Consider the following 268,421-nt stretch of genomic DNA (forward strand, 5'->3'; position numbering starts at 1 on the left):
ATCTGATTCCAAGGGCGAAATACTCCCCCAACGAGCACAGCTGACAGAAGAGCGGGTAATGGGGATTGCAGTGATTCCCTGAACCCCCCACGTGAAGTAGGGGTGGGTTTGCAGGGTGCTTTATGCATGGGCTCAGAGCACTTCCTAGGGCCCCAAGCTAACACAGACACCCCAGTGAGCCCCTGAGACTCCAGAGCCTCAGTGCCCTCCTATGAAAACTAGGGTAATGACGCCTACAACATAAGGATTGTGAGAAAGAATATACAAAGAAGTGCTCCAGGGGCCCTAAAACGGGATATGAACGGTGGCTGGTATTGGCCCAATTCCACATGCTTTACAAATGGCACTTTCCTAATAAAGCATCTGTGCTTCTATGTGAGAAGTCACAGGGTTACTTTACCTCCTAATGAGAAAATAAGAGCAGAGAGCCTGACCCCAAGGCATTCAAGCAGTTGGCAAACAGGCCCCAGGCTCCCTGGCAGAGCAGGCTGGTACATCCCGGGAGGTGGGGCATCAGCTCAGCGTTATGCCAACCCTCCCCTACACGTGCAGGAGGTCCCTGCGGTATTGGTGGTGGTTGTTCAGCCGCTGGAAGGTAGTTTTATAAATAAAATTCAAATTTCTGTATTGACCTTTGCTTTATTGAAAAGCTGTTTACTTAGCTACTCCCAAAGGAGACAGACGGATCATGCTTTCCGGATTTACCCCTCTAGGAAAGGGCAGAGTGGCTCGCCGCTGCCTAACACGATCCTCAACCACCCCACGTGCAGCTGAAACACACTAAGCCCACCCCCAGGAGGAGACCCAAGGTGCTCAGAAGAGCGCAGGCGCACAGCGAGCACCCCTCTTACCTGTCGGTCCAAGCAGTCCTGCTCTGCGCACCTCCGTGAAAACGTGTGATGTATCGTTTTTCCCTGAGTTGTTGTCTCGGTGCACACGCACACACCTCCACTCACCCAGAGGGCTCGCTCCACCGGACAACGACCACAGCGCCCAGCAAAAGGTCCTTCACCTACTCGGTGTGTTGTCGCAGCTGCGCAGATCTTTGCCGGAAACCCATCAACCCCCGTCCGGGAGCAGGAGTGTCCTTGCTCAGAACCTGCCAACCTCCCCTCCACCTTTAGCAGGAGCAAACACACATCTTGAAGTTAACGAGTCCAGAGATAAGAAGCCAAGCTTCTTGCGTGTGCACGCAAAGGAAAAACCAGACGGAAGCTGCTGGAACCAAGATGGCAAGGAATCTGACCTGAAACTGATCCCATGTCTCATTATACGCTGATCTGCCTATATTTGCCTATATAAACGACATACCTACCTCTGGCCAGGACCGGACATTGAGGACCAAAACTGGATAACAAAGGGGTGGCACCCCGCTTCCTTGAAGAAGCCCTGTCCTTCCCTCCTCCCCCTGCCACCTCCCCAGACTTATGCATGTACCTCCCCATCACTAGCCTCACTCCTCCTCTTGTCTTTACTCTTTAAAATTAAGTAACTCTCGCCAGGTGGGTGGAAAGTTGATCTGAGAACTTAGTTCCCGCTTCTCCGTTCCTTGGCCACTTCAGTTTGTGCTGTGTTGAGCTTGGCTTTGGTTTCGGTTTCAGTTTCGTTTGTTCGTCCCTGCTCAGTCGCTGACTCTGCGACCCCATGGACTGTAGCCCACCAGGCTCCTCTGTCCATGGGATTGTCCAGGCAAGACTAGTGCAGTGGGTTGCTGTTCCCTTCTCCGGGAGATTTTCCTGACCCAGGGATTGAACCCCATCTCCTGCATTGCAGGCAGATTCTTTACCCTCTGAGCCACCAGGGAAGCCCACTCTCTGCTGGAATCTAACAGAAAAAGAAGCCTACCCCACGGGGAAGCAGAGATCCTCGGCTGGGCTAGGGCCCAAGCAGGGGTTATATGACTTAATTCGGTACCAAATGTTCTATAATACATATGTATTTTTAATTTTTTATTAATTTTTTGGCCATGCAGTATGTGGGATCATAGTTCCATAACCAGGAGTTGAACCTGTGCCCGCTGCATTGGAAGCTCAGAGTCTTAACCACCAGACCTTCAGGGAAGTCCCTGTTGTATATTTTTACTTAAATATTCAGTTTCTGTGGTCCATGGTTTTTTTTTTTGCAAGGCACCAGTTTGCTGCTCTGAGACTGCAACTGCACTGAGCTCTGTGCTGACTGTGGACGATTCTACTAAACAAAAGTCACTTCGTGCCACTCCTCTGCCTGGACGCCGCTGCTCACTCAGAGCAGCCCTCGGGCCCCTGCCCTGCTCCTTCCCACGTTCCTGCCTCCCTGGCCTTCTGGTCTGTACCTGAACACATTAAGCGCACTGCCTGAGCTCATGCATTTACCATTTCCTGCACTTGGGACCTGCTCCCCACCCCACTTCCCTCTGCCCCCGCTGCCTCATTTCCTTCGTCTTTTTCCATCACCGTCTGACCCACACCACAGATCTACTTGTGTGTGAATTGTCTCCCCCTCCCCATCATTACATAAAGGCCCAAAGGGATGCAGTTCAGTGGCTTGTACTCCCAAGAGCCTGGACCTGTGCATGTGGCAGGTATTCGATTAATATTTAGAAATGACTGAATAAATGAGAGGGATACAGACCTCCTGTGACCTGTGTTCATGCTTTTTGTGTTGCTGCCTGTTACTGCCCTGTGAGCAGACTTCTCTGTCTGCTGTGGGGACAGCAGCCTCAGGTGTAATCTATTCCCTTAAAGATCAGCACCAGCTGACCTGATACACTAGCTGTGTATCCCTGACACAGCTCCCAGTCCACAATGCCTTCACAGGAAATGGATCTCTAGCTAGAGACTGGATGGGGGGAGGGGGGATTGGAAAGAGGGTTTACACGTGCATCCTTTGGCCATACTTTAAAATAATCTCCCTTTAAACTTATCTTGAGAAATTTGTATGCAGGTCAGGAAGCAACAGTTAGAACTGGACATGGAACAACAGACCGGTTCCAAATAGGAAAAGGAGTATGTCAAGGCTGTGTATTGTCACCCTGCTTATTTAACTTATATGCAGAGTACATCATGAGAAATGCTGGGCTGGAAGAAGCACAAGCTGGAATCAAGATTGCCGGGAGAAATATCAATAACCTCAGATATGCAGATAACACCACCCTTATGGCAGAAAGTGAAGAGGAACAAAAAGCCTCTTGATGAAGGTGAAAGAGGAGAGTGAAAAAGTTGGCTTAAAACTCAACATTCAGAAAACAAAGATCGTGGCATCTGGTCCCATCACTTCATGGGAAATAGATGGGGAAACAGTGGAAACAGTGTCAGACTATTTTTGGGGGCTCCAAAATCACTGCAGATGGTGACTGCAGCCATGAAATTAAAAGACGCTTACTCTTTGGAAGGAAAGTTATGACCAACCTAGATAGCATATTGAAAAGCAGAGACATTATTTTGCCAACAAAGGTCCGTCTAGTCAAGGCTATGGTTTTTCCAATGGTCATGTATGGATGTGAGAGTTGGACTGCGAAGAAAGTTGAGCGCCGAAGAATTGATGCTTCTGAACTGTGGTGTTGGAGAAGACTCTTGAGAGTCCCTTGGACTGCAAGGAGATCCAATCAGTCCATTCTGAAGGAGATCAGCCCTGGGATTTCTTTGGAAGGAATGATGCTAAAGCTGAAACTCCAGTACATTGGCCACCTCATGCGAAGAGTTGACTGAATGGAAAAGACTCTGATGCTGGGAGGGACTGGGGGCAAGAGGAGAAGGGGACGACAGAGGATGAGATGGCTGGATGGCGTCACTGACTCGATGGACGTGAGTCTGAGTGAACTCCGGGAGTTGGTGATGGACAGGGAGGCCTGGTGTGCTGTGATTCATGGGGTTGCAAAGAGTAGGACATGACTGAGCGACTGAACTGAACTGAAACTTATCTTTGTTCTTTCTCCAAAGTTCCTTTCTAGGCAGGCCCCAGGTATAATCAGGTCCCTTCCAAGGAGCCTGTCCCCCCACACAGACTGGGTAGGCACCCCCAGACCCTGGGCTTCCCAACAGAGTGGCATGGACCACACTGCCTGCACGTCTGACTCCCACACTGGCTCCTAAGCCACTGGAAGAAAGGAGAGCATCCCCATGACCCTGTGCCAGGATGGCACATTTAATAAATGCTTGTTGAATGAATGAGTGGCTACGTGAGCGAATGAAGCAGGAGAAATGCTTTGGATTCTGTAAAGCAGAGTGATGGGAATGACTATTAGAAAGATGTTCAGAGTTATAAAATCCACCCCTCCGGGCCCAGGGTTCTGGTCTGACGTTCAGAACTAACAGGTGCCCGTTAAACAAAGCTTTTCAGGGAAACAAATCTCACAACTTCCCTCTCATCCTCCCTCTGGCCACAAAGGCTGTTGATTCAGACACCAAATTAAGAAATAGATGAGTAGACAAATTGCACTGCCAGGGCTTCGTCTGTGTGTTGTTGCCCTGAAGCTAATGTTTCTGTGGATGCATCTGAGGTCATCTCCTCCCTCTGCTCTTGGTCTTCCCTCTTCCCCTAAAAGGTAGAGCCAGGGGGCTCAATCCATTGCCAAAAAAAAAGAAAAAATCTGAGACATAAAATCCTGAAAAAATAACCAAGGAGCTAAGGAAAGTAGTTTGCTTTTACTTGTAGCATTTTGAAATTTGCAAATGATTTTTTAAAAGATTGTACTGGCTCCAAAGAAATGGGAGGGCTGCCCCCTAAAGGGGCAATTCAGCAGAATGAAACTTTGGGAATGACTGGAATTATATTGTCTGCCTGCTCTCTCTGCCACTGACAGCAAGTGCTTGGTGAGCAGGTTCTACATTTCTCTTTCTCTGGGTGTGCAGCTGCATTGCAGGGGTAGCTTCAAGTCATCCAAACCAGGCTGCACCCTGATGGGGAAGTCAGAACCTCTGGGCTACAGTGCCTAAGGCAGGGCCACCCCGTGTCTGCAGCCATTATAGCACAAGTCCCTCTGGGGCAATGCTGAAAAAAAAAAAAAAAAGGCTCCGGAGAACTAGGACATTTAGAAAACCCAGCCCGACTCTATTTGTTGGCATTTTCTCCCAGAAAGATAGCTTCCCTGATGGCTCAATGGGTAAAGAATCTGCCTGCGGTGCAGGAGACACAGGGTACTCCCGGGTTCAATCCCCGGGTCAAGAAGATTCCCCGGGAGGAGGGCATGGCAATCCACTGTAGTATTCTTGCCTGGAGAATCCCCCGTGGACAGAGGAGCCTGGCAGGCTACAGTCCATGGGGTCGCAAAGAGTCGAACACAACTGAGTGATTAACACACTCTCCTGGAAAATGTATCTACGGGACAAATGTCTGAAGTCTCTGAAAAACAAAAAAATCACTACACATGCTCTAAAGACAACAAAAGCACGGGAGCGTGTTGCCCTCAGGTGAGTCTGTGGTAATGAAGCAGCGTGGCTGTGATCTGGGGTGCGCGAGGGAGGACTGGGACAGGAGGAGAACGCCAGTGGCTGTCAGTCTGCTGTACGGCTGCAAGCACATGAAGAGACACAGTCAGGCGAAGCGGACATCTGCCAGGGAACAATTAGCTGTGTCAAGCCCTGAGCCTCTGCTCCGCGCTCTGCAGGCTTTGAGATGCTTCCAGATGTCCCTGAGTTTCAGCGCAGCATCTTAACACACAGCAGGAAGAAGGAAGCCGGGGGCACAAGCTGAAAAAAGTACCCACTTGATTACCAAGTTCAGCTTAGTCCAGGGATAAGAACCACTTCCAAGGAGCTATGGGGCCAACTTTAGTAGGGTCATGGAACGTATCGTAGAATGCCTCGTTTAATCCCATAAAACCCTATGAGGTGGGTCACATTAAGCCACTTTTATAGGGCTTCCCTGGTGGCTCAGCGTTAAAGAATCCACCTGCAATGCAGGAGACCCAGGTTCAATCCCTGGGTCAGGAAGATCCCCTGGAGAAGGAAATGGCAACCCACTCCAGTATTCTTGCCAGCTGGGTGGTAGAGGTCAGCCAGCTCATGTTCATCACAATGAAAATGCCAGGGTTCACCTGCTCTCTTGCCTCTCTTAAAGCTGCATGCAGCATACAGGGCCAACCCCAAGGTGGAGAGGACCCTTAGATGTGCCCGTCCTGGCACCTGGAACTTTTGTGACAGTCCCTTGGTCCTTTTCCCCCTCAAGTCGTCTGCCACATTTAATGCACTGACAGTTCCCTCCTCACACATCCTCTCACAGGGGATTCCCTGGAGGTCTAGTTGCTATGACTCCGTGCACCCAATGCAGGGGGGTGTGGTTCAATCCCTGGTCAGGGAACTAGATCCCACATGCTGCAACTAAGACCTGGTACAGCCAAATAAATAAATATTTTTTAAAAGAAGCTTTACTTAAAAAAAAAAAATCTTTCTTAGTGTCTGGAGAGTTCAGAAATACACACTATATAAAGGGTGGAATGATATGACGTCTGAGATTTTCTTTAAACCACTTCAGCCAACCAAACAAGGGGGAAAAAAAAGAAAAGAGGAAACAGAAGAAGCAAATGTGGAAAAATCTCAACAGTTATTGAGTTCAAGGAGAGGTTCAGCCTGGGTGTAAGGGGATTCCCTGTGCTAGTCTCTGACACTCTTGAGCAGTTGACCTTTTTCATTATAATTTAAAAAATTTTTTCTTTGCTGGAACTCCTGCTCACACATCCGTCCTGGCTCTGTTCCTTCTCTTTCTGTACCTTCTCCCTTAAAAATGTGTTTTTCCCAAAGTCTTTGCTCACTTCTTCTGAGTCACAACTCTATGGGCTGGGCCTCCCTGTCGCTTTACCTGAGTTCTCCGTGAAGATGCCCTGACTCTATAGCTTCAGTCATATTTCAAATGTATGCATATCTATATCTATCTATATACATTCATATATATACGTATCGAGGGAGAGAACTATAACAAAACTCCAACCTATCAGCTAATCAGCACTGATATTTTGTCATGTGTTACGTTAGTCGCTCAGTCACGTCCTATTCTTTGTGACCCCATGGACTGTAGCCCGCCAGGCTCCTATGTCCATGGAATTCTCCAGGCAGTAATACTGGAGTGGGTTGCCATTCCCTTCTCCAGGGAATCTTCCTGACCCAGGAATTGAACCTCGGTCTCCTGAATTGCAGGCAGCAGATTCCTTACCGTCTGAGCCATCAGGGAAGCCGTATTTCCTTTGTATTTTTAGAATCAACGTTTTCCAAATGTCGTTAAAGATCCTAACACCCTAACACACCTCTCAGACTCTCCAGACCCACCTCTCTTCCTTGTCTCCCCAGAGAAAACCTCTGTTCTGAACCCAATGTCTCCAGACTATGTTTACACTTTGACTACATAAGCCTGCATTCTATGGAACTGTTTTGTAAATTTACAGAAAGCAAGTTCACTGTCTGTGTTTGTAACTTTTTTCCTTCCACATTGTGCTTACCAGGTCACCCATATTGATACAGGAAGCTCCGGTTCATGCATGGTGAATGCTGCAGAGTATTTCAGTAGATGACACAGCACAACTTTTCTCCTTATTCCCCTGTGGATGGACATCCTGGCTGTTTGCTGTACACACAGTGCAGCGGTGACTGTTCCGAAGGTCTCCTTGTGTACACAGGTACAAGTGTCCACTTTCCACCGTGCGTCACATACCAACGGCCCTTTAACACGTTACGGTGCTTGTTTGCTTTTCTTATTGCCCCACTCAACCCCAAGCAGAGAGTACATTCTTATCTCTATGCTATTTTTTTAGCACATTATGTGAAAGTGTTAGTCGCTCAGTAGTGTCTGACTCTTTGTGACTGCATGGGCTGTAGCTTGCCAGGCTCCTCTGTCCATGGAATTCTCCAGGCAAGAATACTGGAGTGGGAGCCATGCTCTTCTCCAGGGGATCTTCCTAACCCAGGGATCAGACCTGGGTCTCCTGCACTGCAGGCAAATTCTTTACTGTCTGAGTCACCAGGGAAGCCCATTCATACCTATTAATGGATTAACTAAAGGGGAGGGAGGCAAGAGAAGAGGAGGGAGTGGGGAAGGAAGGAAGGAAAAAGGAAAGGAAGGAGAGAAGGAAAGAAGGAGGCAGGCCATAGAAGTCTCCATCATCGAGGTCAGGATCAAAGGACTAGGTAGCCAGTGGCACTATTTTGTGGAAATACAAGTATGAAGTTGGCAGAGAGGACTCCATGAGGCATTTTAATCATGATTTATATGCCTGGGATCAAAGAACACCCTCTCAGCGTGCATTATACTCAGTGGAAAAATAGAGTTGTCTCTATTTTACACTAGTACTTAAACAGACTTCTCATAAAAGCCAATTAAAGACTAACTTGGATAGTTTTTCAGATGAAGTGAAACTACATTGTCTTAAGCCAGCTAAGCCTAGACAGAAAAAAGACAAGACTTTGTCAATTTAAAAAAATAAAAGAGCCTTTTATCTTACCAGCAGAATGAGTTTAGCCAGAGGAATTTTAATTTGGGAATGCAGTGGACAGCTAGGAGATCAAACCAATCGATCCTAAAGGTAGTCAACCCTCAATATTCATTGGAAGGACTGATGCTGAAGCTGAAGCTCCAATACTTTGGTCACCTGATGCAAAGAACAGACTCTTTGGAAAAGACCCTGATGCTGGGAAAGATTGAGGGCGGGAGGAGAAGGGGGTAATAAAGGATGCTATAGTGGGATGGCATCACCAACTCAATGGACATGAGTTTGAGCAAATTCTGGGAGATGATAGGGGACAGACAGGCCTGGTGTGCTGCAGTCCATGGGGTCACAAAGAGTTGGACACGACTTAGTGACTGAACAACAGTGATGCAGCTTTGGCAGGCCACAGGCAAATCCAGACAAGAGAGCTTGCTTTTATGGAGGAGAGGAGGGAGCTGGGAGGGGCACGAGAGGTCAGGCAGCTGGCAAAGGGGTAGGACTGGCCCTGGGAAAGATTCCAAACATTGTGCAGGAGGGGAAGCCAGCTCAGAGAAAATGGGACTGAAAGAGAAGGACTCCCTCCCTCCAGCAGGATAGACTCAGAACCGCACACTAGGCTGCTGTGTCTGCCAGACCTGGGGCAGGGGAGGCTAGTTTGGAGAAAGAAAGACAGAAGGAGGCTCTGGGGAGTCGCAGTAGTCATGTACAGATGTCAGAGGTCACTGTTGAGTCATCCCACCGTGTGTGTGTGCTCAGCCATATCTGACTCTTTGCAAGCCCACGGACTGTAACCTGCCAGGCTCCTCCATCCGTGGAATTTTCCAGACAAGAACACTGGAATGGGTTGCCATTTCCTACTCTAGGGCATTTTCCCTCCCCAGGGATCAAACACCAGTCTCCTCTGGCTCCATAGCAGGCTCCATTAGCACCACCTGAGAAGCCCTATATTCTGCACAGCTAAGTGCAAATTTGAGGAGGCGCTGAAACTCTGGGCTGCAAGGATATAAACACATCATGTTGTTGTTCAGTGGCTAAGTTGTGTCTGACTACTTATGACCCCATGGACTGCAGCACGCCAGGCTTCTCTGTCCTCCACAATCTCCTGGAGTTTGCTCAAATTCACGTCCATCGAGTGAGTGATGCTATCCAACCATGTTATCCTCTGCCGCCACTGGAGAGCCACCCAGTGCCAGGGCTGAACTCCACCCTCACATTCTGACCCATCGCCTACATTTTCAATAAGATGATGCTTAGTTTGAGTTTCCAGATAGATCCAAAACAAAACAAATGATCAAGAGAATTGGGTCTCTGGCTGCAGACTAAGTTGTTTTGGTCAGAGAGACACCTGGTGGCCCTCGAGAGAAAGGACACTTGCCCCAAGCACGGCACCAAGGAATGGCGGAAGAAACCCAGCTCCTTCTGCTACACAGAGTACCCAGAGTCACCTTTGCAAGGGAGGGGGTGGGCCAGAGGGGCACACGGAACTAGGGCTTTGTGGCTGGAGGGAGTGGGTTCAAACATCCACCTGGATTCTGTGTCCTGGACAGTCAGCTTGACTGTTGAAATGGGCAGGGAGGTAAAGAGCTCCTAAGGCCACTGTGAGGGCCAGCTGAGCTGATAGTGACGGACTCGATGGTGGCACCCACGGTATTTGAATGTTGCTCGTCCCCTGACCTTACTGGGACCCGGTAAGGGATCAGTTTCACAACAGGTCCTTCCCGGGACCCCTACAGCCACTGTGCTCAGATGGTTACAATGTGATCAGGGAGCTGGGACCCCCATGGGCAGGCAGGCTTTGCTCCCTTAGTGTCCCAGCGCTGTCCACCCACAAAGCACACCCCTCAAGACATCACGTCCATGGGGTTTCCTTTTGTTGGGTGGGGGTATTATGACAGCCTCTTCCCTGCTTTGATAAATTTGTACACGCTTACATTATTCCTATAAGCGGTTTCATGTTTATATCAGCAAGAAATAATCACCATTTCCTTTTTGGAGGGAAAAAACGTTAAATTTGCATCAGTTCTTATTTTCATTTAGCCTTTGGATGGCCTTCCATCAGTTTGGGTTTTCCATCTTTTTGAATAGAGTAAAGACTCTGGGATTTCACAGCATTATTTAACGCTCTCATGTTCTATCCTGTAATTTCAGCCTCTGTCATTGTCTTTACACAAAGGAATATGGCAGACACGCAGACATCTCGCTCTGGAAGGAACCCAAACAGTGGTGTTCATGTCTCTGCCCAAGCTAAGGTTGAAAATGAAGAAAGGAGGTGGTTTCATTCCTAAGAACTCCACAATTCTTTCCAACACCCACTCAGCTTTCCCACACATCAAGGTAATCTGAAAGGGAAACTGAGGGTCAGCAAGAGTGGTTCCTGAAAGCATTTCTTTGTATATGCACCCCTCATCTTTTTTCAAAACAAAAGATGCAGTGATAAAAAAGGTTGTCTGTGTATAAAACTTTATTAACTCGGCAAGAATTTTATATGTATTAGGGAACTTATCTGCTGATATATCATTAGGAATTTTTCAAAGCAAAAAAAAAAAAATCCTATAATTCAAATAACCTTTTTCTAATCCACCTATTTGATTGGCTGATTTGGGCTTATGATGGATTTTCTTAAAATAAAGGTCATTTTGGGACTTATCTGGTGGTCCAGTGGTTGAGAATCTGCCTTCCAATGCAGCGTATGCAGGTTCAGTGTCTGGTTGGAAACTAAGACCCCACATGCTGCAGGGCAAGAGCCCACATACCACGAAGATAGAAAGCCTGAAAGATCTGATGCAGCCAAAAATAAATACACAAAATTAAAAAAATTAAAAAGTCATTTTCATTATTCCATCTTAAGCTAGCAGAACAATTTGGGAACAGAACTATATTTTGACATGTAAATTTCCAGGTGCCATTTAAGAAAAAAAGGAAAACTAGAATTATTACATTCATTTAATAGGTGATCCTATCACAGTCTTTCACTTATCTCTCCCTGGTGCTCAGATGGTAAAGAATCTGCCTGCAAGGTAGAAGACCTCAGTTTGATCCCTGGGTCAGGAAGATCCCCTGGAGAAGGAAATGGCAACCCACTCCAGTATTCTTGCCTGGGAAATATCATGGACAGAGGAGCCTGGTGGGCTACAGTTAACGGTGTCGCAAAGAGTTGGACACGACGGAGCAACTAACAAACGTTAATAGAGATCCTTTCACAATTTTTCACTGAGGTCTTAAAGACTGAAAAGTTTTCAGGAATGGACAGATGTTATGATTTATTCTGGTGCATGTGGAATTCTATCAGGCAAATTTGCTCAAGTTTTAGAGGACAATCTGTTTTCTAAAGGAATGGACTCCCTTGTTCAGGTGGTATCAACCTTCCCTTTCCACAATGGGACGTGCATACGACAGGAATTCCCACAGCTGGGGCATCCAGAAGAGGGGCCCGGCACACCTGGCATGAAGTCCTAAGGGCGCAGGAGGGCACTTAGCACAGCCCGCGCGTGACTCTCCGGCTGTGCCTCCCACTGAGCCCCAAGACCATCACCTCGAGGGGGAGCTCTCCCCATCCGATGAAGGATTAAGTCACCAGCACGCCTACGAAACCCACAACCGGTGTGTGTGAAGCTACTGCTGTGTGTGTCAGTGACAACTGCACAACGTCTACTTCCCTCTTAAGGTGACCACACACCCCAGTTAGCCTGGGTAGTCCCAGTTTAGGCCAGTTTCCCTGGTGTAATTTTTAGTAGCACCTCCTTTCACTCTTGAAAGTGTCCTGGTTTGGATGATGAATGACACCGTGGCTTCACCTCTAGGTATGGCTCACTCAGGACACCCCCACCCACCCCAGGATCTCTCCAGAGCCTTCCCAGCAGAGCGCTCTGTTCCAGACTTTTCTACCCCTCCTCCCACCTCACTCCTTCAGGCCCAAGGATCCCAAAACATCACCCTCCTGACGAAGATGTGTGCATCAGAGAACAGCCTTTTGTAGATAATCACCCTCAACCAGCATCTGATGGGGTAACGTAGTCCGTGTCTGAACCTGCGGCACTGACACTCTGAGGGAGTGCTTTCCTGAGCTCTCCCCACAGACCACAGAGGCAGGCACTGAGGGAGGGGCTTACACAGTGCTGGGATGGCCCAACATGGGGCTCTGGCCACCCCCCGCCCATCTCTGCCACCAAAAAACCAGCACCTCAGTTCTCCCCAAAGATGGCGCCACACCAGCCCATACACACTTCCCTCTCACACAGAGCCGGGCACAGGCAGGTTTTTAGATGAATAAAAAAAATGAAATTTTATTCTAAATATAGCATGGAATGTTTTTGAAATAGGAATTCTTCTTTCCTGACCAAAAAAACGAACAACAAAACATTCCTGACACTTTTTGAACATCTAAAAGGTTATCTTCTGTACAATTATATAAATATCTCCATGTCCCTATACACATAACATTCAGGGTCCTAAAAGCTTTTTGAAAAATTGATTACAATTGGATTCTTTAGATGATTAGCTTCTTGGAGGGAAACAGGAAACATTCCCTGAGCAGCAGCTGGGAACAGAGAAAGGACACAACTGAGAACATAAGCAGGACAGGGCTGGGGAAGGAAGACTGGAAGCAAAACCACACCTCTACCCTGCACACGGATTTTAAAGGATAAGACGCTGCACAGACTCAATTATATGCAAATGGGAAGGAGCTATCTGAAGGCAATGTGACATGACCTCGCAGTCACATTTCAAGCCAGTTCAGTGAATACATCACCTGGCAGCTTTGTTCTTCCAGGAACAAGGGACTTTTCCTTGTTGCTTCTTATCAAACAAAATATTGACAGTAGAGCCAAATTAAAGAAAAGACTTCAGGGCCCGTGGATGTGAATTCAGATTCCTGCTCTGGCATGCACACTGGCTGTGTGATCCTTGGTGGGATTTCTAGCCTCTCTGAGCCTGTTTCCCGCCTGCGAAATGTGGACAATATTCTATCTACTTCGCTAGTTCATTGTGAATATTAGAGGTAAGCGATAAAAAGTGCTTATATCCCCCTAAAAAATAACTGACAATAACTAACTAAAGTGTGTGTGATAAGGGCTTCCCCCTTGAAACTGAGAACAGACTCTACTCAGTCTAAGATTTGGCTAGTATTTGCAGACTCCCACAGGCTCTGCCAATCACCACCAAGCTCGGAGTCTGCCATGGGCCCATTGCTGTTGCTCTGATTATCCTGCAACCATAAAGGTCACTGAAGTTAGAAACAGTTCCCTTGGGAGTGGTGGGCACCCCCTTCCTAAGGCACCAGCTCCATGTGCAGGAGTCGAAGCTTGTGGAGGGCTGGGGTGTCCTCTTACTTGGGCTGCACAGCTCTGGGGAGCACAGACCTGAACCCCATACCAGACCCTGTGAGGCGACTGTCACACCACAGGCCATGCAACTGAAACCCTTGAAACCAGGCAAGCAGAATCTTGAGCCACGTGCCTTCCCCAGGACCCCACAGGAAGCCAAATTTCTCAAGCCTCAGGCTCTCAGACCCTCAGCCCAGCTAGGCAGCAACAGTCAGCAACCACACTGGATTGAGCGTGAGAAGCCGGGACTCTAGCGCGAAGCAGCTCGCGGGCAACCAAGACCTCTGGTCTCCGAGGAGAAGCGTGGCTCTCTGGTGGTCGTGTGGGCAGGGGTTCAGGCAGGAGCACAGGAGCCCCTTGGAGAGCAGCAGAGGGGAAGTGACGATATCAGCCCTGCCCTCAGATGACGGGGTGTCACACCCACCATCAAGGGCAGAGGAGGAAGAGAGGGCCCCAGCAGAAAACAAGGGGGCGCTTGAGGTACACGGTGGTCTCGGGTTCGCGATGCACGGGGGTGCTGTCAGAAAGAGCCAGACCCCTAAGTTTTTATGAGCTCTGTGGAGGTGTGCAGCGAAGATGTTGGACCCGATGAGACTGGTCGTGTCACAAGTGCTAAGGCAGGGGATGCGAGGAGGGCTTGTCCCTCCTCTTCTTGAGGCCACAGCAAGGTGTGCGATGAGCCCACGAGCGTGAGCAAGCACGCCTTCTCCCGAGCCCGTGGGACCCGGGGAATCGAGCCCCCTGGGTGCAGGGAAAGGGTGATCCAGAATATTCGCCCAGGCCTGGAGGGGCTCGGCCGCCTGCTGCTGCCGCTGCTGGCTGGGAGCCTCAGCCACGGGGGCGGCTTTCAGATGCCCTGCTCCTCGTCCCGGTCATTCAGGAGCAGAGACCACTTGTCGCCCCTGTCATCGGCCGCGCCACTGTGCCGGGACAGCTTGTCGGACTTGAGGGGGGACAGGGACACCTGGCTGACGTAGCTGACCTGGTCCCAGGCCGAGGCCCGCGGGGAGTCACGCCGGCGGTCGTCCATGCCGACGCGCACGCTGACCTGGGACGCACTCAGAGGCTTCATGCTGCCGTGCGCCTGCGCCTCGTACCGCGCCAGGTCCGGCTTCCTGTAGCTGCAGGGCGGGGATCCAAGAGCGCCTGAGCCTGGACGCACAGCACCCCGCCCCCCCTTTTAATAAGCCTGATGAAGCCCCTTCATCGAGTCTTCTACTGACACGCAGTATCAAAGCCTCGTGGGTTTTAAAGGAAAGGCCACTGAACTCCCAAGGCTCAGCTCTGCCTGATTTAGAAACTTCAATCCAGATGCCTGGTACATAGTATACAGCATGCGTGCCAAGTTGCTTCAGTCATGTCTGACTCTGCGACCCCAAGGACTGTAGCCCACCAGGCTCCCCAGTCCATGGGATTCTCCAGGCAAGAACACTGGAGAGGGTTGCCATGCCCTACTCCTGGGGATCTTCTCAACCCAGGGATCATACCCAGATCTCCTATGTCTCCTGCATTGGCAGGCAGTTCTTGACCATCAGAGCCACCTGGGAAGCCCCCTGGTACATAGTAGGCTGTTATTAACTCTTGTTAAATGAAAACATAAATAAGCATCTCTTGTATAAAAGAGAAAATGATAACAAACAGGATCCTATGACCAAATATTTACATAAACAGCCCTTGAGCAGAATAATTGGAACAAGCCACGCGTGGTGACTGCTAAGCGGCAAACCACTGGCTCAAGGTGGAGGAATTATTTACACAAACACATGCTTGGCCATGCTCAGGGCCTCTGGCTGTGCCCGTGGCAGGTGTCCCCGGTGAGGGAGTGAGCCACACGCCCGTCCCGGCCCAGGCCCGCCATGGGGACTCACCATTTGAGCTGCAGTGACGAGAGGACCACGGACACGGAGGAGGCCGCCATGGCCGCCGAGCCCATCCATGGCTGCAGCACGACGCCAATGGGTATGAAGACACCTGGCCGAGGGGAGGACGACACTCAGAGCGTGGCCTGGGGCAGACAGCGAGGAGGGCCCAGCCTCACTGCCCACCCGATGCTGTCCTCCTCCGGGCAGCTCAGAAGCCTCCTGCTGGGTGCTGGCCACGGGCCCGTGGAGCTGAGACAGGCTGACTCAGAGCTGGGCGGTGGGGGCACCGTCGAGGGGACTGAGTCCCCAACCTATCCAGACCTTCCTGGGACCATCCAGAGGTGGCATCACTGGTCTGGGGGAAGCTCCAGGGGACAGGGCACCCCAGGGACCCTTTGGGACAGCCATCCCGGGGCCCCTCGGAGGTGTGAGCATCGGGATAAGATGCTAATGACCACGGTCCCCATCTACATGGAAGGTCCTTCCTCGAGGATGTCAAAGCACTTGATAAAGGGTGATGAGACCAGGTCCTGAGATAGAGCCACAAGCATGGGAGGGGATGAGCTCCTGAGCCAGCTCTGGGGCAGGAAGTGCATCTACCAGAGCCAGGCTGTGGCGGAGACGCCGATCCACTGTGTGAGGCAGTGCTGACCGCTCAGGCGCGACAGGGGCAGGTGTGGTGGGAAAGTCATGTTTCAGTATAGGTCTCGGGGCTTCCCTGGTGGCTCAGTGGTAAAGAACCTGCCAGCCAATGCAGGAGACATGGGCTTGATCCCTGATCTGGGAAGATCCCAATTAAAAAAAAAAAAGAAAGAAAAGAAAAAAAAAGGTCTTGGCTCACATAGATATTTTCCTTGCAGGAGGGTCTGGAACTTTTCCCTGTCTGGTGACACAAGATTCAGTGGGGGAGGGAGAGGTTAGGAAGCAGAAAACATCCATCACTTTCCATAACTATTCCTGAGTCAGGGTAAAACCTGGGCGGAATTAATTCTTAAGATAAAGTTCTAAAGCATTGGTCCCTGAGCCTAGCATGCAGCAGGTGCCCCATAACTGTTAAGAATGATGACTCTTCAGACTGTGTGTCTTAATAATGTTCTGGAAAACAAGGCCATGGTAAATAAGATCAAGCACCTTGGCCAGCTTTTCAGAGCGGCCTGAAGTGAATGGGGGCCTGGTTCCTCCCTGCAGTTTCTCATTCATCTTTCAAGCTCAGTTGTGTCCGACTCTTTGCGACTCCATGGACCGTAGCCTGCCAGGCCCCTCTGTCCATGGGGATTCTCCCAGCAAGAATACCGGAGTATTGACTGCCATGCCCTCTACCTTTAGATACTTACAAAGCAGAACATAAGCAAATTAACTCTTTCCAGAGGCTTCTGGCCGCAGCTGGGGTCGAGGGAACAGGGTGGTGAGGGCCTACCTGCCGCGACGGGGATCCCGATCAGGTTGTAGATCAGCGCCAGCACCAGGTTGAGCCGTATTCTCCAGACAGTCCTCCTGGAGAGGTGAATGCTGGCCACCACATCGAGCAGGTCATTCTGTGGGAGAGGACCACAGGTGAGTGGGTGGGTGGGGTGGGTGGGAGACCCGTGACCCATGGGATAACAGGGACGGGGAGCCGCAGCCGAGCTCACCCTGATGAGGACGACGTCGGCCGCCTCGATGGCCACATCAGTGCCCGTGCCGATGGCAATGCCCACGTCAGCCTGTGCCAGGGCTGGGGAGTCGTTCACGCCGTCGCCCACCATGGCCACTCTCTTCCCCTGGTTCTGCAGCTCCTGGACCTTGGCCACCTTGTGAGAAGGCAGCACCTCCGCAAAGACTTTGTTGATGCCGACCTGGAAGGAAAGGGAAACAGCACTCGATAAAGAAGTAAGTACGCAATAACATCCGGTGTTGCCAGGGGGCAGCAGCAGGAGCAGAAACCCAGGAGCCACCCCACCCTACCCCACAGCAAGCCCTGCAGATTCCGGGGCACACAGCAAACAAGCACCCCCCACTCCCATCCCAGTGCCACCCCCACACCCCACCTTCCCAGTGCTCCTCTCCACATGCTGACCCGGTGACCTCTCCAAAGCAGCCGTCATTGGCACCTGCGGGTGGTGCCATGCTACCTGCTTGGTCCTGCAAAGGGCTCTTCTCTTTCCCCAGCCTTCCCCATTCTGACTGGGGACCACCCCTTACTCAGGCCTCCTCTCCCCTGGAAGGTGTCCCTGTCTGCCAGGCTGAGGGTTAGGCTGGCAGCCCCCGGTACACGGTTTACACTCGCCTCTGGGTCACCCTCCTGACAGAACTGTGAGCTCCCCGGGGGCCATGCTCTCAGTGCAGCTTAGTGAGTGCTTGCTGAATGCCTGAATGAGCTTTAACCAGGGAAAGTGGGTACTCTTAGAAGGACGGCTAAGACAGGTGCCACTGCTCCCCTCTAAGAACCAAGTCATTTTCAAAAGCAGACAGCTTTACCCACATTTCCCGAAGGGCTGGTATATAACTGCCAGGAGTCTGCACTGGAGCTGTCCCCACACAGCGGGCCAGGCAGGCAGGCAGCCATGCTGCCCTTGTGGTGCAAACTCAGAGCCAAGCACAGAGGGAGACCTGCTGGGACCCAGGAGCCAGCTGGTGTGGTGTGAGAAGAGCTGGGCGGCAAAACACTCCCTTAACATAAAGGCTGCAAGAGTGTTTATCGCAGCCCTAAAGCCGTGGTTTTTCTTCCTCACTGCAGAGTCTGGGAAGTAGAGAACACCATAACTGCTTCTCTGGGGCTGCAGCCGGCCGTGCAGAAATGATAGCACCCAGGCTCCAGCGGATGTGGCCTTTGGGGCAGCAGCAAGGTGGTCCCCTGTGGGCTCGGAGCAGATCAGAGCACGTGGAGAGGAAAGCCCCAGTGGAGAGAAAAGACCAGAGCAAAGCTGAGTGCTCCGTGCACTACTGCTGTTGTTGCTGAGTTGCTCAGTCGTGTGACCGACTCTTTTATGACTCTATGGACTGTATCTCGCCAGGCTCCTCTGTCCATGGGATTCTCCAAGCAAGAATACTGGAGTGGGTTGCCATTTCCTTCTCCAGGGGACCTTCCCAACCCAAGGATCGAAGCTGCATCTTCTGCACTGGCAGGCCGACTCTTTACCACTGAGTCACCTTTCCTCCAACTGTTTCTGCCAGCTTAAAATCGCCTGTAATTTCCGAGCTGGGAGACACGCCAGCCCCTGGGCCGCACCTGGGTGGCGATGGCCCTGGCTGTCTTGCGGTTGTCCCCGGTGATGAGCACCACGTCCACGCCCATGCTCTTCAGCGTGTGCACGGCCAGGGCGGCCTCCTGCTTGACTGAGTCCGCAATGGCGATCATACCGCACAGCACACCTGCCGGAGACACCGTGGGTGAGCACGCGCCAGAGCCTGGGCAGCTGAGGAGCAAGGAAGACTCGGCGGCCAGGAACAGTGTCCCTAACACCATGTCACAGGCCAAAACAAAACGCCAGATCATACAACAGGATGCACAGTTTTGAATTTGCTTTTTAAACTTATATACATGTCCAGATGCACACAAAAGTCTGGAAGGACTATCAGAGAGTTGACAGAGGCTCCCTGAGGGGTGGGATAATGAGGGATATTCCATTTTTTCCCAAGTTCTTAGAATTTTCCACATTGTCTGTAAGGAACATCTATTGCTTTGTGGAGTGCCTGACTCATAATAACTCAATAACTGTTAGCTGTTAAAACATGAGATATACGACAAATGCTCCTTAAAAAGTGACAAATGTCCAAACAGCTAGGAAATCCATCCCTCCTTTCTGTCTCTTCCTACAGAAAACACTTGTGTAGAGTTTTGTTTTTAATGACTCTAGAGACTGACACAGGAAGGTGTGCGAGAGCTGAGGCGTGATGGAGAAACGAGAGTGAATGTGTATAAGAGGCATTTTTAATTGAGTCAATTCCAGCTCTTGAGCTGAGGGGGCAGTGGGTTTAAAGGACTGGGGAGAAGGAGAAAATAGAACTAAAAATAACAGAGAGGAACTTTTTTTTTTTTTTAAAGGAAGCCTCGATTTCTGCCTGACGTCTCCAGCTTCCCTCAGGAGCAGAGGGCAGGGGAGGGGGGCGGTACCATCGATGGCCACCAGGATGGCCGTCTGGCCCTTCGTCTCGTGGTCGGTCATGGCGTCTCGGACGTCGCTGGTAACGGTCAGGCCGTTGCGCCTCATCCATTCCCGGTTTCCGATCAGCACAGAGAAGGTCTGCGTGGCAGCATCTGCTCGAAAGAGGGTGCAGTTATTCCCACAGAGCCCAAGGTCACCGTGCTATGCTATGCTCTGCTAAGTCGCTTCAGTCATGTCTGATTCTGTGCGACCCCATAGACGGCAGCCCACCAGGCTCCCCCGTCCCTGGGATTCTCCAGGCAAGAACACTGGAGTGGGTTGCCATTTCCTTCTCCAATGCATGAAAGAGAAAAGTGAAAGTGAAGTTGCTTAGTCATGTCCGACTCTTAGCGACCCCATGGACTGCAGCCTACCAGGCTCCTCTGTCCATAGATTTTCCAGGCAAGAGTACTGGAGTGGGGTGCCATTGCCACGGGATCCTTCTCGTAGCAAAATGTCCACTTGGTGGTTCTGGAAAAACCACAACCTGGAAAGCGCCTCTCGACACCAGCATTGAAGGACAGGGGGGAAACCAATTAGCATGCAGAACCGTGGTGTGAATTAAGGTGTGTGAAGGTGTTACAAACACATTAAATACCACGCAGTGTACCTACTGGCCTTTAGAGGTATCTGCTGCCGTTTCTACAGGGATTAGAGCAGTTAATTATGTGTTCGGCACCAAAAGCAAGAATTGACTAGACTCCTCTCTGGCTCAGTACAGATGATGCAAGGTGAACCAGCCAACCAGCAGCCCATGTGTGTGAAACACTGTGAGGCTCACCTCCTAAAAGGCCAGGCGAGCCCTGCACCTGTCACCTCAACTCAGACGACACTGACAGGCAGGTCCCTGGAAGGCAGAGGAAAGGTCATCAGGGGCTCTAAATGGCTAGAAGGTGGTTAACAATAAAATCTAAATCAAGATTTAACTACTAATATACTTAAAAGCAAAAACTCAACCTGGGTTTTTTTGGTTGGAGGCTTTGGTTCCACTCTTATGTTGATGGCTAGCAAGCCACTCTTTAAATAACCAAGGCCATTATTCAAAAAGCAGCTGCCCCTCCAGTGTCCGCTCTTCCTTAGGCAGACCATTTCCACCCTCTGTCCCTGACTGCTGCTACCTTTGTAAATATATCACATCCCATCAGAGCCAACCACGTGGCAGTTTCCTGGTTAGCAAGAACAAAAGGACTCCCATTGGTCTACCCTGTAGCTGATGAGAAGCAAGACTGGCCTGGGATAAGAAAGAGGAGACTTGAGATTAGGGGGCAGGTAAGCAAACTCCAACTCCTTGGAAAAGACCCTGATGCTGGGAAAGATTGAAGGCAGGAGGAGAAGGGGATGACAGAGGATGAGATGGTTGGATGGCATCACTGACTCAAAGGACATGAGTTTGAGCAAGCTCAGGGAGAGATGGTGAAGGACAGGGAGGCTGGCGTGCTGCGGTCCATGGGGTCGCAGAGTTGGACATGACTGAGCAACTGAACAACAACAAAAAGCAAACTCTGTGAATTTTAAGTCATACGCCACTTTTGTCTGCCATTAGCATCAAGCCACATCAGAGGACATGAGAGAAGCGGCAGGCTGCCCTGGGAGGCAGATGGGCGGCACACTGGGCCCTAGCCAACCCTCTCACAGGCAGGAACCTCGGGGTGAGCCTGGCTTGGCGCCCTCTGTGGTTGGACCCAACCCCCGGCAGACGGAGCGGTGGAGACCGAAACCAAGGATACCTGTTTCTGTGGGGTCGCTGCCGACTCTATTCAGGTGAGTGGTCAGTGGGCCTTGCAGGCGCTCGCCTTGGGCGAGGATGCTCTCCACGCTGCTGACTTTGCAGCTGATTCCACAGCCGGGCACTGCCTGGAAGTCCGTGCAGCACCCCAGGGTCTCCGTGCCGAGTTCCTGGGGGGCGCGGGGAGAGGAAGCAGAGAACAGGGGTGAGTTGAGAGGGAGTCAGGTCAGGGGTGGGATGAGGGCAGCAGGGAGAGCAGCAGCTGCTGGAAATTAAGGGAGGGACGGTGGGAGAACTTCCCAGAAAGGCAGAGAGAGAGACTCGAGCCAGCAGCTCTTTTTCTCTCATCTGACACAGATGCTTAAAACAGCCTTCACTCTGGCCACCTGATGTGAAGAGCCGACTCACTGGAAGAGAGCCTGATGCTGGGAAGACTGAAGGCAGGATAAGAAGGGGATGACAGAGGATGAGATGGTTGGATGGCATCACTGACCCAATGGACATGACTTGAGCAAGCTCCAGGAGTTGGTGATGGACAGGGGAGCCTGGCATGCTGCAGTCCATGGGGTTGCAAAGAGTTAGACACAACTGAGTGACTGAACAACAAATTCTCTCCTAGAGTCTGGATGCCTGGCATCCTGGACAAGATGTGGTCCAGAAAGGAGAAAGGCCGTGTACATCAAACACTTTCAATTAAAGGCTGGGGGTGGTGCGGGGAGCGAGCTCCGTCCCTGGCAAAGGTCATGAAGAAGGAGGCTTGGCATACGCAAAGGCGGGATCAAGCCTCAGGAGTCTCCCTGGAAATTCTCGAGCAATCTACCCCCAAAACCAGAGTCTGCCTACTTTCTGCTTTGTGCTTTCAGCTACACCTCTGACTTTACGGGGGGCTGTCCCCCACTACCTCTCTCTGAAAAAGAGTTAGCTTACAGCTCCAGTTAATAATTCTTGGGTGTGACAGTGTTTCAACCTACAAACTCCTTTGGAAGTCCTCTAGCCTGCCTGAATAGGTTTTTTCCGGCAACATGTGATTGTTCAGAGCCTCCCAACTTTGAGAGGCAGGAGATGTTCTAAACTGTCTAAACACAGATTCCTTTGAGTAGTTAAAAGATTGATTAGAAATTGTATTGGTGAAGGGTTTTTCACTTGTTGGGCCAATGTTTGCTGCTAAGTCTCCATATCCCTTACCTACTGTGTCCTTGGCGGTGTATTGATTGATATAATGGGTGTATAGAAATGTAAGTAGAGCCTCAATGTTTGTAATCTTGGACCCTTGAGTTAATTCTTTTCTTGATTGAGCCCACCTCACCTTTGCCCTATAGGAATGCAACTTTCTCCAATGCTTTTTGGAGGCTGGCGCCTGACTTTAGAATAATCACCTTTAGAGAAAAATAAGTTTCTTAAAATGTTAACAGGCTTCCTGGCCAGAAGATGATGTAAATCACCTAAACTTTTGCATATGATAAGTTTGAAAGCCTGACTTCGATAAGGATCAGGAACTGCTGTCTTTGCATGCCTCTACCCCTTCCCCCATTATCCTCTATGCACAACTTAAGGTATAAAACTGCTTTGGAAAATAAAGTATGTCCTTTTGTTCACCGGAATTTGGTCTCCCCATGTCATTCTTTCTTTCACCTTCTGGCTGAATTTTTCCTCTGAGGCGGGGAAGCTTGTCAAGCCTACTAATTTTGCCTGGGCTTCTAAGATCCGACTGGGGAGGCCTTAGTGTCTCCTCTCCTTCGGGAGAACGGGAGGACGCCTGCGGCCTTCGTAGGTGACATTAATTCCCTGCTTTGGAATTTTATTCAGCCTCTTTTCTCCACTAAATTTCCTCACTGAGCTATCCTCATTCTATTACTCTTTATATCCTTAATTAACATTTAATTAAGCAATTGTCTCCTGATCTTCGCCTACGCCGTCTCTCCTTCGAATACCCTGGATCAGCCAGGGCTGGTCCCCGGCAGGGTGGCAAGGCTGAAGGTGCCAAAGTGGGGGAAGATTTTATTTTTGTGCTGAAAATAATTTCATAAAAACTACAGAATAGGTAAGTGGTAACTAACTCTTCTGAGGTAACTGCCCATGTACAGACCCAGGGGGAAAGGGGCAATGTGGCAGGAGAAAGGACCTGGGCTTATTCGGCTAACAGAACAGAAGGGATGCCTGGGGCAAGCTGAATCTTTCCTGAAACATCAGGAGATTGAGAGGGGAAACAGCCGAGCCCCACACAAAGGATGCAGCACGAGAGTTCTGGGAGACTCCCTGTCCAGCAAGAGTTGTCAGCTTTTCCTCAAAGCATCATGTCACCCTTCGACATTTACTGGTGATTGTACTGTCCAGACAGTTTACACGTTGTTCAGGGCGATATTCCAGCACATCCCTGGGGCCTCCGTGTTCAGATTGAAAACAGAGAACGCTCACCTGGCCCTTTCGTCTGGAGAGATCAGGGTGATGGCTTGCCACTGACTGTGCCAAAAACCCACAGGCCTCTGGTCACTTCTGCTGCTTCACCTCCATCCCAGGCGTCCCCTGTGGAGTGGACTTCTCCTGCTCTCGCCCCAACACCCCATCCATTTTTGTATCCCTTTGCACGAAATGCTCATAAAGGACTGAATCCGTATATCTGTCTTCCTCACTCGACCCTCAGCTCCCAGCAGGCAGAGTTTGCATCTTATTAATTAATTCTTACTGTCCTGAGCTCAGATGGTCAGGGAATGCCTAATGAATGGCCCCGCACACTGAACTGCTTTGTGATCATCTGGAAACATGACAGGGGACCTGCCGCTGTGAGCTGCGTGTACCTCCCCGTCACTAGCCTCACTCCTCTTGTCTTTACTCTTTAAAATTAAGTAACTCTCGCCAGGTGGGTGGAAAGTTGATCTGTGAACTTAGTTCCCGCTTCTCCGTTCCTTGGCCACTTCAGTTTGTGCTGTGTTGAGCTTGGCTTTGGTTTCGGTTTCAGTTTCGTTTGTTCGTCCCTGCTCAGTCACTGACTCTGCGACCCCATGGACTGTAGCCCACCAGGCTCCTCTGTCCATGGGATTCTCCAGGCAAGACTAGTGCAGTGGGTTGCCATTCCCTTCTTCAGGGGATCTTCCCAAGGATTGAACCTGCGTCTCTTGGATGGCAGGCAGATTCTTTACCATCTGAGCCAATCTCTTTAAGCACACATGCCAAGGCCCCCTGCCAGAAGCAGCTGGCTTGGGGGGCCAAGGGCAGCGAGGAAGAAAGGCGTGTGTGGAGGAAGGAGCTTCGAGTCTTTCGGGGCAGCTGGTGGGAGCGGGGAGCCGGGGGGAGCGAGGGCCCAGCTACGCCCAGTCCACCTACCTCTTTACAGTATCTGGTGACTGCCACGCCCAGGGGGTGCTCGCTGCTGGCCTCTGCAGTCCCCACCACAGCGAGCACCTTCCGCAGGGGCAGCGTGGCCACGTCCACGAGCAGGAGGACCCGTGAGACTTTGGGGACCCCGTGGGTAATGGTGCCGGTTTTGTCGAACATCACGGTCTTTATCTGCCAGAAACAACCCCATTTCAGTGACCAAACACAAATGGGGCTCTCAGAGCCCTCACAAGCTCAAGGCAGAACTTCTTCTGACCCACCCCAAGCAGGTAACAACACTCCTTCACGCCCCATGTAACAGAATCCTCTATGCCCATCCCAAGGGTTAACCTCTCCTGCTGCAAAAACTTAGCTCCCTCTCTGCCCAGTTCTCAAAAAACTCCACAGGAGCTTTCACTCTGATTAACGGGAAGCGGTATGGTCCACCCCAGACAGTAACATTGTGCAGACCTCTCCTGGTGTCATGTCAGGAGGGCAACCCTGGGGGCCTGCCCTTTTCCTTGTCCACCCTGTCTGCCAGGCCAAGCACAGTTTTCTCTGGCCTGCGTCAGTGCAAAAGCCTCCAGCTCCATGTTCAAGAAAGGAAGGGCGTGTTCCCTGGCCATAATTACAAGTAACCACAGAGCCAGCCTGCGGGCCCGTCCCCCTCGGTCAGCAGCAGCCTTGCACTGGTCTCTACGGGTCTGGGCTTGGCCACACTCGGCTACTGTGCTTAGATGGCCCGAGTCCCCCAGTCCTTGGACCCGGGACAAGGTCGGCCCTTGCTGTGCTCAGACTGCATCCTGTAGGCTTGGTTGTCCCTCATTTAGCAAACAACAGACTCCCCTTCTTGTTTCTGACTTCAATACCATTAACGGGTCTTCCCTCAACCATTCTGGCCGGCTTTTATTCCAGCCCCCACTAGGCCACCAGGAGGATCTTCCCAGCCTGTGATCATGCAGGTGCTTGACCTCGCTTCACCCTGTTTTTTGGTTAAAACTGTGGATCCTGTTGCAGGACTAAATAAACCTGCAAGGCTCTTCAAGGCCCCTCTCTCCACCTCCTTCCTCCCTTCATCTCCTGTCAGTCTCTCACTCCATGACTGTCCTCATTTATTTATTCAGAAAATATCTGTGGGGTGATCTCCACGTGTCAGGCTCTGGGCAAGACACTGGGGACACAATGATGGGGAAACAGCCATGGTCTCCCATCCTATGGAGTCTGGGACCGGGCACCTCGACCTCCCGAGTCCCTTCCTTGTGCTGGTCCCATGGCCAGACACCCTTCCAGCGCCGTCAACGGCAGGTCCCAGACCTTCCCTGTCCACCTGTGTCAGCCCCCGTCCCATCCAACACTCACACGTCTACGCTCAGGCCTCTCACACTGTCCTCACGCAGCTCACACTCTACACGGCACCTGCAGTTCACCTGCCCCAGGTCTGTCTGTCTCGCTAGACTGTAAAGTCCCTCAGAGCTGGGGCTCAGCCCGGGACCCACACACAGTAAACACTCAATAGATAGCGAAGAAATAAAGGGAGGACGGAAGGCTGGGGTTGCTGGCTGAAGGGAGATTCCTTATAGATACTGCCGCCCGCTTCTCCACCCCAAGGTCCCGGGACCCTCCCCGGAGCCCGACCACCTGGCCGTGAGCCTGGCTCTGCATGTCTGAGCTGCAGGCCCCCTGGCAAGGCCCCCGGGCCCCCGCTGCACTTCCCTCACCTGTAAAATGGACACAACCAGCCCCCGCCTCCGTGCTGTCACAGAGATTATTTATACAGCATTCAGTGCTTTAAGTGTGAACTGCTGCGGTTCCTACGTCATCCCCAGTGAGTCGTGGCTTCTATTTTACTTAGTCAGCAGGGCTTAACGAGCCCTCTTTCAGGTTTTTCTCATTTTCAAACTCAAATTTGAATATGAAATTTAAACAAGTACTGTCTTCACTAGGACTAATTAAAAAAAAAAAAATGCGCAGTTGTACAGCTACAAAATCACCCCACCCGAGACCTCAAAGGGAGCACGGGGGAACCGACCTTGTGGGCCATCTCCAGGGGCTTGCCTCCCTTGATGAGGATGCCGTTCTGGGCGGCCACCCCGGTGCCCACCATGACGGCCGTGGGTGTGGCCAGGCCCAGCGAGCAGGGGCAGGCGATGCAGAGCACCGTGATGGACGTCTGGAACGCGAACCGCAGGACCACCTCTGCCTGGGAGATACCCTTGCTGGGGACCTGACGAGAGGGAAGAGATGGAGGCAGGGTGGGAGTCAGATGAGACATCACACAGAACTCTGATCACAAAAGAACGTCTCACTCTGTGATGACCTCTATGGGAACAGTATCTAAAAAAGAGTGGATATATGTATGTGTAACTGATTCACTTTGCTGTACAGTAGAACCTAGCACAACATTGTAAATCAACTATCTTCCAATAAAAATTCATTAAAAAAATAAAAAAGAGGGTGGGAAGATTTGGGAGAATGGCATTGAAACATGTAAAATATCATGTAAGAAACGAGTTGCCAGTCCAGGTTCGATGCACGATACTGGATGCTTGGGGCTAGTGCACTGGGACGACCCAGAGGGATGGTATGGGGAGGGAGGAGGGAGGAGGGTTCAGGATGGGGAACACATGTATACCTGTGGCAGATTCATTTTGATATTTGGCAAAACTAATACAATTATGTAAAGTTTAAAAATAAAATAAAATTAGAAAAAAAAAATAAAATAAAAAAATAAAAAAGAACATCCCAGTGCAGTCAGGGGCTCTGAGATGGCTGGATGGTGCTGGGCTCAGGACGCATGCTATTGCATGGTTCACGTTACTGCTCCACATCCCACCTTCCCAACCTGATCTTCAGGGAAAGGCATTATGAGAGGAGAGAATTACACAAAAATCCCCAACAGGGGAAGAACACAGACTCTGGAATTGGACCATGTAGGTCCATGTCACGGCCCTGACGGTGTGTCTAGGCTTCCTCAAAACGGAGATGATAATGCCCATCTCCCAGGTTTTTGTAAGGATTAAATGAAATAATACACAGCCCATGGGGCCACAAGAGTCGGAAACGACTTAGCGACTAAACCACCACCACATATAAATACATATAAATATAAATGTACATAAGGCCACACCTGTCATAGAAAGAGAAGCTTCTGAGAAATCATAACTATTATATTATCATTATTATTATAAAGCTTTAAAACATTATAAATTTCCAGGGAATTGACTCTAAGGTAATAGACACATGGGAACAGATACGAGGGTATTTCTCATAGTGTTTTTTCATAAAGGCAAAAAACTGGGAACAATCAATAGGGGATTGGTTAAATTGTACGTACGGCATGCATAATGGAATATTATGTGGATGTTAAAATGATGATGTACACATATACTTATTCACATGGAAAGATATCGGTAACATTGCTGACAAAAAAACAAGCACAAAATGGCATGTGTTAATTAGTGCAAAATTATCTGCCCATATCTCTACACAGCCCTTCAACAATCCTGCAAAGATGTTCACCAAAGTATAGGGGTTTGGAGCCATCTTTATTTTCTTCTATTTTTCACCACTGTTTCCTTTATAAATCCCAAACCGCCCCCCCCAAAAAAATACAGGTCTCCTTCCCAGTTACCTGGCGACACACATTGGTATGATTATCTGCAATCTAACATCTTGAGTGATCTCAGTTTATCTTTCAAAACAGCTAGTGGCTCTGGTGAACACCTGAGAGATGCTGGAGTCACTTAATTACAGTGAAACGTGTGTTTTCTAAATGGAGGATACAGACCACCATCTCTTCAGCTTCGATCTAGTCTTTGAAAGGCGGGATTCTAAAATAAGATACATTAGTAAGGGTCATTCAATTTCCACAGAAACAGTTTGATTTAGGTAGAAGGGCATGGTGTTTAACCCATTGTGTGATGCTTTAGAGGTAAAGATGGGTGCTTTTTTAAAGCCAGGGATTCTTGTCAAAATCACACCTCACATTCTGAGGGAGGTGGGGTGCACTTCTGGAAGGGAACGTGACCGCTGTCCCTACAAACGATGTTCACAGAGCAGAGTAACAACAATGTCTTAAAGGAACATATAGTACCTCCGGTGCCAGCATCCTCCCTGATATCGCAGACAAAAACAAAAGAAGCGAAAGTAAGACAGAAAGGCAGGGATCAGCAGGAAGCCACCCATTCCAACTTGTTCAGGACTGAGTTTCCCACAGCCATGTGCCAACGAGATGCTTTCCCACAAAAGCCAGAATTTCTGGCGGTCACGTACCATAATAACCACTGGTAAGAAGTTCTAGGAATATAGTCACAGGCTTCTCTTATAAGCACAGAAATCTTCTTAGATGTCAGAAAGTATCTAACTTGGACATCTTTCATTTTAAGCAAGGAAATGTGAGGGATGATATAACAGCTAAGTGAATGATGTGCACCCAAGAATATATGATATGCCTCTATAGATAAAAATGTTTTTTTTTTAATATTCATTCTGTATTTACAGTTTCTTATTTTATGGCTGTAAGGCAAAATATATATTAGACTGGGCTAAGTCTGAGATATTTTAAAAAATAAGGGAAAGTGTTGTTTCACTCACTGGGCAGTTATCAAATGCTACTCCCAGTGGGCCATCAGCTTTTTCTGTCTATCAAGATTTCTCAAACTCAGCACTACTGACATCTGGGGCCAAATAATTCTTCATTGTGGGGGCCTGTCCTGTGCACTGTTGGCTGTTCAGCTGCATTCCTGGCCTCTATTTATTAAATGCCAGTAGCCCCCCTACCTTAGTCATGACAACCAAAAACATCTTCAGGCACTGTCAACCAAAATCACCCCTAGTTGGGAATCACAAATGTAAATAGTCATTTCCAAAGCAGAAAAAGTTGTTGGGTTTTTTTTGGCAGCGCCATGCAGCATACGAGACCTCAGTTCCCTGACCAGGGGGCGAACCCATGCCCCCTGCAGTGGAAGCTCTGAGTCTTAACCACTGAACCGCCAGGGAAGTCCTTGAAGCAGAAACTTTTAGTAATTGTTTGAAATTTGATAAAATTGTATTTCCAAAGACAGTATTCTTCTTCCACTTTTTAAACTCAAAAACATATATTCCATTGTTTCATATATAAGGCCTAATAATTATCAAAAAGCTATTAGCATTACTCGGGAAGCTGCAAGGTTAGATTTATATGGACACAGCCAGCCAAAAAGATATTTTTCTGAAAAATGGTTAAAGAATGCTGCTGCTAAGTCACTTCAGTCGTGTCCGACTCTGTGCAGCCCCATGGACTGCAGCCTTCCAGGCTCCTCGATCCATGGGATTTTCCAGGCAAGATTAGTGGAGTGGGGTGCCATTGCCTTCTCCGATGGTTAAAGAATATTATCATGCTATTGAAACTGCACGAAAACTCAAGGAGACAGTAAAGGACAGGGAAGCCTGGCGTGCCGTAGTCCATGGGGTTGCAAAGAGTCAGACACAATTGAGTGACTGAACAACAAAAACAATAATTGAAATCGTGACTGATGTGACCTATCTTCTACGATGAGTGCTTCATAACCTCAAAAATGGCCAGCAGTGCAAAAATGCAAATGCTTTAAGCATTACAACCGAGAGCCAACGGTGTTTGAAATTATCAGAAGGTAAAAGGTGCCTTTAGTGAATAAAAAAAAACCTGCAGGAGTCGAGTGATTGATTGATTGTCCCACCCTGGCTGAGGTTGCGCTGCCAATAAGTGAAGCAAACAAATAAGTTGTAATGGAGAATTAAAGCCCAATGAATCTAAGACATGAAAAAACAGTATTAATGGCAATTGATTATTTAAAACACAACAACCACACTACCCACAGCATTCAACTTACAGGAAAGTATTTCTGAACAACACCAAAATCGGTAAAACCGATACCAATCCATACCACCAACGTCACAGTTGAAATGATGATGATAAATGGGACAAAATATCCACTAAACCGGTCAGCCAGTTGCTGAATGGGTGCCTAGGGAAATAAAACACCAAGATCGTGGGAAGTTACAATTTCTGAAGAAATATACCGGCCATGGGTGGACAAGGGCTGGGATTCCTAGCTCCCTCATTAACTATAGTTATTAGTCAATCTCTCTAACTCAATAAAATCTGTCTGATTCTACGGGACTCTTGGAATAATTTCTAAAAGCAGGGAGCTGAAGTTATACTGCTTTTAAAATTCCTTCAGTACCTTGGACATCTGGGCCTCTTCCACTAGCTTCACAATCTGGGCCAAGGTCGTATCATTGCCCACGTGGGTGGCAGTGACGAGCACAGAGCCATGGGCGTTCATGGACCCGGCAATTACCATGCTTCCGGGCTTCTTGGTGACAGGCATGGCCTCTCCTAGAGGTGGGGAGGAGACCAATGTTACATGAGGAGCCCGATCAGTGTCCCCAGGGCCCAGGCAGGGCACTGACACCCACCCAAAGGGACCAAGTCCGCACCTGTGATGAGGGACTCATCGGCCATGGTGTTGCCTTCTAGGACTTTCCCGTCCACGGGAAACTTGCCCCCGGGGACCACCTTGATGATGTCACCTCGTTGCACCAGCTCCATGGGCACCTGCTCCTCCCTGCAACAGAACCCGCTCAGGTTACACTCGGGGTCGCGCGGGAAGCCTGCCCCCCTGGCATGTCACCCAGGTTGGGTTCTTGACACTCCGCCAGCTTTACTCCAAGCAGTGGTCATCACTTTATCTACTGTGTCCAGACTGAGTCAATACTGTGCAGCTGCTGAGTGCCAGGCACTGTCCTAGAGCTGGGGAGACAGCTGTGAGAAGGACAGCCAAGTCCCAACCCTTATGAAGTCAATTCTGTGGAGCAAACAGACCAGCAAGATAGTTGCAAGACTTCAACAAGTGCTATGCTGACAGCGAGCTGACTGCAGGGCTGTTTTCTGTGGTGGAGGAGGAGGGAAGGGGACAGGCCTCATCTGAAGATGACATTCCAGCTGGATGACAAGAGGACCCAACTTACAAGGAAAGAAAAGTCAAGGGGGAGGGACTTCCCTGGTGGTCCAGTGGCTAAGACTCCACCCTCCCAATGCAGGGGGGCTGGGTTCGATCCCCGGTCAGGGAACTAGATCCCACATACTGCAACTAAGAGTTCACATGCTGCAACTTTAGATCCTGTGTGCAGCAACTAAGGCCTGGTAAAGAAAACAAAATTTAGGAGAAAAAGAACAGCTAACACAAAGCCCTACGGAGGGATGGAAGGGGCCTTGGAGAAACAGGAAGGCTGCAGGCAGCACTAGATGGGTTTAAGTGAAACAGACAGAACCCGGACCACGTTGGGTCTTGCAGAGCAAAGTGTGGGCTTTGGATGTAAGGTTTTTAGTGGGAAAGTGACACTGATTCACATTTTCAAGTCACGTCTCTGGCTGCTGCATGAGAACGGGCTGTAGGGGCAACAACAGAAGCTGAGAGAGGAGTCAGGCTGTGGCAGCCTCTCAAGTGAAAGATGCCTGGGCTGAAGGTGGGGGGGAGAGAGACCCAGGAGCTTTGGGGGCACAAGGTGTTAGAAGGACGTGCGGATGCGCTGGACGCCTAAGAAAAGCAAGCATGAGCTCTTAGTTTCAGGTTGAGCAGCTGGGTGGATGAGAAGGCGTTTAATGAGACGGAGATGCCTATGAGAAAGCAGCTGCAGAAGGAGGGGAACAGGAAAGGAGAGGAGATGAGGTCTCTGGTCTCACACGGTAAGCCAGAGATGCTTGCCTGACTTCCACACAGATGTGGCCAGTCCGAAGAGTTGAGTTCAGTCCAGTCGCTCATTCGTGTCTGACTCTTTGCGACCCCATGGACTGCAGCATGCCAGGCCTCCCTGTCCATCACCAACTCTGGGAGCTTACTCAAACTCATGTCCGCTGAGTCAGAGAATAGGGGTGAGGAACTGGATTTGAGCTGAGATTAGAGGTCAACCCGGAAGCTGTCAAAATACAGACAGAATCCAAAGTCTGAAATGGTAAGAGCTTCCCCAGGAGCATGGCTGGAAGACAGACCTCAGCCCTGGGACACCCCATCTTAAGAGGCTGAGCAGGCGGAAGCGCGCACAGGAGGGGGCACCCACCCCACGGCATTGAATATGCGGATGTTGTGGCTGTTGACGCAACTATGTATAAAATTCATCACTCCCTACACTTGGGATTGGTGTTCTTCAGTGAAGGTAAGCGACAGCTTAATAGAAAAAGAAAAAGACAAAGTTTTAAAGGGACAGAAAGAAGGGGAAATGCTGACGAGAGGCTGACATGAGCATTAAATGAGACCAACGGTGGGATTTGGTTCATGGACATGATTTGATGTCTCTGGCAAAAGCGATTTCAGAAACCGGTGGAGGAACAAGGAAGGCTGGAGGGGGCTTAGAGACTGCAAGACGAGGAAACCAGACAGGAGCTGGAGGCGGCCTGCACAAGAAGTGCTGCGCCTCCCTGAAGCCAGAAGCGAGGCCACAGGCTAAAGGGGACGGTGGTGGGACCAGAGCGGTTTCTGGGATGCCAAGAAGGTCAAGAAATAACCATTAAAATGAGGCTGACCGCAGATATACAGAAGCCTTATTCTGTAAAAATGCCCAAGTTATGAAATATGATTTAAGAGTCAGTTTGTGTGTGTGTGTGCTTAGCTGCTCAGTCATGTCTGACTCTTGGTAACCCCATGGACTGTAGCCCGCCAGGCTCCTCCATCCAAGGAATTCTGGAAGAATACTGGAGCTGCTTACCATTTCCTCCTCCAGGGGATCTTGCAGGCCCAGGGATCGAACCCGCATCTCCTGCACTGGCAAACAGATTCTTTACCACTGTGCCACCAGGGGAGCCTGAGAGTCAGTATATGTAACTGTAAAGAACATGGGCTCTGGAACTAACAGTGTAGGTTCTGTCCTAATTCCTCTACTTAACACCTGTGTGACCCTGGGCCAGTTGCTTAGCCTCCCTGAACCTCAGTGTCCACATCTGTACAATAAAAGTACTAGGAGTTCCTTCCTCATAAGGCCTTTTTTTTTTCCTCTTTTGGTTAAACACCAACATGTTAGTATAGCATCTGGCAAATAGTAAATGCTATTTAAGTCCCAGCCATAATGACAATAATCATTACTGTTTTTAATATCTGCCAACCTTATACATAGGGCTCCCCAGGTGGTGCTACTGATAAAGAACCTGTCTACCAATGCAGGAGATGTAAGAGACACAGGTTCGATCCCTGGTTTGATCCCTGGGTTGGAAAGATCCCCTGGAGGAGGGCATGGCAACCCACTCCAGTATTCTTGCCTGGAGAACCCCATGGACAGAGGGGCTTGGTGGGCTATAGTCCACAGGGTCACAAAGAGTCAGACACGACTGAAGTGACTTAGCAGTTAACCTTCTAAAGAAGAAAGACACTTCTCCCATTTTTATTCTTGGGCTAGTTGAACTCCTACCTCAGTATCAAGTCGAACTCATATCTCTCAGCCTGTCTAAATCCTCCAAATCTTGCGAGGCAGACCCAGCTCACGCACCACGCTTTGGGAAGCTCTGTTTGACCACCACTAGCCTTCTCCTAAGTTCCAGACAGACTGCCTGTACCTCTCACTTGGCGTCTAGCACACATACACCCCCTTGAACCCTCGCTTATCTTAGTATGTAAACACTCTGCCTGCTGAAGTGGAGTTACAGGAGGGATCTTTCTGTCGTGGCTGTGCCGGCCCTCACAAGGTCCTGTACACCATGGGTGTGCAGCACACACGCTGATATAAATTGATCAGGGACTTCTGACAGTGATGATTACCTGATGATCACGTTGTCTTCACCAAGGGTCACGACGGTGGCTTCCGTGGCTTGCAGAGACATGAGTTTGGCAAGCGCTTCTGAGGTTTTGCTCTAAGAAACAACCAGAATGTGAAGTATGAGCGAGAGTAAGCCGACCTGTGCAAACCCAGGCCATCACTCACAAGGCTGGTGTTAGAGAAGACCCTGCAAGGAAAGGCGCTCCCTTGACACAGCCCCTCCGCACATCTGCAGGCTTTCAGGGTGGGTGTCACCCACTGCCCAGGGACAGAGAGCTGTGCTGCCACCACCCTGAGCGTACAGGGCCACCAAGTCCTGCGAATTACATTTCAGGTGGAAGAAACAATACCCATCTGCCCACCGACCATTTACTTTTAGGTTCACTCTGATTTTTTTAGGGCCCGAGTTCCATTCTTTTATAGGACACACTGACATCTGGAACAATGGTGGTAAGAACGGCATGACCCTGAGGTGGGAATGTGGATATCTAATCCAGGAAGCCACACGCTCGGTTATTTACCAAGAAACGATGCGACCTCTGACCCGAAAGCCCGGGTTCTTTCCACTGCACGCGGCGCCTGAACAAAGGCTTTTAATAATTAACCAGATTAGCTGGGATTTTAGAAGTAGCGACTGGTTTGGAGATTAGCGGCTGGGGTACCTAATTATATGTAGGTTTCATGTTTCTTCGAGTCGTGGCCTTGACGGCGTATCACGAGTAATTCTAACCACGGTGTTCAGATGAACTGAGGTTTGTGCTGCTGAGGAAAGAGCTCTGCCTTTAATCTGAGGCTGCAGTTACCTTCACCACGTGTTCCAGCCACCGCCCCAGGGCAATGAAGACGAAGAGCATGGGGGGCGTGTCAAAGAAGGTCACGGGGCTCCTCTCGGCCTTCTCGGCCACGGCCACCACCAGGATGACGAGGGAGTAGACATAGGCGACGCTCGTGGCCAGCACGATGAGCACGTCCATGTTGGCCATCCCGTGTCTCAGAGATTTGTAGGCCTGGACATAGAAGTACCAGCCGCCGAGGAACTGGAAGGTGGTGGGGGAGAGCGACAGTCATGCGGGGCCCCTCGGGACTGCAAATACTCTGAGCTCACCCACGATGCCGACATCCCTTTGCCCTCTGTAACTGACATGTATGAAATGTACTTCCTCACTCAGAGGACTTCTGGCCACAGGAGTGGATGCTCATGGGAGACCTTTAAGACCCAGAGGACTCGACCACGTAAATGTCCATGGATGGTGGAGATGGTGAAAGAGATCACAGTGCGTGCATACTGGGCACAGTGCTATGCGGTCCCTTCTGAAGAGACTGCTGATGGGAGAGACGTACACAGTGCGTGGCTGAGTGACAAAGCCAGTTATAGATCAGTGGGTCTAGTATAAGTCTATTTCAGCTGGAAAAAAAGGCCTATGTCTGTAGTAGTGAATACATACACACACGGACATATATGCATGTAAATATGTATTTTTCCTATACAGACGAGGATCTGGGGAAAAAAACAAATCCAGCCTACAAATACTTGCCTCCAGACAGTCCTAATTCATACGAATTAATTCTAATATTCTAGTACTAAGCCTAATATTAAGTCAGGAGTTTTATTTTATATTCCAAACGGAAGGCACGTCTCCACCAGAAACACAGCTAGTTCCTGGATGTGGTCCCCAAGGTAGACAAAACACAAGGGCTGTGCCTTTTAAATTATGATTCCCCGGGACTGCATCTCGGTCATTCAAGATAAGATATAGAAGAGCAGCAAGAGCTCCAGGGCGGTCCAGCTGCCGCTTCTGACGGCGAATTCAGTGGGAAAAAAGCAAACACGCTACCCTGGATCACCAAGCCTTGCCTCGAAAGGGCTGCTGTCCCGGGGGAGTTTGGTCACCTGTGAACTGCCCATGAAGCCAGGTCCTTTCTCATTCCCCATGTCAGGCCCTTAGTGTCAGCCATAAGATAGAAACAGTCAGCAACAGGCTGGGTGGTGGGGAAACAGGCAATGAAGAGGCACTTGGCTCAACCGACAGCATGCTAAGCGGACAGCACCTGCTGGCCACACGCAGGCATGCCGGGCGGGTGTGCCTCCCGCCAGCCCCTGATACGCACCTGGACAAAGGTGCACAAGATAAAGAAGATGAGATTCAGGATGGACAGTCCTGGGATGACGTTGTGGTCCAGGACCGTCGACTGGGGCTCATGGCTGGGTATCAACATATAGATCATTAAACCCATGACGGGGATGCCAAACACCAGGCTGCACAGGAAAGAGTTCTTCCACCTGGAAAGCAACGCAGCAACACGGACACGTCAGGCTCCGCCTGCCCCCTGGCTTCCAGGCTGGTCCCCTCCCGAGGACTCGGGTTGAGACTTGCCTCTGCCCCATGTCTGGGACAGGCCACCAAGGGCTACAATGAGAGCAGTGCTCGCTCCCTACATTGGCCATCTGAGGGGACATCAAAGGTCTAAACCTCCCTGCACGGATGCTCCAGGGATGTTTAGACGTAGCCGTGGCCTGCTCGTGGCAGAAGTGGTACCTCCAATCTACAGGCGAGGCAACCAAGGCCCAGAAAAAGCTGAGCGTTCAGCCCCAAAGAGGCTGACCATCCTCAGACTATGGCCGCTACTGTTCTTTCTTCAAAACTCACATGTTAAGTGCTATCCAATCTGTTAGCCATCAGCCATAGGTAGCTATTTAAATTAAAATTAAAGTGAAGTGGAATTAAAAATGTATTTGCTGAGTCACAGTGGCTGCATTTCATACTGGGCAATGCAGACATACAGTGTTTCTGTCATAGCAGAAGGTACTGCAGGACAGTATTGTTGTAAAGGGTTAGCATTATGAGGTAAAGGCGATTAATTCAGCAGAAGGTGCTGTAGGAGGTGGCGGCAGGATCGGGGGGCAGCTTGAGGGGGCCACAGGGACCCCGATTAGCACAGAATCAGGCAGGGGAGGTACGGGGAGAACTGGCCCCATAGGCAGAGCTACAGTGCTGGTCTACCTACTGCTTTATTTCCACCTTGTGGTCCAAGTGATGAGCATTGGGGATCCTCTGGGCCAGGGAGGCACGAAAGCCAATTTCCTTGTTATCAAAAGGAGGAAACAAGAAAGAAGGCTCTTGGTTAAAACAGGCATCAGGAGAAAGCACTTTACATCTTTGGAAATGAGGTTAACCTACAACTGCCTCTGAGGACTCATGACTTCTGTCCCCACATCGCCCTACAGATGCTGCCCACAGGGATGCCTGCTCCTTCTGTCGGCAAAGGCAGCGGACGCTGGGAGGTGACTGAGCCTGCCCAGAGCTGACGGATGCCGAGTTACAAGCTTGGGATTCGTGAGTGAAAGACTCCCCAGTATCAGTTGGGGAGTTGGTCCGTGGCCACTGCTCTCTGCAGGATGAAACTGAAGGTCAGAGGTCAAACCCCCGACCAAAGCCACAGCATCATCGGAAGTGCTGGATCCAGTCACAGGTCCCCCACCCCTCAGCACAGGCTCTCCCGCTGAGCAGACTGACGCCAACAGCATCTGTGGTTTTCTCAGGGATTATCTCTCCCAGTTCTTTGGCTGCCTCACTTCTCTCCTCCACCCTTCTCTGCCTTATTTGATCTGATCACTAGATTTCTGATTCCCTTTAAGAAATTACACAGAAAAAGCTGTCAGGAAATGTCCTGTCAGTCAGCGCAATAGAAAGAGGGGCCCCGGGGACTGTGATGTTGAGACTGTACGCAAAAATGTGTTACAGTAGGAGAAACAGCACATAAGGCCATCTAAAGACAAATCCTTCGCAACTAATGCCGGCCTAGTTACATCAGGAAATGATGCCCCAGAGATGCAGGAATGGGGGCCAGACACTGGCACTATTCCCCGAGTAAGAACAAGGAGGGAGCTACAGTGAGCTGGGTAGAGGCCAGTAGGGTGTTCTAAACAGGAAGTGGGGGAGACCTTCCCTGGTGGTCCAGTGGCTAAAACTCCAAGCTCCCAAAGCAGAGGGCCTGGGTTCAATCCCTGCTCAGGGAACTAGATCCCACATGCTACAACTAAGATTACACATGCTGCAGCTAAAAAAGGATCCCACATGCCACCACTAACACTCAGCGCTGCCAAATAAATTATCTTTTAAAATAAATAAAAAGAAACAGGAAGGGTACTGGAGATATGCTCCAAGCTCCACCTGGACACTGCCCATCATTACTGCATCCGTCAACTTCTCTCCCTCACCAGTGCCTTATCATCACTGTTCCGTAAGACCTGCGGCATGGCAGAAACTGGATGCCCACTGAGCTTGGAGCTGGGAGACCTGGGTTTGAGTACCAGGTCTTGCAACCTTTAGCTGGGTGCGGGGGATCTAAGTCCCTGAACCTCTCTGGGGGGGTCACTCTTCCTCATCTGATAAAGAAGCTGAGTTATCTACCTCTAAGATTAAGGCACCATATCAATAGCAGTAACAGTATTTGCATATCAAAGAGCTCTGCTAGGCCAGACAACAGACAATACCTCTCTTTCACACACACACACACACACACACAAAGGAAAATTTACCACAACTCAAAGCCTGCTCTGAAATGTTTCATTTCATAAGCCACAGTCCCTGCTAAACTTCACCGTTAGTCGTTATGAGTTCATCTGGTTCAGTTTTGACTGTCTCGGCCCAGCCAGATCACCACTGACACTCTGATACAACACAGCCTAGGAGAGGATATGGAATGTCTATGGCAACGTGAGGAAGGAATGGAGTGGAGGTATATGAAACTGCGTTGACCAATTTTCCAAAGGAGAAATGACTGCAAAGAAGGCCCAAATGCAGGGAAACTCTTCCCAACACCAACAGTCCTTTCATCTGCAGATACTTGGCACAGATGTAAATAATATTAAAAATTACTACTAGTCCCTTTTTTTTTTTTTTTGGCTGTGTTGCATGGCTCGTGGGATCTTAGTTCCTAGCCAGGGATCGAGCCCAGCCAGGCGCTCCTCAGTGAGAGCGCAGCGTCCTACCCCTGGACTATCAGGGGATTCTCACCATTAGTCGACTTAACACCATGTACCAGGAATCCTGGTGATGCTGCTGTTTCTCGGGGACTACTTGAAATCAAAACAATAATGTCTTTTTCTTTTTCCTGTTGTTTAGTTGTTAAGTCGTGTCTGACTCTTGAGATCCCATGGACTGTTGCCTGTCAGGCTCCTCTGTCCATGGGATTTCCCAGGCAAGAATACTGGAGTGGGTTGCCTTTTCCTTCTCCAGGGGAGCTTCCCCACCCAGGGATCAAACACACACCTCTTGCAACCCTGCATTAGCAGGTGGATTCTTGGCCAATGAGCCACCTGGGAAGCCCCCTTCACTGATTTTCAATCTCAGATTATCTGAGACTTACTAAACCCTTATAGTTTATTTTAAAATAAGTCACCTTATTTCCACGGGAAAATCTGAAGGATTTTATCAATATATTATACTAGCTGATTTTCTCTCTTTTTTTTAATTAGCTACATTTTGCTCATTTTCCTATGATGATTATAAATCACTGTTTTTAAAAACATGGGTGCAAAATTTTTTGGATGAATGACTCACCTCGATGAGTTTGACAATATCCCGCGGACCAATAATTTCAGGATCAAACTTCACGTGGGCTTTGCTGGTGGCGAGAGCCACAGAGGCGTAGGTGATGCCTTCTGTCCTCCTGAGTTTGGATTCTATGTTGTGAACACAGGAGGCGCAGGTCATCCCCGTGATCTGCAGCAAAGGATGACAAAGATCCCACTGACCTAGGGTCCAGAGGACTCCATCAATGGCATACAGGGAGCTGGTTAACAGGCAGCCACAAGAACTCTGTCCTCCTTCCCAACGTGCAAGCCCCCGAACCTCCAGTGCAAGATTTTAACCCCAGACATTCCCCAGAGGCTTCAGGATATATAACCAGTGCTCCTCCCCACCTCAGGTACAGGAGACCAATCACTAAGCAGATGGCAAGGACTAAGGCCTGGCTCCCAGCTCTGGTAACAATAGACTTTCACAGCCCTGTCCTGGTTATCCATTTCCGCCACCCCAGGCTGCGTGCACCAGTGTGAGAAAGGAATTCCAAGTGAGTCAGCCATCCGTCATCTGCATCAAGTGAGCCAGACGACTAACTCTTCTGAGTATCACTTCCCTGGTGGCTCAGATGGTAAAAGTGTCTGCCTACAATGCAGGAAACCCGGGTTCCATCCCTGGGTCAGGAAGATCCCCTGGAGAAGGAAATGGCAACCCACTTCAGCACTCTTGCCTGGAAAATCCCATGGACAGAGGAGCCTGGTAGGCTACAGTCCGTGGGGTCGCAAAGAGTTGGACAGGACTGAGTGATTTCACTTCTTCACTTCTGAGCATCAGTGGTCAGCACTTCCCAGAAAACAAATTAAATACAGACATAAAATACCTGAGCATGTGATGACAATACAAGTATCGATACCGCTTAGTGTCTTAAAAAATAACACTGCAATTTAAAAAAACAAAACATTGTTCAAAAAAATGTTTTCATCTTCCCCACTGTCTTTTTTTTTTTTTTGGCCACACCACACAGCACGTGGGATCTTAGTTCCCCGCTCAGGGATGGAACCCACACCGGCTGCATTGGACGCTTGGAGTCTTAACCATTGGACCACCAGGGAAGTCCCCTCAAATGACAGTCTTGTTCTAGACTTCCCATGCCGTAGTCTGTGCAGAGACGAGCACCTCTGGACCTGGAGGTTTTCAGAGGGGCCCTGCTCCTATTGCCAGCCCTGATTCCGGCTGTAACCCATCGAGTGCTACCGTGGGCCCCTCCGCACACACCGAGGCCCGGCCAGAGCGGAGGGCTTGCTCTACAATGAACACCACTTATCAGGACCTCAAAGTGCCACTCATGTCCTCAGCACTTACTCTTCAAACATTTACTCACCACTAACAGCAGGGACTAAACACAGCAAAGAAGAAAGATGCAGTCACTTTGGTAAACAGCGTTACTCAATGCTTGTGGATTCCTTCTAAGTCTCCCTTTATTTGTACAAAAGAAGCTTTGCACAGAAGTGCTTGTGAGCACACTACATGTGAAATAGGAGACCCATCTGTTGTCTTCCATGATTTGTTGACAAGTACAGCTGGCAACAGAGGGCAGACGGGAAAGCATGCCCCCACCTCGTCCCGCCCCCTCCAGCAGCGCTGGGAGCAGCGACCACCACGGACAGCGTTCACCCCGGACCAAGTGCCCGGCCACACTCTAGTCACCAGACACCTTCCAGATATGTTCTGTGCCTCCGACCAAGCCCTCTTCCCCTGCGATGGCTGCTGGCTTCCTCGCTGACTCACATCCCATGGCCTGGACACCCCTCTGGCCTTTCAGCTTCCCTCCCGGCCTCACGGAACGTGTTCAGATTTGACTCCCTTGAACCACCAAGCTCAGGATAGTTGCTGGCTCTAATTCCTCTTCCTCTCCCACCACTGCCTCCTCCTCCTAAAACCCTGGATGCATCCCTATTACTCTGACACAGAGGGCATTCCTTCACAAAACAAACAGATCCTAGTTACTGGCTTCAAAGGAGAACCCAGCGACGACAGGATATAAGCAAGACGGGCGAGCGTCCTGCTCACAGCCCCGGCTGTGGAGGCCGTCTTGGGCCTGCACCGCCCAGCCCCCTGCTCCAGCCCAGCCGCCGTGCTTACCATCAGCTCGAGGTCACCATCCGAGCCCGTGTAGTCTTCCATCACTGCTGCCTCAAAGCCCAGGTCCTGGATGAGCTTTGCTATCTCCAGGGGCTGGATGGCTTCCGGGTTGTACTTCACCTCTGCCTTTCCCGCCATCAGGGCAACCAGCACGGACAGGATCCCTGCAACCAGCGGGGCACAGCTGGAACCCTCCAGGCCAGGGCTCTGGGAGATGATGAGCTCAACACAAGCTAGCAGAGGAAGACCTCTGCCCCCAGAAGTTTCTAGAACAGTGGTGCTCACACTTGGCTGGGCGTGAGGATCACCTGGGGAGGAGCGCTAACAGTCACCATACCTGGCCCTTTGTATTAGGCACTCAGTCATGTCTGACTCTTTGCGACCCCATGGCCCGTAGCCTGCCAGGCTCCTCTGTCCATGGGATTCTCCAGGCAAGAATACTAGAGTGTGTTGCCAGACCCTACTCCAGGGAATCTTTCCCACCCAGGGATCAAACCATAGTCTCATTATGTCTCCTGCATTGCAGGCAAGTTAAAGCTCTCCCGGGGGTTCTAATGGACAGCCAAGCGTGAGAGCCACCATTCTAGAGCCACGCTCCTCACACATTAGTGGACATACAAATCACCCAAGGACCTGGTGAAAGCACAGACTCTGGCTCAGTGGGTCTGGGGTTCGCTCTGGGGGTCACCCCACTCCCAGACTGAGCCATGCTGCCACCCCGGCAGGGGCAGCTTGAGTCAGGCCCTAGGAGACACTGGTGAGGACGTAAGCAGGGGACGGCGTCTGCAGCTGGCAACTACTGTTACACCAAGGAGGTACTTTTCCCCTCCACTTTCACACACAGGAGAAAAAAATAATTTTCAAAAGTGGTTTTCCTTACTCTTTTTCCGTTTTCAATTGCTTTCAGGAATGTAAAAGAAATCCCATGGACTATCTTGCTACTGCTATTGCTCATTAATAGTTTAAGGGAGGGAGGTCCTGCCTTCCACTGAGTGAAAAAAATAAATAAAAAATAAAATACTATGTAATTTCATTTAAAAAAAAATTGTTTAAGGGGGGAAAAGAAAGCTCATTCACGTAAATGAAAGGAATGATGTGCTTTAAAAAACAATGTCATAAGGGATAAAATGAGGGATTCAGGTGAGGAAGAGAAACATGGGCCTGTGAACCACAGGGTAACTTCCAAGTGACCCACCCAAGGGTGACAGGGGAGCTCCAGGAACACCTCAGTTTGAGAACCATCCTCTAGAGCCCCAGGGAGCTGTAGGCTTGGTGAGCAGGAGTTCACAAGGAGCCGCAGGAAGACAGAAAGTGACCCCGGAGGCCAGCAGAGTCATGGTTCAGACATTCTCCAAACACAAAATTGGGACGGGATTTTTGTTCCACTTTCAGGCTTAAGAAACCAGATGGCCGATGTTGTTTAGAGGACAAAACTTCGGTGTTTTTACAACTGTTTATGATTTACAGGGACAACAGGGCAGAATATTTGAAACTGGAACTTCTCCACAAAATACAGGCTATTGATGATGTATTTGACAGTAAGAGGCTTTGGAAGGGAAAACCACAGACTGCTACCAAGACAAGCTAGGTGGGGAGGCCACTCATGACTGTACCTTGACCTCTAAACCGGGTTCCCCATGGCTAACTCACTCAGAGATCCATTTTATCTCAAACTAAATACTCCTTAAAGGGCAGAATGCCAACTGCTCCAGATGTTTCCAGAGAAACATCTATCCTCTAACATACAATGAACACGCCACCAGATTATCAGCGCGTACTAAGTCATGTCCGACTCTTTGTGACCCCATGGACTGTAGCCCGCCAGGCTCCTCTGTCTGTGGGATTCTCCAGGCAAGAATCCTGGAGTGGGTAGCCATTCCCTTTCTCCAGGGGAATCTTCCCAACCCAGGGATCAAACCCGCATATCCTGCATTGGCAAGTGGGTTCTTTACCACTGAGCCACCAGGGAAGCCCCACCAGATTATCAGGGCTCCTGATAAACGTGGTCAGTAGAGATGCCAAAGGGCGCACACACCACCCCACATTGCTAACCATGACGCCCGACAGTCTACTCGACCGCCTTGCAGCAGCATTCCAGGCTCTGCAGTGTGGACCTCTTACCAGGTTCTTTCTGCAGGTTCCTCTCTATGTTGGACACACAGGATGCACAGGTCATGCCTGAGATCTGTAGGAAGCACTTCTTTGGGGCCACCGTGGTGGAGGCCGGCAGGGCCTTGGGCGACTGGCGGGGGATGTGGTTAGTATGGAGCTCCCCTGGCTGGGGAGTCCCTCCCTGCACAGGCACAGGTGTGCCAGCCGCCGCGTGCCCCACGGCACTCCCAGAGCTGTGGTTGCCAATGTGGTTGCTGGAACAGTTTTCTAGGACAGAAGGTCAGAAAGCATTCAAATTAGAAATCATTCAAACTAGAAGAATGAATTAATTTTTTTCTGGAACAGGAGGGTCAAGCCTAACAATATTCAGGTCAAAGTTCATGGAGAAGATATGGGTAGGGTGGGGAACCAGAGATTTCATCACTGAATCTCTCTCTCCACAGTCAGATGGAGACACGATTCCACATGTAGGAAAACACACCAATACTGCAAGGATGGAATGTTCTGGGTAGACGAATGCTCTAATGGATGATGACAACGACAGCAGTGATAAGAACTCACCAGGCACCCTCCCCCCCGCCGCCGTTAAGCACACATATGGCCTCCTTTAACTGTCAACGTAGCCTTGTGGCAAATACTGCTACTGATTCTATTTTACAGATGAAGAAATGAATTATAAGAAATTAAATACTTTGTCCCAAACCCCTCAGAAATCAGGGAATCGAGCTTACACATCTGGACTGTCTTTTAACCACTATAGCATCCTGGTAAACAGAGGCCCACTCCCTCCCCTCTGAGAATCAAACTGCCCCAAACACCTTAATTGAGTTGCTGGCCCTTTCCTCATTTGTCTAAGTCCTCTATACATTCTGGGCAGGAGCCCTTTGTCAGCTGTACCCACTGTGAACATGGCCTGACAGTCTGTGGCTTGCTTTGTCACCCTCATCTAATGCTATCTCTTTTGATAAGAGAAGCCCTTGATGTGAATGAAGTCCAATGTACAGTCAACTAAACCAACGTCAGTGGTGATGCACTCTTTCCTCTGTTAATGGACATGTCTACCTCAACAATGAAAATATTCACGATGTTTTCTTCTAGCTCTGGCTTCTTCACTGAGCTCTGTTATCTTACATGAAGGTCTACATTCAGGTCACTGATATGCCTCACATTAACTTCTGTGTAGGTCTGAGGTGATGGTCAAGGGTAGTTTCTTTCTGCTTGGATTTCCAGTCATCCGGCTCCAATACTGAAAAGGCCATCCTTTCTCCGCCGAGTTCCACGGATCAGGGAGCAGACATTTGCCCACCACACATGTATAGATGGATGTAACTAAGCATCAACCAGATCAAGATACAGAACGATTTCATCGTTCTGAAAAGTTACACTTTTGCGATGACACGAAATACTCTTGAAGAGTGTGTAGAAACGAATGCCATCATTTGACGATGAACTCTCATTATTTCAAAGTCCAGAGCTGCTATGATAGAAGCTCATTTTCTGGAAAGTCACACTTTCGTGATGACACAAAATACTCTTGAAGAGTACGTAGAAGAGAATGCCATCATTTGACGATTAACTCTCATTACTTCAAAGTCCACAGCCACTACAATAGAAGCTCATTTTCTGGAAAGTGCTAAAACTACTTCCACTCACTTGGAGTGCAGGTGATGGACACTTTCAGCCCCTTCAGTGAAGACCCTCCAGTGCTCCAGCCTTAGAGCCCTCCAACCTTCTGGATGCAGACTATCACCTCACCTAGCACAGTTCTGCTCTCCTGGACCTTGTCCTTCAAAATGACTCCACCTCTGGATCTCAGGCTCTTAACATTCAACCTCCTACTCCTAATCCACCAATCCCTCCTGCTGCTCTCCATCATCACTGTCTGGATTCACTCGCCTTTCTATTCAAATACTGTGGTCAACAGTTTCACTAACATTCGTGCTATTCTCCAACACAGAGGTCTAACTCAACTAAATTCTAAGCTTCTGAAGACTGCTAAAGTTTAAATAAATGAACAGGAACTCAAGCCAGCCTATGCTACTGGGTCCTTTATGCCAACCCTGAGAGGGCGTATACATTGATTTGGCTTTCTGGAAACCTACGTAACAGTATTATCAAAAATGGTACCCCTAACAGTTTGGTACTTAGTAGTGGCACGATAAATATTTTCGATGGAATGAAATAAGGCTGATATCCTATGACCCAGCAACTATGCTTTCAGATATTTATCACAAGGAAATGAGTCTGTGCAAGGAGAAGCAAATCATGTGGTTGGACGACTGTCCTCAAAGAACCCCTGGTCAATTCAGAATGACCGAAAAAAACACAAATAATGTATTTGTATAAAAATACAATTACAAATACAAAAAAAAATACAAACCATTTACATGGTTTTAAAAGATAGTCATCAGCACACTTACACACACACACACACACACACAGAAGTTGCTCAGTCGTGTCCGACTCTTTGCAACCCCATGGATTGTAGCCCACCAGGCCCCTCGGTCCATGGGATTTTCCAGGCATGAATACTGGAGTTGGTTGCCGTTTCCTTCTCCAGCAGCACACTTACAGTTTATCCTAAATTAAGTCTGACAGGTAAAATACAGGACGCCCGGATAAAACTGGATTTCAGATAAACAAGGTTTGTTTTTTTTTTTTAGTATGTCTCAAATACTGCATGGGACATACTAATTCTAAAACATTCTTTATTGTTTATCTGAAATTCAAATGCAAACTAGGTGTCCCGGATTTTTATTTGCTAAATCTGGCACCCTAAGTACCTCTTGGGCTAAACATAATTCTCATAATTGTGGCCAATCAAAACCCCTGTTTTCCCCCAGGTTTACTTTTTGTTGAGTTCAATTATTTTGGATTATGTAGTTCAAGGCAAATTTCTTTTTACTGCCATGAACTTGATTCCACTGTTGAAAGACTTTAAGCCTCACACAAACAGAGCAGATGGCCACTCCACACTGCATGTCTTACCTTCTAAGTACAGGATTTACTGTCCTGCTGTTTTCTTTACTGATTTTTGTTTAAAAACAAAACTCCTTCCTGAAACTTGGTACAAAGACAAAGCACAGGGTGGGGCACAGTTCCTCCTCATGACTCACACGCTCCCATCAGGGGTGTGTGTACAGGGATCTGAGCCCCCCTGAGCCCCCTGTCTAGGAAGGGCTCCTCCGGGGGGAGGTGAGTGGGAATGAGACATGAGGGGTGGTGGGGGAGGCGGTGGAAGGGTTTCTGCCATCTCCCATGGCTCAATCCCACCCTCTCCCTGCAGAGGAGCCTTCCTACCACCACCGAGCCCCCTACCTCACCAGCCTACCCCTGCGGCCCGGCATGGTTTCCCCTTCTCGCTACCACACGAGCTCTCCGGAGGGGCTACACCTCACTTCCCAGTGGCCCACAGCTCACACAGGCCTGGCGAGGGGCAGAAACACGATAGGTGCCAGGACACCGTGCAGGGCTCAGTGCAAGGGAAGTAGAGGGAAAAGCAGCAAGTGAGTGGCTGGTGGGTCAATGCGAGAGGGCTTGGGGACGGCCACCACCCAGGAAACGTTCTACTGACTGACGTGGGGTCAAGCCTGTGGGCTCCTCACTTTGTGAAAGCTGTCTTGTCCCCCTCTTCTCACAGCCATGGCTGGTGGTGGGGGAAAGGAACCATCGTCCCGCCCTTTCCTTCATTCCCACTTTCAACAGAGTGGGCTCCAGGGGCTAGGACCAAGGTCCTGTTGTCTTTATTATTCTGTTTTGTTCAGCAGAGAAATCTCCGAGCAAATGAGGATGGCTCCTTTGGAGAGAGAAGGGCCAGGTGTTCCCACAGTATGTTATTTACAAACAATACAGGATCAGCGTTCTCTTCAGAAAAGAAGCCAAAAGTGCAAGGAACTTAGCACTGAGTCCCAGCGACCTGAGAGGCAACACAGAAACACCTGGGAATTCTAGCTCCTCGATCCTGACAACTGGCCCACTGGCTTAAGTTGCAGAATTGTCAGCTCGGAGGACCTGGGAGGCAGGGAGTGTGGCTCCCCTGTCCAACTGTGCAGGGATCACGTCGTCATAAGACGAGAGAGAAAGGAGACGCCCCCAGGGAGCCCTGACACGCATCACCACATACCAGCCAGGATGGAGGCCTCGAATCCCATGTCCTCCACCGCAGCTCGCAGTTCTTCTGGGTGAGTTTGAGATGGATCGTAGAGAACCACTGCAGTCCCTTCGGCCAAAAAGACTGAGATCTGGTGCACACCCGCCCTCTGGGAGATCAGGCCTTCGATGGACTGGACGCAAGACTTGCAGGTCATGCCGGCGATGGCCAGCATCACGGTACAGGGCGCACTGGACGCCGGGGGGCTCCTGGAGTCTGGCCCACTCCCTTCCACCCCATTGGGAAGACAGACTTTAAAGTTCCCAGGAGGCAGGGCCTCAATGGCTCTCTGCAGGGCCCCTGGGGAGACGAGAGAAGGGTCGTACTGGACTTGGGCAGTCCTGCTCTCCAGGGACACGTGAATACTCTGAACCCCGGGGAGCCGGCCGATATTGTCTTCAATGTTCAGGACACAAGACTTACAGTGCATTCCATCCACTCTCAGGTGCAGGGGGATCCCCTGGCCCCCCAGGGTCTCAGAGTTATTGTCATTCTGATTAACGGGAGCCGGAGGGGCTGCTGAGAGGGTGCTCTGGAGCCGCCTGACGTCTATGGGTCCTAGGCTCACGGGGGCCACCTTGTTCTTGATGACGGCTTCAAATCCCATGTCAGTTATGTGGTCCCTGAGGTCTTGGGGTTGGATAAGGTAAGGCTGGTAAGTGATGACTGCCTCCTGGTTGCTGAGCGAGACGCGGACCCTCAGGACGCCCTGCAGTTTCCCGATCTTGCCTTCTATGGAGCTGACACAGGACTGGCAGGTCATGCCCTCCACCCGAAGTTTGACCATGGCCTCTGAGGCAGGTGAGACCCTGGAGGGCCAGGAGGTGGCCTTTCCCTCAGCAACACTGGCCTGGAAGCCCATGTCTTCAATCTGATGGCAAATCTGCACCAGGCTTACCACTGAGGGCACGTACCTCACCTCAGCGCTGCCCTGCTCCAGGGAAACCTTAATGCTCACAATGCCTTTCAAACTGGAGACCCTGCCCTCGATGGACTTGACACACGACTGGCAGGTCATGCCCACGATGTTGATGGTGCCAGTGGCCGTGTGGGAGGGGCGCACGCCATCCAGGTCATCCTCGTAGCCATTGTTGTCAAAGGCAAAGCTCTGCTTCATCGCTGGCTGGGAGAGCTTAGACAGGATCTAAAAGAAAGAGAAGGAACATTTTTTATCCTTCAAGTGAAACGTTCTCTAAAATCTCCCAGCTTGTCTGGGCCCTGAGAAAATGGAAAACAATACTGCTGGTATCCAAACATCTCAAGAGGATAAGAACATCAAAAGATACTACTCATCAAATGAATGGGCTTCCCTGGTGGCTCAGTGATAGAGAGTCCACCCACAATGCAGGAGATGCAGGTTCAATCCCTGGGTCGGGAAGATGACCTGGAGAAGGAAATGGCAACCCACTCCAGTATTCTTGCCTGGAGAATCCCATGGACAGAGGAGCCTGGTGGGCTACAGTCCATGGGGCTGCAGAAGAGTCGGACACAACTAAGCTTCTAAACAACGACAACAACAAACGTCAAATGAAAGGATTCAGAGGGGTTCCTTCCAGCTATTTCTGTGATTCTGAACACAGAAGTCAAAAGCCCACCTTGGTGAAATGTTTTTCTACCATGGATGGAGTAAAGGTTTCCGCAGGAAAGGAGACCATGATGGGACTGACAGACACGGGACAGGCATGGCGAGTCTGAACACAGGCAGAGAGCCCTGAAGCGCACAAGTCCCTCAAGACCTTCCTGACTCCAGTCGACACCTGAAACCGCCCCACTAGGCTCAGTCCTTTTAGCTCCAATTTTGGAGGTCCTGCTGGAATGCAAATACACAGGATAGCCAACACCCTAATTCTGCCTCGCTTTCTAGGTGTGTCCGTCTCATTCTCTTAGCAGGGGTTAGATTTAACGACCACCAGGCACATGTTCCGGAGAAGGCAATGGCACCCCACTCCAGTACTCTTGCCTGGAAAATCCCACGGACGGAGGAGCCTGGTAAGCTGCAGTCCATGGGGTCGCTAAGAGTCGGGCACGACTGATCGACTTCACTTTCACTTTTCACTTTCCTGCATTGGAGAAGGAAATGGCAACCCACTCCAGTGTTCTTGCCTGGAGAATCCCAGGGACGGGGGAGCCTGGTGGGCTGCCGTCTATGGGGTCCCACAGAGTCGGACACGACTGAAGCGACTTAGCAGCAGCAGTAGCAGCAGCAGCAGCAGGCACATGTTCCGAGTACAGACCTCCCAGCCCATGGGGTCAGACCACGGTGCCTATGACCAAGGGTCATGAAGGATGCTCCTTGAGCTCAGCGGTGCCCAGGGCACCAAGGGGAGTGGGAGGGGGACAGCTGGAAGAACAGGAAGTCAGGCTGAACAAGTCAAGTCTCGGAGCTGCCTCCACAGAGGCCCTGCCCCACATGGACCACTGTGGTTATTACTCAAAATGACACGTGCTCCACCCAACTAAAAGGATTCATTTTTTTATTTGATCATGGCTCAAGTGTAATTTCCTGAACTCTTCTCATGATGTTGTGGCTTCAGCCATTCTATTCAGCAAAATTTCCTCTTCCTAAGATCCAAGCCTCACCACTCTCACAATTAGATATAGTTTTTCAGTTCAATTCAGTCACTCAGTCGTGTCTCTTTGCGACCCCATGAACCGCAGCACTCCAGGCCTCCCTGTCCATCACCAACTCCCAGAGTCTACCCAAACCCATGTCCATTGAGTTGGTGATGGCATCCAACCATCTCATACTCTGTCATCCCCTTCTCCTCCTGCCCTCAATCTTTCCCAGCATCAGGGTCTTTTCAAATGAGTCAGTTCTTCACATCAGTTGGCCAAAGTATTGGAGTTTCAGCTTCAACATCAGTCCTTCCAATGAACATCCAGGACTGATCTCCTTTAGGATGGACTGGTTGAATCTCCTTGCAGTCCAAGGAACTCTGAAGAGTCTTCTCCAACACCACACTTCAAAAGTATCTATTCTTAGGTGCTCAGCTTTCTTTATAGTCCAACTCTCACATCCATACATGACAACTAGAAAAACCATAGCCTTGACTAGACGAACCTTTGTTGGCAAAGTAATGTCTCTGCTTTTGAATATGCCGTCTAGATTGGTCATAGCTTTCCTTCCAAGGAGTAAGCGTCTTTTAATTTCATGGCTGCAATCACCATCTGCAGTGATTTTGGAGCCTAAAAAATGAAGTCTGACACTATTTCTACTGTTTCCCCATCTATTTCCCATGAAGTGATAGGACCGGACGCCATGATCTTAGTTTTCTGAATGTTGAGCTTTAAGCCAACTTTTTCACTCTCCTCTTTCACTTTCATCAAGAGACTCTTTAGTTCTTCTTCACTTTCTGCCATAAAGGTGGTGTCATCTGCATATCTGAAGTTATTGATAGTTCTCTCAGCAATCTTGATTCCAGCCTGTGCTTCTTCCAGCCCAGCGATTCTCATGATGTACTCTGCATAGAAGTTAAATAAGCAGGGTGACAATATACAGCCTTGACATACTCCTTTCCTATTTAGAACCAGTCTGTTGTTCCACGTCCAGTTCTAACTGTTGCTTCCTACCTGCATACAGATTTCTCAAGAGGCAGGTCAGGTGGTCTGGTATGCCCATTTCTTTTAGAATTGTCCACAGTTTATTGTGATCCACACAGTCAAAGGCTTTCGCACAGTCAATAAAGCAGAAATAGATGTTTTTCTGGAACTTTCTTGCTTGTTCAATGATCCAGCGGATGTTGGCAATTTGATCTCTGGTTCCTCTGCCTTTTCTAAAACCAGCTTGAACATCTGGAAGTTCACGGTTCACATATTGCTGAAGCCTGGCTTGGAGAATTTTGAGCATCACTTTACTAGCGTTTGAGATGAGTGCAATTGTGTGGTAGTTTGAGCATTCTTTGGCATTGCCTTTCTTTGGGACTGGAATGAAAATTGACCTTTTCCAGTCCTGAGGCCACTGATGAGTACATACTGAGTGCAGCACTTTCACAGCATCATCTTTCAGGATTTGAAATAGCTCAACTGGAATTCCATCACCTCCACTAGCTTTGTTTGTAGTGATGCTTCCTAAGGCCCACTTGACTTCATATTCCAGGATGTCTGGCTCTAGGTGACTGTGAGTGGTCACACCATTGTGATTATCTGCATCGTGAACATCTTTTTTGTACAGTTCTTCTGTGTATTCTTGCCACGTCTTCTTAATATCTTCTGCTTCTGTTAGGTCCATAGCATTTCTGTCCTTTATTGAGCCCATCTTTTCATGAAATGTTCCCTTGGTATCTCTAATATTCTTGAAGCAATCTCTAGTCTTTCCCATTCCATTGTTTTCCTCTATTTCTTTGCATTGATCACTGAGGAAGGCTTTCTTATCTCTTCTTGCTATTCTTTGGAACTCTGCATTCAAATGGGTATATCTTTCCTTTTCTCCTTTGCTTTTTGCTTCTCTTCTTTTCACTGCTATTTGTAAGGCCTCCTCAGACAGCCTTTTTTTTTTTTTTTTTGCATTTCTTTATCAGTACTGCTTCAGACATTTGGGCATAGGATTTTATATATGGTACCTGATTATAAAAAAAAAAAGTATATGTCACTAGGCACCTATACAACCCTGCTCATCTTCAGTTGAATCTCCATTATGTGGACTGATCTTCTATGTCCCCGTGTATAAAATGCAGATCTTTTCAACTTCAGCTTTTGAGCAGCTTAACAAGATGAAAATTTAAATAACTTTTGAAACAGATTATGAATGTTTATTTGTATATCCACAGAGGAAATCATAAGCTAATTTGGAATTAATAATTACAAGGAATTGTTTTTTTTTAAAAATATTTTTAAATAGAGAAAAGGGAATAATTAATTTATGAGTGTGCGCTAAGTTGCTTCAGTGTTGGATCCTCTGCGATGCCATGGACTATAGCCTGACAGGCTCTTCTGTCCGTGGGATTCTCCAGGCAAGAATACTGGAGTGGGTTGCCATGCCCTCCTCCAGGGGATTTTCCCAACCCAGGGATCGAACCTGAGTCTCTTATGTCTCCTGGGTTGGCAGGAGGGTTCTTCACTGTTAGAATCTAGTGTTTCAGATATCCGTTACTACATGACAAACTGAACCTAGTGGCTTATGATGACCGCTCACAGTTTTAGAATCTAGTGTTTTGGATATCCGTTACTACATGACAAACTGAACCTAGTGGCTTATGATAACCGCTCACAGTTTTTTAGTTCAGACAGGTTTGGCAAGAAATGCTCATCTCTGCTCCATAGAGCATCATCTCAGGTGACCTGGATGGGGCTCGGACTATCTTCCAAGAAGACAGTGCATTCATGACATAGCTGGCAAGTTGATGCTGGCTGCTGTTGGTAGGGACCTTGGTTCTCTTTCACGTAGCCTCTCTCCATGGCTAGGCTGGGCACCTCACAATTGAGGTTTTCTGGGTTCTGAGAGGGAGTGTCACAATAGTAAGCATTCCTAGAGAAAAAGCACTTACCAAGCCTCTGCCTGCATCACACTTGTTAATCCACCATTGGCCAAAGCCAGTCACAAGGCCAAGCTCAGTCAATATAGGAGAGAATTACATAAGGGTTTACATACAAGTTTACATACGTGAGTCTGAGTGAACTCCGGGAGTTGGTGATGGACAGGGAGGCCTAGAGTGCTGTGATTCATGGGGTCGCAGAGTCGGACACGACTGAGCGACTGAACTGAACTGACTGAACTTACATACAAGGAGGTGGAGTTCACTGGGAAGGCCACCAAAATAAGTCCATCACAGCATGCTAGTGCGACTGAGAGGGAAAAAGAATACTACACACAGAGATGTTTATATATGTATGGAGTTATCTCTACAAGAATGTGCTGGCACTGAGTTTGTGGACTGGGCAGCTGAAGGGGTCAGGTAGCTGGGGTCAGGCGTAGGAAGAAAGAGTTACTTTACCCTGTGCAACTTACTGTACAATGTATAACATTACTGGATTCTAAAAAAATTGATTTAACAATTAAAATAATGTGAGCATAAAGGAGATCCAGAGCAGTGGCTTGATTGTAACTGCTGCTGCTGCTAAGTCGCTAAACTGGTATGAATCAAATCCTCATTTAACTGAATCAAAACCTCATTTAACTGAAAAAAGATGCAGCAAAAACTACAAAGATATTCACTTTAAAACAGTATTTTAGTAAAGCAGAAATCACCTCCTTATAATAAGACACAACTCTCAACCAGTCCGTTGGAAAAACAAATCCCTAATGGTTTACTACCCAATTTCTTTGTCTTGGTCCTAGGTCGATCTACAACTCACCAAACCCAAGCCACAAAGCTGGCTCTTAATCCCTGGATTATTGATCCTATTAATATGTTCCTCCTAAAGGAGTTTGCAGAAGTGTTGGAAGCCATTTGTTTGTAGCAAACAATTCTCAGAGGTCTCCCTTTTAAACAGGCAGTCTTCTAAAGACAAGCAGTTATGGAAGACAAGATTTTGCAAATAACACAACTTTGTGAAACACCAGTGTACCTGTTGGTTTAGGGGCAACCTCACAACAGCTGTCAGGTGTTTGGATCATTTCTAAGTGAACACACAGACTGTATGTACTTTTAATTCCGTTCTTCGATGAAGACAATCTCTAGGGTGGGGGAAAACTCATCTACAGAGTTCAAACAAATACGTCTAGGTTGAAGGGTTCATCAGAAGCAACAGACATTGGAAAGTGGACACAGGGAACAGGTTGTGTCCAGGAAGAACCAGGTGGAACTTCCAATGTTTGCATCCCACTCAATCACAGACTCCTTGAGAATAAACACTGGGGACTTCTTCTGCAGGTCCAACACCAGGTTACCAGCTTTTGAATTTTCAATAAACTATCAGTACAATAGGCATCAGGATGAGAAGGGCCTGGAAATACCCGGGAAGAGGGTAATTACACAGAGAAGAATCCAAAAGTGAATTTCCATTCTTTGCTACCTGTCTAGGCGCCTAGGTCCCATGGAATTTGCTGAGAGTACCAGGACTTTTCAAAGAAAGGCAGGGAAAGGAATATAAACAGTTTATTCACTAAGATGGAGACAGGAAAGGAAAATAAGATCTTTGGATATACCATTCTAATATGAAGAAATTGGAAATGGGTGTGGCATGTTTTAAGCAAAGTGTTCAAAGCCAGACTGAAACTGCAGAGCCCAGAAATGACACACCCTGTTAAAAACGGCTGTGATCACAAATCAAAGGGCAAATACTATTACATGCACAAGGAAAGGACCACTAACCACTTCTGAGATCTCTTAATTACACCTGGTTCTCCAGCATCCTTAAGTAGGATACCACTTGCCAACATATCTTGAGACGTCTTTCACTCCGAAAGCTGTAGAACACCCTTAACAACTTATGAGGCAAAAATATTATTACATGCCTGCAACTTATCCAGTATATAACCTCCACCCATACAACTCTATACACCTGAACTTTCATGGAACTGAAAATACAGAAAGGTCCTGATTTTTTCCATACATACACAGACCCAATAGGTAGCAAATAGTTAATGAGTCTCAGTGTTACTTTATGAGGATGGCATTTTATATGCCTAACGCGCAAGATAATTCTGTAAGGAGATACTCTTATCAGCATTTTACTGCTGAAACAGACTCAGAGGTTTATCCAACATCACAAATAACAGAGCTGGGATTTAAATCCAGCTCAAAGTCCAACAGGCTTTCTATTTTTTAAAGAAATCTTAAGGTTACTTTTTTCTTTTTCGCCATGTTAATTATAGGAAAAGATTACAATGCTGAAGAGCAAAATGAAAACAAAAGCAGCCACACTACTACAGGGGAGGAGAATTTGCCACCCTAAAACACATCTCTTCGGCACATTGTTTCAAGCTAGTTATTTTTGGGGTAATAGCCGACACTGAAAGAGCTCTGAAAACCAAGTAAGAATTCCCTTTTTGTAAGAAACACTTATATTTGTATGGGAAATCTCCCTCTGTCCCCAGAAGAGAAGGTTGATCAAATCTCTAGAAACTCAATTGATCAATGGAGAAGGAAGTGGTATAAATGTGTACTGTGATCACCCTTGTTTCCTTGTTTTTCCTGGTAACTTGCCCTGGCTCTCCCACTCTCAACACCTCTGCCTTTGTTTGAGGATGGTATTTGAGGTGAGGGCTTCGTTCATTTCAGTGAGTTACTTTTTCCTGGTCTCTCCCATGTATTCATGTTATTAAAATTTTGTTTGACTTCCTCCCATCAATCTGTCTCAGATCAATTTCATTCTTGGATGAGCCAGAAGAACGAGGAGGCTAGAGGAAAATTTCTTCCTCCCTGACACTACCTGTCAGGTAACAGTAGACTCCGTCGAGGTGAATGAACACAGTATGGAGGTGAGGCTGTGGCTGAGATCACTGGATGGCCTGGGCCTAAGCCTAAGCAGATAGACACTAAGGCCTGCAACCCTTAGTATCTGCTTTATTCTTACCTGAGAATTCTTTAGGCATCACAGATTCACAGTGGAAGGAGGGTCAGGAGAGACTGACTCAAGAAAAGATCCCACCACGACCACTCCAGCTCTGGGAGATGGTGATAGACAGAGAAGCCTGGCAGGCTCCAGTCCATGGGGTCGCAAAGGGTTGGACACGACTGAGTGACTCCACAACAACAAACCACTCCAGGCAAATAGGTGTCAAGTCTCTAAAATCCCCACTGAGAAAGAATCAATGTCCCCAGTGAAACCAGTATGTAAAAAAAAAAAAAAGTGGGTGGTGGGGTGGGGTAGGGGAATTCCCTGGTGGTCCATTGGTTAAGAATCCAGGCTTCCAACATGGGGGCCATGGGTTCGATCCCTGGTTGGGGAAACTAGGATTTCGCATATAACATGGTAGAGCCAAAAAAAAAAAAAACTGTATGTACATAAATTTAGACAAATACATACTTAGGTATTAACACATAAAATTGAGGTTACCTATGGGTGAGTTATGACACTCTGATATTTTTACTGTCTGTACATATTTCTAATTTTTAAAACTTAAATTAAAAAAAAAAGGTCCTACTTTTATACTAGAAAACAAATGTGGTTTTTCAGTTTCTTTAAGGCAAAGAAGAAAATGTCTTGCTAAACCATACTAATATAAGCAATGATAATATTATCATTGTGATAAAGATGACAGCAATGATGAACAGATGACATGTTTCAACATGGCTTTATCCTCTAAGCTTGCTTCCCTGGTGGCTCAGACTGTAAAGACTCTGCTTACAGAGCAGGAGACCCGGTTCAGTCCCTGGATTGGGAAGATCCCCTGGAGAACGGAATGGCAACCCACTCCAGTATTCTTGCCTGGAGAATCCATGGTCAGAGGAGGGTTACAGTCAGGTGGGGTCGCAAAGAGTCAGACACAACTAATCCTTTATCCTCTAAGGAACATGTTCACTCCATATGTTTAAATATCAGCCCTTCCCACGTGTTGTGAATTTTTTGAAGGGCTTGAACTCTGGGAGTTGGTGATGGACAGGAAGGCCTGGGGTGCTACGATTCATGGGGTCGCAAAGAGTCGGACACGACTGAGCGACTGAACTGAACTGAACTGACAGCCTCAGGTAGGAGATTCGTCCTCATCTGAGCAAATCCAAGCCTCAGTTTTCTTAGCTGTGAAAGGAGGTAACAATAATATCCACTCCGGTTCTGCAAGGAGGTCTGAAAGCTAAGGACTGAAAGCTAAGGGAATGTAAAAGGCTAACATCATAATTGGTTGAAAATGACTATGAAGACAAACAAGGCCTCATTGGATCTTCAAAAGCAGTCCAGGGAGTAGGCAGGGAACTCATTATTTTCCACCATTTTACTGATAAGAACTAATCATTAAAACTCATGTACACATTCCCCCATCCCCACTCCAATCCCTTCAAACTGTCCTTTAACGCTATTTCACAAAGGTTCAGAAAGAGCTCCCAGTGAGAATTATTTACATTTTATCTACTGATAAAACAAACTCTGGGCATTTTACTTCAAACACCGCAGAGGTCAGTGTGCCTGGCCTGTGTGAGCTCCAGCCTGACCTCTGGCCTTAGGGCCACGGCCAGCCCTGGGGCTAACAGTGCACTTTCTGGGAAAATCCACACCAATGACCGTTTACTGTCAGTTTCTTTCTCTTGATCACAATGAGGAAAAAACTTTAACCCTTACCGAGAAACTGGGTGCACTATATATCTCACGGTGGTTTTAATTTGCATTTCTCGGAGGACCAGTGATGTTGATCACCTTTACATGCATCTGCTGCTATGTGTATGCCTTTGCAACAGTGTCTGTTAGAATGGTTATCATCAAAAAGGCAAGCGATAACACATGCTAGTGAAGATGTGGAGAAATAGGGAGCCCTTGTACACTGTTGGTAGGAATGCAAATTGTTAGCAATTATGATGGAAAACAGTATGGAAGTTCCTTCACGAATGGATCTTGAAAGCATTATTCTAAATCAGAGAGAGACAAATACTGTATGACCTCACTCATATGCAGAACCTACAGCAAAAAGAAAAAAAAATCAGAAAAAGAGGTCAGGTTTGTGGTTACTAGAGGCAGAGAGCTGGGGGGAGGAGGAATTGGATGAAGGTGGTCAAAAGATACAAACTATTAGTTATAAGATAAGTCCCAGGAATGCAATGTACAGCAGAATAGCTGTAGTTAATAGGGCTTCCCTGGTGGCTCAGATGGAAAAGAAAGGCTAACACTTCTGTATAGTACCTACAAAAGTTACTATGAGGATAAATCCTGAGTTCTCATCACAAAATAAAAAATTTTTTTCCCTTTTTTTAAAAAAAAAAAAAATAGAGATGATGGATGTCACTAAACTTACTGTGGGTGTTTTTGTCACAATACAAGTCAAATCATTATGCTGTACACCTTAAACTTATACACAGCACTGTACATCAATTATGTCTCAATAAAACCGAAAGAAAAAAGAATGAGGAGGGAAAATAATAATAAAACACAAAAGTAAATAAGCTGTCACTTTTCACCCAACAGGCTGGCAAAAAATTTTTAAGTTTGACGATACAGTAAGAAAGAGAATAGGTAAAAAGAATTCTCAACTACTGGTGGTAGAAAAATAAATGTATGCAACCTTTTTGAGAGGAATTAAGCACTATTTGTCCAAATATTAAGTGCCCCTGTCCCAGTACTTCTGGGAATTTCATCATATAGACCCATAGGGCCATGAAAATGTCCATTTCTATACACATACTGAAAGGTGGCAACCATCTAAATATTCTTCTGTAGAGAACAGTTTATAAAGTGTCAATCCAAAAGAATTTTATGCAGTTTTTTTTTAAAGGTGAATTTACATGTATTGCCATGGAAATCTATCCATGATAGATTAAAGGGGAGAAAAGTTGTAAAACTGTATAAGAGCATATACTATATCCTATTTTTCTAGAGAGGAAAAAAACCACACTCTTATACTTTGTTATTGATATTTATATCCTTTAGATACTAATTTTAGGAAAAAAATTAAGAAAATACAACGACAAGTTCCCTAGAAAAGTGCATACCACTGTAGCACTGCTAACGATGATTCCATGACAATTTGTTAGTGACTTCTTTAAGTGACTGGATCACCCACTTCATCTATTTTTTTTCCCTTTATTTAGCTGGGATACACCTGTGCCAGCTGGGTCGTCTTGGTTTCCTGTACGCAAGAAAAACAAAACAAAAAACCAGCCTGACCACCTCTCACCCAGCACAGAATCCTGTATGTTAGGACGTCCCTGGTAGTCCTGTGGTTAAGGCTTCACCTTCCAGTGAGGGGAGTGCAGATTCAATCCCTAATCAGGGAGCTAAAATCTCACATGACTTGTGACCAAAAAACCCAAAATATAAAACTGAAGCAATATTGTAACAAATTCAACAAAGACTTAAAAAAAAAATCCACAGGAAAAAAAAATCCTTAAAAACAAAAAGAATTCTGTAGGTTGCTTTCTAAAATGGTCAAGCCCACAACCCAACACCCTCATCACAGTCGTCAACCAGTTCAGTGTTTCCAACATCACTACTTCCTCCTGCCACAGAAATCCACTTCCGGTTCGTATATTCATTCATTCAAGAGTTCACTCCCCGTAAACTAATACACTGTCAGATATGGAAGAGAAAGACGAGCAACACAGCGGACAAGCTTGGCCACAGGCAAGGAGTAAGGAGGCTGGGCGGGCAGTTCTGAGTGCAAAGGGAAATTCCCACCACCCTCCAACTGGAATGAAGGCCAGAAGCCTGTACTTTCCACAGCTCCTCAATGGGGTTCTCAGGGCCAGGAGCCTGTTTCTTTGCAGGCCACTGTCCCGGGCCTGAGAGGAAACAAAGACCCGGGGAGGCCTGCGGACACAGAGCTAGCACAGCCAGGCCAGGGCGCCGAGACCGCCTTCTCCTTCTTGATGCGCATGCTCCTGGAGGGGTGGGTGTGTGTGTAGTGGGGTACGCACTTGAGAACCTCACCTCACACATTCTGCTCACCCCAGCAAGAGGAGGCGCTAACATCTGTGGGGGCAGGGGTGGCCCCTCCAGGCTGAGTTCTGACTAGTTATGCCTTTGCAAAACACAGAAGAAACCGAGGGCTTGCTCAACAACATGCTTTCGTTTTACACTGTACAGAACGTACTCTATCTACATTTTACAAGAGACGTAAAAAGTACACAAATCCACTAACTACAAACACAATTTTGAAATGTTTTCTTCAGAGCAGCTACCTGCATCTTTTGTGAACCATGCGCTGCCCGAATGGTAGCTTTTTGTTCACTCTGTTAGAGCTCTTCAATACTCAGAAGAAGATAGGGTTTTCAAACTCTGTCTCACCCAGCACGTTAATACTTCCCTGTCCCAACAAAAAAGCAAGGGGCCTGTCCTCAGACAGACCTGGGATTCAACCCTTCAGGCGGATTATCTAACCTCTTGCTCTCAGCTTTCTGTCTGTTAAAAGAGGACGACGATGACATGAGGTGACAAGTCCCTTCCAGTACACCAGGTACTGAATAAGTTACCTCAAGTAGATCCAGAGCTTGATTTATGACAGACTTTGAGTCAATACACTGTTAACAGCGAACGAGTACTCAACTGTAATTGATGTTTACTTTGGTTTTTAATCATCATAAACCACCTACTACAAATTTCCCCCATTTGGGGATAGTTAATTCAAATTATATTATTATAAATATGTCCCATGGATAGAGGATCCTGGCAGGCTAGAGTCCAAGGGGTCACAAAAGAGTCAGGCATGACTTAGCGACTAAACAACAACAAATATACATGTTTATATATATATATATATATATCTGTATTTCCTCAAAATATTAAGTATAAAAAATACAAGGTATGTAATGCTTTTGTACACATACACAAACTCACATATGTTCATATGTGTAGCGGCAAAATGGCTGAAGCATACAGCTGCTTTCAAGTCTTTATGGTTTTCTACATTCCGCTGCTTCATGTTAAATTTGCTGTGCATAATAAACAGGTGTTAACTTTTATAATTAGAGCTTCAGGGAAAAAAAAAAAAAAAAGCTGCAACTGTGCTCAGACACATTAACTAGCCAACACAGTTCCACCGGACGTTCAAAGTGCACCAAACACATCTCCAGAGTTAGGAATCCACTGAAGATCATTTTGGTAGAGACAATACCATTGTGAGTGTATATAGTCCTCGACAAGGTGCTTTCACAACCCAGGGAGGCAAGACTTCTCATCCCAGGAATCTGGAGCTGGAGAAGTCCAAGCTCACCTGCCAGATCCCACAGCCCAGTAAGGGTGCAGACCCACACCTGACTCTCGCAGCCACAGCCTCCAGCCTGGCCCTCCTGAAGGGCTCCCTGGTCAGGTTCTGGTTGTTTTCCCAGTCATATGAGGTTAGAAGTGGCCATCAAAAATCATTAGACTATTTCCGATTCAAATACCTCAGACATAGGTTGAATTTTGTCAAGTAGTAGTCTGAACACTTTAAAGAAAAGCTCTTAAGCATTTTACAAAAAAAAATTATATTTTCCTGTCTTATAACATTCAACTAGAAATATGAAAGTTGACTGTGTACTGCATAAATGGACGTTCATAAATCTTCAATGTACACAAATCTCTTTCATTTCAAAAATCTCAACTTACAATATCTCCTTTAGTTTTACAGACTTTTTAAACAACACCAGAAGAAACAAAGATAACTCCTAAAGGGGCAAAAGACATATGAAACCTTCCCTTTATGTCTACGTAGTAGTATTTTTTTCCCATCTACTCATAGCAATGAAAAGAACCCCACACAGACCACCTGTACCACCTGGAAATACCACTGAAGCACCATTTTTACAAAACATTAGTTACACTGCCCTGATTTTGAATGTGACCTGACATTTGGGTTAACAAACCTTTCATTTAAGAGCAGGTTCACCTGGCAGCAACATTTTCAAAATGCTTATTTGGTTGAAACGTGAAGATTAACACAAGAACGTACACGTGTTAAAAATAAATAAAAAGAGAAAGATTCATTTTTGTCTGATTTGCATTTTGAGAAACCTGTTCACCACAGAGGCTTAAAAAATATCCTGAAAGTAAGAAGCAACAAAACCCAAGATTTATCCACCGTGGACTTAATCTCTGGAAAGTTCCCCTGGGCTCCTGGCTCACTCCATACCCCAGAGTCACTCCACTGGCCCCTCTGATGCAAGACAAGCAGGAAACCTCCATCTGTAACCTGGAACTTTTATAAGAAGCCCTCCTGGCTTGTCAGCCCTTCTGCAACACCACTCACCTGCTTGGAACTGATCTCTTCCGATCCATTCAAGACCTTCTGTGAAAATTCTCCTTCCTCTGATGGGGGAGGGCATTCCTCCTCTGAAATCACCGGCCTGCTGGAGCCCCCGGTCCCAGGGCTCCTCTTGAAGGACCACCGTTTGTGGACAGACAGCAGGGTCACCTGTGGGTCACCCAGAGTCGCCAGGGAGGATGGCTCGGGGTTCCCGGGCGTCTCGTCCCCAGCTCTCTCCATCGCCGCGTTCACGCCTTTACCTCGCAGTTCACCTTCTCTGGGCTATTTGATCGTGTCATGAGAAAATGCTCCAAAAGCATCCTCCTAACCAGCAGAGGGGAGGCACCTGCTGTGTCAAGATGGGCAGGTTCCCCTCTGCCCCTGGGCCAGCCCAGGAGCGGCTGCCAGCCACGCCTCGGGGAACTCGGGCAGGCTGCACACCACTGTATGTATATGTGCTCTTGTTTAAATACCCCACTCAACACAATTGGCATCCTCTTACTCATCACATTGCATTCAGCACCGGGGATCTTTGCACACGGCCCCATGCGCGCCCAGGGCTGCGTGTAGGGAGGCCCAGTGCCGGGAGTGATCTCCCTACACCCAGCCGTTTCCTCTTGGCCCCGTGAGCTCCCAGGAGTCCGGCCCGGAGGCAGGGGCGAAATATCACTTCCTTTTATTACCAAACTCAGAGCGCTTTCTTGGAATAACTTCAGCTGCCTCTTCCACCACTCAAGGGTGCAGCTCACTAGGGAAGAAAAGTATTTTCCAGGCCACATGACTTGCATTTTCAAGAAGGTGTAAGAGAATTCCGTGCTTCCTGCAGCTTTGTTCTCCCTGGGACCAACAGCTTGGTTTCTGGACTAACTGACTGCAGGAACTCACCGGGAACAGGGTTCATCCGTATTTTATATGGGGCAGAACAGTCGGGAACTAAGACACAATTCAGACGTCTCAGGCTACGCGCCGTTCCTCAGGAGGATTAAGAGAAAGAAAGACATACGGGACAGTGGGGTAATCTGGGTGGCCTCCCGCTCTGTTGGGCGGCCTTGCTTCCCTTCCCACCCCTCACCCCCCACTCCCCCCGCCCAGAGACAGGAAGGAGGCAACCTCATTCCCCATGGGAGGAACAGCTCCACCAGCCACTAATCCTGGCAACACCTCCTGCAGCAAGTACGTGTGGAGTGTCCACGCTGATGGATTCAAGTCAGTTTGGTAAAATTCTGGGTCCTGGCTTAATCCACTCCCTCTGCTGTATGTGCCCTCGAGAGGAAGAGGGGGTCACAGGGGCCGGCATCCCATGAGGGCATTTGGAAACACAACCCCATCGGCTCAAGGTCACTGAGGACTCTGCCTCTTTATGGGTTGCCTACAATCACCCCTCCTCCCCCGTTAAAACCGCCATCGCTGCCCCAGGAACTCCAGACCGAGATTCTTCCTCTGCTTCTGCTCTCGTTTAGTCCTCTGAGAAACTACTTGTTTGCTTCCATTTCTGAAACATGCTCAAGGCGGTCGATTCCCAGCTGTGTCTGGGTTGGCTTCTTATCTCCCATGTGCTCGAAAAAGCATCCAACTGGACCTCCAAGAAATGCCATTTAAATCAGAGCGCCAACGAGGAAGGCAAACAAGGGCCTCGGGCCCCAAAGCCACACAGGAGTCTGTGCAGATGAGCCTGGCGGGTCTGTGATCGCTCAAATCCTGCTTCCTTATCTGTGGCTTCCGTGTTTCCGGATAGGATCTGTCAGGAGCCATATATGCCTGCCCACCCCTTCACATTTCTTCTACTGAGCACTGTAAATGGATTTCCATCTATCTCTTTGAGCACCAGATTTTAAAAGTTTTTTTTTTTTTTTTTACCATTTTGGGTGGAAATTCTCCCCAAAGGTCATTTATCTTTCTGTTATTTTTTTTTTCAAATATGAGTTATTACTCATAGTTTAACTTGAACTTTTCCTTGGTGATATGGGACCATGATCTGCTTCTGTGCTGTAGCTATGAATGGTTGTCAGCCTTGTATGTCCCAAGTGCTTCTGAATAGTCCATCCTGTTAGCACCATGAGCTATGGGAAATCTGAAATACTTTACTGTAAAATCATTTTCCTTCTCCTAAATGGTCACTCAGACCTAGAACACAGCCAGAAAAAAGAGGCTCGGCCAGATTGGGCTGCAAAGGTAGCAAGTTTAGACTTTGTCCTGTGGACGGTGGAGAACACCAGTTTTGAAGCAAAGGACTAACATGGTTACATTTTGAGATTTAGAAACAGTCTGGGCAGGCTTGAGAACTCAGAGGTAGGGGCAGGGATTACAGGGTTACAAGGAGCAGAGAAAATGAATAGCAGAGTGGGATTAACAGCAGAGGAGGCCCTCGGGCTCCATCATCAAGAGATCACAGCAGGTGACACAAGAGGGGACCTGATGACACCATTTCCAGTTTGGCAGAGAGGAGGGGGAACTAGCCGGGGCGGGGGAGGGCAATTCTGGGGATGGGAATGGTTGGATTCACCCTCATTCCCAGAGATTCTAAGGGACCGGTGAAACTGCAGGGACATGAGCCATGCTCCCAGCCTAGAGAATCAAATCCAAAATCCTCTTTCTGGTACCTTCCTCCTTCCTCACACCTGAGCCCTTGATCCACCCCCCTCCCCATCTAATCCTCCTTATCCTTTAAGTCCTGCCTCTCAGGGGAGTTGTCTCTGCCCAGCCTGGGGCTCTCCCTTATCTGAGTTCCAGTATCACTGAAGCCAACACCACAGACCTGGCAGGTATTACTGGGGAACCAGTCTGCTCCCAAAACTGAAATTGCTCTCAGCTAAATCAGTACTTAGCCAAGCATGCACTCAACACCAGGAAACATGTAAGCTCCTGGAAGGCAAGGTCCTCACGTCTCATCTGCCCACAGATGTAAGGAGGTGGTGAACAAACATCAGATGTTAAATAAATACTGAGCTGGACTGCGTGCTGCAGTCCTTGGGGTCGCAAAGAATCAGACCTGACTGAGCGACTGAGAGTCTTCCCTGGTGACTCAGATGGTAAAGCGTCTGCCTGCAATGCGGGAGACCCGGGTTCCATCCCTGGGTTGGGAAGATCTCCTGGAGAAGGAAACAGCAACCCACTCCAGTACTGACTGAACTGAACTGATGGCTGATTCATGTAGATGTGTGGCAGAAATCAACACAATATTGTAAAGCAATTACCCTTCAATTAAAAATAAATAAATTTAGTTATATTCAAGAATGCATCTTTTTTCTATATAAAAAGGAAAACCCCTTGGTGTCCAAACAAGCCTATTTTTATGAGAGGCCTGGGTCCACAGGCAGATGGGCGGCTCGTGTTTCCCTGATCCTCTGGGACAAAGGACCCCGCTTGGAGGAGGTGCATCTGGCTTACCTATTTCAGCCCTCATCAAGATTACCAGCTCCACCCAGGGGAGGTTTCTCAGAAAGAACCCTGGGCCAGTCCTCCCAAGGCTGGCAGAGGAGCCGGGATCCCATGACGGGACAGGACAGAACCTGACACTAAGCTGCACACTGGGAATCAGTGGCCTGGAAGTTTCCCATACACGGCAGAGGCCAAACAGGAACACAGGAAGGTGAGTCGGCACCGCACATTTACGTGCTTCATGCAAAGGAAGACAGAGACACTTTCTGCCCTCGGGAGTTTATTAGCAAGTTAGGAGAGAAGACCAGAGCAGACGGCACTCAAGTAGAAAGAAACACTCCGACTTGAGCTGCTGGGGGTGCCTAAGGAGTACTTGCAAAGGGTGAGGTGTCGGCTCCTCATCCCCCCACTCCCGGGGAACTGGCCATTCCCAGACTGAAACAGCACTGCGTGACTTTTATACTAGCTTATGTGCAAGACTTCCCAGGGAGTTCTTGGTGCTAAAGAACCCGCCTGCCAATACAGGAGATGCAGGTTCGATCCCTGGGTCAGGAAGATCCCCTGGAGGAGAGCATGGCAACCCACTCCAGTATTCTTGCCTGGAGAATCCCATGGACAGAGGAGCCTGGTGGTCTACGGACAGAAGAGTCTATGGGGTCCCAAAGAGTCAGACATGACTGAAGGGACTTAGCACATGAGCAGGATATGAAACGAAACCCACAACACACCACCTCAAAGCTCACTGGAGAGAGTGCTCTTCAACAAAACTGCATGTGGCTGAACAGCCCAGAGTGAAAAAAAATCACAGTAGTTCTATAAAGAGACTGGATGGAGCCCAAAAGAGAAACACTGAGATGATATCAAAGAGCCAAAGCCAACCTTTCAACTCCACAGTTAGTCACATGTACCTTCAACTTGCTTGGCTGCCCTCCTTATCTGGGGCCAACGCTGCTCACCTCTAAGGTCCCACTGACTCCAGGTCTGTCTCCTTGGAGCTGAAAAAGGATGAGATACAACACACCAGGCTGCCTGGCCATGCTCTGATTCCTGACCACTAACCTGGAGAAGCCTTGGTGCCCCCAGCAGTCCAGCTCCATCTCCCTGATCTTCCCCCTCCTCTCTCTCCTCCCCGCTTCTTCTCAGACCTCCATCCCACCCCGCACCCTCCACCCCCAAGGATAAGCCCACTCCTGCTTCACAAAACAAAGGATCAGAAAAGAACTTGCAAACATCTCAACCACCCACTCACCTGATTAGAGCCTTCCCTCCAGTCAATGCTAAAGGAAATCAACCCTGAATATTCATTGGAAAGACTGATGCTGAAGCCAATCCTTTGGCCACCTGATGCAAAGAGTTGACTCTTTGGAAAAGACCTTGATGCTGGGAAAGATTGGGGCAGGAGCAGAAGGGGACGACAGAGGATGAGATGGTTGGATAGCATCACCAACTCAATGGAAATCAGTTTGAGCAAACTCAGGGAGACAGTGAAGAACAGGGAAGCCTGGTGTGCTGCAGTCCATGGGGTTGCAAAGAGCTGGACACAACTGAGCGACCAAACAACAAGTTTTCTCACTGTCCCCAAGGTCAGTCACCAGGTACCCACAGCTCCTGGTTTTCCTCCTACCCATTGGTGACTCCTCTGCAGAGTTCTTCCTAAGAGACTAGTCCTCAAACCTCTGAGGGCTGGAGTGGCTCCAAGCTCAGACCTTGGATCCCTTCCCTGTCTATACTACTTGGTGATTTCATTTAGCACAGTAGAAATACCACCTGTAGCCAGTAACTCCCAAACTACACACGTATGGACCTAAAAGCTTAACCAGTTTCTCCTGTTGGATATTTCATATGCACTCAAACATTAACTTGTCTAAAACTAAGCTGTCTAAACAGAAAAAAATGTCACCTGCCATTCCAGTTCAACAGGGATCAAGCCATCAGCCACTGCAGTTGCAAAGCCTCCCAAGAGAGCATACTAACGGGAATTCAGAATGGAGAAAAACAGGAAACATTCCGTGCTTTGGTCCTGAGCTAGTTAAGATGCATACCTAGGGGAAAATTTCAATGACTCCCTGTGTGCTAAGTCCCTTCAGCCATGTCCGGTTCTTTGTGATCCCATGGACTATAGCCCTCCAGGCTCCTCTGTCCAAGGGATTCTCCGAGCAAGAACACTGGGGTGAGTTGCCATGCCCTCCCCTCCAGGGAATCTTCCTGGCCCAGGGATGGAACCCGCATCTCTTACATCTCCTGCACTGGCAGGCAGATTCTTTACCATTAGCGCCACCTGGGAATTCTAGATTCATGCACCATCTCAGACAAGGGAAAGCGCTAAAATCATTAACTTGAAAAGTCTGTTCTTTGTGATATGCCATGATCTTTCTATGTTTGATTATCCATTTGTTTGTTTTTCCCAGCAAAAAATTCATACATGTACCCTGGCTTCTCCCTTGCCTCTTTGGAACAGTGTCTCAGAGCAATCTAGAGACTGGCTCCTAGTCTACGGAATTCAATATGGTCCCTGAATAACGCTGAAATTTGCTGCTCTTGTGGGTCACATTTTTTTTCGTTCTCATGCCCCCTCCCTGCTTCTTCCAGTCCTTTCCACCTTAGTAAAAGGCAACTCTTCCTTCCACTCACCCAGGAAAAACAATCTTGGATTCATCCTTGCTGAGAATCATCTCTTCTTTTCAAACTCACATATCCTGTTGATTCTATCTCAAATACATCCAGCATCCAGCCACTTCTCAACACCCCCATGACAACACGGCCCAGGCCACTAGCACATCTCACCTGCATTATTAATATAATCGTAGGGACCTTCTTGGTCTCTCCTCTTACCTCCTGAAGTCTATTCGCAAAACAAACGCCAGAGGAATCTTCTTAAAGGGGACATCAGAGGATGCTATGTTACTTCAGTCATGTCCAACTCTTTGCGACACTGTAGCCCGCCAGACTCTTCTGTCCACGGGATTCTCCAGGCAAGAATAACAGAGTGGGTTGCCATTCCCTTGAGGTACCCCTAAAAGCCCTGCATGCGGTTTCCATGCATTTCCACGCATCCCACAAGAAAGGAGAAACCTAAAATCCTTATCGTCAGCTTATCCTCACACCCCTCTCTCCTCAGCCAAGACCAGAGTGGCTTGAGATGTGGCTGGTCCTGGAACAAAGCAAGGCCGGCTCCTGCCCAGGGCCTTTGTCCCTGACTGCTGCTCCCGGCTTACAAACGTGCTGTGCTGTGCTTAGTCGCGCAGTCGTGTCTGACTCTTTGCAAACCCATGGACTATGGCCTGCCAGGCTTCTCTGTCCATGAGATTCTCCAGGGAAGAATACTGGAGTGGGTTGCCATGCCCTCCTCCAGGGGATGTTCCCGACCCAGGGATCGAACCCACATCTCCCGCATTGCAGGCTGATTCTTTACCAGCTGAGCCACCAGGGAAGCCCAAGAATACTGGAGTGGGTAGCTTATCTCTTCTCCAGCGGATCTTCCCGACCCAGGAATTGAACCACGGTCTCCTGCACTGCAGGTGGATTCTTTACCAGCTCAGCTACCAGGGAAGCCCAACCCCAACAGTCTGCATCCAGATGACTCATGTCCTCACCTTCTAATGTCCCTGCTCAAAGGTCACCTTCTCAGGGGCTTCCCCAGTTCCCTTGGGTACAATTTCAAACATTCCCACTTCCTATGGTCCTTTCCTACTTATTTTTCTCCAGAGGACTCAACTACTGCCTGATATAACGACATGTATTTTACTGACTTGTTTACTTGTCTCCCTAGTTAGGATATAAGTTTCACAAGGGTGGGAATTGTCTGTTTTCTTCACTCAGCACTGTATTCCCAGCACAAAAACAGTGCGTCTGTTTTAAAGTTTCTTAGTAACTATTTGTTGAATGAATTACAGAGAGTACTAAAAACAGCTTACTTTATTTGCTTGCTACCAAACACCGACTGCTAACTTTCAGACAGTCAACATTCAGAAAGTGCCCCATGCAAAGCTGGCTCTCTCTTTCACTCACACATTCCTTTTCCCTCCAAGCCAGCAGTCTAAGCTCAGATGCTACTGTTAGAAAGAAATAACAAGTGCCCAATGCAGTCATTTGCCCCCAACTCCTGCAAATCAAGGCTTAATTGTAGTTTCAACCCCTCTCAAAAAGGTGACCTATAAAAGAGCCAATCTGAAATTTCCTAATCAAAATTAGTGAGGTCACCTGCGAGATAAAGAGGGGGTTCCCTGCACAGAAACAGAGACAAAGAGATAGTGAAGTGAGAGAACTGATGTCCCTGTGGACGAAGCTGGGGGGAGAAGGGAAGGGTGGAATGAATGGGAGACTGGGACCAAAGGATATATACGACCATGTGTAAAATAGGTAGGTAGTAGGAAGATGCTGTATAGCACAGGGAGCTCAGTCCGGTGCTCTGTGACAACCCAGAGCGGGTGGGCGTGGGGGTGGGAAGAAGGCTCAAGAGGGAAAGGATATATGTATACATATAGCTGATTCACACTGTTGTACAGCAGAAACTAATACAACATTTTAAAACAATTATACTCTAGTTGAAAAAAAAAAGACTTCTCATTTTAGAGCAAATATTCTTATAGTTAAAAGATCCCTGCCCCTCAAAAGATGTCCTGCTGCTGCTAAGTCACTTCAGTCGTGTCCAACTCTGTGCAACCCCATAGACGGCAGCCCACCAGGCTCCCCCGTCCCTGGGATTCTCCAGGCAAGAACACTGGAGTGGGTTGCCATTTCCTTCTCCAATACGTGAAAGTGAAGTCGCTCAGTCGTGTCTGACCCTCAGCAACCCCATGGACTGCAGCCTTCCAGGTTCCTCCATCCATGGGATTTTCCAGGCAAGAGTACTAGAGTGGGGTGCCATTGCTTTCTCAAAGATGTCCTAGCCCCAAATAATCTCCCCTTTTTTGTGCTGATACCTTCACTGCCCACCCGTCCACCTGTAAGAGCCTTCCATTTATTTGTCTGCTCCTTGGAGTGTGCTGCCAGTGCCGGGTGAGAGGCCGCCTAACCCTCGTGCTCCTGCTCAGCCGCAGCTGACTCTCTGTGACCCCATGGACTATAGTCGCGCCAGGCTCCTCTGTCCATGGGATTCTCCAGGCAAGAATACTGGAGTGGGTTGCCATTTCCTTCTCCAGGGGATCTTCCCAACCCAGGGATCACACCCGAGTGTCTTGTGTCTCCTGCATGGGCAGGTGGGTTCTTTACCACTGCACCGCCTGGGAAGCCCAGTGCCAAGCAAGATGGACTTTAAAGCAGAGACTGTTATCAGAAACAAAGGGACCTTTTATAATGATAAAAGTCAATCTGCCAGGAAGATAGAAAAGTCATAAACATATGCTCTCTGATAACAGAATACAAATACAGATGAACCAAGAACTGACAGAAATGGAAAGAAAGATAATTCAACAGTATCAGCTGGATACTTCAATTCCACTGTTAATAACAGACAAAAAAACTAGGCAGAAGGTCAAGCAGAAAATATGTGATACTGTTGTCTTATAATAAGACATACGTATTTGGTCTCCATTCCCTTTCTGGCACAGAGGTCCTAAAACTCTTGGAATTTCCAGAGTGCTAGAAAAAATGATAAAGGTGTCTTTTGTCACAGCTAGAGAGGTGACTTCTAAAAGACCCAAGGATAGGGGCTGGTGGCCAGGGGAACCAAGAGGTGATTCCAGGGTTCAAACATTTAGTCCCACCGAACACTCTGGGGAGGATAGAGTGTCTGGAGATCAAGTTCAACCACTGACAGCCAATGATTTAATCATTCATGCCTCCATAACAACCCCAGAGGACTGGTTTTCTAGACTTTCCAGGCTGGTGACCATGTGAAGACTTGGGGAGAATGGCGTGACCAGAGACCATGGAAGCTCTGTGGCCCTTCCCATATAACTTGCCAAATGCATCTTTGTCTTCCTGCAGTTCCTGAGTTGTACCCTTTTGTAACACACCGCTAATCTAGTAGATAAATGTGTCTGAGCTGTGGGCCCCCTTAGCAAATGAAACCCAAAGAAGCACAGGTGACGACCCGGACTTGTGACTGGTGTCTGAAGTGGAAGGACAAAGGGGCCCGTCTTGCAGGACTGAGTCCTTAACCCATGGCAGCTGATGCTCTCTCCAGATACACACTATCACAGATGCATTAAATTGTAGGACATCCACTGGTGCCCGAGAATTGTTTGGTGTAGGAGGAAAAAAACACACACTGATATTGGTATCAGACTCACAAGAGAGAAAATATGAACAACTAACATATCTACAGAACCCTCCTCCCAACAACTGTATAATATTCATTCTTTTCAGGTACACATGAATGTTCTCTAGGCTTCACCACATGCTAGGCCATAAAACAAACCTCAGTTCACTTAAAATAACAGAAGTAACACAAAGTATGATCTCTGACAACAATGGAATCAGAAATCAGTAACAGAAAGAATTTGGGGACATTTACAAATACATGGAAATCAAACAACACACTCCGAAATAACCAAAGGGTCACAGAAGAAATCAACAGGAGTTTAGGAAATACTTTGAGATAAATGAAAATGAAGACACAACACACGATAAGACAAAACTTATGGGATGCAGGTAAGGCAGTGCTTAGAGAGAAACTTACAGCTGTGAATTTCTCCATTAAGAAAAAAGGATCTCAAATCAATAATCCAAATTTCTGCCTAAGATACTGGAAAAGAAAGACGAAACCTAAAGCAAGCAGAAGGGAGGTGTATCAGTGTCCTATGAGGTAACAAAATACCATACACTGAGTATTAGAAATTTAATCTCTCACAGCTCTTGAGGCTAGAAGTCAAGATTTTCCTTTTTGGGGACCCTGAAGAAGAATCTCTTCCACATCCCTCTCCTACCTCCTGGTGGATGCTGGCAAGCTTTAGCATTTCTTGGTTTATGGAAGCATCCCTCCAATCTGTCTCTGTAACCACATGGCCTCCTCTTCTCTGTGTGTTCACATGGTGTCCTTATACCAACATCAGTGACTGGACTCAGGGCCCATTATAATGCAGTAAGGGGGCCTCCCTGGTGGCTCAGATGGTAAAGAATCTGCCTGCAATGCAGGAGACATGGGTTCGATCCCAGGTTGGGAAGATATCCTGGAAAAGGAAATGGAAACCCACTGCAGTAGTTTTGCCTGGAGAATCCCATGGATAGAGGAACCTGGAGGGCTACAGTCTATAAGAGTCATAAAGAGTCAGACACGACTGAGTGACTAAGCACACACACACATAATGCAGTAGCACCTCATTTTAATTTAACTGATTAGATCTGCAGAAGATCCTATTTCCACGTAATATCACATTCACAGGTACCAGGACTCAAGACTTCAACATATCTATTAGAGAACACAATTCAACACACTCAAAAGAAAATAAAAAAGATTAGAGTGGAATAGCAAAAGACAGAATAGAGAAATAGAGGAAACTGTCAAAACCAAAAGCTGACTCTTTGAAAAGACCAACAAAATTGACAAACCTTTAGCTAGAATGATCTGTGAAAAAAAGGCAGAAGACGAAAATTATTAGAATTAGAAACGAAAGATGATTATTACTTATCTTACAGAAATAAAGATTTTAAAGGAACACCAAGAAACAACTTTTTGTTGTTCAATCACTAAGTCGTGTTCAACTCTTTGCAGTCCCATGGACTGTGGCACGTGAGGCTCCTCTGTCCTTCACTATCTCCCAGAGTTTGCTCAAACTCATGTCCATTGAGTCAGTGATGCTATGTAACCATCTCTCTGTTGTCCCCTTCTTTTGCCCTCAATCTTTCCCAGCATCAGGGTCTTTTCAAATGAGTCAGCTCTTTGCATCAGGTGGCCAAAGGATGGGAGCTTCAGCATCAGTCCTTCCAATGACTGGTTGGATCTCCTTGCAGTCCAAGGGATGCTCAAGAGTCTTCTCCAACACCACAGTTCAAAAGCATCAATTCTTTGGCACTCAGCCTTCTTTGTGGTTCAACTCTCACATCCATACATGACTACTGGAAAAACCATTGACTATATCGTCGGCAAAGTGCTGTCTCTACTTTTCAATACACTGTCTAGGTTTGTCATAGCTTTCCTTCCAAGAAGCAAGCATCTTTTAATTTCATGGCTGTGGTCACCATCCACAGTGATTTTGGAGCCCAAGAAATGAAAATCTGTCACTGCTTCTACTTTTTCCCCTTGTATTTGCCATGGAGTGATGAGACCGGATGCCATGATCTTAGTTTTTTTAATACTGAGTTTCAAGCCAGCTTTTTCACCAAGAACAACTAACTATATACCAACAAATTAGACACCTTAAATCAAACGGACAAATTCCTTAGAATACACAAACTACCAAAACTGACTCAAGAAATAGATACTCTGAACCGACCTATAACAAGATACTCAATTAGTAATAACAAAAAATTTCCTCCAAAAGAAAGCTCAAGCTCAGACAGCTTCAACATTGAATTCTATCAAACATTTGTAAGAAGGGAGCACTTCTCAACTCATTCTGAGACCAGTATTACCCTGATATCAAAACCAGAAAAGACATGACGAGAAAACAAGAGAAACGAGAAAAACAATCTAGTATCTTTCATGAATATGGACACAAAATTCCTGTACGAAACATTAGGTAACCAAATCCAGCGACACGTAAAAAAGGGCTACATGCCATGACCAAGTAGGATTTGTCCCAGGAATCCAAGTTTGGCTTAACATCCAAAAATGAATTAATGTAATACACCATTTGGAGCAGGAAATGGCAACCCACTCCAGTATTCTTGCCTAGGAAGTTCCATGGACCAAGGAGCCTGGCAGGCTACAGTCCATGGGGTTGCAGAGTCAGACACGACTTAGTGACCAAACAACAATACATCATATCAACAGAATAAAAAGTAAAAGACACATGGTTACCTCAATAGACACTGAGAAAACATCTGACCAAATCCAAAATCTTTTCATATAAAAACACTCAAGAAATTAGGAGGTGGAGGGAATTTCCTCAACCTGATAAAGAGCGTGAAAAACCCACAGCTAACATCCTATTTCATGGTGAAAGGCTGAAAGCTTTCCCCCTAAGATCAGGAAGAAGACAAAGACTCCATCTATACAAAATGTTCACAATAGGAAAATCTATAGAGACAGAAAGTAGAGTAGAGGTTGCTCAGGCACAGGGGTCTTGGGAAGATTGTGGGGGAGTAGGGGGGTGATAGCTAGCGTGGGTAGGATTTCTTTCTCAGGTGATGAAAATGTCCCCAAATTGATTGTGAAGATGTTTGCACATACCTGGGATTTTCATGGTATGTGAATCATATCTCAATCAAGCTTTTTTTTTTAATGTAGTAGAGAGACCATTAAAATAAGAATTAGAGAGGATATGCCTTTGACATTCATGGAAGCCCAAACAAAAAAGATTTTGGGAGCGTGATGAGGCAACAGAAGTCGACAGACTGCAGAAACCTACAAAGCTCACCAAGTCTTTCAAGGAGAATGGATAAAATGTGCTACCTTCCCAACAGCACACTGCACCGCTGTGGATCTTAGAAACACAGTGTTCCTCTGAGACAAGCTAGCCCCAGAAAACTAAGCACTCTTTAATATCATTTTCACAAAGCTCAGAAACAACCAAAAAACTAAATAATATATAATTCAGGCATTCATATATGTGATAAGACACACACACACACACCCCCAAAAAGTTGGGTTACAACAAGCACAAAATTGAGGCTGGTAGTTACCTCTGTAGTGGGTATTTCTCCGGGTGACACAAGAAGACAAGGAGGATACAGCTGAGTTCCCTCAATGCCAAGAAGCCATGACATTGATAATTCTCCTGTTCTTGGGTCAGGTGTTCTCTGGTTTATTATGCTTTATAACTATCTACGTATGTGTGCACGTTTATATATCAACGTCTTTTATATTCAATAAACTAATAATAACAAAGGGAAAGTGTTAAAGTGAGTGGAGGCGTGGAGACAAGCAAGTACAGAGGATTCTCCCTCAAAGGCTGAGAAGAGGAGAGACAGAAGTAGTACAACAGCCAGTGGGAGACACGAGGCCAGGAGACTTCAGGGTGAAGGCAGATGGACGGCTTTATAAGGCTGAAGGAGAAAAGCCTGCAGAGAGAGGGAAAGACTAGAGGCGAAGAGAAGACAAAGCAAGACCCGATCAGGCCAACAAAGGCTCCAGAACCAGCAGAGAGGAAGGGAGACGGGAGGACCTTGAAAGGAAGGCGGGCTTCCTGAGACGAGGGATGGGCAATGGCTCCAGAACCAGCAGAGAGGAAGGGAGATGGGAGGACCTTGAAAGGAAGGCGGGCTTCCTGAGACGAGGGATGGGCAGTGAAAACGGAATGGAGAGCTACACAAAATGTGGAGAGAAGGTGCAGAGAGACAGGCAGGAAGTTGAAGAAAATCACACGCGGTGGTGCCCATTTTCTCCAGGTAAGAAGTGAGGCCATTTGTTGAGAAGGGAAGACAGAGACTAAGCAGAGGGCTTGCTGCCGGTGGCGAAGGCTTGAAAGACTGACTCACAGGTTGACTAATGAGACGAAGGCATTTGCAGGCACCACCGAGATTAGAAACAAATTGTCAGGGGCAACGGCCACGCGGTTGCCTGAATTTCCGTGGCAATTCTGTGGCTCCGGTGAGGAGAAAAGAGGGCGGTTTGTATGCTGATGCTGGAGCAACAGGATGGAGGGACAAAAAAGTCCAGCATGCCAGTGAAAGAATTATTCAAATGAAACCAAGAGTCTGTTGGGACAGAGAAAGAGAGGCCAGAGACTCGATAATGGTAATAATAACAACAACAAACCCATTGATAGATAGCTTTTAAAATAGTTTTTAAAAAGTATATCTATAATGTTGGCACCACTGGGTTTAGAGGGGAAAAAAATGAAGAAGACATTGGGATAAAATACGACAAAGATGTTAAATGCCAATTCTCTTCGAATTGCAAGAAGGTATGTTTTAATTCTAAAAACCAACAGCTAGTGCAACAAAAGCAAACAAAGGAAGTTTACGAACAGACTTATGACAGTCATCCTGTTAAAAAAGAAACAACACACCCCTTAGGGAGTCACCTACACTCAACCCCACATCAGCAAACAAGACATAATATGTAACCTAACTGCACCTTCAGTCTCTTCCGGGAACAGCATGACCTTCAACCAGTCACGTCTGCAACCAGCTGGGCAGCACTAGTCGAGTAATCTGCCTGACAGACCCCTGCTTTCCCCAATAGGAAGGCGACCTGACCTGAAACAATCGTCTCTTTGCTAGAATAACTTGCCCTGTCTCTCCTATGCCTATACATCCTCCACTTTGTACAGCTCCTTGGAGCCCCTTTCTTTCTGTGAAGATAGGAGGCTGACTGATTCGTGAATAATTAAATAAAGCCGATTAGATCTTTTTTGTAATTAATTTATTTGTTCGGCTGCACCGAGTTTTGGGTGCAGCACGTGAACTCCTGTTTGCAGCATGTGGGGTCTAGTTCCCTGACAAGGGATGGAACCCGGGCCCTCTGTACTAGAAGCCCAGAATCTTAACCACTGGAACACCAGGGAATTCCCCACCAATTAGATCTTTACTCAGTTGAATTTTTTTTTTTTTAACAATCCTGAGAGTGGCAGGAAAAGAAGTAAGTTGCCCCTTTTGGTGTTTATTTTCCAGATTTTTGTTACAGAGGTAAATTACTTTTATAATAGCAATTTCCCAATGAATTTTAAATGTTTCTAATGCCCGATGCTGGGGGTGGCTTTTAGTTTGGGGAGGAACCGGGCTTTCAACAAAGCTGCTACAAGATTCAAGCACCATGGATTTCACAATTACTGGTGTTTTAAAACTCTTATTTGCAGGGTTAGTTACATCACAATAAGAGTCACTCTCTGCTCTGCCCTCTACTTTTATCTCATCAACCTTTGATCTGCTCAGATTTTCTCCTTTAACCTAATTAAGAAAAAAAAAGTCACAAACATTCCAGAATTCCCACTTGGCAGTGATTCCAACTCTACAGATAGAAATAACACTGCACATACTTGATCTCGGATATGTCCTCGCTATCTGTGCTATGCTATCAGTGAACAGTGCTCATGTCACTGACCCATCCCCATGCTTGCAATGGAGAAGAGAATGCATGTCAGATAAAAACACATTTATAAAGCCAGCACCCTCACACCCCTGTAATGTATTCCCCAGTTACTACAGTACCAAATGTGCTCTGTGTTGGGGCTGTCAAGATAACCACCAGCCTCTGACATTAGGACCCTCAGGAGTGTAGACTCCACAAAAAAAGGGACAAAACAGCCGTCTCCCAGTTCCTCTTTAGGCTCTTCAGCCACCTGCAGTCTGGATGGTGCAGGTCATTGTCCAAGGCCTCTAGCGAGGTTCCAACAGCTCCACTCCCTTGAGTGTCTCAAGACTGTTGTCCTATGCTCAAACTCTCCAATCTTGGGCGTAAAGTCCAAACTCCTGATCTGAAAAACCGGGCCTTCCATAATCACTTTCCAAGCCACTCACAGCCTCCCAAATGCATCCTTCCAGTCCTGTCCTTGGGCCTTTGTACATGCTAGTCTCCACCGGCAACATCCTTCCTTCCAGTCCACTGTGAGTCCGGCCAACGCCCACTCCTTCTCCAGGACCTCACCACTGCCTCTGGAGTGCTTTCTGCACCCCCCCTCCCAGGAGAGGCCGGTCACCCTTGTCTGTGCGACCTACCCTGTAAGGACAACTCTGCTCCAGCACCTATGACCGCCGGCTCCAAGAGCATGGGGCGGACCTCTGTTCATCTCTGCATCCCTCTGCTCGGCCCCCACAAGTGAACAGAAGGTGCTCCAGTGTTCGTGGACTGAAGGCCAATGGCCAGGTCACCGGCCACCTCCTATTCAGGAAGGGTCACTGCCGCCCCACGGGGAGGCCTCTGAAGAGAAGACGAGAGGAGGGGATCATGGTCTAATTCTTTCTTCAAGAGCCACTGTGGTGCACCTACTATATGCTGTGCAGAGTAGTTTTTTTTTTTTTTTTTGGCTTTTAAGAAGTACATCTCTTTTTTTCCCTTCAATAAAACAGTATCTTTAAAGACAAACAGGATGACAAGTGAATTTTTTTTAACCCAAAGGATACATTAAAAATCAGGAAACGGTGTAAACATAAATATTTTCATCCAGTCATTGAAAATGTTTCAGCAAGCATGAATAAATGACCTTTAAGCTATCGTAATACAGTCCAAAAGGATAATTTCAGCAAAGGAAGGTTTATTGAGCTCCACACAGATAACAAAATTTATAGTTTGGAATTAGATATAGATGTTTTCACTTATAATCCAAATTGCTATATGACTTGGGTTGCACTGCTACCAAAAAGTGCCATGGAGTTCTGGAACAAAACTTCAGTTGGCAGTGGTTCTGGCTTTGTATCTCTGTGACTTTGCGAGAGTTCTTGAGTCTCGGGCCCTCATCAATAAAAGGAGGGGGCTGGGGCTTAGATGTTATCAAAGTCCTTCCTGCTCTAGAATTACTTCATTTTCAAGATTTATACAGAAAGTATTGTAAAAGCACAATTAGCCTAAAATTTTGGCATTTTCCTGTCCATATTTCCTCAAGGGATTCCTTGGCCCCTTTCTTAAAAATGACAAGCAGAACTTGTTAGTTACACTGTGGACTTTGGCCACAGCCAGACCTGGGATTGGTCTCATTTCTGTCACTCCCTGGCAGTGTGATGATCAACAAAGGACCATGCCTCTCTGGGCTCACTTTCTCATCAGTTAAATGTAGTCTTATCCCACAGGGTTGATAGGGGAATAAAAAGCTATTAATCACATAAAGAGCTCAGCACAGCACCTGACACTCAGTGAGTACAGAAGTGATATATTATAAACCATATAAATTATTACAAACTTTATAAACTATATCAACTCTTTTACACAAACATTTGTCTTCTACAGGCACTGGAATGTCATTTAGACACTTCATTCTCTAATGAGTCAGGGGAGCTCCTTAAGGCAGTGGTAACCGGCTCTAAACTCTTGGCTGGTGAATTGTATCTCTGATTAGTAGGCATTTTATGTGTGTTAGTCACTCAGTCGTGTCTGATTCTTTGCAACCCCATGGACTATAGCCCTCAAGGCTCCTCTGTTCATGGAATTCTCCAGGCAAGAATACTGGAGTGGGTAGCCATTCCCTTCGCCAGGGGATCTTCCTGACCCAGGGATCGAACCTGGGTCTCCCACATTGCAGGCAGATTCTTTGCAGTCTGAGCCACCAGGGAAGCCCACTTAAGGTGGTGGTGGGTTAGTCACCAAGTCGTATCTGTCTCTTGTGACCCCACAGACTGTATCCTGCCAGGCTCCTCTGTACATGGGATCCTTCAGGCAAGAATACTGGAGTGGGTTGCCATTTCCTTCTCCACAGAGTAGTTTTTAAATGGTTCTAACCTGGTATCTACTTTCAAGAAGCGCAGAGTTGCAAAGGAAAGCTCTGTTCAAAACTATATTGCAAAGAAAAGTTTGATCAAAGGCAATTGGTATATGACCAATTGCCAAGTAAGTTTGGAAGAAAATACGTATCTGAGAAAGCAAGAAAGGCCAAGCTGGGACTCAATCCCAGATCTGCCCCTTACCAGCTGCAGGACTTCCAGAAAGCTACCTAACTTCTCTCTGTAAAGATGATGAACACTGACCTCGTGTTCTACCTTTTCCCCCACCTCCCTCTGCTCCAGCCACTCTGGCTTTCTTATCGCTCCTCAGACAATTCAGGTCACTCCTAACTTAGAAGCTTGACACCCCCTGGTTCTTCAACCTAGAACACTTTCCCCCAAATCTGAATCACTTGGGTCTCCGCGCAAATGCCATCTCCTCCAGGAAGAACTCCCCGATCACCTGCTTAAACGAGGCCCTCCACTTCCATGTCATCCTAATGCCTCTCCCAAGATTCATGTACTTCACCACACTTCTCAGCATCAGAATAACATTATTTGTTTACTCTTCTTAGGAACATTCATGACTCATGGGTTTCCCTGGTGGTTCAGACAACAAAGAATCTGCCTACAATGTGGGGAGACTGGGTTCAATCCCCTGGAGAAGGAAATGGCAACCCATTCCAGTATTCTTGCCTGGAGAATTCAATGGGCAGAGGAGCCTGGTGAGCTACAGTCCATGGGGTCACAAACAGTCAGACACGACTGAGCAACTACACACACACACACGACTCATGGGAACAGGTCAACATACCAGTGTTATCAGGAATTTGGAAGAAATTGATTTCAACCCTCAAGGATGACTTTGAGGGGTTCAAGACTTTAATGAGGAAAGTAACTGCAGATGTGGTGGAAAAGCAAGCGTGAGTGAGTGAGTGAAAGTTGCTCAGTCATGTCCGACTCTTTGAGACCCCATGGACTATACAGCCATGGAATTGTCCAGGCCAGAAGACTGGAGTGTGTAGCCTTTCCCTTCTCTAGGGAATCTTCCCAACACAGGGATTGAACCTGTCGCTCAGTAGTGTCTGACTCTTTGCGACCCCATGGACTATACAGCCATGGAATTCTCCAGGCCAGAAGACTGGAGTGTGTAGCCTTTCCCTTCTCTAGGGAATCCTCCCAACACAGGGATTGAACCCAGGTCTCCCGAATTGCAGGTGGATTCTTTACCAGCTGAGCCACAAGGGAAGCCCGAGAATACTGGAGTGGGTAGCCTATCCCTTCTCCAGCGGATCTTCCTGACCCAGGAATCGGACCAGGGTCTCCTGCATTGCAGGCGGATTCTTTACCAGGTGAGCTAGCAGGGAAAAACAAGCGAAGGAGAATTAAAGGGGAGCCTGAAGAAGTGACTAAATTGCTGCAATCTTATGATAAACTTTCATGGAAGAGCAGCTGCTTCTATGGATGAACAAAGACTGTGGTTTGCTCATAGATGTAATCTACTCCCAGTATAGATGCTGTGAAGACCTGCTGAAATGACAAAAAAGGATTTAGAACGTTACATAAGCTTTATCAAATTAGTTGATCAAGTCGTGGCAGGGTTTGAGAGGACTGACTCCAGTTTTGAAAGAAGTTCTCCTGTGGGTAAAATGCTATCAAACAGAGAAATCGTTCATAAAGGAAGAGTCAATCAGTATGGCAAACTTCACTGTTGTCTTATTTTAAGAAATTGCCACAGCCACCCTCAACCTTCAGCAAACACCACCCTGATGGGTCAGCATCCATTAACGATGAGGTATTGACCAAAAAAAAAAAAAGCTCAGACTGAGAGTTGTGAGTTAAGTTTCATGTGGGCCTACAATGAGATAGCTCTGAGGAACTGCTGCACAGTGGGGGGAGTCAGCATATATATATGATTTTAGGGAAGGGGGATATATGCAGTTAAGCATACATCTTTTGAGACGGTTGCTTGCTGCCAGTCACATGGAGCAGAGGTCTCCACTAATGATTTGAGTGTTTTCCTAGGTATGAGAAGATCCAAGAAACTGGGCTCATAAAATCTCCTGAAAGTATCTAACTATCTGAAGGCCTGTTCTGCTAGTTTTCTGAGAGCACAGAGTACCTCATTCCTGATCTCTGCCCTGAACTCTTTGCAGAGTGTGCTGAAGGGCAATGGTTGCAGGGGCCGGTGATTTCATACTTGTAGAATCATGTGGCGAGTGACAATTCTCAGCTGGTACTGGCAAGACCCTCCACTGGCAAAAAGGTTATGACTCATTGAAGGTTCAGATGATGGTTAGCATTTTTTAGCAATCAAGTTATTTTTAAATTAGGATGTGAACATTTTTTTAAACATAATGTTATTGTACACTTTGTTGTTGTTCAGTAGCTCAGTCGTGTCCGACTCTTTGTGACCCCATGAATGGCAGCACGCCAGGCCTCCCTGTCCCTCACCATCTCCCAGAGCTTGCTCAAACTCATGTCCATTGAGTCAGTGATGCCATCCAACCATCACATTCTCTGCTATCCCCATTTCCTCCTGCCTTCAATCTTTCCCAGCATCAGGGTTTTTCCAATGAGTCAGCTCTTTGCATCAGGTGGCCAAAGGATTGGTGCTTCAGCATCAGTTCTTCCAAAGAATATTCAGCACTGATTTTCTTTAGGATGGATTGGTTTGATCTCCTTGCAGTCCAAGGAATTCTCAAGAGTCTTCTCCAACACCACAGTTCAAAAGCATCAATTCTTCGGCGTTCAGCCTTCTTTACAGATGACAGCATGGTATAAACATAACTTTTATACGTACTGGGAAACCAAACAAAGCCTGTTTGCTTTACTGTGGTGGTCTGGAACCGAAGCCACAGTATCTCTAAGGTATGCTTGTACTGAAACAAACTGTCAAATAAATGGTGAAGATGAGAAAATACCTACATCACAAGGTTTTGTGAGGATTAAATGAGCGTGTACACAGAGGAATAGAAAGTGCTTCAACACAATGCTCAGCACATAGGAAGCTCAATAATGTTGGCTGGCAGCATTATCAGTGGAATCCAGAAGAGGGTGAGGCGTGACATGAACAGAGACAGTTACAGAGTTTCAAGAAGAGGCAGGTCTCGAGCTTGACCTGGAAAGATAAGGATTTTTTTTTACTGGACAGAGCGGTGAGGGCACCCTAAGAGTTTTAAGTCTCTTCTTCTCTACAAGTTGGCCCTCCCCCACAGGTGCTCTCCCTGATCCTCCATTAAATGCAGAGTCATCCCAGTAAGAATAAACTATTGAGCAGCCTCTCTCTGCCCATCCATAGTGCATTTTTCCTTCCTTTCTACACAACCAGGGCCTAGATGAATTTCACCCCAAAAGGGAGTGCAATAATGCTGTCTAATGAATTTCAGCCATCTGTAGGAAAGGCACAGTCTACTCTTCAGATCAGCAACCCTGGCCTAGGCGTCTATCCTGGGCTTCCCCGGTGGCTCAACAGTAAAGAATCTGCCTGCAATGCAGGAGATGCAGGAGACTTGAGTTCAATCCCTGGGTCAGGAAGATCCCCTGGAGGAGGAAATGGCAACCCACTCCAGTATTCCTGCCTAGAGAATCTCTTGGACAAGGGAGCCTAGTGTGGGGCTACAGTCCATAGGGTTGTAGAGAGTTGGAAACGACTGAAGTGACTAAGCACAGGTATCTATCCTAGAGAAATACTCAAAGGTCAGCATGAAAAATCACCTACAACAATGTCCACTACAGCATGATTTGTGAGAGAGAAAAAATAGAAGCAATCAGAATGTCTACCCATGGGAAAAGAAGAAATACACTATGGAGCATCCATACTGCGCAGAGGTGAAACTGAAAGGTTGCTATTGAATCACACGAAGACACTGGGATCCTTGGCCCCCGGATGAGAATTCAATCCAGGGCCAGAGACGAGGCTTGATTGCTCAGAGCTTTTGTATAATAAAGTTTTATTAAAGTATAAAGGAGATAGAGAAAGCTTCTGACATAGGCATCATAAGGGGGCAGAAAGAGTACCCCCTTGCTAGTGTTAGCAATGAAGTTATATACTCTCCAATGAATCCAAAGAATGTCTGGAGGTTATAAAGACCTCACCAGACCTACTCCCATAATTTACATTTTAAGATAACAGAATTAGCCAGGTTTAATTCAGAGACTGTCCTCAGGCAGGATATTGTCCTTTCTTCCTCCTTGAGAATTCCAGACCCCCTTCTCCTTGGGGACCCCTAGGCTCCTTATCAACCTGCCTAGGAAATGACTCTCTCAAAACTAAGTTACATGGACACTTATGTACTAACATGAAACAATCTCCAAAATATACTGTGAAACTGGAACACACACACACACACACACACATACTACATGATCTCCTTTAGGTAAAACACACACACACACACACACACACACACACACACACACTATATGATCTCCTTTAGGTAAAACCTTCCCTGGTGGCTCAGATGGTGAAGAATCCTCCTGCAATGCCTGAGACCCACACACACACACACACACACACACACACACACTATATGATCTCCTTTAGGTAAAACCTTCCCTGGTGGCTCAGATGGTGAAGAATCCTCCTGCAATGCCTGAGACCCAGGTTCAGATCCACGGGTGGGGAAGACCCCCTGGAGAAGGGAATGGCCACCTACTCCAGTATTCTCTCCTGGAAAATTCCATGGACAGAGGAGCCTGGCAGTCTACAGTCAGTCCATGGGGTCGCAAAGAACTGGACACAACTAAGAGATTAATACTAACAAATATTCTAAAACCACATACACAAGAACCTAAAGATTTCTCTGGAGATATAGATATGCATTAACATAACAGATATGTGAACACCACTGCATTTCCTTTTCCAAAACTGTGCCTGAGAAATGTTAAGTTTTCAGTAAGTATTTGCTGAATGAATGAAGACCTATGAACATGAGCAGAAAAACACTGGAAAATAGATTTGCTTTTCGTGCTAAATATTTGTGTCCTGTTTTTAAGAGACTACACTAAATTACTTGCATAATTTTAATGAACTCAAAATAGTTCTTCAAAAACAAACAATAACAACAAAACACCACCACAGGACGACCATGAAGGGGTCGATGCACCAATTCTTGAAGAACTTTTCAGGACAGCTAATTTACTCGAACTGGGCAATTAGGGATCTTACAAAACAAGTCAACTCTCACTTTACCTCTCCAGCATCAAACTCCTCAACATCCGACGAACAGAAAAGTGTTGGGTTTTAAACTGTTACTGAAAACCAGTTAATAGCACGCCCTTTCTAAAGGGTGTTCTCTAACAAACCACGCGCCGAGGAGCCTCCCCCGCGCACACCACGCGCCGAGCGCAGCAAGGATGGTAGGTGAGCGCCGAAGGTCCTCCAGGCAGGTGTGCGCACACAGCACCCCGGGAAAGTAACTCACTCTCCGGCTGGCCTTTTCGCGATCTGTAATCGGTCTCTCCTCCTCTGGCTTCATCTCGCGGAGGAACTAATTTCTTCTGTGATTCAGCCCGGAGCCCAAGGTCACCTGGTCAGGGGACGAGAAGCGCGGTGTTAAAACCCAGGGAGAGGAGGAGCGCGCCGTGGGTGGCATCCTCGTGGTTCGGTTCTAACCCAATCCGGCACCTGCATTTCAGAGGAGCAATCTGCAGCTCGACCCCCACCGGCTAATTCAAACTTGCGCGCCACTCTGCCCCTGGCCCTGGGGGGCGCAGGGATGAGAGCCTGAGGGGAGGGTGGGCCGGAGACCCTCACCCACACCCGGAGACGGGCCTGTCTGTCGGTGCCCGAGTGTACTCCGCCGAGCTGAACCCAGGCGGGGCGAGCCCGTCCCCCCTCACCGATCTCCGCTACCTCCTGACCGGTGCGCTCTGGCCTCGGTCTGTCTTCAGCCTTGGGCGTGTGCCAAGGGAGAGAAGGAGCCAGGGCAAGCCGCGTAGACCCGGGCCGGAGATGCAGATCCCCAGGCTCGCCCACTGCCGGCCTGGAAGGTGCGGCGTGGCGGGGGTCACCGTCCGGTCCGCTCTGCGCAGCTCCCTCTGGGGCTCCGCGCCTGACTCCAGGGCGCCGCGGATCAGAAACGCTGCAGCTGCTGCGGTTGTGAACTCCGCACCTGGAAAATCGATCCCAGACGCGCAAGAGCCTCCCATTGGTTTCCGACCGGCGGCGGGGCTCTAGAATAGGGGCCGAGGCGCCTGAGCGGGGGCTTCGGTGGGGGAGGGGGCCGAGGGCGGGTGCACCGACTGTCCAACACAGGCCACGCCCTCCCCATGCCCAATTCCCCCTACGGCTCCACCCACGAGGGGGCCGGGACCCAGGACGCCACGCGGAAAACTTGTCCACTCCCCTGGAGATTCTGTTGGCTGGAGGGCCGTGGGAAGCTACTACCGGCAACCAATTGAGGTGCACAGTCGGCCCCGTGTGGGCGGGGGGAATGCCGCAAGGTTCCTCAGGAGCCAATAGAGAAGAGGAACGACGAAACGCTTCCTGAGTTCGAGGGTCGGCGGAAGATGGCGACTGCTGAAAGGGGTTGGTGCTTGTGTGAGTTATTGAGGTGAGGAGCGGGTGGTGTAGGCTCGCAGGCGTTTTCGGTACTGAAGTGCTACGTGTCTGCCCAGTGCGACTCATGTGTGCGGGCAGGGGCTTTCCTTGTCATGAATTTAAGCTATTGTCTCAAGGCCAGTGTGCATTCCCTTTGGGGTCTTGGTGGATACACGAGGTTGAGTTGAAGACCCGGTTTACCGCGTTTACTTTCACTGCCTCACTGCTCTCTGAGAGCTCGCTTTCCCTCTTTGCTTTAGCTTTTCCTTTCTTTTGTGTTCGCTCCAATTAGTCCGTCATAAATTATTCATATTCGTTCCTCATTTTCCTTTATGATTGAGCCACGAATTCATTCTCCATTCTATCATGCTCTTTTTGGTAAAGAAACCGGATCTTCTGTTGTCTTAGTTTGCCCTTTACACTTACCTTTTTAAAGTCTTGTGCTTAAATATGAATAAATATTTAATGACACATTTTAGTTATATTTAAGCAAATTCTAAGTGGGTAGTTTTGATGTACAAATACGGTAGGATGTTTGATAAATTTCTTAATAGAACCTGTATGTGTATCTTTGAAACTAACAGATTGAAAACATAAGAACTGGGTTAACTTTAGTGATTAATATGATTTTTTTCTGATTGTAAGTTGAATAGTTCGGTTTGAAAATCCTATCACATTTATTTTCCCACTTAAATCATTTGAAGAAAATGTCATGGAAATCTTTGTATTCTGTGAGTCAGCAACATTTTAAATTAAACAGCTTCTTGTCTTGTCCTGGGAAAGGAAAGCTAACTATTTAAGATAACATTGCTTTCATGAACTGATATTCCAAACGTTAAGTGGCCAGTCTTACCACTTTTGTCAAACTTTTGTCCATTCTTCCCAGCAGTGATTCTTAAATTGTGGTTCATTGTGGTTTGTAGGCACCTGAGAGTTCCTAAGACCCTTTGAGCGACTCCTCTAGGTAAAAATTATTTTCATATAATGTTAAGATATAATGTTTAGAGGACACAGTTTTTGTTTTGTTGACATTTGCACTGATAGTGCAAAAGTCTTGGTGGATAAAACCACTACTTAGCACAAATCAAGGCAGTGTTCTCAAACTGTACTACTAGTCATTGTGTTTTTCATCTCCATGCACTTGATAAAGCCAGTTTTTCTTTAAAATGTCCTTGATGAAGCAGTAAAAATTATTAATTTTGTTAAATCTAAACCCTTGAGTACATATCTTTCTAATATTCTATATGACAAAATGGATTGAACACATAAAGCACTTCTCCATACCAGAGTAAAATAGTTGTCTTAAGGCTAACCTCCTGTATGACTGTCTACGTTGACATTCTTTTTAGATGTAGACATTCTTTTTAGAGGACACAGTTCTTATTTGGAAGAACAACTGACAGACAAACCATGATTCCTTTGACTCAGTATTTAGTAGGTATTTTCTGGAAAATGAAGGAATTGACTCTTGCTTCAAAGAAAACAAGTGACTGGGACTTCATGGCAGTCCAGTGGTTAGGACTCCGCACTTCCACTTTCTGGAAGTGTTCAGGGATCCCCCAAGCTGCATGGCAGCTAAGAAAAAAAAAAAAGTAACAGGTTCAGAAACATGTAGGGAAGCAGTGGTTTCAGGGTCGTGTAAACAGATCAGACATATCACTGAGAATAGAATTCAGTTCAGTTCAGTTCAGTTGCTCAGTCGTGTCCAACTCTTTGCGACCCCATGAATCGCAGCACGCCAGGCCTCCCTGTCCTTCACCAACTCCCGGAGTTCACTCAGACTCAACGTCCATCGAGTCAGTGATGCCATCCAGCCATCTCATCCTCTGTCGTCCCCTTTTCCTCCTGCCCCCAATCCCTCCCAGCATCAGAGTCTTTTCCAATGAGGCAACTCTTCGCATGAGGTGGCCAAAGTACTGGAGTTTCAGCTTTAACATCATTCCTTCCAAAGAATAGAATTGGAGACATCTAAATTTCCTCTTCCCTCAAAAATTGTTCTACTTGAGGTGAAGTGAGAGAAGAAAAATGATTTAGTATCTCACCAAACTTTGAACTGTGGAATATTCACCATTTGGAAGACATATTTCTTTGGATTACATGTTGTCATCTTGGAGTCAGATGCCATTCCCAGTCATATCTTGTTTAGGTTAATAATTAAATTTATTTTAATCCTTTAATAATTAGGAGAAAGGTGGATCAACATTGATTTTTACTGCTAATTAAAAAAAAAAGTACATTGACTTGCCAGCACTCTGTGGAATTAAAGGGGACTTGCACCTTTGACATTAGATATTCTGTAGCATTAGAATTTTAATAGCTGAGTATTTTGTTAGACTCACAAGCTATAAAACTTTGCTATTAATATATAAAACAGTTATGTGAAACTAGACTTCAATTTGTAGCCTCTCATTTTTTCCTATTATTTCTTGATTTATTTATTTTTAATTGAAGGATAGTTGCTTTACAATGTTGTATTGGTTTCTGCCATACATGAATCAGCCATCCATATACATATGTCCTCTTCCGCTTGAACCTCCCTTCTACTTCCCACCCCATCGCACCTCCTAGGTTGTCACAGAGCACCAGGTTGAGCTCCCTGGATCATACAGCAAATTCCCACTGGCTGTCTATTTTACATAGGTAACATATATGTTTCACTGCTGCTGCTGCTGCTAAGTCGCATCAGTCATGTCCGACTCTGTGCAACCCCATAGACGGCAGCCCACCAGGCTCCCCCATCCCTGGGATTCTCCAGGCAAGAACACTGGAGTGGGTTGCCATTTCCGTCTCCAGTATATGTTTCACTGTTGTCTCAATTTGTCCCACCCTCTCCTTCCTGTGCTATGTCCACAAGTCTGTTCTGTATGTCTTTGTCTCTATTGCTGCCCTGCAAATAGGTTCATCAGGACCATTTTTTAATGACATGATATCCATTTTCACCATTCCCCTCTCGTTTCAGGTTTTTTTATTCATTACTCTTCCCCGGGCTATTTGTATGTGGAACTTTGTGTGTGTGTTTACTTATTATCCTTTGGGGAATCCGACTGCTGCTACAGAGAAAGAAAAACTCAGTGTCATCTAGCAAAACTGGGAAAAATCAAACGGTGATTGCATTTTTCCATCCATACTGCAATGCTGGCGGAGGAGGAGAAAGAGTGTTATGGTGTGCCTTAAGGGCTCTACAGAAAAAGTAGGTATGCATCTTCCTTAGCTAATTTGGTATATTATTACTGGTTTTTAAAAAATTATTATTTTTAAAAATTCATTACCCAGAATGTGTTCTTTTCTAGTACCTCATTCCTAGCCAGGGATTCCTTTTTTAAATTGTTCTTTAGCAAGGAAACACTTCTTTCATATGCCGACCTATCTTAAAGATCCTATTGAAGGTGGTCTAGAGGTTGAGAATCTGCCTGCCAGTGCAGGGGTCACAGGTTCAACCCATGGTCTGGGAAGTTCTCACATGCTGTGGAGCAACTAAGCCCTGTGTGCCACAACTTACTGAGCCAGTGCTGTAGAGCCCCCACGCCGCAAGTACTGAAGCCCACGTGCCTACAGCCTGTGTTCTCCAACAAGAGAAGCCGCTGCTATAAGAAGCCCACTCACCACAAGGAAGAATAGCCCCCCCCCAACTAGCCACAACTAGAGGAAGCCCGTGTGCAGCAACTAAGACCCAGCGGAACCAAAAATAAATGAATACATAAATCTTTTTTTAATATCCCATTGAATTTTATCTTTACCATTGATACGATAAAGAAACAAAGTGTCTGCACTTTTATGGCGTAATTTAGTGGGGATAACTGGTCACCTTGGGAGAGTATGTGGAGGAGATTGAATAATAAAGAGAAATTGACCAAATACTATGAAGTGTTTAATACTTTAAATCTGAATACTTTTAGTCAATTGTGATACACAGCAAATATTCTCTATGAAAGCATCTATTCTGATTTTCATATCATTACCAGTTGGATAGTCTTAAGTAAGGTACCATGTTATTTAATAGAAAGAATTTGGTTTTACACATCTTTTAATTTTTTAGGCTTCCTTGTCCCCACTCCAGTCCCACAAGAAAAAACATAGCAAAACACAGGTTCCATTATTGTTTCATCGTACAAGGAAGACTGTTATCTCTCCATGGTGACCCTACTTCCTGGCACACGCCCTTCATTCAGTTTCAAAGTCCTCATGAGTAATGCCCTCAGCTCTCTGTTTCTCAAATGCTAAGCCCCATCTTGGCTTCTTGCCACCATTTCTGTGTGTCCTCTGCCATCTCCCATAACTCCCTAAATGCAGATAATTTTCTTAAATCCTGTATTAATTCCCACCTCCTTGAAGCCTTCCCTGCTCTGGCCCATGCTCTTCTTTCCTTCTCAGGACAGTGTGCATTAGCCTTGTCTCTGGATTACTGAACTCATGAGAGCAGTGGTCCAGTGTCATGAGATTTGTACGCGTACTCCCCAGCGACCCCTATTACTCCTCCAACTCACTAACACACAAACAAGTCCAAATAATGAGTACGACATGGAAGATACTTTTTCATCTTTCTCTTGCCACTTTTTGTCTCTCATCCCTCCCCAGCCCCCTCACATATACTTTGCTCCAGCCTACTGAACTCGGGGCACATACCTTTATAAGATTCCTTGCCTTTTCATCTAGTGTTCCTTTTTTTCCTGAAACAACCTGTTTCTCCTTGGTTAATTCCTACAAATCTTTCCTGACTTGACACGAGATCCAGGACACTGGATTTTCATTCAGTCTCCCCATTCTCTGTATGACTCAGAATAATTGTAAACACAACCAGAGTGTGGCCAAAGTGTTAAAATCACAAGAAGGTATTTTTCTGTATTTTCATTATATATAATTGTGATGCAGGCTCAAGGCCCAGCTTTTAAAACCTTTGTGCATTTCTCAGATTAAAACCCTGAGTAAATGTTACATGGCGGCCTGGATGGGAGCAGAGTTTGGGGGAGAATGGATATATGTGTTTGTATGGCTGAGTCCCTTCACTGTTCACTTGGAACTGTCACAGCATTGTTAATTAGCTGTACCCAAGTACAAAATAAAAAGTTAAAAATAAAGAAATGATGAGACCAAAAAAAAAAAAATCCCTGAGTAATGCTTTAGCGTTTATGATCCTATCTAAAGATACCTTTGTGCTGTGCAGTGCTCAGTTGCTCAGTCCTGTCTGACTTTGCAGCCTCATGGACTGTAGGCTCTTCTATCAGTGGGGATTCTCTAGGCAAGAATACTGCAGTGGGTTGCCATGCCCTCCTCAAAGATGCTTTTAGTGAATGTTAACTACCTTTCGTGAATGTTAACTCTTGTTTATGAATATTTTATTAATATTTCATTACCGGCTCAGTGGTAAAGAATCCTCTTGACAATGCAGGAGATGTGGGTTCTATTCCTGGTTCAGGAAGATCCCCTGGAGAAGGAAATGGCAACCTACTCCAGTATTCTTGCTTGGAAAATTTCATGGACGGGGAGCCTGGCAGGCTATAGTCCTTGAGGTCGCAAAGAGTTGAACGTGACTGAGCACAGGCTAAATCACCATTTTAATACTGAGAAAGTTGTCAAAATAACATTTTTGAACATTTCTTAAGAATGAAAATGCCTCATTCATAAATCAGCTATTTTGTTGATGTCTGCTATATGCAAAACTCTTAGTAGAGGGAATAGCAAAGAACTAGAAGTTTCCTTTGGAAGACTAATGTTTTAATTATAGGGCAGTGAAAGACCCAGGTAGAGTGGAGTCATAAAATCAGTGGAAAACATTTTTTTTAGTCTGAAAATAAGAGTCTTTACAATCATGAGAAAAATGATGATCTACAATGCTTTGCTTGTTTGCACCTAAACGACTGAAATTCTTACCTTATTTTAGGTATCCAGAAGCACTTTATGTTGTTTACACTGGCGATGCTGACGTCAGTGGCCAACAGATACTGGAAGGCGCGTTCAGAAGATTTAACATCAGGTTAACTCGCCCAGTGAAGTTTGTTTTCTTAAGGAAGCGCTACCTTGTGGAAGATTCACTCTATCCTCATTTCACACTGCTGGGCCAAAGTCTGGGATCCATTTTCCTGGGCTGGGAAGCTCTGATGCAGTGTGTTCCCGATGTTTACATTGATTCAATGGGCTACGCTTTCACACTTCCTCTGTTTAAGTATCTAGGTGGTTGCCGAGTTGGAAGCTATGTTCATTACCCCACCATCAGCACTGACATGCTCTCCGTCGTGAAGAATCAGAATGTGGGATTTAACAACGCAGCCTTCATTACCAGGAATCCTTTTCTCAGCAAAGTAAAGCTCATCTACTACTATTTATTTGCTTTTATGTATGGGCTTGTTGGTTCTTGCAGTGACATCGTCATGGTCAATTCTTCTTGGACACTGAACCATATTCTGTCACTGTGGAAGGTTGGGAACTGCACTAATATTGTTTATCCACCTTGTGATGTGCAAACATTCTTGGATCTTCCCTTACATGAAGAGAAGGCAACCTCAGAACACTTACTGGTTTCGATTGGCCAGTTCAGGCCTGAAAAGAACCATCCTTTGCAGATCAGAGCCTTTGCTAAGTTGTTGAATAAGAAGGAGAGTGAATCTCTTCCTCCACTTAAACTTGTGCTCATTGGAGGTTGTCGTAACCAAGATGATGAACTCAGGGTAAACCAACTGAGAAGGCTTGCTGAGGACCTCGGAGTTCAAGAAGATGTGGAATTTAAAATAAACATTCCGTTTGATGAGTTAAAGAATTACTTGTCTGAAGCAACAGTTGGTCTGCATACTATGTGGAACGAGCATTTTGGGATTGGTGAGTTTGTGCTCTAAACAATTTGTGATGGTGTGATGAGATAACACATTTTCGGTGGTTTTGAAAAAATAATAGTACTCTGATTTCATCCAGTCCTCAGTCTCTTCCCGGAGTCCACCAAGTTTGTTTTCCTCATTTGAGACCCTGTAAAACATATTCCCTGGTGGCTCAGATGTTAAAGAATCTGCCCACAGTGCGGGAGACCTGGGTTTGATCCCTGGGTCAGAAAGATCTCCTGGAGAAGGGCATGGCAACCCACTCCAGTATTCTTGCCTGGAGAATTCCTTGGACTGAGGAGCCTTGTGGGCTACAGTCCATGGGGGTCACAAAGAGTCACGTGACTGAGAGACTAACACAAAACATTTAACCAATGATAATATTTTTTGACCACTCACTCTATGGTGGTTACTTTCAAGGTCTTTACAAGTATTATCAGATTTAATCCTCTCTAGAACTTTACTGGATAGGTATTATGGTTATTTCCATCTTATCAATGGCACAGAGAGGGTTTAGAACTTGCCCAGTCCCACAGTAAAAGAAGAGGGCAGATTCTAATCCAGACAGCGCCTGCTCTTAACTCCCGCATTTCTCTCCACACTTCACCCCATCTGTGTGCTGGTTCAGATCCCTGGACCTCATCCTAGCCCCCCACCCAGGGCCCACATCAGGATCCCTGGGTGGGCGCAGGTGGAGATTTGGTAAAGCCCCTCAGGTGATCCTGTTGTGCTCCAGGAGCCGAGAACCCCTGTCCCCAGGTGGGCTCTCCCAGTCACTTTGGATTCTTTTGTTGATTCTGATGGTTCTTTTATTCTTTTGGTTCTTTTATTCTTTGATGCTATCATTGGAATGGCCTCAGGTGTTGGGTTTGGACAGCCGTGTGATGGGTGGAGACTTTCACCCAGAGAGGCAGCTGAGAGCAGAGGCCCGTGAGGCGCTGAGTTTCGAGCGCGTGGAGTGGGAGTTGGCTGTGGGGCGTGTGAGTGTGTGTCCGGCAGCTGTAGCCTATGTGAGTCTGAGGGAAGGACAGGGGCCTGACCTGGGAACGCAGAGTGAGGAGCTGTCCAGTGAGTGACCGCAGCCCTGTGGCTGTGGCCGGGATGGCATAGGAGAGTCTGGAGAGTGAGAGGCTGCCCGTAGTGTTACAGCGACAGGTCACAAGTTGGCAGAAGAGCGGCCAGCGAAGGAGAAGGAGGGGAAAGCCAGGCAGAAACCACAGGAGGAGAGGGTTGAGGGGAGAAGGAGAACAGCGAAGGGTTCAGTGCTGCTGAGATGCTGGGCGAGATGAAGACATGGTGGGCTTCACCATGGGTGAGAGCGGTGTCAGTGCAGCAGTGGGCAGAGGCCAGGGGGCGGTGAGGGAGCCCTGAGTGCTGGCAAGCCGGCAGAGCTGGTGAGCTCAGACCACGCTGGCCCCAAGCTGTCTGCAAAACAGAGACGGAAGGAGAGAGAGTGCCAGGGGAGGACGTGTGACCTGGAGAGAGGGGTGGGTGTGTGTGCACTTGCTCACAGGGGACTGTGCTTTTACGAGTTTGAACTAGCTTAAGTGCTGATAGGGAGGGCCAGTAGAGAGGGAGCAGTGGAAGTTTCTGGAGAGAGTAAAACTGATTAGGTCAAAGTCTCTAAGACTTTGTCTAAGTACAGAGGAATGGTACCCAGCTTTGAACAGAGAATGGTGTAATTCATATTTTTCAAATGAGAGTTCAGATCAAATCATTAGCAGAAGATTCTGTTCTGTAGAGATTCACCAGTGTTGAAGAGAGTTATGGTGGTTCCATTTCTCTCCCATGTGGCTGGGATGATAGCAGCTCTGTACCCTCCTTTGAAGTAAGAAAGCAATCACCTCAATCATTTGCTGAAGGGCTTAGTTCTCTCTAGAAACGGGTAAGAAAGGCAGGCCAGGTTTATGTCCTCAGCTATGTCATTGGCAGAGACTAACCAAAACTTTGATGTAGTTCAGTGCTGCTTTTGGGCGCACAGTTCTCTCAAATTTGCCAGAAATCCAAGCAGTAACATAAACCCCAGCCTTACTTAGAATGTGTCACTAAGATGGCTTACTTTTTTCCTTTTTTTCTCCTAGTGCTGTAATTTGAACTCTTAACATACTGGGGGGTTTTTTTAATCTTTTTTTAACCCCTTTTATCTTTTAATATCTATTATCTACCATCTTGCTAATAACGTTCTCCAGTCTTCTTTGTTTTATTATCTGCAGTAGTTTTTTTTTTTAGACAATTCCTGTGTCTACTTGTCGGTTTTAATAAAGAACAAAGCAGCATTATTGTGAAGCCTTGAAAACTGAAAAACTTAGATTTTATTTTGCACCAGAGAAGTTAAATGAGTAAATTTGGAAAGACACAGACATTTAATTAAATTGCTCGAGTCTTGAAATTGTAAAGGATTCTGCTCGTCCTTGTTATTATGAGCACATTCAGAGACTTAAAAGACTTGATTTCTGTTCCTCAGGAATTGTTGAGTGTATGGCAGCTGGCATGATTGTCCTCGCACACAATTCGGGGGGCCCGAAGCTTGACATCGTTGTTCCTCACCACGGCGAGAGGACTGGGTTCCTGGCTGAAAGTGAAGAGGGCTATGCTGAGACTATGGCCCATATTCTTTCCATGTCTGCAGAACAGAGGCTCCAAATCAGAAACAGTGCCCGTGCATCCGTAAGCAGATTCTCCGATCAGGAGTTTGAAGTGGCATTCCTATCGTCTGTGGAACGATTATTCCAAAAATGCCACACCTGTACAAATTAAAGATGTTTTGTATAAAATGGTTAGATACTTTCATATGTTAATACTTTTCTAAACTCATTCCTTGTTGTGATAAGGTTAGTCTTATCCTGACTCTTTTGAAAAGACCCTGATGCTGGGAAAGATTGAGGGCAGGAGGAGAAGGGGACGACAGAGGATGAGATGGTTGGATGACATCACCGACTCAATGAACATGAGTTTGAGTAAACTCTGGGAGCTGGTGATGGACAGGGAGGCCTGGCGTGCTGCAGTCCATGGGGTCACAAAGAGTCGGACACAACTGAGTAACTGAACTGAATTGATCCTTATGCAAGGCCCTTGCTTATCCATAAGCAAGGCCCTCAGCAGTATGTACATATAGCCAAGGTATTTATTTCAATGGAAAAAGGCAAAGTTACCTAAATGGGAAAGGTAACCTTATATAGTTTAAATGTAAAAATTTTAGATTAGGGTTTGGGCTCAAATTCTGAAAGAAAATAAACAGTTTTAATTTTGGTATAATCCATTATTTTAAAAATTCTATTTGTCAGGTTACTTTAGAAACCGGGAAAGAAGATTTCCCTTTAGAAAAAACAGAAATGTTGAAAAAAACAATGGATGACTAATAATTGATTAGTACTTTAGAATTGTTCTGATATGTTGGGAACATAAAAAAGTTCTGGTACATTTAAATTCAAACAATATTGTGGATAAACTTTTGAATACCTCTAATGATCCTCTTAAAAGAACAAAAATTTTCAGCAGGCTTAATCATGTTCTAAAAGCAGATAGTCAAAAGACACGCTGACTGTGGTTGCTCTGTGGCTGTGCCTGGGCGTGTAAGTAACCCTTTCCATCACTAGGTACTTGTGAAAATAATTTTCTCTTTAGTGCTGTCAGTGTGTTTTTACAGCCCTCTCATTATCCCTTACCATTTTCACATCCCAGAGGCTAGAAGTCAGCTTTTTAAAGTCATTTAAGAGGTCTGAGTCAGAACATCTCAATAAGTTGTTTTTCAGATGGTGATGATGTAAGATGGGGAGCCATCCCCACAGTCTCTGTAATCAGCATCATGCATTGTAAGGTGACGAGGTGGCAGTTTGCATAGAGTACTGGACTAGCAGGGAGAGTAGCTGGACCTGACCTCAGCTTCATCATCTACAAACATCTGACCTTTTGCCGCAAAAGCTGCTTCCTAATTTTTCTGAGTCTCAGCTTCTTTCCCTGTAACCTGGAGATGTATTGGCTGTCCTCCTGCCTTTCATAATTGTAATGAAAACACAAAACACAGAAGGTATGTGAAAGTACTTTAAAAATTACAAAGTTACTTGAATTAAAGGTAACAATATGTGGTAAATGTCTTCTGTACTCCTATCTTTATCAGTGCATTATGACCCTAGGTAAATTCTTGTTACTAAGCCAGTAACTAGGAATCAGTATAATTTAACAGGACTTCTATCCTGAATAACTGATAACTAGCATGGAAAAATGAATATGTGTGTGTGCAGATATGGTTATTGAGAGCTACAACTTTCAGCATTTGCCCCACACACAGTCAGTTCCTTCTGGTTCAGTGAATTGACCTCCTTCACAGTCTGACACATCTTTGTCTTAGAGGCATGTGAAGGAGGTAAACTTTTCGTTTCCAGTCGCCTCTTGTCCATTCACGGAACCAGCCAGCTTCATTATCTCCTCCCAGTTACATCGTTGATGTGTTGTCTGCTGGCCGTCTTCTGTCATCAGACCAAAAAGCACCAAAACAGAGCCCAGGGATGGTGACGTACCAGAGTGGCCTTGTGCTGGAACTGGAGCTGGAAGGAGCCCTACAAATTCTCTAGTCTCGTTTCTCTTATTTTCAAATTTACAGACAGGAGCAAGGTGAAGAACTTCAGTTCCATCCGCATCCCAGAGCTGGTTAACGACAAAATCAGGATTACCACTTGGATGCAAAAAGCTCAGTGCTTTTTCTTCCCTTATAGCTCTTCTTTGAGATAACATCCATGACCATTGCCCACTCAGCCTACCCATCTACCCAAGGAAAACCATGGGACTAAAGAGAAAATGGACAGAGCAAAAGTAGAGGATATAGTAAAGGAAGAAAGGATTCTGAAATTTCACAAAATATTATTTAAACTCATTTCTTCAAAATGATTTTCATTTATCACAAACATATCACTGAAACTATAATGTGCATATGTTAGTAGGTTCTCTCTCAGTGTTCCTAGCGCAGTATTAAACGTTTGTTTCTGAATACCTGATACGAAGAATGACAAAGCAGTATGTCAGCTACTGTCTGTGTGGGGAAACGGAGTGACTTTTAATTCCTATATGATGTTGCTTTTCAGTGGTCCAAACATGCTGTTTTGAACCCACAGCACTGGTGATTCACATTTCTAGTTGTGCATAATAAACCATATTAACATATTCTTTGTATAGTAATCTAGTTGTATCTTAAATATGATATAGATTTAATAGATACAAAATCTATCTGTATCTAAATATGATTGAAAGAAGTGGTTTTATTACTTTCTTTTCCCAGTATGGCACCTTTATAGTCTCCCAGTTCACATAGTCTCCCACCCCTCACATAGTCTCTCAGTTGTGAATTCTTTATTACCTACTGAAATGGCAGCCCACTCCAGTATTCTTGCCTGGAGAATCCCATGGATGGAGAGGAACCTGGCAGGCTACAGTCCATGGGGTTGCAAGAGTCAGACACAACTTAGCGAATAAACCACCACCACTATTTCCAGCTACCCATGCCAAGAATATTTTTTAAAGAAAAAAAGTTTTTAAAGGCAAAACAAAAACTGTCTTGTCTCATGTACCCACAAGAAAAGTAGGTTGTAGGTTTAATAGATTTTTTTAATGAATATTTCAGACCTGTAAAATACTGCAGAGCTTCATACACTTTAATAATTTCCAGGATGATTTCCAAAGTCATATTCTAGACAAAATTACGCGATAGGGGCCAGTGTGATGATCAGTGCTTTCAGAATATTTGTGTATTTAATTATACACAATGTATATAGACTCCACAATGTACCCTAGACTCCAGAACTATGATATGAATAAGTGAAAGTGTGTCTGCTAAATCTGTCAATGGGTACAATGAAAAAGTTACTTTCCACACCACTGTATATGAAATACAGATAACTAATGAGAACCTACCGTATAGCACAGGGAACTCTACTCAGTACTCTACAATGACCTATATGGGAAAAAAATCTTAAAAAGAGTGGATTTATGTATAGGTATAGCTGATTGACTTTGCTGGACAGCAGAAAACATTGTAAAACAAGTATAGTAAACAACATTGTAAAACAACTATAGTAAAAAAAAATTTTTAAGTTACATCCATTAAACCACAGCAAGAAGCTGTGCATATTTCTAGAGTCAAATTATGCCCTTATGATTTACCATTCATCTGCTGATTCTTACCCTCTTTCTTACCCTAATTACCCACCCTAATTAAGGCCGCCCTTGGCTTTAGAGAAGCATCAGTTCCAGTAGTCTACTGCTGTGTGCTCACTTGGATCACATATGACTATTACAAGACACTTAGAAGGGAAGTTAAGGGTTGATATACTTGGTATCATGTAAAGAATGATCAAGTTGATAGATTCATACATAGTTACTGAGACACATGAATTTTCTAACAGTTCTGAAGACATGCAGGTCTGATCAATAGTTTTTCTGTTTTCTTGGTTCAGCAAGGTATCGATGTGCCATTTTAGTTTTACTTTTATTAAAGACCAGATATTACGGTCAGGAGTCTACCACTTAGCTATAACCACTCTGTTCTTCATAACAGCAGATACAATAAATCAGACTATCTACTAAGCTCCAGACATATGTTCAACACTGGGATTGTTATAATTAATACAAAAAAAAAGTTGAAGTCTAGGTTCCTGTCTCAAAGAGCTTACAGTCTTAATAAGAAATTGTATTAGTTTTTTCAATTAAACATTTCTGGCACTGGGCTAACCACTATATATAAAAAATACCATCATGAGAAATAAAGACCAGACATAGTCCCTGCTTTCCAGAAGTTTATACATTTGAAACTATTAGAAAATAATTCAGTGAGACACTAAAATGATTATTTGGTACACAATTCCTCTCCTTGCTCAGTTACTTAATTCCATCAGTGTCAACATCAGCTTCAAAAAAGCATGTTCAGTATACCCTAAGAAATGTCAGAAATCATGGTTTTATAAAATAACAGTTTATTTTAAATGAGTCTGTATATTAGTTTTCTATCACTAACAACAAATGACCACAAACTTAGTTAAAACAACAAAAATGTATTATAGTTCCATCAGTCAGAAGTCTAAAATGGATTTCAGTTCAGTTCAGTCTCTCAGTCGTGTCCGACTCTTTGCGACCCCATGAACTGCAGCATGCCAGGCCTCCCTGTCCATCACCAACTCCCGGAGTTCACTCAAAAATCACGTCCATCGAGTTGGTGATGCCATCCAGCCACCTCATCCTCTGTCGTCCCCTTTTCCTCCTGCCCCCAATCCCTCCCAGCATCAGAGTCTTTTCCAATGAGTCAACTCTTGGCATGAGGTGGCCAAAGTACTGGAGTTTCAGCTTTAGCATCATTCCTTTCAAAGCACACCCAGGGCTGATCTCCTTTAGAATGGACTGGTTGGATCTCCTTGCAGTCCAAGGGACTCTCAAGAGTCTTCTCCAACACCACAGTTCAAAATTTAATGAGGCTAAAATCAAGGTGTTGGCAGGGCTGCATTCCTTTGGCAGGCTTTTGGGGTGAAAGCTTTTCCAGCGTCTAGAGAGGCTGCCTGCATTCCTTGGCATGAGGCCCCTTCCTCCATCTTCAAAGCTGGCAGGATAGAGCTGAACCCTCTCAGCTGCCACCTCTCTGGTTCGCTTTCTCTTCCACCTTCAGAGACTCTTGTGCTGACACTGAGCCCATCAGAATAATCCAAGATAACCTCCCTATTTAAGGTTAGCTGGTTAGGAATCTTAATTCCACCTGCAATGTTAATTTCCCTTTGCCAGGTAAAAATATATTCACATCTTTGGGTGTGCTTGGGGTGGGGAGAGTCACGTTACTATGCCGACCACATACATAATCTGAAAGATTTCTTAATAGGAATGTTAAAGTAAAAATAAGAATTTCTACATTCAAAAGTTAGTCCCACTGTCTAAATTGAGAGAAAAACTAATAAAGCCTTGGGATTACTGAAAACCCTTACAATAAATGAATATTTATGACTTGTTCCCAAAGAGACACTATAACACATACAAACATCATTTAAGAAAAAGTTCAACGATCACAGTTGAATATTTTGACTGTTGGTTGATATTCCTTGATCTTCATCACCAATACAAATTTTGTCATCAGATGGAATAAAAATACTCTCCAAACCTTCATTTAATTCTGAATATTTCTGCATGCCTATCCCCTCTGTTTCTTCTAAGTTTCCAGCATCTTTAGAAGAACTAGAAACCTCTTCTCTTTTTTCTGCCTCACTGAAAGTAGCTAGTTTTTCCAGAGATTCTACTACTTCATTTCTCAATTCATCTTCAGATTCTTCAAAATTTCTGAAAAAATAAACAGTAAAAATACACCTTGTGGTATCAAAACACTGATGAAGACGTTAAAACGTGTCTCTTCTTAAGCCCCACTCCCCAACTGAGCAATATTAAAGTTGCTTTTTCACCCAGGTAATAAACTGTTTATCAGTTTGGTTTTTCTTAGGATGATTAACATCCAGTGTTGGGAGAATCAATATTTTGTTAAGCTGGAACTGTGTTCTACAACCTTTATGATATTTATTAATATCTATTAAACTCTACGTTTAAAAGAAGAGGCAGGAAGAGAAAAAAGATAACGAAATGTCTGCCATATATTGAGCACTTCCTATATGCCAGTCACTGCCCTAAAGCACTTCACATGTACTGTGTTTCATCTAATAATAATACTTGAGGTAGACATTATCATCATCAATTTACAAAGAAGCTGGGCTCAAAGAGACTTTGAAAAGGTGCCCAGGGTCTCACAGCTACTACCCAGAGACCCACCCATTCTGAAAGGGTAGAAATTGGACACGACTGAGCAACTCACACGCGTACACACACACACACACACACACACACACACACACACACACACACACACACACTGGTCTCAGCTGGGTCTTTGAGGCCATCTTTGATGCCTCGACAGCAGCGTTTTAACTTTTTACCATTTTTACTATAGTCTGTGCTTCATGTAGGCCTCTGTGAATGATCTACTTACGTATCATCGTCATCAGATCTTGGATCTGGTGGTTCTGCGTCTATTTCAATGTCAGAGGCCACTTCCACCTTCCCCTTATCTTCTTTCAGTGGTCCGACTGTTAAATAAATGACAGAGATTAAAGCATCCCAGGCTGTACACCTCGTGAGGGGCATGCACCTAGAGTTCTATATTGAAATCAGCCACAATGGTAAAACCTTTGAATAATTCCATTAAAGCAGAGAATAAGATAACAATGGACAGCAACTATTCCACGTTGTACTGAAAGTAGTAGGCAACACAACAAGAGAAGAAAAAGGAAGTGAATGGAATAATGATCAGAGATGAAGAGACAAACTAACCCCACTTTCGGGGTAGAAGCTTTGTATAGAAAATTTAAGGAGATCTTGTAAAAATGTAAGACTTGCCAACATTTATGCTCAGTCATGTCTTTGCAGCCCCATGGACTATAGCCCATCCAGCTCCTCTGCCCACAGAATTTTCCAGGCAAGAATACTGGAGTGGGTTGCCATTGCCTGCTCCAGGGCATCTCTCCGACCCAAGGATCAAACCCCTGTCTACTGCATCTCCTGCATGGGCAGGCAGATTCTTCACCACGAGCGCCACCTGGGAAGCCTGCTAACATTATTGGACCACGCTTCACTGTTTTTTGGTTTCGTTTTGTTTTACTTTGTATTGGTTTTGCCATACATCAACATGAATCTGCCACAGGTATACACGTGTTCCCATCCTGAACCCCCTCCCTCCTCCCTCCCCATACCATCCCTCTGGTTCATCCCACTGCACCAGCCCCAAGGATCCTGTATCCTGCATCGAACCTGGACTGGCGATTCATTTCATATATGATACTATACATGTTTCAATGCCATTCTCCCAGATCATCCCACCCTCTCCCTCTCCCACAGAGTCCAAAAGACTGTTCTATACATCTGTGTCTCTTTTGCTGTCTCATTACAGGGTTGTCGTTACCATCTTTCTAAATTCCACATATATGCGTTAGTATACTGTATTGGTGTTTTTCCTTCTGGCTTACTTCACTCTGTATAATAGGCTCCAGTTTCATCCACCTCATTAGAACTGATTCAAATGTATTCTTTTTAATGGCTGAGTAATACTCCATTGTGTATATGTACCACAGCTTTCTTATCCATTCATCTGCTGATGGACATCTAGGTTGCTTCCATGTCCTGGCTATTATAAACAGTGCTGCCATGAACATTGGGGTACACGTGTCTCTTTCCCTTCTGGTTTCCTCGGTGTGTATGCCCAGCAGTGGGATTGCTGGGTCATAAGGCAGTTCTATTTCCAGTTTTGTTTTTTTTTTTTACACACAGCCTCGGGGACGCGGGTGCACATGTTTATACAGTTAGATAAGTTCAATCCTCGGTTGTTTGTGAGGGATAAAAGAGGGAGTGGGAAAAACATAAATAAAGAGTATGATGACATAACAAAGGTGAGAAGAAATAATTCTTACAAGTCAACCTTCTGGTCAAAGAACAGGGGGGAAAAATAAGCATCGTGACTATATTTTTTCATAGGTTTTATGGTAGTTTTCAGATTTTTCAGAATTCTGTTGTCTTGCTTAAATTTTCTATATAAACGGCATCTTTACAAGGAGCCCAACTACATGCAGTAATAAGAAATGAGAGCATATGGTTTGTGAACAAAGTTGGAACTCTTTTTTTTTTTCTTTTTAGTAGGGGATAGAATCTCACTGATGTTGGGTTTTTACTACATCTATCACAATACCAGGCAAAGAGATGGGAGAACAGTTAGTGCATAAAAATACCTAGAAGCATAAACTATTAGACTGGAGGAATGTTTCAAGATACTATAGGATAGTAAATGCCATACCCCTAGCTTCCAACCCCCACAACAGGCAATAAACCTTTGGACATTAATAAATTTACCGCAGACAAGAAGTGGTCTGCACTGAGCCCACACTGTCTAGAACAGGGAAACTCTGAACACAGGTTTCCTGGTTTCAGAGTCCACTTCTTTTCTACCATTTCCTCTCATTCCATTGGTCTTTTAAGAAATGCATGGTTTAGACAAACGTACTATACTTAAATTGAGTATCGTGTGTTTTCTCCCTCTCTTCCTCTTTTTTTTTTTTTCTGTGTTCTGACAAGCTGCTTCTGAAGCATGTAAACCTCCTGGATCTTTTTTTTTTTTTTTTTGAACCTGGACTGGCATCTCGTTTCATACATGACATTTCACATGTTTCAATGCCATTCTCCCAAATCTTCCCACCCTCTCCCTTTCCCACAGAGTCCATAAGTCTGTTCTATACATCAGTGTCTCTTTTGCTGTCTCGTATACAGGGTTATCGTTACCATCTTTCTAAATTCCATATATATGCGTTAGTATACTGTATTGGTGTTTTTCCTTCTGGCTTACTTCACTCTGTATAATAGGCTCCAGTTTCATCCACCTCATTAGAACTGATTCAAATGTATTCTTTTTAATGGCTGAGTAATACTCCATTGTGTATATGTACCACAGCTTTCTTATCCATTCAAATGCTGATGGACATCTAGGTTGCTTCCATGTCCTGGCTATTATAAACAGTGCTGCCATGAACATTGGGGTACACGTGTCTCTTTCCCTTCTGGTTTCCTCGGTGTGTATGCCCAGCAGTGGGATTGCTGGGTCATAAGGCAGTTCTATTTCCAGTTTTTTAAGGAATCTCCACACTGTTCTCCATAGTGGCTATACTAGTTTGCATTCCCACCAACAGTGTAAGAAGGTTCCCTTTTCTCCACACCCTGTCCAGCATTTATTGCTTGTAGACTTTTGGATTGCAGCCATTCTGACTGGCGTGAAATGATACCTCATTGTGGTTTTGATTTGCATTTCTCTGATAATGAGTGATGTTGAACATCTTTTCATGTGTTTGTTAGCCATCTGTATATCTTCTTTGGAGAAATGTCTATTTAGTTCTTTGGCTCATTTTTTGATTGGTTTGTTTATTTTTCTGGAATTGAGCTGCAGGAGTTGCTTGTATATTTTTGAGATTAGTTGTATACACAGTATTCAGCTTATTGTTACAGTAAATCACTGATGTCTGCAGGGAAAACCCAAAGCACATACCCACAACTTTATCTTTTTTTTGGCGAGGGTGGAGGTGAGGGGGTGAATTCATTGTTGTTATTTAAAGTGTACTTTTGTTCCTCTTGGGGAAAAGATCAGACTGAAGATAGTAAAATATTTCATTTCTTTACAGGAACAAGCATCCCCTCAACAGCTCTAAGATTTCAATGATTATAAGGTACACTTATTTTATACACCAATAACAAAGAAAATGTTCCCAATAAAATGGCACAATGTTTTCTTAGCCCTTAAAATTTATATTTTATAAATATAAATTACTATAAGTAATTTTAGTCTTTTAGTCTTTCTTAAGCACACATCTGGAGAAGAGAATGGCAACCCACTCCAGTATTCTTGCCTGGAGAATCCCACACACAGAGGAGCCTGGCAGGCTATAGTCCTTGGGGGTGACAAAGAGTCGGACATGAGTGAGCAACTAACACTATACTACTACTATATAAACACACACTTTTAACCTTATGTCACTCTGGTATATTCATAAAAATGAAAATATAAGGTGGAATTAAAAGCAGAGATATTTTTGTAAACTTTTACATGACAACCCATGTATACGCTCACAAGTTGAAATTTCACCACACAGTAATTAAATATTTACCTATTTTTAATGAACACTGCTGCTATGTCACCCCAGTCGTGTCCGACTCTGTGTGACTCCATAGACGTCAGCCCATGAGGCTCCCCCGTCCCTGGGATTCTCCAGGCAAGAACACTGGAGTGGGTTGCCATTTCCTTCTCCAATGCATGAAAGTGAAAAGTGAAAGTGAAGTCGCTCAGTCATATCTGACTCTTAGCGACCCCAAGGACTGCAGCCTACCAGGCTTCTCCGTCCATGGGATTTTCCAGGCAAGAGTACTGGAGTGGGGTGCCATTGCCTTCTCCGTTTAATGAACACAGTTCATCCCAAATCATAGCTCGTATCACTTCCTAAAGTGCATTAAATAAATGAAGTAGATTCATATATCTCATTTATGAGTTAGTCTGGCTACTAAAACAGAATATTCTTCTTGGTATGGGAATCTGATAGTTTTATTTTTACTTTCCTGTCTCAAGAAGGCAGTTTTAGGAGGCTCTTATTTTTGTTTAACAGGATAGAAGAAAGAATGAAAGGCTAACTACAGAAATGTAAATCAGCTGTTATCAAGATGTGCAACTATGATGTTACCAAGGCAACTGTGTAGCCTGAAAACTGACGCAAGAAAAACAGGTTACCTTCCCACCAAGGATGCCCTTGGAGTGGCTAAACTATACACAAAATTACTGACCTGAATTAATTATGCACATGTTAAAAAAAATGCTTATCCTCCTTAAAACAGTGTAGTTTTTACTAGTAAGATTCATTTAAAAGGATTTTATAAAATCTTAACTATTTTAAATTTTCAAAATTAGGACATGGAGACATAGAGAACAGACTTGTGGTCCCAGTGGGGGAAGGAGAGGGAGGGATAAATTGAGAGAGAAGCACTGAAACATATATATTATCATATGTACAACAGCTAATGGGAAGTTGCTGCTTAGCACAGGGAGCTCAACCTGGTGCTCGGGGTCAACCTAGACGGGTGGGATGGGTTGGGGGGTGGCAGGGAGGTTCAAGAAGGAGGGGATATATGTATCCTTTTATGTTGTGGTACAGCAGAAATCAACACAACCTTGTAAAGTAATTATCCTCCAATTAAAAACAAATTAAGTAAATTAGGACTAATTAAACATGTACTTGATAATCTTTCACTTTTAAATGGAATTTAGAACAAGATGCATCAAAGGAGTTTATTTTCAAGAAACTGGATGTTTAAAGATATGACAGAGGATATATGAATCGCAGTTAAATGTATGACAACGTATCCTTAAATGCCTTTATAAATTGTGTCTGTTACACATGTAATCAAAGTTATTAGAATTTACACATGCAGACAGTCTTCATAAAGAGTCTACAGAACCGTAAGAATAATTTTTAATGTTGTAATTTCCTTATCCAGCTTGATAGCAATACGGCCATTGGCAAACCCATGCCTTTACATAAAGTGATAGTAAAAACTATGCTGTGGCTGTATTCTCATTCACAGAGACATGGTCACCTACTACGTTCTGGACATGGTAGCAGGCACCACGGATAAAGAGTCGGAGTGGGGTGGTGATCAAGACAAAGCCCTCAGAAGCTTACAGCCTAGCGAGGAAGAAAGCTATTAAACAGAAAATTAACGTGAACTTGATTTTTATGATCAGAGAATTAGTGTCTTGTGGGATACGAAGCAGGGAACCCAAACTCAGATGAATACAAAGGAGACATGCCCCGATGTTTTCTCAAGCACTTAAACCAGTGGTTACCTAAGACTTCCCTGCTGGTCCAGTGGTTAAGACTCTGTGCTCCCAATGCAGGGAACCCGGATCCAATCCCTGGTCAGGGAACTAGATCCTGCAAGATGGAACTAAAACCCAGCCAGACAAAAGAAAAAAAAAAAGATTTTAAAATATTAAAAAAAAATAAAACAGTGGTTGCCTGTCAGTGGTGCACAGGCAGTAGTTTAGCTGAGATCCAGGTTTGTCATAGCAATCAATAAAAATTCAAATAAAATCACTACTACATCTTCTTATGGCCTGAATTTACATAATAAATATAATAAGGAAAAGTATTTCATGCACTTAACCAATATTTGAGTGTGCACGAATTTCAGTGTGACACCGAATGAATGTGAAACTGTCAGAGGTAGCTAACAGAAAAGTCAGAGAGACAGTAGACAAATTTGAGGAGTTACAGAAAGCTTAGTAGAATTTTTTGGATTATAGGGAAGCATGTCAATCAAGTTACAGGCTCTTGAACTCATTTATCCAAATTATTAACTTATTAAGAATCTTCTATATTCCAGACACTTTTGCCAGCTCTGGCAAAAGTCTGGCAGTACAGGGAAAAGTATGGAGGAAAGGGTAACTGCTGATAAAACATCGCTACAGAAGTGAGCGGGGTCCATCAGAGAGGAATCTTAAGGGAGAATTTCTTTGGCAAAGGGAGGAAGGCTTGCATTCTAAACAGAAGGAAGAATAGTTGAAGTGCCAGGGGCTCTGACGTTCTTTGGGAGGGGCCATTTGGTCTTAAAGGCGCTTAGAGTCTGCAGAATCTGGGTTTTATCTGGAGAGTGAGGGAGAATCTTTTGCAGGATTTAAAGCAGAGAAAAGACTTGGTCCTTTTTAGTATCAATATTATCTGGAAGGGGTGCAGTGTGCATGTGCATGCTTAGTCACTCAGTTGTGGTAGACTCTTTATGACCCCATGCATGAATCATAGTCCACCAGGCTCCTCTGTCCATGAGATTTTTTCAGGCAAGAAAACTGGAGTGAGTTGCCATTTCCTTCTCCAGGGGATCTTCCTGACCCAGGGATACAACTCATGTCTGCTGCGTCTCCTGCATTGCAGGAGAATCCTTTACTGCTAAGTCACCAGAGAAATCCCAGGTGCAGAGGGATAGCTACAGAAATATGACCAGAGATAGGAAGTCAAGCTTGCTACTGGGACAGGAAAGATGAGGTGAGGCCAACCACAGAGTTAGAGGCTGAAAAACCAATGAGAAGTCCAGCCAGGGACTTCCCTGGTGGCCCAGTGGCTAAGCCTTCTGCGGTCCCAATGCAGGTGGCCCAGATTTGATCCCAGCTCAGGGAACTAAATCCCACGTGCTGCAACTAAGAGCTTGCATGCTGTAGCTAAAGATTCTGCATGGCAAAATCAAGACCTGGTGCAGCCAAATAAAAAAACAAATATTAAAAGAAAAAGCACGGTTGGAGTGGGAGGGGGCGCCTACACCCTTAACAAGTTACAAAAGAAAATATCCATGCTTTGCTTTGAACGCCACCCTGAGAGGCAAGTTCCTATCTTGCGTCCCACTTGTTGGATCAATTACTCATATGTGCCTAATGTAAAGCTGTCCATGCAAAAATACAGTAAGTTCACAAATAAATTCATGTGGCATGCAAGATCATATGAAGAGTTTTCTATGATTCTTTCAAAGAATCGCAGGAGCAAATGCAAGACAAATCATCGCCACCAGCATGTCGCCATCACAGTGTCCTGAAAGATGGGCACCTCCATCCTCCCTGGTCTGGGACCCCAGCTCTTGGCCTCCAGTCTAATCCAGGCCAGCCCAAAGCTTCCTCCCAACCCCCCAGCCTCCAGCCCCATCTTACAGACAATCCCTTTATCCCAGGATAGAAGGGGAGGAAGCTGACCAGCAATCAGACTGCAGCCTGTGATTTGAAGTTACTAGAAAGAAAGGAAGACAGAGAACCATTTTTTTCTCTCTCCCCACCCCCTCCACCCAAGCCTTGAGTTTTAAGTGTGGCAGCTGAGATAAGTCATAATATCGAAGGACTCCAACTACTCATGGACCCTGGCCCCTTCTACTGCTCCTAGATTTTAGTTATACTGTCTTTCTCAGCCTCTCAGGTGGGTGGATCTGCAAATCCTTCCCACCTGAAATGTTCCTTCGACAACAAAATGACGTCCATTCTTTAAGACTCACCTTTCACAGAGATTCCCCTTTTCCTGCACTTCACACACTGGCAGACTCACTCTTCAGAAACAGTCAGCTATGCCTCTTGCATTATTCTCAATATACTTTCCTGTTGTTCTTTCACTTTTTAAGTACTCATCAGCCTCCATTACTCTCAGGTTGGTACCCAGGCTCCCCTGCCCCCTCAGCCTCGCATCTCTGAAGCCCCAAAGCCCCGCCTGGGCAGGTGTTCTTTGTTTGATACCTGCCTGTCCCAGATGGCTTTTCTCCTGGCAGTTCACACCAGATCCTCACTGGGATGCAAATTCCCTCAACCTTTAGAAAACAACAACTTCTGAAGCCAACACAAGCACAATCTTGCTAAAAGTTAGAGGCAGAAAAAAAATCCCCAAAGCCAAAAAAACTATATTAAGATGTATTTTATTGCCCACTGCATGGTAATTTGAGTCTGCTGAATAGCTGTCAGATTAAATGGACTCTGTCAAGTAGAGCTAAGCCCTAGCTCATCATCTACAAAGCCACCTGCCCTTCCTACCTAATTTTCATCACTCATCAACTGATCCCGTTACAGAAAATGATTCCACTTTTTTCAGAAGTTCAAGTCTTTCATTAATGCATCTGGAACAGGCTTGGACAAAGTAAATCAGCTTCTGAAAAGGCTTTGACACCCTTTCAATTCTCTCTCCAGGCTATTCTTATCCCCGTCCTGCATTTACATGTCTGACAAAATTCTGCAGGGGGTTGGGGATGTACTTAAAAGTAAGCTACATACCACATTGTCCATCGTTGGCAGAAAGCGAGCTGCTGGTTAGCTGTGCTGCTGCCAAAACACTCAGCAAAGTTCCCGGTGCTTCTCGCTGCCACCGTCTCCTGTTTTCTGGTCCGCCTTCAATCTCAATCACTCGGCCATCTGAAAAGGAGACTGGATTAGTGACAATAAAAATGCTTCTTCAGTGGAGCTTTTAAAATCACAGAATGCAAGAACCTTGGAGATAACCTAATCCCACCACCCATTTTATGAGTAAAGAAGCTAAGAAAAGTTCAGTGACAATATGATTGTCACAGAGCTATTGGGCAGGAGAGTCTTTTTTTGCTTTGGAAACTGGCTATTTTGGTATGTTGACATTTCTCTTCTATCGTTTATTTTAAATTCAGTTTCCCTTCTTATTGTTCCACTGGTTTAGGATGGATTAAATTGTATTATGTTTGCAAGCCCTTTTCTGTAAATTTAATGATATATTTTGTAAGAGTATAAATATGGGTCCATTCAAACACTTTTAATTACTAACTTCAGTAATATACTTACAGACTTCAACTTATAAGATGGACATAAATTTTAGCTCTCCCTCAGCCCCACGAGGGCTTCCCAGGTGATGCTAGAGATAAAGAACCTGCCTGCAATGTAGGAGATGTAAGCAAGCTTGATTCCTGGGTCAGGAAGATCCCCCGGAGGAGACAAAGGCAATCCACTCCAGTATTCTTGCCTAGAGAATCCCATAGATAGAGGAGCCTGGCAGGCTACAGTCCATAGGATCACAAAGAGTCAGACACCACTGAAGTGACTTAGCACACACGGCCCCACGTTATCAAGAACATATGAAATTAGCAATAAAAATCTCCACCACCTGTAAGATCACACCCAGGTATTGCAGGGACTCTCTGATGAGGAAAGACTATGCCAGAAGCTCAGATGTAAACAAAAGAATTTAGGTTGAAAATACCATCATATTCTAAACAGTCCCAACACTGAAATAGTACATTGGCTTACAAAGCAATTTAATGCGTATCTTTGCACTAACTCTCTAAATCTTGTGGGATAGCTGATATTTCAATTCTGATGTTACTGATGAAAAAAATGACCCTCCAAGACATTGCAAGAGAGTTATTGGGCTAGCACAGGAAAGCAAATGAAGCCACCTGCCCCTCCTTGCGAGGGAGGTGGGAGCCTGGATCTTTCCTCCCTTACATTCTCACAGCTACAGTGGTCAATTGTCTAGAATAATTAGTAGGCAAGTCTCTGCAGGGGTAGGAAGTGGAAGCGTTGGTTGCTCAGTCGTGTCTGGCTCTTTGCAGTCCCATGGACTGTAGCCCGCCAGGCTCCTCTGTCTGTGGGATTCTCCAGGCAAGAATACTGGAGTGGGTTGCTATTTCCTTCTCCAGGGGATCTTCCCGACCCCAGAATTAGACCTGGGTCTCCTGCATTGCAGGCAGATTCTTTACCATCTGAGCCACAAGCCTAATCTAAAACAGTATCTTTTGACAAGTATTTGATACAAATCTATAGGGGCTGAGGGTCGGACACGACTGAGCAACTTCACTTTCACTTTTCACTTTCCTGCATTGGAAAAGGAAATGGCAACCTACTCCAGTGTTCTTGCCTGGAGAATCCCAGGGACAGGGGAGCCTGGTGGGCTGCTGTCTGTGGGGTCGCAGAGTCAGACACGACTGAAGCAACTTAGCAGCAGCAGCAGCAGCATAGAGACTGTAGGGCTTCCCTGGTGGCTCAGATGGTAAAGCGTCTGCCCGCAAAGCGGGAGACCCGGGTTCAATCCCTGGGTTGGGAAGATCCCCTGGAGAAGGAAATGGCAACCCACTCCAGTATTCTTGCCTGGAGAATCGCATGGACAGAGGACCCTGGTAGGCTACAAGTCCATGGGGTTGCAAAGAGTTGGACACAACTGAGCAACTTTTCTTTCTTTCATTCTTATAGGGACTATACTGAAAAGTGAGAACTATCAGGTCAGAGTGAGCACTGGCATTTGGGGTGAACACAGCTGTGTCTGGGGCCTCTCTCTCCTCTTGCTGATGATTTAAGCCACTGATGTCAGCCTCACCCTCAGGCATGGTGGAGCAGGTGGAGGTGACGTCGGCTGAGGCCATCATTTGCAGCAGAGTCTGAGGAGCTCCTGGGGCCCACTGTCTCCTGTACTGTGCAGCAGTGGCATCCGGAATGCACAACTCTGGGCATAAGGAAATAACTCGTTCATCTCAAAGCAGCAAAGTGTGACTAATAGCACCAAATGGTTCTTAGGAAACCTGGAATCCATCAGCTGGCACATTCAAAAACAGAAGTCACCACCATCCTTCTAATACAGATTATTATGGACTGAATGTTTACACGCCCTCCCTCCCTCCCCTGCCCTCCCCCCCCCCACCAATTCAAATCTCCAAACCTCATGCCCAAGGTGATGATACTAGGAGGAGGGACTGCGGGGAGGTGATTAGGTCATGAGGGTGAAGCCTCATGAATATGAGTAATGCTCTTATGAAAGACACCCCAGAGAGCTCCCTCATCTTTTCCATTAAGGGTTGTTGTTCAGTCGGTGAGTCCTGTCAGCGACCCCATGGACTGCAGCAAACCAGGCTTCCCTGTCCTTCACTATCTCCTGGAGTTTGCTCAAATTCATGCCCACTGAGTTGGTGATGCCATCCAACCATCTCATCCTCTGTCGTCCCCTTCTCTTCCCGCCTTCAATCTTTCCCAGCATCAGGGTCTTTTCCAATGAATCAGCTCTTCGCATCAGGTGGTCAAAGTATAGGAGCTTCAGCTTCTGCGTCAGTCCTTCCAATGAATATTCAGGACTGATTTCCTTTAGGATTGACTGGTTTGTGAGGACACAGCAAAAAGATGGAATTAGGCCCTCACCAGACCCTGAATCTACCAGCATCATGATCTTGGACTTTCCAGCCTCCAGAAATGTGTGAAATATTGAATAAATATTGTTAATAAGCCATCAAGTTTATGGTATTTGTTACTTCAGGCCACTGAACTTTTAAGTTCTGAAGTTATAAACAGGTTTAAAATTGTTTCATTTTTATTATTAACATTTGATTAATGCTAAAGAAATATTAACAGCACTGAATGAACAAATTCTTGAGGCATTATGTGAACCTTAGTAGTGTCCATGGAAATGCAACTATTCCATTACCTTACTTTATTTTTTGGCCACACTGTGGCATTCGGGACCTTAGTTCCCCAACTAGGGGTTGAACCTGTGCTCCCTGCAGTAGAAGCCCATATTCTTAACCACTGGACCAGCAGCCAAGTCCCCTACCTTAATTTCAAAAGTAACATGGTTTTTAGAAAACTTGTTGCTATGTTTCATTATAGGAAATTTGGAGATCAGATAAAGAAGAAAACCAAAATTTCCACAATCCCACTGTCCAGAAGACGATTACAGTTGCAAATTTTCCTTCCTGCATTTTGTTTTTGCTTCGTTTTGAAACAAAAAAAATAGGCCAAATACTATACCCTTTTATAATTTATTCTTTCTAATTAGTAATATATCCTATCTGAATTATTAAATATTGCTCTATACCACTATTTTAAAGCAAACTGGGTATCCTGATTTATGAATACATTTTAACTTAATTCTTTTTTGGTGGATTTTTAGATTGCTAGAATTTTTTACTATGATAAACAACACTATAATGAACTCATTTTTTACATTTATGACTATTTTCCCTAGGTAAAATATTGAAAATGACAATTCTAGGGGCTAGTAATATTTGCTTTACCAAAGCCTTTCATTGTTACAGTTGAATCTATTACTAATTTATTCTGTGATTTTTTTTCCTATGTATTTTGAAGAGCAAATTCTTCCCTATTCGAAAGATACTCACATTTTCTTTCACTTTATTTTCTAACATACAGCTTCACTTGTCACATATAAACCCTTTGATTTTAGCTTGTATCATTATCTAGAGTCTGATTTCACAATTTTCCCAAACTGTTAACCAATTAGTTCCAGAGCATTTATTTAATTCTTTTATTTAATTCCCATTGACATGATGTGACTTTTAGCATATGCTAAATTATGATACATACTAGAGTTTGTTTCTAAACTTTGTCTTTTTTCACTAATTTTTTTAAAATTTTGCTGCTAGTATCATATTGTTTTAATCACTGTAATTTATATAATATAGTTTGATATTTGGAAGACAAGTACCACGCACTGCTCTTCTTTTCTAGATTTTTTTGGCTAGTTAAGAATCTCCAAGGGACTTCCCTGGTGGTTCAGTGGTTAAGAATCTGCCTTCCAATGCAAGGGACAGGGGTATGAGCCCTATTCGAGGAATTAAGATCCCACATGCCATGAGGCAACTAAGCCCTCAAGCTGCAACTACTCAGCTCAGGCACTACATCTAAGATCTGACACAGCCATAAATAAATAAATATTTTTTTAAAGGATCTCCAAGATTCTGCAATCTGCCAAGATCTCTTTACACCAGAAAAAACTACTGTGCTTTTGACTGAAATTACCAAAAATCCACATATTTATTTGGAATGAATATTTCTAATATATAACAGTATTGGTGGTGTTGTTCAGTTGTCCAGTTGTGTCCAACTCTTCTCTACATTCATTCAGTCTTTAACTACCTCAGTAAAGTTTTATAGTTTCCTTCATTTGCTCTGCATGATTCTTGTGGAGCTTATTCCCAAGTTATAAGTACACACACATATACACTCACACACATATTTGCTATTGATACTGTCAATGAGATCTAAAGACCAACTGGGGAATATATTTGCAATAGGTATTTCAGGCAAAGGTTCTATTTAAATGAGTCTTATAAATTTAAAAAATGACATATTCAGTAGAAAAATAGATAAAGGATATGAGCACATAATTCACAAGAGAAAGACAGAGGTCAATAAACATATGGGAAATTGTTCAGCCTGCATAATAATCACAGCAACCCAGTTTAAATTGAGACCATTTTCAGTATCAAACTAATGATTAGTACTGGGGTTCAAAAAGCAGGTTCTGTGCCTCCTTTCACTGGTTCATGACAGTTCTATGATTGTGAAGGCAGACCAGGTGTCACTCATCTCTGAGGTCCCTTCCACCTAGCACAGTCTGGCAGAACCTGGGGATTCTCTGTAAGAAGCCTGCTGAATTGAATACAGATTTTTCCAGGTGGAAGAGAGGCAAAGTGTATTATTCTAGGAAGAGGAAACTGAGCTGAGTCAGGCTGTGTAAATGCTCACATAGCTGCAAGAGAAGATGCGGTTCCAACAGGCTGTGTGGATCCCATCATCAGTGCAAAAAGAGGGGGGGGGTGATCGAGCAGGATCAGGCCATGCAGCATAACATGTGTTACTTTGTGCCATGAACTGTATCCTATGAACATTATCAAAACAAAATTTGAGCAGGGAACTCTACTCATATTTCATTTTGATAATGCCTCATTTCCACCTGGAAAAAAAAAATCTTTATTCGATTCAGCACAGGGAACTCTGCTCAGTGCTCTGTGGTGACCTAAATGGTAAGGAAATCCAAAAAAGAGGGGATATACATGTAGATAGAGCTGATTCGCCTTGCTGCACAGTAGAAACGAACACACCATTGTAATGCAACAATACTCCAACAAAAATTAATTTTAAAAATTTGAGTAGGATAATAATATGACAAGATGACTATAGCAATATTTACAGAATGAAAGGGAAAGACTAGAGAAAAGAGGATGCATAGGAGAATAAGGCAGCTCTCCTATGAGTGAGGGGAAGGGAAAGGGAAAATTAGGGAAAGAGCATCTATTAAACTAAGCACCTAATATGTCCATTTTCACATTAGTCTTTGCAATAAGTCTGTGTGGCAAGCATTAGTATCCTCATTCCTAAGGGGAAACTGAGGTTCAGAGATTTTTTTTTGGCCACACAGCATAATGAGATCTTACTTCCCCTACTAGGGATAGAACCCTTAACCACTAGCCTACCAGGGAAGTGCCTGAGATTCAGAGATTTGAAGTAACATGTGAAAGGCTGCACAATCAAAAAGCAGCAGTACTAGCTGGGATTGGAACTCTGTCTCCAAAGCCCATGCACTTCCTACAACATACACGGCTGAGACAGGACAGGGCAGAGAGAATGAAGGAGGAGGGAGACTCAGGACATCTCAGAGTAGAAACCACCCCAGGCACGACAGCAGGACCGTCAGCCTGGTGAGGGCGTCACCCAAAATAAAGACTCCCTGGGAAGAAAGCGCTCAGAAGATTGATCGTACATGCACTGAGTTTGAGATGACAATAGGACTCGTGCATGGAGCCATCCAGGAGATCCTGAGAAAGGCAGATGAGTGTGGAGCTGCTGGTGGAGGAGTGGAAGCTGAGGGAGCAGCTGAAACTGCCCCGGGAGCAGTGCGGAGCAGAGAGGAGGCGGGTCTCTGGGGCTGTGATCTCTGTGGCGGGTGGAGTCAGGCCAGATGCCCCCCAGCTCAGGGAGGGGTGGGGGGCAGGGGACAGTCAGGTCACTGGAGATGAGTGAGGAGAGCATACGAGATGGGTTGTCAATAAAACAGTACCTTCTCATCTGCAGCCTTCAAGGGACACATACCTGCTTCTGGGCAACAGAGTGTTTCAAATGCTTGGTCTGTATAATCTTCCTGCCCCTTCACACATTTATATTCCATGAACTTCATGCCATCCTCAGAGGTCAAAGTTTCATTCAGTATATCCACTGCCTAAAGCAATTCCACAGTGTTTCATGAGAAATAAGCCACATTTTGGGGGGAAAAGTTTAAAAATTATTCTGTATTCCCAGGAGTAGCATTTACCAAGACATGCAATGAGTATTTAGTATATGTTTATCACATGAATCAATAGGCTCTGAAAGCTGGAACTATGTTGGAACAAGGCAGAAACAGGAATGTGTCTGTCCATTTCTTCTCTTTGTCAACCGTGACGAGCACTGATCATGTGGCAACTAATTTAATGCAGACGTCCTGCCTTCTATCTTATCCCCCTACTGTTCCATGCTGCTGCTGCTGCTGCTAAGTCGCTTCAGTCGTGTCCAACTCTGTGCGACCCCATAGACGGCAGCCCACCAGGCTCCCCCATCCCTGGGGTTCTCCAGGCAAGAATACTGGAGTGGGTTGCCATTTCCTTCTCCAATGCATGAAAGTGAAAAGTGAAAGTGAAGTCGCTCAGTCGTGTCCGACTCTTAGCGACCCCATGGACTGCAGCCTACCAGGCTCCTCCATCCATGGGATTTTCCAGGCAAGAGTACTGGAGTGGGGTGCCATGCTACGGGACTCTAAAGATGAGTTCATCCACGTCCTGCTTTAAGCTTTAACATTGCCAGTCAGGTCCCTAAAACTGCTCCTAACATTCCATTATTAATATTAAAATGATCACTCTGTTTCAAGCATATCAAAGCAAAGAAGAACACAGGATGAACAAATTGGTACATAAAACTTCTGGGACTCCATTCTTTTTTCTAGAAGGCCAACTTTGAAAATGTTAGTCACTCAGTCATGTCTGACTCTTTGCAATCCCATGGACAATAGCCTGCGAGGCTCCTCTGACCATGGGATTCTCCAGGCAAGAATACTGGACTGGGTTGCCACATCTCCTCCAGGCGATCTTCCCGACCCAGGGATCGAACCCTGGTTTCCTGCATTTCAAGTGGGTTCTTTACCGTCTGAGCCATCAGGGAAGCCAACTTTAGCACCTCATTTCACAGAAGCACTGGAGGGACCAGTCCTCAGCTTCCAACTCAGACCCTGGGTCCCCAGAGCTAACCCCTCTGGTACTCACAGCTCTGGGATACTTAGAGCCTAGCGGTTAGAGGTGAGTGCTAACTACCAATACTCCACTTGCCGGGAGCCAGCACAGGAGTCCCCACCTATGACAAGGTCATGCAGGAGAGCTCTGATGGGCAAGGCGAGTCAGAGCTCGAGGGGTGCCCCCCTGGATCTGCCTGAGCGTGTACCCCAAAACCAGAATCTGTCTGTTTTACTATTTTATGACTTTACCAACTCCCCTGACATTAACAGGGGGCTATCCCCGACCACCTTTCTCTGAAGAAAATCAACTTAGAGCTCTAGTTAATAAGTCTCCTGGGCATAATGGGAATGTTTCAATTCAAACCCCTCTGATGACTTTCTAGCTTGCCTGACAGGTTTGTTCAGATTCCTGCAGCTACGCATGTGATTGTTCACAGCCCCCCAACCACGGGAAGCTTAAGATATTCTAACAATGCAGAGCTTCTCAGAGAGTTGAAATTGTTAGAATAGAACTAGTAGAGGATTTCTTTGTTGAGCTAATGCTTGCTGCCAAGTTTCCATATCCCTTACCTACTATGTCCCTGGGAGTGTATTGATCAATATAGTTGGTATATAGAAATGTAAGTAGTAGCTTTAATGTTTGTAACCTTGGACCCTTGAGTTAATTCTTTTCTTGTTATAGCCTACCACACTTTTGCCCTATAGGAATGCAACTTTATCTAATGCTTTCGGAGAGTGGTGCCAGACTTTAGAATAATCACCTTTAGAGAAAAATAAGTTTTCTGAAGTAAGGGTCATAAAATGTTAACAGGTCTCCTGGCCAGAAGATGATGTAAATCACCTAAAGCTTTTGCATATGATAAGTTTGCAGAAAGAAAGCCTGGCTTCGATAAGGATCAAGGACTGCTGACCTTGCATGACTCTACCCCCACCCATTATCCTCTATGCACAACTTAAGGTATAAAAACTATTTTGGAAAATAAAGTGTGGGCCTTGCTCATCAGGCTTGGTCTCCCCGTGTCGTTCTTTCTTGCTTCCTTTTCTCTCCTTTTCTTCTCTATTTTTTCAGGCCAAAGTAATTGGAGCACGGGGGTCCTCTGAGACTACTTATTTGCCTGGGCTTCTAAGACCCACTCTAGAAGGCGCCCAAGGTGGGGTACCTTCAGCTATTCGAGAGGGCGCCTGCGGCCTCCATAGTCAGAGCAAGTTCGGTGCCACGAACTTTATTAGTCTCCCACGTAAACCAGTCAGGTCAAGCCTCTGTCTCTTTCTCCTTTTATCTATCCTTTAATCGCCAACGCCGTCCTCCCGAGGGAATCCCTGGTCCAACCGGGGCTGGACCCCAGTATCCACTGAAGTCTTTATGTAGCAAAATGCTGGTAAAATCTCAAAACTTACTGGAGCACAGAGGATTTTTAGGGCAGTGAAAATACTCTGTATGATTCTAAATACTCTGTATGATTCTATAATTTTATTCTAAAATAAAATAAATTATGTATTTTTATTTTGTTTTTAAAACTTTTTATTTCATATTAGAGTATAGTTGATTAACAATGTTCTGTTAGTTTCAAATGCATAGCAAAGTGATTCAGTTATACATATAAATGTATCTATTCTTTTTCAATTTCTAACTAGGTTCTTACAGAATATTGAGCAGGGTTCCCTATGCTATACAGCAGGCTCTTGTTGGTTATTCAACTTAAATATACATGCTAATTTATTTTAGGTGAGTTTATTAGTTTTTGACTATATATTAATATTATGTCTTCTATTTTAATCTGGCTATAATTTAAAAGTTACTGTTAGAAGGAAAATACCTTTTTTATAATAGCAAAGTAAAATGGAATAATCCATTTATATGAATAATCTCAATTTTAAAAAGAACAGAAGGTTAAGTATTTTGGAAGACTTGTCTGAACACTACAGATCCTTCTAGGAAGCTTTTAGTAAATTTTCCCTACCCTCTATGGGAAAATTTCATGAAATGTGCTACTAAGACACTTATTCTCTCATCTCTACTAATAGAAATTTAACTTAATGGCATACCTCTTCCTCTTGGAGGGTGTTTTCATCAGAAATACATTCATTTAAATTAATTTCAAATTTTAGCCCTCTCTAGAAGAAAGCAAGAAAAAAATCTTAGTTTTATAATCTAATGAAAATCTTAAAATTACAACTCCCAATTTGACACTACAGATACTTAAAACCATTAGTCTAACATCACAAAATAAGGCAATTCCATAAAATAGTAGGGGGTGAAATCCTGTAGGCAACTGGATTACAAGGTGCAGAGACCCAGCCAGACTTTTAATACAAAAATTTAAGACAAAATGTTTATTACCTGAGCTTTATGTTTTTGTTCCGAACTTTTACTTTCCTTTATGTTCTGAGGTTTAATTTGTTTTAAGTCTTTCTCAATATCCTGAAACTTAGAGAAAAAATAAAATCTAGCATTTACTATTGATCAAACAATTACATTTTCACCATTGCCGAATTCACAGCAGGGTCTATTTACATTATTTGATTTCTTGAATGAATCTGATGGTTGTTTTGAGAATAAAAGCATGCATTTTGCAAAGGAAAGTTAATGATAGTCTACTAAAAGCTTGGCCACAAGGTCCATTAACTTGAAATATTAATGCATTTAACACCAGCATTGCAACTCTACGGGGTGACAATATTTATCACTTCAGTCCCATACAACCTAATCTAACTCAAGAATGTAATTTGGGGACTTCCCTGGTGATACAGTGGATAAGAATCCGCCTGCCAATGTAGGGGCCATGGGTTTGATCCCTGGTCTGGAAAGATTCCACATGCTTTGCAGCAACTAAGCCAAAGGGCCACAACTTCTGAGACCCGTGGCCCAGAGCCTTCGCTCTGCAACAAGAGAAGCCACCTCAATGAGAAGCCCACCCACCTCAATGAAGACTAGCTCCCGTTTGCCACCACTCGAGAAAGCATGCAAGCAGCAGTGAAGATTCAATGCAACTAAAAATAAATAAATAAAAATTTTAAGAAGAGTATAATTTTGACCATAAGATCCTTTCCTTAAGAAGCTTATGATCTTAATCAGGAAAACAAAAAAGTGCACAGCTTGTGATACTACAAAGGAAGGAGGGGAGGGTCTAAAAATTGATGGGTAATTTAGAGGAGGAAGAGAAGACTGTAAAAGTACTGACAAGAATTTCCAAAGAATGGTCAAGAGGTGAACTTTAGACCCTGAGCTTTCTTGGGGTTCAGTCCTGGGCCCTCTGCCGTTCTCTTCCTCAGTACACGGATGGTGGTGGTTTAGTCATTCAGTTGTGTCTGACTCTTGCGACCCCATGGTCGGTAGCCCACCAGGCTCCTCTGTCCATGGGATTCTCCAGCCAAGAATACCGGAGTGGGTTGCCATTTCCTTCTCCACAATACCCAGGGGTCTCATTTATTTCCAGGGATTTAAATGTGATCTTTATGCAATGCCCCCTGAACATGTCTTTAAGAGTTGTCTTGTAATTCAGCTGCCTACTTGGTACCATCCTCGCCTTAACATTCACCCCACAATCTCATATCAAGCGCCCACTGTGGACCAGACACTGCCCTGCACAATGGGATGGTGCAGAACATGAACGTCCCTACTGACACACAGCTTACATTTTACTGGAGTAAAATAGGTAAATGAGTCAGCAAAGCAATGATGTCATTTCAGAATGTGTTAAGTGCCATAAGGAAAGGAGGTTAGAGTAATAGCCCAGAAAATGAGTAGAGGAGGACAGTAACGTAGGAAAAGCCTACCTGGCATTTGATGGGAGCCCTGGGATGGTGTTGGACCCTGGCTAAGGAAGGTCTGTGGAAAGCATGTTCCAGGTGGAGGGAACAGCGGGGCAGAGACCTGAAGCAGGGATGTGGTCTCTCAGATCTTCCTGACTCAACACAGCCAAAGCGGAGCTCCTGAGGGCCCACCCCCCGATATAGAAGCTTGCTCCCTACTCTTCCACATCTTGGTAAAATGTACTATTCCTTTCAAGCCAGAAATTTATGAGTCTCCATGTGTGTTTATATATATACATATGTATATATATTCCCCTGGAGAAAGGAATAGCAACCCACTCCAGCATTCCTGCCTGGAGGATCCCCCTGGACAGAGGAGCCTAGCGGGCTATAGTCCGTAGCGTTGCAAAGAGTTGGACACAACTAAACGACTAACACATACCTACACATAGATGTTAATTACTGCCTCGTCTGTGGACCACACCCTTTGCATGTACTTCACATCTATCAGTTTGAATTGTTATTGGTTGATTGCCCCAGAACTCTGGGAAGGGTGTTTTCCTGCCTTGCAATGTTACACACTCTGAAACAAGACTCTGACTTCTGTTATCTTACTTATATTTGTGAGGCTGGTTGTCTGATCTGACTGTGTAGTCTGATTGTCTCAATTGCATGAGAAGTGTCATATTGCTTTATTTCCCTTTGTGTGTGCATGCTAAGTCACTTTAGTTGTGTCCAACTCTTTGCGACCCTATGGACTGTAGCCCACCAGGCTCCTCTGTCCGTGGGATTCTCCAGGCAAGAATACTGCAGTGGGTTGCTATGCCCACCTCCAAGGGATCTTCCCGACCCAGGGGTCAAACTCGTGTCAAACATATTAGACCCTGAAGCCCCATTCACCCCACTGGGTAGAAAATTCAACCTTAGTCCACTTTAGAGCTCTGAGCACCACCCCTTGTGGAAGTCCCCGGGTTTTCACAAAAAGAAACACTCAGGGAGGCTGTTCAGCCTTCACTTCACTCAACATGGCTTCCTCTCACCTGCCCTCAATCAGGCCTTTGGGGCACCTCATTGAAGATGAAGGGGAAAGACCTCCCAGAGGAAAAAAGAAAAGTCCTTTGTGAGCCATTTGATCATTCAGCTCTGCACAGTTCCCTATTAATACCAAAAAGGTAAGTTTGAAGATAAACTAACTGTGAGATTTATTGAGGGGTGTGTTTGAGATTCAGATTCAAACACCATCAGACAATAGAAATTTCTTCCACCCCGGAAGCAGTTCTCAAACGGCTGCACGAACTCACCAGCTAGCTCTTGATGACAAGATGCCTGGGTCCCACCCCAGACCATTTGGGATGGAGTCCAGGCATTTTAATTTTTTTTTTTGATTGCTCTGTTTTTTGTGTTTTTTGTGTGTGGAGCAGCACCCCACACAATGTGCCAGATCTTAGTTCCCCAACCAGGGATGGAACCCGCGCTCCTGCAGGAGTCTTAACAACTGGACCACCAGAGAGGGTCCTGATTGAGTTTTTTAAACTCTCCCCCGTGGTTCTACTGCACAAGGAGAGATGGGAACACAGGGCTGGAGCAGACTCACTGGGAAACACAGCATCGTCTAACAATAACCATCACCTGCACAGATGCTTCTTCCTCAGGTGCTTCATGGGGGATGGGCAGGCCGCTCTTCTTCACCAAGTAGGTTTTCCAGTTCATTTTTGAGTCCTCCTTCAACATAAATTATACACAATCCACAAGGTTGGTTCTGCGTCGGTTCTGAAGGCCACTTGCTGCCCCTCAGCTGCTAGACCTGAATGGGGTCTCGTGAGGACATTGGCCCAGGAGGATCCGGGGGTGTGGCTGGAGAGAACGCCCTCATGGCCTCTGTCCTCTATGGCCACCTTCCGTTTTCCCCAAGGGCTTCTTTCCTGGCCTCTCTAGAAAAGTCTGGGTCCATCTTTCCTGCATGCAGGTTTCCCATCCCAGACCTGCCTTAAAAAACAGGGCTGAGGATAACACGAGGCTCTCCACCATTAGCCAAACCACTGCTCTGGGCTTCCCAGGTGGCGCGAGTGGTAAAGAACCCGCCTGCCACTGCAGGTAGAGGTGAGAGACGGGGGTTCCATCCCTGGGTCGGGAAGATCCCCTGGAGGAGGGCATGGCAACCCACTCCAGTATTCTTGCCTGGAGAATCCCATGGACAAGAGCCTGGAGGGCTACAATCCATAGGATCACAAAGAGTCAGAAATGACTGAGTGACTTTGCACGCATGCACTGCTCTGGTGATAAGCATGTCCAGCCTGCCCCTCCCACAGCACCCTGGCCTGAAGCTTTGTGTGGTTCTTTCAGATGCCCTCCTCCTTAGCTCTGCCTCTCCAAACTCCACTCTGCTTCTCAGACCCATCTTCTGAGCCCCATCTCTCTTCTTCCAGAAAATTCTTCCACCAGCTCATCCCACTCATGTTCACTCACAGGGCTTAACCAGATTCAGTTATTCCAGCACTGCTTCACACATGCGTGTCTTATCTTTCCAGCTGTTTATGGGTAGAAGTGTCTATGCTAGAAAGGGTACAGGTTTTAGAATCAGTTGCTTATTTGTGTTTTGTGTGTGTTAGTCTTTCAGTCGTGTCCTGCATTGCAGGTGGATTCTTTACCGTCTGAGCCATCAGGGGGCGTTACACAGTCTGCCTTGTAATATCTAAGTGACTTGAACTTCTCTGTCATGGGAAGTAAAGAAGATGTGGATATCAAAGCTCTAGTTCAGAGCCCAGTACATACAACCGAATTGTACCTCTGCTCATTTCACCTATATTCATTTATATATATATGCCCTCAGAGATGGGGGAGAGGGAAAGATCAATTTCAGCAGTGTGGGCAGTTCTACACAATAAGTGTGTAGTTCAAGTATGTGTGAGACAGGCTGTGTCCTCAATGGGACTCGGTACCCCCTGGCCTCTCATTGGAGGAGCATTCCAGGGTCCCGACGATGTTTCTAGTGTTTAAAAATGCGTATGTTTTTCATGCAATGTGATCTCCAGACACAAGCCAGCCATCTCATCTGGAGTTCTACTGAAAAAACAACCACCTAAGAAATAGAAGAATGAATCTCCAGTGTGGCTCCTTCAAAGGATATTTCAAGAATCATCTCAACGGTACTCAAATGTTGCCTTATATAGACTACCCCAGCATATGAGACTATTCCAGTGTGTGTGTGTGTGTGTGTGTGTGTGCATGCGCGCGTGCTCAGTCATGTCTGACTCTGCAACCCCGTGAACTGTAGCCTGTCAGGCTCCTCTGTCCGTGGGATTCTCCAGGCAAGAATACTGGAGTGGATGGCCATTTCCTTCTCCAAAGGATCTTCCCGACCCAGGAATCAAATCCACGTCTCCTGCGTCTCCTGAATTGGCAGGTGGATTCTTTACCACTGAGCCACCTGGGATTCCGATGTAGCTAAATTCAGTAAATGCTCGTTGTTTTTCCTACCTCACAGGCATGAACTCACTTCCTGTCTCGAATCCAGTTCTGGAATAAAATACCTGCTTGGTCAATACTTATTGACTGACTCACAGGGAACACAATCAACCATATTTAATAGCAGGCTCTCTTCACTGAGACTCTCAGCCCCATCACCTTGTGCAGCCTCAAGTAAACCATAATTAAGTGGGGCTTCCATTACATCTGGCAGTTTTCCTATTTAAAAAAAAGTTTGCCTGATAAAGTTTATCTTTTTGATGAGACGATCATTACTCCCGTGGGCCACAATTAATCAGCCTGTACTCTAGAGTCTGGGAACTGCAATTACTAAGTCCACACACACAGTTATTGAAGCCCACACGCCCTAGAGCCTGAGGTCTGCAGAGAAGCCCGAGCATGTAATGAAGAGGAGCCCCTGCTCGCCACAACCAGGAAAAACCCGCACAGCAACAAAGACCCAGCATGGTCAAAAATAGTTAAATATCTAAAATTATTTTTTTTTAAAGATCATTACTGTTAATATCTGCTCAGTTTAGTTAGCTCTGAATCAATAGAACAACATTTTGTTTCCGTTTTTTAAACATTTATTTTGACATGGGCCATTTTTAAAGTCTTTATTGAATTCGTTACAATATTGTTTCTGTTTTATGCTTTGGATTTTTGGCCATGAGGCATGTGGGATCTAAGTTCCCTGACCAGGGATCGAACCCACACCCCCTGCATTGGAAAGAGAAGTCTTAACCACTGGACTGCCAGGGCAGTCCCTCAACATTTCCTTTAGGAGAATGAATTTACCTACCTCCAGTTCACACCCCATCTTCTTTCTAATTTCCTTCATGTCATGGTGATACTGTTGGCGTATTTCCTCTAACTGCTTCCAATATTCCTGGAAAGCAATCCCAATTCCGAAATGTTAAATGTTTGCGGACAACTTGACAGAATACTCTCTAGAGAGCCTATGATTTTATTTTTATTTTATTTTTTATTTTTGGCCATGCCTCACGGCACGTGGGATCTTAGTTCCCCGACCAGGGATCGAACCCACACCCCCTGCATTGGCAGCATGGTGTGTTAACCACTGGACAGCCAGGGAAATCCCCAAGACAGCCTATGATTTTAGAAATGTGTGATATGTAGTAAGGGAAAAGTCAGTGCTCCCCAAAATGATAATCTGCCTTATACTTTGCCTGTGGTAAAGTGATCATATTTGGAGATGGTGTCATTGCAGGGGTGAATAGTTAAGCTAAGATGTGGTCACAACTGGGGCAGAGTGGGTCCCTAATGCATACAGCTGCTGTCCTGTTAAGAAGATGGCCAGGGACTTCTCTGGCAGTCTAATAGTTAACTCTCTGCACTTCTAATGCCGAGGACTCGGGTTTCACCCCTGGCCAGGGAACTAAGGGCCCCACGCCACATGGTGTGGCCAAATAATAATAATAATAAATAATATTTTAAAAAATAAGCAGACTCCTTTTAAAAAAAGAAGACGAAGATGGTCACACGAGGAGGATGCCACGTCCAGTGGCAGAGACTGAGTTGTGTCACTGCAAGTGAGGATATCTGAGCATCACAGACCAACTCCCAGAAGCCAGCGAAAGGCAGAGAGGGACTCCCCTCCAGAGTTCAGAGGGAGCATGGCCCTGCTGACATCTTGACTTTGGACTTCAAGCCTCCAGAACTGTGAGACAGTAAATTTCTGTCGCTTCCAACTGCCCAGTGTGTTGTAAGGCAGCCCGAGGGAACTAACACAAATTTCAAAAATGTTCAGGATGGACAGTTACTTGATCAATCCGAGGTAAAAAGCCCTATGAACTCAGCTACACTGCATTCTCTGAGAAGGTGGAATGCATGTCTTTGTCTCCCCTGAGCCCTCATTGTGGTGCATCACACCGTGTATCCAGCAAGGGTTTGTGTAGTGAGCTCTCTCGGGTGCACCATAGATGCTAAAAACAATAATACCCTGCGTGTGTGTGTGCTAAGATGCTTCAGTCATGCGACCCTATGGACTGTAGCCCCCCAGGCTCCTCTGTCCATGGGATTTTCCAAGCAAGAATATTAATACCAGAGTGGGTTGCCGTGCCCTCCTCAAAGCAACATGGTATTACAGTACACAAGACAACGAGAGAAATCCAGCGGTAGCCCTTGGAAGCAGTTTCTAACCTGTTCCTTCATTTCATTTCTCCTGAACTGCAGCCTCCAGAATCTAGGTCCTTCCGCATCGCTTCTTAGCTTTTGTCTCTGGTTGTCATTTGGCTCAGCAGAAGATGGGCGAAGACCCTGTTATTGGAATAAAGTAGTTTATCAAGTGTATTTGCATTCTGGAAACACCTTATGACTTGACCTGCACTTCATCCTTTAAGCAATAATTATATTATCAATCTCACTATTTGATAATAATTATATTGAGTTTTTTTTATAGTGAGCAGAATTTTCTTAGATTAAGCATGAAACTTTTAAAAAAGTAAATGAATAAAACCATTGGTATTGTTTATTCTAAGCAATCAATATTTTATGCTAGCATGTAAGATGCCTAGATTTGTTTTCTGAACTGCTAAACTGTAACTGTGAAATCAAATATCTATAAAAGTTCAGCAACCCTTGGAGCTTGAGATTAGGTAGGGGAAGAGAACTAAAGCTTTTGAGCAGCTCAAAATAAGACCAATACAAATAGGATGTATATCCAGTTTCACTCAGCCCCAGAATTTTGACACTATACTTAAGGGTAAAGTTTAACTTTCATTTCAAATAAAATATGATAATCCCTTTTTAAAAATGTGTAGAATTCTAATAAACTAGAACCAAAGAAAAGCAGCACTCAAGGGGACCTTGAAGCCTATCTACAGCTTTTATAGAGAAAGATACTGAAGTTCAGAGAGGCTGCATGTTCTGCCTAACGTCATAGCAAGTGATGGAGCCAGGGAAGGGACGAGGTTTCTCAGACCCTGGCTGAAGCCTATTCCCAATATTCTTCTTTAGCTGTTAAAAACTGGTCTTAATCTTCTATGTGGAATGAACTTTGACTTAAGGAACCATGAATATTTGTGAACAGAGAAAGCGTTAGAAATGTCTGATGGCCTCTTATATTTGGTTTTTACTTACCAATTGCTTTTCCACTTTCAGCTTATATTGTTGAGCTTCACATTTCCTCTGAAGGTATTCAGCAAGCCTTAGGAAACAGAAACGTTCAGCTTGAGTAGAAATTTTAACTTGTTGTAGGCAGCAATTTGACAAGTAGATTTTCAGCTTCATAATGAGATTCACAAATCGCCTGTGACATTCTGAGTTCAAAGTGAAAAGTGAGAGTTGCTCAGTCATGTCCAACACTTTCCGACCCCATGGACTATACAGCCATGGGATTCTCCAGGCCAGAATACTGGAGTGGGTAGCTGTTCCCTTCTCCAGGGGATCTTCCCAACCCAGGGATCGAACCCAGGTCTCCGGCATTACCAGAAAGAAGAAAACAATATGAAAAATTCAAGAGTATGAATCTGTGGCCACAGTCAAATGGCAACATGAGTAAGATTAGTTACATCAAACTTGAGATGAAAAAGTGTCAAGGGAACAGTGAATTAAGTCTTTTAAATGTAGAGTCTGGAGATTCTTCCTGGATGTTTTAGGAGAATTTGGACAGACTTCAAAATAAATGCTGATAGAGCAAGATATTATTCAGAGGACGAAAGTTTAAGTTAGACTATGACATTACCATTGACCTGGAGGTGGACTGTGGCTTTCTTCCTGATCATAACTCTCCTCATCTCTGATATCTTTTTGAGGAACATGGTGGTAATTTGGTCCATGCACTCTCTTCCTCAACAAGTCAAGTTGAGCATAAAAATGATCATAATGTCCACACATTGCAGCAAGTTTGGGCCTTTCTACCATTTTTACCTGAGGGATTAAAATGAAGAGAGATTTTTTTTTTAAATACAGGATTAAAATCTATAATAACTGATTGCTTGATAGTGACCATAGCTAAAACAAGGTATAGAAATTATCTTGTTGTTCTTGCTCTAGACTCGTTTTTCAGTAATCTTACAATATCCAAATCCTAGAACTGAAAAATGTTTTAGAAGCCAAAGTCCTGCAGCACCATAGTTAATAATTTTGCTCAGGTGTGAATATGAGTCACGTATACTTTATGGCTAGTGTATCAAAAATACTTAGCGAACATCTATCCAACCCAAGATATGAAACTAAACTGTGTTATTATTTCCTATTTTTCATAAACTTATTTGTTGTTGTTCATATACACAGGAAGAGCCCCTGGAGGGGGAAATGGCAACTCACTCCAGTATTCTTGTCTGGAGAATCCCATGGACGGAGGAGCCTGGCAGGCTACAGTCCGTGGGTTGCAAAGAGTTGGACACGACTGAGCACACACACAATATATATGTTAGATTAAATATGAAATTATAGATATTTGACCATCTTTAACTTACAAAGTGAAAGAGGAGAGTGAAAAAGTTGGCTTAAAGCTCAACATTCAGAAAACGAAGATCATGGCATCTGATCCCATCACTTCATGGGAAATAGATGGGGAAACAGTGGAAACAGTGTCAGACTTTATTTTGGGGGGCTCCAAAATCACTGCAGATGGTGATTGCAGCCATGAAATTAAAAGATGCTTACTCCTTGGAAGGAAAGTTATGACCAACCTAGATAGCATATTGAAAAGCAGAGACATTACTTTGCCAACAAAGGTCCGTCTAGTCAAGGCTATGGTTTTTCCTGTGGTCATGTATGGATGTGAGAGTTGGACTGTGAAGAAGGCTGAGCACCGAAGAATTGATGCTTTTGAACTGTGGTGTTGGAGAAGACTCTTGAGAGTCCCTTGGACTACAAGGAGATCCAACCAGTCCATTCTAAAGGAGATCAGTCCTGGGTGTTCTTTGGAAGGACTGATGCTAAAGCTGAAACTCCAATCCTTTGGCCACCTCATGCGAAGAGCTGACTCACTGGAAAAGACTCTGATGCTGGAAGGGATTGGGGTCAGGAGGAGAAGGGGACGACAGAGGATGAGATGGCTGGATGGCATCACCGACTCGATGGACATGAGTTTGGGTAAACTGGGAGTTGGTGATGGACAGAGAGGCCTGGTGTGCTGCGATTCATGGGGTCGCAAACAGTTGGACACAACTGAGCGACTGAACTGAACTGAACTTACAAAAATGGCACATTCACATAATCCTATTCAAATATTAAAGTAAATGTGTAAAATCTGGCTTATCGGTCTAAATACAAATTAAACATTTATTTTAATTTTAAAGTGTCAAGTCATTTTCTTAGTTTTACAATATTTACCTATATACAACCCAAAAGAATGTACTACTAGTTAGTTGAAAAATGGCTAGAAATACAGAAAAGTATTGGAAGGCAAAAACAGCTTCTTTAGGATTTTCTCTAAAATCTCAAACGGTAATAACAACATCCAAGATGGTTCCTGTGGAGACCTCCCATTTCACTGCATTAGCAGAAGCTTTCAGAGGATTGAAGAACCAGCAATATGTTCTCCTAATATCATCCACCCATAAAACTTTCAGATGTTTTTTCTTGTTTTTTTTTTTTTGCCTCCTGCAGGTTTGCTACAGAGTATTCTAAATTACAACATACTTTCAAAATTCTTTAATAAAGTTAAGCCATATTCTATCAAATAAAGGGCAATAACTAAATAGTTTCAAAAATCTATCTGTACACCCATATATTTGCTAAAGTGTCCAGATAGCAAGTAAACACTTAGGAAATGTACTTCAAATGGTCCTGTAATTATACCATGAGCCTTCTTTAAGAATATAATTCTTCAGTTAAAATACAACAGCCATTTTTATGTGCCAGAAGCATTTCACTAGCAAAAACTAAAAGATTCAACATTCTGATGAAATGGATTCAAATAACTGGCATAAAGAAACTCAGGGAAAAAAATCAATGATTTTATAATAAAAATTCCTCAATTACATACAACATCAGAATTAGGAGTATGAATGCAGAAAGTTTTCTGCTGCTGTTCTACTCACCTGTCCTATATAGAAAAATCCTATTTATTTAAAGAAGTTAAAAGGAATTGAATTACAAAAAAAACTAATACATACCATACCTATAAGAAAATACAGCATTGTTAAATATATATATATAACCACTAGAAGTTGTCCCATGAACTACCACTGTAATGCTAATTACAGAATTTTATTATAAGTACAAAACTAGTGAACCCCCACATCATGACCTCATACCTCACGAACATGTGGAAGTAGTTCTGTAGAACGGACCATCTGCCAAAACAACAGGAATGCTTTAGCATGACTTACAGATACGGGTGTCTGGGCTCCAGCTGGTGATCTCCATTCATTTCTACATAATACGTCCTTCCTCTTATTTGGCACTGTTATCCTTGATCGTGGTAGGCACTTTCCCTGGAATCTCACGTTCTGTATTTTAGAATCTTATTTAACCAAAAGAAAACAACTTCATTAAAAAAAATTTTTTTATACTTGTGAGAGTATAAGCATATGGAGCATTTCATAACACACTTTAACCAGAAACATTTATGTTCACTTGAAACATGTTCACTTAAACCAGAAACATTTATACTCACAAAGAGAAGGGCTGACGGAAAATGACTACGCATTTTCTTTGGACGGAGGAAATCATTCTTGCCAGGGTTCCTTTACATAGTTCTCTCTCTCTCCCTCTCTCTCTCTCTCTCTTTAGTCGCTCAGTCATGTCCGACTCTTGCGACCCCATGGACTGCAGCCCGCCAGGCCCCTCTGTCCATGGGATTCTCCAGACAAGAATACTGGAGTGGGTTGCCATTTCCTTCTCCACACATAGTTCTAGTAATATTTAATTATTTAATAGTCTACTATTTAACAATTTAGGAGTGAATATTAACATTTACAGAAACAATACGCATAACATGTTTAGTAGTTTAATCATTAACTAAATTAATTACAAGTAATTAAATGTAGTCATCAGAGCTTGGGTTATCAGGCCGCAGCGCTCAGGTCCCATTGTTGTTGGAAATGGATGAGTGGGTCTTCTAACATGTTGGTATTTATCACATTCACCCATGTGTTCCTGTTTTCGCATCTGTCCTATATTAGAAATGTAGACAATACACTTTCTCTCATGCTCTACTTCTCTACTTTCTAAACATTCTCAATCTAGACCAATACATAATGATGTCAAATCAAATTAAACATAGCAGAATTATCCATTCACTTTCCCTTTATAACTTTCCTAAGTTTATAATCATTTCTCCATCACAGTGAGTAATATTTCCCTCTCACTGGTTCCTCCTCATTCTTGAAGCTGAGATATTTGGTTATGGCTAAAAATCCTGCCATTAAATTGAATAACTTAAATTGAAGAAAGTACAGAAAACCACTAGACCATTCAGGTATGACCTGAATCAAATCCCTTACGGTTTTACAGTGGAAGTGACAAATAGATTCAAGGGATTAGACCTGATAGATAGAGTGCCTGAAGAACTATGGATGGAGGTTCATGACATTGTACAGGAGGCAGTGATCAAGACCGTCCCCAAGAAAAAGAAATGCAAAAAGGAAAAGTGGTTTTCTGAGGAAGCCTTACAAATAGCTGAGAAGAGAAGCAAAAGGCAAAGGAGAAAAGGAAAGATACACCCATCTGAATGCAGAGTTCCAAAGAATAGCAAGGAGAGATAAGAAAGCCTTCCTCAGTGATCAATGCAAAATAGAGGAAAACAATAGAATGGGAAAGACTAGAGATCTCTTCAAGAAAATTAGAGATACCAAGGGAATATTTCATGCAAAGATGGGCTCGATAAAGGGCAGAAATGGTATGAACCTAACAGAAGCAGAAGATATTAAGAAGAGGTGGCAAGAATACACAGAAGAACTGTACAAAAAAGATCTTCACAACCCCGATAATCACAATGGTGTGATCACTCACCTAGAGCCAGACATCCTGGAATGTGAAGTCAAGTGGGCCTTAGGAAGCATCACTAGGAACAAAGCTAGTGGAGGTGATGGGATTCCAGTTGAGCTATTTCAAATCCTGAAAGATGATGCTGTGAAAGTGCTGCACTCAATATGCCAGCAAATTTGGAAAACTCAGCAGTGGCCACAGGACTGGAAAAGGTCAGTTTTCATTTCAATCCCAAAGAAAGGCAATGCCAAAGAATGCTCAAAATACCACACAATTGCATTCATCTCACACGCTAGCAAAGTAATGCTCAAAATTCTCCAAGCCAGGCTTCAACAGTACATGAACCAAGAACTTCCAGATGTTCAAGCTGGATTTAGAAAAGGCAGACGAACCAGAGATCAAATTGCCAACATCCATTGGATCATCAAAAGAGCAAGAGTTCCAGAAAAACATCTACTTCTGCTTTATCGACTATGCCAAAGCCTTTGACTGTGTGGATCACAACAAACTGTGGAAAATTCTGAAAGAGATGGGCATACCAGACCACCTGACCTGCCTCCTGAGAAATCTGTATGCAGGTCAGGAAGCAACAGTTAGAACTCGACATGGAACAAGAGACTGGTTCCAAATCAGAAAAGGACCACGTCAAGGCTGTATATTGTCACCCTGTTTATTTAACTTCTTTGCAGAGTACATTATGAGAAACGCTGGGCTGGAAGAAGCACAACCTGGAATCAAGACTGCCTGGAGAAATATCAATAACCTCAGATATTCAGATGACACCACCCTTATGGCAGAAAGTGAAGAAGAACTAAAGAGCCTCTTGATGAAAGTGAAAGAGGAGAGTGAAAAAGTTGGCTTAAAGTTCAACATTCAGATAACTAAGATCATGGCAATCTGGTCCCATCACTTCATGGCAAATAGATGGAGAAACAGTGGAAACAGTGACAGACTTTATTTTGGGGGGCTCCAAAATCATCGCAGATGGTGACTGCAGCCATGAAATTAAAAGACGCTTGCTCCTTAGAAGAAAAGTTATAGCCAACCTAGACAGCAGAGACATTACTTTGCCAACAAAGATCTGTCTAGTTAAAGCTATGGCTTTTCCAGTAGTCATGTATGGATGGGAGAGTTGAACTATAAAGAAAGCTGAGTGCCAAAGAATTGATGCTTTTGAACTGAGGTGTTGGAGAAGACTCTTGAGAGTCCCGTGGACTGCAAGGAGATTCAACCAGTCCATCCTAAAGGAAATCAGTCCTGAATATTCATTGGAAGGACTGATGCTGAAGCTGAAAATCCAGTACTTTGGCCACCTGATGCAAAGAACTGACTCATTTGAAAAGACCCTGATGCTGGAAAAGACTGAAGGCAGGAGGATGTCGTACAAGGGGATGACAGAGGATGAGATGGTTGAATGGCATCACCAACTCAATGGACATGAGTCTGAGTAAACGCCGGGAGTTGGTGATGGACAGGGAGGCCTGGCATGCTGCAGCCCATGGACTTGCAGAGTCGGACACGACTGAGCAACTGAATTGAATGGAATTGAAAAATCCTGCTGTTCTTATTTCACAATGTTAATTGAATTAGTAATTTTTCTCTTTAATGTCTGTCTCTCTTACACATACACACAAACACATACAGTATTTCATCAGCTGATTCCTGACACTATCACTAAAGCAGCTCCCCTATTTCTCATTACCATAAGGTATCACCTGCTTTCTTTGGGGATCACATAGTAACAATTCTCCTACTGTTACCAATTAGGTCCAAGATCCTAACTTCAGCTCAAACCAGCCTCTGCAAGAGAACTCTTAATCTCCAGTCCATTCTCTCTAGTTCAATAACACAAGCTTCATCTCATGATTCTGACTCTCTACCCCTTCCCTACACAAAAGTTAAGCTTGGATCCTGCCTCTTTGAGCATCTCTTTATCAGCAAATCCACTGCTTCATCAAGTTTTCCTCACTTATGAGAAGAGAGGAGATGAATTTTCCAGGTCATGAATGAGCTAGATGTACAGGCACGCCCACAGGTCACCACTCAACAAAAATTTTTCTCCTGTTTATAATGCTCGTGCATGCTAAGTAGCTTCAGTCATGTCTGACTCTGCGACCCTATGAACTGTAGCCCATCAGGCTCCTCAGTCCATGGGATTCTCCAGGCAAGAATACTGGAGTGGGTTGCCCTGCCCTCCTCCAAGGGATCTCCCTGACCCAGAGATTGAAACTTCATAGGCCGATTTGGGCAGATTTTCCAGTTGCAGCTAGTACAAGGCCTCATAAAGGTAGACTAGAATTGTCTGGGTTTAATATAAAGATGTGTTGTAGGTCTCAGGCATTGAGATTAATAAGAAATCATGCTATTGCTATAATAAATTCATCTCATGTCTCCTGCATTGACAGACGGGTTCTTTACCATGCACGCCACCTGGGAAGTCCTGCTTATAGTGCTCATATTTTTTAAATGTTCACATTCAATAAATCTGGAGGAATTTCCCTGCTAATGTTGTCAACATATACTATAAATCACTGCGTGAGACACACACAATAAATATCTTTTGGTTGCACAGTTAAGTCCTTCTTACCAGGGGCCACCTTCCCAGCAGGTCGAGAAGCAGATGGTCTTGCTTTATGTAAGAGTAGGTGACTGAATTCTTCGTGAATGACCTAAAATATAACAGTGTATCAGGACTCACTAGCCACAAATCTCTGTCAAAATCCAAACAGAATCACCTCCAAACTCACCTCGGGAGTCAAGTATTTGGCAATAAGATTCTCTAAAAAGGGCCTTTTCAAAATGGAGTTGATGGATGGACGATCTCGGGGAGATACTTCAAAGAGCTGGGATAGTAAGAACTGTAGGTCACGGGAAAACCTTGGCGATATCGGAGGAACATGAGCTTGACAAATCTTCAGAACCAGCTGCTGTAAGTTGTTACCCTCAAACTGAAAGGACAAGCAATGGTGATACTAAATCAGAGAAAAATTCAATGCGAATATTTAAAGGAATACCAAGAGGCACTTCCCTGGTGGTCCAATGGTTAAGAACCTGTCCTGCAATGCAGGGAACATGGGTTTGCTCCCTGGCCGGGGCACTAAGATTCCACGTGCCACGGAGGGACCGAGCCTGCCTGGGGCAGCTACTGAGCCCTCCTGCCACAACTAGAGAGTGTGCAATTGAAGATCCTGCAAGCCACAACTTAAGACTGGACACCATCAAATAAGTAAATAAATAAACACTGAAAATAAATAAATGTTAAAAAAGAGGAGGGAGTGAAGTGAAAGTCACTCAGTCTGTGTCTGACTCTCTGCAACCCCATGGACTGTAGCCCACCAGGCTCCTCTGTCCATGGAACTCTCCAGGCAAGAATACTAGAGTGGGTAGCCTTTCCCTTCTCTAGGGGATCTTCCCAACCCAGGGACTGAACCCAGGTCTCCCGCATTGCGGGCAGATTCTTTACCAGCTGAGCCACAAGAGAAGCCCAAGAATACTGGCGTGGGTAGCCTATCCCTTCTCTAGCAGATCTTTCTGACCCAGGAATCAAACTGGGGTCTCCTGTACTACAGGGGAAATTTTTTTTTACCAACTGAGCTATAAGACAAGGCATTTAAAATCTTTTTAATTTTTAAAAAGTAAAATAACTTTGAGAAACAAAACAGTGTTAAAAGGTTTCATTAAGAGTACCATGGTCCACCCTGAATTGTTTCCATCAACATGTAGCCAGTTATTCAATGAGACATCATATTACTTAAAACAAGGGGTTTTTTAGTTTATTATCAAAATGTTTACTCGTTTCCCAAAACTAGAAGGTATAGGAAATTATAAACAGGGAAAATATATACAATTCCACCACCCAGAGATATATTTTCTTCTAGCCGTTTAAAAAATACTACTTATTTTACAAAGTTGAGATCATACGATATGAAATTTTATATCTTGCTTTTTTAAATGACAGAGGAGCCTGGGGTTTCAAAGAGTTCGACACGACTGAGTGACTAACAGTTTTTTCATGCTCTATGTACTATTCTCCAACTTGGATTTTGTACTTAATAATATAGCTTGGATATCATCCCATGTTGGTATATATGGAGCTATCATTCTTGTTAATATCTTGTTCATATAATTTTTAACAATCTAATGAAACCAAACAACCTTTTTCTTTCAGAGGTTATTTTAATTTATATACTTTTCAATAATTCAAGATAATCTGATGATTAATATACTTACAGGATGTCTGAGTGTGCAGAGCTCATATAAGACACAGCCAAGAGACCAAATATCCCTGAGAAAGATAAGAGTTTATATGCCAAGAAATATCGATAATTCTCAATTTAAACTTTTATCCTTACAGTCAACTATATTTGTGTATCTTTACAATTTTATATAGGGTGACCAGTTTTCACAAATGCTTTCAGTACATTATCAATTCTTACTCTTACTAAGACTAGAGAAAAAATTGTAGCTTGTCAGAGTCCCAGCAGAGAAAAGGTACACAAGCTTCGCTACAATCTGATGGCTCAATACTTACTTTAACTTCATGTGATGAGCTCAAAGAAAATATGTGCGCATATGGAATTTTGAGCAATTTGGAGGAGGGAGGAAGAACTCAAATGTGGATTACTTGATTCAACAGGTAACATTTGGTTGATTTAGAAAGGAATGTTCTACTCGAGGCTATAGACAGGACCAAAGTTAGATTAAGTGATAAACAGAGTATCTGGTACTCAATGAACTTAAAATGTGTTAAAACTGGGCCTGTGCAGGTGTCCAATAAATGACCTTTGACCTCAGAGGGCCAAAAATAACCCCTCCTCAGATCATGCTAAACACTTCCATTTTTGAACATGCATCCTATGAAGATGCACGAAACAGCTATGTCTGCACAGAACACCAGTTACCTCATCCCTAATCCCCTTTCCTCATGCCTAAGACCATGCTGCATTGCAGGCGGATTCTTCACCACTGAGCCACCAGGGAAGCCTGCCTAAGACCACGATGCTTCTTCATCCCGTAAATATCTCAAATCCCTCGCCTTCGGGGAGGCAGATCTGAGACTTGTTCTCCAGTCTCATCTGGCTGCCTTTCTTCCTCTGCTGCAAACCTCAGTGTCTCAGCATTTGGCTTGCTGTGCATTACGTGAATTAACCCAGTTTGGTAATGATTTATTACTAGGAGCTTCCAATTATTCAAAGCATCAAATCAACATATTTAAATGTTGACTTAGATGCTTAAAAAGTAGTGCAAGGCAACAAAACAATGCTGCTGCGCTCTGCTCTCGAAAGCCTGCCCTTCCACCCTGGCGACACTAACTGCATTCCTGGTCAGCTTGAGGCCAACCCCCTTCTCTAGGTCAGAGGATATCTTCCAAAAATGCCCATTCTTCTACTATGTGGAGAAATGTTCACCACTCTTCTTTAGGGCTTTGCTTTTCATTTATCTCTTTCAAAGTCAGTCAAATATCTCTTGGGTACTTTTCTAAATAAATAGACAATGAACACCACAAAAGAACTTGGTCTTCCTGCAAAGCCAACTAGTTCAACTGGAAGACAGCCTTGAAAAGTGAAATGTTTTCCTTCTCCTTCCATGGAAGTAAAAACTATCTTGGCTTTATCTTTTATCACTGTGTATATTAACATTAAGGCTGCTTGTGAAGCTAGTGGTAAAGAACCCACCTGCAAATGCAAGAGATGTGGGTTCAATCCCTTCTCCAGGAAGATCCCCTGGAGAAGGGAATGGCAACCCACTCCAGCGTTCTTGCCTGGAGAATTTCATGGACAGAGGAGCCTGGCAGTCTACAGCCCAGGGGGTCACAAAGAGTTGAACATGACTGAGCGACAAACACTTTCACAAACTATATTAATATTACTCCTAAACAGTAGGCTCTAGTACCACAAATGTCAAAGCTTGTTGGTTTTTAAAGCTGGAAGATGCCTTAACAATTACCTGGCCAACACCACCTTTGTTGAAGAAAGGGGAACTGAGACCCACAGAGACTGACTGACTTGGTCGAGTTGCTGACGGAGTCAAGGTTAGGATTTCTGGCTCCTAAACCTGTGCTGGTGACCTGGAAGGTCACCAGACCTTCCGCCTGACCCATCTACAACACTTTCCCGCAATAGGCCCAACAGTGCTTAGAAAGCCTGATAATCGAACACAAAGATGGACATCACAGTGACCTCAACTTTCAATGTTATTCTATCACTTCTATCATCAGATGAAGAGACATATCTCTTTTCTAAATAAATTTGAAAGCTTTAGGAAACACTGAAGTGGTCAGATGCAGTCACAGCGATTCTCATTTCACAGGTGAGGAAAAGGAAATTATGAAGCACCATAAGAAAGAATCCATAAGATTTTACTGAGACTTTCAAACCAAAAGCCAGCAACTCACGTTTTATTGTTGTAGGGTTTATTCTGACAGATCTCTGGGGACAGGTAGTATGGTGTTCCAACGCAAGTTCTAGCAAGTTCCATGGTACTAGCAAAGTTATATTGAACAATAAAATAACATAGTGTATTACTGAAGTAAGAAAAGGCTTAAGACATACACATACATGTAAGAAAAATGTATAAAAAGTAACACAAAATTTGATGTATTCATATATTAAAATAAAGCATTATTATTAAAATATAGTATATTAATAATGTAGTAATAAAATTAATTGATTTTAAGCTTATCATTCATTTCCCCAAAATCTACACAATAAAAAAAACTTATGGCTTAAAGACTGCACGAAAAGGTACCATTGTTATTTTGCAAACTCTCACATGTAAAAATTTCCCTCATTCCAATGACGAAAGTAATGCAATCTCATGATTTAAAATTTGGAAAACACAAAAGGGAATAAAGAAGAAAAAAATTACCAAGAATCTTACTACCTTCAAACAACTAGTGCTAAAATTCTGATGTATTTCCTTCTTGTCTTTTTTCCGTGCATATTTTCCACATAGCTGTGATTATAGTGTATTTGAAATACAGAATTCTTGTTTTTAAAATTTTAAATTTAATACAACAAACTTTGTTCTCACATTATCAAAAAGTCTTCAAAATCATAAATGTCAGTGGCTAAACAATATTCAGGTACATGACTGTGCCAAGTTTTATAAAATTTAACTATTTCCCAATTTTTAGGCATTTAAACTATTCCAAATTTCAAATTATTCCCTTAGAACAAATTCTCAGAAATAGAACATTTAAAATCTCTTGGCATTTATTATCAACAAACTGTCTTTTGAAACATTTGCATCAATATACTCTCCTAAGCACGTGTTAATTTTCCTGTTTCACAAAATGCTCACTGACTTGACATACATTTCAGTCACATCTCATTTGATCAGCTTATATCACACTATACAGCATTGCCAACACTTCTACTATGCCAAGATATGTCTCGCAAATTTTAATCTCAACGTACCATCTGAATACTTTAATATACTTATATAAACAATTATCCAAAATTATTGAGAAACCAAGCTCTTAATACCTTCTTAATTCTTGATACCTAAAAATACGTATTTTGGCTGTTATGAACAGAAGGAAAAATGATTTTTAAAAGTACTTACTTGTTCAAGACCCTTGCAATACCAAAGTCCCCAAGCTTTGCAACCATTCCGTTCTTGCTAAGAAAAATGTTCTGTAAGTGCAGAAAAGGCTATGTTGTTGGAGATATTTCAAGAAAATAAAAGATCTATTCTTCTTGATTCTGTCTCTGAGCCGTTACCTGTGTTTTTATGTCCCTGTGTAAAACCTTCCTGTCGTGAATATGTTTCAGTCCTAGAGAAATCTGTACAAACCAACTCAGAATCTGTAGAGGGAACATAAAACAAAACTAGTGAGCAGTCTGCTGATCACTGAACTATCTTCAGTGATAGCATGCACAAAGAGAGAAATAATATATTTGTGTGTGGTTACACGAATGAAGTGAACAGATATACCATCATACCATCCTATGTTCTCCTTACAGCTGGAAAAACGGAAGTGTGAAAAGGCAATCCAAACATGTTGGTATGAAAAGGAACACTGCATACAGAAAAAGATAAACAGGGGACTTCCCTGGTAGTCCAGTGGCTAAGACCGCACTCCCAGAATGCAGGGGGCTGAATTTTATTTCTTAGTTATGGTTTATTTCTTAGTTATAATTTTATTTTATCTTAGCTGACCATGAGCCTTTTTATTAAACTGATCTGCTGCTGCTAAGTCGCTTCAGATCAGATCAGATCAGATCAGTCGCTCAGTCGTGTCCGACTCTTTGCGACCCCATGAATCTCAGCACGCCAGGCCTCCCTGTCCAATACCAACTCCCGGAGTTCACTCAGACTCATGTCCATAGAGTCAGTGATGCCATCCAGCCATCTCATCCTCTGTCGTCCCCTTCTCCTCCTGCCCCCAATCCCTCCCAGCATCAGAGTCTTTTCCAATGACTCAACTCTTCGCATGAGGTGGCCAAAGTATTGGAGTTTCAGCTTTAGCATCATTTCTTCCAAAGAAATCCCAGGACTGATCTCCTTCAGAATGGACTGGTTGGATCTCCTTGCAGTCCAAGGGACTCTCAAGAGTCTTCTCCAACACCACACTTCAAAAGCATCAATTCTTCGGAGCTCAGCTTTCTTCACAGTCCAACTCTCACATCCATACATGACCACAGGAAAAAAACATCCATACATGACCACAGGAAAAAAACATAGCTTTGACTAGATGAACCTTTGCTGGCAAAGTAATGTCTGCTTTTGAATATGCTATCGAGGTTGGTCATAACTTTCCTTCCAAGGAGTAAGCGTCTTTTAATTTCATGGCTGCAATCACCATCTGCAGTGATTTTGGAGCCCAGAAAAATAAAGTCTGACACTGTTTCCACTGTTTCCCTATCTATTTCCCATGAAGTGATGGGACTGGATGCCAGGATCTTCCTTTTCTGAATGTTGAGCTTTAAGCCAGCTTTTTCACTCTCCACTTTCACTTTCATCAGGAGGCTTTTGAGTTCCTCTTCACTTTCTGCCATAAGGGTAGTGTCTTCTGCATATCTGAGGTTATTGATAATTCTCCCGGCAATCTTGATTCCAGCTTGTGTTTCGTCCAGTCCAGCGTTTCTCATGATGTACTCTGCATATAAGTTAAATAAGCAGGGTGACAATATACAGCCTTGACGAACTCCTTTTCCTATTTGGAACCAGTCTGTTGTTCCATGTCCAGTTCTAACTGTTGCTTCCTGACCTGCATACAAACTTCTCAAGAGGTAGGTCAGGTGGTCTGGTATTCCCATCTCTTTCAGAATTTTCCACAGTTTATTGTGATCCACACAGTCAAAGGCTTTGCCATAGTCAATAAAGCAGAAATAGATGTTTTTCTGGAACTCTCTTGCTTTTTCCATGATCCAGCGGATGTTGGCAATCTGATCTCTGGTTCCTCTGCCTTTTCTAAAACCAGCTTGAACATCAGGAAGTTCACGGTTCAAGTCACTTCAGTCATGTCTAACTCTTTGCCACCCCATGGACTGTAGCCCTGCAGGCTCCTCTGTCCATGGGCTTCTCAAGGAAATAATACTAGAGTGAGTCACCATGCCCTTCTCCAGGGGATCTTCCTGACCCAGGGATTGAACCGAGAAGGTAGATTCTTCACCACTGAGCCACTGTAGACAGATTCCCAAGTGGTGCCGTGGTAAAGAATTTGCCTGCCCATTCAGGAGACACAAGAGATGCAGGTTCCATCCCTGGGTCCGGAAGGTCCCCTGGAGTAGGAAAACACAATTAGGCATACATGCTTGCACTCAGATGCCTACAGAGATTTATTTAAACAATTCTAAACTTTCAATGGTTCCTTGTCCACCAAAACAGAGAGAGGAAAACAATTGAGGGAAAAAACTATATTCCAGATATGAAGATTCACTTGTAATTTTTTTTTTTTTGGCTGTGCTGTGCAGCATGTGGAATCTGAGTGCCCAGGGCATATGTGTTAAGTCGCTTTAGTCGTGTCCGACTCTTTGCGATCCCATGGACTGGATCCCATGCCAGGATCCTTGTCCTGGGGGATTCTTCAGGCAAAAATACTGGAGTGGACAACGATTCCTTTCTCCAGGGATCTTCCTAACCCAGGGATCGAATCCTGGTCTCCCACACTGCAGGCAGATTCTTTACTGTCTGAGCCACAAGGGAAGCCCTTAGTTCGCCGACCAGGGATCAAACCCTTGTCCCCTGCACTGGAAGTGCAGAGTCTTAACCACTGGACCACCAGGAAAATCTATCAGTTGTAATTTTAGTTCTTTCTCAACAACGGGAAATGTAATTCAAACTTATGTAGAGAAAAGTATTTTTATTAAATGTGGCAAAATAATACCCAGATAAGAAGAAAGGAGGGTTTCTACAACTATAGAATTTAATATATAATGTCAATGAGCATAGGGAGAATGCTTGATTAAATATACAGAGGTTAGGGATATTGATTCTTTAATCATTCATACATTCACGACATTGAACTTTAAATCAAAGAGGAGAGTATCTGGGCTGTTAAATGCTAAAAGAGAACAAAGAAACAAAGGGCTTGAAGAAAGCTGGCGGGCCACTCTTGTGTCCTGCTTGTGGCCGAGGCCTTTCCCTTCAATCACACAGGCCGGGAGTCCAGTTCTTCCCCGCTACAAATATCTGTCTCCTTCATGAATAAAAGTTCCAAGAGGGTATCAAAGGATGTTAAATGTACAGAAGAAAAATGTGTTTGTGCTCAGACAAAATCGGAATTGAGGCCATTACTCTTCACCTTTTCTCTTCTCTCTCTTAATAACCAATGAGACTAAATAGCCATTGCTAAAAAGAGCTTCTATCCTCCCCAGCAAAGTGGGAAATCTATTTTAAAACAGCATACTCACTGGTAAAAGGAAGAAGAGTGAAGCTATAAATACATCACATTTTAAGTGGCTAAGGAACATTCTCATTCACTTTTTTCTCAGCCATTAAGATCCATCTTAGGGGCATCCTACATGAGATTTTCCAAAAATAAGATACTGTCCTTTCTCAAGCAAAGTTCACTCTCAAACAGAGATTCAATTTAAGTTCAAATTCAAACATGTTCTCAGTTCAGTTCAGTCGCTCAGTCATGTCCAACTCTTTGCAACCCCATGAACTGCAGCACGCCAGGCCTCCCTGTCCATCACCAACTCCCGGAGTTCACTCAAACTCATGTCCATCGAGTCGCTGATGCCATCCAGCCATCTCATCCTCTGTCGTCCCCTTCTCCTCCTGCCCCCAATCCCTCCCAGCATCAGAGTCTTCTCCAATGAGTCAACTCTTCGCATGAGGTAGCCAAAGTATTGGAGTTTCAGCTTCAGCATCAGTCCTTCCAATGAAGACCAGGACTGATCTTCTTTAGGATGGACTGGTTGGATCTCCTTGCAGTCCAAGGGACTCTCAAAAGTCTTCTCCAACACCACAGTCCAAAAGCATCAATTCTTCGGAGCTCAGCCTTCTTCACAGTCCAACTCTCACATCCATACATGACCACAGGAAAAACCATAGCCTTGGCTAAGATGGACCTTTGTTGGCAAAGTAATGTCTCTGCTTTTCAATATGCTATCTAGGTTGGTCATAACTTTCCTTCCAAGGAGTAAGCGTCTTTTAATTTCATGGCTGCAGTCACCATCTGCAGTGATTTTGGAGTCCAAAAAGATAAAGTCTGACACTGTTTCCACTGTTTCCCCATCTATTTGCCATGAAGTGATGGGACCGGATGCCATGATCTTCGTTTTCTGAATGTTGAGCTTTAAGCCAACCTTTTCACTCTCCACTTTCACTTTCATCAAGAGGCTTTTGAGTTCCTCTTCACTTTCTGCCATAAGGGTGGTGTCTTCTGAATATCTGAGGTTATTGATATTTCTCCTGGCAATCTTGATTCCAGCTTGTGCTTGCTCCAGCCCAGCCATTCTCATGATGCACTCTGCATAGAAGTTAAATAAACAGGGTGACAATATACAGCCTTGAAGTACTCCTTTTCCTATTTGGAACCAGTCTGTTGTTCCATGTCCAGTTCTAATTGTTGCTTCCTGATCTGCATATAGGTTTCTCAAGAGGCAGGTCAGGTGGTCTGGTATTCCCATCTTTGGAAGAATTTTCCACAGTTTATTGTGATCCACACAGTCAAAGGCTTTGGCATAGTCAATAAAGCAGAAATAGATGTTTTTCTGGAACTCTCTTGCTTTTTCCATGATCCAGCGGATGTTGGCAATTTGATCTCTGATTCCTCTGCCTTTTCTAAAACCAGCTTGAACATCTGGAAGTTCACGGTTCATGTATTGCTGAAGCCTGGCTTGGAGAATTTTGAGCATTACTTTACTAGCATGTGAGATGAGTGCAATTGTGCGGTAGTTTGAGCATTCTTTGGTATTGCCTTTCTTTGGGATTGGAATGAAAACTGACCTTTTCCAGTCCTGTGGCCACTGCTGAGTTTTCCAAATGTGCTGGCATATTGAGTGCAGCACTTTCACAGCATCATCTTTCAGGATTTGAAATAGCTAGCTCAACTGGAATTCCATCACCTCCACTAGCTTTGTTCCTAGTGATGCTTCCTAAGGCCCACTTGACTTCACATTCCAGGATGTCTGGCTCTAGGTGAGTGATCACACCATAGTAATTATCTGGGTCGTGAAGATCTTTTTTGTACACTTCTTCTGTGTATTCTTGCCACCTCTTCTTGATATCTTCTGCTTCTGTTAGGTCCATACCATTTCTGTCCTTTATCGAGCCCATCTTTGCATGAAATGTCCCCTTGGTATCTCTAATTTTCTTGAAGAGATCTCTAGTCTTTCCCATTCTGTTGTTTTCCTCTATTTCTTTGCATTGATCGCTGAGGAAGGCTTTCTTACCTCTCCTTGCTATTCTTTGGAACTCTGCATTCAGATGCTTCTATCTTTCCTTTTCTCCTTTGCTTTTCCCTTTCTTTTCACAGTTATTTGTAATGCCTCCTCAGACAGTCATTTTGCTTTTTTGCATTTCTTTTCCATGGGGATGGTCTTGATCCCTGTCTCCTGTACAATGTCATTAGGCTAGGTTAATTTCTCATTTAAATGCTTTCTTCTCTGCAGTCACCCTCTGGTTTTTCAGTCTTCTAACTTTACTGAGGCCTTCAATGGCTAAGTTGAAGATCTCTCTTGGTAAATGTCAGACTGCACTCTAAAGTATGTGGGTTATTTTCAAATATCTTTTGATATTGATTTCTAACATGATTCCACAGTGATAACAGACTCTGTATGATTTTAATACCTTTAGACCATGAAATTTCTTCACTCTGTTTTATGTCCCTGGATCTATTCCAGTGGTCTCCCTGTTTATGGTCTATGGTAACTTGAATAGAATTTGTATCCTACTATTGTGTGAAAATTGTATAAATCTTAATTATGTTGAATTGGTTCTTCGTGCTTTTCAGGTCTACCATATTCTTCCACTTTTATGTATATTCATTCTATAAATTTTTGAGAGTTTGATACTGAAACTCCCACTAAAAATCTTAATGTATCTGTTTAAAAAAATAATTGTATTAATAATATATAGAAGGACCATATATAACTTTGCCCTGTATTTTCCAAGTCTCCTATAAATGTTTTATCATACTTTTCATAATTTAAAAGATAAGAAGAAAAAGAAAAAATAAATGAATATTGACATTGTAAAAAAAAAATACCAAGCCATTATTTTTATAGTTCAAATTTCTCTTCCACCAATCATGCTTCATATAAACACAGTCTATTACTTATGAAATTATAAATTTAATCCCCAATATAAATGAACAGGGAAATTGGAAGAGTTTCTACCTGATCTTCACTAAATAACACTCCCCGTTGTCTTCTGATCCTTTTCATGAGATCCCCGCCATCACAATACTCCATCACAATAAACAGTCTGTTGTTCTCTGTAAAAAAAGGCATCATTTGATGCTGCATAGGTTTCAAATATTTACTAATTACTTGCCTTTCAAGTTCTAGAAGGTGGAGAATGCAACAGAAAAATGCAGAATATAATAGCTAAAAACTGGCTGTAGAATCAAGATGGACTGGGCTCTAATCCCACTTCGCCGCTTAAATTTCTTAGCTCTGTGACTCTGGGCAAGTTATTTTAATTTTTATGGGCTTCATTATCTCATCTGTCAGATGGCGATAATAATGTAGACACTCCTCTTGGGATCACCTCATCTTTGTTTACTTCAACTTTTAAATGAGTTAATCCATGTCACATATTTAGAATAATATCTGCACATAATGAGAGTTCAATAAATGTGAGCAACTATTTTTAATATGTCCCTGCAGGAGACCAGAAATGGGCTGTAACACAACAGCTGTGAATCTTTTTCAACACCACTAAAAGAATGATCAGACCCTTAAATTGAAGTATAAACTTCTATTTATACTGTTGAGTACTGGTGACACTCACTCTTTTTTTAATATTGTATTTATGTATTTGGCTGAGTCAGGTCTTACTGCAGCACTCGGAATTTCACTGTGGCCCATGGGCGCTCTAGTTGGGGCACATAAGCGCTCAACCCTAGCAGTCTCGGTGCTTGGGCTTAGTTGCTCCACAGCACGTGGGATCTTAATTCCCCAACCAGGAATCGAACCTACATCCTCTGCATCACAATGTGGATTCTTAACCACTGGACCACCAGGGAAGTCCCAGTCAAATTTCTTTTAACTGACCTCTGCCTGACCTACACACTAGATTGCTGGGTACCATCCATGACTGTTGCTGCTCAAGGTTACCCTGGTGGCAACTAGACTCAACTATGCTCCCTCTGTCCTCACTGATTCTTACCAAGATCATTCCATGCATTCCCAAATCTATCTGAAAAGATCCTGATGCTGGGAAAGATTGAAGGTAGGAGGCGAAGGGGACGACAGAGGATGAGATGGTTGGATGGCATCACCGACTCAATGGATATGAGTTTGAGTGAACTCCGGGAGTTGGTGATGGGACAGGGAATCCTGGTGTGCTGCAGTCCGTGGGGTCGCAAAGAGTCGGACATGACTGAGCGACTGAACTGAACTGAACTGATACTTGTTACTATAATTTTTATATAAAGTGATGAGAGATGAATGGAAAAAGATGTGATTGTTTCCACAAGAACTACATTGAATGCCATGAAGTAAATGTGAGTAGCTTTAAAAAGAAAAAGTCATTAAGCTAAATGCTGGGTGGGACAAATGGAAAATAACTGGGAAGCTTTCAAAGGAATGTACACAGAGAGAGTATCTGTGAATTCTTACTCCACTCTAAAGACCAGAAACTGGAAATTATAAATTGCAGATGACGAGCACCTATAAAAGAAAGGATACTCAGAACTCCAGGAAGTGGATTCATAATCAAAGACAAGGCTTTGATCTTACATCAAAAGTCTGGCAAATGATCGTGCATTTACAGATTAAAATAAGTTTGTATGGTTTTCTGCTTCATCAGCTTTTTTCTTTACCAAACAACTATTAGATGGGTTCTTATTAGGTTAAGGACTTCTATTAACTTGCTTGTTTCTCCCACTAGTTTGTTCCCTGAGGAGAGACTCCACACTGGGATCTTTTGCATTCCCTGTACCTGGCACATGGAAGGAGCTTAATAAAGGAATCACACAAAATCAGACTTGCTACCAATTGTTAATCTTTCTAGCATTTTGCTCTGTAGTTATTTGAGTATCCACTAAATGTCAGACTCTTCTTGCCAAATTCTATCATTTGCTACCTCTTTCTTTCAAGTAGCTTAAATCAACTTTAAAGGGGTTATCAGGGACTTCCTGGATGATCCAGTGGTAAAGACTCTGAGCTTTCAATGCAAGGGGCCAGAGTTCAATCCCTGGTCAGGAAACTAGCGCCCAAACGCTGCAACTAAAAGCTCACATACTGCGATGAAGATCAAAGATCCTGCAGGCTACAACTAAGGCCCCATGAGGCCATATCAGTAAAATATATTCTTTAAAAAAAAATTTTAAAAACAAACTACATAATGTACTTATAGTTGTATTTACATTTATTGCCTGTCTAGCGCTAGTGGTAAAGAATCTGCCTGCCAATGCAGGAGACATAAGAGACACGGAGTCAATCCCTGGGTGGGGAAGATCCCCTGGAGGAGGAAGTGGCAACCCACTCCAGTATTCTTGTGGGAGAATCCCACAGACAGAGGAGCCTGGCAGGCTACAGTCCATAAGGTCACAAAGAGTCAGACACGACTGAAGCAACTGAGCACACAGCGCCCCTCATTTTACCCCTGGAAATGTGAACACCACAGCTGAAGAGCGGGTAGAACTCTCAGATGACCCTAATGCACACACCCTGTGAACTCTCTCCCCTTGAGTGAGAATGGAACCTGTAAATGTGGGATATCACTCCATCATTATGTCACATTGCATAGCAAAGGGGATTTGCTGATATAATTAAAGTTACTAAGCAGCTGACTTTGAGTTAATAGGAAAAGGAGATTACACACCTGGGCTTGACCTAATCACAAGAGCCACTTAAATCTGGATCTAGAAGTCAGAAACAGAGAGATGCCATGCTGGAGAGGGCCTGTTGCAGGGGCCACGTGACAGGGAGGGAGGCTGGTCTCTAGCAGAAGACGACCACCCCCAGTTAACAGTCTGCAAGAAAGCAGACGTCTCAGTCCTACAAGTGCAGTAAATGAAATCTCGCAACAACCTACATAAGCCTGGAAGAGTACTCTGGGCCTCGGGTGAGGGAGGTTGCAGACAGAGTCACCATCTTGATTTCAACTATGTGAGACCCTGTTCAGAGAATCCAGCTAAACCAGGCCCAGGCTTCTGGAAGAGCTAGAGAAATTGGGAGGTACCTATTTAAGCCACTAAATTCCTGTTCGCTGGTTATACAGCAACAGAAAAGAGCAGTGCGGGGATGTGGACCCATTTTGCTCACTGATTTACCCCCAAGACCCAGGCTGTGTTCAGCCTATTAGAGGTACTTGATAAATATTTACTGAAGGAATTTTAGTGGAATTAACTGAGCCTGATGGGGACGTCTCTGGTGGTCCAGAGGCTTACGACTCTGTGCTCCCAATGAAGGGGGCCCAGGTTCAATTCCTGGTCAGGGAGCTAGAACCCACACGCTTCAACCAAGAGTTCACATGCCGCAACTAAGACCTAGCACAGCCAGATAAATACATATTTAAGTATTTTTTTTAACTTAGCCTTAAGAAAATCTTACTGCATTCTCCTTATTTTCCTCATGCTGTTTCAAACTTATAAAAACTTCTACTTTCCATTGACAAACACGTAACGCACTAGAGCCGTGGCTCTTTTGTTTAGAGATGAGCTGTTGGAGGATAAACAAAGGCTTTCCCCATACTCTCTACAGCCAGGTGTTACAAAGACGTCTGAGGCTTTCAGACAAGCTCAGTGTTTCGAGTTCCAACAATCTGCCAGGCAAAGCACAAAGGCATCACAATAGCTCTGGTTTTCCTAAACACAGAGGTGCTCTAGTTATGAAAAGGAAGAGGGGGTCATAAGAAAGTTTAGGTTTACAACATAAACAAAGTCAGCGAAGATTACTGATGCTGTAAAAAATGACCTCTCATTTGATAAGGGTATCCAGCATAAACCAGCCTCAAATGTCCAAGTCGCATGGTGTAAGGTCAGACTCCACTCTCCTAAATGGTCCAGGCAGCCCCAGTATTCATTCCACTAATGTGCCTGAGCACCTACTACGTGCCAGATGCTGAGGGGCAAGTGGTGAGCAAAAGAGTCCATTCTGTTTCCTGTCTCAAAGGGAGACAAATATTAGACCACTTCCTAATGGACACACTCACGGTACCGAAGTGCTGGCGAGATCCCGCAGAGGGGACTGCAGCTTGGACTGTGCTCTCAGAGAAGGCCTGACAATGAGTGGAGACTTAGCAGACGGAGAGAGCCAACAAAAACCCACAGAGTGAGGGAAAGGAAGGCTGTCGTCTGGTGTCTTTGCAGGAACCAATGAACAGGAATAGAGGGCACCGTACTCTGCGGCTCCCCCTTAAAGTTACTCGATACAACTCGGCTCCCCGTTCATGTGTACTGCCAACTCCCAAAGACCTCAGGAACGTCCTGAGCAGTCTTTTAGAGGCTGTACCCAGTTTTCATTTGTAAGAAACACAGAAAGCTATTTTGCATGCAGTGGTTTAATTTGTAAGAAACACGGTGCCCAGCAGAGCGCAAATGCTCAAAAAATAGCTTTTAAATTTTGTTGACTGGGGCTTCCCTGAAGCTCCAGTGATTAAGACACTGCGTTTTCACTGCAAGGGTGTGGGTTCAGTCCCTGGTCAGGGAACTAAGGCCCCACATGCCACAATGAAGCCAAAAACAAACTTACTGATTTTTATGAACACACCCCTGATGGTGCTTGAAGATACTAGGTAATATTCCTGCTCCATGAACTACTTCCAACCTCTGAATTCAAGTACACACTGCCCCACCCCTTACCCCACCCCGTGCTGGGTGCTGGCCGAACTGTGGGCATATACAGCCCTGACGCAGCCTCGAAACACCTGACATGCTGCCTGTGTGTTTATGGTCTGTCTCTTCCCACTACAATGTAAGAGTCACAAAGGACAGGAATTTTTGTTTGTTTTCTTTATTCACGGATGTATTCCTGGTACCTAGAAAAATGCATACAGTAAGCACTCAGTAAATTTTTGTTAAGTGAATGAATGGTCTCTGACCATTGCTTTCTTTGTTTTTTTTTTAACCTTTGGAGTCGAATAATGGATGAAGGCAGAAGAAATGTGCTCAGGTGCACTGAGAGGAAGGCTTGCTTCCTTCAAGTTTCCCCTCTATTCCAGCCAGCAGCTTGGCTGCCTCTCTGAAAGAGGACTGCACTGCCCCATTTACTGGGCCTGGGCACACAAGGACTCTCAGAGTCAGCGCAGCCTCTGCCAGCACCACCCCGTTCTCAGGGTTGGCTGAGCGTCTGCTTTGCACCCAGAATTTGAGCATATGGGGGAGGTAAGAAACATGCCACATGCTAGCAGGGCTCTGAGAGGGAGGACGCGGCGGGCTCTGTGTCCTGCCCTTTTGTTCAGAACAGCCTGCTTCCTATCTGAGCTGCTCCTTCAGCTGGGGCCCCAGCTTTAAATTCCCCATCAGGGAATTCCCTGGCGAGACCAGTGGTTAGAACTTGGTGCTTTCACTGAGGTGTCCCATAAGCTACATGGTATGGACAAAAAAAGTTCTTAATTTTTTAATTAAAACATAAAAAAGACCCCCCTCAACCACAGCCAACATGTAACATGAGTGAGACACAGATGGTATTCTTGTAGGCCTCTGGAAGTTCTTACTGGAGCAAAGCTAAGACAACCATTATTAACTATTTGAGGGAGTAAAAATTAAAGACAGGTGGGAAAACTTAAGGAAATTTAGGAAAATTGTCTACAAAAACTCAGCAGAGTATAAATCAAGATGATGAAAAATAAATTTAAGTAAATGGGACAATGAATCCAGTCACAGAAGTTAATTTATACACAGTTCTCAGGATCCTATCTTATATGGATATCTACATGCCGACACCTGATTAAAATACTTTAAGAATATAAGAAGTCAAACCTTGAAATGAATTGAAGAAGGTTACAATGTTGGGATGTTTCATCTTTGCCAGAAGAATGACTTCTTTCTTGGAAGCTTCTTTTTCTTGGATGGGCATCTAAATTATATTAAGAGACAAAGTAGTCTATAAAGATAATTGCTTTCATGAATAGGCTTTCTGCTCACCGTCATCGAAAATTCTCCAGGATTTCACTGACTTTAATGGCATTTCTGAAACTGATCTCTCAATGGCAGGAAATGACCTTTCTAGAATTAAGAGTGTCCTGTATCTGGTCAACGGTTTGCCAATGACAATCAGTAACAAGAAAATAATTCTGGTAAAGTTCTGCTGCGTTATAAGCTCACTTGAATTGGTGTACTGTGTCAATTATTTAGTCATCTCAAGGAAAGTTATTTTAATATTTATCTTTCAGCAGCAAAAGAATTGGTTTAAAAAAAATGCAATGTTCCAGCAGCAATCACAGCTGAGAAGAAACAAATGAAATCTAAAAAAATTAAATGTCACACATTACATAAATCAGACCAGTAAAGTTCTATTAAGATTACTACATTTTTCGTTTTCAAATAAAATTTGTCTCTTGTGACTTCATTTTAGATTTGATATATTTCCTTTTCTTTATTAAAAAACTAATTAATTTGCTTTTATTGTTACCTTTCCTTCCAGTTTTATTGATATAATGACATATAGCACTGTATACTTTTAAGGTATATAGCATAATGATTTGACTTACACACACCATGAAATAATTAGAACAATAAGTTTAGCAAACATCCATCATCGCATATACATACAAAATTAAAGAAATAGAAAAACGACTTTTTTTTACCTTGTGACGATAGTGCAGGATTTACTCTCTTAACAACTTTCATTTATAACAAACAGCAGTGTTAATTATATTTACCATGTTGTACATTACATCTGTAGTTCTTATTTATCTTATAACTGGAAGTTTGTACCTGCTGACCACCTTCATCCAATTCTCCCTCCCCATACCACAATTTTAATCTAATTGACCTAGAACACTATGTCAGTTTTCATCACATAACATAGTGATTTAACATTTCTATGCATTTGAAAGTGATCTTCATTAGTTACCATCTGTCACTATATGAAGATATTGCATAGTTACGATGTTCCCCATGCTGGACATTTCATACACATAACTCCTTTATTTTGCAGCTGGAGGTTTGCACCTCTTAATCTCCCTCACCTATTTCTCTCCTGCCCTCACTCCCTGATGTATATTCTTATTCTATTAATCATCTATGGACAATATTTTTCAAATGTTTTGGTGCCAGTGACAGTGGCCACATCTCATTTCTATCTTTTCTTCCTCATTCTTGATGCCTCATCATTTCTACACTGACTCCTGGTCCGGCTGTCCCACCTTCCGAGTCACTGGTCCTCTCCACTGTTCCCTCTGTAACGACCTTCAACATTTGGCTCACACATGTCGAGCTCCCTGATTTCTCATCCTCCTTTAGATTTAACAATTTTTTAAAAAAATTAACATTCTTAATCCAAGTTTTACTGTCTCCTAGCTATGTATCCTGGAGAGGGCAGTGGCACCCCACTCCAGAACTCTTGCCTGGAAAATCCCATGGACGGAGGAGCCTGGTGGCCTGCAGTCTATGGGGTTGCTAAGAGTCCAGAACGACTGAGCGACTTCACTTTCACTTTTCACTTTCATGCATTGGAGAAGGAAATGGCAACCCACTCCAGTGTTCTTGCCTGGAGAATCCCAGGGACAGGGGAGCCTAGTGGGCTGCCGTCTGTGGGGTCGCACAGAGTCAGACACGACTGAAGCGACTTAGCAGCAGCAGCGGCAGCTATGTATCCTTCAGTAAATTACTTAAGTCTTCTGAGCTTCGGTATCTTTCTCCCCAATTTAAATTGCATAATTAGTACATATGAATTTCAAAATAAAAATAACTGAATTATGACTATTGGATGAACAGATTTAGCTACTTAACTTTGTTAATTTATAACTACTATTTTTTCAAAAGAATATTATAAACAAAATTGAAAGGAAAAGATAGGCATAGAACTGCATTTTTATAGTTAGGTAAAAATATTGGCAATATGTATGACAGATTTTTGTATTTATAACATTTAAGGAGTTCTGGCAAAAAAAAAAAAAGCAACTATGTATGCCAATAGAAATATGGGAAAATACATGACTAGACAACTCTCAAAAAAATAAAAGTTAAAAATGGCTCAGAAATAGAAAGATTCAACCTCACTCAGTAATCAGAAGAAAAAAGACTAAAACAAAATTTAATATAATGTTTCATCTGTGAAATTGGTGAAGACAAAAGCATGTTAATACCCATAGTTAACCAGAAAGCAGAAAATGGCACTCATATATTTCTTGGGTAAATATTTATATAAGATGATAAAAATCTTTCCAGGAAAACAACTTTTTAATGTCTAAAAGAGACTTTAAAATGCTCCTATCTTTAACTTATTAATGCTTCTAGAAATTTATCCAAAGAAAATAATCAGAAACGTATGTGCCCAAGTGTTCTCATACAAAAGCCTTCATTACAGTGCTTTACTATTAGGTTTTTTATTACTAGTTTTCAATTAACAATATATACTTATGGTTTGAAAAAACATTTTAAGTCAGATAGAAGTGAATAAGATGAAAGTTAAAACTTCCCTCTCTCCTTCGTATTGATTCCTTAAAAGTAATTGCTGTAAATTGTTAGACCTTTTTATTTAATGTACATGTAGATAAACATGAATACACAGTTTGCTTAAGAAAAGTAACTTCTTCTATATATTAAATGCTATTTAATCATAGCAAAAAAATCAAGCAATATAATTATCTGAAAATAGAAAAAGAGTTAGATAAATTATGGTACAATATTTTGAACCTAATGTCACACTATGCAGTCATCAACAATCCAGGGAAGAACAGTGTTACAGCAGAAAGAGCAGGGGAAGAGTTAGAAGGGTCTGAAGGAAACGGCAACCCACTCCAGTATTCATGCCTGGAAAATCCCATGGACCGAGGAGCCTGGTGGGCTACAATCCATGGGGTCGCCAAGAGTTGGACACGACTGAGCGACGTGTGTGTGTGTGTGTGTGTGTGTGTGTGCTGGTCAGTAAGCAAATCACTTAGCCTCATTGAGCCCCACCCCTTTCACCTGAACAATGAGGATAGTGAGATCCACCTTTTAGGGTTGTTGTGAGGATTAAATAGATTAGTACAAGTGAAACACCTGCGATAACATTGCTTGCGCTAGGTGTCCACTACTACTGTACACATTTGATGTTACTGCGTGAGAACATTTTATTACATGAAAACATTGAAATGAGAAAATGTTTACAATATACTAAGGGTAAAAGGTGATATAAAACAGTATATCCAACATGACATCAATCATTCTAATATAGTCTAGTAACTTATAAGGTACATTTATGCATTAAAAGTAGCCTAGAGAGAAGTTCACCATAATGTTAACAGTGATAAAGACAGTGGTTGTGATTTTTTATTTTCCTCTAAATAGTCTTATTTTTCCCTACAGTTTTTTCAAAATTTCTTCAATGAATATTTTAATATTCACAATAAAAAGGATACATTTTTGAAGGCAAGATATAAAAGAATATGCTTGATAATGGTAGGATGATAAGAGAAAATGAGTTCGTTTCATGGAGAGGTGCTGGAGAGCTGAGAAGACATGTAAATTTTTCTAGATAAGAATGAAAAACTACAATAGGGTAGAAAGGAAGAAGTAAGAAATATTAATTCTCTGACACAGATGTTGCCAGGCAAATTTGATAACACAAAGAGATACAGGAAAACAATGATAACAACAGCCTCCCTCATATAAATTCTACTTATTTACAGCATGGAGACTAGGGTCTTCATGAGTGAAAAAATTCAGTGCTCTATTAGAAATATATAAAGTCAGTTTGTTTAATTATATACTAAAGAATGAGAGAGATGTTAAAAACGCATTAATATATATTTCTATAGCAGATTCACCTCCCACATGGCTTTTTCTTTACTTAGAATTTAAATGGTTTTATAATTTTTAACACTGGTGCTTTTGACACTGAAGAATTGATGCTTTTCAACTGTGGTGTTGGAGAAGATTCTTGAGAGTCCCTTGCACTGCAAGGAGATCCAAACAGTCAATCTTAAAGGAAATCAGTCCTGAATATTCCTTGGAAGGACTGACGCTGACACTGAAACTCCAATACTCTGGCCACCTGATGTAAAGAGCCGACTCATTTGAAAAGACCCTGATGCTGGGAAAGATTGAAGGTGGGAGGAGAAGGGGACAACAGAGGATGAAATGGTTGGATGGCATCACAGTCCATGAGGTCACAAAGAGTCGGACACGACTGAGCAACTGAACTGAACTGATAATTTCTAAGACGCTTGCTCCTTGGAAGAAAAACTATGACAAATCTAGACAGCATATTAAAAAGCAGCGATTTTGCTGACAAAAGAATGTATAGTCAAAGCTATGGTTTTTTCAGTACTCATGTATGGATGTGAGAGTTGGACCATACAGAAGGCTGAGGGTCAAAGAATTGATGCTTTCGAACTGTAGTGCTGGAAAAGACTCTTGAGAGTCCCTTGGACTGCAAGGAGATCAAATTAGTCAATCCTAAAAGAAAAAACCCTGAATATTCATTGGAAGGACTGATGCTAAACCTGAAGCTCCAATACTTTGGCCACCTGAAAAGCCAACTCATTGGAAAAGATCCACTGAAGGCAAGAAGAGAAGGGGGCAACAGAGGATGAGATGGTTGGATGGCATCATCGACTTACTGAACATGAGTTTGAGCAAACTCCAGGATATAGTGAAGGACAGGGAAGCCTGGCGTGCTGCAGTTCATTGGGTCGAAAAGAGTCAGACACAACTGAGCAACTGAACAGCAACGACAAAGTATGTACCAGCTTAACAACAGAGCTAGAAGGCCTGCAAGTGTCTATGCATTGAATTATCAACCCAATAAGGATTTACTGAACCGCTGCTGGTGCGAAGCATTCTTAGCTGCTGTTTGGAATATCAAGATGAAAAAGACATGGATTCTGCCTGCAAAGAGCATAAAGTTTGGAGGAGAAGGTACAAAATAAACAGCTAAAGCACAGCAAAGTAGAACATATTCAGTATCATAACAGCATTATGAATAAAATCTATGGAGTTGACAAAGAAAGAGAGATTACTTAGAGTAGGAAAGTCCTGGAAACTCTCCTAGGGCTCAGCCCTGAACAAGTCAAGTCTTGCTGGGTGGGCAAAAACCTTCTTGGAAGAAAGAGCCCCTTGGGCAAGCACAGAGGCTGGAGTGGGAGGGATCTGTATGTAGGATAAAAGAAGAGGATGTGAAGAGGAGGTTGAAATGGAATTTGCGAACAAATCAGAGAGGACTGTCAAAACTAATCTGCAGAGTGAATTGATACAAAAGCACAAGGCAAAAATTACTCATAACCCCACATTCCACCTAGATAAAACTATCTAGTATGTTTCTTATACCTATGGGAATATATCTGTGGGAATATACATACCTATATACAGAGAGAATGCATATATTTTTACAAAAATTGCATCATTCTACACATGTTGTTCAGTTGCCCAGTCATGTCCGACTCTTTGTGACCCCATGGACTGCAGCACACTAGGCCTCCCTGTCCCTCACCATCTCCCAAAGTTTGCCCAAGTTCACGTCCATTGCATCGGTGATGCCATCCATTCATCTCGTCCTCTGATACCCTCTTCTCCTTCTACCCTCTATCTTTCCCAGCATCAGGGAGAGAATGAAGGCAGACTCCCTCTTTTCCAGTGATCCACTGTTCACATCAGGTGGCCACTCTACACACACTATTTTCTTAATTAGCAAAAGTTTCTAGGGAATTTAGCCAAAATAATTCCTCTTAAATTAAATGTATTTAATTATTCTCCAAAAATACCAGATTAATAATAATACATGGTTTCCTTCCATTCCTTCAATGCATTTCATAAATATTTTTGAGCAATATTCTTGAGCAATATTATGTGCCGGCATGGTTCTGCATGCTGGAGGAGACAGATAAGAAATAAATGAACAGAGTAATCCCAGATCATTGTAAATGCTACTGAGAAAATAAACCAGGCTGCTGTAATAAGGAGTGATTAAAGTCAGGGAGTTGTCTTAGATAGGATGTTTGGGGAAGGTCTCCTTGTGGAGGTGACCTATATTAGGAGTGACAGAGGAGATGCGCCACCCTTATGCAAAATAGAGAAGTCAGAGCGAGGGAGGTGGGGCCTCCCATAGACATGCCATAGGATATTAAAAGATGTTATCACTGTAAGGAGTACTATAGTAGACAGGGTGATAACATTGTTTTTTCTTTTCTTTTGAAAAAAAAAAAAACATTTCAAACTTCCCTGTTGGTCCAGTGGTTAAGACTCTCTGCTTACACTGCAGGAGGCATGGGTTCAATTCCCGGTGGGGGAAATTATCCATCATGATCCCTCATGATGACAGTTGCGGCCAAAAAATAAAATAAAATTTTAAAATAAAAACAAGATCACTGGTTGCTGTCTGGACAATGGATTTAGAAGACTGAACAAACAAAAGTCAATTCACTCATACTTGTTAAAAAAAGAAAAAGATGTGTTTCCTTGACAAATTGGATTAAAAGCCAGCTGAATATAGCACTGAAAATGAACAGGAATTGCAACTTCTTAACTTTACCTTTTCAAAATTGATCTCTTTTATAACACAGTGCTCGCTATCCGATTTCCTTTGGGCCAAGTATGCTTTCCCAAAGGCACCTTCGCCAATGGCTTTAATCATGTCATATTGATCCATGGTCTCCAATACATGGAGTTACCTGAAATGAGAGCAATGGAGCTTTATTGAACATAAAGTCAGAAAATTGACCACTACAATGTAACAAAACTTGTTTTGCTAAAACTTTGATTCTAATTTTGCCAAGACTAACTCATCTAACTTTCCTTGTGGCTACAGGTAAAACGACCAAAGTGAGACGAAGCCTCTTAGCAGGCCCGGAGGTCAGACTTGGGCTACAGCTCTCCTTTGATACAACCTAGTGTGGTGATCTTGGGCAAGTTACTTAACTTCATAAAACCTCACTTTCCTAATTTCTAAAATGGAAATAACAATTCCTGTTTTTCAAGTTTATTCTGAGAAAGAAAACATAATTTCCTGATCTTGGCACCTCTAGGAAGCACAGAGCTTCTGCTTGTGTGGTTTTACAGTTGCCTTTCTCAAAGGGGCAATGGCACCCCACTCCAGTACTCTTGTCTGGAAAATCCTATGGACGGAGGAGCCTGGTAGGCTGCAGTCCTTGGGGTCGCTAAGAGTCAGATATGACTGAGCGACTTCACTTTCACTTTTCACTTTCATGCATTGGAGAAGGAAATGGCAACCCACTCCAGTGTTCTTGCCTGGAGAATCCCAGGGACGGTGGAGCCTGGTGGGCTGCCGTCTATGGGGTCGCACAGAGTCGGACACGACTGAAGCGACTTAGCAGCAGCAGCAGCAGTTCTCAAAGGGGAAGCACTGTCCCCTACGGGACATTTTGGAAACTTCCAGAGTTTTTCCTGTTCCCAGAGATGGGAGAGGCAGATACTACCTCATTTTGAAGCCATTGGCTTCCCTGGTGGCTTAGACAGTAAAGAACCCGCCTGCAATGCAGGAGACCTGGGTTTGATCCCTGGGTTGGGAAGAGCCCCTGGAGAAGGGAAAGGCTACCCACTCCAGAATTCTGGCCTGGAGAATTCCATGGACAGAGGAGCCTGGCGAGCTACAGTCCATGGGGTCGCAAAGAGTCAGACCCAACTGAATGGCTAAGCAAAGCACAGCAAGGTCTGAGATAGGACTTCCCAGGTGGCTCAGTGATAAAGAATCCACCTACCAATGCAGGAGACACAGAAGATGTGGGTTCAATTCCTGGGTCGGGAGGATCCCCTGGAGTAGGAAATGGCAACACATTCCAGTAATCTTGCCTGGAAAATTCCAGGGACAGAGGAGGATATCGGGATACAGTCCACAGGGTCGCAAAGAGTCGGACACGACTGAGCACACACACACAAGGTCTGAGATACAAAGATTCTGTGATGCAAGGGATGGCCCTGCATAGTAAAGGATTATCCAGTAGCCTCACCACTTTAGAACGTCTCCTAACACATTCGTGTGCGTGGAAAAATCGGTTTATAATTGTCTGTGGCTACTACCAAACTATTTTACATCTAAATGCAAAATACGTTTAGTGCAATTTTAATTAATACTGAATTTTCAGGGAATGCAACTACGTGTCAATTGAGGCTTGATTGGACCTTGTTTTGCTCAGATATTTACCAAGAACTGTTCATCTTTTTGGAAAAATCATTCCTCCATTGGCCAGACTGCTCCTGGGAGCAGAGATCTAAAAGTTTGGGCTGTCCTTGTCAGGTGACTCCCTGCTGCCTCACTACTTCTTCTAGTGTAGTAGTACCAAGCAGTGACAGACTGAAATATAGACTTGATAATAAAGACAGGCACTATGGCATTTAGATTAATCTGATAAGATTCAGGATGGCAAGAGGACCCAAAAGCCCCATCCACGCCTGCTGTGTCAGTTATCTTCAGTTTTTAATATAAGGCCTGAAATTCCTTTTGCACTTAAGCTCCTTTGGTTTGGGTTTGTCATCCTCAGCCCAGGATCCTGGCTTCTTGAGAGGGGAAGGTGAATTCCCCCTGGGTAGTAAGTGGGGTGATCCCTTCTCCTCTACTAATCTCTTGGGAAACACTGTGCTTATAACACAGACACACCCTCAATAGCCCGTGGGCAAAAAGATGGGCCAGTGATTCCCTTCCGGTTTCTTTTCTTTTTAAAAAAATTTTATTTATTGTGGCTGTGCTGGGTCTTTGGTGCTGCATGGGCTTTTCCCTAGTTGCAGAATGCAGTGGCCACTCTACAGGGGCAGTGCACAAGCCTCTCATTACAGTGGCCTCTCTCGTTGCCGAGCACAGGCTCCAGGGCATCTGAGCTTCAGTACTTGCAGTTCCTGGGGCTCTAGAGCACAGGCTCAGAGGTTCTGACTGACGGGTTTTGACTGCTCCCCAGCATGTGGGATCCTCCAGGGCCAAGGAGGTGAAATCGTTTACCTCCAATTAAGACTCAAACCCATGTGGCTGGGACTCAAACCCAGCCAAAACCCACAGTACCTGGTTTCAGGACCTAATGTAGCTCAGGTTCTTGATGCCTTATCGCTGAAAGAATTCAGTGAGAGACAAAGTAACAGGTAAGAAGTGGATTTATTCAGATTCAGAGAGAAGCACACTCCACAGACAGAGTGTGGGCCATCACAGAGGACAAATGTGGCTGTGAAGTGTGGCATGGTTAGCTTTTACAGGTTGGGTAATTTCATATGCTAATAAGTGGGAGGATTATTCCAACTATTTTGGGGAAGGGGCAGAGATTTCCAGGATTGGGGCCATCACCCACTCCTTGGTCTTTTGACGGTGCCTTGGAACTATCATGGCACCTCTGGGTGTATCATTTCACTTGCTGATTGAGGATCAAGGTCTAGTCTTGTCTGCCATCTTGGTTCCATTCGATTCTAAATGGTTTATGTTGTATCCTTGGGCTATGTCATTCTTTCAAAAGTTGTGCCCTGCTCCTTTCTCTCCTGTTTCAGACGGACCAATCCCTCTCCTGCGTTGGCAGGCCACTGAGCCACAGGGGAGCCCCATAGGGTTGTTTCTGAACTGTCTTTGGCAGGTCCTGGAGGCCCAGGACTTGGCTCTGATCACCTCCCACCTCTCTGAAAGCTGCCTGGTCTGGCACCCCTCTGCCAGCCTCCAGCCTTGGGGGCTTTGGGTAAACTGTTCCTTTTTCCCATTAGACTATGGTAGCCACTACTTAGGAGAAGGCAATGGCAACCCACTCCAGTACTCTTGCCTGGAGAATCCCATGGATGGAGGAGCCTGGTAGGCTGTGGTCCATGGGGTTCGGAAGAGTCTGACACGACTGAGCGACTTTGCTTTCACTTTTCACTTTCACGCACTGGAGAAGGAAATGGCAACCCACTCCAGTGTTCTTGCCTGGAGAATCCCAGGGACGGTGGAGCCTGGTGGGCTGCCGTCTATGGGGTCACACAGAGTCCGACACGACTGAAGCGACTTAGCAGCAGCAGCAGCAGCCACTACTTTCTTTGTGTCTCAGAAGGCAAAGATTCTGCCCGCAATGCCAGAAACCTGGGTTGATCCCTGATTGGGAAGATCCCCTGGAGAAGGGAATGGCAAGGAGCCTGGAGAGTTATAGTCCGTGGGGACACACACACACACACACACACACACACACACACACACACACACACGACTACAGTTAGGGCACCATGCTGATTTTCAAAAACTGAGTGAGCAGACAGGTTATGTTTCTGAGTAATCTGTGTCAGTGTAGGAAGAGGGGACGATTAGGGGTATAGAGTGGGAGCCAGCTCCGCAGGCAGGGGACGCTTGGGGACACCTGAGGGCCCAGTGTTGAGGGAGGCGAACGCGGAATGGGAACTTAAAGCCACCAGCGTGGGAACTGAGCGACCGAGAGGCGCCCGCCCAGGAGGCACCAGCGGGTGGAAACCCGTAAGTTTCGGGGTGATGGGAAAATCTCGCTCCGTTAGGAACACTCCGGGTGGCGGCGGGCTGGAGGGCTGCAGACCTCCGAGGAGCCAGGAGCCCGGAGCCCGGAGCCCGGAGCGCCGCGCGTTGCCATGGAGACCGACGCGGCTCGGGACCGAGGCAGCTTCCCCAAAGAGCGCGCCTTCCCAGGCGGGGGCTCCACCCTTCCCCGGGCTCCCGGAGCCCTGGGGGGCAGCTCCGGGTCCAGACTGAGGGCGCCGCCTGTTGCTTACCTGCTTCGAGGAGCGAGATAAGCGTCCTGCGTGGAGCAGGGCTCCCCGGGCCGAGGCGCCTCCGGGAGGGCTGCAGGGGCGGAGCTGCGCACGGGACGGGCGGGGCGCGGGGCGGGAGCGCCTACAAGGTCCACCCGGAAGAGGGCTGGGGGCCGGGGAATTTGCTCGGTTGCTTTAGGTCCGGACTCCTCTGCAAACACTCCGCAAGCATTCGGCTCCCGCTCGCTGAAGGTGTACCAGATGCTTTGCATGTATTATCTCTATACTTTGCAACAACCGAGCAAGGAAGGTAGTTTTACAATTGAATTTTCCCCAGTTTTAGAATTGAGCGGGATTTGGAAAACTCAGCAGTGGCCACAGGACTGGAAAAGGTCAGTTTTCATTCCAATCCCAAAGAAAGGCAATGCCAAAGAATGCTCCAAGTACCGCACAATTGCACTCATCTCACACGCTAGCAAAGTAATGCTCAAAATTCTCCAAGTGAAGCTTCAATAGTATGTGAACCGAGAACTTCCAGATGTTCAAGGTGGATTTAGAAAAGCAGAGGAACCAGAGATCAAATTGCCAACATCCATTGGATCATTGAAAAAGCAAGAGAATTCCAGAAAAACATCTACTTATGCTTCATTGACTATGCTAAAGCCTTTGACTGTGTGAGTCACAGCAAACTGTGGGAAATTCTGAAAGAGATGGGAATACCAGACCACCTGACCTGCCTCCTGAGAATCTGTATGCAGGTCAGGAAGCAACAGTTAGAACTGGACATGGAACAACAGACTGGTTCCAAATCAGGAAAGGAGTACGTCAAGCCTGTATATTGTCACCCTACTTATTTAACTCATATGCAGAGTACATCATGCAAAATGCTGGGCTGGATGAAGCACAAGCTGGAATCAAGATTGCCGGAAGAATTATCAATAACTTCATATATGCAGATGACACCACCCTTATGGCAGAAAGTGAAGAGGAACTCAAAAGCCTCTTGATGAAAGTGAAAGAGGAGAGTGAAAAAGTTGACTTAAAGCTCAACATTCAGAAAACAAAGATCATGGCATGTCGTCCCATCACTTCATGGCAAATAGATGGGGAAACAGTGGAAACAGTGACAGACTTTATTTTGGGGGGCTCCAAAATCATTGCAGATGGTGACTGCAGCCATGAAATTTAAAGACACTTACTCCTTGGAAGGAAAGTTATGACCAACCTAGACAGCATATTAAAAAGCAGAGACATTACTTTGCCAACAAAGGTCCGTCTAGCCAAAGCTATGGTTTTTCCAGTAGTCATGTATGGATGTGAGAGTTGGACTATAAAGAAAGCTGAGCACTGAAGAATTGATGCTTTTGAACTGTGGTGTTGGAGAAGACTTTTGAGAGTCCCTTGGACTGCAAGGAGATCCAACCAGTCCATCCTAAAGGAAATCAGTCCTGAATATTCATTGGAAAGAATGATGCTGACACTGAAAATCCAATACTTTCGCCACCTGATAAGAAGAACTGAGTCAATGGAAAAGACCCTGATGCTGGGAAGGATTGAATGTGGGAGGAGAAGGGGATGACAGAGGATGAGATGGTTGGATGGCATCATGGCATCATCATGGACATGATTTTGAGCAAGCTCTGGGAGTTGTTTATGGACACAGAAGCCTGGCGTGCTGTAGTCCATAGGGTGGCAAAGAGTCAGACTCGACTAAGCAACTGAACTGAACTGAACTGAATTTACCTTGATTTATGGACCTAACATTCCAGGTTCCTATGCAATACTGTTCTTCATAGCATCAGACTTTACTTCCATTACCAGTCATATCCACAACTGGGCATGGTTTTTGCTTTGGCTCAGGCTCTTCATTCTTTCTGGAGCTATTTCTCCAGTCTTCTCTAGTACCATATTGGGCACTGGATGACCTGGGGAGTTCATCTTTCAGTGTCACATCTTTTTGCCTTTTCATACTGTTCATGGGGTTCTCAAGCCAAGAATACTGAAATGGTTTACCATTCCTTTCTCCAGTGGACCATGTTTTTTCAGAACTCTCCACCATGACCTGTCCATCTTGAGTGTTCCACATGGCATGGCTCATAGTTTCACTGAGTTAGTCAAGGCTGTGATCCATGTAATTAGTTTGGTTAGTTTTCTATGATTGTGATTTTCATTCTGTCTGCCCCTGGATAAGAGGCTTGTGGAAGCTTCTTGAAGGGAGGGACTGGCTGAGGGGCAATCTGGGTCTTGGTCTGATGGGCAGGTCCTTGCTCAGTAAATCTTTAATCCAATTTTCTATTGATGGGTGGGGCTGTATTCCCTCCCTGTAGCTTGGCCTCCTTACCCCCAGTTAGGGTTAATGGTGACCTCCTTCAAAAGGACTCATGCCAGCAGCTCCCAGGTCTATTGTATTCAGTGCCCTTGGCCCTGCAGCAGGTCACTGTTGACCCAAGCTTCCACTGGAATCTCCTGGAAACTCACAGGCAAGTCTGGCTGATAGTCTTCAAGATAGTGATTAAAAAAAAAAAGAGCTAACAAGAGCTAACATAAATCATTCTGGGAAATGGTGTTTTGACTAGAAAGTGTAAGGCTAAAGACAATAGGAGCAAGACATAAACTTTGTATTTTAGTTGGTAAATTGTTCTTTCCAGGGGTGAGGGTTAACAATTTGGAAACTGCTTTATATGCATACTGGAGTTGAACAACTAAGTAAGTGGATGGTGGATGGTACAAGCCAAGTTTCTCACTGTCAAAGAGAAGATACAGAAAGGGGAGTGGGGAAGGGAAGGGAAAGATTAGAATGACCCCAGTGGTATTGAATCAGAATCCAAGACATCAGTAAGAACAAACCCATATTGAGCTAAAAAAAAAACATACAGATTGAGAGATACAGAAATCACCTCTGGATATGCGTGAAAGTGTTAGCTGCTGTGTCCAGCTCTTTGCGACCTCAAGGACTATAGCCCACCAGGCTTCTCTGTCCATGGGATTCTCCAGACCAGAATACTGGAGTGGGTTGCCATTCCCTTCTCCAGTGGATCTTTCTAACCCAGGGATTGACCCTAGGTCTCCTGCATTGCAGGTGGATTGTTTACCTTCTGAGGCACCAGGGAAGCCTCAAGACAGGGAAATTAACCCAGGCTTCGGCGATAAGAGTGCCGAATCCTAACCATTAGACTACCAGAGACTGTCACATACAGGGATGTACATACATGTATTTCCTAGCTCTGTCTGCTTAGAGGGACTATAAGCAGTGACATCACACCCAGAACCCAGATCCTGGTTTCTAAACCCATGAAAGGAACCAGCGCTCCTCAGAGAAATGGCTGATTCTGGGGCTGAGGCAGAGAAGGTACTAGATGACCATCTTCTTGTAGTGCCAGAAAGTAAGGAGTTGCTCAAAACACAAAAAGGATGAGGGCATGTCAAAGGGACATAGGCGTCAACCTGAAATAATTCCTAATGGCCGAAGTTAGAACAAATCAAGCCACAAAGCAAATGACTTAGTATTGGATTATCCACCCTCTTCAGGAGGTGGGGCTTAATTCCTGTCAATGACATCCCACTCCAGTACTCTTGCCTGGAAAATCCCATGGACAGAGAAGCCTGGTGGGCTGCAGTCCATGGAGTCGCTAAGAGTCGAACACGACTGAGCAACTTCACTTTGACTTTTCACTTTCATGCATTGGAGAAGGAAATGGCAACCCACTCCAGTGTTCTTGCCTGGAGTATCCCAGGGACGGGGGAGCCTAGTGGGCTGCCGTCTATGGGGTCACACATAGTCAGACACGACTGAAGCGACTTAGCAGCGCTTGAATATAGGCTGAACTTAGTGACTCACTCAGAGTGACCAGAACATGGAAATGGAACATTAGTAACTGACACTGGAGACCCTGGTAGACCAAGGACAGCTAAATGTCTGAGTACAAATAATGGAGGGGGGGCGGGGGTGAGGTCTATACCAGTTTTTGTACATTAAGATTAAAAAAATATATTTAACTCTTTAAAAGATAGATGTATCCCATATTTCAGCAGATCTTTATTAATGATCCTACTGTAGTCTCACAACTCTCTCCCACTATGTTAACTTGAGCACTGTTCCGTACACCAGGCCAGGCTGATGCTATTCTCATAATTGCCTATGTGGGCCCCTGGAAAGAGTCAGTTTCTTTAGTAAAGTCTTCTCCCCTCACTAAAGCATCACAGCATGAAATGACACGCCCCAGAACACATGTGTCACGGTGACCCATGCATGTTGGGGTCCTGCCCCCTCCATGAGTTCCACAACACTCTGGCTTCCTGCTACTTCCTGTATGGACCCCTTACCTTTGGCCCCATTCCTTTCTTGTATACAGGACCACCAACTACTGGCCAGATCTGTACCTTACCCCACTCTTCCCATGGCTGATCCTCTGATCTGGGCTCTTTCGTACATCCTGTGAGAAGCTGTATTTAATGACAGCGGGTGATCACTGAAGATGATTGATGACTACCCAGAAATAGGTCTTATAGAAAAACACACATTTATGATGTTATAATTAAATATATTTAGATCCTCAAAAATTTTAGGAGATATAAAAAGAGCTACATAGTAATAAATCATAACAAGGTAATAAAGCAGAAATCATAACAACGCAAATAATGTTATGGGCTGTCGTGATGGTCTAAGGTCAGCACCCATATGAGGTAGGCATTGTTATCATCATTTTGTAGTTGAGGAAATTCAGTCTCAAAGAGGTTAAGTAATTTCTCAAAACCACGCAAGCAGTAGGTGGTAGCATTCAACATCTGTTCTGACTGCAAAGCCTAAACCTTAGACCCATTGTGCTATGCATTCTCCTCTGAATTCAAAAACCTAGATTTTGTTATACCCTATCTTACTAACCAGGAATCATTTTAAATATTCAGTTTCCCTCTGTTCACTCTGTTTCCAAAGGAAAATACGTATTCCATGAGTTAAGTGTTATTCAAATATCAATTCCTCCTGTTAAACATCCCCTCCAGGTGACTAATGAGTATTTCGTTGGGCATTATCCATCAGATACTCCTTGCCAGCCAGTTCGCTGCTTCAGTTCTGACACCCAGTCGGCACTGTCGTCTTCCTCAAAGTCCCTGTGAAAAAACAATTTGGATATTAAGCTTCCATTTAAGAAGCACAGTAAATATTTGTTGATGGGATCAAAACAGAATACCACCATACCAATACTGACATTTTTGAAAAATGAACTTCATAATGAAACTGAACAGAGGAAAAAAAAAAATGGTTAGCCTTCCAAAGGTTCACTTCTATCATTGTTTCTCTAAATGTTTCAATATAAAATCTTGTCTACTAAAAAATAAGTCCAAGCTGATTATAAACACACAGCTCAGTCAAGAATTCTATGAAAATACCGTAGCACATTACCTGTGCCAGATAGACGATCAAGATATAAACATTCATTTATGATGTAAAGTAACATAACCAGCTCCTACTAAACCAGGAATTATTAAGGTACAACTTAAATGAACACGCGCACACACTGCCAACTGTCTGGGTACTTCACGTACGTATCCTCCTCATCCAGCCCAGGTTCAAGTCTCTCTGGATCCAAAATGACAGAATCCCAACCTCCATCAACATCGTCTGATGCTTCTGTTTCCTCAGACAGGGGGCCTTTCAAGAATCCTTCTGCGCCTTCAGAGGAATATTAACAGAAATTATGCCAAGTTAAGCTGTCTTTATTTATTTCATGCATATTTTTGCATTAAATTCCTCCAAAGGTTTGTTGGGTAATTGAGAGCACTGCCATGCTCTGAGGTTTTCTATGCATGTGTGTTCAGTCTCATCTGACTTGGTGACCCCATGGAGTGTAGCCTGCCAGGCTCCTCAGTCCATAGGATTTTCCAGGCAAGAATACTGAAGTGGGTTGCCATTTCCTCCTCCAGGGGATTTTCCCAACCCAGGGATCGAACCCAAGTCTCCTGCATTGATGGGTGGGTTCTTTACCACTGAGTCACCATGGAAGCCAGTTTATGAACCCATATTAAAGCATTAAAAGTTGTCTTTGGACAGCTGGATAACAGTTGACTGTTTTTCCTTTGAGCTCTTCCCTCTCCCTCAAGTTTTCCTAATGGAGGGAAATAAAATTAGGGAGTTAAGGGCATATGCACACTATAAAAATGTTTTTCCAGATGGTATTATAATTACTTTCAGGTTTTGCTTATAAAACAATAACCTAAATGTGGGTTCAGTCTCTATAAAAATCCTTTCACAATAGAGCTGTGATGCCTTTTTTATATAGTAACTTTCCTGAAATGACAAAAACTTTATCATTGGACCAGAGACAAAATCTGGGACCTATACTGCTAAAATGAAAGTCAATCATTGGGAATTCCCTAAACATTCAGTGCTTAGGACTTTCCAGGGTCCAATCCCTAGTCAGGGAACTAAGAGTCCACATGCCAACAAAATAAAATAAAAGTGCAATCATTAGCCTTGCTTAACACCTGCCTCCCAGGCACCCACCTCTCCTTGGGGCCCATAACTGTCTTCACACAGCTCTATCAGAACATGTGACACACAGCTTTACAATGCTCTGCTTGTTTGCTGGTCCCCCAAATTACAAATTCTCTCAGGGAAGGAATTATATTCTTTTTTTAAAAAAAATCTTAAATCTTAACTTAGTATATGTTGCTGCTGCTGCTGCTAAGTCGCTTCAGTCATGTCCGACTCTGTGCGACCCCATAGATGGCAGCCCACCAGGCTCCCCTGTCCCTGGGATTCTCCAGGCAAGAACACTGGAGTGGGTTGCCATTTCCTTCTCCAATGCATGAAAGTGAAAAGTCAAAGTGAAGTTGCTCAGTCATGTCCAACTCTTAGCGACCCCATGGTCTGCAGCCCACCAGGCTCCTCCATCCATGGGATTCTCCAGGCAAGAGTACTGGAGTGGGGTGCCATTGCCTTCTCCGTAGTATGTGTTAGGCTCTCAATAAACACTGACCACGTAAACAATAAAGTGAATCTGTTATAATACGTAGAGTTGAGACTTGCCACACCATGACATACTCTACTTGGCACAATTTATCTTAGATCTTAAACCAAGCAAGATGGCTTTAGTAACTGCATTGTGAAAATTACACACACATGCACCCCCAACGTACACACCCTTAATATAGTCCTTTGGCCTAGATTCCTAAGGGTAGTATCATAAAATGTTACGCTGTATAACTGTAGTGAAAATGTCTGTTGAAACAATAAAAAAAAAATTAAATCCTAATTGTTCACCTTTTTCTGTGTTCTATTCAATATAACAATTCAAGTACAGAACCAAAGAAATCTTGAAGTTCCTCAGTTTACCAGGATGGAGTCTGAACTGCAGAGCCAAGAAAGCAGGGTGTATTTGCATGATAAAAATGGACCACCCTCAAAGTGGCTACGTGATTATTAAAATAAGCAAACAGGGACTTCCCTGCGGTCCAGTGGCTAAGAATCCATGTTTCCAATGCAGGGGGCCTGGGTTCGATCCCTGATGGGAGAACTAGATCCCACGTGCCACAACTAAGACTTGGCACAGCCAAATAAAATAAATAGAAATATTAAAACAAGCAAATGAGCAAACAGAAGGAATGAAGCACTATAGGAAATTTTAATTATGCATCAAACTGGCCAGAAAAGAGTCAAGGAAATCAAAAAAGACAATGCTCCAAAATATTTTATAACTTTAAGATCGAAGGGTTTCTGGGAGCGGGGAACAGGGAATCATCTAATGGGTACAGAGTCTCCGTTTTGGAAAAGTTCTGGAGATGGACCGTGGTGATGGCTGCACAGTGTGAATGTACTCCATGCTCCCGAACTGTATACTTAAAAACGGCTAAGATGGAAACTTCTAAGTTACATATATAATTTTTTTTTCAAATCAAAGGGTTTACACAATTATGTAACAGACATGAATCACCTGGTCTATATATTGTGTATGTTTGAAAGGCCAAGCTGAGGTCAGCATTCTTAAGGATGTTCAACAGGGTTTCAGGGGTCTCCTTGAGCCACTGCTTACGGGTATTGTTTTCACTGTACTTTATTACAGAACCACCTAGTTGGGAAAAGACAAAAAAATTCGTGTCAAGTAAAAAAGATTTCCAGCATATAATATCTTCTAGATTATATTAAAGCCCATATTTCAAGCAAAACTAATTAACTCTCTACATAAATCTGTTTCACTTGCCTGTATAAGTGAAATACATGCACTCTCATGTGTGACGCCAAATACCCTTCAAAGGGTGACATTAAAAAAACATAACTCTAGCTCAATAAACAGCGATTAGAGAATGTTCTATGATAACATAATAGGATTCAATCTGACTACTCACCTCTGTTGTCTTCTGCCGTTGAACTGGAGGTGAGTATGGATGCGTTTTCCAAAGCTCTAAGAGCTGTACTGGGTACGTGTTTCTCCCACTGCCGCCTGAGAGGACCTGGTGACCTGGCTTTTAAAGTGTAAAGAAGAACTGCTGAGCATGTACTTCTACTTATTCATCTATATCCACACACAATTGTTCTAACAACAATACAGAAGCACTTCTTTTCTCTTTCAAATTCGGATCTAACACCCTTCCAAGGCTAAGTTCAGTTCAGTCGCTCAGTCGTGTCTGACTCTTAAGTAGTAAAGGGAATGAAAAAATCCAAATGGAAAGGTAAAGCTAATCATTAAAGTGAATTTAAACAAATATTATGTATATACTCACATAGTACACAATATATAAGAATAAAGGCCCAAGAGGGCTTACAGGCACACACTGTATGCTGCGCTCTTTAAAACACTTGGCCGTGCCCCACAGCATGTGGGACCTCCATTCCCTGACCAGGGATAGAACCTGCGTCACCTGCCTTAGACGTCTTAACCACTGGACCACCAGGTAAGTCCCTGTACGCTGTGCTTTTTATGGTAAAGAGCACGACAAACATTATTAATGCTTTTTTCTGAAGGCTCTTATTAATAAATACAATTTTATCTTTTAATAGGTAAATAAAATATCTCTGTAACATTAAATAAATTACTGGATAAGCAAATATAAATGTCTACTTGCTTATGATATCTTTGACCTAGTAAGGCAGAAACTGGTATTCCTTCTATATCCCCAGTTTCCCACCTATACAATGATTAGAATTTGAATAACTTACCTTTCTCCTCTCTGTTTACTCTCCTCAGTGCACTTTCAACCAAATTTTTATTAACGCTTTCTAAGTCAGTGTGGCTACACTTTCCACCTGGTTCCTCCCTTTGCTTTAAAAGAAATTTAAAATAAAGATTAAGATATTCTTGAATTACTACCAAAAAAAGGTAAACAAGTAGAGATAAACAACTACTTAAACTTTAAATAAAGACAAATGAATTAAACATTAACAACCACAGAACCTCATACACATATGTACATTAAGAGCTATAACATCATACATTATCTGTGTGTATATTAAAAACCATATATGTGCACATACATAGGCATACGTATATGTATATTAAGTCATATACCTTAATAGCCATTAATATCAGTCATTGCAAATATGAAGAAGATATATAAAAATGACAAATATTTGAGAGGTCTTTATAGAAAAAACAAGCAATGAGAAATTTCAGTATGATTTGCTATATTGGGCTTCTCAGGATGGAAATACCAAAATGAAATATTTTATAAAGTTACTTTGGGGATTTGGCTCAGCAGTAAAGAATCTGCCTGCAATGCAGGAGATGCAGGTTCAATCCCTGGATCAGGAAGATCCCCTAATCCATGGATCAGGAAAATCCCCTGGAGGAGGGCATGGCAACCAACCCACTCCAGTATTCTTGCCTGGAGAATCCCACGGACAGAGGAGTTTGGCAGGCTACAGTCCACAGGATTGCAAAGAATTGGACATGACAGAGCGACTGAGCATGTATGTATACATAAAATTACTTTACAGATGGTCCTTGACTTATGATGGTCTAATTTATGATTTTTTTCACTTTATGATGGTGTGAAAATGATAAACACTCAGCAGAAGCTGTATGTCAAATTATGAATGTTGATCTTTTCCCAGGTTAGCAATACGCCATATGATACCCTCTTGTGATGCTGGGTGCTGGCAGAGAGCTGACGCTCCCACTCAGCCATGTGATCACAGAGTAAACAGTAAACAATACACTAACAGCCGTTCTGCACCCAGACAGCCTCTGGTTTCCACTTTCAGTTCATCATTCAATTCAGTTCATGCTGAATTCAAAATTCAACATGACTATCTCATGTTGACACGACATAGTCAGCACTTTATTATAAAATAGGCTTTGTGTTAGACGATTTTGCCCAACTAGAGGCTAATGGAAGTGTTCTGAGCACATGTAAGGTAGATTAAGCTAAGTTAGGAAGTTTGGTAGGTTAGGTGCATTAAATGCATTTTCAACCAGGGGGATGGGATTTCTACATTTGGATTGTGGTGCTGGTTATATGACCACATACAATCTCCAAAATTCATCAAATTGCATGCTAAAAATGAGTACCTTTTATTGCATATAAATTAAGCCTCAATAAAGCTGGAAATAAACAGATATTACGCAAATAAAAAAAACATAGGGACAGAATAGAGTCCATTTGTAGCAACATAATGGGGTATGGTGTTATTTATTTACAACCTAAAGGTTCATTCAAAAATTTACAAGTTTAATTACTAGTATATTCCATAAACAGAATTGCTTGTTGTTACTGCATCTTTTCCTTTGGGGGTTAAAAAAGGTGGGTCAAAATGATGAAGAAAGAAAAAATTATCAATAGGACATGAGTTATTGGGGTAGGTGTGGCAACTAGAAGTGGACTGGCTGTTACTATTCATGACTTAACTGCAGCTAACATATAAAAGGGCACAGATGCTTAAGGCCAAACAAGACGAACAGGACCATGAAAACCAGGCTAAAAAATGTCCACTCAATTCATGGGATAATAGTGAGTGAAGTGAAAGTCACTCAGTCGTGTTGGACTCTTTGCGACCCCATGGACTATACAGTCCATGGAATTCTCCAGGCCAGAATACTGGAGTGGGTAGCTGTTCCCTTCTCCAGGGATCTTCCCAACCCAGGGATTAAACCCAGGTCTCCTGCATTGCAGGCAGATTCTTTACCAGCTGAGTCACAAAGGAAGCCCAAGAATACTGGAGTAGGTAGCCTATCCCTTCTCCAGCGGATCTCCCAACTCAGGAATCGAACCGGGGTCTCCTGCATTGCAGGAAGATTCTTTACTAACTGAGCTATCAGGGAGAATGGGGAGGCACTAAAAGGTTTTGAACAGAAAAATGTCAAGACCACATTGTTGTTGCTCAGTCACCGACTCATGTACGACTCTACGTGACCACATGCACTGCAGCTGGCCAGGCTTCCCTGGCCCTCACCGTCTCTGAGTTTGCCCAAGTTTATGTCCATTGCATGGGTGATGCCATCCAACCATCTCATCCTGTTGCCTTCTTCTCTTTCTGCCTTCAATCCTTCCCAGATCACATTAGCGATCTACATATTATTTAGTCATAAAAAGGAAGGAAATTCTGATACAGGCCATAACACACATGAACCTTAAAAATATTAAGCTAAGCAAAAGAGGCCAGACACAAAAGGACAAATATTGTGTGATTCCACTTATCTGAAATATCTAGAATAAGCAAATGTTTCTTTCACAGAGACAGAAAGCAGAAAAGAGGTAATCAGGGCCTGAGGTGGGAGTCAGGGTAGGGAGGAATGGATAGTTACTGTTCAATGGGTTGCTGTTTGGGATAATGAAAAAGTATTGTGAATGTAATTAATGTCATTAAATTCTATGCTTAAAATGGCTGAAATGATAAATTGTATGTTATATATATATTACCACAAGGAAACCAACCAACCAAGGCTAAAACAAGACTTTCATGACTGTAAGCAGGGCTAAGTTGGTTCACATTGAGAGGGTAACAGGCAGGAAGGCCAGGGGTTTCCAAACAGAGGAAATAGCCTGCAAGTGTCAGACATTTTTATCTCCCTTAAGGGGCAGGAGGAAATAAACTATCCCATATTTTTTTCTTCTTTATACAAATTTAAAAGGAGGTTTCTCTTAAAATACTGTGTTGCCATAATGACACCTGGTTTCACCTGAAGTTAACTATTCTCAAACCTAGAGATAACCAACGCATTTCTCTTATGGAAATGCTTGTCTTAAGCTATGCTAATGTACTGTGCATTTACCCCAGACTGTCTTCAAGTCGGTTCCACCTCATGGCTCAGAACCTACTTGACAAACCAGTATGTTATACTCAGATATTGTTCCCCTAATCTATGTAAACAAAACTATTTGTACGGTAATCTGTTCTTCTACCAGATTCAAGTTAATCATTTTATGGCCCAGGATGAACCATTTGGTGCCAAGATTATCCCAAAATGCATCTTATGGGTGAGGGGCCTGGTGCCATTCTGAGTTTTAAAACATTCCTTTCTTTCATTAACAGACTGTTAGTTACTATATAACATCCAGCTGAAGACTAGCAGGGGGATACTCTTTCCGCCCCCTTCTGATGCCTATGTCAGAAGCTTTCTCTATCTCCTTTATACTTTAATAAAACTTTATTACACAAAAGCTCTGAGTGATCAAGCCTCATCTCTGGCCCTGGGTTGAATTCTTCTCCTCCAGAGACCAAGAATCCCGGTGTCTTTTCGTTCAGCAACAACTTTTCAACATCTAGATTGAAACCACTTATCATCAATGATTAGAAACGAAAAAACAAAATAAAATAAATGCTGGTCTAAAGTGGCTTGGTTGGCAACACAGAAAACAGCCGTCAATTATTTCACAGGCCCAAAGACAAAAAACCTCTGAACCCAGGGACCAGGCAACAGACTTCCAATATCTCATAGCACCCAATGATGCCAGGTATCCCAGTAGACAGTTTAAGAAATTTAACTTTTTTTTAAAGATTTTTTTTTTTGATGTGGACCGTTTTCAGTCTTTATTGAGTTTATTACAATTTTGCTTTTGTTTTCTGTTTTAGTTTTTTGGCCACAGGCATGTGGGATCTTTGTTCCCAGGCCAGGGATTAAACCCACATCCCTTGCATTAGAAGGCCCTGGACTGCCAGGAAAGTACCAGGAAATTTACCTTTAAAGCACTTACCACTGTGCTTGCTTCATTTTCCAAAGTTATTCTGGTTCTGCTGGGATCTGCTCAAAGAGAAAACGGAAGGTAAAAAGAAAACACAAAAAAGGCTTCTAATGTGATTTGCATAAAGCTTGAGAGACAAAAGGAAGTTTTTAAAGTCAAAGAACCGAAGCATGAGCCTGTATAGTGATATCAAGCTTTAATCACCTAGTAACACACCTCAGCTGTTAAAGAGATTATTTCTGCCGTTTTTTTCTGACTGTGAACATCTGAAAGTTAAGACATCTCTAATTCATTTATGCCGACCCATTTAGGCATCAGGAGGTAAGACACTCTACATACTCGAAAGGTCCTTATCATCTTTAGCACAAGAGCTACCTGTCTGTGATTTTCCTGACAGCTATTATAGCAGGTGGAATAGCTAACCCTCCCAAAGCCAGCTGCTTATTCCCTGACGAGGAGCCAGCAGCAGTCAGGGAAAACCCCTGCAACCCACCCCTTGGGTGAGGAGGGCTCTTGCCTGATTTTCTGCTGCCAGAGCCTGGGGTCCGTGTTTCCCCATTTATTCAGCATTTTAAGCAATTGCTACTGAGCATCTATGATGATGGTACTGAGGCTACAACAGGGAGCACCTTGACACGCTCCCTACCCTCACCCAGCCTTCATTGTTCTGATGTCTGTCTACATTCTCGATGGAGATGCCACCCGACACGTGCTCTGGACATGGTGGCCCTCCCCACTGGCTTACTCTTTTTTTAGAAATTGTAAGACTACACTTTCCTATCTTGAAACTTTCCTTAGATTGTTTTTGGTGTTTCTGTTGCCCAGTATTTTAAAACTAATTTCCCACTCTCCTGGGATGTGAACCAAAGTTATGAAATGGTACATAAAATAAAATAAACACTAAAACAAACTGCTGAAGCAAAGGTAAGTGGCTACCTCTTACATAAAGGAGAAAAGTTCTTACAAAAGGAACATTTAAAATTTAACTTTAAGAAAATAGTATAGTTTAGAAAAGTTTCTGTTGAAACCAACAGGACATGGTAAATCAACTACACTTAAATTTAAAAAAAAAAACTTAAAAAATAAATAAAAATGTTTCTTTTGTGGTATAGAACACTAAGATGCTGCTAAGTCACTTCAGTCGTGTCTGACTCTGTGCGACCCGAGACGGCAGCCCACTAGGCTTCCCCGTCCCTGGGACTCTGCAGGCAAGAACACTGGAGTGGGTTGCCATTTCCTTCTCCAATGCATGAAAGTGAAAAGTGAAAGTGAAGTCGCTCAGTCATGTCTGACTCTTAGAGACCCTATGGACTGCAGCCCACCAGGCTCCTCCATCAATGGGATTTTCCAGGCAAGAGTACTGAACAGGCACTAATAATGGAGGTTTTAAAACACCTCCCTACAGTGGGTGACCTTTTACTCATCTTAATTCTTCTTTCTTATTCTGGTCATTGTTAGATTTCTTCAGATGGAAGATCTGAGTCACTGATGTCAAAGGAAAAGGAACAAAAATAACTTTGAAAAAAGAGATGACAACTTCCAAGACATAATAAATTACATGTGAAATTTGCTCAGGATTGACTATCAGCTCAGTTCAGTTCAGTCGATCAGGCATGTCCAACTCTTTGAGACCCCATGAATCGCAGCACGCCAGGCCTCCCTGTCCATCACCAACTCCCGGAGTTCACCCAGACTCACGTCCATTGAGTCAGTGATGCCATCCAGCCATCTCATCCTCTGTCATCCCCTTCTCCTCCTGCCCCCAACCCCTCCCAGCAACAGGGTCTTTTCCAATGAGTCAACTCTTCGCATGAGGTGGCCAAAGTACTGGAGTTTCAGCTTCAGCATCATTCCTTCCAAAGAAATGCCAGGGCTGATCTCCTTCAGAATGGACAGGTTGGATCTCCTTGCAGTCCAAGGGACTCTCAAGAGTCTTCTCCAACATCACAGTTCAAAAGCATCAATTCTTTGGCACTCAGCTTTCTTCACAGTCCAACTCTCACATCCATACATGACCACTGGAAAAACCATAGCCTTGACTAGACAGACCTTTGTTGGCAAAGTAATGTCTCTGCTTTTCAATATGCTATCTAGGTTGGTCATAACTCTTCTTCCAAGGAGTAAGCGTCTTTTAATTTCATGGCTGCAATCACCATCTGCAGTGATTTTGGAGCCCAAAAAGATAAAGTCTGACACTGTTTCCCCATCTATTTCCCATGAAGTGATGGGACGACATGCCATGATCTTTGTTTTCTGAATGTTGAAATTTAAGCCAACTTTTTCACTCTCCTCTTTCACTTTCATCAAGAGGCTTTTGAGTTCCTCTTCACTTTCTGCCATAAGGGTGGCGTCATCTGCATATCTGAGGTTATTGATATTTCTCCCGGCAATCTTGATTCCAGCTTGTGCTTCTTCCAGTCCAGCGTTTCTCATGATGTACTCTGCATAGAAGTTAAATAAGCAGGGTGACAATATACAGCCTTGACGTACTCCTTTTCCTATTTGGAACCAGTCTGTTGTTCCATGTCCAGTTCTAACTGTTGCTTCCTGACCTGCATATAGGTTTCTCAAGGTTTCTCAGGTGGTCTGGTATGCCCATCTCTTTCAGAATTTTCCACAGTTTATTGTGATCCACACAGTCAAAGGCTTTGGCATAGTCAATAAAGCAGAAATAGATGTTTTTCTGGAACTCTCTTGCTTTTTCTATGATCCAGCGGATGTTGGCAATTTGATCTCTGGTTCCTCTGCCTTTTCTAAATCCAGCTTGAATATTTGGAAATTCACGGTTCACGTTTTGCTGAAGCCTGGCTTGGAGAATTTTGAGCATTACTTTACTAGCGTGTGAGATGAGTGCAATTGTGCGGTACTTGGAGCATTCTTTGGCATTGCCTTTCTTTGGGATTGGAATGAAAACTGACCTTTTCCAGTCCTGTGGCCACTGTTGAGTTTTCCAAATTTGCTGGCATATTGAGTGCAGCACTTTCACAGCATCATCATTCAGGATTTGAAATAGCTCAACTTTAGGGATAACATTTCCTGTTATATTTTCATGGTTAGATTCCTAGGTGAGCCCACAGAAACCTATCTGACCCAAAACAAACTAAATACAGGTCTAATAATGAAGCACAGAACAACCTTTACATCACTACAATCTTCAGACTAGGCTTCTTTTTTGATCCCTGGCAAACTAAATGTGTAAGATTCAGTATAGATTTATGTCTGAAGGAACAAGTAGAAAATTTTGATTTGAGGAGTATCTCTGAAAATCATCTCTAATAACTTGAAAATTATATTTTTTTCTTTTTGTTATACTATATTTTAAATGAACACTTAAAATAAGCTTTTTGAAATTCTTACCCTTTTTTCTTGGTGTACTATGCGTAGATTTTTTGGTTTCTTCTAACACCTGTTCACCGTATTCTGTGATGATCTGAAAATTTAAAGCAGAGAATTTAAAGACACAAAAGATGCTTTTCTTTAGATACCAACATAATGTCATTCAATTATCAATGTTCTTCCCCACAGTAATAAAGTTGAAAAGGAAAACTGCCATTTAAAAAATCCAAGTAATTTAGATAGACAGATAAACAGACATTTATATATGTCCAGGAAGATCTGGAGGGATAATGCAAATTATATCCATGATTATATTTGAGGAATAGCATTGTGAAAAGAAGAGGGAAGGAAGCTTCAAGCTTTTAGTTTTTTTTAATACACATCTGCATTACTTGAATTGTTATGAGCATGTGTAACATGTAATTGTGTTTAAAAGAAAACAAACGCTTGAAAACTGTTCACAGTCAGTTCCACACACACTGTACCTCTGGGGGCAGGCACTTCTGGATAAGCCGAGCTAAAGAGCCTCTAGAGAGAAGCGTTGTAGCTGAAGGACGATGTGAGGGATTCTTTTTAAACATCTGCTTGATCAGATGCTGCAGCTCATAGGAATAATGGGATGGCAGTGGGTTCATGGACCCCTGACATATTTTAAGGATAAGACTTTTCCAACTATTTGCCTGAAACTAAAAAGCAAAATTGAACTGTAAAAGCAAATACAGGGAAAGAGAATGGAAATAAGAAAATAACAGCTGAACTGAATTCATATGAATTATTTTAATTAAAAAAAAATTTCTTTCTAGAGGTGTTGTTAAGGTACAATTCTAATTTTTTTTTTTTTTGCTCATCATACTTTTCTTAGTACTTTAAAAATTGTATTTTATTGAAGTATAGTTGATTTACATGGTGCTAACTGCTGCTATATAGCAAAGTAATTCAGTTATACATGTGTATATATTCCTTTTTATTCTATTTTCCATTATGGCAAGCCACTCCAGTATTCTTGCCTGGAGAATCCCATGGACAGAGGAGCCTGGTGGGCTGCAGTCAACGGGGATGCACAGAGTCGGACGTGACTGAAGTCGAACTTAACACCAGCACCATTGTGGTTTTATCACAGGATACTGAATATAGTTCCCCATGCTATATAGTAGGACCTTGTTGTTTAATGCAAATGTAATAGTTTGCATCTGCTAGTCCCAAACTCCCCCACCCCTACCCCTGTACTATTCTAAAATCTTATGGTTGCTCAGGAAAAAGGTAAACATAAATAGTTAAAGATGCTCCCATCTTGAGGAAGTCTTACCATCAGTCCCCGCGTGGGTACTTTACTACTCAAATCAATGTTTTTGCAGATACACATTTTTAATATATTTTAAAAATCAAAGCATCAATAATACATATATATGGGCTTTTAAAAATTCAAATAACCCTAGGGCTGACAGTAACTGCAACGTTTCTTCACTTCCCTCCTCCTCAAAAATCCCCAGGTCTGCTCCCTGACAAAATGCACTTTAGACTTTTCCCATTTTAAACTTCTGCTGCAAAATCCTTTTTACCTTGCACGTCACCAGGGTAGTTATTATGGTTTGACAAGTAATAGAGCGGGATATAAAATGACACACCAGAATAACATTTTAAAAGTTTTCACTGTATAATAAACATACTACAATTAACATCAGGTTTCAGCCTTAGCAACACTTATGTAAGAACATGATGGCATTCTGCCTTGGGGGTGTGCTGCTGCTAAGTCGCTTCAGTCGTGTCTGACTCTGTGCAACCCCATAGATGGCAGCCCACCAGGCTCCCCCATCCCTGGGATTCTCTAGGCAAGAATACTGAAGTGGGTTGCCATTTCCTTCTCCAATGCATGAAAGTGAAAAGTGAAAGTGAAGTCGCTCAGTCGTGTCCAACTCTTAGCGACCCCATGGACTGCAGGCCACCAGGCTCCTCCGTCCATGGGATTTTCCAGGCAAGAGTACTGGAGTGGGGTGCCATTGCCTTCTCCAGCCTTGGGGGTGTATCACTCTACTAATACATACAAGTGAAGATACGAAAAAGGACTTAGACCAAATGCTGCCTTTTCCATGCTGCATGCCATACTTACTGGATGCTTAAGGGTACAGAGTTCATAGAGAATGCATCCCAAGGACCAGATGTCACTGGAAGCAAAAGAAGCAATGTAATGATGAGTGGGTTATGAGTTATCACACAAAAATATGTGTATTTTCCAATACCCCAAAATGAAAAATTACTCTACCTTGAATAAGAACAGATATCATAAGGACTTCTTAGTTACTGAAATAAAATATGTGGCAAGTTTGATCGAACACTTAGACCACTTACTCACAGTGATGTTCACAGAAAAACTCCCTGCTCCCTAAACCCTGCCCCACCAAATCCAGTGGTTCAGGTATCACTTCAGTAGGACTTGGGGTAAGAGGAATATCTGCGGACTCAGATTACCATAGTTGGAAGAAGGGCTTTAGAAGTCATCCTGTACAGCCTCCAGACCATCTGGGCTCACCAGGCCTTTGGTCTCACCTCCTGATTGACAGCTCAGTGTTCTCCCTGGCTGCCTCTAGGGGGCGTATTCTTATTCTTCCACGAAAGCTCTTCAGAGCTCAGCAGAGTTCTACACTTTGCCCTATGCTCCCACCCTTCTTCAAACTAAACACCTCCACTTTCCTCATCATTCTCACCACCTAGTTGTCATCCTCCAGACTTTTTCTAGATGATTGTCTTTTCACTTTAACAAGGTTTTTTTTAAACCAATTATTTCCCCCAACTTTTAATTTTTCAAAACTTGAAACCTACAGAAAATTTGTAAAGGCCCAAACGCTCCTTCCTCATATCCCCAGTCATTAGTATCTGCCTGCTGGCACCTCTTCTGTCTACATCTGAACCTCTTGAAAGAAAGGTTTCAGACGTCAAACACTTCACCCCTAAACGTGTCAGCACATACAGCCTAAGAGCAAGGACACTCTTCTGCATGAATACAGCACCATTATCACATCCAAGAAATCGAACCTTAATTCAATACTATTATCTAGTATTTTGTTCAAACTCAGGTTTCCCCAATTATCCCAGGAAGTTCCTTCATAGCTGTTCTGTCTCCAATTCAGTCAACTTCACCTTCAGTTCAGTTCAGTTGCTCAATGGTGCCCGACTCTGTGACCCCATGAATCGCAGCACGCCAGGCCTCCCTGTCCGTCACCAACTCCCGAAGTTCACTCAAACTCACGTCCATCGAGTCAGTGATGCCATCCAGCCATCTCATCCTCTGTCGTCCCCTTCTCCCCCTGCCCTCAATCCCTCCCAGCATCAGAGTCTTTTCCAATGAGTCAACCCTTCGGGGCATTGTTGTCGTTTTTAGTTGCTAAGTTGTATCCGACTCTTCTGCAACCTCATGGACTGTAGCCGTCCAGGCTCCTCTATCCATGGGATTCTCCAGGCAAGCTGCCATTTCCTTCTCCAGGGGATCTTCACAACCCGGGGATCAAACCCATATTTCCTATATTGGCAGGTGGATTCTTTACCACTGAGCCACCTGGGAAAGCCCATAGTATGGACTGCCATACCCTTTTTAGAAAGCAACTTGGCAGGAGGTAACAAAAGCCTTTAGGTGTTTCTACCTCGAGGCAGTCATGCCAAGAATGTGACACTTTTATGTATTAAAAGGCATAGTAATGCAGAGTCAGTAGTAATTTAGGACACTGAAAACTAGAACCATATCAAGAAGCCAACAACAGAGGAATGTGAAATAAATTTTGGAAGAGCCATATATTAAAATATTTTGCAATCATTAACAATAATCATGAAGAGTATAAATACAGGGTAAAATGAATATGATATAATGCAAGGTGAAAAAAATAGGATACTAAATTATATGGAGTATATAAACTAAGTTTAGGGAAAAAAGAGAATGGATGGGAAAAAAACCCAAAATGTTACTAGTAGTTTCTGTAAAACTGGGTGATCGCCATGTCCTTTCTTGTATATCTCTACATTTCCAACCCACCCACTGCCCATCCATTCCATCAATGAGCACATTTTACTTACATTCAGAAAAAAAATTACATTTTAAATTATAAGGACTTCATACTATCTTCCCATGATCAATGAACCTATCAGTCAAGTGCTTATTATCTAGCCCTTTACATGTCAACTCAATGACATTTGGTTCCCAAATTTTGCTGCATGTAGGAATTATTTGGTGACCCTGGAAAATGTTTGCAACCTGGTTCCCACTCCCAGACATTCATATTTAACTGGTATGGCTACGGCCTGAGCTTTGGGATTTTTAAAGTTAAGAGCAGCAAAGTAAGAGAAGCAGTAATATAATTCATACTATCCCCAGAAATGATTCACTTTTCTTTCAGCATTTACATGTAGCTCCTCTCAGCTCTGATGAAAACAGCTGGAAAATTTATGACTTTCACCTAGAGGCCTGGGAACTTCAATTCTACACTGCTTTCTTTTAACAACTAAACTTCATCTGTAGGCTACGATACTATCAACAAACGGTCACCCCTTCACCAACTACATACGTCACTTACCTTTTATTGTTATAAGGCATGTTTTCCCAAATTTCTGGGGGCACATAATAAGGTGTTCCCACGTATGTACAAGCAAACGCCATGGGGCTAAAACCATAAAAAGGTACAGAACGATTACAGAGCATTTCTGAATAATGATGTTCCGGCAACAGTCACTACTACACAAGAGAGACATACATACCTCGAGAGAAGACGGGCAGATCCAAAATCACCCAGTTTTACTTTTCTGTCTTGGGTGAGGAAGATATTCTGCATTGAAAAAGAAGAGCTCAGATCACATCTGCCATATTTCAAACATAAGGCAGAGGGCTCCAAGAGAAGCTGTCTTTCAAAGCCTGCTGATGGTGGAGATTATATGTAGAAATGCTGACAACCGAGTCCCCAAATGGAACACAAAACGACAAGATATCCTCTGGACAGCGACACTCCCCTGCTTGGGAATTCAGGATGACTGCTTAGAAATCTAACAGGTGAGTGTCACACCGTACCAGCAGACCCTGATCAACCAAGCAGGGAGCCTGTTCAGGTAACTCCAGATGGCAGGCTCCAGTCTCAATCATTTTCCATCTGAGAATACATGGTCTTAGGAAGCAGTCTCTAAGAGAGATGGAACATAGTAACATACACTACTAAAGAGATTTACTGACCCATTTTCAGGTCGTACCTTACTGTGCTAGCATGAATATTATATTAAGAAATTTCTGGAGTTCCTTGGCAGTCCAGGGGTTAAGAATTGGTGCTTCTAATGCAGGGCGCATGGGCTCAATCCATGGTCGGGGAGCTAAGATACCATGTGCCTTGGGGTGCAGGCAAAAAAAGAAATATTTCTAAAGATTAAAATGCACCCAAAAGAAAATAGAATAAAACAGAAAAAGGATTGAAAGAAATAGTTTTCCATTTTTTTTAGGCCCCAGATGTATTCCATTTACCTTGGACTTGATGTCTCTGTGTAACACACGTTTCTTGTGAATGTGATTTACTCCAAGACACATCTGTGTAAACCAATGAAGTATCTGTAAAGAAAAAAAAGCATGCAAGAATGCAATAACTGGGGCACGGTAACCCCAAATTCCTAAGAATCATCTTTAGGCCTTAACTGACCTGGGTTTTACATAATGTAAATACAGAACTAAAAATTACATAATTCAACTAAGATTCATTGCTGTCTTGAGAAATTGAGAAAAGCTATGAATCAATCCCAATGTATCATCATCTCATGAATGATCCAAACAACTATTTATTTATTTATTTGGCCCTGCCATGCAGCTTTCAGGATCTTAGCTCTCTGACCAGGGATTGAACCAGGGTCCTTGGCAGTGAAAGGGTGGAGTACTAACCATCAGATAGCCAGGGAATTTCCTAGAATTTATTTTAATAAAACTCCCACTATATTTTTCTTGTATTTACCCAAATAAAAATATTTCTTAAATACACATATAAAAGTAGTTCACCACTTAAAATGAATATGCTATAACTTTTTATAGTGTAATCATTACATCAGATTTCATTCACTTTTTCAGAATATTCAGATATTAATATTAAAATATTTCGTTATATTTCCAACAATCTTTGGAAGCCAAGGCTGGCCTCCTACAATGGAACCCATATTCTTAGCAACACAACTTCGAAATAAAAAATATTTATACTAATATACTCTTAAAACGTGTTATACCCTATATCAAACTTAGCCCCAGCAAAGCTGTTTATTTAAATATTTTCCTTGGTCAATTCATTCCAATAATATTTAATATGCAACTTTCCACTAAAAAGGCACTAAGCATTTAAAGAGAATATGCTAAACTGTAAAAGAAAAGAGACGAAGAATAGAGACTCTTGAAAAACAGAAATGCAGTTTTCATCCTTCAGATGATGGACAATTACAAAAGAAATCCATGTGCCTTCTAAAATTTCAATACAAAAAGTAAAAATTTTAAATATCTAGTACACAATATGATGGGTAACACAACTGTGAAATTCTAAACATAGAAGTGGTTATTCTTTGATATTTCATAAGCCTATACCTACTTTATCTTAAAACATCCCAGGCAGTCACATTCTGACAACACACTAAAGAACATCATGGATACACAGTCATTACTAACTAATGTGCTAGGCAACCACACACAGCAATGTTTTTAACTTACTCAAATTTTATGAGAAAAGTTGCTTGAGGGAAACTTGGGGACTTCCCTGGCGGTTCAGTGGTTAAGACTCTGCTCCCACTGCAGGGCACACGAGTTTGATCCCTGGTCAGGGAGCTAAGATCCTGTATGCTGCCTGGTGGGCTTCCCTGGTGGCTAAGCTGGTAAAGAATCCACCTGCAATGTGGGAAACCTGGGTTCAATCCCTGGGTTGGGAAGATTATCCTGGAGAAGGGAACGGCTGCCCATTCCAGTATTCTGGCCTGGAGAATTCCATGGACTGTGTAGTCCATGGGGTTGAAAAGAGTTGGACACAACTGAGCAACTTTCACTTTCATTTTCATGCTGCCTGGTATGGCCAAAAAAAAATTAAAACAAAACTTTGAGGGAAACTTACGTAAGTTAGTCTCTTACCGTATCTTCAGCAAACAACTTCCCTTTCTGATGTTTAATCTTCTGCATTAGGTCCCCTCCATCACAATATTCCATTACAATGTACAGATGTCCTTCAGCTGCAACAAATTAAAGACTCTTAGGAAAGTCTCAGCGGCCGTGAATTCTGAATGAAATTCAGAAATACATGTATCGGGTGAAATTCATATTTACCTTCAAATGATTCTTTAAAGGCAACAATATTGGGGTGTTTCATTTTGGCTAACAGAACTGCCTCTTTCCTAGAAATCCGTGTGTCAGACAAAGACTAGAAGAAGGTTTAAAGAAGTGTAAATGCAGTACTTCATTTAAAAACTGACAGTAAAACAGTATTATAGTAGTTTGTATGATATTTTAATGTGACACAATTGAAAGTGTGTCTCTTTCAATCAGACGTAATTTTATAGCACTGTTCAGATCGGTTCAGTCGCTCAGTCATGTCCGACTCTTTGCGAGCACTGTACTTTGATCCAACTTAAGTTTATCAAATCCCACGAGGAAACATGTGGGAATTTTTCAACTATGGCTATATGTACTTCGCCTGCGTAAGCTGACCTCTTATATCTTTACAAGTATAGAATGTAAACTAGTTTTAACATTAACCTAAGCATAGAGGGATTGGGGGCAGGAGGAGAAGGGGACGACAGAGGATGAGATGGCTGGATGGCATCACTGACTCAATGGACATGAGTTTGAGTGAACTCCGGGAGTTGGTGACGGACAGGGAGGCCTGACGTGCTGCGATTCATGGGGTCGCAAAGAGTTGAACACGACTGAGCGACTGAACTGACTTATGCTTAGGGGCAGTATCAACCATAGGGCCATCAACCATAGGAGCTTCCTGGGTGGGGAATTCCCTGGAGGAGGGCATGGTAACCCACTCCAGTATTCTTGCCTGGAGAATCCCATGGACAGAGAAGCCTGGTGGGCTACGGTCCACAGGACCACAGAATCAGACACAACTGAAGCGACTGAACACGAGCAGGAAGCACAGAAGATAGATCAAGACCTTGTAAAGCTAGTGAATAAACCTGTTAGATCTTTTGCACAAAAGAACGATCCCATGTTACATCTCAAGAACTTGCTTTCCGATACAAACAACATGTACACTTTCGACATGAGCTAACTACTTGAGCAGTGACCTTGGGAAGCCTTATTTCCTTCATGGCAAACATCCGATTACTGCTCTCCTGCTGAACCAAAAGGGCTCTGCCGAAGGAGCCCTCCCCGATGACTCTCAGGACCCTGTAGCCGTCCATGCTGGGCACTGCACAGCTGGGTCTGCTCCCACAGTCACCACTGGCTCTCCCAACCTGCATTCAAAGTTAGAAACAACGGGGAATTAAATTTATTTTCAAAAGGCAGAATGAATTCAAAGTAGCTCTATCCCCAGGACAGAACAGCCTGTTCCCTTTATGCATTCAACAGGTGGACATGGAGTATCCATGCCAGGTTTTATAATCCTGAACAAATCTCTCACGGCCCCAGCATCACTCACATTACAAGTGAGACCACGAACCTCAAAAATGCAGGATAGTGGGTCTTACAGAAGAGCCATGCTGGCCTCTGGTAGAGGTATGCTGGGGAATTAGGAAGATGATACTCAGGCTGAAGCCTGAATGGAAGATATCTAGGCAAAGAGGAAGAGTGATGGAGGCAGGAGGGAATAGCCTATTTAAGAGCAAAAGAGATTGTTTCAATTCAAGGAACTGAAAGAGGGCAGTAAGGCAGGTAAGGCAGACTGGGCCTAGTAAGCCAAGCTCAGCTTGGTGGATTTTTATCCTGTAGTGATGAACGGGCTCTCTGAAGGGTTTAAACTGAGAGAGCAGATTTACATCTTAGAAAAATTACTCATGTTGGCTGCAGAGCAATGGACCAGACAGGGGAGAGGGGAGGAGGGCCAGAGCAGGACTCCTACCATAGAAAAGGCAGGAAGATGATGACGGAACGGAATACGGCGGTGACAATGGGGATGAAGGGGGCTTTCCTGGTGGCTCAGTGGTAAAGAATCTGCCTACCAATGCAAGAGACCTGGGTTCGATCCCTGGGTCAGGAAGATCCCCCAAAGAAGGGAATGGCAACCCACTCCAGTATTCTTGCTTGGGAAATCCCACGGACAGAGGAAGCTGGTGGGCTACAGTCCATGGGGTTGCCGAGTCTGGCATGACTGAGCACACACACACACGAAATGGGGATGAAGACAATAGGAAAGAAACATGTGAAAGAACTGGCAAGGTTTTGGGTAACGGATTTCTGGGAGACAAGTAGGGGGAAGGGGACTAAGGAGACTCTGGTTTCTGGTGTAAACCGGGCAAGTATTGATACCATTCTCTAAGAAAAAGGAAAGCCATGATGGTTGCATGCCTGTTTTTTTGGTTTGATTTTTCTGACCGTGGGAGTCTGGTAGGGTGTGGTGGGGAAAGATGTGGAGGAGACTTTGTGCTTCTTTGGGGATATGCTGAGTTGGAGGTGCCTGGGACAAAGAAGACATGTTAAACAGAGTCCTTGAGCCTCAGTCTTCCTTTATATTTCCTGGGTGAAGCAGCTTCTGGATCTCCTAGTACATTAGAGAAGATGAATATAAAGTTCCTAACACTTTACCTGGTACACGCTGCTAAGTCGCTTCAGTCGTGTCCGACTCTGTGCGACCCCAGAGACGGCAGCCACCAGGCTCCCCCGTCCCTGGGATTCTCCAGGCAAGAACACTGGAGTGGGTTGCCATTTCCTTCTCCAATGCATGAAAGTGAGACGTGAAAGTGAAGTCGCTCAGTCATGTCCGACTCTAGCGAACCCATGGACTGCAGCCCACAAGGCTCCTCCATCCATGGGATTTTCCAGGCAAGAGTACTGGAGTGGGGTGCCATTGCCTTCTCCTACCTGGTACATAGCGGGCCCTGAATAAATGGCAGCTATTGTTAGTATTTGGGGGCTTCCCAGCCGGCACCTAGTGATAAAGAATCACTGTCAATACAGGTCACAGGAGACGCGGGTTCCATCCCTGGGTCGGGAAGGGCCCCTGGAGAAGGAAATGGCAACCTACTCCAGAATTCTGGAAAATCCCATAGGCAGAGGAATCTGGTGGGCTACAGTCCCTGGGGTCACAAAGAGTCAGACACCACTAAGCACACATTATCAGTTTTAAACCTTAGAAAGGTGATGCTTTTTCATTACCAAAACACACTGGAATGAACTTACTCAATTGTCACAAAACTTACTTGGAGTGTTTTATTTTCATAAAAATCATACCACAAAGATTTATGAGGTCCAGAGAGCACAGGCCGGTAAAGCAAAACCACAAACCAAAACCTTCAGTTCTCACTAGGAAACTCTAGAAGTATTTTCTCCATATAACGAAATCCAGTGCACGGTCTTCAAAAACAATTCCTTTCTAAGACAGTTAGGTCTCTCAGCATACGACCTGAAGGGAAAAAGTTCTTTGCCGCTCTTCTAAGAGACCCCTGGCATTACACGCTTTGACAAGGAGATTTAGTTTTCCCATATATTTTGTTGTTGTTGTTGTTGACTTTGGGTCTTTATTCCATGAATGGACAATAAATAAGCAAGAGCAGCCTCTGACTTTTCTTAGTTGAACATTACATTTGGGCCTTGCTACCCACATTTGCCCCTGTTACTCAGTGATACACCCCTAAACTCATTAAGGGCTTCCCCAGTGGCGCAGCCAGCGGTAAAGAATCCGCCTGCAATGCAGGGGACCGGGGTTCGATCCCTGGGTCGGGAAGATCCCCTAAAGGAGGAAATGGCAACCCACTCCAGTGTTCCTGCCTGGAGAATCCCATGGACAGAGGGGCCTGGCGGGCTACACAGTCCATGGGGTCGCAGAGTCCCACACGACTTAGCGACTAAACAACAAACTTATTTAAAAAACAAACAAACAAACAAACTGTACAGTATATGCTCTGAATGTGACAAAAAGCGTTCCTTCCCAAGACTACACCGATCAAAAGCTAATACAGTGATTTGCAAATGCAAACATAAGATGCAGTATAGAAGGTGTGCGCGGTCCGATTCTCACTGCCTTAGAAGCCGCTCTGCCTCGGAGCCCGGCCCGCGCTTCCCCCGCGACCCCCGGGCCTGGGTCCGCAATCCCCGAAGGGGATTGTCCCGCTTGCCCCCTCCCCACGTGTGCACCGCCCTCTCCCAGCCCCACGCCCGCCCGCCGCTCTCGCGCCCGCGGAGGGGGTTTGTCCGGCCGGACCGCTCACCCGCTTCCCCAGCGACCCGGGTCGGCTCCCGGGTCCCGAGCCGGGAGCGCTTCCGGGGGGCGGGCCAGCGGGTAGTCTCTCGGGTTGCCGGCGAAGGAAGCGTTCCGGGTCGGTCGGGCGGGCGGCGCTGTTCTCAGCGCAGCCGGGCCCACGAAGGGTGCGTGTTCAAAGAGGTGTTCCATGTCGTTCCAGAACAATGCCAGTAATATTGAGCAGAAGTGTCCTTCTCATAACCCAAGTTCTGTCTCCAGTTTAAGCCAACAGTGCATGTGGGTAAGTTTCATGGGCGCAGCACTCAAGTTCACCAGTTGTGTGTCAGAGACATTGCAATGATAGTCTCAAAAGTTGGCCGAGTCACAAAGTCTGAAGAGAGCCTGTTGTGTTCAGCAACAGAACGTCATAGGTGATCTTGAAGAAAGCAGTCTGGATGTGATGAGGGAAAAGATTACAATGGTTGAAGTGGGACTCTCGGAGGAATCAAGGAGCGTAGGATATTTTCAAGATACTTGGCCATAGGGATTGTCCATGTGGTCCAGTGGTTAGGACTCTGGGCTCCCAAAGCAGGGAGCCGGGATTTGATCCCTTGTCAGAGAAATAGATTCCACTTGGCGCCACTAAGACCTGGAGCGACCAAAAAACAAACAAACAAACAAACAAAAAGATACTTAGCCATAAAGAGGAGAAAAGGGGATAACCATGGGGTAGGGGAAACCACAAGCTTATATACAAGTATTCTGTTAATGGGGAAATCGTAGTTATGTGTTGACGGATAATATAAACCAATGGAAAGGAAAGACAGGCTGAAAATGCTAGAGGCAGGGGAACCAGCAAGGTCTAGCTGAGATGAAGAGGTGGCTTCCAGAGCCCAGGTAGAGGATTAGCATTGGACTAGATGAGGAACAAACACGTTTGCTTTGGAGACCAGCAGAGGAAGTGAAAATGTGGATGGAGGTACATAATATTAGAGAAAAAGAAGGAGAAGGAATCATTTTCTCTATGAAATAGAAAATTGTCATCTATAGACTATGGAAATCTTGAAGCAGAAGATTTTTTTAAGTCAGGTTTGTTTGTTTTTTTTTAACTTATTTATTAGTTCTTATTTATTTTATTCAGTAAAATTCTGAGTGGTGAAGTTTTGAGTATTGTTTTCAGAACACAAGGTGAAGCTATTGTGGGCAAAGGTGATGGAGCAGCTAAGAGCTGATTCCAGTCCACAGTTATGTAGTTGTTTCCAGGAGTGAGCATTTTGAATCAACCTGAACCTGGGATTATGCAGTTAACAGATTAGGACTGGGCTTCCCCAGTGGCTCAGCGGTAAACTGTTTGCAATACAGGAGACCCAGGAGACGCAGGTTTTCAATCCTTGGGTCAGGAAGATTCCCCTGGAGAAGGGCATGGCGACCCACTCCAGTATTCTTGCCTGGAGAATCCCATGGACAGAGGAGCCTGGCGGGCTACAGTCCATGGGGTCGCAAAGACTTGGACACGACTGAAGCTACCGAGCACAAGCATATTAGGACTAGGGAGCTAAGGGTGCTGATATTAGGGTGACTGGTGTGACACACCTCGGGGTCTAGACCGAATATCCCTGTGAAGGAAGTGAAGTGGAGAATGGCATCATCCAGTCTGTAGGCTCTAGACACGCATGGCTCCTGAGCACATGAAAAGTACTGCTGGTGCAAATAGAAGTGTGCTGAAAGTGTAAAATACACACAGGATTTCAGAGTGCCCCAGCACTTAAGAAAATAAAGTCAGGTGGTGATGGCTGGCCACAGAATTCCTCCCCGCTGGTTGGGAACAAGGCAAGAGTTCTTTTTTTTTTTTTTAAGGCAAGAGTTCTTGCCAGCCCATTCCTGTCAGCGTTCTACTGGGGGGATTTTAACTTGCTCATAAGAGAAAGAAAGAAAAGGCATAAATATTAGAATGAAAGAAATAATATTATCATTGCTCACAAACGATAAGATTATATGTGTGAAAAATAACCTACAAACATTAGTTACTAAATGAATTTGGCGAGATTAGTAGATGAAAGATAATGCTCAAAATATTATTGCGTTTATTTATGCCAGTTTAGAAAAAAGTAAAATACCGAAGTGAAAGCGTCAGTTGCTCAGTTGTGCCTGACTCTTTGTGACCGCATCGCCTGTAGCCTGCCAGGCTCCTCTGTCCATAGAATTCTCCAGGCAAGAATACTGAAGTGGGTTGCCATTTCCTTCTCCAAGGGGATCTTCTAAACGCAGGGATCGAACCTGGGTCTCCTGAATTGCAAGCAGATTCTTTAACATCTGAGCCATCTGGGCCCAAAATTTAAAAAAAAAAGAGTAAAATATTCCATCGATCATTTTGTGTATTGATTAGTGAGCTTCCCTGGTGGCTCAGACTGTAAAGAATCTTCCTGCAATGCAGGAGACCTAGGTTCAATCCCTAGGTTGGGAAGATCCCCTGGAGAAGGGAACAGCTACCCACTCCAGTATTCTTGCCTGGAGAATCCCATGGATAGAAGACCCTGGTGGGCTACAGCCTGTGGGATCACAAACAGTTGAACATGACTGAGCGACTTCACTTCATATTGATTAATACTGAACTGATATTTTGAATAAAACATGATCAAATTTAATTGTATCTGGGTTTTTTTGTTTATCTTGTAAAAAATACTAGAGGGAATTCCTGGTGGTACAGTGGTTAGGGCTCTGTGCTCTCACTGCCAAGGGCTCAGATTTAATCTCTGGTTGGTAAACTAAGATCCCACAAGCTACTTGGTACAAACAAAAAATAAATGAAAATAGAAATTGGCCTAAATGGTCTCGATGATGAACTAGAAGGTTTGAATGAAGTCACAGAACCACCATGGAGGGAGCAAGGGAGACAGCTGGCAGGAGAGGAGTCATGAAGAGAAAGGGACCATAGTCTTAAGATTTCAGAGGTGGTGCCATTCTTTGGGACCCAAAATCCATGTAGGAATCTGTGTAGGAACTGCTGAAATGGGAGGTGCAGTTCATTGAAGAGAGAGGTGAGGTTTGTCGGAGGGCATTACCAGGGAGAGACGAGCTGGTTTGGGGTTTCTGTCAGTCTTGTTGACAATTTGGACTGGATTCTTTGTTACGGGGGTGGGGTAGGGGTGGTTGCCTTGTGCTTTTTAGGTTGTTTACAGTATCTCTAGGACTTCCCTGGTGGCTGAGGTGGTAAAGAGTCTGCCTGCCATGCAGGACACCTGGGTTCGATCTCTGGGTCAGAAAGGTCCCCTGGAGAAGGGAGTGGCACCCCACTCCAGTATTCTTGCCTGGAGAATCCCATGGACAGAGGAGCCTTGTGGGCTACAGTCCATGGAGTTGCAAAGTCAGACACGACTGAGTGACTGAGCATGCACTCAGGCAGTTGCAGGCACCACCTTCAGCTTTGCAGCAAATGGGTATACAATGAGCAAGTAGGAACCAATTACAGTCTAGTTTCTGTCCTGATAAGCCATGCAGTTACAACATTTTCAAAATATTAAACTGATATGATGTCTAATGACCTTTGAATCTCAAAGTTAATTTTCCTGAGTTCCTCATGAGATAATAGTTTCAAACTCCAGGACTTATTGAAAAAAAAAGATTGTCTTAATTTTATAAGCTCCACCCTGTGTATCAGGTGAGTTAGGTGATAGCATAGTTTCACTGGAAGCCATGTATTCAGAAATGAGGAAGGTTAGAAGGGCAGTTTCAAGCAAGCATGAAACTTCTGTACTTCTGAAACACTGACAAAAAGGAAGAGAATTGTTCAGACTTGAGGATCAGCTCCACTTGGTGTCAGCTGGGGTAGCTTGAAGGCTGGGAGTTACAGCCATCTGAGTGCTTGCTCACCCATGTCTGGCACTTGGGCCAGGGGGCTAGAGTGGCTGGCACTAAGCCTTCTGGCTCTGTGTGCTTAACTCTGGAGTTGAAAATCCCATCACCCATAATACCTGCTGTTCCGTAGTGCCTGGAGTTACATATTTATTTTTCGGTTGGGATCCTTGTATTTTTAAATATAAGGGTATACTCTTTAGAGGTATTGTTGTTTTAGTCACTAAGTCATGTCCTCTTTGCAACCCCATGGACTGTAGCCCACCAGGCTCCTCTGTCCATGGGATTTCCCAGGCAAGAATATCGGAGTGGGTTGCCGTTTGCTTCTCCAGATCTTCCTGACCTAAGGATCTAACCCACATCTCCAGCATTGCAGGTGGATTCTTTCAGTCAGTTCAGTCGCTCAGTCATCCAACTCTTTGTGACCCCATGGACTGCAGCACACCAGGCTTCCCTGTCCATCACCAACTCCTGGAGTTTACTCACTCATGTCCATTGAGTCGGTGATGCCATCCAACCATCTCATCTTCTGTCATCCCCTTCTCCTCCCACCTTCAGTCTTCCCCAGCATCAGGGTCTTTTCCAATGAGTTAGTTCTTCACACTGGAAAACAGGTGGATTCTTTACCACTATGCCACCTGGGAAGTCCCTTTTGCGGTGTATTTTACATATAATAAAAAATACTCCCATCTTAAGTGTACACTTCAGTGAGTTTTGACAAAAGCATAACTGTGTAACTACCATTAAGGTATAGAACACTTCTATTTTCACACAACTTTCATCTTGTCCTTTTGCAGTCAGTCTCCTGTCTCAGCCTCTGGCATCAGGTAACTTATCTGCTTTATCAACATGCTTTATTCTATCTTTTCTAGAATTTCACATAAATGAAATCACATAGTATGTAATTTTTCTCACTTCTTTTACTATGTTTTTGAGATTCACCTATATTGCTGTGTTCAGTAGCTTCTTTTTCTTAATGTCCGTTTTCTTTTAATTTCCATCAAATGGATATAGCATACAATGTTTTCTGTTTTCTCAAGCACCAGTTGATGGGCTTTTGTTTTTTTCCAGTTTGGGCTAATATAAAACAATTATGAACAGCTTTGTGTACAGCCTTTGTGAGGGCATGTTTTCATTTCTCCAGATACTTGGGGATGGAACTGAGGGGTCTTACCCTTTCATTTTATAACACATTAAATCGCTACTAGATGGTGAGAGTAAACTTGAATTTCTGTATCCTGCACCTGAACATGACAAGCTTGTTGGCAAGATAGTTTCAATTCTTTCATTTCTTCTTCCACACCTCTCCTGTTGAAATCATTGGAGTATTTTCATAATGTTTTATAGTCTACAGTTAGATAGACTTCATTTTTTTTGATTTGGTGTACTTAATGATTTTTTAAAATTTCACGGGACGAAAACCTTTAAGGAGACTTTCAGGTAAGATCATGAGTGGTCAACTGAATCTTCGAATGTTTGAAAATGCCCTCAAACTTGAATAATAACTTGGGCGTAGCATTCTAGCTTCAGACTCCAGAGGAGAGATTTTGAATGTAGGTCTGTTGGGCTCCAAGGTTCATACACTATCCATCATATTCTTGGGAGATATTTAGCTTGGAACAAACCCAGATCAGATAGGTGTTAACTGTTCTTAAACTGAAAGAAAGTGAAAGTGAAGTCGCTCAGTCATGTCTGACTCTATGCGACCCCGTGGACTGTAGCCCACCAGGCTCCTCCGTCCATGGGATTGTCCAGGCAAGAATACTGGAGTGGGGTGCCATTTCCTTCTCCAGGGGATCTTCCTGACCCAGGGATCAAACCCAGGTCTCCCGCATTGTGAGCAGATGCTTTAACCTCTGAGCCACCAGGGAAGCCCCAACTTCTTAAGCATATGAAAAGAAGTTATATCTCTTAAGTGTTAGAATTATGACTATTTAGATAGATTTCCCCTCAGTTGAAGGAAAAAACCCACTCTACGAAACCTGTTCAAACAGAGAACAGTTTAGCTCTCTTTCACTGAGATATTATAAGCTATGTTACATGGCCTAACGAACCATACGGTATGGATTGTATAAAGGTGACAGTATAGGCCAGCAACATTTTGAAAATTTCTTTCAAAATGGCATGTTTTGCACCATTTATATAAAATATGAAAAAAGAATAAGGTAAAAGTTTTGATAAACAGATTAATTTTTCAAAAGGAAACACACCATTAAACACACACTTTTTTTATAAGTGTTCAAAAGCCTAAAGTCCAGTCTGACTGTAATGTATTTCAAAGGCAAGGGTTCAAACACTCACTGTGCTTAAACTGCATTTTATATTTGTTGAAAGAAATATCATTCCAATATTGTTATATAGATATTTTACTTTATTGTATACATATTAGATACATATTAGATTTAAAAGGAATAAAAATCCTACTCTCTAGAACATGAGACAGTAAATAGAACAAAGATTGGCACTATTATATAAATGGAATTCATGAACATAAATAAGTAGTGATTTTTAACTATATTTATATCATGCAGTTTTAAAACTATCTAATCTTTTACAATGACCAAATCCTTACTTGAAACTGTAGAGTTGATAAAGGATATATGCCACTTAAGTATTAGTTTGGAGACTTACAAAACAGTTTTACTGGTGGTATTTATGTGTGAGAGGAGTCCTACTACTGTGTATGATTATCATGTTTTAGGAGACATGATTTAATGGTGAAGTTTTTATATTAACATTACAAGGAAGAAATCAGTTTTAAGTTATTAGTTATTTTAGAAATACTAAACTAGAATGACATTTATGAAATAGTATATATTCCTTCTCTAATTCCATTTTAATGGTCTATATAAACTGTTATCAAACGAAGCGATGGGGTTAAAATTTTTTTAGTATTTTAGATAGTCAAGTTAAAAAAGGAACTTAAGAAAGGAACTCAGATTTAAAGTTCCAAAGACCCATCAGCTTTGGCACGTTTTCTTTCTTACCACAAATCATTTTCCCTTAGAAATGGAGTAGTTAACTATCCTTCTTATGACCTTGGCTATAATAAAAAGAAAGCGGTTAAGAGACCACAGATGCAGCCACCGGCACTGATGGAGAGCGGCAGTGAGCAGGTAGGGACACAGGAGACCGCAGAACTGGGTGACAGAGTGAGCTAACTCGGTCTTAACAAATCACCTATCTCAGAGAAAAACTTGGTCTGTTGAGATCAACAAGGCAGGATTAACTTTCTGCCGTGAATACTTAGGTACTTGGCAACTCCTGACCTAAAGGACATACAAAACCACAACCAACCAACCAGCCAACCACTCTTGGAATATAATATAACTCCATTCCTTATTAGAACTTCACTCCTCTTCTGTTGGGTCAGGTTCAGAGAACATTCCGCACAGGGCTGTGTTGGGGCGGCACACGAAAGCATCAGTTTCACAGCCCAACTCTGTTAACTGTTCCAGTGAAGACACGCAAGGATAATGGTCTTTTAACATATCTGGCAATTTAGAGGTCTTCTCTTGAAGACGTCGAGAACGTCTAACTGGTGTTAGAAACTTTAGCTCTTTATATGCTGAATTTGTTTCATCAAACTGCATCTTCTTTTTTACACTAAAAAAGAAAGACCCACAAAATTATTCCCATTTTCACTTCATATTTTTATACTAAATATTTATCCATGTGACTTGTCCTACAGAAAGAGGGCCTGCCAGCTCCCTTAAGTCAGGAACTTTTTCATTTCTCCCTTTGTTGTTTGTTACAACTCGTACACACTAGATACTTGAATACCTATAGAATTGGCTAATTGCTCAATTCCAAAACCCACTGTTATTAGTAATACCCAGAAATTAAAGTTTTTCTTTTTTAAAATGGTAATATTTAGGAAAAAGCAAAGCACGTACAGGTGAAATGTTCCAATCCCATTTTGTTTGAAATCTTTCTATTAACAAATAGTTCTAATCGGGAGCTTAAAGATTTCAAAATACTACATGCATGATCCCTAAGCATAAAAACAAGAGCACATTACATTTTAAAAGTTTACCTTTGCAAGTATGGTGTAGTAGACACATTATATTTAATTAAGCAACCTGCCCTAGTGTTTGTACTTGGGGTTTTAACATCACTGGTTGGGTCTTTTACTTTGTCATCTTGCTCTTTTTCACAGTCTTGAAACACATTTCTAGGAGGCTTGTTTTCCATTTCCAGTTTTCCTGATTCTAGATCAACACCTGTATCATCAGTATGGGCTTCTTGGATTTTTTCTTCAGCTGCACTAGTCTCCTCAATATTTTCTCCTACAGAGAGATTTATAGATGAAGCTTTTGTTTGAATATAAAGAATAAATTTAGAAGACAAGTTTATTTACAGTTAGCTGAATTTGCAAAATCAAAGAACCACACTGCCATCTTGTAACCATTTACTTTTTCTAAGCAGATACTAACAATTATTTACCAAATACCTAATATTTCCTATGTGTCAGGGATTACAGAAATGAATACCAAAAGGAAATCATCCACACCCTTTAAGAAGTTCACATTCTGTGGAAGAGACATGCTTTAAAATAATTATGTGAAAAATGCTATACAGGAGGTTAAAAAAACAAAGGGTCACGAGAACCCATACAAAGAAATAACTGAATTTGCTTGAGGACAGGGAGATGGCAAAGGAAGGCTTCACAAATGACATTTACATGGGGTCTTGAAAAATGAGTACAAGACAGAAGGAAGACAATCTTGGTATGAAGCTTAAAAATGATCTACTAAGACAAAATTAAAGGGCCAGTGTGCTTAGAATATATAAATTTTAAAAAATTGCGGGATAATTGACATATAATATTTGTTTCAAGTATACAACGTAATGATTTGATATTTGTATATATCGTGAAATGACGACAATACATTGTGAAATGATAACATCTGTCCCCATACAGAGTTACAAATCTTTTTTTCTTGTGATGAGGACTTCTAAAGTTTACTCTCTCAACAACTTTCAAATATGCAATACAGTGTTATTACTTCAGATACCACACTGTACTTTGCATCCCCAGGACTTACTTATTTTATAACTGGTAGTTTATATCTTTTGACCTCCCTTCACCCATTTCAGTGGGTTAGGCTGTTCTTAGACCTTCCTCTGCCTTTGGTTTGTGATACGGTCATGGTGGAGAGATCTGACAGGATGTGGTCCACTGGAGAAGGGAATGGCAGACCACTTCAGTATTCTTGCCTTGAGAACCCCATGAACAGTATGAAAAGGCAAAATGATAGGATACTGAAAGAGGAACTCCCCAGGTCAGTAGGTGCCCAATATGCTACTGGAGATCAGTGGAGAAATAACTCCAGAAAGAATGAAGGGATGGAGCCAAAGCAAAAACAATACCCAGCTGTGGATGTGACTGGTGATAGAAGCAAGGTCCGAGGCTGTAAAGAGCAATATTGCATAGGAACCTGGAATGTCAGGTCCATGAATCAAGGCAAATTGGAAGTTGTCAAACAAGAGATGGCAAGAGTGAATGTCGACATTCTAGGAATCAGCAAACTAAAATGGACTGGAATGGGTGAATTTAACTCAGATGACCATTATATCTACTAATGCGGGCCGGAATCCCTCAGAAGAAATGGAGTAGCCATCATGGTCAACAAAAGAGTCCAAAATGCAGTACCTGGATGCAATCTCAAAAACGACAGAATGATCTCTGTCCGTTTCCAAGGCAAACCATTCAGTATCACAATAATCCAAGTCTATGCCCCAACCAGTAACGCTGAAGAAGCTGAAGTTGAACGGTTCTATGAAGACCTACAAGAACTTTTAGAACTAACACCCAAAAAAGATGTCCTTTTCATTATAGGGGACTGGAATGCAAAAGTAAGAAGTCAAGAAACACCTGGAGTAACAGGCAAATTTGGCCTTGGAATACGGAATGAAGCAGGGCAAAGACTAATAGAGTTTTGCCAAGAAAATGCACTGGTCATAACAAATACCCTCTTCCAACAACACAAGAGAAGACTCTATACATGGACATCACCAGATGGTCAACACCGAAATCAGATTGATTATATTCTTTGCAGCCAAAGATGGAGAAGCTCTATACAGTCAGCAAAAACAAGACCAGGAGCTGACTGTGGCACAGACAATGAACTCCTTATTGCCAAATTCAGACTTAACTTGAAGAAAGTAGGGAAAACCACTAGATCATTCAGGTAGGACCTAAATCAAATCGCTTATGATTATACAGTGGAAGTGAAAAATAGATTTAAGGGCCTAGATTTGATACATAGAGTGCCTGATGAGCTATGGAATGAGGTTCGTGACAATGTACAGGAGACAGGGATCAAGACCATCCCCACGGAAAAGAAATGCAAAAAAGCAAAATGGCTGTCTAGGGAGGCCTTACAAATAGCTGTGAAAAGAAGAGAAGCAAAAAGCAAAGGAGAAAAGGAAAGATATAAGCATCTGAATGCAGAGTTCCAAAGAATAGCAAGAAGAAATAAGAAAGCCTTCTTCAGCAATCAATGCAAAGAAATAGAGGAAAACAACAGAATGGGAAAGACTAGAGATCTCTTCAAGAAAATTAGAGATACCAAGGGAACATTTCATGCAAAGATGGGCTCGATAAAGGACAGAAATGGTATGGACCTAACAGAAGCAGAAGATATCAAGAAGAGATGGCAAGAATACACAGAAGAATTGTACAAAAAAGAGCTTCATGACCCAGATAATCACAATTGTGTGATCACTGACCTAGAGCCAGACATCCTGGAATGTGAAGTCAAGTGGGCCTTAGAAAGCATCACTAGGAACAAAGCTAGTGGAGGTGATGGAATTCCAGTTGAGCTATTCCAAATCCTGAAAGATGATGCTGTGAAAGTGCTGCACTCAATATGCCAGCAAATCTGGAAAACTCAGCAGTGGCCACAGGACTGGAAAAGGTCAGTTTTCATTCCAATCCCAAAGAAAGGCAATGCCAAAGAATGCTCAAACTACCGCACAATTGCACTCATCTCACACGCTAGTAAAGTAATGCTCAAAATTCTCCAAGCCAGGCTTTAGCAATACGTGAACCGTGAACTTCCTGATGTTCAAGCTGGTTTTAGAAAAGGAAGAGGAACCAGAGATCAAATTGCCAACATCCACCGGATCATGGAAAAAGCAAGAGAGTTCCAGAAAAACATCTATTTCTGCTTTATTGACTATGCCAAAGCCTTTGACTGTGTGGATCACAATAAACTGTGGGAAATTCTGAAAGAGATGGGAATACCAGACCACCTGATCTACCTCTTGAGAAACCTATATGCAGGTCAGGAAGCAACAGTTAGAACTGGACATGGAACAACAGACTGGTTCCAAATAGGAAAAGGAGTACGTCAAGGCTGTATATTGTCACCCTGCTTATTTAACTTCTATGCAGAGTACATCATGAGAAACGCTGGACTGGAAGAAGCACAAGCTGGAATCAAGATTGCCGGGAGAAATATCAATAACCTCAGATATGCAGATGACACCACCCTTATGGCAGAAAGTGAAGAGGAACTCAAAAGCCTCTTGATGAAAGTGAAAGAGGAGAGTGAAAAAGTTGGCTTAAAGCTCAACGTTCAGAAAATGAAGATCATGGCATCCGGTCCCATCACTTCATGGGAAATAGATGGGGAAACAGTGGAAACGGTGTCAGACTTTATTTTTTGGGCTCCAAAATCACTGCAGATGGTGACTGCAGCCATGAAATTAAAAGACGCTTACTCCTTGGAAGCAAAGTTATGACCAACCTAGATAGCATATTCAAAAGCAGAGACATTACCTTGCCAACAAAGGTTTGTCTAGTCAAGGCTATGGTTTTTCCTGTGGTCATGTATGGATGTAAGAGTTGGATTGTAAAGAAGGCTGAGTGCCGAAGAATTGATGCTTTTGAACTGTGGGGTTGGAGAAGACTCTTGAGAGTCCCTTGGACTGCAAGGAGATCCAACCAGTCCATTCTGAAGGAGATCAACCCTAGGATTTCTTTGGAAGGACTGATGCTAAAGCTGAAACTCCAGTACTTTGGCCACCTCATGGGAAGCGTTGACTCATTGGAAAAGACTCTGATGCTGGGAGGGATTGGGGGTAGGAGGAGAAGGGGACAACAGAGGATGAGATGGCTGGATGGCATCACTGACTCGATGGACGTGAGTCTGGGTGAACTCCGGGAGTTGGTGATGGACAGGGAGGCCTGGCATGCTGAGATTCATGGGGTTGCAAAGAGTTGGACACGACTGAGCGACTGAACTGAACTGAGTCTTTCCTGGTTTTTCCTTCTGTCACCCTGATCATTCCCTCTTACGTGTGGTTGTATTAGTTGCTCAGTCGTGTCTGATTCTTTGCGACCCCACAGACTGTAGCTTGTCAGACTCCTCTGTCCATGGGATTCTCCAGACAAGAATACTGGAGTGGGTTGTCATTCCTTCTCCAGGGGATCTTCCTGACCCAAGGATCAAACCCAGGTCTCTGCACGGCAGGCAGATTCTTTACCATCTGAGCCACCAGGGAAGCCCATTCCCTCTTAAGCTCCTTCATTAAATACAGCCTTTAAGATCAGATCATATTCATTTCCTGTATGTCCCACTGGTACTTATTAACAGCAATCATAAATAGAAATATTCTCTGTTGAACTAAAAAATCTTTATAGAGGTCATTTAGTCAAAAAAGTGAAAGTCATGTCCAACTCTTTGCAACCCCATGGACTGTAACCTGCCAGGCTTCTGTCCATGGGATTCTCCAAGCAAGAATACTGGAGTGGGTTGCCATTCCCAACTCCAGGAGACCTTCCTGACCAAGACAGGAAAAGGAAAAGGCTTAGAGAGGTAAGGTAACTTTCACAGATACATGGTAACGATTGAACAAGATCTCCTAGTTAAGAATTATTTATACTACGTAGAGTCAATGAATTTCAGAGGTAAGTCAACAGAAGTATGAGGAAAGAACCAACTTAAATATTAAAAAAAGTTTAAAAAGATAAAAAGAAATTTAAAATTAAATCACAATTTACCTGAAGGAAACAAAAGAAACTAACTTACCAAATTTAAGTTTTTCTTGACTCTTTCTTGTCAGAATGTCAACAATTGTATGTCGCATCTCTTCGATGGGCTTAATTTTATTTTAATCAAGAAAGCAGACCCATGTAAGTTTTATATTCTCAGACATTAACTAGGTTATCCAAGTTGAAAATATTAAAACCAGTGATTACATATTTTAAAAGAAAGCAATGGTTCTTAGACCATTTTTCTCAGAATTCTTGCTACTCAAGTTGAAAAACATAACTGTCTTTTCCAAATAAAAATGAACTTAAAGAAAAGGAACAAAGTGAAGTTGCTCAGTCGTGTCCGACTCTTTGCGACCCCATGGACTGTAGCCCACCAGGCTTCTCTGTCCATGGGATTCTCCAGGCAAGAACACAGGAGTGGGTTGCCATTTCCTTCTCCAGGGGATCTTCCGGACCCAGGGATTGAACCCAGGTATCCCACGTTGCAGGCAGATGCTTTACCCTCTGAGCCACCAGGGTTAAGGGATAGAATTTTATCAGTTTAAAAAATTTCTGTTAATTTTTCTTAAGCCTATGGTAACTATTACTGCTTGCTTGACAGAAACAAAATGAATGAACAAGTAGCAAATTAAGACTATTAATATCTATCAAAGAGCTGATTATATTTTTTACTCTAAATTTGTATTACTTTATTCCTTTTCTCCTACATTCCAGCCCATGGTTATATTTTTGTTTCACATGCTATTAAATGCATCTTTGAAGAGTTCAAGGTAGATTAGTCTAACATTTCATTTATTCAAAAATTCAGCAGCTCAGTAACCATGCATTAAACGTCATATAGTGTAAGTACTTACTACATTCCCTTGAAGCACAGTGCCTGCTAATGGAGTATATTCAAAGTATGGTACAAAAGGGAAGCTCAGGGTCACAGTCTTAATTCTTGAATTTGGTCCTAAAGGACTCACCCATCAGGTGTTCAGTTTTCTTGTCCAGTTTTGATCCCTGTTCCCCAACTTCTGCTCTGGTCTCACATCTCTTTACTGCTTTCTCTATGAATGCCTGGCTCTAGTTTTGCATCTTAGCTATACTGTCATAAGCACCATTAAGCAACGTCCCTTCTGGCTCAATGTAGTAGGGACCTAACATTCTCTTCCAGGTAAAGTTCGGTGGAATATAATTATCCTTCAGCAAAGTGCCTTACATATTTAGAGAGAATACCTGCTGAATATATGATATTTTAATTCAGGTGAAAGATCAGATAGTATTTGTTGGCTTTGCTGATACTAAAGGATATAGACCTTTCTTAAGGAAAGGCTGAAAAAGAAAAGTTTTTAAAAACTCTCTTTGTAAACAATTTCCAAGAATGCACTTCTGAGAAACTTAGCCAGAAGGAAATACATTTAGGAATATCTGCCCATAAAAACAAAAAAAACAACTAAATAAAAACTCAAGATATGACTTATTCTATAGCCCAGGGCTTTTTTGTAGCAGCACAATGGGAAGAGGTAACAGATACAATATTAAACCACTGCTAATAATGTCAGACAAATTAGTTTATTGCCATTTTCTATATGTGACTGGACCAAACATATGGCATGTAAATGTGAGTCCATAAAGATAGACTTGTAAAGTGAGAGTTCTCTGGTCAGAGAGCTTGCTAACATTTTAAAAGTTAATTTAATTCCATTTGCTTTCTATTAAATAAATACTTTTTAATACTGAAAATTCAGTCTTTCAGTAGATTTCTCCACTAGAGGATATCCAAAATGACATGTTGTGGTAAACTATTTCTCATATCACATTTTAGGAAACACATATTTCAGCTTATATCCATTTTCTAAGGTCTGACTATCCCTAGTACATGAGCAAGCTTTAGAAGGGTGAGAAACAGCCTCTATAATATGTAATTCTGTGGTCTTTAAACATTCATTATTGCCACATAAATAAGCAAAATTGTATCAAGTTATATGGTGATGTGTTCCAAAATAATTCTGAATTATTTACACTGAAATAATAATGACCCGTAAGTTATCATCTCACCTGAGCTCCTGACAGAATGGCCTTCTCATAGATTGCGATAATACTTTCAATAGGACTTGTGAGTGATTCAATATGTGCAAGGCATATCCAATATTTAACAAGCTTTTTGGCATCTGGAATATTTTTAATCAGGTCATTTAATGTAACTAATACTTCTTCTTTTGGACACCCCTAAAACAGCAAGAAATAAAGTGAGTGATGCTGTTTGGTCTACAAACTATGAACAATTAAGTAAGCCTACTACAATCAGGATCAGTGGTAAAGAGAAAAAAAGGGTGGTAGAAAATTATTCATAAAATAGTCACCATTGTTTTCCTTACTCCAAACTTATTCTGAATAGTTAGCAAGAAGTAGATCAGTCAAGAGTCAGAAAAATGAAACCCTAGTTGAGAAAAAATTAGTAAACAAAACGGCTAACACGCTGCTCAGTCTTCACGTTTGCCCTCGTGCGTGTAATGGAGTACATCTGTTGGTGTGTGCACGCATATACACTTTTCCCGCCTCTGCCTGGTCTCAGTTGTGGCTTGCAGGCTCTTCTCATTGCAGCAAGTGGGATCCAGTTCCCTGACCAGAGATGGAACCCAGGTTCTCTGCCATTGGGAGCGCAGAGTCCTAGCCACTGGACCACCAGGGGAGTCCCTATTTGTTATTACTTTACTTATAATTTTTTAACCTACCAAATGCTTATGGAACCAGCTCACTAGTTTTTTTTTTCCCCTAATTATCTTTGTCAGGTTTTAATAGTAAGATTAAAAAAATGAATCTGTAACGGCTTATGTAATTAACAGCTATATACAAGTAAGTAGTAGGGCAGAAAATTCCACAGTATCAATAAAAAACCCCAGTAGAGTAGATAGGAATAGAATCAGTTTCCCTGACCATAATTTTCACTGGCTGTCAGAACTACAAAAAGTTTAAAGATATTCATAAAGACTAGAGAAAAGATTTTAAATCACACTCTGTATTCATCAGTCTTGCTGTGTTTAGACACTAGTGAGTGACCAAAGCAAGATTAAGGAGACATCAGGAGAAAAAAATACACACACACACACACTCCAAAGTTGATTATCATACCCATAGGATTCTGGTCCAAATCATTAAATTCTACAGTTCAAGACCATGTTGGTTTAGATTAATGGGATTTGGTTTGCAAATATTTTAGTTAAATTTAATCTGTGATAATAATTTGTGTTGCTAGTCTTTGGTACAGTGTAGAATGAGTAGAAAAAATAATTTGTAAATACATTGATTGAATGTAAAAAACAGAAGTATCAGAGCAAATACCCAGCCCCAGCCTACTCTATAATAATATCTTAGAGAAATACAATATTTATAAATTCAATGGAAAAAAAATCTAAGTATCCCTTTGATTCATTTATAGGAACTCAATTAGAATGTAGCCCATTAAAGGCTAAAGAGAAACAATCTCACAATTAAGTCTCCATAACACCGCTGACACATTAATTGGTCATAAAAGACTGATGATATAATTTAATGAGATAACACTGATGAAGGTAATTTGTAAGCTATAAACTTAATTTGTAAGCTATTAAGTTATAAGCTATAAAGCTGTAAACAAATATAAGATAAAGACTCTACCTCATTAATCAGGTTCAGGCATTCAGAAAATGTCTTGTTTACTTTTTCAGTAAACAGTCGTTGCTCATCTTCTTCTGCCATGGTAGTCCAGAAGGATCCAACAGGTTGTTCATTTTGTGTTTCGGGCTCAGGCCGGGTAACTGCTGAGCTCGGAGGCCGTTTCAGAATTCTTCCTTTGCCAGCTTTCCACTCACTCAGACGAGCTCTACAGTCAGAAGCAGCATATAAACATTACCGTGACACTGAGGACAGAATTCTGTCAAACACAGCGAAAGCTGAACAACACTTCCAGTCTTTAATTCTACACTAGTGGCACATATATGGTTCACCTGTTTGAAGATAAACAGGGAACATATCAATGTTAACTATATGCACAAAGACCTCAAGAATGCATTTTTAAATGGAGAGGTTATAAAACATTTCCCAATTTCATTAACCATTTTAACTCTGATTACATAAAACAACCTAATTAAACATGTTTTGGTTTGGTTTTAGTCGCTAAGTCATATCTGACTGTTTTGCGACCCCATGGACTGTAGCCCACTGGGCTCCTCTGTCCATGGGATTATCCGGGCAAGAATATTGGAGTGGGTTGCCATTTCCTTCTGCAGGGTTTCTTCCCGACCCAGGGATCAAACCTGTGTCTTCTGCATTGCAGGTGGATTCTTTACCACTGAGCCACCAGGGAAGCCCAATTAAACATACTCAAGCATATGTATACTTAGGATATTCTGTTCCACAATATAAATAGGCTTAGACTGATATACACATGAAGAGAATCCATGTACAAAAAACTTGAATACTCTAATATCAAGGAAATGATAAGCTGAATTCACAAATGAGACTCTACTGAAAATTGAGCTAATAAAATTACATCTACTTACTTTCTCTCCTCCGCAGTTTCTTTGGGCTGAGTCCATCTACTGTCAACAGCTGCTTTCACCGTAGTGTGGCTGCGCTGGCCAGCGCTTTTTGACTTTTCTATCAGTTTAGTGTTAGAAGATGAAGCAGGCCTGGCTACCATTCCAGCTGCCATGCTTTTTGATAGTGTCTTATCTCCTTTTATGTCCTGCGAAGAACTGGTCTTGATGCCAGACAAAACTGTATTTAACTCTTTCTCTCGAGGCCCTTTCCGAACTGTGACATTGGCAGACATCCTGCTGTTGCCGGGTTTCATGGCGTCCTGGGCTTTATTGTGCTGACTTCTAATAGGAGGTCGCACAAGGTGTCGGATCTGAGATGTAGTGCTCGCAAATTTAGTGGTAGACGTCATATGTGAGGCTCTATCACTTTTCACTGTTATGCTGCTGACGTCTCCAGGCTGAGGCTTTGTGGCTTTAGAGACAGTCGCTGGAAGTTTCTTGGTTGTTGCAGAACTCTCATCTTTGACTTGCAGTGGTTTTCTAAAGGAATTAATCTTAGACTGAACAATTTGGCCACGATATGCTCCAAGCACAGGTTTCTTGGGCACGTTAGCATCATGCTTTGGTTTTTCTGTAATCACTGGTTTTTTTTTACTGTTGTTTTTGAGGTGAAATGTTTGGCTTAATGTTCTATGTTGACTTTGGGGGTCATCTTTAACTGGTAACAATGGCAGAGTTTGATTATTATCCTCAGAATTAGGTGGATCCGTGGCTAGAGTTGAATTGGTTAATTCATTAGAAGGTTTTAAAGGAATACAGTTTTTTTCCACTGTTAAATTATTTTTGATCCCGGTAGGTCTACCAACATTCTCTTTATCAGCCTAAAAGAGTTATTTAAGACAAATCAGTATTTTAGAATTCCTTTCTTTCAGAAAGAGTTTAGGGAAAAAATACCTTCTTTAGGGATGAGGAAAAAGGGATGGAGAGCTACTCCATATCTTACCATTTTTGTCTTTATTTTCAGAACTTTTTTCCCTTCTTGGATCCGGCCTTCAGATGTCCTGACTCTCTGATCTCCATCACTTAGAAAAAAAAAAAAAGAAAATCCACATGCTTTTAGATAATGCTTCCTTTTTGGGGGGAGGTATAAGATCATGTAACCACTCTCAGACTTGGTAGTTATAAACTGAGACAAGAACTGAGCTGAGATTGACTTGTTCTAAGCAAAACTTTTCTTTATTGTAGGGTGATTTAAAGCATAAACAACATGGCTAGGGAAAGTAAAGATATTTTCTTATAAGATCTTAAACCCTGCCATAATCTCATTCTAAACCATTCTCTAGTTGTTCAAACGAGTCTTCAAAAATCTTTGTTAAGCAACACTTTCTTTGGTTAGTTTTAAGTATCTGGTACCAGACTTTCCTTGAAAAAAATTATTTTGAAACAGCTCTCCCAAAAGAAAACCAAAAATTTTCAAACATACAATTTATTAATTAATGTGGATTTTAGTTTCTAGATGGCATTGCATTTAGACTATACATCCCAAGCAAAAGGTTCTTCAAGAATTAAACCTAGGAACAAGATGGCGGATGAGTAGGTGGACGTGGAGTCTATCTCTCTCCATGGATACATCAGGAATACACCTTCAGACACAGAAGTGCATGCAGAACACCAGCTGAGAGCAGACAGGAGGACCTGACCAGCGTAAAAGAATATACAGACCCACGCAAAACTCAGTAGAATGAAGGAACTAGAGGGAAAAACAGGAGTGTTAGTTAGGACTGAGCCTGACCTAGGCGGGTGGGGGAACTGAAGCAGGGGTCTGATCCCCACACTGGGGCAACTGTCTGAGTCAGAGGAGAAACATTTAAGGCTGAGAGTGAAACAGCTAATCTGTGGCAGTCTAAATGGAATGAGACTCAGACAGTCCTTGCTGCAGCCATACATACCCCAGACAGGGCCGTAGATGCCCTGGAAGGCACAGCGGCTGGGAGCTGGAGTTTAGGGACTGTGGAGCAATCCCAGGGTGAGGGTTGCTGTTGACTGTAGAGAGATGGGTTGAGGGGATATGAGGGAGGAGACTATGGTGGGAAATGTCTGTGGAGGAAAGCCAGGCAGCCATGGAAGCAGGGCGACACTGCTGAGTCACATGTAGGGGGTGGAGCCATCACCATAGCCTCTCTCCCCCCACACACCAGAATCCACAGCAGAACAGAGAGGCTGGCCCATCAAACACCGGAGGCACTGAACTACAGACTAGGACCCCACCCAGGGTGCCCCTTTAAGTGCCTGGCGTACCGGTCTATAGAGTAGGGCCCCAGCCAGGGGGGCCCCTCTATGTGCCTGATGCACCAAACAACAGAGAAGGACCCCAGGCAAGGGAGCCCTCTAAGTGCCTGAAGGAGCGGAGCTATAGAGAAAGACTGGCCAAAGAGGCCTTCTGATTGCCAGCTACAAGAGGCTTGAGAAAAGACTCTGATAGGGCCATAACTCCTGCAACAGAGGTAGTCCATGTCGCTGCACACTTGGCACCACCAGGGTCCCCACAAGTCAAGCAGCTGCACCACCTTCACGCTCAACTCTTATGGGGGCAGAGCTGCCACAGGCAAAAAAAGCCTTGCGTCTTTGTGCACAGGGTTGCTTTGGTAGTGTCCAACTCTGCGACTCTGTAGACTGTGGCCTTCCAGGCTTCTCTGTCACGGAGGGGTTCTCCAGGCAAGAATACTGGAGTGTATTGGCCAGTGTGGGTGGCCATACCCTTCTAGAGCACGATATTCCCTGCTGCCCTCGCTGCCAACTCCCGAGTACCTGGTGCTGCCAGAACCCCTGTGACCCATGCACCACCTCCACACCTGGCCCTCACAGGGGCAAACCCAAGTCCTCCAGGGCAGCCTCAGGAGCAAACCCCAGTGGACGACCCACATGCAGAGGTGGAAATAAAACCACAATTAAAACCCAGGGGCAATGCGGCTAAGGAAGAAGGCCCAAAACCTCCCACCAGCTGTACAAGCGGCAGATTAAATCCACAGGATCAACTATGTAGACTCTATCTACGGAATATATAAAAGGTCATTAAGAGCTCCCACAAAAGAAAACGTACTAGTTCTGATAGCTGTGGGCACTGGAGGCAAAAACACAGAGGAGTAAGACCAGGTTAGAGTCTGAGCCCACAGCAGGTGCAGGGATCAGCGCAGTGTTGGAGGGCATCCTAGGGAGGCGAGGCGGACTGTGACTCCCAGCGAGAGAAAGGACTCTGACAGCAGTGACTCAAGAAAAACATTTATTATTCTTACGTTTTGACTTGTTCTGTAGATTCTTTTGTATTTCTTTTTTCTTTTCTTCCCCCTGTGTTATAGTTGTCGATTTTATTGGCACTATGAAATCTAATTAAGCTTTTGAGCTTTTTTTTTTCTTTTTCTTCTCAGTCACATTTTTTATTGCTGTGTAAACCTCTGCCTCTACATTGGGCTTTTGCAGTTCTGGGGAGTTTCCTTTTTTTTTTCTTTTCTCTTTTTAAAACTTTTTAAACCTATTATTATTTTTCCTACATTTATTCCTTTATTGGCTTTTCCTATTGTTTTTTCTTCTTGCAGTTAATCTTTAATGTATATAAATCTTCTTTATCTACCTCTGTTTAGCCTTGCATATCTATTCTTTCTTTTCTTCTCAACATATTTGTTAGTTTTATTTTCATTGCTTTATTCCCCAATTGGCACCTTGCTTTAGTTTTGTTTTCCAGTTTGTTCTTTAGATAGTTAGTTTTGTTCTGGTAGAGATAATTTTTGGTTTCCTTTGTCTGCCGGGTCAATCTGTTGTACTTTTTGTTGGACTGTTTTCATTTTGCTTATGGGTGTTTATGTGTATATTCAGCCACACTTTTTATTTTTATTATTGTTATAAACCTCTGCCTTTGCATTGGACTTTTGCAATTCTGTTGAGTTATGCTTTTTTTCTTTCTTCTTTTTTTTTTTTTATAATTTTAACTTAAATTTTTTAAACCTATTATTTTTTTCTACATTTATTCCTTTGTTTGCCTTTCCTACTGTTCTTTCCTGTTGCAATTAATCTTTAATACATATAAATCTTCCGCATATACCTCTATTTAACTTTGCATACCTATTCTTTCTTTTCTTTCCTCTCAACATATTTGTTAGTTTTGTTTTCATTGCTTTATTACCCACTTGACACCTTGCTTTAGTTTTGGTTTCCAGTTTGTGCTTTACTTAGTTTTATTCTTAACTGGTAAATATAATTTTTTATTTCCTTTGTTCTCTGGGTCAATCTATTGTACTTTACTTTTGTTGGACTATTTTGACTTTGCTCATGGGTGTACATGTATATTCCATTATTTTAATTATTATATGACTGATTTTGTAACTGCCATTTGTCTGGAGTTCATCTTTGGTCCCTCGTTTTTTAATATTTGTTTTAATCTCACTTAATGCCATAACAAACCATTTGTAGAAGCTTTGATCCTGACCAGAGATCAAGCCTTGAGCCTTTAGAGTGGGAACACTGACCCCAAGACCCTAGACTACCAGAGAACTAACCTTCAGTTCAGTTCAGTCGCTCAGTCGTGTCTGACTCTTTGCGACCCCATGAATCACAGCACACCAGGCCTCCCTGTCCATCACCAACTCCTGGAGTTCACTCAGACTCATGTCCATCGAGTCGGTGATGCCATCCAGCCATCTCATCCTCTGTCGTACCCTTCTCCTCCTGCCCCCAATCCCTCCCAGCATCAGAGTCTTTTCCAGTGAGTCAACTTTTCACACGAGGTGGCGAAAGTACTGGAGTTTCAGCTTTAGCATCATTCCTTCCAAAGAACACCCAGGGCTGATCTCCTTTCTTCAGTTCAGTTCAGTTCAGTCGCTCAGTCGTGTCCAACTCTAGTATCAGATAGTGAGAACTCACACAAAGGAAACCACTTGAATACAATTCCCGGCATCACCCAACCAACAGTAGCACACTGTGCAGCAGGCCTCATCTAAACAACAAACAAAACAAAAATACAAACCCAATCATCAGCAGACAGGATTACCACCTCACTCAGCCTTGCCCATCAGAGGAAAAACAAAGACTCAGCACAAATCTCACCCTATAAGAAGCTTACACAAACCACTGGACCAACCTTAGGAGGGCAGAAACCAAAAGGAAGAAAGAATTCAACCCTGAAGCCTGGGAAAAGGAGACCTCAAACACAATAAGTTAAAAAAAAATAATGAAAAGGCAGAGAAATACTACACAAATAAAAGAACAAACTAGAAACACATTAGTCCAAATAAATTAAGAGGAGATAGGCAAGCTACCTGAAAAAGAATTCAGAATAATGATAATAAAGATGATCAAAAAACAAAATGGAGAAAATGCAAAAATCAATTAACAAAGACCTAGAAGAATTAAAGAATAAACATACAAACAACACAATTAATGAAATTTAAAATACTCTAGAAGGAATAATAGCAGAAGAACGAATCAGTGAGCTAGAAGATAAAATGGTGGAAATAACTTCTGAAAAGAACTGATATTCTCAGAGACATCTGGGACAATATCAAACGTACCAACAATTCAAAGAATTATATGGGTCCCAGAAGAAGAGAAAAAGAAAGGGTATGAGAAAATTTTTGAAGAGATTATAGTTGAAAATTTCCCCAACATGGAAAAAGAAATAGTCAATCAAGTCCAAGAGGCATAAAGAGTCTCATACAGGATAAACCCAAGGAGGAATATGCCAAGACACACACTAATTAAACTAACAAAGACTAAACACAAAGAAAGAATATTAAAAGCAGCAAGGGAGAAGCAACAAGTAACATACAAGGGAAACCCCATACATTTAACAGCTGATCTTTCAGCAGAAACTGTGCAGGCCAGAAGGGAATGGCAGGATATATTTAAAGTACTGAAAGGGAAAAAGAAAAATCTACAACCAAGATTACTGTATCTGGCAAAGATCTCATTCAAAATTGATGGAGAAATAAAAAGTTTCTCAGACAAGCAAAAGTTAAGAGAATTCAGTACCACCAAACCAGCTTTACAACAAATGTTAAAGGGGCTTATATAGTCAAGAAATACAAGAAAAAGAAAAAGATCTACAAAATCAACCCCAAACAATTAAGCAAATGGCAATAGGGACATATGTATCAATAATTACTTAAAATGTAAATGGATTAAATGCTCCAACCAAAAGACACAGACTGGCTGAATGGATACAAAAACAAGACCCATACAAATGCTGTCTACAAGAAACCCACTTCAGACCTAAAGACACATATAGACTGAAAGTGAGAGGATGGGAAAATATATTCCATGCAAATGGGAAGCAAAAGAAAGCTGGAGTAGCAATCCTCATATCAGACAAAACAGACTTTAAAATAAAGAAGATTACAAGAAATAAGGAAGGACACTGCATAATGATCAAAGGATCAATCCAAAAGGAAGACATAACAATTGTAAATATCTATGCACCCAACATAGGAGCACGTCAGTACATAAGACAAACACTAATAGACACAAAAGGAGAAATGGACAGTAACACAATAATAGTAGGAGACTTCCCACTCACACCAATGGAGAGATCATCAAAACAGAAAATTAATAAGAAAACAGAAGTCTTAAATGATACATAAGATGAGATGGATCTCATTAATATCTTCAGGACATTCCATCCAAATGCAGAAGAAATCACCTTCTTCTCAAGTGCACATGCAACATTCTCCAGAATAGACCACGTTTTGGGTCACAAATCAAACCTCAATAAATTTAAGAAAACTGAAGTCGTAGCAAGCATCTTCTCCAATCACAATGCTATGAGACTAGATATCAATTACAAGAAAAAAACTATAAGAAACACAAACACATGGAGACTAAACAACACGTTTCTAAATAACCAACAGGTTCCTGAAGAAATCAAAAAATTTCTAGAAACAAATGATAATGCAAACACAAATCAAAACCTATGGGAGCAGCTTTTGCTGAAGTTCTAAGAGGGAAGTTTATAGCAATACAATCCTACCTCAAGAAACAAGAAAAACATTGAATAGACAACCTAACTTTACACCTAAAACAACTGGAAAAATAAGAACAAAAACCCCCAAAAATTAGTAGAAGGAAAGAAACATAAAGATCTGAGCAGAAATAAATGAAAAAGAAATGAAAGAAACAATAGTAAAGATTAATAAAACTAAAAGCTGGTTCTTTGAGAAAATAAACAAAATTGACAAACCTTTAGCCAGACTCATCAAGAAAAAAAGAGAAGAATCAAATCAACACATTAGAAATGAAAAAGGAGAGGTTAAAACAGACAATGCAGAAATACAAAGGATTATAAGAGACTATTATGAACAACAATATGGCAATAAAATGGATAACCTGGAAGAAATGGACAGATTCTTAGAAAAGTTCAATCTTCAGGACTGAACCAGGAAGAAATAGAAATTATGAACAACCCAATTACAAGCACTGAAATTGAGGCTGTGATAAAAAATCTTCCAAAAAACAAAAGCCCAGGATCAGATGGCTTCACAGGAGAATTCTATCAAACATTTTGAGACGAGCTAATGCCTATCCTTCCAAACTCTTTCAAAACATTGCAGAGGAAGGAACACTTCCAAACTCAATTCTATGAGGCCACCATCACCCTGAAAACCAAAACCAGACAAAGACAACGCAAAAAAAGAAAACTACAGGCCAATATCACTGATGAACACAGATGCACAAATCCTCAGCAAAACTTCAGCAAACAGAATTCAGCAACACATCAAAAAGCTCATACCCCATGATCAAGTTGGGTTTATTCCAGGAATGCAAGGATTCTTCAATATACGCAAATCAAACAATGTGATATACCATATTAACAAACTGAAAGATAAAAACCATATGATAATCTCAATAGATGCAGAAAAAGCCTTTGAAAAAATTCAGCACCAATTTATGGTTAAAACTCTTCAAAAAAATGGGCATAGAAGGAACCTACCTCAACATAGTAAAGGCCATACATGATTAGCCTACAGCAAGCATTATTCTCAATGATGAAAAACTGAAAGCATTGCCCCTAAGATCAGGAACAAGACAAGGGTGTCCACTTTCACCACTATTATTGAACATAGTTTGGAAGTCCTAGCTACAGCAATCAGAGAAGAAAAAGAAATAAAAGGAATCCAGATCAGAAAAGAAGAAGTAAAGCTCTCACTGTTTACAGAAGACATGATACTATACATAGAAAACCCTAAAGATAGTATCAGAAAATTACTAGAGCTAATCAGTGAATTTAGCAAAGTTGCAGGATACAAAATCGATACAAAGAAGTGACTTGCATTTCTATATACTAACAGTGAAAAATCAGACAGAGAAATTAAGGAATCGATCCCAATCACCATTGCAACAAAAAGAATTAAATATCTAGGAATAAACTTACATAAGGAGACAAAAGAACTGTACACAGAAAATTATAAGACACTGATGAAAGAAATCCAAGATGACATAAGCAGATGGAGAGATACTCCATGTTCCTGGGTAGGAAGAATAAATATTGTGAAAATGACTATACTACCAAATGCAATCTACAGATTCAGTGTGATTCCTATCAAATTACCAATGGCATTTTCCACAGAACTAGAACAAAACATTTCACAATTCATATGGAAACACAAAAGACCCTGAATAGCTGAAGTAGTCTTGAGAAAGAAGAATGAAGCTGGAGGAATCAACCTTCCTGACTTCAGATTATACTACAAAGCTACAGTCATCAAGACTGTATGGGACTGGCACAAAAACAGAAATATAGACAAAATGGAACAAGATAGAAAGCCCAGAAATAAACCCATGCACCTATGGGTACCTTATTTTTGACAAAGGAGGCAAGAATACACAGTGGGGAAAGACAACCTCTTCAGTAAATGGTGCTGGGAAAACTGGACAGCTACACGTCAAAGAATAAAATTAGAACACTTCCTAACACCATACACAAAGATAAACTCAAAATGGATTAAAGACCTAAATCCAAGACCAGAAACTATAAAACTTTTAGAGGAAAATGTAGAATACTTGATGACATAAATCAAAGCAAGATCCTCTATAACCCACCTCCTAGGGTAAAGGAAATAAAAACAAAAGTAAACAAGTGGGACCTCATTAAACTTAAAAGCTTTTGCACAGCAAAGGAAACTATAAGCAAGGTGAAAAGACAACCCTCAGAATGGGAGAAAATAAAAGCAAATGAAACAACTGACAAAGGATTAATTTCCAAAATATACAAGCAGCTCATATAACTCAATACCAGAAAAACAAACAACTCAATCAAAAAGTGGGGAAAAGACCTAAACAGACATATCTCCAAAGAAGACATACAGATGGCTAACAGACACATGAAAAGATGCTCAACATCGCTCATTATTAGAGAAATGCAAATCAAAACCACAACCTCAGACCAGTCAGAATGGCCATCATCAAAAAGTCTACAAACAATGAATACTGGAAAGGGTGTGGAGAAAAGGGAATGCTCTTGCACTGTTGGTGGGAATGTAAATTGATATAGCCACTATGGAAGACAGTATGGAGACTCCTTAAAAAACTATGAATAAAACCACTATATGACCCAGCAATCCCACTCCTGGCATACACCCTGAGGCAACCAAAACTGAAAAAGACACATGTATCCCACTGTTCACTGCAGCACTATATACAATAGCTAGAACATGGTGGCAACCTAGATGTCTATCAACAGATGAATGGATAAAGAAGTTGTGGTACATATACACAATGGAATATTCAAAGTTCAGTTCAGTCGCTCAGTCGTGTCCAACTCTTTGCGATTCCATGAATCGCAGCAGGCCAGGCCTCCCTGTCCATCACCAACTCCCGGAGTTCACTCAGACTCACGTCCATCGACTCAGTGATGCCATCCAGCCATCTCATCCTCTGTCGTCCCCTTCTCCTCCTGCCCCCAATCCCTCCCAGCATCAGAGTTTTCCAATGAGTCAACTCTTCGCATGAGGTGGCCAAAGTATTGGAGTTTCAGCTTCAGCATCAGTCCTTCCAGTGAACACCCAGGACTGATCTCCTTCAGAATGGATCGGTTGGATCTCCTTGCAGTCCAAGGGACTCTCAAGAGTCTTCTCCAACACCACAGTTCAAAAGCATCAATTCTTCGGTGCTCAGCCTTTTTCACAGTCCAACTCTCACATCCATACATGACTACTGGAAAAACCATAGCGTTGACTAGACGGACCTTTGTTGGCAAAGTAATGTCTCTACTTTTCAATATGCTATCTAGGTTGGTTATAACTTTCCTTCCAAGGAGTAAGCATTTTTTAATTTCATGGCTGCAGTCACCATCTGCAGTGATTTTGGAGCCCCCCAAAATAAAGTCTGACACTGTTTCCACTGTTTCCCCATCATTACTTAGCCATAAAATGGAACGCATTTGAGTCAGTTCTGATAAGGTGGATGAACCTAGAACCTATTATACAGAGTGAAGTGAGTCAGAAAGAGAAAGATAAGTATCATATTCCAATGCACGTATACAGAATCTAGAAAAATGGTACTGAAGAATTTATTTACAGGGCAGCAACGGGACTTCCCTAGTGGCTCAGAGGCTAAAACGTCTGCCTGCAACGCGGGAGACCCGGGTTCAATCCCTGGGTTGGGAAGAGCCCCTGGAGAAGGAAATGGCAACCCACTCCAGTATTCTTGCCTGGAGAATCCCATGGACGGAGGAGCCTGGTGGGCTATAGTCCACAGGGTCGCAAAGAGTAGGACACAACTGACCGACTTCACTAACGGAGACATAGAGAATAGACTTATGGACACGGGGAGAGGAGAGGAGAAGAGAGGGTTAGATGTATGGAAAGAATAACATGGAAACTTATATTAGCATATGTAAACAGCCAATGGAAATTTGCTGTATGGCTCAGGAAACTCAAACAGGGGCTCTGTATCAACCTAGAGGGGTGGGATGCAGAGGGAGACGGGAGGGAGGTTTCAAAAGGTAAGGGATATATGTGTACCTATGGCTGATTCATGTTGAGGTCTGACAGAAAACAACAAAATTCTATAAAGCAATTACTCTTCAATTTAAAAAAAAAAAAGAAGAATTAAACCCAAACTTCTTTTTACAGAGATAGCCTAGTTAGTACAGGCCATGAGACCCTCTTAGCAAGTGATTTCGTATTCTGTGAACAAAGTGGGGAAAAAAGGGTCAGTTGGACATGCCTTTGATTCTAAGTCAGATTTCAACTTCATAGATACAAAAATGTGAACAAAATGTATATTTTAGGGTCAACAGAGTTTGAGAGCCCTATAGTTTAGAATGTTCTTCCCGTTGTGTATAAGAGTACTCTAAACCCCATAACCCAGTTGGATCCCTTATTTAAATAAGTACTTGAGAGTCACAGTCACATTTGAATTAATGTTCTTTCTCTGCTTTCCCTCTATTAATTTCATTCCACCTCAAAGTCTTAAATAAATACCATCTACACACTGACAACTTGCAAGTTTTTATCTCTAGTCCAATTCTCACCCCCGGAACTTCAGACACATCACTGTTTGGCATCTCCACTTAGATGTCTTCTTGCTACCTCAAACTTATCATGGTCAAACAGAGCTCTGGATTCTCCCACTCTTCCCTCACGCTTCCCATCTCAATATACAGGATCACCATCCACCCAGTTATTCAAATCAAAAGTCTAGGATCATCTTTTTGTCTTGAACAAAAAAATTGGGATTTGTAAAGAAAATGTTTATTCTAAAGTAAAGAAACTATATGCAAGTCAGGAAGAAACAGAACTGGACATGGAACCACAGACTGGTTCCAAATAGGAAAAGGAGTACGTCAAGGCAATATATTGTCACCCTGCTTATTTAACTTCTATGCAGAGTCCATCATGAGAAACGCTAGGCTGGAAGAAACACAAGCTGGAATCAAGATTGCCAGGAAAAATATCAATAACCTCAGATATGCAGATGACACCACTCTTATGGCAGAAAGTGAAGAGGAACTAAAAAGCCTCTTGATGAAAGTGAAAGAGGAGAGTGAAAAAGTTGGCTTAAAGCTCAACATTCAGAAAACAAAGATCATGGCATGTCGTCCCATCACTTCATGGGAAATAGATGGGGAAACAGTGGAAACAGTGTCAGACTATTTTTCTGGGCTCCAAAATCACTGCAGATGGTGATTGCAGCCATGAAATTAAAAGACACTTACGCTTTGGAAGGAAAGTTATGACCAACCTAGATAGCATATTGAAAAGCAGAGACATTACTTTGCCAACAAAGGTCCGTCTAGTCAAGGCTATGGTTTTTCCAGTGGTCATGTATGGATGTGAGAGTTGGACTGTGAAGAAAGCTAAGCGCCGAAGAATTGATACTTTTGAACTGTGGTGTTGGAGAAGACTCTTGAGAGTCCCTTGAACTGCAAGGAGATCCAATCAGTCCATTCTAAAGGAGATCAGTCCTGGGTGTTCATTGGAAGGACTGATGCTGAAGCTGAAACTCCAATACTTTGGCCACCTCATGCGAAGAGTTGACTCATTGGAAAAGACTCTGATGCTGGGAGGGATTGGGGGCAGAAGTAGAAGGGGATGACAGAGGATGAGATGGCTAGATGGCATCACTGACTCGACGGACGTGAGTTTGAGTGAACTCCGGGAGTTGGTGATAGACAGGGAGGCCTGGCGTGCTGTGATTCATGGGGTCACAAAAAAGTCGGACACGACTGAGCAACTGAACTGAAAGAAACTAATTAATGTAAAAAATATATATTTTTTAATTTTTATTTGGGAACAATGCCAAACTTATATAAAGTTGCAAAATTATAAATAATTTAAAGAATATGCATATATTCTTTACCCAGATTTGCCTGTTAACATTTTATCTCATTTGCAATATCATTTGCACTCTTTCTGAACGTATCTATGTGTAGAATATATACAACTTTTTACCTGAACCTTTCAAGTTAAGTTATATACATGATGGCTCTTTACCACTAAATGATTTGATGTTTATTTCCTAAAAACAGGAATTTTATATACTCACAGAACAGTTATCAAATTCATAAGTTTACTTTGATTTACCACCTTATTGTTCACAGTTGAAAACTGAGCTAATAATGTCCTTCACAGTATTTCCTTTTCCACTATCAAACACAGTATAAGGGTCAGGTATTGAACTTAGCTGTCATATCTCTTTAGCCTCCTTTAACCTGGATATTCAGGATCATCTCTGACTCTATTTTTTCTTTTATATCCCACAGCTAATCCATCACCAAGTCCTGCCAGCTCTATCTCCTAAATATAAGCAGAAGTTTCCACCCTGGAGAAGGGTATGAAGCATTCATCAAGACAAACTATATCAATAAATACAGTACCTATCATAAAGAAATGCAAATTAAAATACTGGATTAAATAAAATGTTATTAAAATTCATTTCCTTTAAAAAATGTGGCCACTAGAAAATTTTAAATTACACATGTGGCTCACATTACATCTTTACTGGACAGCTCTAATTTGACAAATGTGAATTGAAAAAAATTTGACCTCACCTGAGTAACATCTGATTTTCCTGTTTGCATGCAAAGGAAGTTTTTCTTTTTAACAGATGCTCCTTGAGTTTTTGTCTTCTTTGCTCTAAATAACAAAAGAGCTACAGGTCAGCATCAGCTACAATAACACCAAATAAAATACTGATTTAACTTCGAAAAATATTCTACTTGAGATCACATACTGTCTATAACCGAAAATTTCCCATTTCAATACTGCCTTTGAGAAATAATATTTTTAAATGACTGTTACTATACCTGGTCCCCATAACCACTCTGTACAAGAATAACATTCCCTACTGTCCGAAAGTGAAGTCTGGAGAGCATCACTGTCGACATACAGTTCCCGAAAGCCAAGTTTCAAGAGCTAAATGGTAGAGATGAGACACCTGACTCCAAGTTCTAATTTACCAGAAGTGGGTGAGAATTTGTTTTCCCATCCATAGGCCAAGAAACAGCTATTATTTCTGAAGACCCGGACAACCCGGACAACAGATTTCTCTGAACTCGAAGGGAACATGCGTTCAATCTGAAGCATCAAACGCGCACACCCTTCTCTGCAGAAAAGAACTCTCGACTCCGGAGGTGGGAGGGGCCTGCGCAGGCGCAGCTCACCCGGGCGGGCGCGGCCCCGCCCCCGCGGGCCCGGAGCCCTGCACACTCGCTCCTACCTCGCCCCCGGCTAAACGGATTCTCTCACCTGAGGCGCGTCTCCCCCCGCCAGCGTGTCTCGACCGCACGCAAGGCGTTCAATCCGTACACTAACACCACACAGCGGGCACCACTCCGATTGTCCCGTTCATAAACGCCGAGAACGCGGCCGCGAGAGGCCAAGCGCCCCGTGCGGGCTTCTCACACAACCGTACCGGGGTTGGGGGCGGGGGAAGCCGGTCTGCGGCCCCGCGGCCCTGACGGCCTTGCCCGAGCCATCCCGCGCCCGCGGGCGCCCCGGCCCCTCAGGCAAGCGATCCACCGTCCGGCTCGCGCCACTCCCGCCACCGCGGGCCTCACCTCTGAATGCGGACTGGGTCCTCTGACTCGGGTTCAGCTGCAGGTCCTGGGGGATGGCTGGGGTGCTCATCACAGCTCGGGGAAGCAGGGTACGCGTCTCTGGCGTAAACTTCCTCCGGACGCCGCTGCTCTTCTCTGCCTCTGGGCGCGCGGGCTCTGCCTTAGACAGCGCGGCCGCCCATTGGTGCTCGGCGTGAATTGAACGAGCCAATGGGCATAGAGGGGCGGGGCCTGAGCTACGGTTGCAGAGGCGGGGCTTGCGACTCCTGACTTCGGTTACGACCGCTCTGGACTGAGTCCGTGGGTTTTCAAACTTAAACAGCGTGCTTCGGCTTGGGCTTGGACTTGGACTTGGTCATGTGAGAGGAGTCGGCCTGCTACGTCTCTGCTCAGTAGCAGATAGATCTCTTTAGACTCTCACACTGCATTGACGAAGGCAGAGGAGAAAAGTGTTGTCTGGTGTGTTTCAGTTCAGTTCAGTTCAGTCGCTCAGTCGTGTCCTCTTTGCGACCCCATGAACTGCAGCACTGGGATTTCTTTGGAAGGAATGATGCTAAAGCTGAAACTCCAGTACTTTGGCCACCTCATGCGAAGAGTTGACTCATTGGAAAAGACTCTGATGCTGGGAGGGATCGGGGGCAGGAGGAGAAGGGGACGACAGAGGATGAGATGGCTGACTTGATGGACGTGAGTCTGAGAGAACTCCGGGAGTTGGTAATGGACAGGGAGGCCTGGCGTGCTGTGATTCATGGGGTCGCAAAGAGTCGGACACGACTGAGCGACTGATCTGATCTGATCTGATCCTCATTTTAAACTTTTCTCTTCCTCTCCTCTTTTTCGCATCTGATAATTGTGCAGTACAGAGGAAAAAGTGAAAGAAAAGTGTTAGTCGTTCAGTTCAGTCGCTCAGTCTTGTCCGATTCTTTGCGACCCCATGAATCGAAGCACGCCAGGCCTCCCTGTCCATCACCAACTCCCGGAGTTCACTCAAACTCACGTCCATCAAGTCAGTGATGCCATCCAGCCATCTCATCCTCTGTCGTCCCCTTCTCCTCCTGCCCCCGATCCCTCCCAGCATCAGAGTCTTTTCCAATGAGTCAACTCTTCGCATGAGGTGGCCAAAGTATTGGAGTTTCAGCTTTAGCATCATTCCCTACAAAGAAATCCCAGGGCTGATCTCCTTCAGAATGGACTGGCTGGATCTCCTTGCAGTCCAAGGGACCCTCAAGAGTCTTCTCCAACACCACAGTTCAAAAGCATCAATTCTTCAGCGCTCAGCCTTCTTCACAGTCCAACTCTCACATCCATACATGACCACTGGAAAAACCATAGCCTTGACTAGACGAACCTTTGTTGGCAAAGTAATGTCTCTGCTTTTGAATATGCTATCTAGGTTGGTCATAACTTTCCTTCCAAGGAGTAAGCGTCTTTTAATTTCATGGCTGCAATCACCATCTGCAGCGATTTTGGAGCCCAGAAAAATAAAGTCTGACACTGTTTCCACTGTTTCCCCATCTATTTCCCATGAAGTGATGGGACAACATGCCATGATCTTTGTTTTCTGAATGTTGAGCTTTAAGCCAACTTTTTCACTCTCCACTTTCACTTTCATCAAGAGGGTTTTGAGTTCCTCTTCACTTTCTGCCATAAGGGTGGTGTCATTTGCATATCTGAGGTTATTGATATTTTTCCTGGCAATCTTGATTCCAGCTTGTGTTTCTTCCAGCCTAGCGTTTCTCATGATGGACTCTGAATAGAAGTTAAATAAGCAGGGTGACAATATACAGCCTTGACATACTCCTTTCCCTATTTGGAACCAGTCTGTTGTTTCATGTCCAGTTCTAACTGTTGCTTCCTGACCTGCATATAGGTTTCTCAAGAGGCAGGTCAGGTGGTCTGGTGTGCCCATCTCTTTCAGAATTTTCCACAGTTTATTGTGATCCACACAGTCAAAGGCTTTGGCATAGTCAATAAAGCAGAAGTAGATGTTTTTCTGGAACTCTCTTGCTTTTTCCATGATCCAGCGGATTTTGGCAATTTGATCTCTGGTTCCTCTGCCTTTTCTAAAACCAGCTTGAACATCTGGAAGTTCATGATTCACGTGTTGCCGAAGCCTGGCTTGGAGAATTTTGAGCATTACTTTACTAGCGTGTGAGATGAGTGCAATTGTGCGGTAGTTTGAGCATTCTTTGGCATTGCCTTTCTTTGGGATTGGAATGAAAACTGACCTTTTCCAGTCCTGTGGCCACTGCTGAGTTTTCCAAATTTGCTGGCATATTGAGTGCAGCACTTTCACAGCATCGTCTTTCAGAAGTTGAAAAAGCTCAACTGGAATCCCATCACCTCCACTAGCTTTGTTCATAGTGATGCTTTCTAAGGCCCACTTGACTTCACATTCCAGGATGTCTGACTCTAGGTCAGTGATCACATCATCGTTATTATCTGGGTCGTGAAGATCTTTTTTGTACAGTTCTTCTGTATATTCTTGCCACCTCTTCTTAATATCTTCTGCTTCTTTTAGGTCCATACCATTTCTGTCCTTAGTTAGTTTGGGATATTGTGTAGTTTTAATTTTTCTCGATGAAATATCCCATTTTTAGTGTAAATTTGCCTACACTTAAGGCCATCTTTGGGAGTACCAACAGTCAAACAGCACCATCACCAGCCCAAAGACATCACTGCTGTTTAGATATTACTGTGAGTATTGCTGATTATTTACTAAAGTTTCACCAGAGAGGTTGGGTCACCAGGGATTCCCATCAAGTGACAGAAAACAGTTTAACAAAATAGAACAGTTAAAAAGTGACTTGACCTTCCAAAGCATTATGGTAAATGAAAGAAGCTAGCCACAAAAGGTCACATACTTGGTATGATTCCATTTACATAAAATATCCGGAACAGATAAATCCATAGAGCCATAGGGCTTCCCTGGTGGCTCAGATGGTTAAGAATCTGCCTGCAATGCAGGAAACCAGGGTTTGATCCCTGGGTTGGGCAGATCCCCTGAAGAAGGAAATGGCTACCCACTCCAGTATTCTTGCCTGGAGAATTTCATGGATAGAGAAGCCTGGTGGGCTACTGTCCAGGGGTTCGCAAAGAGACATAACCCAGACTGGGGGCTGCCAAAAACTGGGGTCAGAGGAAAGTTAGGACAGACAACAGGTTAGGGGCTTTACTTTGAAGTCATGGAAACGTTTTGAGACTAAGTAGAAGGGCTGAAATTTTCAAGCTTTTATTCATGGCTCAGTCTTTCTGGTGATCAGCCCTCATTCAGGAACCATCCAGGAGCCCACCTGGAGTCATCTCATTAGAACAAGATATACTCCTACTGCTGTCATCACTATGGAATTTACTAGGGTTTCAGTTCTATGCCAGGTACCTGGGGCAGAGACCAATATGTATTTTCTATCTGACAATGGATGCATCTCAAAAACATGACATTATGTTTAAGAAGTCAGATACAAAGGACTACAGACCTTATAATTTTATTTATATGAAATGCTAGAAAAGGTAAGACAATAGTGATAAAAAGCAGATCAGTGATTCTTAGATGTCAGGAAGTATGTGTGGGGGGATCCGAATACAAAGGGATCCAAGGAAACTTTCTGTTGTGATGGTAATATTCTCTACATAATGTCTACACACACACACATACATATATATGTATTGGTAGTTAAAACTCATCAGATTGCATATTTAAAAACTGGTAAGTTTTATTGCATATAAATTATACCTAAATAAATACAAGAACCCAAAAGAGAGGAAGGAAGGAAGGAAATTGTGCTCAACTGCATTTTTGGACAAGCATCTCAATGTTGAATTGCATCAAATGTCTTTTATGATTCTTTGGTGATCATTTGATTTTCTTCTGTGATCTATCAGTGGGTTAAATTTTTTGTTTGTTAACTCTTCTTTAAGAACTTTTTATTTTGAAGTATAGACATTTAACAATTTTGTGATAGTTTCAGGTGAAGGGACTCAGCCATATATATGTGCTGTGTGTGCTCAGTCACTCGGTTGTGTCTGATTCTTTGGGGCCCCTGGGCTATAGCCCACCAGGCTCCTCTGTCCATGGGATTCTCCAGGCAAGAATACTGGAGTGGGTTGCCACTTCCTACTCCAGCGGATCTTCCCAACCCAGGGATCGAACCCGAGTCTCTGTGTCTCCTGCATTGGGAGGCGGGTTCTTTACCACTACCGCCACGTGGGAAGCCCCAGCCATATATATACACATATTCAATGGGTTAAATTTTGATAATAGTTTTCCTAATACTGAACTGTATTTGTTACTCCTTGGATAAACCGCACTTGAACTGCACTGTCACTCTTTTATTATTCTGTTTACTTATTTTTGCTATTAATATTTTAATATATACTTTTGCATTCATACTAATGTGACTGTTTTTTAATGTGGTATTTTTGTTGAGTTTTGGGATTAGTGTTTCTCTGGCTTCACAAACAGAATTTGAAAACTTTCCTTTTTTATGCTCTGGAAAACTTTAACTGCTAAAAGAATTATTTTTTTCTGTCAAGGTTTTAAAGAATTCACCTGTGAATCTGTTTGGACCTGAAGTGTTTTCTGGTTTTCTTTTTTTGGTAACTCTTTGATAACTTTCTTTGATAACTTTCTCAATTTTAGGCTTTAAAAATCCTTTTCTGGGGTTAATTTGAATGTTCACGGTGTCCCAGCACCCACTGCAATCAAGTTTCCACATTCATTTGCATAGGGCTCTGAAAATCATCTTTTATGAGACTCGCAGATGTTCAATCTGAGTTTGTGTCACTCTTAGGGTCTCCAGTAGCCGATGCTCACATACAGCCTGGAAAAGAAATCAATGATTTCAGAGGCAGTCCTTTCCCATGTTGAAATTTCCAAGTAGGATAAAGCATTTTGTTGTAATGATCCAAACTGTATCTTCCAGAAACTCAGATCATAGAATTTATCACTGGGAAGGGCATCAAGAAATGATCTGGACTCTGGGAATTCCCTGGCAGTCCAGTGGTTAGGACTCTGTGCGGCACTGCAGGGGCAGAGGTTTGATTCCCCATCAGGGACCTAAGATCCCACATGGCGCAAGGCCAGGCCAAAAGAATAACAACAACAAAAACCAGCCCAACTCTCACGCAATCTCACTTCCTCTTCTGTTTTTGAGCAAAGAAACCAACCCATTTCTTTGCTTTCCTTGGCAGCAAAATTCCTCAAAAGGAACATCTATGCTCCCTGTCTATAAGTCCACTGCTCTTTTTCTCTTTTAAAATCAGATCATGAAGATTTTTTCTTCCACCACCCCGTTGGACCACTCCTGCCAAGGCCACCAAAATGTCCACATGAGAAAAGCAGGGATCAGTCCCCCAGCACCTGCCCCATCAGCAGAATTGTCACAGCCCAGCTTTCCTCCTCACAGTACCCCCTCTTCTCTTGGCTTCCAGAACCCCACACCCTCCTGGTTGTCTCCCTACCTCACCAGCAAGCAGCTCCTTCTCCATCTCTTTCTCCACACCCCTTCCTCCCCTGACCTGTATGCTTCGCTGTAAATGAATATTCCCCAGCTCTTGAGCAGGAGTTGTCCACAGTGTTAGCCACTCTTCAGGACAAAGATCTTCTTTTGATTAAAAGGTATTGAGAAATTGTCTCATTGGTAAGTGAAAACAAGAAAAAAGAATAGAGGGGAGGAAGGTGGGAGGCGGGTTCAGGATGTCGGGGACCCATCTATACCTTTGGCCAATTCATGTTGATATATGGCTAAAACCAACACAATATTGTAATTATCCTCCAATTAAAGTAAATTAATTAAAATAATAATGGTCAAGTGGCAAAAAAATAACAAAAACATCTAATGTAGCCAGGGTAACTTGGCTTGGATGAAGAACAATTTGCTGGTGGCACTACGGCCTGCCTCAATAAGTTCCCAATATGTAGCAGCTTTGCGAAACATGGGTTCAAACTCTTAAAAGCAGTTCTCCTACTTTGGGAAGACACTCTAAGAAAATAATCCTAAAGGGGGAAATACATATCAGTTGTAGAAGTAGAAATGCAGGTGCTTCATTTTTAATGCAAGATAGAGAAATGAAAGGGACAGCAGCCAAGGCCCAGCAGGTGGGAGTGGCAGTCAGGGACTGGTTTGCAGAGACCCACCCACAGGTAAATTATCATAGATCGATATAATCCTGAAATACTGTCTAGAGTAAATTTGTGAAGTCTGTGTCAATACTGGAAATGTTTAAATGAAAAGGATTTTAATTGGAAAAAAAGTGGGGCACAAAATAGTACTTTTTTTTTTTTTTACAAAATAGTACTTACATATTGATTGAACTGGAAAAGGTCAGTTTTCATTCCAATCCCAAAGAAAGGCAATACCAAAGAATGCTCAAACTACCGCACAATTGCACTCATCTCACACGCTAGTAAAGTAATGCTCAAAATTCTCCAAGCCAGGCTTCAGCAGTATGTGAACCGTGAACTTCCTGATGTTCAAGCTGGTTTTAGAAAAGGAAGAGGAACCAGAGATCAAATTGCCAACATCCACTGGATCATGGAAAAAGCAAGAGAGTTCCAGAAAAACATCTATTTCTGCCTTATTGACTATGCCAAAGCCTTTGACTGTGTAGATCACAATAAACTGTGGAAAATTCTGAAAGAGATGGGAATACCAGACCACCTGACCTGCCTCTTGAGAAATTTGTATGCAGGTCAGGAAGCAACAGTTAGAACTGGACATGAAACAACAGACTGGTTCCAAACAGGAAAAGGAGTACGTCAAGGCTGTATATTGTCACCCTGCTTATTTAACTTCTATGCAGAGTACATCATGAGAAACGCTGGACTGGAAGAAACACAAGCTGGAATCAAGATTGCTGGGAGAAATATCAATAACCTCAGATATGCAGATGATACCACCCTTATGGCAGAAAGTGAAGAGGAACTAAAAAGCTTCTTGATGAAAGTGAAAGTGGAGAGTGAAAAAGTTGGCTTAAAGCTCAACATTCAGAAAACGAAGATCATGGCATCTGGTCCCACCACTTCATGGGAAATAGATGGGGAAACAGTGGAAATGGTGTCAGACTTTATCTTTTTGGGCTCCAAAATCACTGCAGATGGTGACTGCAGCCATGAAATTAAAAGACGCTTACTCCTTGGAAGGAAAGTTATGACCAACCTAGATAGCATATCGAAAAGCAGAGACATTATTTTGCCAACAAAGGTTCGTCTAGTCAAGGCTATGGTTTTTCTTTGGTCATGTATGGATGTGAGAGTTGGACTGTGAAGAAGGCTGAGCGCCGAAGAATTGATGCTTTTGAACTGTGGGGTTGGAGAGGACTCTTGAGAGTGCCTTGGACTGCAAGGAGATCCAGCCAGTCCATTCTGAAGGAGATCAGCCCTGGGATTTCTTTGTAGGGAATGATGCTAAAGCTGAAACTCCAGTACTTTGGCCACCTCATGCGAAGAGTTGACTCACTGGAAAAGACTCTGATGCTGGGAGGGATTGGGGGCAGGAGGAGAAGGGGACGACAGAGGATGAGATGGCTGGATGGCATCACTGACTCAATGGACGTGAGTCTGGGTGAACTCCGGGAGTTGGTGATGGACAGGGAGGCCTGGCGTGCTGCGATACATGGGGTCGCAGGGAGTCGGACACGACTGAGCGACTGATGTGATTGATTGAAGCTGTGTGAAAACAAATCAGATCATAAATATTCATCTGGGAAAAAAGTTATCAATGACAGGCTTTAATGAACAGGGCAGCATGCTGGGAAGTGACAAGAAAAGGGCACAAATATGCAGGAATAGTGTACAATCGGGAAGTCCAAGCTGTGTTCTGGGCTCCCTAAAAGTCTCTTGCAATCTCTGGGTTTGCAGCTGAGGACAAAGACTCTTGAGAGTCCTCCGGACTGCAAGGAGATCAAACCAATCAATCCTAAAGGAAATCAATCCTGAATATTCATTGGAAGGACTGAAGCTGAAGCTCCAATACCTTGGCCACTGGCTGCGAAGAGCCGAAGAGCCGACTCATTAGAAAAGACCCTGATGCTGGGAGACATTGAAGGCAGGAGGAGAAGGGGACGACAGAGGACGAGATGGTTGGATGGCATCACCGACTCGATGGACACGAGTTTGAGTAAGCTCCGGGAGATGGTGAAGGACAGGGAAGCCTGGTGTGCTGCAGTCCATGGGGTCGCAAAGAGTCCGACATGACTGAGCGACTGAACAACAAGGACAAAGGATGGGGTGGACGTCCTCATCGGGACTGTGTCCGATGGACCGCTAGAGGGCGCATCAAGCACGTCTCCACGTCCCCCGGCGCCCCGGGGCCGCGCGCGCTCCGCAGGGCTCCGAGGTCAGACATCTCCCTCCCTGCCGGCCTCCGCCCCGCCCGCCGCCAGGGGGCGCCACAGGCTGCCCGGCGGCTCGGCTCGCCGTCCCGGAGCGCCAGCGCGGGCAAGCGGCGGAGGCCGGCCAGGCGGCGGCCATGGACCGCTTCGTGTGGACCAGCGGCCTCCTGGAGATTAACGAGACGCTGGTGATCCAGCAGCGGGGGGTGCGCATCTACGACGGCGAGGAGAAGGTAGGGCGGCGGCCGGCCGGGCCTCGCTCCGCGACCCCAGCTCCCCGGCTGGCCTCGCCAATAGGCGCCGCCCCCGCTGTCCACGCCCGCCCGGCGCCGGGCTCCGGCCCGACTCGGGAACGGCTCCCGCGGGGAGCGCGCGGACGGCGCCCCGCTCCCAGCCCGGGCAGAGACCCCCGCTCCGGGCGGCACGAACGCGGGCAGGGAACCCCGAGTCCTCGCCCCCGATCGCGCCGGGCAGGCCGGTTCCGCCTTTGTCCCGAGGCCGCCGGGTCCTGCGCTCCCGAACCGGGCGTGGCTTCGGGCGCCGGGACCTGGGGGAGCCCGGGGGACAGGGCAGTCCTGGCCGGAGCGGGAGCGGGGCGAACCGAAAGGATTTCCGAAGAGAAAAGCCCGCATCTCCTGGGACGCCTCGGCCAGAGGCTGTGTGTGTGTTGTTGATTGCTCTTGGTCCGGGAGAGACGTTGGAAAGGAGGTTTGATTGTTTGTCGAGTGATGGAACAGGCCGTGCCTGGTAATCCAAGCGTAAACCATAAAGAGGTGTGTTTGCAGATGGCAGGGAGAAATACTACCTGTGTTTCACGGACACGTTAACATTCACTGGAGACTACCGTCATACTACGAATGATCATTCTGTTCTGAATGAAATGTATGAGCTGGAATTGGGGGGGTGGGGGGCGGAAATTGCTTATCAGCATTTTTAGTTTCCAGAACTTTTCTCTTGCTACCTTCTCCTTCCTTGTAGTTTCCTTAGAGAGAAACTTCCTCCTGTACTTTGGAACTCGTTGCCTGACCCAGAGCTTTTCCTGTCTGTATTGGAGAGAGTAGCTTGAGGCCTCCTTCCTTCCAGGGCGGGGCTTAACTCAGCCACCCGAGGCACCGCTGATACGCCTGGGGACCCCGGTGCCCTGCCTCCTCGAGGGCATTTTTGCATGTTTTTATTATTGGGTCGAGATTCCCTTTTTTTTTTGTTTGGACTTAGAAACTCTGTTTCGGAGAAGGCAATGGCACCCCACTCCAGTACTCTTGCCTGGAAAATCCCATGGACGGAGGAGCCTAGTGGGCTGCCGTCCATGGGGTCGTTAAGAGTCGGACATGACTAAGCGACTTCACTTTCACTTTTCACTTTCATGCATTGGAGAAGGAAATGGCAACCCACTCCAGTGTTCTTGCCTGGAGAATACCAGGGACGGGGGAGCCTGGTGGGCTGCCGTCTATGGGGTTGCACAGAGTCGGACACGACTGAAGCGACTTAGCAGCAGCAGAAACTCTGTTTCCTGGCTTTCCTCCGTGGCTCAGCTGGTTAAGAATCCGCCTGCCAAGGCAGGAAACACGGGTTCAATTCCTGGGTCAGGAAGATTCCTCCAGAGAAGGGAATGCCTACCCTCTTCAGTATTCTTGCCTGGAGGATCCCATGGACAGAGGAGCCTGGCAGGTTACAGTCCCTGGGGTCGAAGAGGCGGACACGGGGTATGGAATTAAACAACAGCTCTTTTTACTGCTTCAGTATTTTTATGAACTTGATCTCAAATTGGGTTTGCATCTTTTGCTTGGCATGATTAGCTAAATGTCTTTGTTTTTGTAAACGGAGGTTCCACCACAGTATAGAACTGTGGTGACTGGGAAGCTTAATCAACGTCCCTTTCCTCAGGGGATTGGAACTTCCCCAAACAACTGGTCTTCAAACACAGCTCCAAAGTCACCCTCTGATAGCAGTCTTGCTTTTGCAGATCACCACAGTGTTGTTCTACTGTAATTCCAATATGCAAATTAGAGACATCTTGGCTAACACACAATATAACTATAATATCTTTAAAACAATAAAAAATCAAAACTATTAGTAGTTGGATATAAAAAAAAAACCATTGCTGAATCAGCAAGTTTTAGTTTTTCCTTTTTTTATATTTCTGCTTGTTTTTGGGACAAGTAGATACAGGTATCAGGATTAAGAAAAAAGTTATGGGAAAAATTTAGTTGAGCCTTTTAAGTCAATTATTATTATTATTTTAAATAACCAATTCTTGTTACTGAAGTATAGTTAATTTACAATTCTGTGTCAGTTTCAGGTGTGCTGCAAAGTGATTCAGTTGTTATATTACAGGTTATTTGTTGTTGTTCAGTTGCTCAGTCATGTCCGACTCTTAACGACCCCATGGACTGCAGCCTTCAAGGCCTCCCTGTCCTTCACCATCTCCCAGAGTTTGCTCAAATTCATATCCATTGAGTCGATGATGCCATCCACCCATCTTATCCTCTGTCGCCCTCTTCTCCTCCTGCCCTCAATCTTTCCCAGCATCAGGGTCTTTTCCAATGAAGTTATTACGAGATACATAGTTCTCTGTGCTATACAGTAGGTCCTTGTTGTTAGTCAAGAATTCTTGACTGTTCTGCAAGTTGAGGGTGCTGCGGGAGGGCTGAGCTCTAAGGCACTGTGGTCCCCAGGCCAGATCTACTCAGTCACTGGCTAAGCCTTCTCGAGTGTCACCTGAGGCCAAACTGAGTCCCAGGGGCAGTCTTGTGTCCTGGCTTCCTCGCTCTGCTGGAAGGTGTCCACATGGCCCGTGGTATGAGGCCTCCAGGAAGCTGCACATCAGCTTCCATATGTGAGCAGGAGCCCTTTCAGAATCTCTCACTTGCCCCCTCGTCTCAGCACCGCAGTGCAGACCTCCCAGCCTTCTCAGCTTTGCACTCAACCCATTCCTCCAGCCAGTGGGTGCAGGGCTAAGACCAGTGGGTGCTCTCTCTTCAACCTTGTGTCTTCTGGCTCTTTGTGAGTGTGAAATACATTAAAGCAAGCACACCTTGAATAGACATAGTACCTACTATGTGCCAGAAGCTTTTCATAATTTAATCATCTCAATGGGCATATGAGGTGACTATTTTACTGAATGAGAAGAGAACTCTCGGAGGTAACATAATTTGCCTAAGATCCACTGAAGTAGATTACCAGAAGCGTGTGTACTCAGTTGAGTCCAGCTCTTTGAGACCCTATGGACTATAAGTGGCCAGGCTCTTCTGTCCATGGGATTTCCCAGGCAAGAATACTGGAGTGGGTTGCCATTTCCTTCTCCAGGGGATCTTCCCGGCCCAGGGATTGAACCTGGGTTACCACAGAGCCAGGGGTTAAATCTCTGCTGATCAGATTCCCAGAGCCTGTGCTTTGTTCCCAGTGCTGGAGTGCTTGAGAAACACAGCAGTCACCAGTGCCAGCCCCTTTGTGTCGTGTAATGTGTATCTTCCACATGCAATTTGTTTATGAAACAGCGTATCCTCTGAAAATGAGGACGCCGAGACCTTCAGTGGGTGGTTGAGAAAACTGCAACCTGTGCAGGGTCACACAGTTGGTAATGGTGGAGCCAGACCAGTGCTCTTTCCACCGCCCAGGTGCCTTTTGCTTGTTTATACAGGCACAGTTTTCATGGGCCCCTTATGACCGGATAATGTGTTTTCGTAAGCATTGTAGACAGGTCATTTGTTTCAATTCACAGAAGCGTCTGTTAGCCTCAGCTAATTTAAAAAGTAATGTAAGAAGGTTAGTGGTGTGTAAAGTGTCAAGTTGCTAGCTTATACTAGAAGATTTAGAAAATGTATTTTCTTAAGTTGGCTGTTTCACTTTTTAGGAATTTCAGGTTAGTTCAGTTGCTCAGTTGTGTCCGACTCTTTGCTACCCCATGGGCTACAGCATGCCAGGCTTCTCTGTCCATCACCAACTCCTGAAATTTGCTCAAACTCATGTCCTTCGAGTCAGTGATGCCAACCATCTCATCCTCTGTCATCCTCTTGTCCTCCTGCGTTCAGTCTTTCCCAGCATCACGGTCTTTTCCAATGAGTCAGTTCTTTGCATCAGGTGGCCAAAGTATTAGAGTTTCAGCTTCAGCATCAGTCCTTCCAGTGAATATTCAGAACTGGTTTCCTTCAGGATTGACTGGTTTGATCTTCCTAAATTTTAGGAATTTACCCTTGGGAAATAGTCAGGGACACATAAAACTATAAAAACTATAATGAATGCATATGTGCATGTCAGCAATATTATATGTATATATAGAGACGTATCTCTCTCTATGTATAGATATACATAGGCTTCCCAGGTGGTGCTAGTGGTTAAGAACCCACCTGCCAATGCAGGAGACATAAGAGACAAGAGTTCAATCCCTGGGTTGGGAAGTTCCCCTAGAGGAGGGCATGGCAATCCACTACAGTATTCTTGCCTGGAGAATCCCATGGACAGAGGAGCCTGATGGGCTACAGTCCACGGGGTCACAAAGAGTCAGACTCGACTGAAGCAACTTACACAGCACATAGCGTATATATGCTGGGAGGGATTGGGGGCAGGAGGAGAAGGGGACGACAGAGGATGAGTTGGCTGGATGGCATCACAGACTCGATGGACGTGAGTCTGAGTGAACTCTGGGAGTTGGTGATGGACAGGGAGGCCTGGCATGCTGCGATTCATGGGGTCGCAAAGAGTCGGACACGACTGAGCGACTGATCTGATCTGATCTGATCTGATTATTCTGCAATATAGGGAAAAATTGGAAGCAATCTGAATGTCCACTATGGGGCTTGGTTAATTAAGTATGACATGCCCTAACCAGCTTGAGGAATGACTAACAATAGGCTGCTAAGTGAAAAAAGCAAGTTATAAAATTATAAATATCATGGCCTCATTTTAAGTTTATATCCACACATCCTGGCTGTCTAATTATGAATGATTTCATTTTTGTTTTCAGACTTAAAAAATTTTTTTTCAACAGCATATTACTTTTATGACAGACAAATGTTAAAACAGTAAGAGCTTATTCAGTGAATGCCTAAGTTATTTTAACTACTAACTTTTAAGTAGTTGAAATTATTCTAGCTCTGAGTGGTAAGCACAAACCAGCCTAAACTTGTCTGTGGGCTTGAGCTCGTAATCCCTTGCAATCCCTGAAGCCAACGATTATTACACAATGTCTTCACTGAGGGCAGCAACGCTTTACGCATTACGTGTGCACATTGTTCACCCCATAGAAATGAAACGTCCTCTGGCTTCAGCTTTAAACTCGCAGCCTTATGCTTGGATTTCAGACAGATGAGGTGCATTTTCTTAATCAGGACTATTAGGTAGTTATGCTGTGTAATGTGGCATCAGGTACTCTCAAGCTGACAAAATATTTGCTCCTGGGAAAGGGCAGTCTTACTCATTGGCAAAAAAGAGATTTTTTAAAAATAGCTTGATCTCAATCGTTTGGTTTTGTGTATGCTACATTAGCCAAAACATTCGTCGCCAGACCAAAATAAGTGCCAGGAATGAGTCTGTGTTACTTCAGATGTTACTTCTCTGAGGTGCTGAAGTGCTTGGTGGAGTAATCTCTCTCAGAGTGTCTTCAGCCAGGCAGTGCAGGTTTCTTCCTGCGCATGCTTGTTAACCGTATTATTTAAGGTCACTAATGTTAAGATATTAGTAATGTAGTCAGTCAGAGAAGGCAATGGCACCCCACTCCAGGACTCTTGCCTGGAAAATCGAATGGATGGAGGAGCCTGGTGGGCTGCAGTCCATGGGGTCGCTAAGAGTTGGACATGACTGAGCGACTTCACTTTCACTTTTCACTTTCCTGCATTGGAGAAGGAAATGGCAACCCACTCCAGTGTTCTTGCCTGGAGAATCCCGGGGACGGGGGAGCCTGGTGGGCTGCCGCCTATGGGGTAGCACAGAGTCAGACACGACTGAAGTGACTTAGCAGCAGCAGCAGCGATACAGTCAGTGTTACTCTTCGAAAATCATTTTTTAAAATTCATGTTATGTATTAGGAGAAGCCCCTGGTGGTTCAGATGGTCAAGAATCTGCCTGCAATGCAGAAGACCCAGGTTTGATCCCTGGGTTGGAAAGATCCCCTGGAGAAGGCAATGGCAACTTACTCCAGTATTCTTGCCTGGAGAATTCCATGTATTAGAAAAGGACTTCTGACAAAGAGTGTTTCTGCTTATGTTTGATTTAATAAAAAATAATTTATATACATTTCAGAGTTGCATGAAGTCATATATACCTGTAACAAATTCCTTTGTCTTTTCTTATTAGATGAATAATAAAGTTGTTAAAGATGGGTAAGCTGAAAGAAGTAGCTTGAGATAATCAGTATTCCTTTCCTTTTGGCACATTCTGTCTGTGTGATTGTGCACGTGTGTGTGTAAGCTATGTGTGTTGCTTCCTTCTTTATTAATATCAAGAGTATCTTGTTGGAAAATCCCATGGACAGAGGAGCCTGGTAGGCTACACTCCATGGGGTTGCAAAGAGTCGGACACGACTGAGCGACTTCACTTTATTAATATCCAGAGTATCTTGTAATATATTGTCAAGTGCCTATATAAGTACATTTATGTATATTTTCACTTAAGAATGATACATAATAATGTTCTAATTGGTTATTCACTTGATATACATTTTTTAACCACATTATTTTAAACTCAAAAGAATTATTATTGGTAATAATCTGGACCCTTACTAAAATCCTTTAAGTTTCTATTTTATACATAGGATCAAGCTTGTATCTTTTGAAATAACTGCTCCTCAAAAGGGTATGAGCACGTCCTACCTATGGCCAATTCTACTCTCTAGCAATTAGAGTGAATAGAAGCTTCCAATGTATTTCTTGCTTTCAACAAAAATGGAGAGGTTTGGCTTTCCAGTCTTTTGGGGTTCCAACTCCAAAATTTGCTTATTTAAATAATTTACAGTGTATATCAAGAACCCACCTTGTACGTGTTCGTTAGTCACTCAGTCGTGTCCGACTTTGCAAAATACTTCCAGTGCATAGTAACAAATTATGAGGATTACAGGTTTGGTCCTAAAGACCTAGCTGGCTTTTTTTGTGATTGTATTTTAGTTTTTAAAAACATTTTAACATTTGTGTTTTGCATAAATGACACGATTCCATGATAAAAAATAAAAAGCTAAAAGTGTCCCTCCCATCCTAGGAGGAGACTTTGTCCCCAGTGCCCACTCAGAAGTCACCAGCGCTTCACTCTAGAGTTATGCATTTGTGTTATACACAGGTGTTCACGTAGAATACAGTCTCTTGCCTTTTAAAGTGTCAATTCATACTATGCATACAAAGCTCTGACACTTTGCTTTTTTCACTTATCTATGTAGAGAATTTATCGTATTTCATTCATTCTAAATGTACATTTCCCCTCAACCCCCTCCTCCCCCACACACATTTTAACAACTCTAGAAGCCAGATGTATCTTATAATTAATGGCATTCTTAGATTTTATCAGATACAACAAATACATGAAGAGTCTCCTCATTCTTTTTTAATGACTAAGTTGTCATTCCTTGTGTGGGTGTGCATTTCCTTGGTGATGGACATTTAATTTGTTTCCTATCTTTTGCTTTTAAAAAACAGCAATGAGTAACCTTATATACACATGTGCAAATTCATCAGTGGGATACCTTTCTAGAAAGACATTGATTGAGTCAAAGGGTTGGTGTATTTGTATTTTTGACAGATGACAGTACACTGCCCTCCAGTGATATGTGCAAATGCTTATTTTCCCAACGTGTCAGCCGCTCAGTGTTACCGAACTTGTGAACCTCTGCCAATCTCATGGGTGAAAAGGGTAGCCTGGTGTTCTCTCAGTTTGCCTTTTTCTTATCATCAATGAGGTTAACCATCAATTAATGTGTTTAGGAGGCACGTGTAGTTCCTTTTCTGTGAACTTTCTGTTAATAGTCTTTGCCCATTTGTCTAATGGATTATAGAATATTTTCTTACTGATTTGTAAGAGTATTTTATATATTAAGGAGATGTACATGTTTGTCTCTGATGTGAGTTGCAACTATTTCTTCCAGTCTGCCGTGTTTGCTCTTGATGATTTTTGCCATGAAGAGTGTGTGTGTGTGTGTGTGTGTGTGTGTGTGTAGGTGAATTGTTCCATCTTTTCCTCTAATGCTTATGGGTTTACTATTTTTCTTAGAAAGATTTTCTCCCCTCCGATGTGATTTTAAAAATTCTGATTTTTCTAGTGCTTTTATAATTTTTAACTCAAATAATTTTATACTTTTTTGTAATAAATTTTCAATTTTTTAACTCTGTCCAGAATTTATTTTGGCACGTTGTGTTAGGTGTAAATCCTACTTTGTTTTTTTTTTTTTTTGTCCCTGCTGAGCAATGCAAGTGTCTTGGTACCATTTACTGAATCTCCATCCACACTCATTTTGCATGTGTTTGTGTCTTTTTCTGGATTTTCTTGTTATTTAAAAACCATTTTAAAAATTTATATGAGTGTTATGCACCTTCAGTCTCATGGTAAAAATTCAATCAATAGTGAGATATATGGTTTTGGAAAAGAGCCCTTTGCTTCTCTTTCTTCCATTCCTTCATACTTTTTCTAAGATAATATTAACAGATCATTGAGTATGGATCCCATTTAGACCTTTTTCTACTATTTATCTGTGTTCATAGTACATATACACATCTATCTGTCTATTTATAGATATATCTCACATGTAGTTTGAGAAATATGGAGTTTATTGATATCTATATCTGTCTGTCTATTTGTCTAATTACATTGTATGCAGTATCCTTTGATTGCTTTCTTCCCCGCTCATCCTATGTCTTAGAGTTTCATGATAGTTTATATAGCTCCACCTCATCATTCTTTTTCATCTCTGCCTGGATTTCATAGTATGAATATATCACTCCTGATTTAGCCACTCCCCTCCTGTTACATAGCTAGGTGGTTTGCAATTTTTTTTCCTAATTTTAGCAAGGTTTATGAAGTGTTGTAGCATTGCTTCTCTTTGACTTATGACAAACTTAATTCTAAAATGTTTATGTGATTGACTTACTATCGTGCAGTTCATGGGGAAGAAAATCTGGACCATGTTGTGTGATATGTTATTAACATTTTGTGATGATCTTGTTTTTCCAGATAAAATTTGATCCTGGGACCCTCCTTCTTAGTACGCACCGTTTAATTTGGAGAGATCAGAAGAATCATGTAAGTTTAAATTATTTGCATCAGTTCTAGGTTTCAAGTAGGAGAAGGCAATGGCACCCCACTCCAGTACTCTTGCCTGGAAAATCCCATGGACAGAGGAGCCCGGTAGGCTGCAGTCCACGAGGTCGCTAAGAGTCGGACACGACTGAGCGACTTCACTTTCACTTTTCACTTTCCTGCATTGGAGAAGGAAATGGCAACCCACTCTAGTGTTCTTGCCTGGAGAATCCCAGGGACGGGGGAGCCTGGTGGGTTGCCGTCTATGGGGTCGCACAGAGTTGGACACGACTGAAGCGACAGCAGCAGCAGCAGCAGCACGTTTTAAGTCACTAATTTCTTTTCTTTCATTTTTTTCTTTCTGGCAAAGCTATAAGTAGATGCGATAAATTATTGCTTTCAGATGTCAGAAGAATGTGTCCCATAGTCTCTCTCGATGGGGTGCAGATAGAGGAATTAAGGTCTAGCCTCTCATTCAACCCTGGAACAGACGGTAATTACTGTACAGAGAGTCGTGGTGACTCCTGGATTTTAAGCCCAAATCAGATCCTCCCCCACATTTGAGTGTCCCCATCAGTCAGCAGTCCTTCAAGCAACCCAGTCTCCCTGATTGTTGTTGAGAAACAGGAGGAGGACGCCTGCTGCCAAGGGCATGCTTCCACCTAGATGCTGAGGGGAGCTGCCTCTGGGTCACTCGGCAAGAGGAGAGACCCCCTCCCGCCCCGTTTTTGCATTTCTAGGGGGAGAGGACTCAGTTATATGTATAGACCTGACATCTTTATCTCAAAGAGCTTTAACTTGAAAGTGTGTGTGTGTGTATCTGTGTGTAAGTTTCTGTCTTGTAAAAGAAGCAACACAGCATGGCCCCTAACCCCATGAACTTTTAGTTCTACAGGTAAACTACGCATTGTACTGAGGCTCTTGGAAAGGTCACTAACCACTGCAAATTCTGTCTCTTTTTGCCCTGCAAGAACCAGTTTTTCCCCCTTGGTGGTAATATTGCCCTTACTGGTAATGTGTACCTCAGAACTGGTAATTTGCCTAATCCTTTCTTTTTAAAGAAATAAGCATTCAAGAAAGACATCTTTTTTTGGAGGGATAGCTGTCCTCAAGCCATATATTTATAAATTATTCTTGGTATAATTTTTTTTTATTATCATGGAAGGAAGCTAATATGGCCATCATTAGACCTATTCAATGCCAATCATTCATAATGAAACAAAAAGTCATTATAGAACTTTATTCCTATTTCTAGTTGATCATAAGTTTCTCAACTTGCCACACACCCCATAAATTTATAAAACAAGGATTTTTGAGGAATCTTATGGATCCTGTTTTCTCCTGATTCCCTCCCAGGAATGCTGCATGGCCATTCCTCTTTCCCAAATCGTGTTCATTGAAGAACAAGCAGCTGGAATTGGAAAAAGGTAAGGTCTGTATATGACAGTCTTTATGCACAAAAGCGTTTCCCGTCAAGCCATCCTCATTAACTTGGTTGTGTCATTGCCCAGCCAGTCATGGCCATGACAGCCTATGTGTGAGCGAATCTGTTGGTTGTGTTTACCTTGAGAAAGTATTGTCCTGGGGGAATAGAGAAATGGGTGAGAAAGGTTAAGAGGCATAAACTTCCAGTAACAAAATAATTGAGTCATGGGTATAAAAGGGACGGTGTGGGGAATATAGTAAAAAATTAGGTCATATCTTTGTATGGTGTCATATAATAGGCAGACTCCTACTCAGGAGTTTGCTTACAGTGTGGGAGACCTGGGTTCGATCCTTGGATCAGAAAGATCCCTGGAAAAGGGCATGGTAACCACTCCAGTATTCTTGCCGGAGAATTCTATGGACAGAACCTGGCAGACTATAGTCTATGGGGTGGCCAAGAGTTGGACACTGAGCAAGTTCCACTTTCATATAATAACTAGACTTATCATGGGATGGTTTTGAAATGTATAGAAACATCAAACCTGTCTGTTGTGTAACAAACTAACATAGTGTTGGAGGTCCGTTATACTTCAAAAACAACTAAATTCATGGAAAAAGAGATCAGATTTGTGGTTGCCAGAGGTGGGGCGGGGAGGGAAGGGAAAATTGGATGAAAGTGGTCAAAAGGCACAGACTTCCAGTGATAAGATAAATAAGCAATAGGGGTGTGATGTACGACATGATGAATGTAATTACCACTGCTGTGCACTATATATGAGAGTTGTCGAGAGTAAATCCTAAGAGTTCACCTCACAAGGGGAAAAAAATTTTTGTTTTTCTATTTCTTCAATTTTGTATTGGATGTTCACTGAATTTACTCTGGTAATCGTTTCATGATGTGTGTAAGTCAAATCATTATGCTACACACCTTAAACTTCTAGTGTTGTATGTCAGTTATATCTCAAAAGTGGGGGAAAATATCTATGTTTACAAAGAGATGTTATCCTACTTTAAACTCATTGATAAATGGAAGTCATTCTTAAAGCATGAATCAAGTACTAAGGTTGTTGTAGTATCCTCGGGTCATAATAAATAAGTGTGGGTCAGCTGTCACTGAATATATTTTCAGACAGTTGAATCTTTTTTTTGCCCTGACACATGGCTTGCAGGATCTTAGTTCCTCGACTAGGGATTGAACCCAGGCCCCTGGCAGTGAAAGTACAGAGTCCCAACCACTGGACCACCAGGGAACTCCCCCGACATTTGCTTTTATGCATCTGTGTATCTCTCATGGTCACCTGATGCGAAGAGCTGACTCCTTGGAAAAGACCCTGATGCTGGAAAAGATTGAAGGCAGGAGGAGAAGGGGACAAGATGAGATGGTTAGATAGCATCACCGACTCAATGGACATGAGTTTGAGCGAACTCTGGGAGATGGTGGAGGACAGAGGAGCCTGGCATGGTGCGGACCATGGAGGCACAAAGAGTCTGGCATGACTTAATGACCGAACAACAATAACATTTCTCATTCAGTACTTAAGATCAGAAATGACCCATCTGAGAAAAATGCCTGATTTTACTCCTAATTCTAGTTGACCATAAGTTTCTCAGCTTCAACTTTTCAGGCATCAGTGTTGAATAGAGTGTCACAAGAGTTAGTGTCCAAACTGGGACATTTATTAGAATAATAGGGGACCCTACTTATCATTAGACCAGGCGAGTATAAAAAACAGGACTGTCCCCAAGCAAACCAGGAGATGTAGTCACCCTGTTTTAAAGCCAGAGGTTGAAATGTTTCTGTTTATTCAAGTATATAAGACATTTTGGCTTATATATACTTGGGCACATGTAATTGAGGACAATTTGCAAACAAATATTGCTGGTAAGGAGTTTTTCCCCTACCTGGGCTTATCTTTAGCTTTCATGTAGTCAGATCCTGCAGTCAAAGAACTGGGTCCCTCAGCAGTGAGAGCACAGGGTCCTAACCTTGAGACTGGCAGGGAATTTCCAGCATGACTCTTATGCTTACTTTGTTTACACTTCATTTTGTATCATCTTTTAGCTTTTCATTGAGTTTCCTTTGAAAAGTCCTGATAGGGCTCCAGGTTTTTTTCAGTTTTAAAGGTTGTATGGTGCGTGTGCTCACTCCTAACTGATCCTAATTGTCATAGTTTGTTTGTTTCCCTGACAGTTCATTTCAAACAGTCTTGGGATTCTGCTTACACGGTTTTATTTGCTCACTTCACTTAAAGATAGTCCCCAAGAAGGAACCCATGGAGAGTCCATCCATGCCTAGCCCCAGTTCACTAACCAAAGCGTTTGTGACGTCAAGGAGGCCCCACATGTGGTTGTTCAATTTTAGGATGATATTTAGGCAGCTCTATGGGTCTAAACAAAGTAATACTGCGTAATCGGTATATTCCTTGTGTTGGCCCAAAAGTTTGTTTGGGTTTTTCTAGAAGATGTTGTAGGAAAATTCGAACGAACGTTGTGGCCAAGCCAATATAATGTGGTCATAGAGAAAAAGGTCTAAGCTAGGTACGCAAGATACTTTGAGTTTTTCAGTTTTGCTCATGTTGATAGGAGATTGTTTATTGAGCTGGTGGGGGGGAAAAAGACACAGAACTGAACAAATACAGTGGTGTTTTTAATGGCATAGAAGATAGCAGTTGTCATAAAGATCATGGCAGTTTGTGATCCTGGGGTAGCAGCGTTTTGAGAATTGTTTTTGCTGCAGGATATCTCTCTAAATCATGTCATTGACTGAGTGGCATTTTCCAAAAATGACACTGTGGAATGTTAGTTTTGGATGGAGTTTTAATAAAATGTCAGCTGGCCAGTTTTACGCAGATAAGTTTTCACATTTTGTTTTCAAATGAGTACGGTCGTATGCCTTGGCAGAGATGATCGGCCCCTAGTCACCTTTGGAGATGACTCTGTGGGTGGAAAACCTGATTGTCAACCAGCATCATAAACCACCCCACATTCTGCAAGTTTATTTTGAACTGATTTCCTAAAACCACATTTTTATTTAATCTATAGAGCTGGTAACTTTAATTTTTTTGGTGCACAGCATATACGTGTTAAGTAGAGAAATTTTTGAGAGATTCATTAATACTGAATTGATACAGACTTTAAAAGGATTCCTTTCAGGATGTTCTTTGTTTCTACATGAATTTTTTAAGTGATCTGAAATACGTTAAAAGTTACAAAAATAGAATTAATGGCTTTTTTTTTTTTTGTCTGCACTGGGTCTCCATTGCTGCATGTGGGCTTTCTCTAGCTGGGGTAAGTGGGGGCTTCTCATTGCGATGGCTTCTCTTATTGCAGAGCACAGGCTCTAGGGCACGTGGGCTTCAGAAGTTGTGCTCCCAGGCTCTCGAGCACAGGCTCCGTAGTTGTGGTGCATGGGCTTAGTTGCTCTGTGGCACGTGGGATCTTCCCGGACCAGGGATCAAACCCGTATCCCCTTAGTTGCACGGTGGATTCTCAGCCACTGGGCCACCAAAGAAGCTGCCAAGTTAGTGATTCTTAAAAGGCAATTCAATACATTCCATCTGCTTTTTCTTCAGTGCCAAAATAGTGGTTCATCTTCACCCGGCTGCTTCTAACAAAGAACCCGGCCCATTCCAGAGCAGTAAGAACTCCTACATCAAGCTCTCCTTCAAGGAACATGGCCAGATTGAGGTAAGTCTCCTTATGAATAAAACTGAACTAGAAAAGTGGCTTTGTATAAATTCTGGTTGTTGTTTGTTTATAGGATGGAAGGCAGTATTGCTCAACATACCCGTTTTCACCATAACTTTCCAATGAACTTTTCATCATCTCTTAAACCTGATCAGTGAAGAATATGAAGTTTAGGTTTCAGTGGGAACAGGAAGCAGGAGGATGTGGGAACAGGAAAGATCGGAGGCTGGAAATGAGCTAAGTCGTGGCACTAGGTGACTAGTGAGGATTCGGTGCTGTAATTTGTTTGGATGAAGGGACAGAGGATGATGCAGTGAAATGTGTAACTTCCTCTGTGCCTGACAGTTCACCAGCCTTACACCAGGCAGTCTACCTTTATTAACTCCATACCAATCTAACTGTTGTAAGTTCTTATTCCACAGTATCATGGTTTATACGTTCTGGCTAATAAGTTGGTATGTAAATATTCTTTAGACATTGATAAGCCTGTGTTTATCTCCCCACCAGGATCATAAAGTATGTATGTTCTTTTTCTTTATAGCATCTGACCCAGTGTTCTCGATCCGCAGGCTCTGAGCAAATTGAAGTGACTAACTCAAGTCATTCTCACTGTAGTTGAAAGATACAGTTGTTGTTTTTTTTTTTTACGAGCATAGGCATGTTTTGGCCCTAATATCTGGCCTCACATTTTAACTAGACAAATTATTCTCTGCTTCCTTCATGGATAATGGTTGTGTATTTTTCTTGGCACTGGGTCAGTTTCAGTATGGATCGAAAACAATCCACACATGCAGGATTGTTTAAAGTCAGTCTATTTATTTCATTGTCACTCATCTGTTTGTTGAGAATAGTTCACTTTATGTAGAAGGTCAGTTCCTTCTTTTTTTTTTTTCTTTGTGTTTTCTGAAGTTGATCCAAGAAAAGAACTTCCTTTGATTTCCTTTGATGTCTCTGAGAATTCTAGGCTTGTCACAAATGACCGAACAGACCTCTCAACTAAACAAATGTTAAGTAATGATGTATATGAGGATGGCGCAGCCTGCCTGATTCAGTATCGTGTATTAACACATATATATGGAATCTTGAAAGGCGGTACTGATGAACGCATTTGCAGGGCAGCAGTGGAAACGCAGACTTGTGGACACAGTGGGGGAAGGAGGGCTGGGACAAATTGAGAGTAGCATTGAAACATATGCACTCCCATATGTAAAATTAGATCAGCCGTGGAAATTTGCTGTGTGACGCAGGGAGCTCAGCTCAGTGCTCTGCGACAACCTAGAGGGGTGGGATGGTTGGGAGGTGGGAGGGTTCGAGAGGGAGGGGACATATGTATACCTATGGCTGATTCCTGTTGATGTATGGCAGAATCCAGCACGGTGTTGTAAGGCAATTGTCCTTCAATTAAAAAGAATTAAACAAATTAAAAACAAATAAAGTGTTTGTATGTGCATAACAGTTTTACAGGCGTCTATCAGAGGAGATGACACAGCGAAGATGGGAGAATATGCCAGTTCCCCAGTCATTACAAACAAATCGAGGACCCCAGGTATTTTTTTAACTGTTTCCTAATCCAGTGTTTTCAGCTCTGTCTTTGCATCTTCATTAAAGGAAAAAGAGTTCTCTGATTATAGAGCTCGCCAGAAGCAAAATGATGATGTTCTAATTAGAACCTTATTTTCACAGAACCTGACTTAGTACTCTCTAGACAGTAGACACTTGGAAATAACACATGATTAACTACTTACTAACGTAATTTCAGGGTGGCAGGAGTTAGAGTCCATCTTCTGGCATTATGTTTTTCATAATTAGCATGGCATCTGACAGAACAGACAGCAGTACCACGGGGTGACGTTTTCCAGGCCAGTCTCATTCACCACCAACTCTGGACAGGCACTCAAATGTGTAAAAGTAGCTTGTATAATAACTGTCAAGTACCAGAATTTTAACTCTTAATTTTTTGCACATTTGAGGCCCTATTAAATATCTGATACATGCATGATGACTTGCCAGAAAACAAAATTGAAGAGGAAATTTAATTTATACCTGAAATACAGAGTAAAAATATGCCATCTATTTTTGTGTTCAGTCTTTATTTATAATGATTTGAAGGTCATTATGTGTGGCCATAAACCGACAAACGTTTTGAAAGGAAACTGGATGTAATTATGTGCTGTTTTTCTTGGGTTCTTTGCGTGTCCTCTCTCGCCATTGAACACACAGTGTGGTGGGGTTACAAAAGAGTGTGTTCTTCCTATTTGGGACATTTTATTTTCTACTTTTGTTTTTTAGCCAGGAAGAATACGGGCTGTAGGAATCGTAGGTATTGAAAGGAAACTGGAAGAAAAAAGAAAAGAAACTGACAAAAACATTTCTGAGGTAATTCTTACACAAGTTCCTGTCAGCTGTCTTTTTCAGCCATCTTGCTTATTCTTTGGGATACAGCTGTGGCTGCCTTCATTCTGTGTATTGGAATATAGCTTTCCTGAAGCCACAGTTCCCATTGAATGCATCTACTTCAGGTTGGCATAATTAAGCCCAAATGTGTTTTAAAAAGGCTTTCCAGAAAGGAATAAAAAAGAAATACAGATTGATTTTGTGATGTTAGAAAACGTCATGAATTATTGTCCATATATTTTAAAGTCTAGGTGGCATTGACTGGATGGTACTCATAAGGAATTCAAGGTCCCCTGTATAATTATTTTGAATGTTTGATTAACTTAGTTAAGGGGCAAATGCTGTTCTTCGGCCCTTGAGTCTGATTGGGCACCCCCGCTTCAGCACTGAGGACCACTCAGGGACCAGGCACGGAGATAGTAAGAGTGGTTCAGACCAGCACATTACGTCTTCTAGGAGCACAGCTTGCACTTTGGTGTTTCTGAAACCTCATCATATTTGAGGAAATTCAAGTAAAGGGGAGGAGAAGGCAATGGCACCCCACTCCAGTACTCTTACCTGGAAAATCCCATGGACGGAGGAGCCTGGTAGGCTACAGTCCATGGGGTCGCTAGGAGTCGGACACGACTGAGCGACTTCACTTTCACTTTTCACTTTCATGCATTGGAGAAGGAAATGGCAACCCACTCCAGTGTTCTTGCCTGGAGAATCCCAGGGATGGGGGAGCCTGGTGGGCTGCCGTCTATGGTGTCACACAGAGTCAGACACGACTGAAGCGACCTAGCAGCAGCAGCAGCAGCAGCAGCAAGTAAAGGGGAAGGAACTCTAGTTTAAAAAATGAGCAGTGCATTAGATTTGGGCAGTCAGTTAATACATTTACAACATCATCAGTTTTCCCATGTTTATATGAAAATGGTCTTGCATTTTTATGAAATGATTTTATGAAGTAATTTTTATAATTTTTTATAATAGTTTGTAAGTAAAATTCCATTGATGAGCGCTGTTTATGGAATTTCAAAGATTTACCTCAATCAAATAAAGTCCAAACTGCAAATAGTTACCAGATACTTGTGTTAGTCAAGGTTTCTTTTAAGGAGAAGTAGTATTTCAAACGGAGAAGGCAATGGCACCCCACTCCAGTGTTCTTGCCTGGAGAATCCCAGGGACAGGGCAGCCTGGTGGGCTTCCGTCTATGGGGTCACACAGAGTCAGACATGACTGAAGCGACGCAGCAGCAGCAGCAGTATTTCAAAACCATAATCTGCCTGCTAGAAATTTGCATCTCTATTGAGTTGATGTTTATTTGTAACACTTTCCACTGGAAAAAGCTAGGGTTTTTTTTTTAGTAAAAGTGTGTCAAGAGGTCACACTAATGCTTCTTATTCAAATTCAGGACTACACTAGTGAAGAATTACTAAAACAGTTAAAAAGTATATATATATATATTTTTTTTTTGTATATGTTCTTCCCTTTCTTCCCAAATGTAAAACATAGGTGTGCTGTATCTATTAATACACTGTCTGTGCATTCAGCCACCATGTACCCTCTTCCATTTCCCCTGTCATTCGGTCTCATTCGTGAAAAAAACTGTGTGTGATGCGCCTGGTCCCTACATTCACTTCCCTCTGTTCATTTCTGTTGTCTGACGCTCATCCTCTCATAGATGTTTGAGAAAGTGCTCATGGGAATAATACTCCCTGAATTCTGGCATCTCCGTGTTCCTTGTACACGAAGGTCAGTTTTGCTGGATTTATAGTCCTTGGCTCACATTTTCTTTCCTGAGTGCCTTCAATGTGTGACTTTCACTTTTTCGTCTGACATGAAGTGTTGCCGCCAGAGTAGTGAAAACCTCATATTCTCCGTTCTTTAAAGTCACTTGCTGTTTTTTCTAGATGCTCAACAGATTTTTTTTTTTTTTAATCTTTTGTCATTTTACTAGAATGTTAAGTGTTAGTCATTCTGGATTGTTATTCTCAGGGACACAGTATGCTTTCAGTATTTGGTTTCAGACATGTTTTCTTTTCATTTCAGAGATGTTTTTCTATTATTTTCAATAATCGCTTTGGTATCTTTTTCTTCTGAGACTGTATGTTGCAGCTTTATTGCCAGTCTTCCCTCTTTGTGACTTTCTTCCCAACCCTTTTTGGCTTTTTTATTTTAGAAAAATGTCCTCTTTTTCACTCTTTTTTCTCTTAAGATATTATCTGTTGTGTTTATTCCTCCTGTGTTCATCTAGTAGTATAGTCTTTTTTTTTTCTTTAACTTTTCATTGTATGTATTTATTTTTGGCCACACCGCATGGCCTGCTAGATGTGGGATCTTAGTTCCCTGACCAGGGGTGGAACTTGGTCCCCTTGCGTTGGAAGCACAGAGTTTTAACCACTCGACCACCAGGCAAGTTCCTAGTATAGGCTTTATTTAAAAAATGATTTAAAAAATTCATTCCTGATTTATGGTGTTCTTTCACAACTTCTATCATTTTATCAACATCTATCAGCTCATTTTGAAACCGAAGGTTAATTTTCGATCCGATCTGTGAACATGTTTTTCTGGCTTTCTTTCATTATCTGTAATGTTACTCGGCTCCTGATTTTCCTTTTTTCTTGTAGTAACCTTGTGTGGGATTTGACCTTGATACTTTGCTGTTGCTAATTTTCATGTGAAATTAGTTTTCCTGAATTTTTAGAGGAAGGCCTAGCTCAGGGCGGCGTCTCTTACTCCACAGTGCTCACTCTTGTGCTCTGTTCATGCGGGGCACACGAGGGAGGTGACTTGCCGTCCGTGGTTTCCTGGCCCCATGCCCACCCCTGTCTTTAGCTGACCCTTTCCCCGCTTCCTATGTTACTCCTGCCTCACTCAGGTTTTGATTCCTGTCTCAGTAGTTTCTCCCCAATGTGGGCTCCTGTCCTGGCCGGGAAGCCTGGGGGTGGGGGGCCCTTTCCAGAGTTTACAGGCTGCTTCAGCCCTGCCTGAGGACCCCTTGCCCGCATCCACTGCTGAAGTGGGCAAAGCTCTCTCCATTTCAGTCCCTGACCTCAGGTTTGCCCGTCTGCTCTCGAGTGATGCCTGCTGGCTGGGTCGGGGTCTCCTCTCCTCAGGTCTGTCGGTTGCTCTGTTGCCTCCCTTTTCTCTCTCTGCCTCACTGTTAAGATGAGGAGCTCTTGGGGCTCTCGGTGGCTTGTCTCCACTAGCTTGTGTCTTGGGGTTCTTGTGGAGATCTCGTCACTCAGCTTCTTTGTATATGCTGCCTGTGGGTCTTAGAGGTTTTGAGATCTTGTTGGCCCATGTTCATGGTGGGATTTGGAGAGATTCAAAAACGATGCTGCCACAGCCCCCATCTTCCCTGAATCCTCTAGTCCCATAAAATTCCAGCATTTTCTCATGAGAGGGCTTCTTACTATCCAGAGAAGGGATCATCTCAGGGCTGGTGACGAGACTTGGAACAAGGGTTATGAGGACTTGGGTTTCCTGATTTGCAGATGAGTGTGGTCTGCTATGTCCCAAGCACTCTCTGCCACCCAGAAGGTGCTGTCGCTGTCCTCTTGCGGTGGTTTTTGTAGTCACCCTTCTGTGTGACGCTTGGAGGTGGCATGGAGCAATGAACCAATTTTGCATTATCAGTATTCCCTTTTCCAAAGGCTGCCATACTAACGTGGTATTCAGAATAGCGTTTTTCTTAGCTTATGAACTGTTATTCCACTTCAGTGTGGTTTTCAGAGTTGCATAGTCAGGGGAGTCCACACAAGCATCGGGCTCTTATGCAGGTCATTGATTTCTTCACCAGATGGTCCCAGGTGGCGCAGTGGTAAAGAACCCGCCTGCCAATGCAGGAGACACAAGGGGATGTGGGTTTGATCCCTGGATTGGGAAGATCCCCTGGAGTAGGAAGTGGCAAACCACTCTAGTATTCTTGCCTGGCAAATTCCATGGACAAAAGAGCTGGTGGGCTACAGTCCATGGGGTCACAAAGAGTCAGACACAACTGAGCAACTAACATGTTCAATGCTAATACCAAATTTTAGAATAATAATAGAAATAGAAGTGAGGACGCTTTTAATTATGCTTTATAATTACCTAGAATTTTTTTTATAGGTACTTCTTCCAAAATACTAAAATATTTGTATTTATTTTTTATGGACTATGCACATTAAGGGTTAATTTGTGTATTCTACATAGACTTACCATTATTTTCAGCAGACTTTTTCTATGAAAATATAATACAGTAAATACAATGACTTACCATATAAAAATTTAGAAATGTTGTCTTTTCTTTTCACTTAGGTAAAAGAAATCTAGTAACTGTATATGCAAAGTAAAAATCTAAGTGTGTAAAGTGTCTGCATTTTAATTTTATTTGAAAATGAGGTTGGTATGCGATTTGCCCTCCATTTAAACATTTGAATAGCCTTAGTTTCAGGGCCGTTGCCCAAAGTTTCCCACAAAAGGTTTCCTGCATCTGCTGGCCGCTGCTGATAAGAATCCAGTGTTTAAGCCTTTTGTTTATCTGAGGAAATTCCTGTTAGGTGTGTGCACATTCGTTCCCCTTTGTTTTCGGTAGCAGCCCAGTGAGTTGACCATAAGAATTGTACACAGCACTCTATTCTTTCAGCAAAGTCTTTCTGCAGATGGGGGATACGTTCCTGCATGTCATTAAGACGGGCATCAGCCAGGCTGAACCCGTGGACCGCTGTTCTCGGTGGATTGAAAGAGTTTTCAATTAATGATAAGCTGCTTAATTGGTTTTAAAAAGTAACATCTGTGCACATGAGTTAGATGCTATTCTGCACTGGAAGTGTGTGAGTGTGTGCTCATTTGTGTCCGACTCTTTGTGACCCCATGGACTGTAGCCCGCCAGCCTCCTCTGTCCATGGGATTCTCCAGGCAAGAATACTGGAGTGGGTTGCCATGCCTTCCTCCAGGGGATCTTCCTGATCCAGGGATCGAACCTCCATCTCCTTCATTGGCAGGCAACTTCTTTATCATTGAGCCACAAATACTTGAATTATAAATATATCTGATCAAGTTTGAAGAGGCCTTTGGAGGGGATGGATGTTCATTGTGGTACATCAAACAGTTGATGGGTTTTATTTAGATATGCTTTGGTGGTATTTAAATGTTCTCTTGTGATATCCAGTTTAGCCAAGGCTACAAGTATAATCTGTGTAATATTCAAGGCTGAGGTTTATGGTTTTGGTTAATTACACCTGCTATTAAAGCCGAAATTGTTGGACCCAAAGAAGTATTCCTGCAGCTGCATGTTGCCATTTTCGGCCAGGAAAACTGTACGACACCTGTGATTCCTGACCTCTTATCTGGGAAAAACCGGTGACAAATTTTCTTACTTGTGTCAAAGAGATAATATTTTCTGAACTATTGTGTCACCTTTTGTTTGTTTAATCAGTAACTGTTTTCTTTCTGAAAATTTGTTTTTTGTAGTTGGTTTTGGAAATTTGACAGCTTCTAAGCTAAACTGAATTCTTTAGGATAAGGTAGATTTATGACTATATAACTATTCCTATAAATAAGTTGATATTTGTCAGAAAATTTCATAAATTTCTATCATAGGGAAGAAAATAGAGTGCTTCATTGCTTTAAAACGTCTCAGTTCTTTAGACAAATTCCAACAAAGTCTCATTTCTCATTTCAGGCCTTCGAAGACCTCAGCAAGCTAATGGTCAAGGTATATGTCATTTACATGTATTAAATTCATGCCAGTTATAATACACTTTTGAAAATTTATTTTGTTAGCAGACATTTAGGGACATTATTTCTTTTTGCTCTTTTTCTGTTCTCTTGACAGGCTAAGGAAATGGTGGAGTTATCAAAGTCCATTGCTAATAAGATCAAAGACAAGCAAGGTGACATCACAGAAGATGAGGTAAATGGGTGGCCTCTTTAAGGCTTTGAGAACTAGATTACAGAGATAACACAAGGGCATTCTGGTGGTTTACCAGCATGCTATTTCTTAAAATAGTGTTTGATTTCTTGTAGGACTTGAGGATATATGACAATGTGGAAGAAAAAGTCAGCCATAAAAACTTTGTTAGCTCTAGCAGAATTAAAGGATATTTCAGTACTTTTCCTGGAATGTAGAAAATAAGAGATACTGAAATGTGGAAGTTTGTTCTTGACATACCCTTAAGTTTGATATGTTTCATTAAATTTGTCTACAATCTGGTCACAGCTGTTTTCCTAGGTTTTTGGTTTTATCATTTGGTTGACATTAAGCAGAAGGATGGTTGTTACCTGAGTCTCATCTGCCACCAAACCTGTGGGGTAAATAGAAACTGAGATACTAAGGCAGGAGGAGAGTAATGATCCGATTTATGCCAGGAAATACTAGGAATTCACTCATATATTTCACAGCATAGAAACACAGTAGAAGAGATGGGTAGATATAGAAATAATCGAGTGGAACTGAATGTCTGGTGGATTTCAGATGCTGGGTAGAGAGACTAAATCTGCATAGTCTTTTTGTGTATCTTTCCCTCTCCTTATAGACCATCAGGTTTAAATCCTATTTGCTGAGCATGGGGATAGCTAACCCGGTTACCAGGGAGACCTATGGCTCCGGCACACAGTACCACATGCAGCTGGCCAAACAGCTGGCTGGAATACTGCAGGCACCTTTGGAGGTAAAAACAAAATCTTAATGGTCTCTTTAAATTGTGTTAAATTATTTTTGTGTCATCAGAGGTCTTAAGAGCTTAACTCCTTTCATGATGTGGCTTCTATTCAACCAACATGTTATTTTTCCTTGCAGTAATAAACTAAACTAGTTCAGTGATTCTTTGGAGAAGGCAATGGCACCCCACTCCAGTACTCTTGCATGGAAAGTCCCATGGATGGAGGAGCCTGGTAGGCTGCAGTCCATGCTAAGGGTCGGACATGACTGAGCGACTTCACTTTCACTTTTCACTTTCCTGCATTGGAGAAGGAAATGGCAACCCACTCCAGTGTTCTTGCCTGGAGAATCCCAGGGACGGGGAGCTTGGTGGACTGCCTTCTATGGGATCGCACAGAGTCGGACACGACTGAAGTGACTTAGCACTTAGCAGTGATTCTTTGTCAATAATTTTCTAAATTGTTTTTAATTTCCATTTCAGATATCTAAATCTGTTTGATACAAAAAGTCTTTCTTATCTCTTATTTTCAAAAGGAAATATATAATATGTATATATTTTAGACACATTTTTTTCATATACCGTGTGCTATTAATAACTTCATAATACAGTTTCATATTCTAGTTTAACATTATTCAGGGAATCAAAACTTTATTAAAGCACCTGTATTAAGAAATATTTCAAACAGATGACAGAGTAGGATAGCATAATGAATCCCTATGTCCCCATCATCCAGCTCCACTCAAAATTATTTTAAAGTGAATCCCAGACATCATATCCCTTTACCTGTAAACATTTAACTATGTAATTATAGTGATAAAGATGCCTTTAAATGTGATTATAATCCCATTTCACACCTAAAAATTAAAAAATAATTTTTTAGTATTATTGGATACCTAGTTAGTATTCACATTTTCTGCTGCAGTTGATTTGTTCAAGCCAAGATACATTGCAAATGTTTGATTTCTTTCAAGGTTTTTTTTTTTTTTTTTTTTTTAATTCTATGGGTTTTTCCTTCTCCCATCTCTTTTTTCCCATCATACAATTTATTTACTGAAGAAGCTAGTAGTTTATCTTACAGTGTTTCAGAGTTGGATTTTGCTAACTGTAAGTTACCATGCTTCACCATCTTATGTGTTCCCTGTAAATTGGTAGTTATATCTAGAAGTTCTTTTTTTTTGTCCTAATAAAAATATTCCATAGAGGGTTTTGTGCGTTTCCATCAGAAGGTATGTTATATATGATTATCTTTTTTGTGTGATATTAACAGCTACTGACAGTCATTATCTATATCTGTTACTTCATTAGGGGTTGCAAAATGGTGATATTTAATTCCATCATTTATTTAGTTATTAGCTGGAATAACTTAAAACATTTAAATACACTTTTTGAAACATAGTGTCCAACCCCTCTTTTTATTTAAGTAAATGTTAAAACAGTAATTATAGTATTAAAGTCCAAATAGGGAATTTGAAGTGCCTCCTGGTATCTGAATAGGTTCCTGGTGTGTAAATATAGTTTTCAAAAGCTTCTTAAGAAATTTTATAATTTATGATTTTGCTCTGATTATGATTTCTATTAGGAAGTGCTAACTAGTGCTAATTATAATGTTTCTTTTTATTTAATATTTTAACAGGAACGAGGGGGAATAATGTCACTTACAGAGGTGTACTGTTTAGTAAACCGAGCTCGAGGAATGGAAGTAAGAATTTTTAGATATGCTTTTGGCTAAATATAGACTTTCTTGATAGAATACAAATTCTCCTACAATGAATACAATCTGAGGAAGGGCTGTGAATATCAAAAGTATTGATATTTTGAAAAGCAGTGTGGTGCAGTGAAAAAGAACACTGCCCTGGGATCCAGAGGGTAGATTCTGTTCCTGGTTTTGCTCAGTGACTTTGAGTAGCTTCCTTAACCTCTCTGGAACTCAGGGTTTTTACCTTTAAGATAGGGTTTAGATTGAGTGATACCTCAGCGTTCTAATAGCCTGTGTTTGTGTCGTGATGAGCAAGACTATGCCTGGTGACCTTACTCTGTGATTGTTAACTGTTTTGAATGAACCTGGCTGGACTCAGATTGCCTGTTGATAACACAGTGGGGAAGCTGCCCTGTTCCTTTGGCTTAGAATCAGCCCCAGCTACACCTCAGCTCTCGCTGTCCTTTCCACTCACATGTCCTTGGCCTCCAAGGGTCTGTCTGTGCAGTCTCTCTGCCCTCCACGCAGATAGCTCACACATGTGTCTCCAGTGCTCACCCAGGTTCCCCAAGTCAAAGCTCTGCTCTGTATTTTTTTGTTTTTTTGAAATTTTTGACTGTGCCACACGGCATGTGGGATCGTAGCTCCTCAACCAGGAATTGAACCCACATCCCCCTGCATTGGAAGTGACCACTGGACCACCAGGGAGGTCCCTCTGCTCTGTGTTTTAATTTGAGCAGTCATAGTAATCATCCCGGTGGGTACTTATTATCCACCAGGCGCTCTGCACGTGTTCTCTGCTTATCCTCCCCATCACTCAGTGTGGTAGCTACTTTTACTCTCCCCATCTGGGGGACAATTAGGGGATGAGGACACTGAGGCTCAGGAAGATTCAAAAGCTTGACCACGGCTCTATCAGGAGACAGTCTTGTGACAGAGATTGGGACTCAGGCTGGACTGGCTCCGGAGCTATTCCGTGTGACTCACAGCTGCTGGTCACCACTGTACTGAACTGATTCTTCAAGGCCACGTGAGCCAGAAGGGTAGCCACTACGTAGCTACAGGTGACGATCGTGAACTTGAAATGCAGGTAGTCCAAATTGAAGTGTGCTGTAAGTGTGAATTACACCCTGGATTTAGAAGACTTTGTATAGAATAGAGAAGTGTTAACTATCTTATTAATGATTTTTATATCAATTACAGGGCAAATTTTTGGCTCTTTTGGGTTGAATAAAATATATACATTAAAATTAATTTAATCTGTGTATTTTTTAACGTGGCTACTAGAAGGTTTTAAATTACCTATATGACTTGTATTATATTTCTTTGGATAGCACTGCTCTAATGAATAGATGTCTTTGCTTCTTTGTTAATCCTTTTTGCCTTGTAAGTGAGTAAGCCACCTAAAATCCTTGATGCATGATCATTTTACACTTATCTCTTCTGTTTGAGTGGTCATCATAATTACATAGCATCACTCTATTAAATTTGCAGTGTAAATGGTAAACTTGTATTTTTCCCCCCCTCTCTAGTTGCTTTCACCAGAAGATTTAGTGAATGCATGCAAGATGCTGGAAGCGCTGAAACTACCTCTCAGGTAAAAGAACCTTGTGGGAAGTTTGCCGTCTGTTGTCACAATTCCACCCTGAGTAGACAGAACAGCCCTGTAGGTCTGTCCTCTTGCATGGTGAGCCAGCATATACGTCACTCTTCTGGAAGTTTGTTTCTCACATGTGGGCAGGAATCACCTGGTACCATGGACATCTGTCATCCCAGCTTCCATCCTTCTCAGGGCTGTGCAGGGCCTCAGGGGCAGGTGGTCAGACTCTTGCCAATGTGGGCTCCTCCCATGAGGTCACAGTGACCAGTCTTTCTGTCCTTACACAATTTTTTTTGTCTTAGTCTCTGGAGACCTGGAAGTACAGTCAGCTGTGAATTGTGTTTTCCTTATCCTCAGGTTTTAAAAAAAGTAGCCAGGCATATTTTACTTAGCACGTGGATTACAGTTCAGAATTTCATTAACTGTTTATGAGCTTTTTTGGTTATGCTTTAGTCACCCATGGTCGTTGTATCTGAAATGCTGTTTTGTGTTAATATTGCCCTCAGACCTGGGCATAAATGAAAGTAAAAAAATATTTTCGCCTCCCCGAGGGTCCAAGATCCCAGATGTTCACGGCTTTGTTCTCCCTTCTGCGACTTTTAGACTCCGCGTGTTTGACAGCGGCGTCATGGTCATTGAACTTCAGTCCCACAAGGAGGAGGAAATGGTGGCCTCAGCCTTGGAGACGGTACGGGGACCCCGTTTCCTCCCTCCCTCGTTAGAGCTTGCCCCCCGAAGACCCCAGTGCTTAGCAACTTGAGAAACAGGATTTCCTTTTGAATTTAACTTTGCTAAAAAGTAATGTTCACAGACCCAATTGAAAACGGTTGATCATTAACAATGAGTGACTATTCATCACATTTATACTTTGAAAGCTCTTTGAAACTTGCCAACACTCATAACATTTTGTAAGTAAGGGGAGCTAGAATGAGGGAGGTGCTTACTCCCTTTCTGTTTGAAACTCAGCCTTGAGAGTAAGTTTTTAACTTTGTCAGAGTGTTACCCATGATTGAACTTTTTCTTTTAGTCATACCCACGTAAGCTGCATTGTAAACATTGCAAATTGTTTTGTAAAATAATTGCTTCAAAAAATATGGAAAGCAACTGTAGTTTAGGTGGATTTTGCTGGCCAAACTGATTATTTGTTAGGACCTTGAAATATTCTTATTTTAAATTTGATGAAAGTTTCAAGACTATACATATTCCGATCACATACTTAAAACCAGTCCTGTGTATAAGGGTCCTTCGCTGGAGCATGTACTATGCACTCAGTTAGAATTTGTTGTATGTTCCTTTTCAGACTATGAAGTACATTGCCCTTATTGGGCTTCCCAGGTGGCGCTAGTGGTAAAGAACCCGCCTGTGGATGCAGGGTACTTAAGAGACACGAGTTCAATCCCTGGGTCTGGAGGATCCCCTCGAGGAGGGCATGGCAACCCACTCCAGCATCCTTGCCTGGAAAATTCAATGGACAGAGGAGCCTGTCGGGCTATAGTCTGTGGGTTCGCAAAGAGTTGGACAGCACTTAAGGGACCTCGCGCACACACGCACACACTCCCTATTACACAATGTTTCAGTCTACAGTGTTTGTTTTGGGTCCTTCCACTTTTGTAGACTTAAGCATTAGTGAAGAAGCTTTAGTTCTGGAGTGATTTTAGTAGAAAATTCAGTCAATTATTTCCTGAGTATACACATAGATATTCTCAGGTTAGTACCGAGGTGGCCTAAATGATCACATTTTTTTTCCTGCTCTGTGTTTCTGTTAGGTTTCAGAGAAGGGATCGTTAACATCAGAAGAGTTTGCTAAGCTCGTGGGAATGTCTGTCCTTCTGGCTAAAGAGAGGTAAGCAAGGTCTCTGCTGCTCACTTGTAGCTATCATTTGTGTTTCTGAATGAATGGATGGATGATGGTGTTTTTTTTCCCCTTGACTCCTAGGTTGCTTCTTGCTGAGAAGATGGGCCATCTTTGCCGAGATGATTCAGTGGAAGGCTTGCGGTTTTACCCAAATTTATTTATGACACAGAGCTAAGAGTTTTGTATCTGAAATAACTTGTTATCCATATACTTGCATCATGGAGAGGTTGAATGCCATTGAGCTAAGGGTAAACCCTGATAAACAGAATTACTGGAACTTTGTAGTATCATACAAGACCCTTTTAATTTCTCCCCAAATATTATGATCCAGGAAGCTTCTCTAGGATATATATAGGAAAAATACAGAAAGCTGAATGCCAATATGAATTCAAAATCATGCTACCGTTGTATAGAAACCCTCAGAGTTTAACTGGAAATTTGGTGGATTTTAACTCGATCTTCAAATCTGACCATTTTTTAAAGAAAAGAATTTAGTTCATTGGGGGAGAAGGAGAAGTTGCGTGTTTGGACAGTTTAGATCGTTATTTTGGTTTGACTGAAATTCACTGAATTATAAAAGAAGTTTTCTTTGCATTTAGTGTGCACCTTTGAGGGGTTTTCATGAAGAAGTTTAGACCTACAGTGTAGTTTAAGAACCTGACAACATCCAACTGCAGGATGTCACGTGAGGCTCTTCCTAAGGGCTTTTTAGAAGCAGCCATAGGCATGTCTTCAGCAGACCAAATAAAGCAGCTTAAAAAAAAGAGAAGTTTTCTTGACTTCCATATATATAATCTGACTAGTTCCTTTTTCTTTTTTTTTAAGTGATGATTTCATGGCTGGCATTTAAAGAATGAAACTATGTCATTCTGTTTTAAAAACTGCTGTGGATTTTGCTAGTGAATTAAAGAGCTGTATGGACATGCCCGGAGATAAGGTGACAAATTTGGGAAGTAGACTGTTCAGGATTTCCCTCAGATTGTTGTGTGGGTGGAGGAGCCTGGAAGAACCTTTAACTAGCTTTACATGAACCTTGGTGCTCTTTTACCTCAAAGCCAAGGATGGACAAATAGAAAGTGGAAATGTTAATATGTCTCCTTTTCCTTCCCTTGAGGAGTTTTACTGCTGAACTTTAAAAAACTCTTTCTATCATCCTCTAGCAATATTTTTTTCCTTTGCTCCACACATTATAATTTGTGTGGAGAAACTCTCACTAGGAAGTATTACTGAGATGACTGGCAAATATTGAATCCAGATCGCTTGAGTTTTCTAGTGACCGCCTGACTTCATTACTGCAACACGGCGTACAGTCCGATGGCATTACCTCAAACTCAGGGACACCACAGGGAGAGCCCCTTTCAAGGCTGAGTTGGCAGTGGAAGGTCACTGATAGGTTTTGGCCAAGCCTCTAAAACGGGTGGTATCTGTACTGAGAGAACCTTTGAGACCAGGAGGCAGAAACGCTCAGGCTGAGACTCTGGGCTCCCTGAGACATCCTCACTAAGAAGTGGAGGACCACTGCCGGGCTGCTGCAGATGCCCTATGGGCAAGGTCCGGGCACCCTCAGCTGCAGACCCAGGGAAACCCTCCACGTGCAGCCAGAGTCGATCCCTGACCCCTGCCTGATCCCTGTTGCTGCTTCACATCCTCCAGTGTCACGGGAACGTCATGGCTGAAGCATCCTGACTTAGTTCCAAATCTGTCGCTGATTCCACGTGGTGATGACACACCCCTTAACATCCCCTCTCATTTGTCTGGGCGGAAATTCAGTGTCTGGCTGCCCAAGTCTTTGGAGCCGTTGTGTATGGTTTTTGGCATGTCACTCCTCTCTGGGAAGCACTCTGTCTCACACACACACACACACACACTCATCTCATTCACTCCATATCTCATCTGGCCAAAGTTTTTAAAAATTACACAGATAAATAATCTGTTTCACCAGTTGGAATGAGTTGCAACTAAGATTGTTAGAGCTACTGGGTCTTCTAGCTCTAATGGTGTTGATTCATTACAGCAGACTCATGAGTCAGCATATTTACTTATACTAGTGTGACAACACATTAACAAAAATGGAGCAGTCTGAATTATATAAAGTGAACTAAAGTCACATGAATCTAGTTTTGCAAATGTCACATTAATTAAAAAACAGGTATGATTGATTTTATTGTTTTAAAGTGGGCATTCTTCACTGTTTCCAGACCTCTATATGTATATTTTTGTTCTTTGTGTTTTGTTTTTGCCAAATAAGGTGTCATTTTCATGCCTTTGTTGGTAGAGGTTATGTTTGAATACAACCAGTCAGGCCCTAAGTGCAAAAAAGTTCCGTCTTCTTGGTGCTTATCACTGTTATATTATTATTTTTGCTTTCTAACTTTGCTCTTCAAAGCACAAATCTGTAGCTTTATGATAATGGAGTATTTCTAGTCACATACTGTCCAATTTTTTACATTGTACAAGTGAAGAATGTTTTCAGGGTTAAATGATTGGTATTAATGTATACAGAGTAAAATTATTGCAAAATTTAAAAATGATTTTTCTTGACTTGGTGTTCTTTTTAAATACTCTTTGAAAATGTATGAAAATGATAAAGGTTTAGTCAGAATAAACCCATATATTAAGATTTTTTCTTTTAGATTTTATAATCAAGTTGATTATAAATATTTTTGACCTCAAGGTCTTACTATTTTAGTTGTGTTAAAAAATGGGAAATGACTCATGAACTGTTCTTTTTTATTTTTTTTAATTCTTGATGTGAATTCCACTGTTGATTGACCATGTGTATATATGTGAAGGTACTATCTCTTGTTCCCTGTTACCAGACTAAGCCAACCAGACATGGATTTATCATGTCATTATTCTCATGTTCAGATACTTAGAATGGTTCTTCCTTGCCCAACAACCTCCGAGTTTCCATCTGATACAGTAGAGTCACAACTTCTATGATGGGTAGGTTTTAAGGACTATGCTTAAGGATGGAATCAAGCATGCTCAAAATGATCCGTGAAAATCTCTGAAATTGCCAATAAAGTTCTCTATATAATCTTACAAGTAGAATGGCTGTAAAGTGATACATGGCTATGAATATTTTATGACTATAGCAAGTAAAATATATAATAAAAGACTATATATCAACAGTAGACTTTTGTAGTACCAATAATTAAAGTACTTAAGTGTGTCTTTTTTGTTTTCCTTTTTCTTCACTATGCTGATAGGTATGGCTGAATTTATGTAAATGTATCGCTGATCCTACTCCTTATGATAGATCTTAAGTGTCAGCTCCACGGGGGCAGAGATTTTTCTCTGCTTTGTTCACGGATGTGCCCTCAGCCTAGAGTGAGGCCTGGCACACAGTAAGCGTCCAACGAAATGACAACCAAATGAGCGACCGCCCGTGTGTGTGCCTGCTTATAAATGGGCTTCACTTCACCCTACTTTCATCTCTCATTGAATTCAATAAAAAGAAACATTTTTGAATACCTGTTGACTTTGTGTGAGGAACTGGGCCACTGGGGGATACAGAAACGAATAAGATGCAGGCCCTGCTTTTAAGAGGGTAGCCTCACTGGGACATAGACATGTGAGCAGCCTTAACTGAAGATGGGAATGAAGTCTGTGCCATGGCAGGGGCACGGGTGCCATGCTTGGAGGACAGAGGAGGGAGGCTTCTGTTCTGATGGAGGACAGTCTGAGAAGGTCTGGTGGGAGAGGAGGAGCTGATCCACTAGGCTCAAGAGAACCAAGAGATGGTCAGGGGAAGGCATTGATCAGGCCCTTCCTCTTCCTGGGCCACATTGCCCTTGTTCAGACGTCCCTTTGTTATTTCCTCCCATCCACCCACCCCTATCCTAATAATCAAAACCATACTTTGCTCATTCCCACCTGCTCTAGAAAAATCTGTTTCCGGGACACAACTACTATTCCGAAACCCAATTAACCATATATTGGGTTGGTCAAAAAGTTCATTTGGGTTTTTCCATAAGCTCTTACGAACTTTTTGGCCAGCCCAACACTTGACTGTCTTTTATCTTGTTCTCTGTTATCTCGATGCCACAAGAAAATAGAGAAATTAGATTTCTTTAAGTTATAAGGAATATCACACAACACCTCTTTGGAATTCCCAGTGACCTACATCAATAATTGTACAAGGTAAATTCCTAGTTAAGTATTCACTCAGTTGAGTGGCTTTTCAATTATAGTGTGTCTTGAGTCTGAAACTTTAGTCTGTGTCCTTTACTCTCTTTCCAAGAGGCTTCTTATCCACACTTGTCCAGCCTCAGCCTGTCTGAGATACGCTGTCTTATTCAAATTCCATAACATGGGCCAGGTCCATGATGTGGGAAGCGTTCCAGAAAAGTTAGATTAACACACACATAAGGTCTTATTTTCACAATGTGACAATTGGGTCAATCATTTTCTTTCTTGTGCTCTAATAATCACAAGTCAGTTAAAGCTTGTCTCTCAGAGTGTTATCTAGGGGGAAAAAAATCTCCCTATTTATATAAAGGGTATTATTGAGATAATGAACACATTTTACACAATTTGCAAAAGATCCCTTGACCAGTCACTTACTCAAGATATCTTTGTCAGCCAGCTTGTTTTAGTTTAATACAGCTAAGACCATACCACGGTTCTTTTGAAAGTTTTTTCCTTTAAATTTCTGTTGGCTTCTTTTTAGAAAGGATTAAACTGTCTTAACTATATAGTAAACAGTTTGGCAAGAATTCAAATTAAAGCAAAAATGACCAAACATCTCAATAATGCTCTTATTTAAAAATTGACCAAGCACACTGACCCCAGGCCCTTGCAACTTCGATTGAGGCAGAGTGGGTTTCTAGGGAGAGTGTGTGAGAGATCAACACTGAGCAAATTGCTTTCTATACATTTCACTCATTCACCATAAAACTTCAGTATGACTACATTAGATGTCTTTTGCAGTGGAGGAAAGGAGGGGTTAAGTATTTGCCCGAGGTTATGGAGACAAAGTAAAGAGGAACTTAAGAGCCTCTTGATGAAAGTGAAAGAGGACAGTGAAAAAGTTGGCTTAAAGCTCAACATTCAGAAAACAAAGATCATGGCATCTGGTCCCATCACTTCATAGCAATAGATGGGGAAACAGTGGAAACAGTGTCAGACTTTATTTTGGGGGGCTCCAAAATCACTGCAGATGGTGACTGCAGCCATGAAATTAAAAGACGCTTACTCTTTGGAAGGAAAGTTATGACCAACCTAGATAGCATATTCAAAAGCAGAGACATTACTTTGCCAACAAAGGTCCGTCTAGTCAGGGCTATGGTTTTTCCTGTGGTCATGTATGGATGTGAGAGTTGGACTGTGAAGAAGGCTGAGCGCCGAAGAATTGATGCTTTTGAACTGTGGTGTTGGAGAAGACTCTTGAGAGTCCCTTGGACTGCAAGGAGATCCAACCAGTCCATTCTGAAGGAGATCAGCCCTGGGATTTCTTTGTAGGGAATGATGCTAAAGCTGAAACTCCAATCCTTTGGCCACCTCATGTGAAGAGTTGACTCATTGGAAAAGACCCTGATGCTGGGAGGGATTGGGGGCAGGAGGAGAAGGGGACGACAGAGGATGAGATGGCTGGATGGCATCAGCGACTTGATGGACATGAGTTTGAGTAAACTCTGGGAGTTGGTGATGGACAGGGAAGCCTGGTGTGCTCCGATTCATGGGGTCACAAAGAGTCGGACATGACTGAGCGACTGAACTGAACTGAACTGAACTGACTGATGGAGGCAGGCTGGACTTTATTTCTGCTGCATCTAACTCCCACTCTTAAAATGAGCTCTTGCTTTCAAAACCAAAAATGGCAGGGCTTGTGGCATGTATTTAAAAGGAGTTCTCACTTGGTTAATGAATAGATGTTGGACTAGATCATTCTGACCGTGAAATTGGATGGTGACCTTTGCCAACTAAAAATTGTCACCTGCTACCTGCCTCTGTAAGCATTTGGTAACCTGTCCCTGCAATCACTGACCCTAACATACCCTTGAAAGGAGTTTAGGGTGGAGATCAAGAATGACACTGCCCTGGAAGGCTACCTGGGTGGCAAAGCAGTAAAGAATCAGCCTGCCAATGCAGGAAGCTTAGACGCAGGAGATGGGGGTTCGATCCCTGGCCTGGGAAGATCCCCTGGAGGAGGGCATGGCAACCAACTCCAGTATTCTGGCCTGGAGAATCCCATGGACAGAGGAGCCTGATGGGCTACAGTCCATGGGGTCACAAAGTGTCGGACATGACTGAGCATGCATGCATGCATGTGCGTTGGGAAACAATGCCAGAACAGGCCTTCAGACAGGTATTTTACAGATTTTATGAGCTCAGTTTCTTGCCTCTTATATCTAGAATAACAGTAAAATTATCAACAGAGACATCTGTGCCTGGTGACTAGCACAAACCACGTATATATACAGACCTCCCACCCTACCTCTTGGGAGCATTTCCTCGGAGCTATCTGAGAGGAGAATCCTGGGCTTTAGTCTTCATTTTGCTCCAAATAAAAACAACTCTCAACTCTCACATTGAATATTTTTTTCATTCCACACATTAAAGCCTTTTTTGAATCTTTGGCTGGATTGAATCAGTACAGTGCTTTGCAAATTTGGTACCTCTGATAAGCTCTGATAGCTCTAATAACCGAATAATTGGGCTACCTTTTAAAAGATTAAGTGATAGATTCAAGGACCTGCAAATGGTACATTTCTGAGTTAAAAATGGAGATAAAATTTACAAACAGTGAAATGAACGGATATTAAGTTGGATGTTTTGACAAATACATAATGAATCCGTGTAATTCACACCTCAACCAACAGAATGTATCTATCCCCACTCCGCACACACCACCGCCCCCTTCCCCGCACAGATTCCTGGAGCCTCGTTCCAATCACCTGCTCCCCAGGGACCACCAAATCTGGGCTCCGATTTCCTTACCACATTGGTATGCTAATGGTAAACTGTCTTGCA

General features: G+C 43.5%; 6 protein-coding genes across 18 annotated transcripts; 2 read left to right on the forward strand and 4 right to left on the reverse strand.

Annotated features, from left to right (window-relative positions):
• Positions 1-12,659: 12,659 nt before the first annotated feature.
• Positions 12,660-87,202, reverse strand: ATP7B (ATPase copper transporting beta). 6 transcript variants are annotated; one of them, XM_061434691.1, is made up of 22 exons: positions 87,072-87,202; positions 86,382-86,486; positions 48,408-49,578; positions 44,294-44,551; positions 42,173-42,336; positions 40,070-40,231; positions 37,512-37,588; positions 36,615-36,786; positions 35,309-35,542; positions 34,508-34,599; positions 31,200-31,327; positions 30,944-31,098; positions 30,590-30,724; positions 26,770-26,964; positions 24,750-24,932; positions 21,430-21,598; positions 19,672-19,815; positions 18,787-18,929; positions 17,210-17,413; positions 16,996-17,113; positions 15,585-15,687; positions 12,660-14,837 (listed from the first exon to the last, which is right to left on the reverse strand). In XM_061434691.1, the coding sequence occupies exons 2-22, from the start codon at positions 86,433-86,435 to the stop codon at positions 14,564-14,566; spliced, it is 4,335 nt and encodes a 1,444-aa protein (XP_061290675.1). In that variant the 5' UTR covers positions 86,436-86,486; positions 87,072-87,202; the 3' UTR covers positions 12,660-14,563. The 6 variants fall into 6 exon arrangements, with proteins under 6 accessions (XP_061290675.1, XP_061290673.1, XP_061290674.1 ...); XM_061434689.1 differs by having other exon boundaries at positions 86,813-87,202; XM_061434690.1 differs by having other exon boundaries at positions 86,800-87,202.
• Positions 87,203-87,368: 166 nt separating this feature from the next.
• On the forward strand, positions 87,369-99,462 carry ALG11 (ALG11 alpha-1,2-mannosyltransferase). The gene is made up of 4 exons (XM_061434696.1): positions 87,369-87,512; positions 90,459-90,689; positions 93,378-94,309; positions 96,770-99,462. Exons 1-4 carry the CDS (start codon positions 87,469-87,471, stop codon positions 97,060-97,062), a joined length of 1,500 nt encoding a protein of 499 aa, XP_061290680.1. The 5' UTR covers positions 87,369-87,468; the 3' UTR covers positions 97,063-99,462.
• A 1,613-nt stretch (positions 99,463-101,075) lies between these two features.
• Positions 101,076-165,342, reverse strand: NEK5 (NIMA related kinase 5). Of its 2 annotated transcripts, XM_061434693.1 has the most exons (23): positions 164,953-165,342; positions 160,790-160,928; positions 154,093-154,189; positions 148,340-148,437; positions 142,271-142,354; positions 142,113-142,183; positions 140,941-141,027; positions 138,777-138,831; positions 137,294-137,494; positions 137,134-137,215; positions 132,947-133,080; positions 130,348-130,532; positions 129,744-129,810; positions 128,805-128,921; positions 127,444-127,530; positions 124,806-124,898; positions 121,765-121,851; positions 121,470-121,538; positions 118,253-118,379; positions 113,751-113,876; positions 111,689-111,826; positions 103,307-103,403; positions 101,076-102,609 (listed from the first exon to the last, which is right to left on the reverse strand). In XM_061434693.1, exons 2-23 carry the CDS (start codon positions 160,904-160,906, stop codon positions 102,339-102,341), a joined length of 2,490 nt encoding a protein of 829 aa, XP_061290677.1. In that variant the 5' UTR covers positions 160,907-160,928; positions 164,953-165,342; the 3' UTR covers positions 101,076-102,338. The 2 variants fall into 2 exon arrangements, with proteins under 2 accessions (XP_061290677.1, XP_061290678.1); XM_061434694.1 differs by lacking the exons at positions 121,470-121,538; positions 121,765-121,851 and having other exon boundaries at positions 164,953-165,341.
• Positions 165,343-169,451: 4,109 nt separating this feature from the next.
• Positions 169,452-192,822, reverse strand: NEK3 (NIMA related kinase 3). 3 transcript variants are annotated; one of them, XM_061434701.1, is made up of 16 exons: positions 192,739-192,822; positions 189,658-189,828; positions 188,690-188,783; positions 188,498-188,595; positions 186,872-186,955; positions 186,124-186,191; positions 185,943-186,029; positions 183,491-183,545; positions 181,869-182,069; positions 181,405-181,477; positions 178,060-178,106; positions 174,086-174,188; positions 173,275-173,391; positions 172,863-172,997; positions 170,476-170,602; positions 169,452-170,040 (listed from the first exon to the last, which is right to left on the reverse strand). In XM_061434701.1, the coding sequence occupies exons 2-16, from the start codon at positions 189,772-189,774 to the stop codon at positions 169,959-169,961; spliced, it is 1,488 nt and encodes a 495-aa protein (XP_061290685.1). In that variant the 5' UTR covers positions 189,775-189,828; positions 192,739-192,822; the 3' UTR covers positions 169,452-169,958. The 3 variants fall into 3 exon arrangements, with proteins under 3 accessions (XP_061290685.1, XP_061290686.1, XP_061290687.1); XM_061434702.1 differs by lacking the exon at positions 181,869-182,069; XM_061434703.1 differs by lacking the exons at positions 189,658-189,828; positions 192,739-192,822 and having other exon boundaries at positions 188,498-188,614; positions 188,690-188,763.
• Positions 192,823-198,917: 6,095 nt separating this feature from the next.
• CKAP2 (cytoskeleton associated protein 2) lies at positions 198,918-224,818 on the reverse strand. Of its 4 annotated transcripts, none has more exons than XM_061434698.1 (9): positions 224,617-224,818; positions 223,609-223,693; positions 211,075-211,153; positions 210,093-210,952; positions 209,209-209,413; positions 207,610-207,780; positions 205,604-205,673; positions 200,599-200,851; positions 198,918-200,168 (listed from the first exon to the last, which is right to left on the reverse strand). In XM_061434698.1, exons 1-9 carry the CDS (start codon positions 224,684-224,686, stop codon positions 199,913-199,915), a joined length of 2,049 nt encoding a protein of 682 aa, XP_061290682.1. In that variant the 5' UTR covers positions 224,687-224,818; the 3' UTR covers positions 198,918-199,912. The 4 variants fall into 4 exon arrangements, with proteins under 4 accessions (XP_061290682.1, XP_061290681.1, XP_061290683.1 ...); XM_061434697.1 differs by lacking the exon at positions 224,617-224,818 and adding an exon at positions 224,017-224,184; XM_061434699.1 differs by lacking the exon at positions 224,617-224,818 and adding an exon at positions 223,864-223,992.
• An 8,175-nt stretch (positions 224,819-232,993) lies between these two features.
• On the forward strand, positions 232,994-264,919 carry VPS36 (vacuolar protein sorting 36 homolog). Of its 2 annotated transcripts, none has more exons than XM_061434704.1 (14): positions 232,994-233,180; positions 242,095-242,163; positions 243,517-243,587; positions 247,158-247,272; positions 248,729-248,818; positions 249,562-249,648; positions 255,314-255,346; positions 255,467-255,544; positions 256,167-256,301; positions 257,926-257,991; positions 259,521-259,585; positions 260,192-260,276; positions 261,355-261,431; positions 261,525-264,919. In XM_061434704.1, exons 1-14 carry the CDS (start codon positions 233,085-233,087, stop codon positions 261,616-261,618), a joined length of 1,161 nt encoding a protein of 386 aa, XP_061290688.1. In that variant the 5' UTR covers positions 232,994-233,084; the 3' UTR covers positions 261,619-264,919. The 2 variants fall into 2 exon arrangements, with proteins under 2 accessions (XP_061290688.1, XP_061290689.1); XM_061434705.1 differs by lacking the exon at positions 232,994-233,180 and adding an exon at positions 233,389-233,720.
• The last annotated feature ends 3,502 nt before the right edge of the window (positions 264,920-268,421 follow it).

Source organism: Bos javanicus, chromosome 12 (genome assembly GCF_032452875.1).
Source record: "Bos javanicus breed banteng chromosome 12, ARS-OSU_banteng_1.0, whole genome shotgun sequence".
NCBI classification, from domain to species: domain Eukaryota; kingdom Metazoa; phylum Chordata; class Mammalia; order Artiodactyla; family Bovidae; genus Bos; species Bos javanicus.

Coding starts and splice junctions, on each gene's coding strand:
- NEK3 (XM_061434701.1), bottom strand. CDS start 189,774: ATGGACGGCTACAGGGTCCTGAGAGTCATCGGGGAGGGCTCCTTCGGC. Junction 186,192..186,871: donor ACAGAGACATCAAGTCCAAG/GTAAATGGAATA, acceptor TTTTCAATGCAG/AATATCTTCCTCACCCAAGA. Junction 183,546..185,942: donor ATGCCTTATAACAATAAAAG/GTAAGTGACGTA, acceptor TTTTGCTTCCAG/TGACATCTGGTCCTTGGGAT.
- NEK5 (XM_061434693.1), bottom strand. CDS start 160,906: ATGGATCAATATGACATGATTAAAGCCATTGGCGAAGGTGCCTTTGGG. Junction 130,533..132,946: donor GAGCCCAGACACCCGTATCT/GTAAGTCATGCT, acceptor TTAATCCCTCAG/GTAAAAATGGTAGAAAGGCC. Junction 113,877..118,252: donor ACTCTGTTGCCCAGAAGCAG/GTATGTGTCCCT, acceptor CCTTATGCCCAG/AGTTGTGCATTCCGGATGCC.
- VPS36 (XM_061434704.1), top strand. CDS start 233,085: ATGGACCGCTTCGTGTGGACCAGCGGCCTCCTGGAGATTAACGAGACG. Junction 233,181..242,094: donor TCTACGACGGCGAGGAGAAG/GTAGGGCGGCGG, acceptor TTGTTTTTCCAG/ATAAAATTTGATCCTGGGAC. Junction 248,819..249,561: donor AAACAAATCGAGGACCCCAG/GTATTTTTTTAA, acceptor TTTGTTTTTTAG/CCAGGAAGAATACGGGCTGT.
- ATP7B (XM_061434687.1), bottom strand. CDS start 63,420: ATGGAGAGAGCTGGGGACGAGACGCCCGGGAACCCCGAGCCATCCTCC. Junction 31,328..34,507: donor GAAGACAACGTGATCATCAG/GTAATCATCACT, acceptor GTTCTGTTGCAG/GGAGGAGCAGGTGCCCATGG. Junction 19,816..21,429: donor CAGCGACCCCACAGAAACAG/GTATCCTTGGTT, acceptor TCTTTCGAGCAG/ATGCTGCCACGCAGACCTTC.
- CKAP2 (XM_061434697.1), bottom strand. CDS start 224,143: ATGCTTCAGATTGAACGCATGTTCCCTTCGAGTTCAGAGAAATCTGTT. Junction 223,694..224,016: donor CAAATTCTCACCCACTTCTG/GTAAATTAGAAC, acceptor TTTGTTATTTAG/AGCAAAGAAGACAAAAACTC. Junction 205,674..207,609: donor CCATTCTGTCAGGAGCTCAG/GTGAGATGATAA, acceptor AATAAAATTAAG/CCCATCGAAGAGATGCGACA.
- ALG11 (XM_061434696.1), top strand. CDS start 87,469: ATGGCGACTGCTGAAAGGGGTTGGTGCTTGTGTGAGTTATTGAG. Junction 87,513..90,458: donor TGCTTGTGTGAGTTATTGAG/GTGAGGAGCGGG, acceptor CTCTCGTTTCAG/GTTTTTTTATTCATTACTCT. Junction 94,310..96,769: donor GAACGAGCATTTTGGGATTG/GTGAGTTTGTGC, acceptor TCTGTTCCTCAG/GAATTGTTGAGTGTATGGCA.